Here is a 288,358-nt window from a genome sequence, read left to right on the forward strand (position 1 = left end):
ACAATGAAGCTCTAAGATGTGGAACAAGTCAAAATTTTACAGTATTACAGTTACAATTTTTACAGATTTTTACAGTTTTATAATTTAGTAATTTTCTACAATTTTTACAATTTCGTGCAATTTTTTACAATATTTTGGCGAGATGTAGTGAGATGAGGTGAGGTCCGAGGATTTGCCAAAATATTACCCGGCATTTGCCTTTTGGTTGGAGAAAACAAAGGAAAAACCCAACCAGGTAATCAAATCAAAGGGGGGTAATCAAATTAAAGGGGGATAATTTATCGTATATAGGTTTCCTCCGTTACCCCTCTCATTAGCTCAATTGCTCAATTACCGCCATCTTTACGTCTATGAACATCACTTACGTATAAAAGATACAGTAAATACATTTTCTGCTTCCTTTTAAGTATTTGTCCCATAGCATGAGCAATTTTTTACGTCTTTATTTTTGTAATAAATTGTGTGTGTTCTAAGTTGTGAGGCAGTCTATATGAACAGCAGTTGCCATGCCAACAGTTATTACCTATTGCAGCATAATAAATGACATATGACACAACCAGCAACCCATTAGCCTTCCCTCCAGCGTGTACGTTCAACTGTCTCTTCTTTTGAACGCGCAATAAATTCTCTATGTATAGTTTGATGGAGTCTCTACAGAGCCGGGGTTCAGACCTGATCAAAGGTGAAGCGGCTCAACAACAAAATGGGCCAAGTCGGATTGAGGCTGGTGAAATATTTTCTGCTCGCTTTCTCAGTCCTGGGTTTGGTACGTGTGCTGTAAAATCTGCCTCGAATCCACCATTTTTATTGTTATTCATTACGCGTTAGATCTCAAAGTATTTCGTAAGGTATTTCTACCTTGAGTAGTCAGGTATCATAACTCACAAAGTAACGTTATTGACAAACTAATCCACTGTAGGAAGACATATGAATAATTTGGTTGTTTGGTTGAGATACAAAACAGATAGGAAGGTAGACGGATAGAAGCTGTATGTGTAGATAAGTAGAAGAGTAGATTGATATGCATGCTTGTGTCAAGGGATGTATGAACGCACTAAAGGATGGATAGGTGGACGGATAGCCTATGTCGTTGGATGGGTTCATGGATTGATGAATGGATCGATGATTTAACGGATGGATTTGAGAATGGATCGATTGAATTGATTGGTAGTTGACAACTGGATCGGTAAATTGGCGAATGGATTCATAGATCGACGGATGGATCGATAGATTGGAGGGCTGATCGATGGATGAATCGAGAGATAGACGGATAGATTAATGGATTTAAGGATAGATGGATCGGTCAATAGGCGGTAGATCGATGGACGATCAACTGATTTGCGAATAGATCCAACGAATTTAGGAATAGATTGATAGATTAACGAATGGATCGATGGATTAATGGATGGATTGCTGGATTGATAGATGGATCATTTGGTGGATCGATAGGTTGATGGACAGATCCATGGATTTAAGACTGGATTGATGAATGTGTTCGTGTATTGATAGATGGATCTGTGGTTTGATAAATTTACGGATTGATAGATGTATGAACCGATAGATTGACGGATAAATTTATGGATTTAATGATGGATTCATTGACGGGTGGATCGATGGACTGATCGACGACTTACAGTTAGATACAACGAAGTTAGGAATAGATTGATTGACAGATCCATGGATTAATAAATGAATCGATGGATTAACAAATGGATCGCTGGATTATTAGATGGATCGAAGGGTGCAACGATAGATTTATGGACAGATCCACGGATTTAAGAATGGATCGATGGATTGATTGATAGATTGACGAAAATGTTCACAGATTGATTGATGGATTGATGGTTTGATAAATTGACGGGGGATAGTTGTATGAATCGATAGATTGACGATTAAATCCATGAATTTAAAGATGGAACGATTGATTGATTGATTGGGTGATATATTGACGGATGGATCGATGCATGGTCGATAGGTTGACAGATAGATTAATGAATTTAAGAAGGAATTGATTGATTGATTGATTGATTTATTTATTTATTTATTTATTTATTTATTTATTTATTTATTTATTTATTTATTTATTTATTTATTTATTTATTTATTTATTTATTTATTTATTTATTTATTTATTTATTTATTTATTTATTTATTTATTGGTTTATTGATTGATTGGGCAGGTATAAGTAAATTTAAATCCGTCATTTTTTTAATAAATCTCACCCTATACGCCTATTACTGTGTAGTAATTGGAACCAAAATAGAGCTAATCGAGGTGGTAAGTGAGGTGGAAATATTTGCTGACAGGGTTTCGGTATTGGAGTGATCGTGGTTGGTGCTTCTGTGAGGACAGCCATGAATGAATTCAGCTACTTCGTGGAGAACAAATTCCTGGCGTCCCCCATTGCCCTCATAGTCATTGGGTGTTTGGTGACATCCGTGGCTTTCTTGGGCTTTTTCGGGGCCTTCAAGGAGAACCCTAAGATGCTGTCCTGGGTAAGTATTGCCCTACTGACAAGAATGGTTTAAACAATTACATTTAAATTTATATTACATTGTTATATTTTACTATACTATCATATTACATTTTTCTGCAGCCCTACAGAGTGATCATAAAGTCTGCACACATTCTTTTCATCTTCTTAGTTTTCCCTTGCTTTATAATCTTTTTCTCCTCTTTTATTTTTTCCATCTTTTCTTCTTTATCCACTCCACTATTTCTCAATTTCTTCTCCTTTTCTGCTATCCCTCGCTTTCTTCTCAATGTCACCTCATTTTCTCTTTTTCTTTACTTACGTTTACACTTTTCTTCCTTTCACATTTCCTTCCTCATCTTCTCTTCCTTTTCCGCCTTTCTTTCTCATCTTCAATTCTAATTTTCTGATAAGTTTATTTTTGTGCTCTGAGCGCCCCATATAACGAAGAGTTACTTGTTATTTATTTTGAAGGTGTTCTTCACCTGTTAACGTTGCCTCAATGTTCAGGCAAATTCCATTATCAAGATTTCAACATGATTTTGTTTACTCCTGCAGTTCGGAGTTATCCAAGCCCTGATTCTTGCATTGGTTATAAGTGTGGGAGTCTCTACAACCTTCGACATGGAAGTCTTTCATTCGAATCTCAACTCCTCGATGCTGAAGTCCATGGAAAGGTACGAAGCCAACTCCGTCGACAAAATGTCATGGGACTTTATGCAAAGCAAGGTTGGTATGCAGAGAAAATATTTTATGGCTCTAACCAGTTAAGACAAAGTGGTAGCGTATTGAAGCTACAGGGTGATTCAGAATGTTACGCTGATACATACGAAGATATGATTTTAGTTTGAGTATTAAGATCATGAGAACATTTCTATGAATTCGAATAAATACAGAATTACATTAATTCTAATTTTAAGAGGACACACAATATGTATAGGAATGTAATAAAAAACACAAACTACTGAAGCTAACGTTTCCAAATTAATTTAATGAATTCGGGAATATGGGTTTACACTACAGAAAATTTCAAGTTTCCACGTTGAGTAACGCTATTATCCGAGGGTCACAACGATGAAACGGACAGATTTTCTCGTAACAATGACGCAATTCCAGCTTTGGATGCTAGTAACTTAACACAGGGTGGGTTAAAAGTCGCTTTCCCCAAACACTTCGTTACATTTAACTACATTTAATTTACAATAAAACAAAACAACAACAATAACAAGACATGACAACAGAATAACAGTTGACGCACGAACATGGTTGTCAACCCACTACTTATTACATCGTTTATTCAAGTTATGGCATCTGTATATGTGTAAAAGTATGAAACCTAAGAACGAATATTGGGGAAAGCGACTTTTGACCCACCTTGTTTCTACGGCATATTTATAGGAATATGTTACATACAAATGAAAGAATAAAGACTGATCTATCCAAAATGATGTTTTTCTATGATAGTGCGTAAAGTGAGCTTTTAAAATACTAGTGCGTAAAAAAGTAATAACTTTACGCACGACTATTCATTTTACGCACTGCCAAAGAAAATGCAATATTTAGTGTACCATCTTCAATCAATAAGAAATTAGTGCATTGCCTTCATTTTCATTACGTAAATATTACACGTAACACAAATAAATAGGAACATTAAATCCAGACGTCTTTTTCCCTCAGGATAAAAGTTGTAAAAAATCAAATACCTTGGAACAACAGTAACAAATATAAATGACATTCGAAAGGAAATTAAACACAGAATAAATATGGGAAATGCCTGTTATTATTCCGTTGAGAAGCTTTCATCATCTAGTCTGCTTTCAGAAAATCTAAAAGTTAGAATTTATAAAACAGTTATATTACCGGTTGTTCTGTATGGTTGTGAAATTGGACTCTCACTTTGAGAGAGGAACAGAGGTTAAGTGTGTTCGAGAATAAGGTGCTTAGGAAAATATTTGGGGCTAAGCGGGATGAAGTTACAGGAGAATGGAGGTTGGTAGTAGTGACTGAGGAGATAAGATTGCCATAAAGCAGCTCTGTGTTTTCATACTCATATTTAACATAATTCTCATATATATATTCATAGCATCATATTTAAAGATACTTAAAATACTCACTAATCATCTGACATAAATCATAAATTCATAACATCCATTTTCCACGCAATTTTGTAATAATATACTTCGCATTTCATACACAACATAAATCGCCATATTGTAAACAGTTAACCTCAAATCAACACTTTAGTCACTATTCCCGACCTTTTCTTCTTTTAACTTGAGTAATTCTTAACCCATAAGTTGACTAATTTTAAGGCTCTTTGTTATTTGTAAAGTTGAAATATTTAATTGATACATAAGTAGGCTTAATTGTAACACCTAATATAGAACGTGTTTACATATTTTAACAAGGACTAGGCTAAATTATTAATAGCACATTTCAATATAAATACTATTGTTGGTTAAGAAATTGCGTGTGTTAAATAACATAAATAGTGAAGTTACATCAAGACTGAAATATAAGTGCAGTGAAGTGACGTATCGTGTAGATTAACGTCGACAAGTGTTGTACTGGTATAGTGAAGTGATAAAGTGTAGTGTTGGTCCATTGAAATATTGTAGTGTGGTGATACTTCAAAGTAGAAATAATTTAAAACATAAATAGTGAAGTTTCATCTAGACCGAAATATAAGTGCAGTGACGTGTCATGTAGTTTCAACGTCGAAAAGTGTGGTATAGTGAAGTGATAAAGTGTAGTGTTGGCCTATTGAAATATTATAGTGTGGTGATACTAAAGGGTGGAAATAACCTAAAACTAATATACGTAAGTACATTAAATTGAAAAGTGAGTGAAATTGAATTTGTAAATAAGGTACAGTATATACATAATGTGTGCTATGGCTGCTCTGTCTGGAAACTGTCGTAGTTGTAGAAGGATTGTAGTGAAAGGATTGGTATGTAACAATTGTAATTTCTGTTTTCATTGGAAATGTATAGATATAGATCCTGATAATTTTGTTGACAAAGGTAGTTGGGAATGTAGTGATTGTATATATGATAGAAAGATGCGCGATCAACTGGAGAGAATCAGAGTCCTAGAATTGGAATTAGATGAGGCAAAGTGTGAAATTAATAAATTGAGAGCTTTGAAGGATAGCATTAGTGTTTCGAATAAAGGGAGATCTCACACTTGGATGAAACCGAAGAATTCCAAATCTAGGAGTAGACGTTTCTCTGCGGATGATGCTGCATCAATCAAACTGACCAACAAATTCAGTGCTCTTCAAGCAATGAATGTTGATCAGGAGAACTCAGACCCAGTATCGACACTAGTAAAGGTAAGTCAGAAAACAGATAAGGTTAATGATTGTAGGAGTAAAGTATTGATTTTAGGAAGCAGCCATGCAAGAGGTATTTCCTCACTTTTGAAGTCGAAACTGGGCGATGAGTTTGAAGTATCTAGTGTATGTAAGCCTAATGCTCCTCTCAAGAATGTTGTTGAGGATATGATGAAATTGAGTTCAGATTTTTCTAAGAGGGATCATGTAGTTATAGTGGGTGGGCCAGGTAATAGTATTGATAACGATTGTAACTATTCTATTGAGAAAGATGTCAACAACATAATTGAGATGAGCAGCCATACCAATGTGAGATTTCTCAGTCTTTTCAGCAGGTACGACAAGCCGTATCTTCGCAGGAGGGTGCGGAGTGTGAATGTGCGGCTTGAGCGGGCTCTGATGAGACCTGGGGCATCACACATTGGTTTGATAGATGTAAGCCCTATAAGAAGGTATGAATATACGTCACATGGCCTGCATCTGAATGGTAGAGGCAAGGAGCACCTTTCGGTTCTTATTGCTAATAGCATCAGAGGCAGCCATGTTAAAAAGCAGAGTTGTAATATTCCTGTGTTAGTTAATGCTAGGGCTTCTCCTTTTTTAGGTTAAACCTCCCACCAGTAAGGTGTTTGAAACAAGTTCAACTAAATTGTAAATGCTCTGATGTTTCTAGTAATGAACACAGTAACTTCACTATTTTTCATCAAAATATTAGGGGATTAAAACAAAAAACTGATGAATTGATCACTTCTTTAGCAACTCAAAAGCATAAACCTCAGATATTATGTATAACTGAACATCATATGAAGCAACAGGAAATACTACAACTGTCTTTACATGGATATGTATTAGGTTCTCATTTCTGTAGAGATGTCTTCCAAAAAGGGGGTGCCTGTATTTTTATCAGAGAGGATCTATTATTTAGTAAAATTGATATATCTGATTTTTGCCTTGAACAAGATATTGAAATCTGTGGAATACAAATTGGTTATGAGATATCAAATTTAATTATCTTATGTGTTTATAGGGCGCCAATGGGAGATTATAAGAAATTTACAACTAACTTAGATTCATTATTGAAAAGACTTTATAAACCACATACCGAATTTGTAATCTGTGGTGACATAAACATAGATTATCTATCAGAAAGCTCACGTAAAAGAAAATTAAACTCACTTCTTGAAACTTATAATCTTAGTCACACAGTAAGTTTTCCAACCAGAACACAAGCTGGAAGTAGTACTGCCATTGATAATATATTTATAGATAAAAGTAGATTGAATTCCTATTCAACAGTACCATTAGTCAATGGCCTGTCTGATCACGATGCACAAATTCTAAGTGTTTTCAATATGAGTGAAAAATTCCAAAGTGTTAATCTAAAAATAAAAAAAAGGATTATAAATGCTGAATCTCTTCATCATTTAAATACATGTCTACAAAATGAATCTTGGGAAAATGTATATAGTACCGATACCATTGATATTAATACTAAATTTAATGCATTTTTCACTACATTTACGAATTATTTCAATGAATGTTTTCCAGTCAAGGTGGTGAAAAAATGTAAAAGTAAAAACATGTGGATAACTCAAGGAATTAAAATATCATGTGCTAGAAAAAGGAATCTATATTTAATGAGTAGGAATAGTGATGATCCTCATGTTCTTAATTACTACAAGAATTACTGTAAAACTTTGACAAAAGTTATAAAAGATGCAAAGAAAATGTATCTGAATGAAAAAATACAAAATTCAGATAATAAGATTAAAACTATTTGGGATATTATTAAAAATGAAACTAATAGATATTCAAAGAGTGAAAATATTACTTGCATTAAAATCAATGATAGTAAAATAGATAATCCAAAATCAATTGCAAATCATTTTAATGACTTCTATATAAATATTATTCAGAACTTAAACATTCAAGATTGTCCAGAAGATGCTGCACTTGGTTACCTAACTGATGCATTTAACACTGAGTTTTTAGGTCTCAAATTTATTCCCACTACCGCAGCAGAAATCATGCATGTGATAAAACAACTAAAAACAAAATATTCCTCTGGATATGATGAAATTCCAAGTAAAGTTCTGAAAGCTTGTTCTGAAATATTATCCCATCCGTTAAGCTATCTATGCAATTTGTCAATGCAATGTGGTATTTTTCCAGAAAGACTCAAATATTCAATAGTAAAACCAATATACAAAAAGGGAGATAAATGTACTATTGCTAATTACAGACCCATATCATTATTAACAACATTTTCAAAAGTGTTTGAGAAAGTTATGTATAATAGATTATATCATTACCTGGAGTCCAACAATATATTAGTTTTAGAACAGTTTGGATTTAGAAAACAAAAATCGACAGAGAATGCTGCTTTTAGTTTGGTGGATGAAATACTAAATTCATTAAATTCGAAACTACATGTAGGTGGGATTTTTTGTGACTTGGCTAAAGCATTTGATTGTGTAGACCATAGTATATTAGTAAAAAAATTGAAGTTTTATGGTATTAAAGATGAGATGTTGGGTTGGTTTACATCGTACTTATCAAATAGAAAACAAAAAGTAGAAATAAATGTACCAAATAGTCATAAAGTTACTTATTCAGAATTTAGAAATATTAAACATGGTGTTCCGCAGGGGTCAATTTTAGGTCCATTGTTGTTTCTAGTTTATATTAATGATTTAGCCTTGACCATAAACAATTTATCTAAAGTAATTTTATTTGCAGATGATACAAGTGTAATTATTTCAAGCAAACAATACGATCATTTTATAAACACTTCTAATACAGTGCTGAATCTAATGAATGAATGGTTCCATGCAAATAAACTAGCACTTAATGTTGATAAAACCAGTGCAGTCAAATTTAGTACACACAATAGTGCTCAGGTTTCCTACAGTATTCGATTAAATGGAACTCATCTCAAAGAATCTATAAGCACAAAGTTTCTTGGTTTAGAATTGGATAATCACTTGAACTGGAAAACGCATATAGAATGTATTACTCGTAAATTGAGCTCTGCCTGTTATGCATTAAGATCCTTATCTACTATTGGTGATATAAACTTACTTAAAATGTCATACTTTGCATATTTTCACTCTGTAATGAAATATGGATTAATATTCTGGGGTAACTCGTCTGAAGCTAAACACGTTTTTGTTTTACAAAAGAAAGCTATAAGAATAATGGCCGGTGTGCATAAAAGGACCTCATGTAAAAATATTTTCCGAAACTTAGAAATCTTGACTTTACCTTGTGAATACATTCTTTCCCTAATGATGCTGTATATTAAGAACCAAGATAAATTCAGTACTAATCAAGACATTCATCATTTTAATACAAGACATAAATCAGATCTTCATCTACCCTCTGTTAGTCTAAGCTGTTTTAAAAAAGGAGTTCGCTATTCATGTATAACAGTCTTCAATGCACTGCCTAATAATCTTAAAGATTTGAAGAACAACGAGAAAAGGTTCAGAAAAGAATTAACCAAATTTCTACATACTCATACCTTCTACACAATTGATGAATTGTTTATGCTTGTGAATTGAATTATTCTACTTAAATGACATGTACAATTTTATATAGCTCAACTAAAATATGTTTTTATATTGACTTAATCTGTTTACTATGTATTGTATTTTTTGTTTAGCATAACTGATGAATTGTATGTACTGTATACGTCAACTGATGAATTGTTTAAGCTTATAAATTGAATTAATCTACTTCATATGAATTGTATAGCTTAACGAAAATAAGTTTGTAAATTGAACTAATTTGATTGTATATGTTTGTATAGTTTGGCTGATGAATTGTATATGTTCTTAAAATGATTACTAGTCTGTGTAGCTCTACTGATGAATTGTATATAGACCTACTGTAAATTGAATGGTAATATGTATAGCTCAACTGATGAATTGTTTATGATTATAAATTGAATTAATCTACTTGATATTAATTGCACAAATTTGTATAGCTTAATGAAAGTATGCTACTTTGTATTGTATATATTTGTATAGTTTTGGCCGATGAATTGTATATGCTTTAAATTGAATAGTAATCTATATAGCTCTACTGATAAATTGTTTGTGTTTGTAATTTGAAGTAGTTTGCATGATATGTATTATCAATTTCTGTATATCACAACTGGTTGAATTGTTTATACCTTAAATTTAATTAAATTGTTTTGTATTATAATATAGCTCAACTTATGAATGATCGTTTGCGTTTGTAAATTTAATAATCTGATTGGCTATGTATTGTATACTTTTAGTAGAGCCATCGATGTAGCTCAGTCGGCAGACTCGCTGGGCTGCTGTTCCGGAGCTGCGTTCGGGCTTGGGTTGGATCCCCCTTTGGACTTTGGTTTCTTCCGAGGTTTTCCACAGCCGTGGGACTGAAGCCGGATGGTCTATGGCGAGTCCTTGGCATCAACACCTTTGATTGATTACCCCCTTTGATTTGATTACCTGGTTGGGTTTTTCCGAGGTTTCCCCCACCGAAAAGGCAAATGCCGGGTAATATTTTGGCGAATCCTCGGACCTCATTTCATCTCACAACATCTCGCCAAAAAAAAAAAAAAAAAAAAAAAAAAAAAAAAAAAAAAAAAAAAAAAAAAAAAAAAAAAAAAAAATTGTACAACATTGTAAAAATTTTAGAAAATTACTAAATTGTAAAACTATAAAACTTTGTAAAAATTGTAATTGTAATATTGTAAAATGTTGACATGTTCCACATCTTAAAGCTTCATTGCTCATGTAAGATCTATGGAATAAAATAAATGAATGAATGAATGAATGGAGAAAGTTACACAACACAGAACTGCAAGCATTGTATTCTTCACCTGACATAATTAGGAACATTAAATCCAGACTTTTAAGATGGGCAGGGCATGTAGCACGTTTGGGTGAATCCAGAAATTCTTATAGAATGTTAGTTGGAAGACTTGAGGGAAAAATACCTTTAGGGAGGCCGAGACGTAGATGGGAGGATGATATTAAAATGGATTTGAGAAAGATGAGATATGATGGTACAGACTGGATTAATCCTGTTCAGGATAGGGACCAATGGCGGGCTTATGTGAGGGCGGCAATGAACCTCCGGGTAAACCATTTGTAACAGAAATAAGTAACAAATTTAACATTCATATTTACATTGTGAAGTTACATCTGTAGTAGTCATTGCAACAAGATTTAGCATTCAGCTTTTTCTAACAGCATTGTTCATTATATGACCGTTTTAGACGGCCATGAAATCGTGAACATAAATAAAACAGGCTGTCATTCCATGGATACTTATTTCTTAAGTGTTCTGAGTTCAGATGGCCGTGGCATTGTGATTTTATAACTTTCCCAACTTGAAATTTTTATTTAATATAAATTTATGCTTTCGTAGAAACAACATTTTATGACACACATTCGTAAAGTTACCGTTTTGACCCTCATTTCTCAAACTTAACACTCGTACCAAAAAGAGAACCTTTACGAACTTGTATCATAAACAACTGTTATTTTATTCTCAAAATAAAATTGTAAGCTGTGTTGTTTAAAAAGTAACCCAAAAACATGTAAATACTTTTCGTAATTTTACAGAATTTCAACCACTTGCTACAGCTTAACCATAATAATACATTATGCAACGAGCCTATAAAGATAGTAATTAAGACGCAAGTATATTTGTTTATGAAACGAGCAACTTGAAATTATTCAGAAGTATTCATTTTATTCGTATCTGACTGAAGATCGGAAGTGACCTTGTGCATAGCTCGTAAATTGTGAGATGTGCGCAGACGCGAAAGTATTGATTTTTTTCCGAGGAACAATAATGTCATTGACCTTGATGTAATCTAGAGAATAACATGAACTAATCTTGATATAACCTGGAAATTGATTTAGAATTGAAAAACGAGATGACAAATTGAATTTATTTGAATATTATTTACAATTAACGCTAATTATTATAGTAACAGAACAAAACCTTCTGCGACAGTATTGGATTTCCAGCCTCCGTGACGTTTCCCTCATTGTCTTTCGATTGCATATTCGAGAATAATCGAAAACCTGAACTTTAATGAATAGGTGTACTTTAATGACATGCATTAAAGGACTGCTACCAGGTGTATAATTAGTACATTTCGGCATGATCGAGCATTAAAGATTGATCGGTACATATTACGAGTGAAATACGTTAATAAATACGACCTTTTCAAAAATGAAATCCACTATGATCCATCTGTTACGGTTTAGGAGTTAGGACCAGTTTTGTTTGGCGTACACAACTGCTATGCTGAAAGCATAACCCAATAACCTTATTCTAACCACAGCTTCGTTTATCTAGCAGCTACACATCAAAGGGACTCGTGTTCTGTGCCTGTAAACCCTGTGACAGATGTTGTGGGATCTGAGGCAGGTTTTCTGCTAATATTTCGGTCACCATTCCACGGTTATTCAATTATTGCCATATCATGGACGCCATTTTTGTTAAAGTCTTTACGGTTTGTAGCTGGAATGCTGTGGACTTGAAGGGCCGGGGCAATGGCAGTCGCTGCTGAAGAAAGACCCGCCTGACTCTTGCAGGCGACCCGACACGGCCTCCCGCAACTTCCTGCACGGCTGCTACAGCAAGCTGAGCAACTCGTTCAGCGAGAGCGCCGGACTCATCGTGGGCCTCTGCATAGGAGCGGCTTGCGTACAGGTGAGGCCTGAAAAACTGAAGAGGAGAAAGTACCAATTAAATGAATGATACAAAAATTAAATGCAGAAATAATTAAAGGAGAAATAAACGAGTTGAAATAATTACATCGTAACAAAACCAATGTCACCGGCGTAGCTCAGTCGGCAAAGGCGCTTGCCTGCAGAGCCGGAGCTGCGCTCGAGCTTGAGTTCGATTCCTGTTTGGACTGATTCCTTAGTTGGGTGTTTCCTAGGTTTTCCCCAACCTTAAGGAGAATGTCAGGTAATCTATGGCGAATTCTTGTCCTCATCTCGCCAAATACCATGTCTCTATCACCAATTCCATAGACGCTAAATAACCCAGTAGTTGATACAGCGTCGTTAAATAACCAAATAAAAAAGAAGAAAAAAATCAATGCACAGTTTAATGAAGTCAATAAGAAACTAATACATAAATTAAATTAAAACGAAACAAATGAATAAAAGAGACCAATACAAAAATTAAATTAAAGTAAAACAAATGAATAAACAAATTAAATAAATGTGAAAACAAATGAATATATAAACAAAATTACAACGAAACAAATGAATAAACAAATCAAATAAAGATAAAAAGAAACCAATACAAAAATTAAATTAAAGTGAAACAAATGAATGAACAAACTAAATAAATGTAAAAACAAATGAATATATAAACAAGATTACAACGAAACAAATGAATAAACAAATCAAATAAAGATAAAAAGAAACAAATACAAAAATTAAATTAAAGTGAAACAAATGAATAAACAAACTAAATAAATGTAAAAACAAATGAATATATAAACAAGATTACAACGAAACAAATGAATAAACAAATCAAATAATGATAAAAAAGAAACCAATACAAAAATTAAATTAAAGTGAAACAAATGAATAAACAAATCAAATAATGATAAAAAAAGAAACCAATACAAAAATTAAATTAAAGTGAAACAAATGAATAAATAAATTAAATAAATGTGAAAACAACTGAATATATAAATAAATTACAACGAAACAAATGAATAAACAAATCAAATAAAGATAAAAAGAAACCAATACAAAAATTAAATTAAAGTAAAACAAATGAATAAACAAGTTAAATAAATGTGAAAACAAACGAATAAACAAAATTAGAACGAAACAAATTAATAAACAAATCAAATAAAGATAAAAAGAAACCAATACAAAAATTAAATTAAAGTGAAACAAATGAATAAACAAATTAAACAAATGTGAAAACAAATGAATATATAAATAAATTACAACGAAACAAATGAATAAACATATCAAATAAAGATAAACAGAAACGAATACAATAATTAAATTAAAGTAAAACAAATGAATAAAGAAATTAAATAAATGTGAAAACGAATATATAGGCCTAAACAAAATTACAACGAAACAAATGAATAAACAAATCAAATAAAGATAAAAAGAAACGAATGTACAAATTGAATTAGAACAGAATAAATTAATAAACGAATTAAATGAAGATGTAAAAGAAGTGAATATACAAATTAAATAACCGTAGGAAGAAAGGAGTACAATAATTCAATTAGAACGAAGCGAATCAATAAACAAATGAAGGTGAAAAGAAACGAAACAAATGAATAAACGAATTAAACAAAGGAAAAGCAGAAACGAATGTAAAAAATCAAGACGGAAAAATTATACAACGAGAAATAGGAACAAATATACTTAGATTAATCAAGACGAAACAAATGAATAAGGAAATTGAATGAAGGTAAAAAGAAACAAATACAAAAATTAAATTAGAACGAAAGAAATGAATGAACATATTAATCAAAGGAAAAAAGTAACATAGGCTACATCAATTAAATTAAGACGAAACAAATTAATAAACGAATTAAACAAACGAAGGAGCAAATAGATACAACAATTAAATGAATGAAAGAATGTATTTAAAATGTAATGAACAAAAAACAAACTGTTGGATAATTATATATTGTTGAATAAAAACAAAAAAAAGTAAATTATGAGCTAACGGGACAACTGAACAAAGTATCGTTTCGCCTTTGTCGTCTGTTCCTTTCCTATTTAACATTTTCTTGTTGTATTCAATTAACGTTGCACCAACTAATAACAGTTTCTTTACGTGTGTGTGTTGCAGGTTGCCGGCATCGCCTCTTCCTTTTTCCTGGCGTCGTCCCTCAAGAAAGCTTCTCTAAAGTGATCCGGTGACAAAGTTACACCTCCACGGCGATGACCTGTCTGTCTGTCTGTCTGTCTGTCTGTCTGTCTGTCTGTCTGTCTGTCTGTCTGTCTGTCTGTCCAGTGTGTTACTTTTTCATATTGACATTTTCCTCTTTCGTACGGATCAAGAGCAATCCAGAATAGCTTTGTAACAGTTCAAATGTCAAAAGTTTTCACGAAGCAATTATCCCTGCCAAATAGTCTGCTATGCGAACAGTTTTAATGTGATTTCTTAAGTATAGTGTATGAATTTTGGCTGACTTAGTCACTGATGTCAGACTCATTTACTAATTTATTGACATCCTGACAGTTAGGCCTAATTTGTTCAACAAATGACGGCAAATCTGGCTTTCAGGTAAATCTGCTTGGCAGCAGACTTGAATAATTTCAAGAGGAAAATTGTTCCCGGGCCGGGTATAGATCCAGGGACCCTTCTCTTAGCGCACGAATGCTCTATCGGCTGAGCTACTCAGGAACTCGATACCCGGACCCGGAACAATTTTTCCTTTGAAATTATTCAAGTCTCCTTCACAGGAAGCTTTACCTGAAAGCCAGGTTTGCATAATATATACGTCACTGTAGGACGTTAACATAAAACCACAATTCAAGTCACACAGAGTTCGTGTGTACTCAAAGTTGGGTTTCTGGCGCCTTGTGAGCCCACTTCAGTTGTGTGGATATAAAGGGAAAAATTGAGACGGTGTCTGGCGTAGTTCCTGGGTAGCTCAGTCGGTAGAGCATTCGTGCGATAAGCGAAGGGTCCCGGAATCGATAACCTGCCCCGGAACAATTTTTCCCTTGAAATTATTCAACAAGTGAGTGATTTTCCGAGTGAAGACTGATTCATTGATTGAATGAGTGGTTCGTTCGCTTGTGGCTTACTCACTCGCTCACACTCTGACTTACTTATTGATTCACTAATCACTCACTCACTGGCTTTCTGAACTGTTCTGACTGACTCATTCACTCACTTATTGAAAAACTTACTGATTTATTTTCTGACTAATTTACCGAATCAGTGATTTACTGACAAATAATGATTCACTCACTCACTGACTCATTTAGTGAATCACTTACTGAATCTATTAGCCAATGACTTACCGACTGACTCATTAATTTACAGACTTGCTAACTCACTGACTTACGGACTTACTAGTTGGCTGACTGACTTAATTGTCTCACTGACTCATTGACGTATTTGATTTCTGATTGAATTATTAAATAATTTATAGATTTATTGACTGAGGTACTTATTGGATGGCTAATAAACCCACAGAGTTCCTGATTGATGGCTGATTTACTGAAGTATTTATTTAATGGCTCATAGATTTACTAACTGACTTATTTAATAAGTACTACATCAACCTATTGAGTGATTTCCTGAATGATTTATAAAGAGACTGATAGATTTGCTGACTAATTTATATACAGTACGCAACCTATGCGTTTTATGTTAGCTGATACACCGTCATTTGTTTTTTATATTTTAGAGGTTATGTTCATAGCGGAATTTCCTGAAAGAAACCGCCCAGCCATCCGGGATATCTTCTCTTTATATAGGCAATTCCAACAATAACGATGACGTATTAATTAATAAATGAATAACGTATTTTGATGCTTCTTTATTTCAGTGATTTATATCTCTATACAAGGGGGCCGTGTTAAAACAATTGCTGTAGATCTGTGATTTCGGTATCAGATGGACTTGGAAAAGATTCAAGTAAAACGTTTTTTATTCGTATAAAAATGATGTGAATGATAAACGCGGGGAGTATAAAAACAGAAATAGTTAATTTAACACAGTCTAATTCTAAAGTACTTAATTTTGGTATTGATTTCCAAATTAATTCAATTCTCTGCAATGACATATTATTATTCATTACAATTTCAAACAACTCACTGGCGTCATATTGATGTGTGAATCGTTTCGACTATCAATTGCATTGTTGTCTGCAGACTAGGCCTCCTGGAATGAGGAAGCGATTATGAAGTAGTTAACGAGAAGGCTCCGCCTTGTTAAATTTAAATGCGGGGAGTATGAAGACAGAAATTAAAAGAAATATCAAACTTTTATTTCAAACCCCAAACATCCTTACAATCCCAACCGTCCACCCCTGTGGAGTAACGATTAGCGCGTCTGGCCGCGAAACCAGGTGGCCCGGGTTCGAATCCCGGTCGGGACAAGTTACCTGGTTGAGATTTTTTCCTGGGTTTTCCCTCAATACGATACGAGCAAATGCTGGGTAACTTTCGGTGCTGGACCCCGGACTCATTTCACCGGCATTATCACCTTCATTTCATTCAGACGCTAAATAACCTAGATCAGGCCTTCACAAGGTTTGCGCTCTCCGAGCAGGCTCACAGCTCATGAGCGGAATGCAGATATTAGCTGCGCTCTATATAAGGGTGGGCTGGAAGAAGGGGTGATCTCGTACAAAATGTACACAAAAGGAAGTACTATTAAGAGTGTTTATGAAATGAATTCCCGTTCAGCGTTTGCAAAACTATCTTGGACTATTATTAATTAATAAAAAAATATTTATTTTACAGAAATAATAGAAATTCTGTAGCTACTTAAATGTACAATATAATTTTGTTATATTTTTATTTATCACTACATCAAAACGAGGTTTTATGCTGTTGGCAGCTGAAAGGAACAGTAGCCTACTGATCGTAATGAAACATCAGTTACAGATGTTCGATGTCTGCCTTTATTAAAGTTGATTATAGAAAACAGTTGCTCACAGATATAAATGTTGAGCCAAACATAGCAACCATTTTCACAGCCAGCCTGTGTAGTCGTGGATATTATTGCTAATGTTTAGTCTTGTAAAACTCAACCAGGCTAGTAGTATTATTCAAACGATCTTTAGCCCTTAGTTCACATTGAAGATCAATAAGTTCGAGCTGTAAATCGTTAAATGTTATGTTCCGTCTTTTAGATTCCTCCATACTGTACTGTAGCAGTAGGTAAGCAACGTGAAACAGTTACTGAGAATAGGCCTACACACTGCACTCCACTAGATAGCTGAGTGGTCGTTTCCCTTTCCTCTACCTACAGCAAGTCTATGTCATGCTGACGTATCTTCCTCTCCGTTTCGGCGAGCGGTAAACACAGCTCTCCCTGATGAAAGAGTGATGGAACGGAGAAAAATTCTCTCCGGCGCCGGGATTTGAACCCGGGTTTTCAGCTCTACGTGCTGATGCTTTATCCACTAAGCCACGCCGGATACAACCCCGACGCCGGTTAGAATCGTCTCAGATTAAGCTCCATCTCTTGGGTTCCCTCTAGTGGCCGCCCTCTGCACTACATCATAGATGTCTATGAACGCAGGACCGAAGTCCATACATGTGTTGAGGTGCACTCGAATGAGTGACTGGTTGGCCGGGATCCGACGGTATAGGCGCCGTCTTAAATCACAAAGTGATTTATCACGCATATCATATATATTTTGATGTACCGAAGTACATATGATATTTCCATGCATATATTCTCCGTTCCATCACTCTTTCATCATATGATGACGCAGAATATCTGCATGGAAATATCATATGTACTTCGGTACATCAAAATATATAAAATATATAACAGCTCTCCCTGCTGTTTGTGCAGGTATGACCTAGATGTTGATACAGCGTCGTAAAATAGCCCAATAAAATAAAAAATAATCCCAACCTGCTCACAATAACAATCACGAACAATTTCACGAAATTACAGGGATTCGAAGTCACATTTTTCTTGCCACCCTGTTTCTCAGAAGAGCTTTCCTGAGCCCTCCATTAAGAAATGAAGAATCATTCTTAAGTAGGTCTAGATACTTTCTAATGTTCCCTGGATTGCGTCAAACCTACTTTATAGCTACTTACCCCCGTAGGCTGGATGTCTTGAACATTAGCATTAACCAATGTTGCAACATCTTTAGTTACCAATGAAAATGAGACTTCAAACCGTACCGTATGTTGCGATATTTCTTGTTACGAAAACTGGATCAATGTAGGCCTATCTCTTGCCGGAAGAATACATTGCACGCTATTAAAACTTCAACTACACCATTTTTATATAGTATAATATCTAGAGCTATTTTCGGTGCCATGAAATCTTGTGGGTTGAACACTTTGAAGTATTTATTCTTTTCTTTTAATCTTCTGTTTATGGTGAGCTTCGATTTTATTTATTTACTAAGAGTGTGTAGTAATTTAGTTCCCAGATATTTAATTAAAATAAGTATGTAATTATCGTCATTTTAAGAGGTTAGGTACAGGTTACAGCAGTAAAATTTTGGAAATATTCAACTTTTTTTCTCCATTATTGTATCTTGTACAATAATGAAAATTAGTATGTGTAAAACACTGTCCTTCTGCTATATGAAAAAAAGATATATTTTTACGATTCAAAAAAATATTTACATTTTTTTTTTTTCAAAATTCAGTTCACTGTGCAGTGATGAAGCGTTTCCCACATAACTAAAAAACTATCCAGCATTCTGTGATGAAATTTTTTGTGTGTATTTATGCATGTCATATCTACAATATGATGCAAAATCATTTCTCTACCTTTAATAGATTGTCTGGTAAAAAATAAATTCTTTTAAAAAATGGTCAAATATCAGTATTTTCTTCTAACACAAAACAAAAAATATTATTTATTAAGGAATGTAGTTGAAAGAGTTGTAAAGATAAGTTTCAGCAATAAAATAAAAGAGAGAGAATATGAAAAAGTTTATGAGTTATGAGGGAAACGCTTCATCACTGCACAGTAAACTGCCACCATTTTGAATTTTGAAAAAAATATAAATAATTTTTTAAATCATAAAAATATGTTTTTCATATAGTAGGATAGTGTTTTACACATACCAATTTTCATTATTGTACAAGATACGATAATGGAAGAAAAAATGTTCAATATTTCCAAAAATTTTACTGCTGTAAGCTGTACCTAACCCTTTAAGCAACTTGCAGTATTGGGTTATTTGGCCCAATTAGTAATATGTTAAAGCGAGACTTTGACAGACAGTAGATGGTCAATACATCATCCAATATGAGAAAAGCTTAAAGCTTATAAAGCTCTATTTCCTAAGCAGGTAATGAACCAGCACCCGTAGGATTGGTAGTCATACAAGCTGATGTCAAAATTTCAAATATATTCAACAGAAGTGAAGGTGAATTTAAATAAATGAATAAATTAGTAAAATAAATCTGTCTTCAGATTTAAACAACAAAATCAAATATACCAGAAGCAAGTGCAAAGAATACAGGAAGAAACAAATAAAATAATGCAGCAATCCGAATCGAAACGAAAGAGAAATAGAATCGAGTTAAACTGTTAGAGGCAGTTAGGAAGATTCATTCTCATTCAATTAGCCAGTATACAAATGGACAGAAATATAAGTTGATGATGGTCACTAAAATAAACTCCATCAATACTAGCAGTATTACAGACAATAATGTTGATAGTGGTAGTAATAGTAATAATAGCTGTAATGACGATACAGACGCAACAGTAACATCATAGTGGTAATAGTAGCACTAGTAATAACAGTACTAGAAATAACAATAATATAGTCATAGTAGTAGTACTGTTAGCAATGTTAACAACAGTAGTAGAGATAAAAATGTAATATTACTAGTACTATTAGCAATAGTAATAGTAACAAAGAGTATAAGTACGAATAATAATAATAATAATAATAATAGACTAATAATAATAATAGTTAAAGTAACAGTATCATGGTAATAGTAATAAGTTATTGTTAGCAATAGTAACAAGAGCAGTAGAAGAAAAATGCAATAATAATAATAATAATAATAATACTAATAATAATAATAATAATAATAGACTAATAATAATAATAGTACTACGGTACCGTATTAGCATAGAAGAAAAATATAACAATAGTACTATTAGCAATAGTAGCAATGTTAACAACAGTAGAAGTAAGTATACAATAATAATAATAATAATAATACTATAACAATAGTAGTTGAAGTAACAATGACATTGTGATAGTAATAAGTTATTATTAGCAATAGTAACAACAATAGTAGAAGAAAAATATCATAATAATAGTAGTAGGTACTATCAGCAATAGTAGCAATAGTAAAAACAGTAGAAGTATAGTATATCATTATAATAATAATAATAGTAGTTCAAGTAACAATGTCATGGTAATAGTAATAAATTATTATTAGCAATAGTAACAACAATATTAAAAGAAAAATATCATAATAATAGTAGTAGGTACTATTAGCAATAGTAGCAATAGTAACAACAGTAGAAGCATAGTATATCATTATAATAATGGGAACAACTGGATAATACGCACGGCAGACCAATATCGATAGTCGACTCTACTCGCTGGCCACTAGTCACCGGGCCGTACCGAGCCGTATCAAACAAAATATAATCGAAATGGTGGTAGTCAAATTCGCGACTATATTCTTAAATAATTCACTCCATTAGTCAAGTTCAAGGTTTTATGTAGTACAACGGCTGTTTTTTGAACGCATTAAAAGAAAATGAAGATGTAATAAGATAATAAACTAGGTTATCACAAGGAAATTAACAGGAAAAAAGGAGTGTTTCACGGAAAACAATTAAAATGACGGGAAGTAAATTTCCGGTTAATGTTCGCCAAAGCGTAAAGTACGTAATTATGACGGCGTTGCTGTTTTATTTCTGGCCTATAGAAAAATACCTAGCCTTTTACGAAAAAAAAAAATTTAAGGACCATGAAATTATTCACCGCTTTCATTATAGGCCTATTATTTTTTAACAATATTACGAATCAAAAACTATCATATTACATAATTTTAACTACTACATAGACGAATCAAATCAAGCTAACCTAACCAAAGCTAACCTAACCTAACCAAAGCTAACCTAACCTAACCAAAGCTAACCTAACCTAAGCTAAGCTAACCTAACCAAAACTAATCTAACCTAACCAAAGCTAATCTAACCTAATCTAAGCTAACCTAACATAACATAACCTTCGTAAATGCAAGGCCTGTAACCGGAGCAAGAAGGGATCTCAATCATTTAATCTGCAAGTACACGCAAAAATAAATTCAAGTAAGGATCACGCTCCCACTGCATGAGAGGTCCGCGCATGCGCTACAGCAAAACTGTTTCTGTCCCGAGCCTCTCATCTAAGGCACTCGTCATAATTTACTCGCAATATTTACGCAAATACACATTGTCGCTAACAGTGGTGCTCTCTCTCAATAATGTTCAGAACGAAGGAGGTAGACAGAGAGAGAAAAAATTTCTCCCGCCAACTACGCCACACACCAACGTCATGTTCTTATGTTGGTGACATTGTGTATTTACTTAAATTTGGTGGTAAACGTAACGGCACGGTTCAAAGTGACCGTGCTAATTCTCCAGTATAGCGTAATAATGGTACCAAAACAATAGTACTTAAAGTAACAATATCATGGCAATAGTAATAAGTTACTATTATCAGTAGTAACAACAGCAGTAAAGAAAAAATGTAATAACAATACCGGTATGTAAAGATTAATTTTTTTGATCCTACAGAAATATCTGTGATGCTTACCATTTGTTATTAATGAATAAAAATTCGCTCTGGCGACGAGGATCGGACCGGGGACCCCAGTTCCACGCGCTGGGCGTAGCTCAGTGGTTAGAGCACGAACGGGTGGTCCCGGGTTCGATTCTCGGCTCCGGAGCGAATTTTTCTCCATTAATGACAAATAATTTCATGAGTAAAAACAGGTAAAGCAAAGAAATGTAGATAGAAATGAAGTTATTACTTCTATCAGTAGCTTAATGGTGGTAGTAGTGGTAGTGATGGGAACTACAGTAGCTATAAAGTAGCAATAATGATGTTAGAAGTGATAGTACTGACAGTCGTGGCAGTAACACCAGTATCAGCAGAAATAACGTCAGTCACAGTATCAGTGTTGTCAGTAGCTGTTTTGAGGTGTGGTGCAGATGTCGGGTGTGGGTATCCTGGTGGCCGGCGCCACCGTGGTGCACGAGATGAAGGACTACACGCACTTCATGTCCGCCGGTGACTTGGCCATGCCGATCATATTCATCGCCATAGGGTTGTCCATCATCTGCGCGGCATACTTCGGCTGCTGTGGCGCCCTCAAGGAGAACTACAGCATGCTGTTTCGGGTGAGAATAATCCTTCAGTATATGATCATACTGGGTTGACTATAGATTGTGTACATTTTATCTTTCCACGCTTCCATGTGCACAGCTGCGCTGTGCACCGCCGCTTCCACTCTACTTTCTGCGAGTGTGAAAATTAGGGTGAGCAACTTTGATCACAAAAATACGGGAGACCTACTTACTTACTTACTTACTTACTTACTTACTTACTTACTTACTTACTTACTGGTTTTTAAGGAACCCGGAGGTTCATTGCCGCCCTCACATAAGCCCGCCATTGGTCCCTATCCTGAGCAAGATTAATCCATTCTCTATCATCATATCCCACCTCCCTCAAATCCATTTTAATATTATCCTCCCATCTACGTCTCGGCCTCCCTAAAGGTCTTTTCCCTCCGGCCTCCCAACTAACACTCTATATGCATTTCTGGATGCGCCCATACGTGCTACATGCCCTGCCCTTCTCAAACGTCTGGATTTAATGTTCCTAATTATGTCAGGTGAAGAATACAATGCGTGCAGTTCTGTGTTGTGCAACTTTCTCCATTCTCCTGTAACTTCATCCCTCTTAGCCCCAAATATTTTTCTAAGAATCTTATTCTCAAACACCCGTAGTCTCTGTTCCTCTCTCAAAGTGAGAGTAATACGGGAGACTTTGTCACTATAAATTTTAGTGCAAATTTTTAGGGTGTGAAGCCAGGATTCATTGATGGAATAGCTTATATTTTTTTTATATAAAAAACTGTCACAGTAATATTTTTAAATGTGCACGTTTCACTGTTTTAAATTATTTACATTTTTCAACAGGATACTATAGAACATTTTTTTTTTATTCTTGTTATGCAAACTGGAAAGAAAATAAACTCTTTACAATCATACATACACACATTTACACCAGAGGGTACAGGATTACAGGAACAGATTGTACTGATTGGTACTCATTAAATTATCGATATTAATAAGTACTACTCCATCCTAATATTCCATATTGGGTTATAGACTGAAATAAGGCAAGGTAACGTCTATGTAGTACATCCATTGGTAAGTAATTTCGTAACTGAACAAAATAATATGTAATTCTACGTAATTTGTTACAAAGGTAGTTGATTTCTTTGTCCCATTTCAGATGTTTATCAATAATGATTCCTAAATATTTAAAGAATTCAGTTATAATTATTGGACAATTACAGCTATTTTTCTGTACGTAAATATTGTGGTCGCAAAAATAACCAGTAGTCATGCGATTTAATTTTTTTTTTTTCAAAACCCTATAAATAAGAACCAAATCCTTAAAAATCTAACTACCATAACAACCAACTCAGAAGTGAGAACATATACAGGTTGTTTCGAAAAAGACGTTACAACTTTAGAAGCTTATATAAATTTATCCATGTACCTTACAGAATAGGTTCAGTTGCTATTTTAAGGATCAATACCCCAAGTTTGACTCGTGTAGTGCCGTAGTACGAAATTCACCACAGACGGTATTATGTATCAAGATATGTTGGAAAATTTCCCCATTCAGGAGATTGACGAAGATGATCAAGATGGATGCATTCACTACCAGCAAGACGAAGCACCACCTTACTACCACTTCGAGGTTCATGAGCTACCTTATCGGCGTTTTCCGGGTTGTTGGATTGGTCGTGCAGGGCTAACTGCATGGCCATCTTGCTCACCAGATCTGACCCATCCTCAAGTTTTTCCTCTGAGGATTCGTCCTTTACCTTCCGATCTTGGAGGGCTGAGAACTCGAATTACTGCTGAAATTTTAGACGTGACTCCTGATATACAGGCTCGTGTGTGGCAAGAAGTTGACTTTAGGTTCGATGTCTGCCATATCACAAACGGAAGTCACATCGAACCAAAATAACTGTTTGGTAGGAACTTGATGTATTGCCCTTTAAAATAACACCTTAACCATTTATGCAAGATATGTGGATAAATTTCTATAGACTTCTAATTTGTAAAGTATTTTTTGAAACACCCTTTATTTCACGCAATTTTATTAGAGGAATTCTGTCAACCCCGTTACTTATTATTGGCATTACGGTACATATTAAATAATTTTATTCATTTGTTTATTTATTTATTTATTTATTTATTTATTTATTTATTTAACCTGGTAGAGATAAGGCCATCAGGCCTTCTCTTCCCCTCTACCAGGGGATTACAACTACAATATTAAGAATACAATTACAATTGTGTTTGTATTTTGAATAACAGTTGAAGAAAATCAACTAAGGAGTAATATCATTCTGAACATGATAAAGAAGCGGAATTCTTGTTATACTAGTGACACATAAAATAAAAAACTTTGTCATTTTCTTACCGATATGTTTCATAACGGATATATTATTTCTGATTTTTAGTTTTGAAATTTATTTGAAACATTTTATTTCTTTTTTAGTTTGGAATTTTTCTCGTGGTAATCTGCATAACTGAGCTGATCATAGGAATCGTCGCTGGAGTTTCCAAGAATACATTTCCAGAAATGCTGAAGGAATCTATGGAGAATTCTATGAAGGCGTATGGGGACAGCATATACGACCAAAGGTCTTGGGATTCTGTGCAGACTAAGGTAAGTCACAGCAAATTATGACAACAGATTATTATTATTCATCTTGATTACACAACTTTTAACACTGTATCACTTCGGAATATGTATGATGAGACTTTCTTGTGTTAAATTCTAACGTACCTTGTTTACATGGGCTATTCCATATGAAATCGGTCAGTAAAAAACCTCGCATTTTTTATACTCTAATTTTTTCCCTATTTATACAAGGTGCTGAGGAGACTGCATTTGCAAAAATATACTATCGAAAGTCAAACGGTTTTCGTATTGTTCAGCAAAAAATTTAGCGTATTTTAGAAAAACAAGCCTCTTTCAGCGCTCAGAACTCTGGAACCATTTACTGCAGAACATTGAACGAGAGCTCATTTTGAAGCTGACATTTGGTAGGTTATGTTAAGAAGTAATCCTTATTTTTATTGTATACAGAGCGACAAATAATCTGATTTTACTTAGTTTTAGGCTTTTTGCCCATTTGTAAAAATGTAAAGAAATATTGAGAAAAAACTTTACATTATTAAGAGGAATTCGGCATTGTTTGCTTAGTGTCACGGCAATAAGTTTCGAGGGTATTAAATAAATTATTTTCACACGCCTAGACTTGAACGGCGCAACACAGCACGCACTGGCCGAGAGATGAAGATAAGCGAGCGTTGGGCGTCATTTTACTCCTGTGTTTATGAAAACTTGTGATAAAGCTAGCCCAGCTATGCGCTACTGGACGAAACATCACGTGTTTATGTCTCCTGGCCTTGCTTGTCTCGGCTAGCTCCCGCCTCACAGTCAGCTGGTTAGTTCACGCGCGTACTATTTATATTCTTTATTTGATTTTTCAATACTTTATTAACGTTGCACCAGTAAAAAAATATGTGTTTATTTGTATTTTCAATGCGGAATCTAACCATATATTTTAAAAATATTTTTTCGTGGGCATAGGTGTCTTAATTAAGAAAAATCTAAATTTCTCCATTTCCATAAAAAGTAAGAAAAACTGTTTACATGTCAATATAAACTTTAACTTTTCAGCATCAAAATAAACCATGATTTTGATCATTGGGTGAAACGATTTCGGAGCCACAACAGTTTAAAGTTGCTAATTTTATGAAAATACGATAAATTAAAATATTTTTAATTTAAACACTATGAAGTTCTGATGTCTCAAACTTTGCACAAAGCATTGTATCACAGTTATCTACGGACAGAAAAAGTTTCATTGTATTTAAAAATTTCAAGGTCTATTTTCTCTATAGTTCGGTCGATTTGAGGTGGCATAGCCCACATGTTTCGACCTATTTATGGGTCATCCTCAGAACTGGTCGTTGTTGGTCTTGTCGCCTCTTATTCTGTTTCCTGTGAGGGTGCGTTCGTGTGGTATAGTGTAGTGTAGAGTGAATGAATGAATTAATTAATTAATTTAATGGGTGAAACGATTAATAAACAATGAATGAATGAATAAATGAATACACGAATTAATTAGTGAATAAGTAAACACATTAATGAATGATTTAATAAATTATTGAATCGGTGAAGGATGAGTGGGAATTTTTCATTACGTCGCCCATTCATCGCAATTAGGCTTAAATTACATCATGCTAATCTCTGATTAGACAAAGGCTACTTTCTCTTAAGTACTAAAGAAAAGGTTCTCGCGAAAAAAGGGAGTGACAAAACGTACCAACTAGTCTATAGTTGAGATAGGAACGGCACGACGACCATATTTCGTATATTACTATAGAGAAGGATGTTCATTGCATAGTTGTTTTCTGTACAGTCCGCCACGGTTTAAGAAATATCAGTACGAGAACTAGCCACAGCATAAAGAATATATCAACTGCTACCAGCATTCACAGCGAGAATAATCCGATATAATACGCCCAGCGAATAGGAATTATATAGAATTGACACAGAGAATTTTCCTGTTCTATTTTTCTGTGCGCATTCTCTCCATCTGCGTTTAGTTCCACTTTCAACCGCTAGAGCAGTGATGTCAAAGCAAGCGCATTTTTCTGACCTTGACGTTTGCGCGGGCAGCAAGCGCTAAGTATGGAAAGAGGAGTTGTGTATATGAATAAGCAACCTGTTGGATTAAGAAAACAGTGGTGCACAAACTTCAAACGGAACGTGAAATTTTATGTCGTTATTTTTATATGGCTTCTTTCTGTTTAATATTATCTATATTGTGTGTAAAACAAAAGTACTAACACTGATTTCTTAATATTGCACTTGTGTTTTAAATCTTAATAACATAATAGAGAGTTAAGAAGGAATATTCACTTAAATTCCATAGTAGTATAATATTATACCGTATTAAGTGGATGAAACACATCATTCATAAAGAAAGTGATATTCCAAAGAAAGAGATTGAGTATGACATGATAAGTTGGAATTATATTGATGGTATCTTTAGCCTTACAAAAGTAATCAATAAACTAATCAAAACAACATTACAGTACGAAGCAAAGTTACCTAGGTACTGTATCTGTTTTAAGTGTAACTAATATTACATAACAAAACTCTTATCGCATTATGCTTTTAAGGTGATATTTGTGAGCAACTTCCTATCATCAGAATATTAAATTATTTTCTCGAAATCTGCTGAAGCTATAGAGCTGACATTTTTACAACACATGGGCACGTATCTTTTGCTTATGGTGTAACAGTAGTTGCTTTGTTAATTCATTTCCTTACAAACAATTTCCATGCGAATATTTTAAAAAATTTCAATACACTATTTTCAGTAATACGTATTTACGATATATTAGATTTTCGAAAACATTCTGTAAGGCTACAAAATAAGTAGGCCTATACCTGAAAATTTTACTTTTCTATACGAAAAATTTGAGAAAATATTTCTTTTGAATAAAAAAATCAAACTTGAGAAAAATGAGCATTAAAATTAAAACTTACATTCTTATAATGCACTTATACTTCCCAGGCAAATCTCAAAAATTAACATGGATACAGTTTTAATAAGTTCTCTTCCCTTTATCTATTGAATCAGTGCTGGCCATCCCTGAATATAGCTCGACCAAGCGGCATATACCACCTCTTTCGACTGTCTCTTTCCTTTCCGCTGTAAAGCGCCCAGACTCTCCTGGGCTCCAAAGCGCTTGCTCCTGTGGGCATCAATTGACATGCCTACGCTAGAAATTAGTGTAATTGAGCCACTGCCCATTGGATCACATCCTGTGCCTGCCCAATCAACGCTTATGCGCGAGTGGCCGCTAGGTGGCAGGTAGTTTGCATATAATGTTAATAGCGATGGACACTGCCTGCCACCTAGCGGCAAAATAACTTTGATTGAGCTGGCAGTTTACGCAGCTATAGAATGCGATCCAGGAGGCAGTGAATTGAGCACACGCAAGAGTTCCTCGATAATTGAATACAAGAGTTGAGACACAGTATCCAAACATGGCCTACCTTCCTGGAAGAGTAATGGAACAGAGAAAAATTCTCTCCGGCGCCGGGATCTGAACCCGGGTTTCAGCTCTACGTGCTGATGCTTTATCCACTAAGCCACACCGGATACCACCCCGGCGTCGGACAGAATTGTCTCAGATTAAGTTCCAACTCTTGGGTTCCCTCTAGTGGCCGCCCTCTGCACTACGTCATAGATGTCTATGAACGTAGGACTGAAGTCCACACATGTGCTGAGGTGCACTCGTTATGAGTGACTAGTTGGCCGGGATCCGACGGAATAAGCGCCGTCTTAAATCACGAAGTGATTTACGCATATCGTATATATATTATTTTAATTTTAATGCATGGAAATATCATATGTACTTCCGTACATTAAAATTATATATATATATATATATATATATATATATATATATATATATATATATATATATATATATATGGCCTACCTTGTTGCATAATAACTGCTTTGCTTCCAATAAACTCAAGTTAACAGCTTTTCCTTATTTGTCAGTGATAAACTAGTTGTAATAATAATGTTTATATTTTATACGGTATTTCTAAAAGGATTATACAACTTTGTAAGCTTATAGAAATTTATTTAGAAAACTTACGTACAGCAGAGTCCGTATAGGTCAGTTTCTGTCAGATGCGTTTCCAATTCACTGTGGGCTAAAGCAAGGAGATGCACTATCACCTTTACTTTTTAACTTTGCTCTAGAGTATGCCATTAGGAAAGTCCAGGATAACAGACAGGGTTTGGAATTGAACGGGTTACATCAGCTTCTTGTCTATGCGGATGATGTGAATATGTAAGGAGAAAATCCACAAACGATTAGGGAAAACACGGAAATTTTACTTGAAGCAAGTAAAGAGATAGGTTTGGAAGTAAATCCCGAAAAGACAAAGTATATGATTATGTCTCGTGACGAGAATACTGTATTGTACGAAATGGAAATATAAAAATTGAAAATTTATCTTTTGAAGAGGTGGAGAAGTTCAAATATCTTGGAGCAACAGTAACAAATATAAATGATACTGGGGAGGGAATTAAACACAGAATAAATATGGGAAATGCCTGTTATTATTCAGTTGAGAAGCTTTTATCATCCAGTCTCCTGTCGAAAAATCTGAAAGTTAGAATTTATAAAACAGTTATATTACCGGTTGTTCTGTATGGTTGTGAAACTTGGACTCTCACTTTGAGAGAAGAACATAGGTTAAGGGTGTTTGAGAACAAGGTGCTTAGGAAAATATTTGGGGCTAAGAGGGATGAAGTTACAGGAGAATGGAGAAAGTTACACAACACAGAACTGCACGCATTGTATTCTTCACCTGACATAATTAGGAACATTAAATCCAGACGTTTGAGATGGGCAGGGCATGTAGCACGTATGGGCGAATCCAGAAATGCATATAGAGTGTTAGTTGGGAGGCCGGAGGGAAAAAGACCTTTAGGGAGGCCGAGATGTAGATGGGAAGATAATAGGCCTATTAAAATGGATTTGAAGGAGGTGGGATATGTTGATAGAGACTGCATTAATCTTGCTCAGGATAGGGATCAATGGCGGGGTTATGTGAGGGCGGCAATGAACCTCCGGGTTCCTTAAAAGCCAGTGAGTAAGTAAGTAAGTAAGTACGAAGCTGGTTGCAATGCCATCTGATAGCAAAATTCATCAAGTTTTCACTGGCATAGCTTTGTAGTACCTAGTTCCGTCACCGCGTGCGCTAACGTAGTTCATTTCAAAATGGCGACAATGGTTCAGCGTAGATTTCGTACCCAGTATGGCAAGAATCCTCCTACCAGGGCAACAATTTATTCTTGGCACTGTACTTTTGTTGAGATTGGTTGTTCTATTACCCATGGCAAATCTCCCGGACGTCCACGTATGGCTGATGCTGTGGTCGAACAAGTGAGGGAAAGCTATGTTCGAAGTCCTAGAAATCAACGCGTCGTGCTTCTCGTGAGAATTGGATTCCACAACCAACCGTTTGGCGCATTTTAAAGAGACGTTTGCACTTAAAACCATACCGATTTACGATGGTGCAACATATTACTGATGAAGATTGGTCGTGGAGGACCGATATCATGGCCACCACGGTCCCCCGACTTGACACCGCTTGATTTCTTCTTATGGGGGTTCCTTAAAGATCAAGTGTACGTTACACCCTTACCTGCCATTCTCGCTGAGCTCAGAAACCGAATCATCACCGCAGTTGAGATAATGACGCCGGATATGCTGCAGCGAGTTTGGCAAGAAATTGAGTTCAGGTGGGATGTCTGCCGCATGACCAATGCATTGAACCACACTGGGTGAAAACTTGGCGACTTAAAACCAAATCTGTATGTTTTCTAAATAAATTTCTATAGCCTAAGCTTACAAAGTTGTACAGTCCTATTGGAATCACCCTGTATAATAAATTATGTTATAAAATAATATAATACATTATAAAATTATATATCAAATTCGTTTAATATTAGTATACAATATAATATAGGTATATGGTTTTAATTCTCATAAGAGTTTTGTTTTTCCATTTTCAGCGCTATCAAATCATTACATATTTTAACTGTTGATGAGGTCAACGTCTCAACTCTCATTAAAAAGGAACTCTAGAGTCTAGACATTACAGTTAATGAAGGATTTATTATTTCATCGGTCCAATTTATTTTATTTGAGTACATAATGTACCTAGATGTATTAATTGTATGTGTTATATTTCCGCTGTGTCGACTGTTAACTGGTGTGATGTCAGCGCCAACTCTAGGGAAAAGGCAGAATCTCACGCTCAAGCTGGTTTGAAGGTCATTGAAATCAGTCCTGCTACATCAAAGGTACCGACGCGAAGTGTCCATATTTATAATCCCCTATGCTCTGATACGACTTTATACCGCTCTTGTACAATGCGCAATCTCATTTGTCCCGCTGGGATTCGAATCCGAGCCTAAAGTGGAGGAAGCTGGAACTCTGTTCATTTGAGGTGTCCACACAGACTAATATATACAGTCACAAAGCTCAATACATAGGAAATATGCATCCATAGATAGTTGCTAACCACTAGGATCGCTACTATCGCCTCATCACAGACAATGCGAAATAGTACCGGCACAGTCTATTGTTCCTAGCACCCTCATCACCTCAAGCTTCGTGACTGTATATACTAGACTGTAATGCCCATCTAAATGATATTTCTGTTACTCGTATGTGTTCGTAGTTTGTTTTTCCCGGTCTGTCTCTATGCCAACCAACATGCTATTTGCTAGCACTAAATTATGAAGCATTACAGTCTTTTGTTTTGTGCCTCAAGTTCAGTTTTAAAATATGTATCGCGGTATTGACTGTTTCCAGGTGACACACAAAACACGATTTGCCTTGACCTATTGCCAGACATAAGGGCTGTAAGGTAAAGAATGCGCATTGGAGGTACAGGTCTACGATTTCATGGCCTCAGCATTAGCATGAGGTGATGTCCTATTGTCTATTTAAATCGAGAAAAATGCCAGTACTGAATTTTGCACACGGCATGAGTGGACTCCAAACCCGTTCTGGAAGTTTGAAAAAAAGAACTGTCACCACACGGGATTGAACTGAGAACATTCTAGCTCGTAAACAGTTGCTATACAGCCAATACTAAGTAATGAAGAAAATTTCCGATGAAATTATTTATTGGCAAATATTTCTCTTATTAAACATTGTTTTACCCAATTGCTTTTGCTAATTTTTTTATTTGTACTGATACAAATATAAATTTTCCTGAAAGTTTTCTGCTTTCCTGAATTTTTTTTTCTTTATTTTGTTAGGTTTAATAATTGCACTGCTGTTACTATACATTTCACTGAAAATTTCGCGCTTATTTTATTTTTTTTATTTTATTGGGTTATTTTACGACGCTGTATCAACATCTAGGTTATTTAGCGTCTGAATGATATGAAGGTGATAATGCCGGTGAAATGAGTCCGGGGTCCGGCACCTAAAGTTACCCAGCATTTGCTCCTATTGGGTTGAGGGAAAACCCCGGAAAAAACCTTAACCAGGTAACTTGCCCCGACCGCGATTCGAACCCGGGCCACCTGGTTTCTCGGCCAGACGCGCTGACCGTTACTCCACAGGTGTGGACTCGCCCTTATTAAGCAACATTTTAGCTTCTAGATTTAGATGAGTTTTATAATTTCATTGTATTGATATAATTTATAAATTTTCCTAAAAGTGTTCCCGTTTTTGCCATTTTTTAACTAAGTTCACTTCATATAGTTTTCCAATTTTCCTGATGTAATTATAAATTTCTTCCTTAAGCAATAACTTATTGATTTTGTACTGGTATAAATATGACTTTTCTGAAAATTTTTCCCTTTTTAAAAAATGGTTTTGTTTATTTTTCCTCGCTGTTATTTATACTCGCTTTAACATCTCTGGTCATATCGCGAGTTAATCTTCTGTATAAAATCCGAAGGCCTATGTACTATTGTTGTGAACTAGATGGCGACTCTATATGTATTACTCATTTGTTATGAATATGATTTCGATGGTGAATGAAGCCGGTGATATTCAGGAATGTTGTGGACCGAATTTCCTGGCATTTGCCTTACGGTTGAGGAAAAACTCTGAAAAAATCTCAACCAGGAAATCCAACCCGACCGGGAATCGAACCCGGGCCCTCTGCATAAGAGACCAGCATGCTGACGGTTTTGTTTATTGATTTTGCTGGGTTTTATAATAATTGTACTGATATAATAATATATTGTTCATTTAGATCTCTCCACTGTTGATTTCAACTATAACAATTATTTCCGGCAGCCAATCACGTTGCAGGTCGGCTACATTTAAACGTGTGCCTCGTGTGATTCGCTGATTATGACGTCATGTATTTCGTAAGGCTCGATAAATACTTAATATAATCGCCCGCCATTTTGGCTCTTTCGTTGGCGTTCACAGAAAGCACACGAGGACGTTATTTGTCGCTCAATTATTTGCTGAATTACAGTCCGTTTGATTTATTATCATAGGAGCTACGACATGATAATGTTTAACGGTGTGGCAAATAGATTCCTCGTATGGTAGCTCGGCAACGAAAGAACAAAAATGGCGAACGATACTCGTACCTAGACTTTATAGAACCTTCACTTCCTAAGACGTAAGCAAAGAGGAGGAGTCACGCCGGGAATAACAGCGTCGCGACTATAGATGCAAATGGCCCATTTTGCATCCCATGAGCTGGAAATTAACCCAGAAGACCGCAATGGTATATTGCCCTTGTGATGCTACCTGGGTTCAATTCCCTGAAATTCCTTGGGAGACAGTTTTCCCCTCACCTGATTGTCAGATTTGAGAAATCACGTTTCATTTTGAAACACATGTTCAAGCAAGGAGAAAGAATTTATGTACTGTAGATGGCAAGGGAATCTTGGACCCATCGACTTTGTACACGACTGTCTTAAATCAATCTTACTCAAATACATTACAGTAGAATTTGGTTATAACGACATCTAAGGGACCTTAAAAATTATGTTGTTATAAACGAGTGTCGTGGTAACCGAGATTCACATTATCAATCTAGTGAGGTGGAAAATGAAAAATAACAAACTTAATTAGACTTATTTTGGATTTATGTATTGACTTTTAAGCCTACCATGAACATAATAAAATACACGTAGGCCTACAATTATAAGTACAGTATTCTGTATTAAAACAGTTTGTTCACTACTCACCAAACTACTTTATTTAGAAGTGAAGTAATCAGTCATTTTACTCTGTTGTCTTCTACTTGCCCAATACACACTTTCTAGGACTAAATTACGTTCTATGTTCATAATTTCAGTTGCAATTCACTGCTCCCTTCCCTAGCTTCATGGAACATGTTCATAATTCTAATGACTTCTTTTAGTGTCCATACTGCTTTAAAATGCGTGCACTTAATGAAAACTTCCTGTCGAAACTGATCTAATACCGAATGAATTCGGCAGGTTACAACGGGGTGGAGAATCTGCCTGCATTCCAGAGGTCTATGACAGGAGACTGTAAAGAATTTGTCAGGGTCAGATTTCAACAAAATATTTCTTAAAATACTTTGGTTCTTAGAAAATCTTATTCCAAACTGAGGTTGAAAATGACGTTATATACGAGGTAGACGCATATGCGTTTGTCGTATTAAGTAAGGTAGGAAAGTCTTATGGGGAATTAGTGGACTACAGAATATTTGACGTTATAGGCGAGGTGTCGCACAAAACGGGGTCGCTATAAACAAGTTCTACTGTACTTAATGTTGTAAGGGGTTGGATATCGTATCAAGAACTTCCCCTCAAATAATATTATTTTCAGATCGGTCTCTCACTGTTTGTGTTTATACCTTTGACATGCAAGAACTGTTCTTTCGTAACTCCCTGACGACGTTTTAATGCTGACCGCAGTTAAGGTTCGCGTGTCTTACTTCTTTTCTTGTGAACCCCCTGACAGAGCGTGACACGTAATTTGATGTGTGCGACAACGCCAGACATTCTCACGACTGTTGTGAGAAGCGTTAGCCAAAAGGCCAAACATGCAACTCCACAACACGTGGTAATTTTTAATATTTTATTTAATGCAGCTGTTTCAAATACTGTACTAGGTTATTATTTTAGCGCCGATGGAATTGGTGACAGCGAGATGGTATTTGGTGAAATAAGGCTGAGTATACGCCATGTGACAACCTCACATTCGACTTACAGTTCGATGGCAAAATTAATTTATTTTGTTTATTTATTTATTTTCTTATTTATTTATTTATTTTCTTATTTATTTATTTATTTATTTATTTTATTTATTTCCTTATTTATTTATTTATTTACTTATTTAAGTATTCATTTATTTACTTATATATTTATTTATTTTCTTAATTATTTCTTTACTTATTTATTTCTTTAACCTGTGGAGTAACGGTCAGCGCGTCTGGCTGCGAAACCAGGTGGCCCGGGTTCGAATCCCTGTCGGGGCAAGTTACCTGGTTGAGGTTTTTTCCGGGGTTTTCCCTCAACCCAACTTACGAGCAAATGCTGGGTAACTTTCGGTGCTGGACCCCGGACTCATTTCACCGGCATTATCACCTTCATATCATTCAGAAGCTAAATAACCTAGATGTTGATACAGCGTCGTAAAATAACCCAGTTTATTTCTTTATATATTTGCTTATTTATTTATTTACTTACATATTTATTTATTTGCTTATTTATTTATTTATTTGCTTCCTTATGTATTTATTTATTTATTTGCTTCCTTATGTATTTATTTATTTGCTTGCTTATTTATTTATTTGCTTCCTTATGTATTTATTTATTTGCTTGCTTATTTATTTATTTGCTTCCTTATGTATTTATTTATTTGCTTGCTTATTTATTTATTTATTTATTTATTTATTTATTTATTTATTTATTTATTTATTTATATGTTTGTATATTTATTTATTTGCTTGCTTATTTATTTATTTATTTATTTATTTATTTATTTACTTATTTATTTATTTATTTACTTGTTTATTTACTTGTTTATTTGCTTGCTTATTTATTTATTTATTTATTTATTATTTATTTACTTATTTATTTATTTACGTGTTTATTTATTTATTTATTTAAATGTTTATTTATTTATTTACTTCTTAATTTATTTATATATTTATTTATTTACTTGTTTATTTATTTATTTACTTGTTTATTTATTTATTTATTTACACCTTTATTTATTTATTTATTTATTTATTTATTTACTTAGTTATTTATTTACTTATTTATTTTATTTATTTATTTATTCATTCATTCATTCATTCATTTAATTTGGTATTCCCAAGAAACTAGTTCGATTAATTAAAATGTGTCTCAGTGAAACTTACAGCAGAGTCCGTATAGGCCAGTTTCTATCTGATGCTTTTCCAATTCACTGCGGGCTAAAGCAGGGAGATGCACTATCACCTTTACTTCTTAACTTCGCTCTAGAATATTCCATTAGGAAAGTTCAGGATAACAGACAGGGTTTGGAATTGAACGGGTTACATCAGCTGCTTGTCTATGCGGGTGACGTGAATATGTTAGGAGAAAATCCACAAACGATTAGGAAAAACACGGGAATTTTACTTAAAGCAAGTAAAGCGAGAGGTTTGGAAGTAAATCCTGAAGAGACAAAGCATATGATTATGTCTCGTGACCAGAATATTATACGAAATGAAAATATAAAAATTAGAAATTTATCCTTCGAAGAGGTGGAAAAATTCAACTATCTTGGAGCAACAGTAACAAACATAAATGATACTCGGGAGAAAATTAAACACAGAATAAATATGGGAAATGCCTGTTATTATTCGGTTGAGAAGCTTTTATCATCCAGTCTGCTGTCGAAAAATCTGAAAGTTAGAATTTATAAAACAGTTATATTATCGGTTCTTCTGTATGGCTGTGAAACTTGGACTCTCACTCTGAGAGATGAACATAGGTTAAGGGTGTTTGAGAATAAAGTGCTTAGGAAAATATTTGGGGCTAAGAGGGATGAAGTTACAGGAGAATGGAGAAAGTTACACTACACAGAACTGCACGCATTGTATTCTTCACCTGACATAATTAGGAACATTAAATCCAGACGTTTGAGATGGGCAGGGCATGTAGCACGTATGGGCGAATCCAGAAATGCGTATAGAGTATTAGTTGGGAGACCTGAGGGAAAAAGACCTTTGGGGAGGCCGAGACGTAGATGGGAGGATAATATTAAAATGGATTTGAGGAAGGTGGGATATGATGATAGAGACTGGATTAATCTTGCACAGGATAGAGACCGATGGCGGGCTTGTGTGAGGGCGGCAATGAACCTCCGGGTTCCTTTTATGCTATTTGTAAGTTATTTATATTTTTCATTACGAATTCAGTTTAAAGTTGCCAGAACTAGAGGGCAAACTGGAAGTTAGACAGCGTAGAAAACAATTGTTTGGGTTTATTTTTCAAGGGTTTACCATCCTCTTATAAACAGATTTGTTACGTGTGGATGAACTTATGTGTTGATCCCTTACCAGTTCTTGAGAATAGCTTTTGTAACAAATTTCTTCTTCCCCGCCTTCACATTTTTTGGAGGCTATATATGAAGCTCAGAAACATTGGTTTCCACGGCAGCACGGTGCAAAAATACCCATAAAATAGCATCACAAAGTTATTTTGTTCGAGATCGTGCGTATTTGCTTGTTTTCCGCACAGAACCAATACGCGGTAAGTGTGAAATACCACATTCAGTATTCCCAACGTAACACACATAACAATTTCCCTCTTCTTACCCCTTAAGCGCTACATTCATTTTACTGCTTTAGGCTTTTAACATATTATTTTTAGAGACGTTTAACATAGTAATAATTATAAATTGGAAACTTACCACTGCAATTTCACCTAAATTGCACTGTTAATTATTGTTTTTAAATATCAGTAAAAATTAAGTAAAATCTACTACCCCACGAAACTTATTGCATTCCTGATACAAGTAACATTAAGGAAGCCGTGAAAAAATCAACAAGATTCCAGATGCCGATGTTATTACTGCAATATGTTATATAAATAATATTGTTAAAATATTAAAATGAAAAATAAATCATTACATAACCTTACCGTTTCTTTTAAGTTCGCATTTATAGACTGTGGGGGGGGGGGGAAGACAGACGTATATCACGGCCTGCTGGAGTATAGTAAACACAGAAAACATTTTATAGCAACAATGTTGAAGAAAGATATTTTGGTGTTCCGAAGTTGCCGTCATTAAACAGAAACCAAGATGGAGATTTCATTGCAACTAATTAGAAATTCGTCTTTCAGGTATGTAATAAACGATCTTCGCACAAAATAATGTACGATTCACGAGCGGTATGTTTGTTTTCATGTTCTCGGAAATTAAAAAAGCTCAACTACGTTTCGCTTTTTCAATCTTTTCCTCGAACATGAAAACGTCAACATACCGCTTTTGTAACGCATATTACTATTTTGTTAAAAACTATTTCTTTTGAACCTCATCGCAGATTTAATGACGTCATTAACTCTCGTAACTATGTTGTCGGAATATGCAATTAGAATGTTGTGCTTGATGTTACAGTCCAGACATTTCTCTGTTGCAGCCTGAAAATAGATCAACAATACATTAATTACAACTAGGATGTTCCTATCAGTCCAAAATCAATATTGCATTAGTAACGGCGCCAATTAGTTTCAAGTACTGCCACGCAAACTCGCAGATGGCTCTGGGATAGCAATGACAAGGTTTGCACGAGAGTGTGGGTGGCTTGGATTCGGAAGTGCCCTTGAAGGGCTGGACTGTGGGGATTCTTGTGTGGGCAGAGCCAACTGTAATATCTTTCATCCCCTTCAAATCCATTGTATGCTCATGCCTTAGCACGGGGCTATATTTAGTCAGAACCGCAGAATTTGAGGCCCGGGCCGCTTTGCATTGTTGCTAGATATACAGATTACAAAGGCGTTGGTTCGAGATTGGGTGGAGTCGAGGAATTTTACGCTGGAAAGAAAAAAATTTCAAGACTGTAATACAAATATAAAATTTTCAGGTACAAAAAAATAGTGATTTTTGGCGTATCATCTGTCCAAGTATAACGATTTCTACTAAACTATTGGAGGGATTTTGTTCATATTCAGTATCTACGAGTCAATTTATCAGGGAATGATGTACATGAAATATAATAATTTTAGTACTAGTCTGTCTGTGTACAGCGATTTCTACTAAATTATTGGACGGATTTTGTTCATATTCAGTATCTACGAGTCACTTTATCAGGGGATGATGTACATGAAATATAATAATTTTAGTACTAGTCTGTCTGTGTACAGCGATTTCTACTAAACTATTGGACGGATTTTGTTCATATTCAGTATCTACGAGTCAATTTATCAGGGAATGATGTACATGAAATATAATAATTTTAGTACTAGTCTGTCTGTGTACAGCGATTTCTACTAAACTATTGGACGGATTTTGTTCATATTCAGTATCTACGAGTCAATTTATCAGGGAATGATGTACATGAAATATAATAATTTTAGTACTAGTCTGTCTGTGTACAGCGATTTCTACTAAACTATTGGACGGATTTTGTTCATATTCAGTATCTACGAGTCAATTTATCAGGGAATGATGTACATGAAATATAATAATTTTAGTACTAGTCTGTCTGTGTACAGCGATTTCTACTAAACTATTGGACGGATTTTGTTCATATTCAGTATCTACGAGTCAATTTATCAGGCAATGATGCACATGAAATATAACAATTTTAGTACTAGTCTGTCTGTGTACAGCGATTTTTACTAAACTATTGGATGGATTTTGTTCATATTCAGTATCCACAAGTCAATTTATCAGGGAATGATGTACATGAAATATAATAATTTTAGTACTAGTCTGTCTGTGTACAGCGATTTGTACTAAACTATTGGACGGATTTTGTTCATATTCAGTATCTACGAGTCAATTTATCAGGGAATGATGTACATGAAATATAAGTTAATAATTTTAGTACTAGTCTGTCTGTGTACAGCGATTTCTACTAAACTGTTGGACGGATTTTGTTCATTTGCCGCACTTCGATTATTGTGACGTTTTGTTAAGTGATCTAAGTTCTGAACTGTCAGTCAAGTTACAGCGAGCTCAGAATATGTGCATCAGATACGTGTGCAACATCCGACGATATGATCACATATCACCGTCCTTCGCAAGTCTCTCGTGGCTCCGACTTAAAGAACGCAGAACTTTACACTCTTTGTCTTTACTCTTTCGAATTCTGCACACCTCAACACCAAATTACCTTTCGTCTCGTTTCTCTTATCTATACTCTAACCACGACGTAAATACCAGATCACTTATCTGTGGCACGCTAAATATACCTCTTCATAGAACATCTTGTTATTCCTCATCTTTTACAATATCCACCTCGCGTCAATGGAATTCCTTGTCACAAAGTATTAGGGGCTGCAAGACAACAAACACCTTTAAGAACAGCTTAAAAGATAACCTTATTAGCATTTCACTCCAATCATACTGATTTAAAATATTACTGACTACACTGTTGCTTTTTTTCTTTAGACATCATCCTGATTGTGCTGCATTTTCAAAATTGTCTCATAATAATCTCTTTCTATTATCTAATATAATTTGAAATATATTAACATTCTATGTATTTTAGTTTAATTCTGCTACCCAGTTTATTTCAGTGTTTAATTAATAGTTCATAGTATTTTGTTGTTTAATTCGTAAATAACTCTTGTATACATGTAACTCTCATCTAAATCATATTGTTGAATTCTTTGTAAGTTCATGCATATGTATATACACTTTTTGCTGGTTGTGTGGAAGAGAAGGCCTTACGGCCTTAACTCTGCCAGCTAAAATAAATCATTATTATTATTATTATTATTATTATTATTATTATTATTATTATTATTATTATTATATTCAGTATCTACGAGTCAATTTATCAGGGAGTGATGTACATGAAATATAATAATTTTAGTACTAGTCTGTCTGTGTACAGCGATTTCTACTGAACTATTGGACGGATTTTGTTCATATTCAGTATCTACGAGTCAATTTATCAGGGAATGATGTACATGAAATATAATAATTTTAGTACTAGTCTGTCTGTGTACAGCGATTTCTACTAAACTATTGGACGGATTTTGTTCATATTCAGTATCTACGAGTCAATTTATCAGGGAATGATGTACATGAAATATAATAATTTTAGTACTAGTCTGTCTGTGTACAGCGATTTATACTAAACTATTGGACGAATTTTGTTCATATTTAAATTCTACTAAATTGTTAGATATATATTGTTCATATTTACGCCTGTGAGTCAATTTATCAGGGAATGGTGTTGGACTCTCTATCTCTATATGCAAAGAATCAGTTTAAAAATTGAGTAAAACCACACTAATTTTGCATTTAAATGGCGCATAACTTCAAAAATGTGGTCAATGTAATCATTGGGCACACTGAAACAATATAATAAACATTCAATTTAAGAAATAACACTCAGAATTACTGTTCATTTGACTTAAGAACTGTTTAAGGAAGCTTAACTGAAGTTGTTAACCCTTCTACTTATATAGAACAACAATTTTAATAACTCTCAAACGAGAATTTCAAGAACTTACAGAAGATCCCTTCTTTCTAGGTCTACATCCAATATGTCGTTGTAGTTATAGGAAAAAATGAAGGAAGGGGCTGGCATTGGAATGTTATAAAAACTTCCCGAAATGCAGACACGTGGGGGTGGGGGCGATTATCCGATATCTATAGCACGCTTGATTCTTCAGATAAGTGCAAAAACGAAGCAAATCCCTCACATAGGTTAGACGTGATATCGCAGACCCCATCTTCTCTTTCGGTTGATATCTTGTTACTTAAGGGTCCTAAATCAATTCTCGTTACATTCTGACAGATTTTTAATGGACAAAGCATCTGCAATACAACTGGTGTTAGAAAAATCAACAACTGTGTCATTTGCTAGGTGGTATTTATTTCGTGTTACATTTCTATTAAAATTGAGAAGATAGTTTTGAATGTCAAATTCGGAGAGGTTTTTATTCATATTAATATTAATAAAAAATGCATCCGCTGTATCAGGGATACACCAGCACGTGGAATGCGTCACCCAGTTTCGGGAATGAAAGTACAGTTGTATTCGTTTGAATGTTTTATTTTTGTTCAAAAATCCACAGTATGGGTCTGTGGTAAGAGAAGTAATTAATGTCCCGCTTGCCTATTGATCCGAAGCTGCTCTCGGGCGTGGGTTCGATTCCTGCTTGGGTGACTACCTGGTTGTGTTTTTACCGAGTTTTTCCCCGACCGTAAGGCAAATGTCAAGTAATCTTTGGCGAATTCAGGACTTCACCTTATCTCGTCAAGAATTTCTGTAACTGTAGACTTGTTTTATATCATAAAACTTCATTTCTGATGTAAGATCTATGGAATAGGTACAATAAATGAAATGAAGTTAAGGGGACACTCAACTATATTTTGGAACTTTTTTCCTATTTGACCAATCTTTTTCAAATTTGGAGGAAAAGTTTAATATACACATGGAAAGTAACATGCAAAATCTCAGCTCATTAGATCCAATACTTTTCAAAATAAAAATTTTTAAATTTTTAATCAATCATTAATTGAAATATCACTTTTAATTATCATTTTTTATTTTTTGGCTTTGTGCATTTGACTGTGACTTCTCAATGAATAGGGGAAGAATTCTGCGAATTGATTTAGTTCTGTCGCGTAAATTAGTGTAGAAATTTAATTTTTCATTTCTGTGACACTTTTTCTCCAATTTTTAAGTTGAGTGTCCCCTTAAGGAAGTAAAGTAGGCCTATATATTGGGCCAGTGACGTGATTTGGGTGTAGTTACCGCAAATCATATTTCGAGAATTTCTTCACCATTTATCCTCATGTTAGTGACATTTTTTGAAGTGTAGAATTATGTTGAACTTCAAAAATAAAACGACAAATGTCTCATGACTCAGAAGGTTAATTGAAGTTGGAAATGTTTAATTAAAGGTATAAAGGAAGCTAGTTTATTACTTGAGTGAAATTAAGAAAACTTATGTGTCATTTACGTGACACAATCTATTATTAAACTGTAACTGTGGTTAACAAATTTTGCTTCATTTCTTTCCATGCTCAAGAAATAATTTTGTTCTATTACTTCAATTAAATAAGTAGGTATATGTCATTATCCTGACACCGTTTATTTACTTTTAAATTTTAAACTGAGATATCACATTGAATAAATGCGAAATGGACAGGAAACTGAAATGAAATCAATGAAAGCAAAGTTTAATTTGCATAACACCGTTTACTTAATATTAAATGTTAACTAAAGTTGGTAAAACTGTTTTAATGAAAACTCGATGAGAAGTTTTATTTATTATTTGAATCCAGTTGATTCCTCTCTCTTAGAGGGTAGTTTCATGATCGTGTTTCTCTGGTCTTTGGAGTATTCAAGTTAGACGGTTTTCGTAATTGGGGATTCAAAGCAATGCCTTCTCTTTAAATTCTTGTATTCAGCCAGTCGCAGAGTTCTTCAGTTCCCCTTGCTTCAGGTTTACTACGTCGTTCTCTTTCATTAACTTCTTATATATGGATGGTTGCTTGGATACTGCCAGGAGGTTAGAAAAAATACTTTTTTTATTTAATTGCCTCTGAAACACTAGAGTTTTTATATTATAGCAACGAGGGAAATAATAATAATAATAATAATAATAATAATAATAATAATTCATCATCATCATCATCATCATCATCATCAATGTCGTTCCAGTAATTTCGGTGCCAATTTTTCCAGTATTAAAATTTATTTTGTGCGAGATCGTGCGTATTTGCTTGTTTTCCGCACAGAACCAATACGCGGTAAGTGTGAAATACCACATTCAGTATTCCCAACGTAACACACATAACAATTTCCCTCTTCTAACCGCTTAAGCGCGACATTCATTTTACTGCTTTAGGCTTTTAACATATTATTTTTAGAGACGTTTAACATAGTAATAATTATAAATTGGAAACTTACCACTGCAATTTCACCTAAATTGCACTGTTAATTATTGTTTTTAAATATTTGCAAACATTAAGTAACGTCTACTACTCCACGAAACTTATTGCATTCCTGATACAAGTAACATTAAGGAAGCCGTGAAAAAATCAACGAGATTCCAGATGCCGATGTTATTACTGCAATATGTTATATAAATAATATTGTTAAAATATTAAAATGAAAAATAAATCATTACATAACCTTACCGTTTGTTTTAAGTTCGCATTTATAGACTGGGGGGGGGGGAAGACAGACGTATATCACGGCCTGCTGGAGTATAGTAAACACAGAAAACATTTTACAGCAACAATGTTGAAGAAAGATATTTTGGTGTTCCGAAGTTGGCATCATTAAACAGAAACCAAGATGGAGATTTCATTGCAACTAATTAGAAATTCCTCTTTCAGGTACGTAATAAACGATCTTCGCACAAAATAATGTACGATACACGAGCGGTATGTTTGTTTTCATGTTCTCGGAAATTAAAAAAGCTCAACTACGTTTCGCTTTTTCAATCTTTTCCTCGACCATGAAAACGTCAACATACCGCTCTTGTAACGTATATTACTATTTTAAAATCTGGTAGAAATTGAACCTTGTTAAAATTGGACATTTGGGGCCCGTTTCACAATCCTTACAAATTACAAATTAACAATTTACAAATAGCAAGTAAAAGATTACAAATGCTTGTAAATTGTGTTCACAATGCTATCTTATTAGTTTGTAAAGTTTGACGAACTTTACAAAATCAGCTAAAGAAATTTACAAATGCGCATTATTGGTTACACAATATCGCCAACGACAGTTTACAAAAATCGCTAAGGAGCAGAGCTAAAGTCGCTGTATTTTTACTACTGTCGATACATATGTTTATATTTTGTACTAAAATAGATTATTCTAAGCTTGCTGATTCATATTTCACCAACAGAAAATATAAAGTATTGTTAAAGAAAATTAAAAGTATTTAGATTTTTATATATTGGCGACAATGAAATTTCATGTGATGTGATTGGTCGAGTATACCAATACGTCTATTACTTAAATGACCAAAGTTAGCACCAAATTCAGTCAAATAAGTAAATAACACATTTATTCCACGTCCAAATATGCAATTGATAAAATAATTAGGATGTCTAACCACAAAATCAGGTTCATTTTTTGTATTGATCCATCAGTTGATGCAAATGTTGCATCCATAACCTCTCAAACATTAGTGATCCCATCAGCAGCATAAAAATTCTGTGCTATAGTAAATAACATGTTGGTGATCAAAAACCTGCCCCGAATTTAACTCTTAACAACATCAACTACCTTGTGGGCACTTTTGCACACTAATATCTTAGAAATTCCGTGCTTATCTGCTAACCCACGGAACTGACTGCATCCAATGCAAAGCAATACAATTCTCGCTTTGAGATTAGGACATCACTTTTCCCTTTTGGATGTTGGATATGATGTCCCGTATCTTGTAGGAGAGATTCCAGCGAAACGGGACTCGAAACGACTTCAGAATACCGTATAAGTAGTGTCGTTATTGCATTATTGAATTGTTTATTTTTGGTGCAGGGAACTTCTTTTTTAAGTGCGAGTATTTATTAAATACAGTCTTCGTATATAAATACTTACACGGTATTCTGAAGTATAGCGCGGGACTCATTCGAAACCTTTCAATAAATTCATACAATGATACGAACGTGTTATTAATTCTTGGCCGGAGAATTTTACGTATGCGTCTTCGTTTGATTAGGCCTAAATTTAATATCTTCATCTGAGTCATTAGAACTCCTTAATAACATCAAAACTGCGTTAGTTTAATTCTTAATATTATCCAGTTACTCAAAAATTAATTTAATAAGTATTTCTTTGTTGTATTTAGTCATAATTTGTTGCAATATCAAACTTTACACATCTCAGAGGTTTTGTAGAAGATGTGCTAATTTTACAAGTAAAGTTTACACGTTTGTAAAGTTACCCTTCATTGTGAAACAGAATACTTGTAAAGTGAGCAAAATTTAATTTGTAAAGATTTGATTTCCTTTGTAAAGTTCAACATGCAAACAAAGATTGTGACACAGAAGTTTACAATTTACAAGCAAAGTTTACAATTTACAAACTTTGTAAACATTGTGAAACAGGCCCCTGGTCGGTCTAATTGCCTCGGACGTACTCGATATGAACCAGATCCGGCCAATAGTTCAGTAGAAATCGCTGTGCATAGACACACGTACAGACATGGTATGCCAAAAGCATTTTTTTTTTTTTTCAGTATCAGGGCTGTTGAACAATTAGACTTTTTCTAAACGTATAAATCTTGGTGTAAATTTTTCGCAGCATCACAATATTTTCTCTGTATATTTGGTGTTATGTTCTGGTATTTTATCCTAAGTGAATAGAATCATACTTAAAGGGAAAGAAAGAAAGAAAGAAAGAAAGAAAGATTTCAGTGATATAATTTAACCGCACTCGAACAGAGACTATGTGAGTAAACATAATGGACGGTATTCGATATCTCGTAAACATTTGAAGGAGAGCTTTTACTAACGCTATCTCGTTGGCACTAACACGAACTTCATAGTGCCGCCATCTAGTACCAATCAGCGGCTCTATTTCATTTCGTGTCGTTGCGCTGAGTCGAAATGTAACCCATTATTAAACGTTAGCTTGTGTTTATAGTTTCGTAACATTTTGTTTTCTTATCATTTACTGAACTGATACTGTCATCACGGTTGTTGTTCAGTTGTAAGTTGTAACCTGCCTATTTACTTATTCTTTGTACGAGTATAAAACATTCGTAACCATTAATACTGAATTACGATACTCTAGATGGCTAAAAAGTGTTTCTTGTAACGTCTGTAGCCCATCTGTTATTAAAAATGTGTGCATTTATGTTATTATATCGTGCGAAAAAGACTTCCACATCATAATACTTTGTTTATTTCACATGAATTATAAAAGCGCGGCCATTACAGACGGTCCGAAGGTTCTGCCATCTTGTATGTGTTTGTGGAAACATGGTATCATTCTGCTAAGCTGGCGTATTTATCTATTATTTGTATAAAATAACGCATAAAAGAAGCATTTTGAATACATTTACGTTATTTTATACAAAACATAGTATTAATAAAGTAACAAAATAAGCTTTAAATGAATCGTAATGCAGATCCTAACTTTAGAAGACGAACAGAAAGCGAAGTTTGATGGCTGGGAGTCGTGGCGTGCTCCTGTAATCCAGCTACCAGGAAGCCGGGTGTTGAGGATGATTTGAGGACGGGAGTTCTGGTGCGCAGTGACTCACGTTGACTGGGCGTCCGCACTAAGCTCGGCATCAATATGGGCACCCTGGGGGAGCCCGGGGCGGCCAGGTTGGCTAACGAGGGACGAAACGGGCCAGGGGGGAAACCCAGCAGCCAAAAGTCCCCGTGTTGAGCAGTAGTGGGATCGCGCCTGGGAGTGGGAGCTGTGTGACAGCCCGACCAATAAAGTTAGACCAGCATCTTTTTTTCATTTTCCAGCTTTCTAATTTTTTTTTTTTTTTCTAAATTATTATTAACTTTTACTTGGTTGTTTTCTACACGTATTGAAATGTGATCACGAGACACTATAAGTAAACTTTAAAGATGCTGTATAGCGTAGTCATAATTAATCATTTTAATGTACTGTAGGCTATATATATTTATATATTTTTCTAAATTATAGACATCAGCTCAAAGAATTTAAGTGACCACAAGGGTCCTGAATGCAATAAACATGTACAATATAATGTGATGTGATACATTAAAGAAAAAATAAAGTTAATTATTGAAGGCAAATATAAGTGGATTAATTGAAATAGAGATGATTGTGTAATATTTGAAGAGAATCCTTGATAACCAAAATTTATTAAACTTTAGTTAATTTTACATTTTATTTGTATAACTTACACATTATTGTATTTAATGTCATGAATATTGAGAGTGATGCTATAGAATACTATAGACAACTATATTACAGTTACTAAATCAAACAAAAGAAAACATTTAAAAATATTATATAATACAATCCAAAATAATATTTTTGTGCACAATCATTTTTTTTTTTTGCATACGTGTACTTACCATCATTGTTGCATGCCATGTAACTTGACGATACAACACGTTCAATGGTTACTATGGAATGCTGGAAATAACAGTGCAGTAAGTAAATTACTTGTAAATTCCCTACAAACTTGACATTCAGTCACTTGTACATTAAAAAAGAACAAGAAATCTAACAGATCAAGCTGTAACTTATTTTATTAACATTAAAATTGAACGTGAAGTTTGAATAATTATTAAATCTTAAATCTTATCATATTAAATAAATATTAATATCATATTAAATAAATCTTATCATACATATTCCGAAGTGATACAGTGTTAAAAGTTGTGTAATCAAGATGTATAATTATTAAATGTTTTGCGTTAGAGACTGTCATTCTCTTTATTTATACAAAAAGATTCAAATGTACTTCAATTTCGTATATTGAAATAGCTTTATATTTATTTGAATAATGCATACACATAAGACAGTCGTATCCAACAAATAAAACAAAAAAATATAAAATCACGGTCACCTAGAAAATTACACATTGTCATTAACAAAATGACAAACATTCAGTTCAAAATTAATACATAAATAAAAAATAAAATGAAGATATAAATTTGATTGTGCACAAAATAATATGCAATACATGGGCGTTAAGTGCATAACAGAGTATTAGGAAGTCCACACCTGTGGAGTAACGGTCAGCGCGTCTGGCCGCGAAACCAGGTGGCCCGGGTTCTAATCCCGGTCGGGGCAAGTTACCTGGTTGAGGTTTTTTCCGGGGTTTTCCCTCAACCCAATACGAGCAAATGCTGGGTAACTTTCGGTGCTGGACCCCGGACTCATTTCACCGGCATTATCACCTTCATTTCATTCAGACGCTAAATAACCTAGATGTTGATAAAGCGTCGTAAAATAACCCAATAAAATAAAAAAAATAAAAAGTATTGGGAATTAAAAAACTCGGCGCTTTTCTATTAGCCAATGTAGCAAGATGGTTTTAAACCTGGTAAAATGTACAACATGTGCCTGTTGTGAGAATTTATTGAACGTAACAACTGCAACCGAGCTAAAATAATTCTTTGATTTGCTCAGTCTAACCTCTAACACGTGATTCAGAAAGATAATTATTACATCTTGTCCTGTTCTTTTTTTTTTTAATTGGGTTATTTTACGACGCTGTATCAACATCTAGGTTATTTAGCATCTGAATGATATGAAGGTGATAATGCCGGTGAAATGAGTCCGGTGTCCAGCACCGAAAGTTACCCAGCATTCTTGTCCTGTTATGTAAAGTCCAGATCTATTAATATAATTGTTGAGATTTTTCTTAACACCTAAATTAATTAAGTATGTATAAATTTACAACAGTTAAAATTGTTTCTCTGATGAATAAGAATTCACAATGTGCAATGTAAGGAGAGCCTTTTCTTTAAAGAATGAAAACTTTGGATTTAGCACTGCTATGCCCTCATATTCAAATAATTATCGTACGATATTACACTATCTAAGTTCAGTATGAGTTTTAAGGTATGTTGGAGTATAAGAAGTTTTAAATGTCTTAATAAATAAATGACCCTTGATAGATCAAAATAGACAAGGAATTTATATGGAAACAATATATGCTGTGATTTATTTAAATTTATATAGAAGCTATTAGCCTAAAATCAATTCTCTGCTTCACTATATGCATTTTACATTGTTCTGATTAGCAGATTAGACTAGAGTACCTACAGTAAAGTACAGAGGTGTGAAAATTATTAGAATAATCTTAATTTTAAAGGTTTTTTAATAGTTCCTTCACAAATATTCATTGAATTGATGAATATGTAATATTCATGATGAATATATAATATTACTATACCGATGTAGGATATATTTACTACTAACAATGCCGGAAAGCATTGTTGTATATTGGTATTTTTCTTATTTTACAATTGTTATGGGAATTCAGAAATTATTATATTATGTTGGCGGAATTGGAAACATAAAAAATTAATTAAGAAATGCTTTAAACAAATTGTTCTTTGCGTTTGCATTGTTGTGAAGGTTCAAATGAACGTATACATCTGTTTTGTGCATATAGTTTTTTATGTTTCCAATTCCGCCAATATAATATAATAATTTGTGAATTCCCATAACAATTGTAAAATAAGAAAAATACCAATGTACAACAATGCTTTCCGGCATTGTTAGTAGTAAATATACCCTACATCAGTAGCTATAGTAATATATACCAATATTCATCAATTCAATTAATATTTGTGAAGGAACTATTAAAAAACCTTTAAAATTAAGATTATTCTAATAATTTTCACACCTCTGTAAATTCATACCCAATGTTAATAGGGTAATAATTAGACGACAGATTTTTCATGGATTGGCATATCATGGAAGATCAACAGATCTGCTCTACCTTGAGTGGGAGACCATCCCCATAGGGATCTACTGGCTGTCATATATCTCATAAGTTCAGTATCAGTATGGGTTTCATAGAAAATAATTATCATCTTAATAAAACCTACATTTTCTGTGAATTGGAAAAGAATATATATAAGCAAAACTGAATAGTTTTAATTATGCAATTAATGGTATTAATAACATTTTCAAACTATCTTGTGCAGAAACATACCAGAATTAAAGCCTGCAAAACATTGGCAAGACCAGTTCTCATGTATGGCAGTGAAGCCTGGACCATACGTAAATGTGATGAACAACAAATCAATGCCAATGAAATGAAATTTTTAAGAACTGGAGGCTTCATTAAATTGTACAAAAAGAAAAATTTTGACATTTTAGGATGAGTTAAAAATTGTCCCAATTTTAGAAAACTTATAGAGATCTCATGTTCTTAGCATTTGCCAAAGTATTCTTTGAGATGTAATACTAAGTTATGATCCACGAGGAAAAAGATATTTGAGCCACCTGCTAAAACAGTGGAATGAGACGGTAACAGGCCTAAAACTGTACATGAAAGAAAGAAAAAGAAGAACATTTTAATTCAGTTCAATTTGTTGAATAGGGAAATGCAGTAAGGGATTCTAACATGGTATCCTACCTCCATCTGTATAAATTTGTAACCACGCCACTCTTAATTGTTTCTATAGCCAGAGTCATCAAAACTAATGTAGTTTGTCGGTTACAGATTTTTTAACATCATTCGTAAGGGCCAAACTATGTTCTATATGAATGGTATTTAATAGGTTGTCTTTTATTAATAAATTTTCTTTCCTTTGAGGAATACTTAAATCTTTTTAACCGAAAGTGAAAGATATTTTAAGTGTTGGACAAAAACTAGGACTTCAACTGGATGAAAATACAATAATTATGAACTGATCTTATTAAATGATGTGGATGTGAAATATGAACATTTGACAAGTGCTGGAAAATAGTGTAGGCCTAAATATTTTCAGGATTTTTCCACGAACAAAAATAGTAATGTTCAGTACGTGTTTGCTATTCCTGAAAGCAAGCTTTTGTGGAGCGTGTTTTCAATATCACGAATGACATAAATGGAATGTTGTGAGGAATTGTTTAAGTGTGTAAATATTATTAGACTCAAAGCTGAATTTTTTACCAGAGAAAACTTATATTTAGTTGGGCAGAATTTTATCTCTTCATAACAGAAGAAAAAGTTCTTCAGGCTATGGCATCAAGCTTCAAACAAATTTAAAAAGTGAATTTGGAATATTAAAGCAAGATTGTTGTTTCTCAAAAATTATTGCTCATACCAGTAAGTTATGTCTACAGTTCAATAAATAGAAGCTGTTTTTCTAGCATATTCTGTATGTATTATATTACCGTACCATATATAATTATATTCATTCACACTTGCATGTGCAAAATGCCAATAATTTTATTTACCACAGTTGGAAACCCTAAACATTAAAAATTAAAGCTAGAAGCCTAGATCATAGTCTAGAAGTCAGAAAAGTTAGGTTATGTTCTTCTTTAGAACATTTTTAATAGATGCTGATTCTGTCATATTTACTGAATGTGTGAGGGAAAAAATAAAAACTATTGATAATATTAGGGCAATCCGTAGTCTACCATCCAACATTTTTGTAATTTCATAGAAGACGGGCACTTGGTTGAATATAGTAAGTATTACCAACTTCTTTATTTCAGAGTTAAATGTTAGTGATCTTTTAGTGACTTTTACATGTTAGTTCTAGGTTTTTTGTACTAGGTGTCGCCGTGATATTCTTTTAATTTTATTGGTTATAGTTGTCATTTGTTCTAGAATTTTCGTTAATTTTGAATGGATAATGACGTTATCAGTTGTTCTTGGTTGTTTAACGTGAGTGGTGTTATGTTGTTACTGATGGCTAAAGCTATTGAAAGTTTCTCATTTTATGATTTTTGTGATTTTCTTTCGATTTGATTGGTTATAGTTGTCATTTATTCTGGTAGAATTTTCATTAATTTTTAATGGATAATGACGTCCTGTTGTTCTTGGTTGTTTGACGTGAGTGGTGTTACATTGTAGATTTGTCTGCATTTGTCGAATGCGTATCATTCTTACGAAAGGACACTTTTCAGTGCCAATAATTTATTTTGTGTGCACAAGGTTGGAATTTTGAATTAAGAGGGAAAGGAAGGAAACCGTGTTCTGAAATTTATCTATTAAATTTTGTGTCGATTTTGGTTTAGTTCTTTCGCTGGTGAAGAAGGATTGTGTTGAATGTTGAGAAGAAAACTGTTTTTCTGTGGGTTAAAGGAATTATTGACTGAATTTTCTGTAGAAGTTAAGGTGTAATAAGTGTTCAAAGAGAATTTCATTTAGTGTACACACGTGGTTTATTTATGCAAAGTTGACTGTACGACAAAGTGTTGGTTTAGTTCTTTGTTACCTGCATGGTTTAAGTTTAGATTGCCTTAAAGCCTGTGTCATATACTTGAAGTGAAGAGGTTGTCGTTGAAGACTTCGATGAGAACTGAATTTTATTTGATAAGATGATAAATTATTATGTTTTGTTTTGTGTTTTAGTGATTTTTGGGAGTAAAGTGCGGACGAAAACTGCCAGAAAAGTACTACCAACTATGAAGTTCGAATGCCACGAAACGCCAAAAAAATCGAAGGCGAAAAATTAAATATATTTTCATTTTTTTTGGAGGGCTTCTTCTTCTTTAAAAATATGAATATATATTTGATTTTTCATCTTTGATTTTGTGATGTTTGGTGACATTTGAACTTCATAGTTGGCAGAACGTTTTTTGTAGTTTTCGTCAGCCATGTTGGATTTTGCCCGTCTTCTAGGAAATTACCAACATTTTCTGAGGCCAGCCGTAGCGTAGGCATTACAATAGTGGTATTACTGTACTGAAATGTTGGTACACCTGCACTGTTTGGATTTTTAGAGGGAGAATTATTGCCCTGTGTGTTTGTGTTATATAGTTGTGACAGTTTTCGTTAATAGAGTATAGCAATATTGGTTTAAGGAAGCAGAATTGTATTTTGTCACAAAGGCAATAATTAAGTTATTATTTATTTTATTACCTAGTGTTTTGGTTACCGGTATGTAAAGTAGCATACAATTTAAGTTTGAGCTTACAAAGTTACAAGGAATTTGTGAAATTACGTTGAGAGGTTGGTTATTTTTTAAGAAAAGCTACACCAACAAAGGCAAATTTCTTTTTTTTTTTCAGTGGGTTCTGTGAGATATTTAGGCCTATAATGAGAAACACATGGTTTTAGTTTGCAGTCACAAATAGTCTACTTCCAACATAAAAATCGTTTGAGGCCTGCATTCTACTGCATTGTTGTAAACTCCTCTCCCTCACTTGTTACTAATGAGTAATGAGCTAATGACCAACATAATATGCGGGAGGTTCAGGAAGAATTACTGATCAGTTTCCCTAATATTGCGTCCTGGGTCACTCGTAACAAGTAGGGGTAGATGGGGCTACAACATTGCATTAGAATATACCTATATAGGCCTACATAAGTATCAAATGATTTTTATATTGAAAGAATTTGTGACTGTAAACTAGAACCACATGTTTATCCACTATATTACATTATTATTCATTATTCGATACAGTCTTTTAACACTTACAGTCACTGAATAATTTTATGATATCTTTATTATGTTAACATTTGCAATTTAGGGCTACCTGGCTGACTAGTTAAATTGCAAAAGTTAACACAGTAACGATATTATAAAGTTATTCAGTCACTGTATACATCTCACAGAAACCGAACAAGCAAAAATAAAAATGTCTTCTTTGGTGTAGCTTTTCTAGAGAATTACCCAAATGCTGATTTTATATATATTTTTACTGAATGTATGGAGGAAGTAATAAAACTAATGACAACATTTTGTAATTTCATAGAAGACGGGCACTTGGTTCAATGTAGTAAGTATTACCCACTTCTTTATTTCAGAGTTAAATGTTAGTGATCTTTTAGTGACTTTTACATGTTAGTTCTAGGTTTTTGTATTAGTGTCGCCGTGATTTTCTTTTAATTTTATTGGTTATAGTTGTCATTTGTTCTAGAATTTTCGTTAATTTTGAATGGATAATGACGTTATCAGTTGTTCTTGGTTGTTTGACGTGAGTGGTGTTATGTTGTGTCTGATGGCTAAAGCTATTGAAAGTTTCTCATTTTATGATTTTCTTTCGATTTGATTGGTTATAGTTATCATTTATTCTAGAATTTTCATTAATTTTTCATGGATAATGACGTTGTCCTGTTGTTCTTGGTTGTTTGGCGTGAGTGGTGTTACATTGTAGATTTGTCTGCATTTGTCGAATTCGCATCATCATGCTTACGAAAAGTCACTTTTCAGTGTCAATAATTTATTTTGTGTGCACAAGGTTGGAATTTTGAAGTAAGAGGGAAAGGAAGGAAACCGTGTTCTGAAATTTATCTATTAAATTTTGTGTCGATTTTGGTTTAGTTCTTTCGCTGGTGAAGAAGGATTGTGTTGAATGTTGAGAAGAAAACTGTTCTGTGGTTTAAAGGAATTATTTGCTGAATTTTCTGTAGAAGTTAAGATGTAATAAGTGTTCGAAGAGAATTTCATTTACTGTAAACACGTGGTTTATTTATCCAAAGTTGACTGTACGGCAAAGTGTTGGTTTAGTTCTTTGTTGCCTGCATGGTTTAAATTTAGATTGCCTTAAAGCCCGTGTCATTTATACTGGAAGTGAAGAGGTTGTCGTTGAAGACGTCGATGAGAATTGAATTTTATTTGATAAGATGATAAATTATTATGTTTTGTTTTGTGTTTTAGTAATTTTTGGGGGTAAAGTGCTGACGAAAACTGCCAGAAAAGTACTACCAAGTATGAAGTTCGAATGCCACCAAACGCCAAAAAAATCAAAGGCGAAAAATTAAATATAGCCTATTTTCATTTTTTTGGAGGGCTTGTACTTCTTTAAAAATATGAATATATATATTTGATTTTTCATCTTTGATTTAGCGATGTTTGGTGACATTTGGACTTCATAGTTCGCAGAACGTTTTTGGTAGTTTTCGTCAGCCATGTTGGATTTTGCCCGTCTTCTAGGAAATTGCCCAACATTTATACCCTCAGTAATAGTGATAGGCCTATTGGGAAAATTTCAGTATACGGTTACCTCACTGACAACAATTATCATAAAATACTAAAAAGAGCAGATTTGCCCGTGTTTGTCGAATGCATATCATCATCCTTACGAAAAGGCATTTTTTTGGATAAATTTCCTTTCTCTCTTACTTCAAAATTCCAACTTTATGCACACAAACTAAATTACTGACAGTGATATGATTTTGTCTCGTTACCAGAACATAGTACAAAATCGAAATTTAAAAATATAAAACTTGTCCTTTGAAAAGGTGGAAAAATTCAAATATATTCGAGCAACAGAAACAAATATAAATAATACTCGAAAGGAAATTAAACGCAGAATAAATTTGGGAAATGCCCGCTATTATATTACCTAACGGTTGTTCTGTATGGTTGTGAAACTTGGACTATCACTTTGAGGAAGGAACAGAGGTTAAGGGTGTTCGAGAATAAGAGGCTTAGAAAACTATTTGGAACTAAGAGGGATGAAGTTACAGGAGAATGGAGAAAGTTACACAACGCAAAACTGCACGCATTGTATTCTTCACCTGACATAATTAGGAACATTAAATCCAGACGTTTGAGATGGGCAGGGCATGTAGCACATATGGGTGAATTCAGAAATGTATATAGAGTGTTAGTTGGAAGGCCTGAGGGGGAAAGACCTTTAGGGAGGCCGAGACGTAGATGGGAGGATAATATTAAAATGGATTTGAGGGAGGTGGGATATGATGGTAGGGACTGGATTAACCTTGCTCAGGATAGGGACCAATGGCGGGCTTATGTGAGAGAGGCAATGAACCTCCGGGTTCTCTAAAAGCCATTTGTAAGTCAGTGTTATTTAATTTGCTGTAAACAATTAATTGATTAGATGTAGCACTGTATTAAAAGTGTTTATAAAGTGATCATATTATGTACTTGATGTAATCATGGTTGTATCATCTGCATGTTGAATCTGAGAATCGCACAATATATTTTGTTGTAGTTAGAATGCTGTGCATTGGAAGGACCGTCACAATGGAAGGCCTTCACCAATAAGGAAGTTCCTCAGTCCTGTCTTGTTCCCGACACCAAATCCCGCTACTTCAAAGTTGGATGCTATTCGAAGATCACTGAAATCATCAAAGATGGCATTGCTGTCATCAATGGGATTGGAATTGGCCTCGCCATCTTTAAGGTATACAACACTCCTCCATTCTTGAGTACTAATTGAATTGAATTGGAATTTGAAAGACATGTTGGTTCAGAAAAGTGTGAATACAATTAATAATTATATATAATAAATTTTCAGTCAAATACACTTTTCAATTTGTGAGGTCAGATAATCTGTTACATCACAATATTTAATACGAAGTCACTAATATTTTCGACTTTAAAAAGTCATCTTCAGGTGCATGAGATGCAAACAATTTTTAAAAATATAGGTGATAAGTTGATCTAGCAATTAATAACATAATAAGTAATGCACGTACTGGCATTTACATTTATATAAATTTCGTACCTGTTGAGGTAAACTGTGCATGGTAAAGCTGAACACTGATGCTAGATTCTCGTGTGTATATAAGACAAGGAGAAGGTACAGCGTGATATTAACCTTATACAATTAAAGGCTAAGTATTCTCATTAGATCGTATCATTAAAATTAAATGTGTACAGTTTGATATTAACTATGTTAAAATGTTAAATATAATGTATAAATTTAAAAGAGATGGAGAAGCTGTGATGCAAATGCTGTTGGTGGGAGAGCACGCAGTCTAATTCGTCGTGGTGAATGCCATAGTTGTCTGAAAATATTTTAGTTAATAGGTTATTATTAATTTTGAAAAGGTTGTGAGAGCTCATATATCAGCGTTTCTTAAAGATTTATTATATTTGTACTTACATAGTTGTTCAGTTGTTTGCATTCAGACAAGGGGGCGTGTTTCACCCGATGTTACATGTTTTAGACTAAGTGATGTTGTATGGGCAGATAACTAATAGGGAATGCCAGGAGTGACTATTCGATAACATGTTGTTTTATTAAGTGATATAGGGGATTACGTAAATTTGGTATTTACTCATTTAATAATGGATTATTATGTTATTAATTGCTAGATCAACTTATCACCTATTTTTAAAAATTGTTTGCATCTCATGCACCTGAAGATGACTTTTTAAAGTCGAAAATATTAGTGACTTCGTGTTAAATATTGTGATCTAACAGATTATCTGACCTCACAAATTGAAAAGTGTATTTGACTGAAAATTTATTATATATAATTATTAATTGAATTGAATTGGCTTGAATTCAAGTAACCTTAATTCAAGTTTTGGTTCACATGTAATATGCAAGAAGTAAGAATGAACATGGAGTCTGTTGATGTTGTGCAGTTGCATTGGATAAATTTAGTTCTGCAATAGCAAGCATCTTTTCAGTGAACTTACTGATAAAGCTAGTGAAGAATTGCATCTTGTTTTGATTTTCCGATAAGCTAACTATAATGTAATAAATTTCAATTGGACCGTCTATGCTTATCTTGTATTTTTATTTTTATTTATTTATTTTTTTTTAACGTTTTCGGTACTATAGTGTACCATCTTCAGATGTATACGTGATGCTAAATATAAACCTGGCCAATAGATGCATGTGTTGTAGACTTAAAAGATCCGTGTTTATGTACGGGACGTACTGTACCCATGATCAGTTACACTGGTTATATAAATAAATACAGTGAAACCTGTTCAAGACGGAAGTGACATGGTCCTAATTTTTTTTCCGTTATGGACAGGTTTCCGTATTATTCAGGTGTGACATTAAAATGGAATATTTTGTCATTCATATACATGAAAAACAAAATGGCATGCCACAAATTACAAGAAGTACAAAATATTCCATTTAACACTCATTACATTAAATCAGCTTTCTGTCGCTTATTACGTTGGTGAATCATCTTGATTAAAATCTAATTTTCTGTATAAATATTATCGTAACTCACTCATTAGTCATTAAACATTACTAAAGTTTACTAATCTCATTATATTTAATATCTAACACTACACTCTAATACTGTACTGCATATCACTGCACATTATTAATTAATTGGACTAGGAGCCATCTATTAGAAGCCTTGAATTCTGGTTTATTTAATTTCTTTGCCAGTTCATTGGCTTGCTTTGCAGAACAGATCCAGAAATTGGCTTATTCTTTGAAAGGTCATGAAGAACCCACTCTCACAACAGTTCATTTATTTCCACATAAACAGCTGCTTTCTGGTTTCTTTTTTGTCACCAATATCGGCCGCACGCCACTCACTCATTATGATCTTTATTTTTTAAAGTGTCACACCTGAGTTTTCCACAACTGAACTTCAACATTAATTCACATAGACTTTGTTTCTAATTTTCCTTTATCTCGATAACTTTTACTTCATCACTTAATGTTAACGCCGCATTTTATGCAACTTTTTTTTTAACCTGAAAAACACTACACTTGCGCTCTATTTAGCTACGACAGTACACGGGTGTGAAGCATTGAAAATCTTTGAAGGGACTCGTCTGCCTAGTCAACAGGGTAATAAAATGTATGACCGACAGGCCAACACACCCTCGTACCCTCTAGAATTTTGCAAAGAAAACTTGTTTTTATCTTAGTGACCTAAATATTTCGTATATTCCTTGAAATTACACGCTGTTTCAAAATATAGTTACAAAATATTGTTTCCGTTTTGAACAGTAGCAGACAGTTTCCGTTTCCGCGTTGGACAGTTTCCGTTTTATTCAGGAAAAATTACACATAATACATACAAATTTCGCCGGGACCAATAAATTGTTCCGAAATAGACAGGATTCCGGATTATTCAGGTTCCGATTTGAACAGGTTTCACTGTACCATAAAACACATATATGCTATTAAATAGATAAAACAAGCAATTAAAATCAATTATTTAAAACACAGTGATCATTTCTGTTATGACGTGATCTAGGTTAGGTTATGTTGTTGATGTGTGTTGTCGTGATAGTTCAATGGGACAACAAGTTATTGAAACTTCATTACATTAATTGCACTGTATGTTGGCTGTTTAAATGTTGTTGTTGTTTTCTAATGCCAGGCGTTTGACAATAAAGTCATTTGACCTCTTGCACTCCAATATTTTTCAAAGATATTATCATGACCAGCCACTGAAGCACAGATTTTGAGGTGTTCCGAATCCATTTCTTGGTTTGAGTTGCACAATGGACAGTTAGGGTACTGATATATTCCAATTCTATGCAGGTGTTTGGCCAAACATTCATGGCCTGTTGCCAATCTAAATGCAGCTACAGACGATTTTCGTGGTAAATCGGGAATTGACTGTGGATTTTGATGCAGAGAGTTCCATTTTTTCCCTTGGGATTGTGTTATCAAATTTTGTTTGTTGAAGTCTAAGTATGTAGATTTAATAAATCATTTCACAGAGTAATAGCCTACGTAGATTTAGTAACAGGTCTGTAAGTAGCAGTGCTGCCCTTCTTTGCTAAAGCATCCGCATTCTCGTTTCCCAGGATTCCACAATGGGATGGTATCCATTGGAATACAATTCTTTATTGAGTGATATTAATTGAGAGAGCATTTTAGTTATTTCTGCTGTTTGAGATGAAGGTGTGTGTTTAGAGACGATTGATAGAATAGCTGCTTTGGAGTCTGACAATATAACTGCATTCCTAAATTTATTGATGTGGCATAGAAGATTCCTGAGACTTTCACTTATTGCAATGATTTCTCCATCAAAACTTGTTGTTCCATACCCAAGAGATCTATAAAGTGAGAAGAGACAGCACATAACACCTGCACCTGGCTGTTTATATAAGATTAAACCTTGAAGTGTCTTTTCTGATGGGTATTGTCACTTATTGATCGATGTTATACAAACACATGATGTTGAAGCATTTTAAAATGAGAACGTAGCGTGGAGTACACCAATGATAAGAGTTTTTACTCGTAAATTAACTAATTCACCTTACTATATTTTAAGTTACAATTTCTTTTGAGTTGGTTGTCACTCCCTGGATTCCAGTCTAGCCTTGCTTTCTGCGAACAATATAGATTAAGTTGTAAGATTTTGTAAATATTAATTGATGCACTTTAATTGATATGTGATAAACTTACATTCGTGCAGCTGGATGTGGTGTATTTTCGGTGACGGCTTGGCTTAGACTGGGATTCGGTTGGTGCTCACAGCGCCATACAAGATAAGCATAGACGGTCCAATTGAAATTTATTACATTAGTGAAGAATTGGCTTAGATGCATTATAGGTACCACCAGCCGATTTAATAATATCGATTCATATTCTTATCTAGAAATAGTATATTATCATTGTTATTCTAATATATGTATGTATGTATGTATGTATTTATTCACACTGCAATGGGTATATACCCGGTGGCAGTGGTAACTAATTACACTCAATAATGACAATAATAAACTTATTAATTAAAAATACAATTAATAATAATAATAACAACAGGGAATATACTAAATTAAATGAAACGATCTCTTAAAATAACATTTGAAATATTCTAATTTGTATCTTAAAACTAAGATCGAACTAAAACCCACGAGTATGATATGTTCATATCTGCACAAGTATCTTTCAAATTACACTCATTTCGCTGTCAACTCACTCACTGCACTGGAACTACGACACATTTCACTGATTCTACCCTGATTTCACTAACACTTCAAAAACATTTCACTGTTCAAATTCTTTGCATTGCCACTATAAACTATAAAGCTTCACTGACAGGAACACGTTTCATTTACACAGCACACTTCACTGACACGACATACTTCTTCACTGATACAACACTTCAATAACAACATATCATTTACACCCTTTAACTACTGTGTGTAATTACCATCTATTAGTAAGGTCAACATATTAAAATTATGTTTTTTTATTTCAATAATAAGTACGTAATGCCACTGCCTTCCGAAAACTTACTTATTATTCATTACAGTTTTTTACGCAAATATTTTCCCTTGGACTTTCGGAATTAAATTTTAATTATTTTTATATATATTTCAATGATAAGTATTGCCTTAGCCTACCCTAACCTGTTTAGTTAGCTTTCATTATGTAAATTAAGAAACTTTGCATTATAAATAATACCTCATTACTAAACATTTTAAATAAAAATCAATTCCCTCTAGACCAGTGTTTCTCAAACTATGGTGCGTGGACCACCTGTGGTCCTCGAGGTATGCCATTATGGTCCTTCAAAAAAGACAGAAGAAAAAATAAAATTCAAACGAATTGCGTATCACACTATAGCTGAAAATCTCAGAGTTTGTAAATGACACATGACAATCGCCTTTCACTTTTTCTCCCAATATTGACATTTTATAAAATTTATTTACCCTACCCGTCTATTATCTACCCACTCTACTCTCAGCAACAAAAGAGGGATTTAAAGCACTATGAACGTGGTGTTCCTCGCTATCTTTTTCATGCACATCTGTTGCTGTGCCTGTAACCCAGCCAGGGACCACCTGAATTCATAACAGGACCAAAGTACCGAACCTTTTCATGTATTTATGACTTTTTTAATAGTTTTGCCGACACCCAGTCTGCACATTCAAATGGTCACGTACTGTACGTCGTACACCAATAATAGAACGTGCAAAATTGCATATTTACTTGTTCAAAATCAGGCATGTTTCTGCATTAATTTTTTTTATTTCTGTTTTTGCAAATAACGATAAGAAATTTCCTTCTATTAACATTAACTTAATTAGTTAATACTTACTTACAAATGGCTTTTAAGGAACCCGAAGGTTCATTGCCGCCCTCGCATAAGCCCTCCAGCTGTACCTATCCTGTGCAAGATTAATCCAGTCTCTATCATCATATCCCCATCTCCCTCAAATCCATTTTAATATTATCTTCCCATGTACGTCTCGGCCTCCCTAAAGGTCTTTTTCCCTCCGGTCTCCCAACTAACACTCTATATGCATTTCTGGTTTCGCCCATACGTGCTACATGCCCTGCCCATCTCAAACGTCTGGATTTAATGTTCCTAATTATGTCAGGTGAAGAATACAATGCGTGCAGTTCTGTGTTGTGTAACTTTCTCCATTCTCCTGTAACTTCATCCCGCTTAGCCCCAAATATTTTCCTAAGCACCTTATTCTCAAACACCCTGAACCTATGTTCCTCTCTCAGAGTGAGAGTCCAAGTTTCACAACCATACAGAAGAACCGGTAATATAACTGTTTTATAAATTCTAACTTTCAGATTTTTGGACAGCAGACTGGATGATAAAAGCTTCTCAACCGAATAATAACAGGCATTTCCCATATTTATTCTGCGTTTAATTTCCTCCCGAGTGTCATTTATATTTGTTACTTTGCTCCAAGATATTTGAATTTTTCCACCTCTTCGAAGGATGAATCTCCAATTTTTATATTTCCATTTCGTACAATATTCTGGTCACGAGACATAATCATATACTTTGTCTTTTCGGGATTTACTTCCAAACCGATCGCTCTACTTGCTTCAAGTAAAATTTCCGTGTTTTCCCTAATCGTTTGTGTATTTTCTCCTAACATATTCACGTCATCTGCATAGACAAGAAGCAGATGTAACCCGTTCAATTCCAAACCCTCTCTGTTATCCTGAACTTTCCTAATGGCATATTCTAGCGCGAAGTTAAAAAGTAAAGGTGATAGTGCATCTCCCTGCTTTAGCCCGCAGTGAATTGGAAAAGCATCCGATAGAAACTGACCTATACAGACTCTGCTGTATGTTTCAGTATGTATTAGTTAATACTAATATAAAATTAATTGAATTAAATTAATTTTAATTAATTATTTCTATATTAAAATGTAAGTATACTGATATTAAAATATGCTACATAAATGATAAATTTTCTTTCGAAGGGAACAAGAGTAAGGTGGTGCGCAGAACTGTTCTGACTTAAAAAAGTGGTCCCCACTTCAGAAAAGTTTGAGAAACGCTGCTCTAGACCAAAATAAATAACGTGTTTATTTTGTTTTTATTATTCGTTTTTTTTATATTTATTTTATGCTGAACATGGTTCCGATGATTAAGGTTTTTGGCAACACACATTTAAGTGGTTGGAGGGCACCAAAGGCCCTCAATTAATACTTTTTATTTTCTAGCTTATTTTTTCACATAGTTAGCGACAGATCTGCAATTCCAAAAGTGGTTTGCTAATAATACAAATGGAACGGGTTGGGGCGAAGCCCCCCAATTAATACTTTTATTTTTCTATCGCGTTTTCGCATAATTAGCTAGACTGCTGTCCCATTCATGGAGGAAACATGGAAACTTAGGCTGTGCCTCAAAGCTAAAGTCCATACTACACACTAGTGACTAGCAACTAGCTGACTTGTAAACTACACACTAGAGAGCTTTGGACATGTATGCTTGAAACACGGCCTTCTTCACAGACTATTTCTCTAAAAACCATAACATCATGGTGCAGCACTGAATTAAGAAGGCAGTGTCCTAATGCAGTTTCATTACGAGTTATGTGGAAAAGATGAGGGCTGAATATACTCGTATTACAATAATGTTTATGCTCGACCATGCCGAAATGTAGTAATTATACACCTGGTAGCAGATATTTAATGCATGTCATTAAAGTACACCTACTCATTAAAGGTCAGGTCTTTCAGCCAAGGACGACTCAGGTTACAACTGTTCAGCCAATGACAAGTCAGCTTTCTACCGTTATAAAACCGCAAGTATCGATTATTCTCGGATATGCAATCGAAAGAGAATTGGCGAAAAGTCACGGAGGCTGGAAATCCAATACTGTCACAGAAGGTTATGTTCTGTTACTATAATAATTAGCGTTAATTGTAAATAATATTCAAATAAATTCAATTTGTCATCTCATTTTTCAATGTCGAATTCAATAATCAAGGTTATAATATTATCAAGTTTAACGGGACTACGTCAAGGTCAATGACATTATTGTTCCTCGGAAAAAATCAATACTTTCGCGTCTACGCACATCTCACAATTCACGACCTAGAACAAGGTCACTTCCGATCTTGTCAGATACAAATAAAATTTATACATCTGAATACCAGTAATTTCAAGTTAGAAATATGGTCGAGCTTAAAAAGTCGTATGAAACTCGCCTATAATGGTAATTAAGAAGCTCGTATGAAAATTATGAAACTCGCTTGCGCTCGTTTCATAAATATCCATACTCGATTCTTAATTACTATCATTATAGGCTCGTTGCATAATGTACAATTAAGACATTGTACAGAAGGTACTAACAATGTCAATGTTCAAAGTTAACACGTTATTCTACATTATATTTACATTATTTCACTTCCAAAGCATTTTCAGATTTCATAACCCCAATTGCTGATGAGGTATCCATGTTTGTTTATTGAACAAGTCACCAATCAAGCAAACATTTTCGTTTACTAGCTACTACGGACTTGATTGCTATGAACTATGTAGCTTTGGATCATAACTTCTGACATCACGTCCGGCTATTTAGTCAACAATCTAGTTCACTTCAGCTGAAAATGTAGCTTTGAGACACGGCCTTAGTGTAGCTAGCCCGCTTACCAGGAAGCATGCACATCTTCAACACTGTTTTGTTTTACACGGTTCTATAAAAAATCACAAATTATGTGAAAAAGTTACTGTTCTGCATTTAGATTTTTCCACTGTATTTAGTTTAATTAGAATCTTTACTTCCGTAGTGTACTTTTGCAATGGTTCGAGCGGTCTGGTTTGTCTTATTTATTTTGTTATTTACATCTGAAGGACATGTTTAGTAAGTACTGGAAATTATATACAGTAACTGTCATATTTTTACGTCATCAGATGACTTTTTACATGCTCATTAAATTGTGTAATACACTAACTTACAAACAAAATATTAATATCCATTTTAGTGAGTTTGTGACTCAGTGGTAAATAATCATCACAAGTACCGGTGCTACATATATCTAAAAATAATGTCTAAACGCATTGTTATTCTAATGTTTTCATATGAATCAGAGGGCAGATACAACATTGGGTTATCTGTATTACCCGTAATATATGTTTTGGTACACAGCATGCAATAACATTTTATTTTTACCGTTCTCTGTTCCTTACAGGTGATGGGAATCATAATTGTTTTTCTGCTGGCCTTAAACATTCGCGCCATCATGGAATGTTAATGGAACCATATTTTACAGATAAGAGAATTGTTATATTAACTTATTTATTTTTGGTAGTTCAAAGCTATAAACAGAATAATGAATTTGGAAATGGTTTTGTAGTGTAGCTTGTATTTGATTCGTTTTTTTTTTTTTTTTTTTTTGTGCTCTTTCTGCTTTTGAAGCTATGTTTGTAGTTTATTGTAGCATAAATTGCATTTGATGTTGGTATATTTGAAGGAAGTACTCCTGACAAAAAAAAAAATGTATTTTAAAAATAATAAGGCTTTATTTTCAAATATTTTTAGTTTGTAATATAGAAATAATAAAATGAACAACTTAATACTATCAGTATGCATAGTATATTTTATTTTATTGGGTTATTTTACGACACTGTATCAACATCTCGGTTATTTAGCATCTGAATGATATGAAGGTATAATGCCGGTGAAATGAGTCCAGGGTCCAGCACTGAAAGTTACCCAGCATTTGCTCATATTGGGTTGAGGGAAAACCCCGGAGAAAACCTCAACCAGGTAACTTGCCCCGACTGGGAATCGAACCCGGGCAACCTGGTTTTGCGGCCAGGTGCGCTGACCGTTAATCCACAGGTGTGGACTGCATAGTATAATTTATACAGTATGAAATATTGCTAATAACTAGACCTCGGACTTTTAGGTCCTAAAAATCTTAAATTAGGTACCTAAAATAAGTTCTATCACAAATCAAAATAGGTTCTAAAATTACAAAAATAGGTGAACAAAAAATGATATTATTTCATTTCCCATTACAAATTGCCCGAAACATTTGGCATTATTTCATTGTACATGTCCATAATTAGAGCCAGAGTAAACAACTAACACCTTTTCTAAGTTTTCCATTGAGAACTGCATCGCTTCTCAGATAACACCATCTTATATGCCGAAAATGAGCGTTCCACATCAACTGATGACACCAGAGCATATTTAAATGTTGGTATTAGATGCACGGGAACAGCACATTCATGTTCAGGTGTTTTGCCAGCCAAGATGTCAGCAACTGTGCGGAGAACTGTCAGTCCTGGGTTTTTTTTGAAGCACTGATTTGAGTTTTTCAGAAACTTTTTCACCAACATAACCAGGAACCAAGTTGATTTTTTCTGTCACCTCTTCTATCAATCCCAGTTGCGTGTAGACCGGTTTGCCTGAAGAAATACATAATGTGATTTGATGAATGCAATATCCCGGGCAATTGTTGGGTCCTGCAGAAGTTTTTTAGCTGAAGTAATGCTCACTGCATCCTCCCCCAGTTTCAAAACAAAGTTCTTAATGTCCTCCAAATGCTTGCTGTAATATTCCACGGCCTGTAACCATGTTCCCCATTGGGTAAGAATAGGTTCTGGTGGAAGTGGCACATTGGGGAGTTGCTCTCGAAATAATTGAATCCTCGTAGGTGCATTACTAAAAACCTTTTTAATTGTGGAAACCAGCTTATTTACTTGTGGATATTCAAGCCGTATCGTCTCAGCTAAATGATTCATGGCATGGGCAAGACAAGTAATATGGAGCAAGGCAGGGTAAAATAATTTTGTGCGAGATCATGCATATTTGCTTGCTTTCCGCACAAAACCAATACGCGGTAAGTGTGAAATACCACATTCAGTATTCCCAACCTAACACACATAACAATTTCCCTCTTCTTACCGGCAAAGCGCCATATTAATTTTACTCCTTTAGGCTTTTAACATATTATTTTTAGAGATGTTTAACATAGTAATAATTATAAATTTGAAACTTACCACTGCAATTTCGCCTAAATTGCACTGTTAATTATTGGTTTTAAATATTTGCAAAAATTAAGTAAAGTCTACTACTCCACTGAAGTTACTGCATTTGTAATGCAAGTAACATTAAGGAAGCCGTGAAAAAATCAACAAGATTCCAGATGCCGATGTTATTACTGCAATATGTTATATAAATAATATTGTTAAAATATTAAAATGAAAAATAAATCATTACATAACCTTACCGTTTGTTTTAAGTTCGCATTTATAGACTGGGGGAAAAAAAAGACAGACGTATATCACGGCCTGCTGGATTATAGTAAACACAGAAAACATTTTATAGCAACAATTTGAAGATAGATATTTTTGTTTTTAAAAGTTGCCGTCATTGAACAGAAACCAAGATGGAGATTTCATTGCAACTAATTAGAGATTCCTCTTTCAGGTATGTAATAAACGATCTTCACACAAAATGATGTAAGATACACGAGCGGTATGTTTGTTTTCATGTTCTCGGAAATTAAAAAAGCTCAACTACGTTTCGCTTTTTCAATCTTTCCCTCGAACATGAGAACGTCAACATACCGCTCTTGTAACGTATATTACTATAACGGCAGCAATCATGTATGGGGCTGCATCACTGTAGATTACTAGCTGCGATTGTTGTCAAGGCACGACTGACATACAGAATTACACAGCGTTTCCGTATTACCAACTGTAGAAATTGGAAAATGTAAAATTAGGTAAAAATAGTTTCTAATGTGAAATTAGGTATTTTTAGGTTGTATTGGACCACCATTTTCGAACATATATTTCCATAATTCGTATATATATATAACTTTTCTTTTGTATATATCATGAGGAACAAAATAGGTTTTTATCTAAAATCCGAGGCCTACTAATAACTCTCTATATATTCATTTTATGAAAAAATACCAAAAACAAAAGTTGATGGAGATATCTAACTAGAACTTATGGCTGTGATGTCACAAAAATATTGATTCATGTACAGGGTGTGGCATTACATTACACAAACACACCCCCACAGGAAACAAAACCAAAGGCGCCGAGATCAGCAACAACCAGTTCTGAAGATGGCCAATATCAGGCCGAAACATGTTAACGGGTAATAAAATTTAACACGTGAAAGACACACAATACGTTTTCTTATCCTACTTAATACGATACGTTATTTACATGCATTTGCTGTTAATATGGTGTAGGGGCGATTAAAAGAGCACACGAATTTATTGATAAAGAGATTTTAATTTCAGTTAACAGGAACCACAGTTAACAGGAAAGAAATTATACTTTTAATTACAGTAGATAATCACTGGAGTTGTAAAGTCAACACCAATAACAACCATGAAAATTTTTACAGAAAAAGCTCTATTTTACATAAAATTTAAGAAATTGCTCTTTTATTGAATAATTTCGAGGAAAAAATTGTTCCGGGGCCAGGTATCGAACCCGGGACCTTTGGTTTAGCGTACCAATGCTCTACCAACTGAGCTACCCGGGAACTCTACCAGACACCGATCCAATTTTTCCCTCTATATCCACAGACCTCAAAGTGGACTGACAACCGTCAAGCAACCAACATTGAGTGCACACTAACTCTGTGTGACTTAAATTGTGGTTTTCTGTTAGAAATTATTCAAATCAACTTTAAAGGGAGTTATACCTGAAAGCTTGATTTGCTCTTTTATTGAGAAATTAATATGTCTGCCACACAATTACTAGAGATGTTACTGCCAAAACGACAGAAATTTAATATCACAGTCTGGGTTTATTCAAGAAGTAAAAATTTTACAAGAGAATTATAGCACTCCATCTATTCCAGAACATTTGTTAACACATATATGCAATATAATCTTCAGTTTTTGGAAAACATAAAGAAAAAGAACACAAGCACAGAAATAATGAAATCACTAGCATTATAAACTACAGGTACATTATATCTAAAATCAGAGTGGTTACAGATTTACACAGATCGATCCCTGGAACATGTTTTGGGTTTATTGTGATCTTTTTTTGCCTTTACCTTACACTAGGAGAATACTACACACTATGATGGTGAATTAGAAGTTATTAATATCGATCTACAAGAATTAATTTTCTGAAGAAATTCACTTACCAAACTAGCCATATTTTGTGATTCAAAATCTAGAATTTTTAGGCTTTTGTTTCAGTAACATCAGACGACAAGATAGTGAGGGAAATCTATACCAAAATTGTGTTTCTATAACAACAGACAAAAATAGTTGGTCTACAATGGATATCTTCTCATTGTGGATTGAAGGGAAATGAAAATGTACACTTTTTGGCAAAGAAAGGAACTACAATCCAACAAAGATTTCATATTATTCAGCTAAATTATTAATAAAGAAAATTTATAAACTGACAATGTTGAATATTAATAAAACAAATCTGTGAAAATAAATCTTGGAGCAAAATTTAAAAACATAAAAATTTGGATAAACACAATATAATATTTGTTACTCAGTCAAATGACAAATCAATGTAAAATAATGACTTATATGGTCATTAAGTTTTATATACATGAGCTACAAATTGCAAACGTTTTCGCCCATTCAGGCATCTTCAGGCACAATTATACAATATCTCAATATCAAACTATGTAGCTATTACATTGGTGGTAGATAAACTGTTTAAGATTAATGATGTACAAAACATCTTCATAATTAAAATGTAACATTACAAGTCATAAATTAAAATAATGTTAAAAACCACGTAGTGTTGTAATTAAACTTCATAATATTCTGTGGGACTCTTGTTCAGTAGAGTCCAATGAGTGATGAATTATGTCTGAAATATATAAAAAAATACGAAATAGAAATAGGAAATTATCAACGTAAAAGTGTAATCGGAATTGGATTGGGAAGTACATGGTTTAATGATCGGAGCGAGGGGCACCATCCCACGATCAACTGTAAACACTATCAAAACATTTGGAATCCATGACATCATTCCAAAAATAATTACTTCAACCATTAAAGGGTCTGTGGCAATTCTGAAAAATCATTTATACGGAATATCATAATACTCCCCCCCCCCCCTTTTCTATTCGTTAGTGTGTGATTGTTACAAATATATGTACAAATTTATTATTTCTTAAACTTAAGCTTCTAGTTCACATTTCAATTTGGCTCATCTATCTTACTGTAATCATTACTATTCTTATATGTGTGTTATTCTGTGTTTTTGGCAACCCAGGATGCCTGGGCAGACTATTTCTTGAAATAAATTATATATGTGCCTGAAGAAGCCTGAATGGGCGAAAACGTTTGCAATTTGTAACTCATGTATATAAAACTTAATGACCATATAATATAAGTCATTAATTTACATTGATTTGTCATTTGACTGAGTAACAAATATTATATTGTGTTTATCTATATTAATTGACAATCTGAATATTTCCATCATGCTTTCTAAGTTAATAAAAATTTCATTCCTAATTCTACAAAAATAACAGCAGTGGCTATATTCAGACTAGTAACTGGACATGACTGTTTGGTAGCGCAACTGTGAAGAATTGGAATTTATACATAATCAAAATTTGTTTCAAAGAAGAGGTTTCAGCCATGGACTTACAGCACATACTGAACTGTAAAGATATCGACATTTCAGATAGTAAAAGTGTTAATAATATCAATACATTTACTGGCATATTAGAAAACAAATGGAGAAAATCCAATGTTCTGAGATTTTTATTTATTAATGACGCCACTGATTTTATTAGAAAACAGTAGAAAAACACAACAATGCGTCTGTTTTTTTGTCCTGTAATACAAAACAAAGTCAAAGCCATCTGTGAATTGATCTGAAGATTGAAATATATGGTATGGTTAAAGTAAGCAATGATTTTTTAGTTCGTCCAATCAGAATTTATTAGTCCCATAACAATGTTTGCTTGATTTTCAAATGAAATATTGAAAACTGTGTTTTTTTGGTTTGCATATCTCAACTCTTATAGTCCCGTCACTCTAATTTCCGGCAGCCAATCGCATAGCAGGTCGGCTACATTTAATCGTGTGCGTATTGTGATTCGCTGATTCATTTCTTAACACTCGATAAATACTTAATATAATCGCCCGCCATTTTAGCTCTTTAGTTGGCGTTCGCAGAATACATACGAAGACGTTATTTGCCGCTCAATTATTTGCTGAATTACATTGCGTTTGATTTATCATCATAGGAGCTACAACATGATAATGTTTAACGGTGTCGCAAATAGATTCCTCGTATGTTAGCTCGGCAATGTAAGAACAAAAATGGCGAATGATACTACCTACCTAGACTTTATAGAGCCTTCACTTTCTAAGATGTAAGCAAAGAGGCGGAGTCACGCCGGAAATAACAGCGTCGGGACTATAGTTTGTAGGGACTCTGTAGTAGATTATTATTATTATTATTATTATTATTATTATTATTATTATTATTATTATTATTATTATTATTATTATTATTATTATTATTATTAGAGTAGAGACAACGTGAGATACAATCTGATTATCTGGAGTCAGAAACCATTACCTACCTTAAGCACATAATATTATAGTACAGATATGTTACTACCAATCTCAATAATGATACATAATGAAATTCTTGTCTTATTGGGCAGGCTTTTACTCAGGTCGTGGTATTATTAGTGTTATATTACCACAGTAAGCTGTGGTTACTATGGGAACTAAAGCCTTTGTCTCAGATGAATACAGCAGGCCAAGATTTCTGGTTCCACATGTGTCTACTCTTTACTGATAATAATATTGTACATGTAGATACTCTAAGAAATTAATCTTAATAAGCATCTTTGATATTTGCTAAGAGCTACATAGGAAAACCATTTTCAAACCTCTTGTCTACAATTTTTCATGTTCATCAGTCTCCATTGAGCACTAGTATATTTAATATAACACTCCTTCTGATTGTGAGTTTATTGGTTATTTAATGATGCTGTATCAACTACTAGTTTATTTAATGTAGATGCGATTGGTGTTAACGAGATGGTATTTGGCGAGATGAGACCGAGGATTCGCCATAGATTACCTGACATTTGCCTTATGGTTGGGGAAAACCTCGGAAAAAACCCAACCAGGTAATCAGCTCAAGTGGGAAAAACGACTTTATGAAAGTGCTAAGTCATCAGTGAATAAAAAAAAATCTGCCTATACAATAGTCTTCACTGATTAAATTTGTAACTTTTTACTGTGTTAATATGGGGAATTTATCTGGCTGACCAGTTTCGAAGTGTTGTTCTTCATTGTCCAAAGCCTAGTGAAGGTCCAGCGCTATGTTCTGGTTTCCTGTTATGGTGGGGTGTGTTCATGATTGTGTCAAAATTCAGTTGAGTGTTCAGGATGTGCTGGGGGTGTGTTTTTGTTTGTAAATTTCATATTGTTCTAGAGCATACCTGCACAAACAGCACTCAACGAACGCGCGCGCTCCTTCGGAGCGGGAGAGCGGCGTTTAGCGCTCGCCGAAACGGAGAGGAAGATACGTCAGAATGACATAGACTTGCTGTAGGTAGAGGAGAGGGAAACGACCACTCAGCTATCTAGTGGAGTGCAGTGTGTAGGCCTATTCTCAATAACTGTTTCACGTTGCTTACCTACTGCTACAGTACAGTATGGAGGAATCTAAAAGACGGAACATAACATTCAACATTTAACGATTTACAGCTCGAACTTATTGATCTTCATTGTGACCTAAGGGCTGAAGATCGTTTGAATAATACTACTAGCTTGGTTGAGTTTTACAAGACTAAACATTAGCAATAATATCCACGACTACACAGGCTGGCTGTGAAAATGATTGCTATGTTTGGCTCAACATTTATATTTGTGAGCAACTGTTTTCTATAATCAACTTTAATAAAGGCAGGCATCGAACATCTGTAACTGATGTTTCATTACGATCAGTAGGCTACTGTTCCTTTCAGCTGCCAACAGAATAAAACCTTGTTTTGATGTACTGATAAATAAAAATATAACAAAACGATATTGTACATTTAAGTAGCTATAGAATTTCTATTACTTCTGTAAAATAAATATTTCTTTATTAATTAATAATAGTCCAAGATAGTTTTGCAAACACTGAACGGGAATTCATTTCATAAACACTCGTAATAGTACTTCCTTTTGTGTACATTTTGTACGAGATCACCCCTTCTTCCAGCCCACCCTTATACAGAGCGCAGTCAATATCTGCCTCCGCTCATGAGCTGTGAGCCGGCTCGGAGAGCGTAAACCTTGTGCAGGCCTGTTCTCGAGTGTCAACTATTGGTGAACAATAGTTTTATTATGAATGAGTGACACAAGTAACATGTTCTTACATTTTAAACTTAGTTCTTGTTAGGCTGACATTTCTAAACATGTCTCGCTCCTTAGTAATAATACGAATTTCATTTTCTTGGTGTTAATATTTAGGTCCACATTTTTACTCGCTTTGCTGCTGGATTCAGTTTATTGCATCAGCAGTTAATGCTGTATCAGCAGCACATCGAAGGTTGTTAAGCCATACCCCGACATAGACATTGCTGGTATGAAGTTGGCGTATTATCCCATGATGCTGTCACAAACTGTGGTAGCTACAACTTTTTAATAGTTGGCACCACTTTTTTTTAAGATGGAATTCTTCTGTTGATATCCAGGACACCATGTTGGTTGAACCCCTCTACTTCAACATAGCTGTAGCTTCAGATCCTGAAATGATACAATTTGGTTTTGCAGAATTACAACATAAAAATAATTAATACCAAGAACTTATTCTATTGTTCACATTTTAAGATTTTCTCGTAAGAATATGGTTATAATGACTACTTTTATGTGTTAAATTAAAAACTAAGTTGTAAATTACCTAGTTGGCTAGTTTCAGCTTTGTATCAGCCATCTTCAGAACTTCCAGTTTCTTCAGTTGTTTTGCTGGGGATGAGTTTGTGTTTGACAGTGTGGAGTCAAATAGGGTGTGTTCTGAAATTTAATTGTGTATTGAGGATGTGTTGTGGGTGTGTTCTTACTTACAAATGACTTTTAAGGAACCTGAAGATTCACAGCTGCCTTCACATAAGTCCGCCATTTTAATATTATCCTCCCATCTACGTCTCGACCTCCCCAAAGGTCTTTTCCGCTCAGGTCTTCCAACTAACAATTGATAGAAAAAAAAAGTAATTAATTTAAAAATTGTAAATTTAAAGTGATAAGTAACTTATTTTCAGTATTTATTTCTGGATTCGCTCATACGTGCTACATGCCCTCCCGATCTCAAATGTCTGGATTTAATGTTCCTAATTATGTCAGGTGAAGAATACAATGCGTGCAGTTCTGTGTTGTGTAACTTTCTCCATTCTCCTGTAACTTCATCCCTCTTAGCCCCAAATATTTTCCTAAGTACCTTATTCTCCAACACCCCTAACCTCCGTTCCTCTCTGAAAGTGAGAGTCCAAGTTTCACAACCCTACAGAATTCATTCATTCATAGCGGTGGTTAGCGCGTCTGACTGCGAAACCAGGTGGCTCTGGTTCGATTCCCGGTCGAGGCAAGTTACCTGGTTGAGGTTTTTTCCGGGGTTTTCCCCTCAACCCGTTATGAGCAAATGCTGGGTAACTTTCGGTGCTGGACCCTGGATTCATTTCACCGACATTATCACCTTCATCTCATTCAGACGCTAAATAATCTAAGATGTTAATAAAGCATTATAAAATAACCTACTGAAATAAAAAAAAATTCATATTGTTCTGCCCAAGGGCAGGTCTTTCACTGCAAACCCAGCATTCTCCAGTATTTCCTGTTTTCTGCCTTCCTCTTTGTCTCCTCATATGATCCATATATCTTAATGTCGTCTATCATCTGATATCTTCTCCTGCCCCGAACTCTTCTCCCGTTCACCATTCCTTCCAGTGCATCCTTCAGTAGGCAGTTTCTTCTCAACCAGTGACCCAGCCAATTCCTTTTTCTCTTTCTGATCAGTTTCAGCATCACCTTCACCTACTCTTTCCAACACAGCTTCATTTCTTATTCTGTCTGTCCATTTCACACGCTCCATTCTCCTCCATATCCACATTTCAAATGCTTCTAGTAGCTTCTCTTCACTTCGTCGTAATGTCCATGTTTCTGCCATTGCTATTCTCCTATTCCTACAGAATAACTGGTAATATAACTGTTTTATAAATTCTAACTTTCAGATTTTCATATTGATCTAGTGTATTTAATTAGGGGTTTTTCGATTGGATATATAGGATTTCCATGTCTGTTTCTATGTTGCTGTAAGTGTGGTTGGTGTTTGTGATGTGTTCTGTATATGTGAGGTGTTGTGTGATTTGGTTATTCCTGTGATGTGTTCCCTATATCGTGTTTCAAATGATCTATTCTGTCCAACGTAGAAATTGTTACAACCATGCATGTGAATTTGGATATGCCTGTTAGGTTGTATTTGTTTGTATTTTGACATGTTTTTTGTAGAGTGTTTTGTGTTTTGTATGAGATGTAATTTAATTTTAATATTCCGAATGAGAATGCAATCTTGTGTTTTTTTTTTTTTTTCGTTTGTTAGTGTGATATATTTTTTGTGTTCTTGTGTTTGTGTTGCATTTCTTTGTTTCTTGTAATTGGGTCATTTGCAAAAATTGTAATCAAATGGACTATTGAGAACGTCAAAATTAAAGTACTATTTGAATGATGTAGCAGACATGACATCTCAAATCAAGAAATGGATTCAGAACATCTCAAAATCTGTGCGTCAGTGGCTAACCATGACAATATCTTTGAAAAATATTGGAGTGCAAGAGGTCAAATGACTTTATTGTCAAATGCCTGGCATTAGAAAACAACAACAATAACAGACATGACATGGAGTAACAGATCTGACAGGTAACAGACATGACAAAGCAAACAAGCATGTGCTAACCTAAAATTTTTTGCTTAAAAATCTTCAAAATAGCAACTTAACTACGGCACACGTGTACTATTATGTCCTCTTGATCCTGACTTTATATGTTATTTGTGGAAAACACAACACAAACAGATCTGACAGAGTAAAAATGCACGCTTAGACTAAAACACAAAGCAGGAGTTTGACACACAATCTCGCCAAATCAAAATGGGTGAACATAGCAGTACAATCAAAATGGGTCTTTGTGCATCATCTTGGCTTGTGCTGACATCTGTGGGATTTCTTTTTCAACTGTGTATCCATGGGAACAGAATGGTGTAACAGACCTGACTGACTTACTGGACTAGAGTAATTATGCAATAATATTTAAGGAAATATAAACTCAGACATAAATGAAGAAGTTTTGATAATATCAAATGTTTCTTTGATTTTTTTCTCAATTACATTATTAAACAAATCTTTATCTGGACATAATCATGCTCCATTTTAAATATTTAACTGGTATGGACATGGCATTTTAGCTGTCAGTATGAGAATTTTATTTTATTCTCGTGAAATATTTCACATGAAGGAAATAATTCTTGTGACGTTTACTACGTTAGTATTGAAACTACTCACTGTTAGGAATTTATAACTCTATCGTTATAAATGCAATAATGGTAAGGGTAAGAATTGATGGACATCATTTGTTACACAACTTCTGCAAATGACCCAATTATGTTTTGTCTTTTTCATGTTGTCTATTATGTTGGGGTTGTATCCATTTTCTTATGCTCTGTATTTGATGGTGTGTATTCCTTGATTGTAGTCGTGCTGGTATGTTGATTAGTCTGTGTGCTCAAAGCTGAAACCAGTCAACTAAATAATTTCTACATTTACAGCATATTTGTAAATTATTCACTTAATTATTAAATGCGATAGAATTTTTATTTGTAATAATATGGAAAAGCTGTTTATTGTTATTAGAGCAATTGAAAATATTTTTATTCATTATCATTTTTACTAGACAATGAAAGAGTAATGGAACGGAGAAAAATTCTCTCCGGGACCGGGATTTGAACCCGGGTTTTCAGCTCTATGTGCTGATGCTTTATCCACTAAGCCACACCGGATACCCATCCCGGTGTCGGACAGAATCGTCTCAGTTTAAGTTCCAACTCATGGGTTCCCTCTAGTGGCCGCCCTCTGCACTACGTCATAGATGTCTATGAACGTAGGACTGAAGTCCACACATGTGCTGAGGTGCACAAGATACGGAAATTTCAACATCTGTCGTCAGTTGCTTAGCTACAGCAATGAGTTACGTCACACTATTCTGACGTTATTTCCTTAGCAACAGATGAACCTTGTGCATTGATATAATATTATTAAATTAGTAAAAACATGACTTTTTAAGAAACTGAGGAACAGATGCATTATAAGACCCACCCTAAATATAAAAATATGCAAAGCCACAAGGAAGGTCAACGGATGTTGCGTTTCAATCAATTAAATGATCGATATATATTGTTTTCATTATGTTGCCAACCAATCAATATTGTTGTAAATTAGTTTGATCATAATCATGGCGGCAATTTCGAATGCTATAGTTGAATATAAAAAAGAAGTGGATCGAATTCTCCCTGTTGATTTAAAATGTAGGCCTCGAAATGGAAATTATGGAATTATAAATAAGTTGTAAACTTTTTAGTAGCTTTATCCATGAATAAAGACATGTAGGCTATGTTTATGGTTTTTTTTATGCGAATGTGGTTTACTTAGGAGTGAATTGTTTTGTGAAATGCAATCCTGGGATGAGACTGAAGAAATTTAAAGGTAAACGAGATGAACTCCTGTGGAGATGTCATTGGAAATTACAAGGTATTAAATTATAGACACAGGAACGCCGTATCATAGCACTTTGTGAAATCACTCGGATAACGGAGAAGATGAAACGGAACATCTCCAGTGAAGTCCATGGTAAAATACTAATTTTACACCAATTTTGTTTTTAATTCTTTGGTCCAAGGAAAATACTAGTAAAAATGTGTTTTTGTGAAAGACTAGTATTTTCCCTGGACTAAAAATGCAGTATAAATGGAGTAGAATTAGTATTTTATAATCTTAATATATAAAATAGAGAGAGAGAGAGAGGGAGGGAGAGAGAGAGGGGGGAGAGGGAGAGAGAGAGAGTGTTTTTTCTCTATATAAATCTACACGCTTTGACAGATATGTGCCAAAATTTGCACATTTAACCTTCATAACCAGGAGAAGAACATAGGCTACATTAAAATTGTGCAAATGGAAGTTAAATTAATTAAATATATAAAAAATAAAAATAAATAGATCAAATATTCATGTATTATATTAAAATGCAAAATCTTCTACAGTCAATTGTTCTTTATTTTTGTCTGTTCTATTCAACATAGACTTTCACGAGGCCTTGGAAATTTTAACACGAAATTAAATTACATTGTTGTTACACATCATGAAGGCTAAAACTAGATAATTCATGCAATAAGTATCTTTACGCAGTCCAGGACCGTATTATGAATTCCTCGATGCAGTTTTGTAGTGAGCAGACTGTTTGGTACAACTGAATTCTAGAATTCTTTGAAACTACAAGGATTGCTACCACATAATTTACTTAATATTGAATAGCCATAGTAGACCTACTATTGCGAAATATTGACTCACCAAAAGTATGCACTAACAAGAATTTGTGTCGAGCGAAACGTAATATGAGTGGCAATATTAACTGGAAAAACGAAATAAGATGATGTTTTTATCCCACGTATTGCTATTATAGCCATTCGATTTTAAGCAATTATTATAAGTTATAGTAATATTTGTGATAATATTACAATATTATAATATTGCAATAATAATATAGAGCCTATTTTACTGTTACCGTTAACCCGTCTCTTATTAATAAGTTATGGTCACTAATGACTTGGCCGTTTATAGAAAAATATGATTTTCTGTTGTGGTAGTGTTCTACATTGCCTTCTCCAGGAGAGCGAATTCTGATGAGTATAGTCTCCGTTACTGCAAAACACTCTGAAATCCATGTATTTGATAGAATCCATCCGTTACAGATTGTAGTTTGGCCTTGAAGGAAATTAAATATATTGTGGGCAGAAAGGCTTAATAATTCATAATGCCGTGGTACGATAAATATTATCATCATTTAAATATCTTAAATATCCCTGTAGCATAAGGTCTTAATGTTGTTAAAACTCTATTCATAGGTGAGATGGAATTATTTCGATTAGTCAGTTTCTTTGGATATTAGTGGCACTTTCTTTAATATTCGTCACTAGGGAGGAGAAAACATAAGTAAATATGGTTCGTTTTGGTTTTATATAGTTCCCTTGCCGAGGTCTCCGATAAGTCTAACAAACAGTTTGTTTAGAAATAGACCAAAATTTAAAACCCGGGCAACGCCGGGTAATTTAAGCTAGTATGTTATGAAGATGACTAATATGAACTTAATTTTATTGTTGTATTAATACCATTGTTGTATTGTTTGAAAGTTTAATGTTACTGTGTTTAAAGTTTAGCTTTGGTTTGTTTCTTTAACTTTATTTTGAATAAAATTTAATATATTGTATAACAAAGGGGACTAATACGAGCTTAATTTCATTGTTGTTGGTTTTATTAAATTATACATGTTTATAGTACTATGTATTAGTGTTGTTAAGATGGCATACTTGATATAATAATCGAAAATATACAATATATAATCGATACTATGGAATACTCTGGGTGGGTTCTATAATGCATCTGTTCCGAAACTGAAATCTTCTGTACATTTCATGAACAGTTAATATTTGTGTTTTCGCAATTTAATATTTGAAATATCAAGTATAACTAATTTTAATGTAGCATGAATTATATGTGGGAAAATTCTAAGTTCTGTGCTTTTGTTATATCGTTTTCTTTTTCGTTATTCAATTTTATGACATTTATACATATGAGATGAATGTTCTCTTTCTTCAGATTGTTGTTTTTCCTCGCTGGAATCACAGTATACTGTGTTGGAGTGATCTTAACAGCTGACTTTGATAGGTAGGCCAAACAGAAGCTGATCATCTGTAAAGAAAGAAATATTGTGATCAGTAGTGTTGAGAATTCTATGCACTAAAATTGAAGATCTGGCACACTAGCTGTGTTATAGGCTTCCACGTAAATTAAAACGGTGACAATGTAATGAAAAATGCTTAAAAATGAGTGTAATTTCGTAGTACTAATTTAGTTTTTACAGGTGAAAACCTCATATAGGTTTACAAAATTTGGGAAACAATATATTGACAGCCCCCAACGTAGCTCAGTCAGCTAAGGAGTTTGCCTGCTGATTTGGTGTTGCTCACGGGCGTGGGTTCAATTCCCCCTTGGCCTGATTACCTGGTTTGATTGTTTCCGAGGCTTTCCCCAACTGTAAGGCGAATGCCTGGTAATCTATGGCGAATCCTCGGCCTCAATTCACCAAATACCATTCTGCTATTACCAATCCCATCGAAGCTAAATAACCAACTAAAAAATTGATCTTCTAATTTTCTACGTCTAATCTATTTCTTCTGTCAATAAAATATATTTGTGCTCATAAGAACTTCTTTTCACATCGCAAGAAGTAAGAGAGTGGTAACAATTATGGTTAATGTTCGTATCACCATCACACAAATAGTAACCGTATATTCCTACTAAAAAAAGTGTAATATTAGAATAATAGTAGCTGCCTAATCTAGGGAATCATGTAGTATCATTTAAAAAAATGACTACAAATAATGTCCATGGCTTGTCGGTATATTTTTTCATTAATAAATTTCCTCGTATGTAATCATGAAAACTTAGTAACTAATTCAACAGTTCATAGCATAAATACACGTCAAAGTAGTAATATACGCTACAAGAGCGGTATGTTGACGTTTTCATGTTCGAGAAAAAGATTGAAAAAGCGAAACGTAGTTGAGATCTTTTAATTTCCGAGAACATGAAAACAAACATACCGCTCGTGTATCGTACATTATTTTGTGCGAAGATCGTTTATTACATACCTGAAAGAGGAATTTCTAATTAGTTGCAATGAAATCTCCATCTTGGTTTCTGTGTAATGACGGCAACTTTGGAATACCAAAATATCTATCTTCAACATTGTTGCTATAAAATGTTTTCTGTGTTCACTATATTCCAGCAGGCCGTGATATACGTCTGTCTTTTTTTCTTCCCCAGTCTATAAATGCGAACTTAAAACAAACGGTAAGGTTATGTAATGATTTATTTTTCATTTTAATATTTTAACAATATTATTTATATAACATATTGCAGTAATAACATCGGCATCTGGAATCTTGTTGATTTTTCACGGCTTCCTTAATGTTACTTGTATCAGGAATGCAATACGTTTCGTGGAGTAGTAGACTTTACTTAATTTTTGCAAATATTTAAAAACAATAATTAACAGTGCAATTTAGGTGAAATTGCAGTGGTAAGTTTCCAATTTATAATTATTACTATGTTAAACGTCTCTAAAAATAATATGTTAAAAGCCTAAAGCAGTAAAATGAATGTCGCGCTTAAGCGGTAAGAAGAGGGAAATTGTTGTGTGTGTTACGTTGGGAATACTGAATGTGGTATTTCACACTTACCGCGTATTGGTTCTGTGCGGAAAACAAGCAAATACACACGATCTCGCACAAAATGACTTTCATACCCTATCGGCAAGTCTATGAAAAAGGAGTGCGTTATATGGCAGTAAAAATGTTTAATAGTCTCCCTATGGATATAAAAATCAAACTCAAAACATAAGATTATTTAGGGCCAAATTAAAGAAGTACCTAATTTCTCACGCCTTCTATTCTGTAGGTGAATTTTCAAGTAGACTTTGACTATAATTAAGACTTTGTAGTACTATTGAGATTTTTTTGACATGTTCCATAGTCTGGATATGTAGCGATGTATGAATACCATGGAATATAAATAAATACAGTACAACACTCTTCTAACACTTTTATGACCTCTCTTAATTTCTGTAATTCCTTGTTCTTTGCCAGAACGTTTGCAATCTCCTGTTTAAGCTTCTGAAGGAATATTAAACTAATGTTAGGACAACAGGATTACACTACAGTCTAGTATATACAGTCACGAAGCTTGAGTTGTGAAGGTGCTAGGAACAATAGACTGTGCAGGTACTATTTCGCATTGTCTGTAATGAGGCGATATTAGCGATCCTAGTGGTCAGCAACTATCTATGGATGCATATTTAGTGCGTATTGAGCTTCGTGACTGTACGGGCTATTCCATATGAAATCGATTAGTAAAAAACCTCGCATTTTTTAATACTCTAATTTTTTCCCTATTTATACAAGGTGCTGAGGAGAGTGCATTTTCAAAAATATACTATCGAAAGTCGAACGGTTTTCGTATTATTGAGCGACAAATTTAGCGTATTTTATAAAAACAAGCCTCTTTCAGCGCTCAGAACTCTGGAACCATTTACTGCAGAACATTGAACGGGAGCTTATTTTGAAGCTGACATTTAGTAGGTTATGATAAGAAGTAATCCTTATTTTTATTATATACAGATAATCTGATTTTACTTACTTTTGCCCATTTGTAAATATGTAAAAAATATTGAGAAAAAACCTTTCATTATAAAGAGGGATTCGGCATTGTTTGCTTAGTGTCATGGCAATAAGTTTCGAGGGTATTAAATAAATTATATTCACACGCCTAGACTTGAACGGCGCAGTACCGCACGCACTGGCCGAGGGATGATGATAAGCGAGCGTTGGGCGTCATTTTACTCCTGTGTTTATGAAAACTTGTGATAAAGCTAGCCCAGCTATGCGCTACTAGACGAAACATCACGTGTTTGCCTCCTGGCCTTGCTTGCCTAGGCTAGCTCCTGCCTCACAGTCAGGTAGTTAGTTCACGCGCCTACTATTTATTTTCTTTATTTGATATTTTCAATTCTTTCTTATCAACGGTGCACCAGTAAAAAATATGTTTATTTGTACTTTCAATGCAGAATCTAACCATATATTTTAAAAATATTTTTTCGTGGGCAACGGCGTCTTAATGAAGAAAAATCTAAATTTCTCCATCTCCATAAAAAGTAAGAAAATGTGTTTATATGTCAATATAAACTTTAATTTCTCAGCATCAAAATAAACCATGATTTTGATCATTGGGTGAAAGGGCTTCGGAGCCACAACAGTTTAAAGTTGCAAATTTTATGAAAATGCTGTGACAGCTGCAACGGGGTTTGAACACGCGTCCGACAGGGCGCGCGACAGACGAAACGCTGGTACGGGGAGCATCTGCATGCTGAAGGGCAGAGGGAGTGTATTACGTCAACGCGACGAGGGGAGGGTGCGCGCGCAACTGCGTGCGGAGTGAAGGGGGGACGGACCCTCCTGACTCTTCCAGAAGTCCGTCGAAGTGGAGATATCCAGATAATTCGAGAGAGCTATCTCTGCACACCCGTAGAAATTTCTCGCAACTATGATTTTGCTATAAAAGAAGAAACGTGAGCGAACTTGAGCAGTTTTTCAGTTTATTCAGCCAGTCAGTGAGTAAGCCAGAGCAAGCAAGCCAGTGCGTCCGCAACTGTGTCAGCATCCGAAGGCCTGAGTTCGAGTGCAGTGGACCGCAGTTGGAGGGACCTGAGTTCGAGTACAGTGGACTGTCTCTGAAGGTCTGTGGATCGAGATACTGTGAACTCGAGTGACTGAGCTAGAAGAACTGTGAACTGAGAACTGACAGTTCTGATTTGTAAATAGTGCTGTGTAAATATTAGTTAAGATTAACAGTTCATTGTTGTTCGTAATCGTCCAAGTAAATTGTCATTGTCGTCTGTGGAGTGCAATAACGAACACTGTGTTGCTATGTGGAGAGCAAATCCCATTGTTGACGAGAGCGTTTAAGGGGAATTGTAGAAAGGAATTATTGTTGAGATAATAAAGTTACATTGTTGTTAGTAATAAAACGTTACAATACGATAAATTTAAATATTTTAAATTTAAACACTATGAAGTTCTGATGCCTCAAACTTTGCACAAAGCATTGTATCACAGTTGTCTACGGACAGAAAAAGTTTCATTGTATTTAAAAATTGCAAGGTCAATTTTCTCTATATTTCGGTCGATTTGAGATGGAATAGCCCGCATATACTAAACTATGATTTACACTTTTAAGCTAAAGTTGTGGGATTGTACCTCAACCACACAAAGAATGATGAGCAGCGAGGTGATGAGGGTGACCCCAGAGTGGGGCAACTCCTGGAGCTGCTTGAGGCAGCCCTTGTTGTGGACGATGTAGAAGAAATCTTCCAGCAGGGCGCAGAAGTCGTTTGGGCTGGGTTCAGGCCTGGTTGGACAGCAGGACACCGGGATGTACTGGATGGCATCGAACCATTCCTCTGCCCCGTACTTGCCACAACAGTTGAACTGCAACACAAATCAGATCCACCGTCTGCTGAAAGCCTGAATGTGTTTGTGTTATTCAGCCACTCCAACAAGTTATGCTAACATTTTAAACTTAAAACGTCTGTTCATTATTTATTTATTCATTCATTCGTATGGCAGAAATAAGGGTTTCAGATTTCTCTTTCACTCAACCGAAACTAACTACTACAAACAATATAATATAACATAGTATAATATAATATATAATATAAAAATTATATATATATAATTTGAACTGGTGATGGAAATTACGGGAAAACGGCTGAACGGATTTTAATAAATGACCCCTCATTTTGAACTTGGAACTCAAAGTTTTTCAGAAAAATAGTAGTTTTCAGTGAAATGTCAATTTTTCAACATAATTTTCCTATTTTCCAAAATCCATCTGTCGTCAGTTTTGAGAACTAGCTAATTGCATTTCAGAATAAAACAAAACACACACTACAGTAAACAATATTACACGAAGGCCATGATCTGCAAGAATGCTGACATATTTAGAGCTCAAATTAAATTGGTTATTAAAAACTTAACTTACTAAAAATAATTTACAGGTTCGATTCTGTGGTGTGTAATTTTCTGCGTACAGCTGTGTATTGGAGATTAAAAACTACAAAACTTGAGGTGGTTTGATGACATTATCACTATTAGAAATGAAATATTATTGTAGTTAATGCCATGATGTGACTATTTATCGTTAATTATACATATTAATGCTATATTGATGATATGAAAGTGAAAGGTTTTTGAGGTTATATAAGTAGATGTAGAGAATAACTTAAATTAGATTTTGATTTCTATATTTTACTGAGTGGCGGCTATATAGTATATATAGTATATGTTACTGAAAGCTATAAAACTTACGTAAGATAATAATGTTATTAAAAATCAAATATTTTTATAGTTATTAATCAAGTGGGGTTGGGTCTTTTTCATTTATTTAATGGCGGTGTGGTGTAGATATTTATATGCGTGGTTCTCTTCAGTATTGGCTCGAGAGAGAGTATATTTCATTTTTATGGAAGCAAATAACTTTCAGAATGTCTGGTATTCTTCATCGAAAATAAATCTGAAAAATGTTTATTTGAACGTCTAATGAACTTAGTTTGCAGCATTTGCTGCACAAGCCACTAGTATAATATAAAAATGGTATAATATAATATAACATAATATAATATACAGTAATATAATATCAAGAGGGAAAGTTACTAGCCAATCTACCCCTATCATCTCCTGGCTTAGTTGCCACATCAGTGGTGCCTTGTTGATATTGCTTGTAAGTTTTATAACTGTCTTCGGGCAATTGTTTAAACAATAACATATGATATGAAGGGGGAAAGGAACTAGCCACTCTATCCCATTATTTCCTGGCTTAGTTGCCTCATAAGTGTTGCCTTCTTGGTATCACTTGTGAAATTTAGAACTTTCTTCAGGCAGTTGACTAACAATAACATATGATATGATATGAAGGGGGAAAGGAACTAGCCACTCTACCCCATTATTTCCTGGCTTAGTTGCCTCATAAGTGGTACCTTGTTGCTATCACTTGTGAGGTTTAGAACTGTCTTCTTGCAGTTGACTAAACAATAACATTTATGATATGAGGGAGGAAAGGTACTAGCCACTCTACCCCATTATTTCCTGGCTTAGTTGCCTCATAAGTGGTACCTTGTTGCTATCACTTATGAGGTTTAGAACTGTCTTCTGGCAGTTGACTAAACAATAACGTTTATGATATGAGGGAGGAAAGGTACTAGCCATTCTACCCCATTATTTCCTGGCTTAGTTGCCTCATAAGTGGTACCTTGTTGCTATCACTTATGAGGTTTAGAACTGTCTTCTGGCAGTTGACTAAACAATAACGTTTATGATATGAGGGAGGAAAGGTACTAGCCATTCTACCCCATTATTTCCTGGCTTAGTTGCCTCATAAGTGGTACCTTGTTGCTATCACTTATGAGGTTTAGAACTGTCTTCTGGCAGTTGACTAAACAATAACATTTATGATATGAGGGAGGAAAGGTACTAGCCACTCTACCCCATTATTTCCTGGCTTAGTTGCCTCATAAGTGGTACCTTGTTGCTATCACTTATGAGGTTTAGAACTGTCTTCTGGCAGTTGACTAAACAATAACATTTATGATATGAGGGAGGAAAGGTACTAGCCACTCTACCCCATTATTTCCTGGCTTAGTTGCCTCATAAGTGGTACCTTGTTGCTATCACTTATGAGGTTTAGAACTGTCTTCTGGCAGTTGACTAAACAATAACATTTATGATATGAGGGAGGAAAGGTACTAGCCACTCTACCCCATTATTTCCTGGCTTAGTTGCCTCATAAGTGGTACCTTGTTGCTATCACTTATGAGGTTTAGAACTGTCTTCTGGCAGTTGACTAAACAATAACGTTTATGATATGAGGGAGGAAAGGTACTAGCCATTCTACCCCATTATTTCCTGGCTTAGTTGCCTCATAAGTGGTACCTTGTTGCTATCACTTATGAGGTTTAGAACTGTCTTCTGGCAGTTGACTAAACAATAACATTTATGATATGAGGGAGGAAAGGTACTAGCCACTCTACCCCATTATTTCCTGGCTTAGTTGCCTCATAAGTGGTACCTTGTTGCTATCACTTATGAGGTTTAGAACTGTCTTCTGGCAGTTGACTAAACAATAACATTTATGATATGAGGGAGGAAAGGTACTAGCCACTCTACCCCATTATTTCCTGGCTTAGTTGCCTCATAAGTGGTACCTTGTTGCTATCACTTATGAGGTTTAGAACTGTCTTCTGGCAGTTGACTAAACAATAACATTTATGATATGAGGGAGGAAAGGTACTAGCCACTCTACCCCATTATTTCCTGGCTTAGTTGCCTCATAAGTGGTACCTTGTTGCTATCACTTGTGAGGTTTAGAACTGTCTTCTTGCAGTTGACTAAACAATAACATATATGGTATGATATATGATAAATGATATATAGAGGGAAAGGAACTAAGAATAAACACATAGGTCTACATTATAGTGTCTTAATTTAAGAGATGGAATAATGCGTCAGTTTTTTTATCATGTATGACTGACTTTATTAATGGTAGTAATTTTCGTCATGTAATTATTTATTACAGTGTAGGAACTTTGTTTAATGAAAATAGTTTCGTAATTAAACTCAGTTTAATGTTAATATGCATTCTGTTCACCCCTGTCTTGTGTTATCTGCTACTAGCGGAAGAAGTACATTCCACCTGCGTAGCGCACGGGCGAGCTAGAAGGTCACTCATTCGTACACTATTCTTTTGACATCGCTGCTGCAGTTGGTAGTTTGTTTTCGCATAAGCACAACATTTTCCCCTCCTGGCATTCTCTGTTGTTACATTAAATCATCATAACCACACCGATATGCTATAGACCGCGCCCCAAGGGCAGGGTAAGGCGAAAAAGGGCCTACATTACGATGCGTGCCTCCTTAAGGGGGGAAGTTTGGATGAATGACGCAAGATAAATACCCACCATTGTGAGGGGGGGGGGTACTGTATCCAGTGAGAAGGTAAAGAGTAGTTGAAAGACTGGGTTAAGAAATATCACCACAGTCTACTATATACAGTCGCGAAGCTTGAGGTGTTTTTTTGCAAATCTCGTGATAAAGCGCTCCAAGCGGTTAGCAACTAGAAACAATAGACTGTCCATGGTCGACTTTGGACTGTGTCGTATTTCTATCGAGTGCTAGCTCGTTGCGTATTTCACATTGATGCTTGTGAAATGTTCGTTATTGGTTATAATGAAAATGTTAATGGCTAAAATATAATAATTGGAATAATAATATGGGACAATGAGGAGACGTTTGTAGTGCTATAAATTGTAGCAACAGTAAGAGAAAGAGGCCAGAGTTATCCTTTGTCCGATTTCCGAAAGATTCAGAAAAGTTCCTGGGTTTCCACAAGAATGCTGTGCAGAAACAAAACTGTTAATTTGAAGTTCTTTGTGACTGTTAGAATACATTATATCCTTAAATTTCACAATGAAATGTTTCAGTCTAACCGAAAGGACATCAGATACCGGTTAAAGTTCTGCTAAATTTCCAGAGAAATAAAGGTTAGGTCTACTTTTTTTTTTCAGAGGATATATTTTTAATTGTAGCTATTAATTTTGTTATTATTTTTATGTGTTATTTTACTAAAGACGTAGAAAAATTAAGTTTGTTTTAATGAAATTTATTGATCACGTTTTATTTTCAATTCTGGTGGGATTATTATCGCTTAGGCCTACTTTTTTCTTCAAAGGATATGTTTTTAATTATAACTGTTAATTTGATCACGTTTTCTTTCCAATTCTGGTGTGATTATTATTGCTTAACCTCATCCCACTTTGTTAACTACGTAAGCCTACACTACAAGTACCGGTACGCTTAAGTTACTCCATTAATTCATATTCCATTATTATTGTTGTAAAGAGAAATGCAAATTAATATTTATGGTTTCATAGTTAATTATCGCTATAATCTTGAATGAGTGAAGCTATTATAGTAAATTTCAGTTCGTTTTACACAAACAAAAATTATATTAACTTATTTCTTGCAGGTATCTTCGAGTTTATGGTGGAATTTAATATACTTCATTAAAATAATAAATTAACTTAATGCATTTAATATTTCAATAATGGAAGGAAGGAGTTAATTTTTCCAAAAGAACACGACAACGAAAGTGTAACATATTTTGTCGGCTGCTAGGAGAGAGATCTGCGATGATGAGGCGATAGTAGCGATCCTAGTGGTGGGCAACTACCCATGTTTGCATTTTTACTACATATTGAGCTTCGCGACTGTATATAGTAGACTGTGATATCACAGTCTAGTATATACAGTCACGAAGCTCAATACGTAGTAAATATGCAAACATTAGGTAGTTGCTCATCACTAGGATCGCTAATATCGCCTCATTACAGGCAATGCAAAATAGTACCGGCACAGTCTATTGTTTCTAGCGCCCTCAAAACTCAAGCTTCGTGACTGTATATAGTAGACTGTGGAAATATGTTAATTCTTACACATACGAACAGTATCTAGAGAGTTGTATAGTAAACCATACAAAGTTTTGAGGCTTCTCCCAAAAGAAAGTGACAGGGGATAATAAAATTGTGTTATGCTTTTGATACGCAAAGAATCGCATAAGAAAACAAGCGAATATCGTCGTCCGAAAATTGGATATGAGCGGACTGTCGTTGATAGCGACATCTGTAATCTCAATCTGTAATAGCTTTCGTTTGTTTTTTGTGCCCATGGAGATAGGAGGAGTAGAAGTTATCCATCTTGTCCATTAGTTAAAATGGCGTAAAGAAATGTAGAATTTTGTAACATTTGTTGTTGCAACTGTATACTATTTCAACAAATAAGTATCGTACTTTGAAATTGAGTTTATTCATCAGGAAATCTGACTTTATAAAGAGTTCCGTGATCTAAAGCGATGTGCAAGTGTATATATGGTTATAAAAACCAGTTGTGGCAAGATGTTTTACTTGCAAGGCACAAACTGTAAGTTCAGTGCAAAATCAGTGCGTGTAGAATAATAGGGTTTGTTTCACGAAGGAGAGAGTGAATATTGGAAAATGTGTTGGTGACATACTGTCTTTGTATTTCGGTGAATTGGCAGAATAAAAACTGAGGGTTATATCTTGTTAGACAACTCAACTCAGCACACACAAATTGCTCAGTGAAGAAGATTAGGGTGCTGTTAGAGAGAGTGTGGATAGTTGAGGCATGTGGCCGATTTAAATCCTTGTGCATTTGAGTTTCGTTAGAACTTTGAAGACAGTGAACAGTATTTAAAAGAATCTATATGGACTAAACTACAATATTAGGATGGAATTTTTTTACTTTGCGAGATAATTTCTGCATATTGCTGAGAACATTTCTACAAGATTGAAGGAGTGCATCAACGATTGGGATCGCCACTTCGACATTCTACTAAAAGTGAAGGTAAGCCAATGTACGAAAATCCTGGGTGTAAATAGAAAATCTGTCAGCAGTTTATTGGTCAACGCACCCACGTGAAGAAGAATAGGGCTAAACTAGCGCTGAGTTAGTTCTTCGTATTGCGCGCATATACCAAGTGTTAAGAGCTCATTTCTCAGTCATACCAACATACATTTGGTGACATTACGAAAGTTTAACGCTAGTGTACACTTACGCTATGTCTTGCATATATACGAATCTGCGACAGGTTAGGTTAGTCTTTTGTTATGCCTTGCATGTACCAATCTGTGACAAGTTAGGTTAGTTTAGGCTTTTGTTGTGCATTGCTGGGCAAAGACTGGTGATTTTTTTGTCTTATGATGTTGCTAGTACTGGTCTGAGTTAAACTAGCGCTGAGGTAGTTCCCTCCTACTCCGCTTATGCACCTTCAACTGTCTTACCAGTCATACCAACTTAACTTGGAGACATTAGGAAAGTTTCACGCTAGTATACACTTACGATATGTCCTGCATATACGAATCTGTGACAGGTTAGGTTAGTCTTTTGTTATGCCTTGTATGTACCAATCTGTGACAAGTTAGGTTGGTTTAGGCTTTTGTTATGCATTGCTGGGCAAATACTGGTGTTTTTTTTGTCTTATGATGTTGTTAGTACTGGTCTGGGTTAAACTAGCGCCGAGGTAGTTCCCTTCCTACTCCGTTTATGCACCTTCAACTGTCTTATCAGTCATACCAACTTAACTGGGAGACATTACGAAAGTTTCACGCTAGAATACACTCACTCTATGCCTTGCATATGTGAATGTGTGACAGGTTAGGCTAGGTTAGGGTTATGCTTTGCATATACCAGTCTGTGACAGGTTAGGTTAGGCTTTTGTTATGCCTTGCTGGACAGAGGCTGGAGATTTTTTTTTTTTTTTTTTTTGTGATGTTGTTAGTACTAACTTAGTCTGAGTTAAACTAGCGCTGAGATAGTTTCCTTCCTACTCCATTTATGCACGTTCGTCTTACCAGTCATACCAACATAACTTTGGTGACATTACGAAAGTTTCACGCTAGTGTACACTCACAGTAACTAATGCCTTGCATGCGCAGTATGTTGTAACTGGAACTTTGAAAATTCAGGTGGCCCAAATTTTGTTTCTGGGCTGTACATGTTGCTACTTTAACGTAAGAGAATTTTTTTTTACAGAGAAATAGTTATTTTTTTTAATCTGTTTTCATATTACGAACGTTAAGTAAAGGCTAGTCCACAATAAACAGGGAACGAGAACCAGAATGAGAACGGGAAGCGAAGGACGTGAACGTGAAGATTTTTGTTTCACAATAAACCCAGAACGGAAACGACTGCATGTCGATATGTCAATAACGATATGTGAAGTCGATATTACACAGTCTGATGTTATTTGTGTATACTTGACGAATGGAATTCTCTCATGAGTACAAGCCAGCCAACATAAACAGAGATCAACCAACTTCGAAATTTCAACTGAAACATTTCATTAGGTACGGTACTATAAATATGCCCATACATCTTTATTATCACAACCTATTTTAAGTCTACCATGACGTAAAATAATTAGAGAAAAAACATTTGTAATAGAACAAAAATGAACACAACTGTAGTTATTGAATTGAAGCGTGAATATGTAGTGTGTAATACAACCAGTACAGTAATAAAATATGATTCGCTTCCGATCGGTGTTCAAAGACGCAGCTATTGAAAGCCACGTATTCTCCTTCATTTTCTAATTTTTATACGAGGCGCGCCGCTTATCGTAAACGTGAGGATTTCAATATTAGAATCTCATCAAATAAAACTTGCTCCATGATGCACAGCACAGAACAAAATAATGCATAGGTTATGTCACGGTCTTCTTGCTACAAAATATACGACGACAAAATAGCTTTTAGATGGCAATAGAATGAATCTAGTGGGCTGTGATCGGAAACGTGAACGCCAAAGTTGAAACTTGGCCAACTCTCCGTTCCCGATCTCGGGCTCCGGCAAGCTTTTCGTTAATTGTGAATGCTCACATTTAAATGTACACATTTTAACAATTTTACCGTTTTCGTTTTCGTTCCGATTCTCGTTTCCGGTTTACTGTGAACCAGCCTTAACTTGGCCAACTCTCCGTTCCCGTTCCTGGGCTCCAGCAAGCTTCTTTAATTGTGAATGCTCACATTTAAATAAATTTATTTTAATTTTTTTTTCGTTCTCGTTGTCCGTTTCCGGTTTATTGTGAACCAGTCTTTAAATGTACAAAACAACTTGCATTACTGATATTTTTAAAGTATAAATATTTTTGTTAATGAAATTTACCGGGTATGTCACGAAAGTAGGATGATCAGACATTTTTCAGTCTAGCAGGGGGACACCACGCTGATTAATTCTAAAGTACTTAACTGTGGTATTAATTTCCAAATGAATTCAGTTCTCTGTAATGACATATTATTATTCATTACAATTTCAAACAACTCATTGGCGTCATATTGATGTGTGAATCGTTTCGACTATCAATTGCATTGTTGTCTGCAGACTAGGCCTCCTGGAATAAGGAAGCGATTATGCTCACAATAACAATGACGAACAGCATGAACATTTCATTCAGTTACATAGCTTGGATATAAACATTGACTTAGGCATAACAGGGACAAGGAAATTGATGGATATAATTCAAGTTTCCGTGGTTACACATTTCCTTAGCAAGCCTTACAGTTATTTATTATTATTTTAGGAACATTGGTGAAGATTGAATAATTTGTGTTGATTATAATTTTATCAAACTAAAAATAAAAATGGAGATGAAGTAAGAAAAAAAAAATATTCCCATGCCGGGAATCGAACCCGGGCCTCCTGGGTGAAAGCCAGGTATCCTAGCCACTAGACCACATGGGAGACACAACAATGAACTTTCTTAAATGCGTATTAGAATCATTTTGATTCAACGTTGGTAAATATCTAGGACGTTATTTCGTGTATCTGTACATTTGTGTATTATCAGTATAGTTGCAAATAATGTCTATTAAGGTTTGCTTCAACTTCCTTTCCAAAAAGAGCGTTTAACTGGCTTCACAGGGAATTCTCTCGTCGATCTAGTTCCTGGTGCTGCCAGTAGAGGGAAGAGTCTCCACTCTTTCTGTAGCCTTCTGCCCCCTGTCGGACAGCTTCTACTTCATAACTACGGCTCTTACCCTGATATTTGTCGTCTATTCTCTTGAAGCATGAAGAATATTATAATTTCAGGGGGGGGGCTATTCTTTCAGATATAAAAAAAATAATAGAATTTTACTCGTTCTTGCTTCCTTTCCGAGAAAAAAAAATTATTTCTCACGAAACATTTCATACCTTGTTTTGGGAAAGCCAAAGAGTACTAGAATGTATTTTCCTGTTTGTGATTATGTATTCAGTCTCTTTTTTTATTATATATATTTTTATTATTGTTATTTTAAAGTTAATACTGATTGTGTATATGTATTCAATCTCTCTTTTTTACTTAATTATGTTTATTATTATTTTTAAGTTAATATTTGTATACCGGTATGTATTTTTCTGTATGTGATTTGATTCTGGTTGAGTGGACGAGAAGGCCTGATGGCATTAACTCTGCCTTACTTACTTACTTACTTACTTACAAATGGCTTTTAAGGAACCCGAAGGTTCATTGCCGCCCTCACATAAGCCCGCCAGCGGTCCCTATCCTGTGCAAGATTAATCCAGTCTCTATCATCATACCCCACCTCCCTCAAATCCATTTTAATATTATCCTCCCATCTACGTCTCGGCCTCCCTAAAGGTCTTTTTCCCTCCGGTCTCCCAACTAACACTCTATATGCATTTCTGGATTCGCCCATACGTGCTACATGCCCTGCCCATCTCAAACGTCTCGATTTTATGTTCCTAATTATGTCAGGTGAAGAAACTCTGCCAGGGAAAATAAAATTAATATTATTATTATTATTAATATTATTGTTATTATTATTATTATTATTATTATTATTATTATTATTATTGATTTAATTGTCAATATGCTCAGTCAATTTAAGAGAGCAGTGTATCATGATGATAATAATTGTATACCGGTATAATAATAATAATAATAATAATAATAATAATAATAATAATAATAATAATAATGGTTTATTTAACCTGGCAGAGTTAAGGCCATACGACCTTCTTTAACACTCAACCAGGAGTAAAACTGCGTTACAAAAAACACTACAAATTTACAAAGTACACTACAATTTTACACACAAAACTGAATAAGATAATAATAATAATAATAATAATAATAATAATAATAATAATATAATAATAATAATAATAATAATAATAATAATAATAATATGTAAACAACAAGTAAGTAGAAATCAGACATAATATATAACATACAGAAAGGAAGGAAAAAGCATAATAAAATGTGAACAGCGGGTCAAAATAAAGAGACATAAATTATTGAAAGAATTCTAGCCTTGTCCTTTAAATGTACAGAAATTTTTGTCCGAACAAATGTAACTTTTTGTTTTGAAAAGTAATTTTACAATATTACATTTTTTTGGATCAAATTTCTGCATATTTAAAAAACAAAACTAAAATTCTTTCAATCATTTATTATCACAATACACTGCTCTCTTAAATTGACTGAGGATATTGGGAATTTAAAAAATGGCTTTTCCAAAACGCACTATGAAATGTTTCATATAAATCAGTTTTATCTCGAAAAAGAAGCAAAAACGAAGAAAATTGTATTAAACTTTTTTATTTTAAATATCTCAAAGAATAACCCCCTGAAATGAATTACATTATTTACGGTTCACCCGGTATAAGTTATGTGTGATTCTGGCTTCTGTATTCAGTTGCCCTTGGACACAAATATACCTCAGTTAATAGAGTGTAACAAAATAATAATTAATCTAATCTAAATCAGCATTATGTAACTTTCGGAGGTCAACAACCGCTTGAGAAGATTCTTAAAACATGATGACTTAATCAATCATTCTTGTCCAGAGTGGATTTGGGAAATCTCGCTCCATTCTAGATAACTTAACTGCCATAGAGACATTGGCATTGAAAGAGCCCATGACAACTTCTGGAAAAATCATATGGTCTATATCTTACTGCAGAATGGCATATCAGCCAACATCATCACTTTATGTATACAGGGTGTTTCAGAAATACTTTGACAAACCTTGGGGGCATGTTCCTCACAACAAAACAAGAAAAAAAAATTGATTAACTAGCGGACTTATTCGTGTTAATTATGTAAGATTTGTGCTGCTTACAGCTGTTTCAGTGCTTCACGCACCATCCTCAGAGCCTACTACATCTCGGCATCATCTCGAACTTCTCTGCCTGTTATGTGGGTGTGTTTGATTGTTGAAAGGTGTTGAAGAGTGGAATCAAATAGTGTGTGTGTACTGAAATTGATCTGTGTGTTGAGAATTTGATCGGGGCGTGTTTTAGTGTGTTTGTATATTTTGTATTGTTGAGTTTTTGGTTCTTGGGTTGTATGTGTAGGATTTCCATGTCCGCATTTATGTTATTGTATGTATGTATACAAAGGTTCTTAGGAAAATATTTGGGGCTAAGAGGGATGAAGTTACAGGAGAATGGAGAAAGTTACACAACACAGAGCTGCACGCATTGTATACTTCACCTGACATAATTAGGACCATAAAATCCAGACGTTTGAGATGGGCAGGACATGTAGCACGTATGGGCGAATCCAGAAATGCATATAGAGTGTTAGTTGGGAGGCCGGAGGGCAAAAGACCTTTGGGGAGGCCGAGACGTAGATAATATTAAAGTGGATTTGAGGGAGGTGGGATATGATGATAGAGAATGGATTAATCTTGCTCAGGATAGGGGCCAATGGCGGGCTTATGTGAGGGCGGAATGAACCTCCGGGTTCCTTAAAACCAGTAAGTAAGTATGTATGTATACAAACACACTAAAACACACCCCGATCAAATTCTCAACACACAGATCAATTTCAGTACACACACATTATTTGACTCCACTCTTCAACACCTTTCAACAATCAAACACACCCACATAACAGGCAGAGAAGTTCGAAATGACGCCGAGATCTAGTAGGCTCTGAGGATGGTGCGTGAAGCACTGAAACAGCTGTAAGCCGGACAAATCTTACATAATTAACACGAGTAAGTCCACTAGTTAATCAATTAATTATATTCAAGTGTTAAAAGTAGTGTACGCAAGATTCAAAATGAATTATCAAGAAAAAAAAAGTTCATATAAACATATGTCCGACAAGCCTTCGTTTTTTAGTTATTAATGATAGAACATAATGAAACATCTGTTAGATATTGTCAGCTTGGTAGCAAGTGTTGCAACGTTAATCAATTCAGAAACTCATAACAATGAAAGTTTACGTTCAACGCGTTTCGAAGTACAACCCAACAACTTAACTTAAGTTTGTAACCCCCAAACTAAATTCAGCTTGTTTTGCTATTAGATCTATGCGAAAGATAGTAAATATCAATACCTTAAAAACAATATACTTTGCACACTTCCACTCGGTAATGAGTTTTGGAATAATATTCTGGGGAAATTCCACAGATAGTAACAGTATATTTCTATTACAAAAAAGAGTAATTAGAATAATAGTAGGAGCCAAATCTAGGGAATCGTGTAGGACTATTTAAAAAAAAACTACAAATAATGCCCATGGCTTGTCAGTATATCTTTTCATTAATAATCTTCCTCGTATGTAATCGTGAAAACTTTGTAACTAATTCAACAGTTCATAGCATAAATGCACGTCAAAAAATGACTTTCATACTCCATCGGCAAGTCTATCGTGCTATCAAAAAGGAGTGCTTTATATGGCAGTAAAAATTTTTAATAGCCTCCCTATGGATATAAAAAAAATGAAACTCAAAACATAAAATTATTTAGGGCCAAATTAAAGAAGTACCTAATTTCTCACGCCTTCTATTCTGTAGGTGAATTCATGACATTCAATAACGCTTCATGAAATTGATACTAAAACTTCGTGTTGTACTAGTAGACTATATTGTAAATCTCGTCTGTATATATTTCATCTAGACTGTGACTATAAATTAAGTTTTTATAATAGTATTAAATTTTTTGACTTGTTACATATTCTAGCTGTAAGCAATGTGTGAATACCATGGAATGTTAATAAATACAATACAATACAATACAACCGATAATGATATTCATTTTGTTAGATAAATAATCGAATGATGTTATCGATACAAGTCTGCTGATGCACATTTGTATCCTAGATGACTATGTGTTGCCAAGGAGACTTGTTTACTACAGTCATTTGTCATTTGAACATTTGTTATGAGTTTCTGAATTGATTAAAGTTGCAACGCTTGCTAGCGAACTGACAATATCTAACAGATATTTCATTATGTTCTTTCATTAATAACTAAAAAAACGATGGATTTTCGAACATATGTTTATATGAACTTTTTTTTTTTTTTTTTTTTGGTGTAAGGAACATGTCCCTAAGGTTTGTCAAAGTATTTCTGAAACACCCTGTAGTGTAAATGCATATAAACCTTTACCATTTTAAATAATTTCAGTATAACTTCTTTGCCATCTAGCGGTAACAAACAGAAATAAAAGGAATACGAACTAAGTTAAGGGGACACCAACGCAACGTACTTTTTGGGCATGGCTTTGGACTTGAAGATAGGCCCTACTTGAACTTACTGTTATCTGCAAATAATCGATGTCTCGTCGGTTGGTTGGATAGTTGCTCATGTGATCATCCATAGCGTGTTCTACTCTGTTGTTGAAGTCCATCCACATGTTGAAGGCGAGTATAAACAGAATGACCTCCACAAAATACAGGATGACCAGTATTACGTTGTACTGCAACATGAAGATTCCGGCAATATGAAACTGCCCCATTATTAGTGACAGTACGTTACGTTAGAGCACAGATTCTGTGCATCATGGCGAGTAGGCTGTACAAGTTCGCATGGATGTACAGTGATTTAAGTGAAACTAATAGACAAGGTAGTTACATGAAAAATTAAATAAACGCCTCAGTGTAGACATTTCTCTCGTCATCATAACTTCAGGACGGAGCCGAAGTGCATTTAGTATCCTGTCACATTGAGTCCCTGTTTTTTCCGGCAGTGAAAAGACTACCGAAGCGTGGAACTGACCTCATCACTTTCTCGTGTCAATTTCAAAAGTGCATACATGGTACAGGCTCTTTTCCTTCAGTCTGTCTCTCTTTCTTCCTTCAGTCTGGCTCTCTCTTTTCTTCAGCCTGTCTCTCTTTCTTTCCTTCAGTCTGTCTCTCGTTTATCCTTCAGTCTGTCTCCCTTTTTTCCTTCAGTCTGTCTCTCTTTTTTCCTTCAGTCTGTCTCTCTTTTTTCCTTCAGTCTGTCTCTCTTTTTTCCTTCAGTCTGTCTCTCTTTCTTCCTTCGGTCTGACTCTCTCTTTTCTTCAGCCTGTCTCTCTTTCTTTCCTTCAGTCTGTCTCTCGTTTTTCCTTCAGTCTGTCTCTCTTTTTTCCTTCAGTCTGTCTCTCTTTTTTCTTTCAGTCTGTCTCTCTTTTTTCCTTTAGTCCGTCACTTTCTTTCCTTCAGTCTCTCTCTTTCTTCCTTCAGTCTGTCTTTTTTCCTTCAGTGTGTCTTTTCTCCTTCGGCCTGTCTATCTTTCTTCCTTCAGTCTGTCTGTCATTTTCCTTCAGTATGTCTCTCTTTTTTCCTTCAATCTGCCTCTTTTTTCCTCCAGCCTATCTCTCTTTTTTCCTTCAGTCTGTCTCTCTTTTTCCTTCAGTCAGTCTCTCTTTTTTCCTTCAGTCTGTCTCTTCTTTTTTCCTTCAGTCTGTCTCTCTCTTTTTCCTTCAGTCTGTCTCTCTTTTTTCCTTCAGTCTGTCTCTCTTTTATCCTTCAGTCTGTCTCTCTTTTTTCATTCAATATTCCTCTTTTTTCCTCCAGCCTGTCTCTCTTTTTTCCTTCAGTCTGCCTCTCCTTTTTCCGTCAGTCTATCTCTCTTTTATCCTTCAGTCTGTCTCTCTTTTTTCTCCAATCTTTCTTTCTTTTTTCCTTCAGTCTGTCTCGTTTTTTCCTTCAATCTGCCTCTTTATTCCTCCAGCCCATCTCTCTTTTTTCCTTCAGTCTGTCTCGTTTTTTCCTTCAGTCTGTCTCTCTTTTTTCCTTCAGCCTATCTCTCTTTTTTCCTTCAGTCTGTCTCTCTTTTTTCCCTCAGTCTGTCTCTCTTTTTTCCTTCAGTCAGTCTCTCTTTTTTCCTTAAGTCTGTCTCTCTTTTTTCCTTCAGTCTATCTCTCTTTTTTCCTTCAGTCAGTCTCTCTTTTTTCCTTAAGTCTGTCTCTCTTTTTTCCTTCAGTCTATCTCTCTTTTTTCCTTCAGTCTGTCTCTTTTTTCCTTCAGCCTATCTCTCTTTTTCCTTCAGCCTGTCTCTCTTTTTTCTTTCAGTCTGTCTCTCTTTTTTCTTTCAGCATATCTCTCTTTTTTCTTCAGTCTGTCTCTCTTTTTTCCTTCAGTCTGTTTCTCTTTCTTCCTTCAGTCTGCCACTTTTTCTTTCCTTCAGTCTGTCTCTCTTTTTTCTGTCTCTCTTTTTTCCTTCAGTCTGTCTATCTTTTTCCTTCAGTCTGTCTCTCTTTTTTCCTTTAGTCTGTCTCTCTTTTTTCTTCAGTATGTCTTTTTTCTCCTTCAGTCTGTCTCTCCTTTTTCCTTCAGTCTGTCTCTCCTTTTTCCTTCAGTCTGTCTCTCCTTTTTCCTTCAGTCTGTCTCTCCTTTTTCCTTCAGTCTGTCTCTCTTTTTCCTTCAATCTGTCTCTGTTTTTTCTTCAGTCTTTCTTTCTTTTTTCCTTCAGTCTGTCTCTCTTTTTCCTTCAGTCTGTCTCTCTCTTTTCATTCAGTCTCTTTATTTTCTCTCTGCCTCTGTTTTCTGCATCCCTCTCTTTAGTTTGTCTCTTTTTCTCTCTTTATCCGTCTGCCCTCCCTCCGCCTTCCGTCTCGTCTCTGTCTTATAAATCTCGACACCGGTAACGTTGTTAACCTATTGTCACTCACTGTGTGGAACATCCAGCGCTTGGCCGCCACGCCGGCCGACGCCCCGAACACCCCCAGGGCCACGAAGAGGGCGCAGCTGGGCAGCAGGTAGGTCAGCAGCACGGACACGTAGTCGTGCAGGAAGGCGTCCAGCGGCAGCAGCGAGTGGCGGATGTTCAGCGCCGCGTACAGCAGGCCGGCGCGCAGCACCTGCCGGCGCGAACAGAATAATAGGATGCCAAACTTTTAATCCATTTTTATACGTAACATTTTGTTGATTCCTTAGTCTCCCGTACTTTCTTCAAAGAAGTTAAAAACCCTATTTGGAGCCCAATAAGAATCACCAAAATCTTTTCTTCCACTATTAACATTTTCTCACAACGCACTTCGTTTACAATTTTATGTTAAACGAAGACAACAATCTAAAACGTTATACATCCCACAAAACAAAGGAAGCAGCAAAGCGGTCGATTGCGTTTATTATCGAGTTTCTTCATTTTCATTAATTTAACATCCAAATCTTAACAAAGTTATATTTTTCTACGTAATTACAAAGTTAATAGCCTTGTATTGAGACATCACACAACCTCAAAGTTTTCTCATCATCTTCATTTCAAGTTGAAATTAGATATATAGATACTGCAAACCTATTGCCATTTTCATTCATTTTGTTGGGGTTTTGACCGATAAGCAGAGTACAATAGGTTTTGGATTGAATGGGTCCGTCTGATGCTAATCTACTAATATAGTATTAATGTGTTACAATTTATTCATCATGAACGTTTTCGGCATATTTATGCCATCTTCAGATATTAAACTTTGTCTTTGTAATGCTCAATATATGCCACAATGTTGAAACATGAGTAAAAGCGACGTAAACTAAAACAGAGGTGTAATAGTTATTTATGGTCCTTGTGAGGTAAGTGCATCTTTATTGCGCGAGTGGAAAGATTTAAGCACGAGGCGTCAGCCGAGCACAATAAAGATCACGCTCACAAGTACCATACGTAATTTTATCCATGACCATAACGAAAAATTATGTTTTATAAAAGAAAATATGTTGAAAATAAGTCCTCATGTAATCACATATCATGGCCTGGATTTTAGAATCGATACGTGTACTAGGTAGGTCATGATGTAGGAGGCCATGATTAGTGAAGAATGGTATCTAAGGCGTTGGACAAATAAATTATAATTAATCATATAATTTTAATTTTTTTTTTTCATTTTAAACGTGTATTTTCGTGTTTTTGAAGTATCAGGGATTATTTAGAAGTGTTCACGGGAATAATGTGATTAAAATAGTTTCACATTTTACTTCTGTAAACTTAAGAGGAATATTAAAACGCAATTTATCATCTGTTTAGCTCAGTTGGCTAACGCGTATTGTTTAAAAGTTTTAAAATCCTATAAACCCAACTTCGCAGGTTCAAGTCTCCTCGCATCCCAAAAGGTAAATTATTACAAAATTAAAAAAAAAAAATACATACTAGATATGGATGCAATGCACAAATTGCGACGTAGTAGATAGAGAAAAGAGAAGGAGATTGAGTGTATGAAAAAGTTTCTGCTCTGTCAAAATTGAATATCACAACTATTGTTGCTATCAACTGGTCAGGTCGTAAAATTCGTAAACACTTAAGAAATTACGCATTCCAAACTTGGACAAACCATACCTTGCGTGGTAAAGGGGTTATTGTTTATAGTGATCTCCCCAAGGCTGACTCATGGTTAAGCAGTCGAAAGGGCCTATCTTCCTCAGAATGGATCAATGCTTTAAAAATGTCAAGCAATATTTCGGCGGTTCGCGCAATACCGGGCAGAACTGTAAGCACAACCCGCTGCCGTCATCCAGACTGTAGCGAGCTTGAAACACTTGGACACGTGCTGGGCAATGCCCCAAAGGCGAGCTGCTGATCAATGCTAGACATCATCGTGTACGACATGCTTTGGCAATATCGTTAAAAACTTTAAATTGGGAGATTCATGAGGAAGTACATTGTGTATCATCAGATGGTTCTTTTAGACGGGCAGACATTATTGCTATCAACGGACGCTTAAAACGGGCTCTTGTTCTTGACCCTACTATCCGTTTCGAAAGAAACCTAAATCAGGCCACCGAGGTTGATATTGAGAAGAAGTCCATATATGAACCTTGTCTGCCGTATCTTTCTCAAAAGTACAACGTCCCTCTTAAACAATGGTCCGTCATTGGTTTGCTGTTTGGCAGTAGAGGTTCAATCACGAAATTCACATGGAATTATCTTAAGGACTTCACATTCCTTTTGATTATGTAATGTCTATCCTTATAAATATTATCAAGGATTCTCTTCAAATATTACATCATCATCTCTATTTCAATTAATCAACTTATATTTGCCTTCAACAATTAACTTTCTTTTTTCTTTAATGTATCACATCACATTATTGTACATGTTTATTGTATTCAGGACCCTTGTGGTCACTCAAAATTCTTTGAGCTGATGTCTATAATTTATTACTTACTAGATGTCACTACCTCTACTTCTTTATTACCATTTCTTAAATATACATACACTCAATCTCCTTCTCTTTTCTCTATCCGCTACGTCTTAATTTGTGCATTACATCCATATCTAATATGCATCTTTTTAAAATTTTGTAATAATTTACCTTTTGGGATGCGAGGAGACTTGAACCTGCGAAGTTGGGTTTATAGGATTTTAAAACAACACGCGTTAGCCAACTGAGCTAAACAGACACGATGATTAATTAAGTTTTAATATTCCTCTTAAGTTTACAGAAGTAAAATGTGAAATTATTTTAATCACAATAGTCCCGTGAAAACTTCTAAATAATCCCTGAAACTTCAAAAACACGAAAATACACGTTTAAAGTGAAAAAAATATATATTAAAATTATATAATTAATTATAATTTGTTATTTATCCAACGCCTTAGATACCATTCTTTACTAATCATGGCCACCTACATCATGACCTACCTAGTACACGTATCGATTCTAAAATCCATGCCATGGTATGTGATTACATGAGGACTTATTTTCAACATATTTTCTTTTATAAAACATAATTTTTCGTTACGGTCATGGATAAAATTACGTATGGTACTTGTGAGCGTGATCTTTATCGTGCTCGGCTGACGCCTCGTGCTTAAATCTTTCCACTCGTGCAATAAAGATGCACTTACCTCACAAGTACCATAAATAACTATAATCTCTGCGTTTGTAGTGATTTGTGTTGTCTGGTTTTGAGATACTAACAGTTGAAGTGCAGTGATGTTGTTATTTGGTATCAGCTTACTATGGTTGTGTATTAACAAATTTCACGTTGTCACTTCTCGGAGTTCAGAAAGCCAGAGTGCAGAAGCTTGTATTGTTGTATTGATGTGTTCATATCGGTGTCTTGGCTCTGACATTCACCTTGAATTTTACCAAACATCATCTGCTAGTGTGTTAAAATTTTTACACCCCTGTTTTAGTTGTTCCATTCATTCAGTGTGTGTGTTTTAATTCATTACGAAGTGATAGTTTATAATCAATAGCTGTATGGACACTATAATCCATAAGTTCATTTAAATAGCACACAACGATTACGTCGCTTTTACCCATGTTTCAACATTGTGGCATATATTAAGCATTACAAAGACAAAGTTTAATATCTGAAGATGGCATAAATATGCCGAAAACGTTCATGATGAATAAATTGTAACATATTAATACTATATTAGTAGACTAGCCGTACCCGTGCGCTCCGCTGCACCCGTTAGAAATAAATATAAAGTAATTACATAATTAAAATATGACATTTGATCCAGGGAAGATTCGTGTTTGATAGAAGGGTAAATCGTTTAATATGCTACATAATTTAAATTATATTTAAATAATTAAAATGGAATCATTTTGGTCCAGAGACACTCATTTGGTGCAATGACAATTCCTTTAACATGTTTCTTAATTTTTATTACATGCATCCATAGTTCAATGAACATTGACATATCATTTAGATTTAATGTGTTTGCTTCATTTTACTTGTTATATGTTTCCATTGAATTATGGTAATAACTTAATTTTAACTCTTGTTTTCTATGTATTCAGTAAATGGCGCTTGGCCCACTATGGTTGTGAACCCTTCAAATAACTTAAATTATATTATATTATATTATATTATATTATATTATATTATATTATATTATATTATATTATATTATATTATATTATATTATATAAAAAGTGTGTTGATAACGGATGTACCCCGATAAGTAAGTTTTCAATTTGTTATGGGGGCTCATGAATCTCAGGAGGAACAAATTGTATTTTACAACAGGGCAATATAATCTGCTTGGCTCATTACCCAAATTTTTTGCATTGCATTTAATGCATATGTATTTTATGTATTTTAACTCGATTCAATTGAGCATAGTTAAAATTTGGATTACAAAATAATGAAATGCTAAGCTAACGTATTATTACTGCATACTAAATCAATACATTCTCTTTGTTCGTTAATTCTCTGAGATAAACATTATTTTAAGAAATACAGGAAACGAATGTACAGAATAGCCTATCAAGTTTTCTGTGCATAAGAAGCTATTTTAATCTTACCTGTCCTCGATTCACTCACAAGTTACTGTAATAACATTATAGCATTATGTCCATACAGAGAAACTACACTTTCCAATGATGAAATAATAATTAATTATACAAATCGGTTAATTTAGCTTCCGATATTGCTTCATACAAACACAGAAACATTTTCTGTAGGCTATGATTCATAGCTTTCGATTGTTGTTGACCAAGGCCCCTTATAGACGAAGTCATTTGTTTATTTCATTACACGGCCTTAGATGACAGTTATTTTAATTTTAAAACTCATTTATCTCATTAAATATCAGTCCTATGAAAATTTTTCAAAGAATAAAACTTATCGGAAATGATTTTTAAAGAAATTTTTGTTATATGACATTTTTCATAAAAATCAATAATAAGCGAGATATTTCGATTTATTTAATTCAGGCCCCCTTATAACCCCCCCCCTTTTAAATAATGTATTTTGAATGCCATATAGCCTATAATCTAAGTTACAACGAACTTAATTTATATTCCAGTTTTCATCGAAATCCGTTCAGCCATTATCGCGTGAAAAGGTAACAAACAAACATACATACAGACAGACAGACAGACAGACATAGAAACAAAAATTAAAAAAAAAAACGATTTTCGGTTTCAGGGTGGTTAATTATATACGTTAGGACCAATTATTTTTGGAAAATCGAAAATTACCAGAAAAATTTCGGCTACAGATTTATTATTAGTATAGATAAGCATCAGACGGACCCATTCAGTCCAAAACCTATTGCCATTTGTTCACATTTAAATACGCTGTAACAATTCAACTTCAGATTGCCTTCGGAATTATACATATGTCCAGCTTGGAAATATTTACAAAACCAATGTATTCATTCGCGAAAAATGAAATAGTTCTTATAATTTTCCATAAATTTTACAACTTGTAGAGTTTTTTTTGCCAATTTCACTAGCTAAATTTCAATGAGTGTTCATTACTGAACATTTTCATATATTTATTATATGTATTACATATTTTATTAAGAATTAAGGTAGTTACTATAAAATATACATGGCTAACGAGAAATACCTCGGAGTCACATGATTAGCTTTGTCTTGTCACGGCCATCTTGACAATCGCCTAACATAAATACATGTTCAGAGTTCTAAAAAAGAAAGGAGTTACTATATTAAACTCATGTTAAACGTGCATTTTTATAAAAAACTTGTTCAATGTTGGCCATGTTATGACTAAGAATATGACATCGCTCGGTAGTCACGTTAAATGTGTATATATGACGTCATAACTGGCACAATAGTCGCAAAGTATTTTGTTTCCATAAAAATAATTTATTATTCCTTTCTAAATATAAGATCTGATATGTCAAAAATTTCCTCATTAAGTTTTTGTTCCAATTACGAGAAATTTTGTATAGCTCTTTACATGTGTATAGGTGAATAAATTTAAATCATAATGGAATATTGGTAGGGACTGAACTCTGATCCCTGACTCACCACAAGCACTAGACAGACAAATACATGAAGATGTCTGATGACTTCATGCTTGTAGATTTTCATCACTTGAATCTCTGGGTAAAGGAAGAAAGGTGCAGCGGAAGACCACACTGCACAGACATTTTCAGCCACACAAGGAAGTTCACGGAGACGTGGAGTCTAACACAGCGACCAAAACACTAACTACTTCCCGGGCCTACGAATCATATGTGACTACCTTATTGTCCGATTAGATAGCGAAATTAGCAGCACTTTGCGTGTGATAAGATAACATCACATCCGGAGATTACCACATGTCATATACGTTTGATTAGTACTTTGTGAAAGATAGGATTAAGCGCAGAACATCTGTTTGCGGCATGGTCTACACTCGGGAAGGGGAATAGGCACTCACGAAGAACATATTTTACACTCCTAGGCTCTCTGCCAGTCAGAGTGAATAATACCACAGTCTACTATATACAGTCACGAAGCTTGGGATGATTTTTTGCATTTCTCGCGATAGTTGCTAGCCGCTTGGAGCGCTGTGAGTACTAGGAACAATAGACTGTGTCACTGGCATCGTGATCTAATACAGGCCATGTGACTCGCTTCACCCGATCACGAAGGGCGGCGTTTCAACCATATAAATTAGTTGGAATGCATAAAGAGTAACATATATTTCTCTAAAATGTAGTGTAATTGCATTAATAACATTTGAAACAATGATTAGGAGACACTTCAGACATAATTCCTCGCGAGTTAATGTGTAATATTATTTTTGGTGTGAAAATTACGTTATTCGTATGTGTAATACCTGCAATTATTTCGATTAAATATTGCGAAATTCTTTTACATTCATTTATGCACGATTCAATAATTTTCAGTTGCACCGCACGGATATTTAGATATCTTGAAATTATAGGTTATGTTTACTGTACCAGTTGCCCCCTTCTGTCTGATTTTAGTGGTCTCCAATGCCCTGCCACTACATATGTATGTTATGTCATATGGAAAGTATAGGTTATGTTTACTATATTTAACTTATATTCCTATATTCGCAATTATACATTATAATTAAACATAATGTCATGTATGACACCCGTCACATTCTATTTGTCTGTATTTTAATACTACAATTGAGTACTGAATTATTGTATTTATCTACTATCTAAGAGACGAAGTAACACAATCGTACGTACACTAATTTCAGAGGAGTGATATGGTAAATTTTCTGTCTAAAATTAAGGAAGGTAGATGTGCTAAATTAAAGTCGTAATATAAATTCGTTTTTATTGAACCTCAAAATAGCTTCCATTCTAAACTTAAAATGTTGATGCGAACAGATTATGTTAACACGTAAAATTCTCTTCACATTAAAATAACACAGGTCTGTAATTATTTCTGCAACACATTATGCAACAAGAAGTAAAGGGAACTTATGAACACATTACACTAAATAAAACTTAACAATGATACGCAATAAAGTTATAATATAATATTTCACCGAGCTCCATACACTGAAATAGAAAACCCGAACAAACATTACGGCCTGGTCTAGATCGAAAAGGCATTGACTGTGCCGTATTTCGCTCTGTTGTGAAAAGTTGTTTAAACTGTGAAATGTTCGTTATCGGTTGTAATAACTGTAAATGGCTAAAATGCAATAATTTGAATAATAATATGGGACAAGGAGACGTTTGTGGCACTGTAAATTGTAAGAAAAAGAGGTCAGAATTATCCTTCTTCCGAAAGATCCAGGAAGGTGAGTTTATAAAATATAATATATACTTTATGAAAATAATATATAAAGCTTATGTGTTTCATATTTCAGAAGTGGAAGAAAGGTGTTAATTTTTTTCAAAACAATACGATATCGAAAGTACAATACATTTTATCGTCTGCTGGGGAAAGGGTCTGTGATGAGGCGATAGTAGCGATCCTGGTGGTTAGCAACTATCTATGGATGCATATTTCAACTGTCTGTGTTTGCATATTTAGTAAGTATTGAGCTTCGTGACTGTATAACTAGACTGTGATAATACTGTATCGCCTGCATCATGAGTCCACGTAGGAGCCCTGTGTTTAATTCCGAATTGGAGGAAAACTACAGTCTGATCCGTTTGGTATGGATAATATAATTTATTATTATAAAGCTATTATGATAGTAGGAAAATTTTCTTGCTGGTTATATTATGATTAAAAGATGAGAGTTTCCATGACAATGAACACTGCATAATCTGAAAGAACAAATGAAAATCGTAGATGATTAAAATGGCTACTACAAATCAACAGCGGGCACAATGTGTTCTTCGGTATGCTAAATTTGAGAGTGTTGAAAGAGTTCAAAGGGAATTTCGACGTGAGTATGGTGTGCGTAATGTACCTAAATACGATTCCATAATGTTGTGGTGTCGAACATTTGTAGAAACAGGCTCTGTGTTAAAAAAACATGCATGAGGTCGCAGGCGAAACCCAGCACGAGAAGCAGCTATCTCTTGGCTTGGCCCCCAAACTTCCCAGATCTAACCCCTCCTGACTTCTTCGTGTGGGGTTTTGTTAAAGACATTGTCTATTCACAGAAACCCAGGAACATTGATGATATGAGAGTAAAAATTACTCAAGCTTTCCAACAAATCACCCCTCTTATGTTACAACGGACATGGGCTGAATTGCATCACCGTTATGAGTCGTGCAGGGTGCGCAATGGGGGTCAAGTTGAGCTTTGATATGTTTAAGAGACCGTAAAGCTCAATTTTACAATTTTTTTAAAGCAAAAAGTCGCGTAGTGTCGATAGGTAAGTGAAAATTTCACTTTGGCAAATGTTTCTTCGTAAGTAGTAGTAATAATAATAATAATAATAATAATACAAAAAATTTAAATTCTGATAATATAAATTCTAAACAATTTTAATAATGCACCCCCTTCAAAAGAGTCTGCGTACGGCACTTGTTCCACCTTTACTCATAGAAACGGTAACTAAGCATAACCAAACAAAATCTATCTATATATAATTTGAACTGGTAATGGAAATTACGGGAAAACGGCTGAACGGATTTTAATAAATGGCCCCTCATTTTGAAGCTTGGAACCCAAAGTTTTTCGGAAAAATAGTAGTTTTCAGTGAAATGTCAATTTTTCAAAGTAATTTTCGTATTTTCCAAAATCCATCTGTCGTCAGTTTTGAGAAGTAGCTAATTGCATTCACGGCCGGTTGCATTTCAGAATAAAACAAAACACACACTATAATAAACAACTACAATGCTGACATATTTAGAGCTTAAATTAAATTTGTTATTAAAAACTTAACTTGCTAAAAATAATTTACAGGTTCGATTCTGTGGTGTGTAATTTTCTGGGTACAGCTGTGTATTGGATATTAAAAACTACAAAACTTGAGGTGGTTTGATGACATTATTACCATTAGAAATGAAACATTATTGTAGTTAATGCCATGATGTGACTATTTTTCATTAATTATACATATTAATGCTATATTGATGATATGAAAGTGAAACGTTTTGGGGTTATATAAGTACGTGTAGAGAATAACTTAAGTTAGACTTTGATTTCTATATTTTACTGAGTGGCGGGTATATAGTATATGTTACTGAAATCTATAAAACTTAGGTAAGATAATAATATTATTAAAAATCAAATATTTTTATAGCTATTAATCAAGTTGAGTTGGGTTATTGGGTTATTTTTTTACGACGCTGTATCAACATCTAGGTTATTTAGCGTCTGAATGAAATGAAGGTGAAATGAGTCCGAGGTCCAGCACCGAAAGTTACCCAGCATTTGCTCGTATTGAGTTGAGGGAAAACCCCGGAAAAAACCTCAACCAGGTAACTTGCCCCGACCGGGATTCGAACCCGGGCCACCTGGTTTCGCGGCCAGACGCGCTGACCGTTACTCTACAGGTGTGGACAGTGGGGGTTGGGTCTTTTTCATATATTTAATGGCGGTGTGGTGTGGATATTTATATGCGTGGTTCTCTTCAGTATTGGCTCGAGAGAGAGTATCTTTCATTATTATGGAAGCAAATAACTTTCAGAATGTCTGGTATTCTTCATTGAAAATAAATCTGAAAAATGTTTATTTGAACGTCTAATGAACTTAGTTTGCAGCATTTGCTGCACAAGCCACTAGTAAATGTATAATCTACAATGCTCATGACTTTCATAGCCCGTAATTGCAGTTTATCTTTACACAGAACATAATGAAATAAACGATTTTTAGTAGGTTATTTTACGACGTTTTATCAACAACTTGGTTATTTAGCGTCTGAATGAGGTGAAGGTGATAATGCCGGCGAAATGAGTCCGGGGTCCAGCACCGAAAGTTACCCAGCATTTGCTCATATTGGGTTGAGGGAAAAGCCCGGAAAAACCTCAACCAGGTAACTTTCCGCGATCGGGAATCGAACCCGGGCCGCCTGGTTTCGCGGCCAGACGCGCTGTTACTCCACAGGTGTGGACGCGAGTTTTGTTAGTTCGATTGTTATTAACTTGGCAGTTATCTCACTTTTACACAAAGGTGCCATGAACTTGTGATTAATTATCAGACGAAATCATCAACTTGTTACATGAAATTGAGAATTGAATAAAAATCTGAGATAAAGATAATGAAGGCGTGGCTTAGATAAAGCACTTTAAAATACTGTGGTGACTAATCGCGTCTGAAAATTCCCCATGATACGTTTAGAGCGTTTCATGAAGCCTGTACACATAAACAAAGACATCCATTATTTCCCTTCCTTCTTCTAATGTTCTTTTCTTCTTTTCCTCATCCTTTCCCCTTATTTTCTTCCTAACCTTAATAATGTCACTTCCCCTTTCTTCCTCAGCATCTTCTCTCCAATTGCACTTTATACTACCCGTTCTTTTCCTTCCCTTTTCAGTTCCCCGTGAATGGAATTCTCTACCTCAGAAGATTAGGGGCTGCCAGACAATAACCACTTTCAAGAAAAGGCTAAACGATTTCTTACGGGCGCAGTCAAATTGAAATTATACTTGTGATCGAGCTTAATAATTTAATTTAATTTAGGTATGACTATCATTAGTATTATTATTATTATTATTATTATTATTATTATTATTATTATTATTATTACATAATTATTTTATTGGTGTTGTGAAGACGAAATAATTGTCATTGTATTATATTAATTATGTATTATATTGTCTTGTATTTGTAGTATTGTATTGCTTTGAATTGTATTGTATTGTATTGTATTATGTTATATTCATAGCATTGTAGTAATTTTCTATCATACTGGTTGAGTGGAAGAGAAGGCCGAATGGCCTTAACTCTGCCAGTTAAAATAAACCATTATTATTATTATTATTATTATTATTATTATTATTATTATTATTATCATTATTATTATTATTATTTTTCTCATGTTACTCTGTTTTCTCATTCTTTTTTCTCTTCTCTTCTCTTCTCTTCTCTTCTCTTCTCTTCTCTTCTCTTCTCTTCTCTTCTCTTCTCTTCTCTTCTCTTCTCTTCTCTTCTCTTCTCTTCTCTTCTCTTCTCTCCTCTCCTCATTTCTCTTCTCTTCTCTTCTCTTCTCTTCTCTTCTCTTCTCTTCTCTTCTCTTCTCTTCTCTTCTCTTCTCTTCTCTTCTCTTCTCTTCTCTTCTCTTCTCTTCTCTTCTCTTCTCTTCTCCAATTTGTTCCTCAATTTGTCTTTATTTTCCCATTATTTCTCATTTCATCTCTTTCTTCCTCATGTTCCTTCTCATAATTTTCCCGTTTTGCTTCTTTTCTTCCTCAACATTTCATTTCCTCTTTCATTGTTTTTCTGTTGATTATCTTGCCTTTTCCCCTCATCATCATCATCGTCTCATCTCATCGTGGGTGTAGCGTAGACCAGCCTCTTGTGGCGCACCCCGGGCAACGACTCTGTCGGTAAATTGGTCTACACAACTGGCTTCATTTGGGTGAATGACGAACAGTCTAGTACTCGCCATTACTAAAAAAAAGTATGTTGTATGATAAAGAGAGACCCCATAGCCATTGAGATGCAGTAATGAAGTTTGAATTTTGTTGTTGTTTCAAATTCATAGAAACTCTCCCTCCATTTTGTGACGTACTGGAGATGAGGGCTGGGGACTTGTTTTGTGCTACTAGGAAGAACATGCGACAAGAAGCGAGGGGGAAAAAAAGCGCGCAAACACTTGTGGAGTCGGTGGGAACCAGATTTGGATAGCCTCGTTGCTAACATGCAGAGATATGTAGGGATTGTAATGCTCCTGAAATGTGTAACTTGTGGACTCATCTCTTCCTTGTTCCCCACTAGGTGGCTGCGGTGCGATCGGTAACTTCCTATCAGCTGTATTACGGAAGGAATACTAAAACGTAATGTGGCAGTCTGATGTATGTGCATAACTGTCGGGGATAAGTTGTGACAAAAGTAAGCAAACCATAAAGCAACGAAATAAATTGCAAATCAGTATTGATTGTAATTTGAAGGCAGTCGAGTTATTTCTGTGATGCAATTGAATTTCTGTATGACCAGTACAAAATTAAACAAGTGACTGCTAAATTAAACAAGAAGCGGCTAAATTAAACAAGTGACTGCTAAATTAAACAAGATACTGCTAATTAAACAAGTGACTGCTAATGAAACAAGTGACTGCTAAATTAAACAAGAAGCAGCTAAATTGAACAAGTGACTGCTAAATTAAACAAGTGACTGCTAATGAAACAAGTGACTGCTAAATTAAACAAGAAGCGGCTAAATTAAACAAGTGACTGCTAAATTAAACAAGATACTGCTAATTAAACAAGTGACTGCTAATGAAACAAGTGACTGCTAAATTAAACAAGAAGCAGCTAAATTGAACAAGTGACTGCTAAATTAAACAAGTGACTGCTAAATTAAACAAGTGACTGCTAAATTAAACAAGTGACTGCTAAATTAAACAAGTGACTGCTAAATTAAACAAGTGACTGCTAAATTAAACAAGTGACTGCTAAATTAAACAAGTGACTGCTAAATTAAACAAGTGACTGCTAAATTAAACAAGTGACTGCTAAATTAAATCCATATCTCTTTAACCTGGCTTCGCAGACCCTAAGTTATCGGTCTCAAAATGTTTTGTAGAGCATCCCCTATTCCCTGTGTAATTTTTTCATGTTTTACTGAACCACTCTATAGAAATTCTGCTCCTGTATGATGGGCATTACGTCTACATTTTTATATGTACTGTACCTGTGCGTTACTTTAAGTAATTTGAGTCGACCTCGGTAGCGTAGTTGGTATAGCGCTGGCCTTCTATGCTTGAGGTTGCGGGTTTGATCCCGGCCCAGGTCGAGGCATTTAAGTGTGCTTAAATTCGACAGGCTCATGCCAGTAGGTTTACTGTCCAGCGGGACAAAATTCCGGCACACCGGCGACGCTCATATAGGCCCTAACCTCTGCAGTTGCGAGCGTCGTTAAATAAACCATAATTTTAAAATTTTAACAAATTTGAGCGATTCCAAAATATGTTCTTGGTTTTTAATAACCGTACAAGCCATGTGTTAATTATTTATGCATAATTTATAGCATTATCTAAAGATTTTTTTGTTTTTGCTATTGGGAGAGTCTGAAATTTATCTGTTAAATAACTTAATTTCAGTTGTTATCGGCCTGGGTGGCGCAGTCGGTAGAGTGCTGGCCTTCTGTGCCCGAGGTTGTGGGTTCGATCGATAGCATTAAAGTGTGCTTAAATGCGACAGACTCATGTCAGTAGATTTACGGATATGTAAAAGAATCCCTACGGGATAAAATTTCGGCACACCGGCGACGCTGATATAACCTCGGCAGTTGCGAGCGTCGTTAAATAAAACATATATTCTTTATTTACTTTGTTATTGAAAAAGAAGTAAGGAAATGGACATTACAACAAAGTAAAGAGAAGCGACTAGAAGCATTTGAAATGTGGATATGGAGAAGACTGGAGCGTGTGAAGTGGACAGACAGAATAAGAAATGAAGCTGTGTTGGAAAGAGTGGGTGAAGAAAGAATGATGCTGAAACTGATCAGAAAGAGGAAAAAGAATTGGTTGGGTCACTGGCTGAGAAGAAACTGCCTGCTGAAGGATGCACTGGAAGGAATGATGAACGAAGAAAAGTTCGTGACAGAAGAAGATATCATGTACAACTCAAAGAAATTACAAACATAAATTATTCAATACAGGAAATTAAAAATAACGGCTTCCTGTTATTCAGACTCTTGCCAAAAACCATAGCAACGCGTTCGACAGCATTGACTGCGTGGACAAAATTCGGAGGTCGGTGGCCGAATTCTTGATTCTCGAAGGCGTGTGGCGTCTCTGTTAAATTATGTAGGATATAAAAACTTGAGAAGGGGCTTCATACAGCTGTCGCCGGATGTTTGGCTGCTCTGACGTAAAAGGGTGAACCGAGATGTCTCTCAGAATGACGATTGTCAGCTGTTCCGGAATTTCTAGCACATGAATATGTAAGAAGGTTTATTCTAATAGTGTCATCTCTCCGCCTTGTCGAAATGCTCGGATTCTTGAAGCATTTCCACGCCCATCTTCATAAATACGAGGGTTGTCCCGGCAACAACACTTTCTATTGTTTCGGATACTCCTGGAGCTACACGAAAGAAACTTACACGTGTTTTAATTCAGATCTTTATTTGCGTAGTGTATCTTTGTATGAATTAATCTTCAACATGTAAACACTTTCTCAAACTCTAAAAATATTTCTCTGTCCCTGTAATCTAAAAGTCTCTATCGCTGACAGTAATATTATACAAGAATTGCTAGCTTTTGAAGTAATTATTTCTTTGTACCAAATAGATAAATTCCGATGGTAAATCTCAGGACTATACATTGCCTTATGTGGGACATTTCATTAAAATTTTGCATTGTACAGTATATTTTTTTACGCTCTGTATATCAGTAGATATTAAACATAACTATCTGTTTTAAAGTTAATTCTGTGCAACATATCAGTGGCTAAGAAATGATACCTCACATTTACAAAAATGGTAATTTAGTTTACCTACACTATTATTTAAATTAACTACATTATTATTATTATTATTATTATTATTATTATTATTATTATTACTTTACATACTTATGGCTTTTAAGGAACCCGCAGGTTCATTGCCGCCCTCACATAAGCCCGCCATCGGTCTCTATCCTGAGCAAGATTAATCCAGTCTCTACCATCATATCCCACCTCCCTCAAATCCGTTTTAATATTATCCCCCATCTACGTCTCGTCCTCTCCAAAGGTCTTTTACCCTCCGGTCTCCCAACTAACACTTTATATGCATTTCAGGATTCGCCCATACGTGCTACATGCCCCGCCCATCTCAAACATCTGGATTTAATCTTTCTAATTATGTCAGGTGAAGAATACAATGCGTGCAGTTCTGCGTTGTATAACTTTCTCCATTCTCCTGTAACTTCATCCCTCTTAGTCCCAAATATTTTCCTAAGCACCTTATTCTCAAATACCCTTAATCTCTGTTCCTCTCTCAAAGTAAGAGTCCAAGTTTCACAACCATAAAGAACAACCGGTAATATAACTGTTTTATAAATTCTGACTTTCAGTTTTTTGACAGCAGACTGGATGACAAAAGCTTCTCAACCGAATAATAACAGGCATTTCCCATATTTATTCTGTGTTTAATTTCCTCCCAAGTGTCATTTATATTTGTTACAGTTGCTCCAAGGTATTTGAATTTTTCCACCTCTTCGAAGGATAAATCTCCAATTTTTATATTATTATTATTATTATTATTATTATTATTATTATGTTCACAAAATTGGTCAGTTAACTAATATTTTTTCGTCTATATTGGGAGAAATTTATTTTTAAAACAGTTTTCTGGTTCACTTGGAAATAAATTCACAGATAAGCGGTATCACTTTTTAGCCATCGATATGTAGAAACTAAATTCCAGTTATTTACTGATGTTCTCTTAACCTTTAACTTGGCAGAGCTTCATTTCTCACACTAGTTTATTAAACCTTGTCGGACCGTAAAGAAAACAACTATCGCAATGTCCATATTTTTATGTGTTGCACAATACTGTAGTATTGTGAAATTTTAATTTTCCCACCAGTTTTTTCTATTGTTTTATTAAAATTATAGCATATAGCCTATTAACATGTTATATCCTATAGGATACATTATCAGTTTAAGGGTTAAAAGTAACCTACTTTCATAATATGACTATGCCTGTCATATTTACGCTCTTTAAATGCGTACATTTTGTGGCCTGCACTCAGTACGTCCAAACAAGTTGTGAAGTTGTAAACAGTTCCATCTCCTTGTGTGGCACTGGGCATATTTGCAATGCAGATATCATAAATTCTGGTTGTTCAGGCCCTTGCTTCGACAAGATTCCGAGAACACTTCCCATTCGAGATGAGGTATTCACCACGTAAAAAGAAAACGACCGAGCGAGCGAGCGTAGCTAAACAAACAACGCCATTAAGCATTCCGTTATGTTGGCGGCCGTGACAAAGGGGGTCCGACGCCACGCTGACTGCCAAGGCAGCTAAATCAGGCTGCCGAGTTCTGGGAAATGCGTGCGCCGTGCCCAAATACAGAGCGAGGGGCTACAAAACGCCTCCCAAGTAAGGCCTGTTATCAATGCCATGTCACCGATCTTTAGCTTTGTTTATTACTTCTGCCGTCAGATCGTCAGCTTTAGCGTGGTTGTTTATATTTCTGTCAACGGCGTCATTCTATCGCTTATCTCATTTTTCATTTCGTTTATCGTATTCCATAGATCTTACATTGGCGTTTAAACTTTAAGATGTGGAACAATCCAAGAGTTATACAACATTTTGGCGAGATGAAGTGAGGCCGAGGATTCGCCATAGATTTCCTGTCATTTGCCTCACTTTTGGGGAAAACCTCGGAAAAAAAACCAACCAGATAATCAGCCCAGACGAGAATCTAACACAAGCACGAGCGCAGCTCCGGATCAACAGGCAACGGAGTCTGCCGACTGAGCTAGGCTACATAGCAAATAAATTAATTCAATTTAAAAGCATAAATAATTCAATCAGTTGAAATATACAAAATTAGATAAAATCTCTCCCTAGCGCCTCCTCTTCTCCCCCTAGTGCTTCTCCTTCTCTCTAATTCCTCTCCTTCTCTCCCTAGTGCTTCCTCGTGTCTCCCTAGTGCTTCCTCGTGTCTCCCTAGTGCTTCCTCGTGTCTCCCTAGTGCTTCCTCTTGTCTCCCTAGTGCTTCCTCGTGTCTCCCTAGTGCTTCCTCGTGTCTCCCTAGTGCTTCCTCGTGTCTCCCTAGTGCTTCCTCTTGTCTCCCTAGTGCTTCCTCGTGTCTCCCTAGTGCTTCCTCGTGTCTCCCTAGTGCTTCCTCGTGTCTCCCTAGTGCTTCCTCTTGTCTCCCTAGTGCTTCCTCGTGTCTCCCTAGTGCTTCCTCTTGTCTCCCTAGTGCTTCCTCGTGTCTCCCTAGTGCTTCCTCTTGTCTCCCTAGTGCTTCCTCGTGTCTCCCTAGTGCTTCCTCGTGTCTCCCTAGTGCTTCCTCGTGTCTCCCTAGTGCTTCCTCGTGTCTCCCTAGTGCTTCCTCTTGTCTCCCTAGTGCTTCCTCGTGTCTCCCTAGTGCTTCCTCGTGTCTCCCTAGTGCTTCCTCGTGTCTCCCTAGCGCTTCCTCTTCTCTCCCTAGTGCTTCCTCGTGTCTCCCTAGTGCTTCCTCGTGTCTCCCTAGTGCTTCCTCTTGTCTCCCTAGTGCTTCCTCTTGTCTCCCTAGTGCTTCCTCGTGTCTCCCTAGTGCTTCCTCGTGTCTCCCTAGTGCTTCCTCTTGTCTCCCTAGTGCTTCCTCTTGTCTCCCTAGTGCTTCCTCTTGTCTCCCTAGTGCTTCCTCGTGTCTCCCTAGTGCTTCCCCTTCTCTCCCTAATTCCTCTCTATCTCTGCCTAGTGCTTCCTCTTGTCTCCCTAGTGCTTCCTCTTGTCTCCCTAGTGCTTCCTCTTGTCTCCCTAGTGCTTCCTCTTGTCTCCATAGCGCTTCCTCGTGTCTCCCTAGTGCTTCCCCTTCTTTCCCTAATTCCTCTCTATCTCTGCCTAGTGCTTCCTCTTGTCTCCCTAGTGCTTCCTCTTGTCTCCCTAGTGCTTCCTCTGGTCTCCCTAGTGCTTCCTCTTGTCTCCCTAGTGCTTCCTCTTGTCTCCCTAGTGCTTCCTCTTGTCTCCCTAGTGCTTCCCCTTCTCTCTCTAATTCCTCTCCTTCTCTCCCTAGCGCTTCCTCTTCTCTCCCTAGTGCTTCCTCGTGTCTCCCTAGTGCTTCCTCGTGTCTCCCTAGTGCTTCCTCTTGTCTCCCTAGTGCTTCCTCGTGTCTCCCTAGTGCTTCCCCTTCTCTCCCTAATTGCTCTCTATCTCTGCCTAGTGCTTCCTCTTGTCTCCCTAGTGCTTCCTCTTGTCTCCCTAGTGCTTCCTCTTGTCTCCCTAGTGCTTCCTCTTGTCTCCCTAGTGCTTCCTCTTGTCTCCCTAGTGCTTCCTCTTGTCTCCCTAGTGCTTCCTCTTGTCTCCCTAGTGCTTCCTCTTGTCTCCCTAGTGCTTCCTCGTGTCTCCCTAGTGCTTCCCCTTCTCTCCCTAATTCCTCTCTATCTCTGCCTAGTGCTTCCTCGTGTCTCCCTAATTCCTCTCTATCTCTGCCTAGTTCTTCCTCTTGTCTCCCTAGTGCTTCCTCGTATCTCCCTAGTGCTTCCCCTTCTCTCCCTAATTCCTCTCTATCTCTGCCTAGTGCTTCCTCGTGTCTCCCTAATTCCTCTCTATCTCTGCCTAGTGCTTCCTCTTGTCTCCCTAGTGCTTCCTCGTATCTCCCTAGTGCTTCCCTTCTCTCCCTAATTCCTCTCTATCTCTGCCTAGTGCTTCCTCACGTGTCCCTAATGCTTCTCCTTCTCTCCCTAGTTCTTTTTCTCGCCATAGTTCCTCCCCATTTCCTTCTACAGTAGTTCTTCCTTTTAATTCTCCATCGTCTTAGTTTTTCTCTTCTCTTTACGGTTTTTCCTCTTTTACTTTCTAGTTCATTTCGTCTTTCCAGTTCATCCTTTTATTTTTGTATTTTTTTTCACAAACTTTTCTAGTTGCTGCCGTTCCAATTCTTCTTTCCCATTTTTCTATTTTTTTTTTCCACTCATAATTTCCCTATTTATTTTTTCTACTTTTTCGCATTGCCGTTTATTACTCTTTAATATACTTATTCTTTTCTTCTTCCTCACTATACTTATTTTCTTTTTCTTCTTCTTCTTCTTCTGTTTTAAGTATCCTTCTTGCTTAATTTAGTGGAACTTCTTCTGTGGTGAAGTAGGCCTACTTGCTTATGAAGTTTGCCTAAGTTTCTGTTATTTACTCTGACTTGCTCCTCTATGTCTACAAACGACCGTACTTTTTATTATCGTAATTTTACGCATTTTTATAACTTTCGATAAACGGACTGAAGTCAGGTTAGCATTTTGCTTGGCACAGAGTGTGAGTGGTGTCAGGTTCGTGTGGATATAAATGACGGCATGCCCCCCCCTCTCCCACCCCCGGAGGCACTCACCCGTCCACATTAAGTAAACAGCCTCCCTCGTATTGGACATCTTACGCGCTGCCTATCAGCGCTCAGCCGTGCAAACACGAGGGTGCCGTGTGTGGGAGGTGGTAGGCATCCAGGCGAGTCTACACGTGCACCATGCCACATTGTTGTATTCCAGATTTATTACCACATCGAATCGGCGACGCTTGTCCAGGAATCATACAGTTGGACATCCAATAAAAATCAGCTTCGTTCGTGTTGGCTTCAGGTTCCAAAGCAGCTTTGCAAACAGGCAAGACGTACTTGTCTTGTGAGTGGCTTTACTTCAAGTATAATAATTGGGGAGGGTTACTGGCACGTAAATATAGCAACGGTCACTGGCTTTAGTATAATGACAAGGGTTACTGGCACGTGAATATTGTGCGATGGTTACAAGCACATAAATGTTGACGAGAGTTTCTGGCACGTGAATATTATGCGATGGTTACAAGCACATAAATGTTGACGAGAGTTTCTGGCACGTGAATATTATGCGATGGTTACAAGCACATAAATGTTGACGAGAGTTTCTGGCACGTGAATATTATGCGATTGTTACAAGCACATAAATGTTGACGAGAGTTTCTGGCACGTGATTATTGTGCGATGGTTACAAGCACATAAATGTTCACGAGAGTTTCTGCACGTGAATATTGTGGGATGGTAACAAGCACATAAATGTTGAGAGTTTCTGGCACAAGAATATTGTGCGATGGTTACAACACATAAATGTTGACGAGAGTTTCTGGCACGTGAATATTGTGCGATGGTTACAAGCACATAAATATTGACGAGAGTTTCTGGCACGTGAATATTGTGCGATGGTTACAGACACATAAATGTTAACGAGAGTTTCTGGCACGTGAATATTGTGCGATGGTTACAAGCACATAAATGTTGACGAAAGTTTCTGGCACGTGAATATTGTGCGATGGTTACAAGCACATAAATGTTGACGAGAGTTTCTGGCACGTGAATATTGTGCGATGGTTACAAGCACATAAATGTTGACGAGAGTTTCTGGCACGTGAATATTGTGCGATGACTACTGGCACGTAAATATTAGCGATAGTCATTGACACGTGAATATTGGAAATTACTACTGACACGTAAATATTGACGACGATTAGTGGGCCTTGGGGACGTGAATATTGGTGATTGTTACTGGGAGGTGAATATCGACGATGGTTACTGGCACGTGAACGTTGACGATGGTTTACTAACACGAGGAGGTATGTTCTTGGCACATGGAAATTGCGAAAATTATTGTCATGTGGAAATTGGCCAGATTTCCCCATGGTACATGGAAAGTAGCAACTGTCACTTACACTTAGACATTGGAGGTGGTTATTGGTGCCTGACATACGCTAGAGTTACCGACATTTGGAGAATTGCGAGGGTATCTGAAAGTCAAAAGTAGTAAAATGTTACGATTTCTAATGCTGAACAAATGTTAAGGGAAGAGGACGAATACAGATTACTTCAAAGTGAGTTGCTTGTGAACAGTGTCATGTTTTATTCTTGGCCATGCAAGAGGTTCAGTATCGTTGTGCAGACCGGAGCGTCCCATTGTGCTGTCAGGTCTGGAGTCAGAGGTCTCTGTGCTCGACTTATGTGCCGACCTCTTCGTACTACATCTTGCTGCTATTATTCACCGCCATTAGTTACAAAATATATGCCAGAATGCTCATGTAATAATGCAAACATGTCCCTACTCATAGCGGATCTGTTACGGCTATCATGACTGGAGTCAGCTGGATCCGCCCACTAAAGGAACCGCGGGTTTGATTCCCGAGGTCTTCTGAGTCACTTCTTCCTGATAGTCTACAAAACAAGACACAAACTTTTAAGTCTCTTTAAATTGAAATTATTGTCATTTGTGTACTAAACTATTGGACGGATTTTGTTCATATTCAGTATCTACGAGTCAATTTATCAGGGAATGATGTACACGAAATATAATAATTTTAGTACTAGTCCGTCTGTGTACAGCGATTTCTACTAATCTATTGGACGGATTTTGTTCATATTCAGTATCTACGAGTCAATTTATCAGGGAATGATGTACATGAAATATAATAATTTTAGTACTAGTCTGTCTGTGCACAGCGATTTCTACTAAACTATTGGACGGATTTTGTTCATATTCAGTATCTAAAAGTCAATTTATCAGGGAATGATGTACATGAAATATAATAATTTTAGTACTAGTCTGTCTGTGTACAGCGATTTCTACTAAACTAGTGGACGGATTTTGTTCATATTCAGTATCTAGAAGTCAATTTATCAGGGAATGATGTACATGAAATATAATAATTTTAGTACTAGTCTGTCTGTGTACAGCGATTTCTACTAAACTATTGGACGGATTTTGTTCATATTCAGTATCTACGAGTCAATTTATCACGGAATGTTGTACATGAAATATAATAATTTTAGTACTAGTCTGTCTGTGTACAGCAATTTCTACTAAACTATTGGACGGATTTTGTTCATATTCAGTATCTACGAGTCAATTTATCAGGGAATGATGTACATGAAATATAATAATTTTAGTACTAGTGTGTCTGTGTACAGCGATTTCTACTGAACTATTGAACGGATTTTGTTCATATTCAGTATCTACGAGTCAATTTATCAAGGAATTACGTACATGAAATATAATTTAAAATAGATATGTAATACATTGCAAATTGTATAAGTGAAATAATAATAATAATAATAATAATAATAATAATAATAATAATAATAATAATAATAATAATAATAATAATAATAATAATGATCTAAGCGTCATGCTTTGCAGGAATAAATAATGACAGTATTTTGAAATATTAGTTAGTAAACTTAAGTACGAAAAAAGGAGCTGAATTGTAAAAAAAAATGAATAACATCTTCGTCTCTCATTTTACTTGTCGGAAATTTAAAATTCATTCTTTTCTTTTCCGTCTAACGGTACGAGACTGGGCCATTCTGTCTTGCATAACACTATTTTTGAAAACGTTGGATTTATTTCTTATAAATGATTCATCTGCAACATTAGTTTTGAACGTGGACAATACCCCACCGGCTGAACTTTGCCGTGCACAATAGCCCCCGTATAAGGCCTTGCATCGGCCTTTCTTTGTTTTGTATTGTAACTGAGACCCGCTCCGCTTCCTGGGTCACTTGTCCAAATAAGAATTTGTTTCCACGCAACGGGGAACATGCAGGAATGCCGAACACAAGAAGGAAAACAAAAGCCAGTGCGTCTCCTTTCCATAAATTTCACAGAGATCGTGCGAGTAAACACTGAAATAATAACAGAACCGCTGGATCAGGTTCAACTGCAGAAACAACCTCCATTATGAACGTCACAATATCCTTGCCCAACATGCATTAGTTTAAAGAAACTGTGCAGTGTATATTGCACATGCTGGCTATTTATAAATGGTTTGCAGAAAATAATGGAATCGATTTATGTGGAGTTGTATGAATGAGGTAACTTATTTGGATTAGAATACAGGTGACTCTGGTTCGATTCCTGTCGTGAAGAGAGAAGTGGTGTACACAGCTGTTCATTTTTCAAGAAAAGTATCTCCGACCAGACTTTGAGATTTATACATAGGTTGAATAAAAAGTAATGGCAACACTGCTGTCACGTGACGATGGTGCGTTCGAGAGCTGCCAGCTGTGTGGACATGAACAAGGACTGTTAGATGAGTTAGTGCAGCCAGCGGCGACAGTACTCTGTCAATCTACTGCAGTGTGTAGAACGTTCACTTTCATAGGGATAGTGCGAGCGCCCTAAGACCATCCTTACAAGACTAGAGCAACGTTCCTGGATCAAAATTGAAATGGCACGAGGTCATAGTGCACAAGAATGTTTATTCAGGGACTGCGTGAAGCATGTGGCGATGCAGCGTTGCCATATCGCACAGTTGCACGATGGGTTAAAGCGTTCCGGGAAGGCCTTGTTGCACCGGTACCAAAGGGAAGGTGACGACTTTCTTGGACGAATCGTCGCTATGGACGAAACCTGGACTCGCTCGTATGAACCAAACTTGAAACGCCAATCAAATGAATGGAAGCATCCCGGTTCTCCTCGTTCAAACAAAGTGCGCCCTACACAAAGTGCTGTGAAGGAGATGTTCATTGTGGCGTATGACATTGATGGGGTAATACTGCACCACGCTGTACCTCCAAGGCAGACGGAAAACGCGGACTACTGGAACATCCACCGTACTCACCCGATATGATCCATGCGATTACGATCTTTTCACCGAAGTGAAAGAACCACTGCGAGGGACCCGGTACAATACCAGAAATGAACTTATCCGTGCTTTAGGGCGGTCAATACGGAACATCAACAAAGATGGACGCGCTGATGGTGTACGACGCCTTCCAAACATTTGGCAAAAGGTAATAAATAAGGGGGGCGACTATATAGAAGGTACGTAAATGTTGTACCCCTGTGAATAAAGCCATGTCAGAAATATCGACCTGTTGCCAATACTTTTTATCCAACCCATGTAGTTATAGATACTCTATTTTTTTGTATAGAAGAAAATTTTCCGCCGTTGAGTTTAAACGTTACAGGATGTTCCTACAACACATTAACGTTCTTTGTTATCCTCCCCCAGTCCGGCTTGCTTGTGGCCTAGTTAAGTTCAGTTTTTAAACACGTCATTTACAATTAATTTTCGTTCAAGATAATGGATATTGTGATTGGTGTACTGGTGTTAGTGTGGTTAGTAATTATTTCCAATTTAATAGGTGGTAGAGGACATTACATACACTGTGATGCTATGGAAGTCGTATGTCATGTTTATATGTATGACAATCAATTTCCGTTAGTTAAGTTTTGGAGAGAACACTTAAAAGGGGCGACGTACACCATTGACCTGCAAAAATTTAGTGAAATTATTATTTTTTTATATCTCAGCTACTATAAAAAGCTAAATGAACAAACCTTCACATGCTTAATATATAGGGTATTTCAAAAGTCAGTTCAAACATTAAACCACTATAAATATTATAATATTTGAGATAGAGAAAAAACTAAAAAAAAAAATATCACGGGCAAACAACGGGGTTTACAGAACATTGGAAATATTCAATTTTTTCCCCCTCAATTGCTGTATCTTGTACAATAATGAAAATTGGTATGTGTAAAACACTGTCCTTCTGATATATGAAAAAAAAATATTTTTACGATTAAAAAAATTATTTACATTGTATTTATGTATGTCATATGTACAATACGATGCAAGATCACTTCTCTACCTTTGGCAGATTGTCTGATAAAAAAATAAATTCATTTAAAATGGTCAACTATCAGTATTTTCTTCTAATACAAAATAAAAAAAAATATATTATTTATTTAGGAATGTAGTTGAAAGAGCATGATATTGTAAACATGAGTTTCAGCAATAAAATAAAAGAGAGAGAACATGAAAAAGTTAACAAGTTTATGAGTTATGAGGGAAACGCTTCATCACTGCACAGTGAACTGAATTTAAAAAAAAAAAAAAGTAAATAATTTTTGTTTAATCTTAAAAATATTTTTTTCATATAGGAGAAGGACAGTGTTTTACACATACCAATTTTCATTATTGTACAAGATACAGTAATGGAGGAAAAACATGTTGAATATTTCCAAACATTTTACTGCTGTAAGCTGTACCTAACCCCTTAAATTAGTGTAACTCTGAAAATATTGAGAATAGGAACTATGTTTATACGACATTTTTTACTCAAAATGTCTTCAGAAATAAGCTCCGTAAAGGACGGTAAATTCTCGTAAATCACCCTGTATATTCCTTTAGTTGAATTTGTTTTTGCCAACTTAGTTCTGAAACGATTTTTACAGTAGCCCCATCTCGAAGTTGTTGTTGTTGTTTAGTCAACTGTCCGAAGACAGGTCTGAACCTTATAACTGATACCTAGAAGGCACCACTTATGAGGAAACTAGGTCAGGAGATAATGGGGTAAGGTGGCCAGTTTCTTTCCCCCTCTTTTACATACATCGCCGACTAGCTACTTATTAGGCCTATACTAGTGGAGGTGATCAAATCGTTTGAAATTTCAGGGGAAACTTCTGTATGAAAAACAAAGTAAAAAGCGGCCTTGGAATAGGTTTTCGCTTAATAATTCGCTTGGTAAAATTGATCATAGAATACGTTTTTGTTCGCACTGTGTATCTTCGGAAATAGAGGAACATAAATACACAAACTCGATTCCTGAAATAATTTCTGTGTCTTAAAAGTCGACAGAAAGAGCGTGTTGAAGTAAGTGCAGTATTAGAGAACCATATTCTGCATTACAAAGCCTAGCATATGGACACGGATGCTTGCTGGCCCTCATTATTATCAAACTCATTTACATGTTTTTGTATTTCTAAGCGATGTCCTCGCCCTGTGTTGACGGAAAGTCAGAGCTCTCCAGTCTGTTTGGTTATTACCGTACCTCTAATGAATGTGTCGCCATGTTTGTATTTGTATAACGTTCATTCTTCATTCTTGACACTGAAGTGGTGCAACTAAGGTTTTGACAACTGCCTTCACAAGATGGCCTCATTCTTGTTAAGCTACAGTGATACCAGTGTGAAATGCTTAGTACCGTACTGGAGATTGTAGAAGTAGTAATAATAATAATAATAATAATAATAATAATAATAATAATAATAATGATGATGATGATGATGATAATAATAATAATAATAATGTGAATATGTTAGAAGAAAATCTACAAGCGATTAGGGAAAACACGGGAATTTTACTTGAAGCAAGTAAAGAGATAGGTTTGGAAGTCAAACCCGAAAAGACGAAGTATATGATTATGTCTCGTGACCAGAATATTGTACGAAATGGAAATATAAAATTTGGAAATTTATCCTTTGAAGAGGTGGAAAAATTCAGATGACTGGGAGCAACAGTAACAAATATAAATGACACTCGGGAGGAAATTAAACACAGAATAAATATGGGAAATGCGTGTTATTATTCGGTTGAGAACCTTTTATCATCCAGTCTGCTGTCAAAAAGTCTGAAAGTTAGAATTTATAAAACAGTTATATTACCGGTTGTTCTTTATGGTTGTGAAACTTGGACTCTCACTTTGAGAGAGGAACAGAGACTAAGGATGTTTGAGAATAAGGTGCTTAGGAAAATATTTGGGGCTAAGAGGGATGAAGTTACAGGAGAATGGAGAAAGTTACACAACGTAGAACTGCACGCATTGTATTCTTCACCTGACATAATTGGGAACATTGAATCCAGACGTTTGAGATGGGCAGGGCATGTAGCACTTATGGGCTAATCCAGAAATGCATATAGAGTGTTAGTTGGGAGACTGGAGGGAAAAAATACCTTTTGGGAGGCCGAGACGTAGATGGGAGGATAATATTAACATGGATTTGAGGGAGGTGGGATATGATGGTAGAGAGTGGATTAATCTTGCTCAGGATAGGGACCAATGGAGGGCTTATGTGAGGGCGGCAATGAACCTGCGGGTTCCTTGAAAGCCGTTTGTATAATAATAATAATAATAATAATAATAATAATAATAATGATAATAATAATAATCATCATCATCATCATCATCAAAGTTTCAGGGGTTTTATCGAATTCCTTTAAGTCAGTGAAACCCATGACTGTTATTGTGAGCGTGGTTGGATTGTAAGGATGTTTGGGATTTGAAATATAAGTTTGATATTTCTTTTCATTTCTGTCTTCATACTCCCCGCATTTAAATTTAACAGGCGGAGCCTTCTCGTTAACTACTTCATAATGGCTTCCTCATTCCATGCGTCCTAGTCTGCAGACAACAATGCAATTGATAGTCGAAACGATTCACACATCGATATGACGCCAATGAGTTGTTTGAAATTGTGGGTAATGAATAATAATGTGTCATCACAGAAAATTGGATTAATTTGGAAATTAATACCACAGTTAAGTACTTTGGAATTAGATTAAGTTAAATTAACTATTTCTGTCTACACTCACCGTAAAGTATGTTAAAACATAGTCATTGTACATATAATTGTGACATTGATATTTCATATTTACTGTAGAGAAAATCTGGCTGTATAATGGGCTGATTCAGAGAGATTTGGACATTTGAGTAGCAAATAGTATTTCAACTTGGGAAGAGAAACATTCCTACTCGGAATGGGCCCTTATATGGGAGTTCGGGGCTGAGAAAAACTGAATATGTGGGCTCCAAGCCAGTTGGCCACTTGTCCCACTCCAAGTTTCCCTGTTCCACTGAAAGAACTCTAACATCGGGTCACTTCTATTTTATATTATTCAAAGAAAAAATAAATCTTGTTGCATCATAAATTCAGTATCTTTTTTCTCTTTTGTTACTAGAGAAAGACTGCTCAGAAGTAGCAACTGGCAGACTTTGCTACAGTGTGCAGCCATCGATAACCTGGGAGGAACGTTTGCAATGCCTGGATGGGTTATCGTGACTGCAGCATCAAAACTGCGCCGAAGTTGCCGTGACTCCTGTAGGTCTACTTGTCTCTGCTGCCAGGTAAGCTACCTCACCTATAAAGCTGTTTTCTTGTCTATCAGTAATCGTCCTCTGACAATTTATCATGTTATTTTAAATTGCATGTTAATGCAATGCTAACGGTATCATGTTATTCCATGAATTAATAGCTTTTAGGTGAAGTCTATACACTTGTACACAGCCCGGGGACGTTTATGTGATTCTGCATTGTTTGTTTTTAGCAGGCACTTGTTTTAGTTGTTGAGTTATTGGGATCTTTGCTTCAATGTAGAAGTTGATGCTTTTTTATTTTTGTATACTCGTTTAATGTGCCTTTATCTTTCCTACAATGCAAATTTAATGATGCTTAATTCTTTTGTTTTTTTTTATTTATGGTTCACGAAGACACATTTTTAGAAAGAGTTTTTTTTTTCTTGTCGATGATCGTAGGTGTTTAGTGAGAAATATGATAATTATTGCTGAAGATTCCATTAAATTGATATGTTGTATGTTGGCTATTTGTCTCATATGTTTCCGTAACAGTTGTATTGTTATACAAGACGTAGGCCTATATAAGAGTTTTTATTAAAAAAGATCGTATATATCAATATATACGAGGCGCTATTGGTAAGTTCGTTGGGACAGAAAACGTTACTAATAAACCATGCATAAGCAATGGATGTGTAAACAGTCTGTAACTATACAATGGGAATTGTTTTGCAGTAGTTATATACACGAAACCCCTTATTTAAGTATTGTATATAGAGAAAAAATACCCCCCCCCCTCTAACAGCTGTTCGTATCAACTGTCATTTTGTTACGATGGTTGCCTAGTAACCGAAGAAGAACAAACCAAGGATCACAGAATAATCACAGTCTAGTATATACAGTCACGAAGCTTGAGTTTATGAGGGTACTAGGAACAATAGACTGTGCAGGTACTATTTCGCATTGTCTGTGATGAGACGATAGTAGCGATCCTAGTGGTTAGCAACTATCTATGGATGCATATTTCCTACGTATTGAGCTTCGTGACTGTATATAGGCCTACTAGACTGTGGAATAATATTGCTATAACTATACTTTTTGAACAATCAGGCCCAGTTGTACAGTACTATCGATACTTAGTGAGGCACACTAGCGCATACTATCGGGAACAATAGAGAATCTCAGTTATTCTGTTACATTTCGTAATAAAATGACAAAACTATGATAAACAGGCTTGGAGTTCACATTATAACCTTCTTCTCAGCCCCAAACTCCCTTGCAAGAACGTGTTTTCGCGTACATTTTAATGTTTCTCATTCATTCGTTCATTCATTCGTTCATTCATTCATTCATTCGTTCGTTCATTATTTCGTTCATTCATCCATTCGTTCATTCATTCATTCATTCATTCGTTCGTTCGTTCGTTCGTTCGTTCGTTCGTTCGTTCATTCATTTATTCACTCGTTCATTCATTCATTCATTCGTTCGTTCGTTCGTTCATTCATTCGTACATTCGTTCGTTCATTCATTCATTCATTCATTCGTTCGTTCATTCATTGATTCATTCGTTCGTTCATTCATTCATTCATTCATTCGTTCGTTCATTCATTCATTCATTCGTTCGTTCATTCGTTCGTTCATTCGTTCGTTCATTCATCCATTCGTTCATTCATTCATTCATTCATTCGTTCGTTCATTCATTCATTCGTTCATTCATTCATTCATTCATTCATTCGTTCATTCGTTCGTTCATTCGTTCGTTCATTCATCCATTCGTTCATTCATTCATTCATTCGTTCGTTCGTTCGTTCATTCATCCATTCGTTCATTCATTCATTCATTCATTCGTTCGTTCGTTCGTTCATTCATTCATTCATTCGTTCATTCATTCGTTCGTTCATTCATCCATTCGTTCATTCATTCATTCATTCATTCGTTCGTTCGTTCGTTCGTTCATTCATTCATTAATTCGTTCATTCATTCGTTCGTTCATTCATCCATTCGTTCATTCATTCATTCATTCATTCATTCATTCATTCGTTCGTTCGTTCATTCATTCATTCGTTCATTCATTCATTCGTTCATTCATTCGTTCGTTCATTCATTCGTTCGTTCATTCGTTCGTTCATTCATCCGTTCGTTCATTCATTCGTTCGTTCGTTCATTCATTCGTTCGTTCGTTCGTTCGTTCGTTCGTCCGTCCGTCCGTCAGTCAGTCAGTCAGTCAGTCAGTCAGTCAGTCAGTCAGTCAGTCAGTCAGTCAGTCAGTCAGTCAGTCAGTCAGTCAGTCAGTCGTATTTGAAGAAATCCGTTTAATAGTTTAAAAATTAGAAAATGAGACAGTACACAGAAAGACGAACTTACATTGTGTCAGTTACATTTTTTTCTGTAACAGAAATTTTGAAAAAAAAATTATTTTCGTTAAAATGTGGAAATACATGTTTTTCTCATCATTACTCTGACCTTTATATTATCTTAATCAACCTCTCTACTCTAATTTTGTGATTTAGTAGAAAATAATAAAAAAAGACGCGGTCGCTGCAGACATCTTAAAAAACAAGCTAGTAACTATCTGCATTCAGAAGCATGTATTTTTGCTCGTATCCTCATTCTCTGCCTTCCTTCATTTTATTCTCAGGATATGATCTCACCGTGTCGTTCATCTTGAAAGACACCGAAGCATTTAGAGATTTCGGCCACGATGTGGAAAATGTGCTTCCAGAAACGGAGGAACGTTTGCAATGCCTGGATTTCATAGCAACTTTACGTAAATCTACACGCATCTCAAGAAAAACAAAAGACATTCGTCGTCAACATACCGCGAACTGATTTAACACGATTTTGTGAACATAATTCAGATAACATTTGAAACACGTTTTTATCTTGTTTCGATTTATTTAGCTTACTGTCAATTCTGATCATTTCTTAATCGATTTGTTTCACGACGCTTTATCAACTGATGGTTATTTAGCATCTGAGTGATAATGCCAGCGAAATGAGTCTAGGGTCCAGCACCGAAAGTTACCCAGCAATTTGCTCCTAATGGGTTCAGGAAAACCTAGAAAGAAACATCAATCAGGTAACTTGTCCAAACCAGGATTTCAACCCGGGCCATTTCGTTTTACGGTCAGACGTACTAACCGTTACTCACAGCGGTGTTCTCTGATTGTTGTTATATATTTAATACCATTTTATTATTTAATAAAAAATGAAAATATAAACTTGATTAGACGTTTGCAATGCTTCTTCGTTAAAAATATTGTACATAGTGGGCCAAGAAAAACGGCACAAAATTAGAAATACTCTATTTTCGGAAATACATAACATTAATTTATAATGAATACACTGATTGAAAGAGTAGACTTTAAAGATGAGCAGAACTTTTTATTTTGAGGCTCAATTAAAATTTTATGGAGATCAATACATAATGAAGCGAAAAATGTGGTTTTTGAAGACAATTCATTACTTCAAAATGCAGAAACTGAATGTTGGTAAAATTAATAAAAATTAATGATCTTTCAAATAATCAAAATTAAAAATGATGCTCTATGGACCGCCATTTGCCCGCACAACCATTTGTAGGCGTCTTCTCCATTGTCCAATAGCACTGGATATCTTTGATCAAGCCGGTCCAACATTCAAGAAGGCGTTGTCTTAAATGTTCAATATTACGAATTCTTGTTTGTATTAGACTGCTTTTTGTAGTTGACTCCATACAAAATAGTCCATAGGATTAAGATCTTCAGCACTACACTCATTTCGCTGACAACTCACTCACTGCACTGGAACTACGACACATTTCACTGATACTATCCTGATATCACTAACATTTCAAAAACATTTCACTGTTCAAATACTTTGCACTACCACTATAATAGTACATTATGCAACGAGCCTATAACGAAGGTAATTAAGAGGTGAGTATGGATATTTATGAAACGAGCGCAAGCGAGTTTCATAATTTTCATACGAGCTTCTTAATTACCATTATAGGCGAGTTTCATACGACTTTTTATGCTCGACCATATTTCTAACTTGATATTATTAATTTTAATTTTATCTGACCTTCAGCAATGTTCCGTATGTTGTGAGATGTGCGCAGACGCGAAAGTATTGATTTTTTCCGACGAACAGATGTCCACATTGACCTTGCTAGGCCATGAGAACCTACAGAGATAACATTGAAATTAAATTAGACATTGAAAAACGAGATGACAAATTGAATTTATTTGAATATTATTTACAATTAACGCTAATTATTATTATAACAGAACATAACCTTCTGCGACAGTATTGGATTTCCAGCCTCCGTGACTTTTCGCTAATCCTCTTTCGACTGCATATCCGAGAATAATCGATACTTGCGGTTTTATAACGGTACAAAGTTGACCTGTCATTGGCTGAACAGTTGTAACCTGAGTCGTCATTGGCTGAAAGACATGACCTTTAATGAGTAGGTGTACTTTAATGACATGCATTAAAGGTCTGCTACCAGGTGTATAATTACTACGTTTCGGTATGGTCGAGCATAAAGTATAAAGCTTCACTGTAACAACACACTTCTTCACTGATACAACACTTCAAATAACAAAACATCAATTACACTCTTTAAATAGTGTGTATAATATACTACCGTCTATTAGTAAAGTCCTTAAGCCTATTTTTAATTACATTTTTGGTTGTTGGTAAAGCCTTTAGTAAGTCTGCAGGTAAAGCATTCCAGTCCCTGATAGTACGATTGAGAAAAGAAAACTTTCCAGTGTCCGTCCTCTGTCTTCTTTCCCTCAATTTATATGAATGGTCGTTCCTTGAAGAGTAATTTGGCGGCTGCAACCTATTTTTTATTTCTCTCCAGGCAGGCTCACCTCTGTATGTTTTGAACATTGCGCATAATCGAATTCGCGTGCTCCGGTCCGTGAGTGTGTCCCATTTTAATGGTGAATGAATGAATCAATGAATGAATCAACTATTTTTCTTTATAGTTTGATTTTGCTGTATGGGAAATTTATTATTTTTTTAAAGGTAGGCAATAGATTTTTTATGCAGGGTTTTATTTATCTCATAGCGTAACAGAAAACCATCAGTTTGGCCGTATTGAAAACACCAGATGCAACAGCAGAACTGCTCGAAGAAACACAACATTCTTGGAATAGTCGTGACAGGCCATGAAATATGATGCTATCAGTTCTACTTCGAAACGAGGCGCCTAAGTGCTGAATGGCAGTCGATAAAATTCGCTGAAAGTGAAGAAACTGAATTCTCAGATATCTAAAATAAAGACAGTGCTGATTTGCTTCTATGTTTGAAGAGGTGTTATCCATCAGTAGCTTGTACCATAAACTGCACTTTGGCTGTTACTGGAGAGTATTATTTCAGAGTTTTAGAATAACTGTGGACATCCGAATATCGCCAACCTATTTACCACATTTACCGTTCTACGACTATTTTGTCTGCCTGTTTTTAAGGATCAGACTATATAACCAATTGATATGTACATTTCTTCTTCGGTTTACCTAAATCCTCTTTTCCGTCAGAGGCCGATGTCATAGCTGCTGACGATAGTCTGTTTTCTCCCTTTCTTTCTGTACAAATTCAAATCATGATTTATTTAACGACGCTTGCAACTGCCGATGTTATATCAGCGTCGCCGGTGTGCCGGAATTTTCTCTCGCAGGAGTTCTTTTACTTGCCAGTAAATGTACTGACATAAATTATTTATTGTTTATTGTTAGTAAAATAACATGTACAAAAATACAGTCTTAATTCTTCCCTGAAGGAGTAAAAACTCGTGCACAGGGAGTTATCTAAACACATACTTAACACAAACAAAGATAATTATGTGACACATAGTGGGTCAAGAAAAAAAAATACAGGAATAAATTAACTTTAAAAATACGATTTCAATTTTAACAATTTAAATCATACAAATACACACACATATTAAATCAATATATATTCTTTAAAAATTAAATTCCTGACGCTATTTTTGAAATCTCTGATACTAAAATTTTCCAAATTTGGGTATTTTTCAATTATTTTATTATACAACCTTGGACCAAAGTAGGTACCATGGCTAAGAGCTGTGCTTGTGAAACACTTTGGTTCCTCTAGTCGCATTTAAACACACTTAAATGCCATCGACCTGGGCCGGGATCGAACCCGCAACCTCGAGCATAGAAGGCCAGCGCTGTACCAGCTGCGCCAACCAGGCCGATTGTACTGAATTATATACCGTATATCTGTACAAGTATTTGCATTGGAATTACTGTGTTTCATCTGAATTGATTTGTTGAAGAGCCATTAGTATGGGTCTGTGATAAGAGAAATGAAAATTACAATTCATTCAAGAAAATAAATTCACCCTTCAGGTAAACACCCTATCAATGCAAAACTCTGATCGGCCACTAAACAAGTAACGTCAGAATAGGTGACTATCTCATTGTCGTTGCTAAGCAAGTGACGTCAGATGATGAATATTCCTTAACGTTTTATCCATTTGATTCTCGAGAATACATGTTTTAAACACCCAAAAATATCTTGTCTCAAAATTTTAGATTTCTAGCTAAGTTTATGTTGGATCTCTAAGCTATTAGCCTAATATCGATCCATGCAGTTTTTAGTTACACTTGCTTCATTTGAGTTTCTTCTGCTCTTATATGTCGGTTCAAATCAATTATTTATTTTATCAATCCGAATCAATAAATCATTCCATCAATTCTAATGAATGAATCAATCCTTACATTATTCCAAATCAGTGAATCCTTCCATCAATCCAATTCAATCAACTCTCCCATTAATCCAAATCAATCAATCTTCCCATCAATACAAATCAATCAATACATGATTACGTATCAGTCGATCCTTCCATTAATCCGAATAGTCGGCCTCGGTAGCGTAGTCGGTATAGCGCTGGCCTTCTGTGCTCCATGTTACGGGTTCGATCCTGGCCCAGGTCGATGACATTTAAGTGTGCTTAAATGCGACAGGCTCATGTCAGTAGATTTACTTGCATGTAAAATAACTTCTGCGGGACAAAATTCCGGCACATCCGGCGACGCTGATATAACCTCTGCAGTTGCGAGCGTCGTTAAATAAAACATAGTTTAAATTTTTTAATCCTAATAAATCAGTCCTTCAATCAATCCTAATCAATCATTCAATCAATCAATCAATCCAACCAATCCAAGCGACCGATCAATCAATCAATCCAACCAATCCAAGCGACCGATCAATCAGTCAATCAATCAATCAATCCAGTAAATCCAATCAATCAACCAACCAAACAACCAATCAATCATTCAATCAATCAACCAACCAATATATCCAACCAATCAATCTAACCAATCCAGCCAACGAACCAACCAAGCAACCAATCAGTCAATCAACTAACCAGTCAATCAATCCAAGCAATCAATCTAACCAGTCCAACCGATCACTCAATCACTCAATCAGTCAATCCAATAAATCAAACAACCAACCAAACAACCAACCAATCAGTCAATCAATCAATCAATCAACCAATCTATCCAGTCAATCAATCTAACCAATCCAACCAACGAACCAATTAATCAATCAATCACTCCTTTCATTAATCCAAACCAATCAATTCTTTCATCAATCCAAATCAATCCATCAAGCCAATATAATCCGTCCATCCATCCATCCATCCATCCATTCATGAATTTAAATCAATCCATGAATCCGAATCAATGGATTTATCCAAGAATTTGAACCAACGAATCCATTCATAAGTCCGAATCAATCAATCAAAATATATCCATATCCATCCAAATCAATCAATCCATCCAAACCCATGAATCGATCGATTCATCAGTGCACTGAATCTCAAACCTTACTGTTATAAAATGGATACAGCAATTTTAAAGCATACTGACTTCACCAGAACTATGTTTTAGTAGGCGGTGGTTGCCACGGTTATAGTTTTTCATTATCTAAATTAGCCATTACACCTTGATTGTACCAGTCTCGAGGGGGTTGGGTTGGAACTGGAATTGCAGCAGTATCGTATAGGCTGCACAAACACTTTTCTTGTGTTGTGATGGAGAGTGTTAACCTAAACACGCTTTCTCATAACTAACACAGGTTTGTCTGAAGGTGCGTCAAAACTGACTGAAAGTCCTTCCCCCTAAATATTTTGTAGGGGGAGTTTATTGATCAAGCTGAAACGATGTCCCACGCAGGCACCCACGCACAAAGCAGGCTGATGCGTTCCATCTACTTTTGTGTGCTGTGCGGACATTTACCTCACCCCTGTCTGCACTCGAGTTTACTTTCCGTGCATTGTGTAAAATGTCCTGCCTTCCATGTTTAAACGCTGATCACTGGCTGTTAGCTTTGTAAACTTCAGTTTAGTTTAATATTCTCTCTGCAGTCCGCCTCTTTTTAACAGCTTCGCTTTTTCCACCCAGGCTGCTTACACATCTACTGTCAGGTGCATAAAACAAAGGTGGGTATTGGTTGTATTTCTGTACAGATTTACAAATTGTGCTCCGAGGGATTTTCACGTTGGAGCAAGAATCTTGTGAAAATTGCATATACAGGGTGATTCATGAGGATTTACCGTCACTTATGGAGCTTATTTCCGAAGACATTCTGAGCAAAAAAAAAAGTCTTATAACATTTGTCCTAATCCCAGTATTTTCAGAATTACACCAATTCAAGTTGTTCGTAAAATACCACTTTTCTTTAGTTTTAAAGGTAAAAGACTATTACAAATAGAGAATGAACTATTCAGAAATGTCTTTTTCCAGAGGTCCGCAGAAGATGCTCCTTTTTCTATTAAAAACTTCCTTTGCCATTGACTTTTGACTTCCTGGCAGCAGCTCATGTTACTGCTCATAGTACACCCCAAGTATTTGAAGCTGTCCACTTGCTCTACTGCCTCATATAGAATACTTTATTTTTCTTCCGATAACCATACTCATCATCATATTTGCATTTATCTTCATCCCATACTGCTCACAGCTGTCATTTAGCTCCAGTAGCATATCCCTTAGTATCATCTCCTCTTCTGCTAACAACTCCATTTCATCAGTAAATCTTATGCACTTTATTCTTCTTCCTCCTACTATCACTCTTACCATGTTCTGAAAACAGTTCTTCACTAAATCCTCCAAGTAGATGTTGAACAGGATAGATGATAAAGGACATCCCTATCGTACTCCTCTCCCTATTTCACTTCCTTCTGACATTTCTTCTCCTATCCTTACTTTGACTCGTTGTTTCATATAAAGGTTACTGAACAGACTCCTCTGTTTTCAGTCCACACCAATTTATTTTAGGATCATCATCATTTTATTCCAATGCACTGTGTCAAACGCCTTTTCTAATTTCACAAATACTATACTTCTTTTTTCTTCTCTAGGTATCTTTCGTCGATTGTTCGTAGCAGTCCAATAATTGTATCTGCCGTACCTTTTCCCTTCCTGAAGCCAATATGTCCATAATCGCTCTTTCTGCATGTAAAAATTCTGTAAAATTTATATTTTCCTGTCAGTATACATAAACACATATTTCTCTGCTTTATAATTCCCGTAATGAGAAAATTAAGCCACATTTAAGGAGAGTAGAATTAATTATTAAGAAATTAATTTCCCAGTAAAATTTTGTTTGAACAAGACTCAAAGTCCACACCTGTGGAGTAACGGTGAGCGCGTCTGGCCGCGAAACCAGGTGGCCCGGGTTCGAATCTCGGTCGGGCAAGTTACCTGGTTGAGGTTTTTTCCGGGGTTTTCCCTCAACCCAGTACGAGCAAATGCTGGGTAAAGGCCCATTCACAATGAAAATTAAAATAACCGTGACATAAACACAGACGTTTGCGCCCAGGCTACCAAATGGGATCATTCACAATGATTCACATAAGCATTGACATAAACATTACCGTAAGACGTTAACATGAAAGTTTGCAAACTCCAAACTTTCATGCTTATGCTTACGTGATTTGCAAACAGAACACAATCGTAGAGCGCTGAAGTACACGACAGAATATGAGGAAATGGCGTCGTTGTTATGTTTCCATGGTTACCAAGTATGTTTGCTGTTATGTTTATGTTCCCATCGTGAATGATGGTGATTTTACCGTAACGTTAAGTTAACGCTTACGTTATGTTTAATTTTTATTGTGAATGAGCCTTTACTTTCGATGCTGGACCCCGGACTCATTTCACCGGCATTATCACCTTCATTTCATTCAGACGCTAAATAATCTAAGATGTTGATAAAGCGTCGTAAAATAACCTACTGAAATAAAATTAAACAATTCACTTCATCTCATTCAGACGCTAAATAATCTAAGATGTTGATAAAGCGTCGTAAAATAACCTACTGAAATAAAATTAAACAATTCATTTGTTTGAACAAGAGTTAAAGAAAATTCAGCATGTTTATCAACACATAAAATGCATGAACATCAGCTCAAATGTTGAAGTTAGTTGTGATTTAATAGCCTCGAAACAGAGACAATATTTCATACTGAAACTTCATTAAATATTAATCATACGCGATCATCCATCAATTACTTTCCATATCCTTCCGTTTGTCTCTTCTTATTTTCATAAAATTAATGTATTCTCTCGCAGTGGATTTCTCGCTAACCTCTGAGACGTCTTTTCTTACAGTAGCAATTTCAACATTAATCTTTCTAGATGTTCAGTTAGCATCTCACTATATTGTGTTTCAAATTATTTCGATATATTTAGCCTTCTCACTCCCGCTTCCTCATTTCATGTGCATTACTTTCTTGACATCATTAATGAAGACGAAGTTGAGTTCGCAAACTTCCAGACCTTGTCTCATCTCCCTGTTTAATATACAATCCGAACGAATTTACTAAGCTGTAACACAGTTTCTGCATACAAATAAATCTCTTTCACACTGAAGTCGTCTTCATATATTCCATCTCAGATCGATTTCAACTATGAAAGTCCTTACTTACTTACAAATGGCTTTTAAGGAACCCGAAAGTTCATTGCCGCCCTCACATAAGCCCTCATCAGTCCCTATCCTGAGCAAAATTAATCCAGTCCTTAAAATCATATCCCATCTTCATCAAATATATTTTAAAATTATCCTCCTATGTACGTCTCGGCATCCACAAAGGTCTTCCAACTAACACTCTACAGTATATGCATTTCTGGATTCACCCACACGAACTACATGCCCTGCCCATCACAAATGTCTGGATTTAACGTTCATAACTATGTCAAGTGAAGAATACAATGCGTGCAGTTCTGCGTTGTGTAACTTTCTCCATTCTCCTGTAACTTCATCCCTCTCAGCCCCAAATATTTTCCTAAGCACCTTATTCTCGAACATCCTTAACCTCTCTTCCTCTCTCAAATTGAGAGTCGAAGTTTCACAACCATACAGAACAACCGGTAATATAACTGTTTTATAAATTCTAACTTTTAGCTTTTTTTTTGAAAGCAGACTGGATGACAAAAGTTTCTCAGGCATTTCCAATATTTTATCTGCGTTTAATTTCCTCCCGAGTGTCATTTATATTTGTTACTGTTGCTCCAAGATATTTGAATTTTTCCACCTTTTCAGAGGATAAATTTCCAATTTTTATGTTTCCATTTCGTACAATATTCTGGTCACGAGACATAATCATATACTTTGTCTTTTCGGGATTTACTTCCTAACCTATCTCTTTACTTGCTTCAAGTAAAATTTCCGTGTTTTCCCTAATCGTTTGCGGATTTTTTCCTAACATATTCACGTCATCCACATAGACAAGCAGCTGATGTAACCCGTTCAATTCCAAACCCTGCCTGTTATCCTGGACTTTCCTAATGGCATACTCTAGAGCAAAGTTAAAAAGTAAAGGCGATAGTGCATTTCCTTGCTTTAGCCCACAGTGAATTGGAAAACCATCAGATAGAAACAGGTCTATACGAACTCTGCTGTAAGTTTCACTGAGACATATTTTAATTAATCGAACTAGTTTCTTGGAAATACCAAATTCAATAAGAATATTATATAAATCTTCTTTCTTAACCGAGTCATATGCATTTTTGAAATCTATGAATAACTGATGTACTGTACCCTTACACTCCCATTTTTTCTCCAATATCTGTCGAATACAAAAAATCTGATCAATAGTCGATCTATTACGCCTAAAACCACACTGATGATCCCCAGTAATTTCATCTACATATGGAGTTAATCTTCTCAAAAGGATATTGGACAAAATTTTGCACGACGTCAACAAAAGTGATATTCCTCGAAAGTTACTACAGTTAGTCTTGTCCCCCTTCTTAAAGACAGGTACGATTATGGACTCCTTCCATTGTTCTGGTACAATTTCCTTTTCCCAAATAGCAAGTACAAGCTTATAAATTTCGTTAGATAATGCTCTTCCACCCTCTTGTATTAATTCTGCTGGAATTTGATCGATACCTAGAGACATAATTTTTCAGATTTTCTATCGCAATTTCCACTTCAGAAAGCGTGGGTTCGGATATAAATGGCTCAGCAGTTTGTATTTGAATTTCGTCCCGATCATTTCTATTTTGCCTATGTGCATTTAGTAGTTGCCCAAAATAGTTTTTTGATCTGTTCAGGATTGAATGAGAGTCTGCAAGCAAGTCACCATTATCATCCTTGATCACGTTTAACCTTACCTGATTTTCGTTCTTAATTTCCTTTATACCCTTATATAAATCTCCAATGTTTTTATTCCTACTGTTTGTTTCTACCTCATTCAGTTTTTCCTTCAAGGAACCTCTGTTTTTATTCCTAAGTGTACGATTTGCTTCCCGTCTTTCATTGGAATAATAATAATAATAATAATAATAATAATAATAATAATAATAATAATAATAATAATAATACTTACTTACTTACTTACTGGCTTTTAAGGAACCCGGAGGTTCATTGCCGCCCTCACATAAGCCCGCCATCGGACCCTATCTTGAGCAAGATTAATCCAGTCTCTACCATCATATTCCACCTCCCTCAAATCCATTTTAATATCATCTTCCCATCTACTTCTCGGCCTCCCGAAAGGTCTTTTCCCCCCCGGCCTCCCAACTAACACTCTATATGCATTTCTGGATTCGCCCATACGTCCTACATGTCCTGCCCATCTCAAACGTCTGGATTTAATGTTCCTAATTATGACAGGTGAAGAATACAATGCGTGCAGCTCTGCGTTGTGTAACTTTCTCTTTTCTCCTGTAACTTCATCCCTCTTAGCCCCAAATATTTTCCTAAGCACCTTATTCTCAAACACCCTTAACCTATGGTCCTCTCTCAAAGTGAAAGTCCAAGTTTCACAACCATAAAGAACAACCGGTAATATAACTGTTTTATGGATTGTAACTTTCAGATTTTTTGACAGCAGACTAGATGACAAAAGCTTCTCAACCGAATAATAACAGGCATTTCCCATATTTATTCTGTGTTTAATTTCCTCCCGAGTATCATTAATAATAATAATAATAATAATAATAATAATAATAGTAATAATAATAATAATAATAATAATAATAATAATAATAATAATAATTAAATACCATGTTTTTCAATGAAAATCTTTACATTAAAATCTTATATTGCCTATTTGATGGAGTGCTGTTTTTAGTTTTCATAAATCTTTCATATTCGCCACATTTAGGAAAATCTCGTATAGATTTGTACCATGACAAACGTAGTGCATTACAGTAGGCCTATATATAGCTTAAATCTATAAAGTAACTGAAGAAGAAAAGGGATTTAACTCCATGAAAGCTTTTATTAAGTTCGTACAGATCCCAAACGAATCGAGTGTGGGAGTGCAGTCATTTGTTTACATGTTATGGCCCTTTTTCATGCATCGGTGCGCATTCCACATGTGCGGTATCTTATCACGGTGATCACAGGGCGTTGCCATGGGCAATAATGACGGTTATAACTCTGACGACATGGCTGCATACCTTACCCCTGATGTTTTATCTCACGCATGCACTCACAGTGCTATCGCGGGCCATAAACGGCTTGAATTACCGGACAACCGACCACTGTAATTAAATTCTGATAGACTGAGCATCCAAGCTGCTGATACGGTGACTTCTGAAATTATGATCCCTAATAAAAGAGAGTTCAGACCAAGACCTGGGAGCTCATGTATCGGTGTTCGTTGCTGGAATAGATTCTGCTGGACTTGTCATGAAGTTAATGTGGGATTGTATTTTTTCTCGTTAGACGAAGGAACCTGCAAGAAATCAATCCCAAGTTTTGCATGAGAATACAATAAAAATTTGATGTTGGGTAACAGTTTTGGTGTACAGTAGTTATTTCTCTAAAACTATTGGACGGATTTTGTTCATATTCAGTATCTAAGAGTCAATTTATCAGGGAATGATGTACATGAAATATAATAATTTTAGTATTAGTCTGTCTGTGTACAGCGATTTCTACTAAATTATTGGATGGATTTTGTTCATATTCAGTATCTACGGGTCAATTTATCAGGGAATGATGTACATGAAATATAATAATTTTAGTACTAGTCTGTCTGTGTACAGCGATTTCTACTAAATTATTGGATGGATTTTGTTCATATTCAGTATCTACGAGTCAACTTATCAGGGAATGATGTACATGAAATATAATAATTTTAGTACTAGACTGTTTGTGAACAGCGATTTCTACTAAACTATTGGACGGATTTTGTTCATATTCAGTATCTACGAGTCAATTTATCAGGGAATGATGTACATGAAATATAATAATTTTAGTACTAGTCTGTCTGTGTACAGCGATTTCTACTAAATTATTGGACGGATTTTGTTCATATTCAGTATCTACGAATCAATTTATCAGGGAATGATGTACATGAAATATAATAATTTCAGTACTAGTCTGTCTGTGTACAGCGATTTCTACTAAATTATTGGACGGATTTTGTTCATATTCAGTATCTACGAATCAATTTATCAGGGAATGATGTACATGAAATATAATAATTTTAGTACTAGTCTGTCTGTGTACAACGATTTCTACTAAATTATTGGACGGATTTTGTTCATATTCAGTATCTACGAATCAATTTATCAGGGAATGATGTACATGAAATATAATAATTTTAGTACTAGTCTGTCTGTGTACAACGATTTCTACTAAACTATTGGACGGATTTTGTTCAAATTCAGTATCTACGAGTCAACTTATCAGGGAATGATGTACATGAAATATAATAATTTTAGTACTAGTCTGTTTGTGAACAGCGATTTCTACTAAACTATTGGACGGATTTTGTTCATATTATCCACGAGTCAATTTATCAGGGAATGATGTACATGAAATATAATAATTTTAGTACTAGTCTGTCTGTGTACAGCGATTTCTACTAAACTATGGACGGATTTTGTTCATATTCAGTATCTACAAGTATATTAATCAGGGAATGATGTGTATTAGAACAATTTTAGGAAAGGAAGTTGTAAATCTTTATTTGAAGTAAAAAAATATGTAACTTTATGATCCTCAGCTTCAAGAATTAACAGGATATATTCTGACATTAGAATAAAAAACCGGTAATAGTCACATTTTCATAATCATCTTGACTTTATTACTTTGAAGTATCAGAATACTCGTGTAATATTGGTCCACTGTCTCTATTGTTAAGGTAAATGCATCGGAATCTTCTCTTTAAGCCCTGTACCCCTGTAAGAAAGTCCGCGTTGTTAGAACTTTATAAAGAATTAACACTTGTTCAGAATATCTCATTTCGAGTTTTACAGGCAATAAACCTGAGGGTACCGATCTATTATGTATAGAGTAGGATCTGTACTGTAGAATGGAGGACTTTATGTGAATTGGAGACTTTTTTGTGCAAGAATAGAATAGAAACGCCTTGCATCACGACCTTTCAGAAGGTTTGATTGATTACTGTTGGTTCGTCCCTTTCAGAATGTCCCGAACAAATATTAACATTTCCGAACTCCTTCCTTTCATGTTTTATTCAGAAGACTGACGGACAACACTGATTGTCAAGTACAGGTCGAGTAGAAAGTTAAACCCTTGCAACTGTTGAGTAATTTGATATACGCATCTATTGCCTTCCAGAATGCTGATAGTTTGGCGAGAGATGTGGAGATTTGAAAGAAAGATAGGAGAGATTCACGTGTACCAAAATCGAATTCCGAAAAACAGACAGGTGGACAAGTGGATAGAAGCACAAATGAGCCATATAAATAGAAAAGAGCAACATTAATCCAGTCCCTAGCATCGTATCCCATCTTACTCAAATCCATTTTAATATTACCCTCCCATCTACGTCTCGACCTCCCCAAAAGTGTATTTCCCTCAGGTCTTCCAACTAACACTCTGTACGCATTTCTAGATTCACCCATGCGTGCTACATGCCCTGCCCATCTCAAACGTCTGGATTTAATGTTCCTAATTATGTCAGGTGAAGAATACAATGCGTGCAGTTCTGTGTTGTGTAACTTTCTTCATTCTCCTGTAACTTCATCCCGCTTAGCCCCAAATATTTTCGTAAGAACCTTATTCTCAAACATCCTTAATCTCTGTTCCTCTCTCAAAGTGAGAGTCCAAGTTTCACAACCATACAGAACTACCGGTAATATAACTGTTTTATAAATTCTTTCAGATTTTTTGACAGCAGACTGGATGATAATGGACCAAACGGATTATGTTGTACTGCTGGAAACGTTGTTCTTCCTGAGACTCGACAGCCTTCACAACCATTAAAAAACTTACTTATAGTAGTACATCCGTTGGTAACACACTCTTTAAATAATGTAAAACAGTGCAACACCTTTTTCCACGTGGTGCCGTTTGGTGACAATGCCTTCTTCCATCTGAAAGAACAATCCTCAGTTCTTACAAATATATTCTGTTTCAGACGCTGTTAGTTCTAAAGTAATACCAAGTCTAAAAGTAGAATTAATTTAACAACTACAGACTGTATTGTATGGTAATAACAGTTACATTCATGGTTCTAAACACAAATTTGAAAATAATTCAGGAGCAAACAACTTTTAACTTATAATAAACTAATTATTCACTAATGTCGCCCTCGGTAGCGTAGTTGGTATAGCGCTGGCATTCTATGCTCGAAGTTGCGGGTTCGATCCCGGCCCAGATCGATGGCATTTAAATGCGACAGGGTCATGCCAGTAGATTTACTGGCACGTAAAAGAACTCCTGCGGGGGAGGGGGGAAATTCCAGCACAACGGCGACGCTGATATAACCTCTGCAGTTGCGAGCGTCGTTAAATAAACCATAATTTCAATTTTCAATTATTCACAAATAATAACAAAGCTGTATTTGAAAATATAACAGACTTAAGTCAGTGATAGTATTAATATAAATGGGCAATCCATGACCCATGCGGGTTTTGAACCAAGTACCTCTTCACAACTTCCATTCTACTCCGCCGATTTCAGCTGAAGTCTAGCTAAATAAAGAAACCTGTACTGAACGAACGCTACACCATTTTAGCAGTTTAAACTACCCGTTAATTGTTAGATACGGTGATTGCAGGTTGCTAACGATCTCACGATTTCAGCAGATAAATTTATACTTTTTAGCTTAAAATGCTAGTCCCTGATGTGGCATAAATTAGACCTAGTTTCTAATGGACTTATAGCTTCCTAATCGACTGAGAACACTACAGAGTGTGGGCAGGTCCACTCGTTCGGGTAGGGGTGGAAGAGGACCATTAACACATGTGCTCGGTCCGGGGTCTCAAGCCAGGATTATCTGACCGAGGGAGTTTCCTTTACAAGACGCAACTTCGAAATCTCTCCAGCTGCTGCCCAAAGTCCGGCTTGTTGCGCTGAAATCCATAGATCAGGGCAACCGTTTCTGAGGGTTGCCATGGTGACAGTGTAGTATCTGCCATCAATAAAAATTGAAAGTCGACGTGAAGTCCACTTCAAATATAATGTTTTGGATACTATATACTATACACCAGCTTATGTTTTCGTCGTATAGTTGTGCAAGGAATTTTAAAGTGTCACATTTGCTCAGATCAAATTTCTACATATTTAAAGGACAAAAATAAAATTCTTTCAATAATGTATCATCATAATACACTGTTCTCTTAAAGTGATTGGGCATATTAAATCAGTAGCTGTCCCAAAACACGCTATGAAATGTTTCATATAAAGTATTTTTTATCTCAAAAAGGAAGCAAAAACGAGCAAAATTGTATTACACTTTTTGTTTGAAATATCTCAAAGAATAACCCCCTAAAATTAATGATATTACGTCCGGTTTACCCTGTATAATTTTCAATGAACTCTATTCCATAAATACGTGATTTGTTTTTTCCATCTTAAGGTATTCATGACCCTTTTTGAATAAAAAACTTCAATTATAGAGCAGTCTTTTTCAAAATATTACCGATTCATATTCTGTGGGGGCAAATTAAAAAATATATATATTTGGAGAGCAGCAGAAAAATTATTTTACAAAAATAAATTTACATTTTTTTTTTTCAAAAAATTCTAACTTCTTAGTGAATTATTTTAAGCTGATTTTCTTTGATATAGAACATTCCTAAATATGTGTAGAATATTTTGAATCTCAGAAATTTATGTAATATACATTTTGAAACGTGAATTTTCTTCTTTTTTTTTTTTAGCGAGGATGAATTTTTTCTTCAGTTTATTTTTTGTTTATTTCACAAAATTTTGGTTTTCTAAATTTTCTTTGATTCAGAACACGTATAATTTAATTTTATTTAATTTGATATATGATACAGTCATTTAGGATGCTGTTTTATAGGTGTTATTATTTTTTTTAATTAAACAAATGCATAAAAGTCAATAAATGAGAAAACGAGAAACGAACTATGTAGTGAAAAAAATAATAAGTTTATAATATGAGAAAAAATTCTTCCATACAGATAGGGCCAAATTTAACTTATTTGTCAGAGAAAAAACCTGAAAATGACTGTCGTGCACTTGCAGACAGTAACTTCCGGTTGAAGGAATGACTGCTTCCGGTTAGAAAAGTGCTAATAATGGACAATTGAAGCAAGATATCATATATAAATTATATATCTGTAAAGGAGAAATAACAAGGAATCAGAAAATGCCAAAATTCTTTGGTCGGCGAGAAAAGGCACATAAGTAAAAAAATGTCGATTTTTCTGTTGTACCTAATCACATAAGTAAAGTATTTTTTTCTAATTTTTGAAATAATAAAAAATCTTGTATTTTAAATTGAAAAGGGTCTTACTTTAACCAACATACATGAATTTCAGCGTTATAGTTATATTCAGTTAAGAGTAAATTAAAAAAGAGAATCTCCTGAAAAATTCATTTTTTGACTTATGTCCCTTTTCCCGCCGACCAAAGAATTGAGAAATCCAAAATGTTGACCAAAACAGTCATTTAAAGGGTCATGAATACCTCAAGTATTTTTTGTTAAGCAGGTTATTTTACGACGATTTATCAACATCTTAGGTGGTAATGCCGGTAAAATGAGTCCGGGGTCCAGCACCGAAAGTTACCCAGCATTTTCTCATATTGGGTTGAGGAAAATCCCGGAGAAAACCCCAACCAGGTAACTTGCCCCGACCTGCAATCGAACCCGAGCCACCTGGTTTCGCGGCCAGACGCGCTAACCGTTACTCTACAGGTGTGGACCCTTAAATGTTGATCAAATACAATGCCGAAATGTTTTACTATAGCAAACATTTTTATGGAGGGACGTACACAATTGTTCGAAATAATGCTTTCGATATTATGAATTTTAAACTTTATATTATGACATAATTTTAATTAAAGAGAATGGTACATTATATTTACCATATTATCGTATTTTCAAAATGACAACTATAATCATACAGAAATGATTTTCATTGTGTTGGTATCTGTGTGGAACCACTGTGCAGTGAAATGGAAAGTAATAAATAGAGATGTTGTAATAGAGATATTAGTTTTGTCACTCAGGTATTTGAATGCAGGTCCCAATCTCCGTTTTATCTGCCTGGAGTGCCACTTGTCTTTGCAGCTCTCGGAGTCCAATTGGCTTCATTAAACCGAGTGTATAAATGTCACGCTGCCCATTCTGAACAAGTGCCGGGATTAGATCTCACTTGAAATTTATCTCTGATACATTTCTGTCAAATTGAACGTGCCAGTGTGAAACATTCTTGCATGGATTTTCGTCATTTTCCTTTACAAAAATTAAACATGCATATTTCCAAGTTTTCAGTAGTTACACTTGATTTTAATAGTACATAGTAGGCCTCTTTCCGACCTCCCGTTCTCTTCCTTCCGCCTTTTTCTTTCTTTTTTTCCGTACTTTCGTTCTTTCCTTCCTTCCGTCTTTTTCCTTTGTTATTTTCTTCCATCGCATTGCTTTCTTTCCTTTCTTCAGCCTTTCTCCTTTTTTCCTTGCATGTTCTTCCTTCTTTACTTTCTTCCGTCTTTTTCCTTTGTTCTTTTCTTCCATCTTTTTCCTTATTCTCTCGTCTTTTTCTTTCTTTTTTCCGTATTTTCGTCCTTTCCTTTCTTCCGTCTTTTTCATTCTTCTTTTCTTTCATCTCATTCCTTCTCTAGTTTCTTCTTTTTCCTTTTTTCCTTATATCTTCTTCCTTCTTTCCTTCCTTTCGTCTTTTTTATTTTTTCCGTAATTTCGTTCATCTCATTCTGTCTTTACTTTCTTCCGTCTTTTTTCCTTTTTTCCTTACATCTTCTACTTTCCTTCCTTCCGTTTTTTACTTTGTTCTTTTCTTCCAACTTTTTCCTTATTCTCTTTCTTTCGTGTTTTTCTTTTCTCTCCATATTTTCGTTCTTTTCTTCCTTTCGTTTTTTCCTTTCTTCTTTTACTTAACATCATTTCTTCAGTTCCTTTCTCCCATCGTTTCCATTTTTCTTGCATTTTCTTCCTTTTCTTCCTTCCGTCTTTTTCCTTTGTTCTTTATTCCAGCTTTTTCCTTATTCTCTTTCTTCTGTCTTTTTTTTCCTTTTTCCGTCTTTTTGTTCTTTTTTTTCTTCCGTCTTTTTCCCTTCTTTTCTTCCATCTCATTTCTTCTTTCCTTTCTCCTGCCTCTTTCCTTTTTTCCTTACATCTTCTTCCATCCATCATTTCCCTTTCTTCTTTTCATTCACCTCATTCCTTATTTCCTTTCCTCCATCTTCTCTCTTTTATTCCGTACATCTTCTTCCTTCCTTCCTTTTCCTTTGATATTTTTTCCCATCTTTTTCCTTATTCTATAGTTTTTTTCTTTCTTTTTTTCGTCTTTCGTCCTTTCCTTCCTTCCGTCCTTTTCTTATCTTCTTTTCTTCCATTTCAGTCTTTCCTTCTTTCTCCCGTCTTTTCCCTTTTCTTTTATTCCATCTTTTTCCTTATTCTCTTCCTTCCGTCTTTTTGTTTCTTTTTTCCGTCTTTTCCTTTCTTTACATACTTTCCTTCCGTCTTTTTCTTTTCTTCTTTTCTTCTATTTCAGTCTTTCCTTCTTTCTCCCGTCTTTTCCCTTTCTTTCTTTTGTTCCATCTTTTTCCTTATTCTCTTTCTTCCGTCTTTTTCTTTTCTTCTTTTCTTCCATTTCAGTCTTTCCTTCTTTCTCCCGTCTTTTCCCTTTCTTTCTTTTATTCCATCTTTTTCCTTATTCTCTTTCTTCCGTCTTTTTCTTTCTTTTTTCCGTCTTTTCCTTTCTTTACGTACTTTCCTTCTGTCTTTTTCTTTTCTTCTTTTCATCCATTTCATTCCTTCTTCCCTTTCTTCTGTCTTTTCCCCTCCTCTAATTCACTTCTTTATCTATGTACATCTGCTTCTTCATTATCTAAGTGTTTTTCTCCTTGTTGCCCTCCTTATTGTTAGCAATTTCCTCTCTCACAATGCCAAACGGTAGATTTACTTACGCCCAGCTGACTCGTACATGGCGTAATCCTTCACTTGGTATGTAAATGCCATCACTCAACTCAGTTTATGTTTTATTCACAGCCTCCTCCGTATTGGTTCGCTACCAAACCTGTGTACTCATCATTATCATGTACGCTGCTCTCTTATGAATGGAGCGGAGATCTGTCTGTCCAATCTAACAGATTTCCCTAGCCCTGCATTGTGACATGTAACTCTGTTGTTGAGGTTTTTTTATGTAGATGTTGGCAGCACAGGTGCGCCTCCAATTCTGACATATTTTAATATTAATTCTGAGAATGAAGACATACTACAACCAGCAACCTGTACCTCAGCCGTTAGGCGTTCTTGCCTTATTAAAAAAATAAGAATAAGAAAGTGGTTGTTTGGCTTTGAATAGGCTGTCAATATCCTTCTGGACGTTTCCAGATGGAAATCTTGTCGACGAAACAAGGACTAGACGTTCTTTTGTTTTATTGTTGAAGAGATGTCTGAGAATGCTTTCCAAGGCCCAAAAATGCTTCAAAACAAGATGGGATTCAGATATCTATTCCGTAACTATCTTTTTTTTCTGTCGATTGTTGTGCTAGGATGGCTATGTGATGATAAAACGGTATTAGATCTTCAAATGTTTACTATGAGCATGATCAAACGAAATCTCATTGTCTAGCCTCGCTTTTGAGAAACATTAGTTGAGTAGAAATTAATTGTGACAACAATAATAGTACATTATGAACGAGCCTGTAATGATAGTAATTAAGACGCAAGTATGGATCTTTATGAAACGAGCGCAAGAGAGTTTCATAATATTCATACGAGCGTCTTAATTACCATTATAGACAAGTTTCATACGACTTTTTATGCTCGACCATATTTCTAACTTGAAATTATTCAGATGTATACATTTTATTTGTATCTGACAAGATCGGAAGTGACCTTGTTCTAGGTCGTGAATTGTGAGATGTGCGCAGACGCGAAAGTATTGATTTTTTCCGAGAAGCAATAATGTCATTGACCTTGATGTAATCCCGTTAAACTTGATATAACCTTGATTATTGAATTCGACATTGAAAAACGAGATGAAAAATTGAATTTATTTGAATATTATTTACAATTAACGCTAATTATTATAGTAACAGAACGTAACCTTCTGCGACAGTATTGGATTTCCAGCCTCCGTGACTTTTCGCTAATTCTCTTTCGATTGCATATCCTAGAATATCGATACTTGCGGTTTTATAACGGTACAAAGCTGACTTGTCATTGGCTGAACACCTATAAGCTGAGTTGTCATTGGCTGAACACCTGGACTTTAATGAGTAGGTGTACTTTAATGACATGCATTAAAGGACTGCTACCAGGTGTATAATTACTACATTTCGGCATGGTCGAGCATAAATAAATTTATATACAGGGCTTTTAATTTTAAACTTCATAGTCTAACTATTTATTTCAATTAAATTCAGTTTAAATAAAACACATGCCAATTAGGTATTGAAGGGGAAGTTTAAAACAAGTGTTAATTATATTTTAGGTTTCACCCCCTCACTACCTCCTTGAAATTTCAAACGGCACCCCTATATTACGATACTAGAAGGACTAAAAAAGTTTGCTACAATGGCATTTTCTCTGAAGTAACTTTATTTGAATATGGGGTTCTGCAAGGCTCTGTCTTAGGGCCCTTATTGTTACTAATAGCGATAAATGATCTCCCCAATAATATTTCCAATGAATGTGTTTTGTTTGCTGACGCTACATCTTTATATTGTTCAAAGAATGATTTGTTTTTGCTCTCCCATTTTATGACGGAATCTTTAAATAATGCCATGTCTTGGTTCCGACCGAATGGATTTAGTCTCAATGTTAATAAAACACAGAAAATACTTCTTTCTTTAAAATAAACTGTTCAATTTCAGACTCATGTTAACCCTTAAATTCACAAAGTATCCTATAGGATACAACAGGTTAATAGGCTATATGCTATAATTTTAATAGTACAATAGAAAAAAATTGATAGGAAAATTAAAATTTCACAATACTATAATATTGTACGACATAATATAAAATATGGACATTGCGATAGTTGTTTTCTTTACGGTCCGACACGGTTTAATAAACTAGTGTGAGAAGTGAAGTTTTGCCAATTTAAGGGTTAACCAAATACCTGGAAAGTAAATGGGTTCCTCTTTGGTGCAAGGGACACTATATCAAAATTTTGTATCAATTTCTTTCATCGTTTCCATATCGATCTTTTGGAACTTCAAGATATAGCCATTAATGTTTTAAGACATTCCTTGTTAATTGTAAATAACCATCTGTACAGCTCTATATATGAAAAATAAATTATTCATGTCGAGGATAGCTGCCCCCCAAAAATAAATTAAATTAAAATAGGCTAAAATAAACATAAAATTTAAATTTAAAATAGAATATTGTTGATCTACAATTAATTTAGGTGCTGTTACCGCTCGGTACCCCTTTTTCAAGGGCAGCTATCCTTTTTGGAATCTTCTCTCTAATACCGGACAGCTGTATACTAGTAGCATTGACGTGAATGGAAAATATCGCGGACCTGACATCTAGCGGAGAGAGATGGATTTACGTCCACAAATACAAATATTAACATAGCGGGATTCGGACTATTGTTTAAAATGTGAGTTACTAATGTGGAATAATATATGAAACACTTAAGAAATGTTGAATAGTATTTAATGTAAAATTATTATCTTACAAATATCAAAGCTGCATATTATGAGAAATATTGCATACTTCATATTACTTTCCGTAATTAATTGTTACATATTTTTTCTTTGGTTTATCGAAACAAAATATTAGGAATGAATTTGCAATAATGCTTTATATACGCATTGCTGACAACTGTAAAGATAAAATTGATAGTAATCTAATGCTTTTAATAATTATAATTAATAATGCCATGTGGACAACAATAAAATTTAATTTGATAAAACATTAAAACTTCCGATACATTTTAACTTCTATTCATTTATTAGGTCTAAATAAGAAAGATAATTTATATTTTTTTCTATCAACACAAAGACGAAGGCATTAGAGCTACTAAAGAATGTTGTTGACTCACGTTTTATGATCCCTCGGAAATCGAAAGTACGATTTGGGGCAATTTGTAATGGTGCAATTGTCACAATTATAAACAGCACATATACACCCTGACATTTTAACACTAGTACTGATTAATAAAACTGTTAACTAGCCCAGCAAAAATATACATTGCAATAGATTACAGCTTGTTTCGCGAGTATCTCCACACCGGCCGCCTAGGTAGCAGCACCAGCGTCGTTCGCACGCAAAACTGCTAGCTGTCCGGTATTATTATAGTAAGGTATTTGGTTTAACTCTTGATACCAAATTCAGTTGGGATCGTCATATAGATTTACTTTGTATTAAATTATCTAAGAGTCATTTTTCTGTTAAGACAATTGAAAACATTGGTATCCAAATCTTATCTTAGAATATCATATTATGCTATCTATGACGCTCATATTGTTAATTTATCTAAATTTAGAAACGTTTTACGGAAATGGCTTTTTGATAATCCTTTTTATAATGTGAGTGAATATTTTGAACAAGTAGGAGCCCTTCATTTCTAATTTTATTTTCAATTTTATTTTTAATCTGTACTTGTGTTTTTGTATTGCCTGACTATGCCCATAGCATTGTTTTATGTTCATGGCTGCAATTAAATTTAATTAAAATTAAATTAAATGTACCTTTGTGCGAGATCGTGCGTATTTGCTTGGTTTCCGCACAAAACCAACCCGCGGTAAGTCTAAAATTCCACATTCAGCATTCCCAACCGAACACACGTAACAATTTCCCTCTTCTTACCGCTTAAGTGACATATTGATTTTACTGCTTTAGACTTTTAACATATTATTTTTAGAGACGTTCAATATAGTAATAATTATAAATTGGAAACTTACCACTGCAATTTCACCTAAATTGCACTGTTAATTATTGTTTTTAAATATTTGCAAAAATTGAGTAAACTCTAAAACTCCACTAAAGTTACTGCATTCGTGATGCAAGTAACATTAAGGAAGCCGTGAAAAAATCAACAAGATTCCAGACTCATCATAGACTGGAGGGAAAAAAAAGACAGACGTATATCACGGCCTGCTGGAGTATAGTAAACACAGAAAACATTTTAAAGCAACAATGTTCAAGATATATATTTTTGTTTTGCAAATTTGCCGTCATTGAACAGAAACCAAGATGGAGATTTCATTGCAACTAATTAGAAATTCCTCTTTCAGGTATGTAATAAACGATCTTCGCACAAAATAATGTACGATATACGAGCGGTATGTTTTCTTTCAATTCTCGGAAATTAAAAAAGCTCAACTACGTTTCGCTTTTTCAAACTTTTCCTCGAACATGAAAACTTCAACATACCGCTCTTGTAACGCATATTACTATTTTTGTCATTTCTGGCTTCAACACAAAAATACATAAAGGAGAGGCATTTTTTTTTTTATTTTTTCGTCGCAGGCTGTGTTGTCGAATATCATATTTATTTCACGATCAGTTTGTAAATCTTCGCAACTTACATCCACGCTTATAAAGAACACCCTGTATCTAGAATGGAGGGAGAGTGCAGAAATTACTGAACGAAGCGTTCTTCAGAGATGTGACGACACAACAGTTTCAGATTCCATTACCCAGCCTCATATCGAAGGTACGGATTGTGATGCTCATGTGTTTGTAGCCCGTGATAGCAGAGGGCATCCAATTAGTGTTGTTGATTTGTCTCGCCTTCACGTGAACGCCGCTTCCTTGACAAATCACTTCCCTCCTCGCTCGTATATGTCGCCACTGGCAGGAAATCCTCATGTATTAATAGAATGCACAATTTATGTTTTAGGAGCCTCTTAGTGATCCTAATAACGCACTATATAAAACACCCCACCCCTACGTAACCACGTGATGCGCTCCGACGCCTGATATATCCTGTTTGCAGACTACACACAAATAAGATTAATTCAAATTGTATTTATTTTAATGGAACCATCACTTCCAAGAATATCGTTTTATACACTGGTTCATCCATTCATAGTTTTCTGCCCAAAGGTCTTTCACTGCAAACCCAGCATTCTCCAATATTCCCCTCTTATCTGCCTTTATCTTAGTCTCTACATATGATGTATGTATGTATGTATGTATGTATTTATTAACACTACAATTGGGTATACACCCGGTGGCAGTGATATATAATATACAGTAATTAGAATTACATGAAATAAAATAAAACAAACGTAAATGAAATAAAATAAAATAAACGTAAATATATAAATAGTAGATGCAATAAACCTAGGAGTATAAATAAAAACTGTTCTATAATAACGCCTACGATAAGCAAAAGTAAACCTGACTTATAAGTACTTCTATTTCACCCAACTATTACCTATTTAAGTAATTACATATCACCTTAATTAATTACATACCAACTTAATTACATATCATCTTAATTACATACCAACTAAATTACATATGTCTTAATTACATATCACCTTAATTTATTTACATATCAACTAAATTACATATCATCTTAATTAATTACATATCAACTTAATTTATGTACATATCAACTAAATTACGTATCATCTTAATTAATTACATATCACCTTAATTTATTTGCATATCAACTATATTACATATCTTAATTAATTACATATCAACTTAATTTATTTAGATATCAACTAAATTACATGTCATCTTAATTACATAACACCTTAATTTATTTACATACTAACTTAATTACATATCATCTTAATTAATTACATATCAACTTAATTTATTTGCATATCAACTAAATTACATGTCATCTTAATTAATTACATATCACCTTAATTTATTTACATACCAACTTAATTACATATCATCTTAATTAATTACATATCACCTTAATTTATTTACATATCAACTAAATTACATATCATCTTAATTAATTACATATCACCTTAATTTATTTACATATCAACTTAATTACATATCATCTTAATTGATTACATATCAACTTAATTAATTACATATCACCTTAATTTATTTACATATCAACTTAATTACATATCATCTTAATTGATTACATATCAACTTAATTAATTACATATCAACTTAATTAATTACATATCACCTTAATTTATTTACATATCAACTAAATTACATATCATCTTAATTAATTACATATCACCTTAATTTATTTACATATCAACTTAATTACATATCATCTTAATTGATTACATATCAACTCAATTAATTACATATCACCTTAATTTATTTACATATCAACTTAATTACATATCATCTTAATTGATTACATATCAACTTAATTAATTACATATCAACTTAATTAATTACATATCACCTTAATTTATTTACATATCAACTTAATTACATATCATCTTAATTAACTACATATCACCTTAATTTATTTACATATCAACTAAATTACATATCATCTTAATTAATTACATATCACCTTAATTTATTTACATATTAACTAAATTACATGTCATCTTAATTAATTACATATCACCTTAATTTATTTACATACCAACTTAATTACATATCATCTTAATTAATTACATATCACCTTAATTTATTTACATATCAACTAAATTACATATCATCTTAATTAATTACATATCACCTTAATTTATTTACATATCAACTAAATTACATGTCATCTTAATTAATTACATATCATCTTAATTAATTACATATCATGTTAATTAATTACATATCACCTTAATTTATTTACATATCAACTAAATTACATGTCATCTCAATTAATTACATATCATCTTAATTAATTATATATCACCTTAATTTATTTACATATCAACTAAATTACATATCATCTTAATTACATATCAACTTAATTAATTATATATCAACTCAATTAATTACATGACACAACTTAGATAATTACACTGCATCTCCAATTACATTTTCAATCTAATCTTCTCAACCTTTCCTTAAATGTATTGATTTTGAGAGGACCGTCCTGAAAGATTGCCGCAGGTAAGCTGTTCCAGTCTACTATTGTGCGGTTAACAAAGGAAAATTTTGCCACGTCCGTTCTTTGTTTTCTACATTTAAACTTCCTAATATGATCAGCCCTTCCTAAGTATGATGGTGTTGCTAATCTAGCATTGATATCGGTCCATGCTTTGTGTCCCATTTGTGCCATAAACAATGCGGTGAGTCTGGTTTTTCGTCGCCTTGACTTGAGAAGTTCCCACCCTAAGCCTTTTACTATCTCTTCACCATGTCCCTTCCCCATTTTGACATATTTTGCTGCCTTGCGTTGGACCTTTTCTATTGAATCGATTTGGTTTTGTCTGTACGGATCCCAACCTACTGTTCCATATTGGGCGAACAAGGGTTTTGTACGCTAATTCTTTTGACTTTCGGTTAGATTTCTCAATCTTAATATCTTAATGTCGTCTATCATCTGATATCTACTTCTGCCCCGAACTCTTCTCCCGTTCACCATTCCTTCCAGTGCATCCTTCAGTAGACATTTTCTTCTCTGTCAGTGACCCAACCAATTTCTTTTCCTCTTCCTGATCATTTTCAGCATCATTATTTCTTCACCCATTCTTTCCAACACAGCTTCATTTCTTATTCTGTCTGTCCATTTCACACGCCAAACTCAACACAAAGCACTTCACTAGTCTCTTCTTCAGTTCTTTTTTTCAGAGCTTCGCAGAGGTTTCTGTTAAAAGCTTCCTTTGCCATTGCTAGTCTTCTTTTGACTTCCTGGCAGCAGCTCATGTTACTGCTTATAGTACACCCCAAGTATTTGAAGCTGTCCACTTGCTCTACTGCCTCACTTAGAATTCGCACGTTTACCTTCTTTATTTGTCTTCCGATACGATAACCATGGTCTTGTTTGCAATTATCTTCATCCCATAATGATGTATTTTAGCTCCAGTATCATATCACTTAGTGTCTTGTGTATTGTAGTCATTAATTAATTAATTCATTCATTCATTCATTCAGGGTAGGTCTTTCACCGCAAACCCAGCATTATTCAATATTCCCCTCTTATCTGCCTTTCTCTTAGTCTCTACATATGATATATCTTAATGTCGTCTGTCATCTGATATCTTCTTCTGCCCCGAACTCTTCTCCCGTTCACCGTTCCTTCCAGTGCATCCTTCAGTAGGCAGTTTCTTCTCAGCCAGTAGCCCAGGCAATTTGTTTTCTCTTCCTGATCAGTTTCAGCATCATTCTTTCTTCACCCACTCTTTCCAACACAGCTTCATTTCTTATTCTGTCTGTCCATTTCACACGCTCCATCCTTCTCCATATCTACATTTCAAATGCTTTTCTTGACTTTTTCGTAACGTCCATGTTTCTGCCTCATACAATGCCACATTCCACACAAAGCACTTCACTAGTCTCTTCTTCAGTTGTTTTTTCCAGAGGTTCGCAGAAGATGCTTCTTTTTCTATTAAAAGCTTCCTTTGCTATTGTTATCCTTTTTTTGACTTCCTGGCAGCAGCTCATGTTACTGCTTATAGTACTTACTTACAAATGGCTTTTAAGGAACCCGAAGGTTCATTGCCGCCCTCACATAAGCCCGCCATTGGTCCCTATCCTGAGCAAGATTAATCCACTCTCTATCATCATATCCCATCTCCCTCAAATCAATTTTAATATTATCCTAGTATCTACGTCTCGGCCTCCCCAAAGGTCTTTTTCCGTCCAGCTCCCCAACTAACACTCTATATGCATTTCTGGATTCGCCCATACGTGTTACATGCCCTGCCCATCTCAAACGTCTGGATTTAATGTACACCTCAAGTATTTGAAGCTGTCCACTTCCTCTACTGCCTTATTTAGAATCCGCACGTTTACCTTCTTTATTTGTCTTCCGATACGATAACCATGGTCTTGTTTGCAATTATCTTCATCCCATAATGATGTATTTTAGCTCCAGTATCATATCACTTATTATCTTGTGTATTGCAGTCATTAATTCTTTATGCTCGATCATGCCGAAATGTAGTAATTATACACCTGGTAGTAGCCCTTTAATGCACCTCATTAAAGTACACCTATTCATTATAATTCAGTTGTTTAGCCAATGAGAAATCACCTTTGTACCGTTATAAAACCGCAAGTATCGATTATTCTCGGATATGCAATCGAAAGACAATTAGCGAAAAGTCACGGAGGCTGGAAATCCAATACTGTCGCAGAAGGTTATGTTCTGTTACTATAATAATTAGCGTTAATTGTAAATAATATTCAAATAAATTCAATTTGTCATCTCGTTTTTCAATTCTAAATCAATTTCCAGGTTATATCAAAACTAATGCTCATCTTATTCTCTAGGTTATATCAAGGTCAATGACATTCGTCCCTCGGAAAAAATCAATACTTTAGCGTCTGCGTACATCTCACAATTCAGGTCAGTTCGCTACTCACTTACATAACCATAACATGACCTACTTTTGAATAATTTCAAGTTAGAAATATGGTCGAGCATAAAAAGTCGTATGAAACTTGCCTATAATGGTAATTAAGACGCTCGCTTGCGCTCGTTTCATAAACAAACATACTCGCGTCTTAATTACTACCATTATAGGCTCGTTGCATAATGTACTATTAATTCATTCAGGATAGGTCTTTCACTGCAAACCCAGCATTATCCAATATTCCCTCGTCTCTCCGCATATGATCCATGTATCTTAATGTTGTCTATCATCTGATATCTTCTTCTGCCCCGAACTCTTCTCCCGTTCACCATTCCTTCCAGTGCATCATTCAGTAGGCAGTTTCTTCTCAGCCAGTGACCCAGCCAATTCCTTTTCTTCTTCGTGATCAGTTCCTGGTCATATGTAGCTAGACGGTGATGTATGTAATGGAGAGGGAAAGAAACTGGCCACCCTACCCTATTATCTCCTGACTTAGTTGTCTCATGAGTGGTGTCTTGTTGGTATCACTTGTAAGGTTCAGATCTGTCTTCGTACAGTTGTCTAAATATGTATAGTCTATGTATACAATGCCCATAACGGCAAGATAGTATTCAATGTATGTGTTTGTATGTATGTATTTATTCACACTGCAAATGGGTATATACCCGGTGGTAGCGGTAACTAATTGCACTCAATAATGACAATTAATAAGAAAACACAACTAATAAAAACTATAATTAATAATAATAATAATAACAATAATAATAATAATAATAATAATAATAATAATCTTAAATGAAGCATGGTCACTTAAAATAACATTTAAAGTAAATCTAATTTGTATCTTAACCCTAAGTTCGAACTAAGACCCACGAGTCTGACAGGTTCATACCTGCACAAGTACCTTTCGGCACTACACATTTCGCTGTCAACTCACTCATTGCACTGATTCTACCTGATTTCACTAACAATTCTAACCATTTCACTGTTCAAATACTTTGCACAGCCACTTCACTGACACAAACACACTTCACTTACACAATAGACTTCACTGACACTACACACTTCACTGACACAGCACACTTCCTCATCGATAGAACACTTCAAATAACAAGATATCAATTACACCCTTTAAATAGTGTGTATAATATACTACCGTCTATTAGTAAAGTCCTTAAGCCTATTATTAAATACGTTTTTGGTTGTTGGTAAAGCCTTTAGTAAGTCTGCAGGTAAAGCATTCCAGTCCCTGATAGTACGATTGAGAAAAGAAAACTTTCCAGTGTCCGTCCTCTGTCTTCTTTCCCTCAATTTATATGAGTGGTCGTTCCTTGAAGAGTAATTTGGCGGCTGCAACCTATTTTTTATTTCTCTCCAGGCAGGCTCACTTCTGTATGTTTTGAACATTGCGCATAATCGAATTTGCGTTCTCCTGTCCGTGCGTGTGTCCCATTTTAATGGTGAATTATTAGGACAACACTTGAGAGCCCGTTTTTGAATCTTTTCCAATGTCTTCAAGCAGAGGTCTCAGTATCGAAAGAATATAATGTTGTTTACTTCCAGCATGGAGAAAACGTGACGTAGGCTAAAACTGGAAACAAAAGATGTATCTGTCACTGGGGCAGTAAGTATCTGGGCCTTCCAAACAAATGAAACACGGAACCGCATCAGAATCCTTTGTCTATCAGCATGTGACTCAACAATGTGGTAACACAAGGCCTGGCATTTGTTTTCGTGCACAAACATGACAAATGACGACGTGTTGCCACAACAGAGATTTGGTGCTCGGCCAGGGAATTCTTGCCTTTAGACGCTAGCGTCCATATTTCGTCTTTCCGAGAATCAGGAGATCTGATGGATTCCATTCTTGTGGGAACAAAGGTGTGCGCTCAGGCACTAGAAATAAAAGCGAACCGAAACTCGCTTCGGAGAAGAACGAAATTTTAAAATAACGCCAACACTCTGAGCTTCCTTCTTTTCTTTTCTAGTGCCATTCACCCCGTGTAAACTTGGACAGGGTCAAGGAGTTCGAGTCTAGGTGAAACGTGCTTCAGATCGGATTTTTAAAACAGTTTTGAGATTTACTCTACAGAGTGTTTTTTTAAGTAACGCATAATTGCAATTAAAATAAATTGAATGAAGGAATATTCGACAAAAACTCAAGATACTTCTTTTTTTTTATTTTTCTTTTTTCTATTTTGTTTCAGTTTTTAATAAGAGTACGTTTAATGGTTGAGTTGTTTGGACTTTTTCCATTGCTAATTTTAAAAAATTGTAGCGCAACGTTTCGAAGAGTGGATCTCTCTTCGTCGTCAGGTGAAAACCTGCTGTGGGGATCGTTACAAACAGATAGCCTGTCTGACTTACTGACAAGACTATGTTTCCTTTTCCTTGTTTATGTTTTATAAATTACTTTGTCAGTCTTGAACATTGCAATTGGGCTTTGCCTGTTATGTTCAATAACAAATAATTGTTCAAATTGTTGAGTCACATGCTGATAGACAAAGGATTCTGATGCGGTTGGTCACATGGGACATTTGATAGTTATTTCATCAGTTCTTCTGTGAGTGATTGTTTGGATCCTAAAGATTGAGGTGCCCTAATTTCAACACTTTATCATTATGTTTGTTTTATTTAGTAAGTAAATAAATAGATAAATAAATAAGTAAATAAATAAGTAAATACATAAATAAATATAGAAATAAGTAAGTAAATAAATAAATAAGTAAATAAATAAATAAATAAGTAAATAAATAAATAAATAAATAAATAAATAAATAAATAAATAAATAAGTAAATAAATAAATAAATAAATAAATAAGTAAATAAATAAGTAAGTAAATAAGTAAATAAATAAATAAGTAAATAAATAAATAAGTAAATAAATAAATAACTTGTAAATAAGTATATAAGTAAGTAAATAAATAAATAAATAAGTAAATAAATAAATAAGTAAATAAATAAATAAATAAATAAATAAATAAATAAGTAAATAAATAAATAAGTAAATAAATAAATAAGTAAATAAATAAATAAGTAAATAAGTAAGTAAATAAGTAAATAAATAAATAAGTAAATAAATAAATAAATAAGTAAATAAATAAATAACTTGTAAATAAGTATATAAGTAAGTAAATAAATAAATAAGTAAATAAATAAATAAATAAATAAATAAATAAGTAAATAAATAAGTAAATAAATAAACAAACAAACAAATTAATAATTACGTAAATAAATAAATAAGTAAATAAATAAATAAATAAGTAAATAAGTAAGTAAATAAATAAATAAATAAGTAAATTATGAAGTAAATAAATAAATAAGTAAATAAATAAATAAGTAAATAAATAAATAACTTAATAAATAAGTAAATAAATACATAAGTAAATAAGTAAGTAAATAAATAAGTAAATAAATAAGTAAATAAATAAGTAAATAATGAAGTAAATAAATAAATAAATAAGTAAATAAATAAATAACTTAATAAATAAGTAAATAAGTAAGTAAATAAATAAATAATTAAATAAATAAATAATTAAATAAATAAATAAATAAGTAAATAAGTAAGTAAATAAATAAATAAGTAAATAAATAAGTAAATAAATAAACAAATAAATAAATAAATAAATAAGTAAATAAATGAACCTTGTACGAGTATTTAGAAAGGAATATTTTTATGACGTTCAAAACTAGACCTCATAGACTATTTACAATGCATTATAGTGATAAAGACTAATACAAACTATGATATTTCCTAAAATATAAATTATTTGTTCATTTATTTAATTAATGGCAGAGTTAAGACCGTAAACTCTTCTCTTCCACTCAACCATTATAAAAATACATAGCAAATATAAATAACAGCAACACAGAAAGCAATGGAATAATAATAATAATAATAATAATAATAATAATAATAATAATAATAATAGATGCACGCGCGTCGTCCGCTACAGTAAAAAGTTCAGTAATACTTAATCTTATATTCTCCTGGGCCAAAGTAAGGTCCCTAGTTATGACGCCGAGAACATTTTTAAATATTTAGATTTTAAATTTTAAATGTAATTAATATCATCTGAAAGAACATATTTTTATATAATATTTCATTTGTTTTGTACAGAAACACTATGGTTATGATTACCATGGTAATATATAAATATTTTTTTAGTTTATTTATACACGTTTTAACATCTGTCGTCGTATCACGTGTTTTGGATCTTTGTGTATATCAGTAGGCCGTTTTACTGTTATTGTTCCTTTTTCTATTGTCGTTTGTCATAATGGTTTGTGTTCATGTAACTGATAGATTTTGATTAATTTGTGTGATATTGGTGATTGAGGCGGTGATGAATCATGGTATGTAAATTTTTAACCCGGCATTTGCCTTTGTAACTGAGGTAAACCATGAAAAACACCAATCAGATTGGTAGGCCACGGGGTTTGAACACGGGATCTCCCGAATGCGAGTCTCAAACGTTACCATCTGAGCAATCTCTCTCGTTTTAAATGTTTTTAATATCATCTGAAAGAACATACTTTTTTAATATAATATTTCATTTGTTTTATACAGAAGTAGGCCTACTATGGTTATAGTTGCTATGGTAACAATTTTATTGTAGATGCATTTTGTTAGTCTTTGTACAATATTAAGAAAGCAGTTTATCGAGTGAAATCAACATAAAACACTAACTTCTGAACAGGAAATGAATGAATTCTTCATAACGACACTCATCCAAATCAATAACCTATTTCTAAGTCACTGTGAGTAGAATAGAAGCGAAGAATTGTGGCGTGTTATTTTTAAAGAAAATTTGAGTGACGTGAGAACGCAGTAATAGAGAGTAAATAGCCCTCAAATGTGGCACATTAATTGAAATGTTGCGGTGTGCGATTTTGCCCAAGGTTACAGTAATAGCAGCTTCGAAGGCAATCAGTTTGACATGAACTCAGATCATACACAAGTGTTACGTGCATTACAAGCTATTATGGGCGAATAGCTGCGTTATGTAAGAAAGGAATTGTTAACAACACTCATTAGAAACCGTTGTGACCAGTGACCTACTCTGTTGCCATGGGAACATGTTCGTCAAGACGCTGGAAAACAATTTGGGAGGCCTTGTTTTATTAAGGCATATAAGAAAGGCAACTTTAGATGTATTGGTAGCGTATTTTTCATGTTTCTTACATTTAATGTCATGCAAAAATGAGTAATTCAGATTAATCCATTTTTATTATTTGTTATAAGCCCTTATAATGCCATAAAATATCTTCCTGTACCAAATTTATGGTTTTATATATCTATATTCTTAATCTGCATTCAGTTTATTAAATACAATATAATATTATCGTCACCTGAATGCAAGAACTAGATAACTCACTTTTTCCTATTTTGAGATATTGTCTATTTACTTATTTATTGCACTAAAAAGTATGTTTTGTTTTCTTTTACCTATTTGTTACATTGGAAAACAAATGTCGCTGGTATCGTTCGATCAGTTACCTAGTTCTTGCATTACATTCTGAGCGATTTTTACTATGCTCTAACAGAGATAACTAAAAAACGCAAATTTCGAGTTATCTAGTTCTTGCATTATAAAGTGAAAAATAAAACGTACGAAATATTGCTTGTAACTTTTTACTTTTAATTTTTTTTTAAATGTTATATAAAATTATTAGGCGTATCATTTAGGCCTAATATTGTGAGTTTAAGGTAGACTACTTATCTGCTCGTTGGAGAGAAATTTGCAATTTTAATCAATTTTTTTTAACTTTTTTTCCCTGATTACTTGACACATAATTAAGGATTTTCACACAAAATAAACCCCTCAAATATTTTTTGTGGAGGTAGGGGTGGCAATTTTTAAAACTAAAATTGAAATTGGTTTGTTTTGTCCTTGGCTCACAGTTTTTATGTCAGAACAAAATTTCTTTCACTGTCTTACTCGTAAATGAACACAGAATAGGCTGTGAAAACATTTTTTTCCGAATTTCATCCCAGTAAGGAAAAAGTCATTTATTTATTTTTTTTTTAAATTTCGAACGTAGAAAGAAAAATTTAATATCTTGGAGTTTTAAATTAACTTTCTTAAGCAGTAGAACACTGTTTGTAGTTTGGGACTTATCTACATTAATCAGCTTCATTTTTGTGCAAGAATGGTGAAATTACCTGAATTCTAATTGCTCTCAACATTAGTGCTGCAAAATACTGTAAAATTGAACATGGAGAAAAATACTCTACGTCCTGAGAGTATGAAAAATTGTAAACCCAAACACACAGCTTCTTGACTGTATGAAAAATAATACAGTCAAACTCTACCGCCAAATTCAAATTGTTATTACATTTTTTATATTTTATTGGGTTATTTTACGACGCTGTATCAACATCTAGGTTATTTAGCGCCTGAATGAAATGAAGGTGATAATGCCGGTGAAAAGAGCCCGGGATCCAGCACCGAAAGTTACCCAGCATTTGCTCGTATTGGGTTGAGGGAAAACCCCGGAAAAAACCTCAACCAGGTAACTTACCCCGACCGGGATTCGAACCCGGGCCTGTTATTACATGAAAAATATATAAAATTAACGGATTTGTACTTGCAGAACTGCACTTCCGGTTTAAAAAAGGGTGTTTCCCGTCAATGAAAGCTTAGCTAATTAATTAACGAAACACCATAGAGAAAAACTGATATATTAAAAAAAAAACTAGAAAGTTCAAGCTTTCAGATGACATAAAATTAAAAAAAATCAAATTTTTTAAGGAAAATTAAAAATGAAGGTTGTATGAGTACCTTAATCTACAAAATTTATATTCTCGGGTACAAAGGGTTCGACAAAAGCGTATATTTTCCTTAAATTCTAGCCTATATTTATTTTTACTTTGTTTAAATGTGGTCAGTATCCTGTTTATGGATATTTAATTTTATTTTTCTGTAATAAATTTCACTTCAGTAAAATCTTGCACCCCGTGTTCAATTTTGGATGGAAGCTTCGACACTTGTTTTTACGTTCATGACGTTATAGGTTTGTTTGCCGGGCCTAAGAATTTGTGATATTTTCGAATGCTTCAGTTTCGCATTTCGTGTTTCAATTTTTTAATGATGTCCGTTTTTTAAACATCTATTATTTCGTCACGTGAATAAGAAAATATTTAATTTACCTGTTAACAATTCTGAGAGGTTTTCGTGGAGGAAGTTGCTGGAATTGTAGCCAAATGGCTAGAAATTCATTCACGCAATAATGAACATCATAACGATACTGTTCTCCAACTAAAACGCCTGTGCGGAAGTAAGTTGAAAGGATAAATTTGTAATGCTCTGTTGTAACATTCTTTTGCCCATACTTCGGTGCGAGAAAGATGTATTCTACGTTAAAATCATTCCAGAGTCTTTTCGGTCATTCATGAACTTGCGGTTATAATATGTGACTGCCGTTCATTCTTCTGGATGTAAACAAACCAGATGTGGTCTGTTGTCACAGTTGTACAGTGGAGCGACAACAGACGCTGTCATTCAAGTCATAGACAGCTGCTCAAATATTTTGCGTTTGTAACCAGGACAGTACTATTAGTGCGTATTTGCTTCATGCCCTGTCTCTTGTATTTTTCTTTCATGCTGTCTCTCTTACTTCATTTCTTGCTTTTCTCATTTTTCATCTTTCTCCTTCATTTAGTCTTCATTACTCTCTTTCTGTCTCATATTTCTTTCTTCTCGTTTTTTTCGCGTTTTTATTTTTATCGCTTTTCTTCTATTTCACTTTTCTTTTTTGTGGTTCTTTATTATCACTTTTGTACTTTCTCGCTTTTCTTCTAACTTCCGTTCTTCCTCGTTTTTCTTCTTCCTCTCTTTCCCCCCTTTCTCGTTTTCATTTTTTCTCGCTTTTTTCTTTCTCGCCTTATTTTTCGTTTTTCATCTTTCTCAGTCTTCTTCTATCTCACTTTCTTTCTTTCTTGCTTGTTTATCTTCTTTCTTGCTTCTCTTCTTTCTCCATCTTATTGTTTCTCGCTTCCCTTCTTTCTCGCTTTTTTCTTTCATGCTTTTCTCTTTTCTCCCTTTTCTTCTATCTCACTTACTTTCTTTATCATTTCTTTCCTTTCTCGCTTCACTTTCACGCTTTTTTCTATCATGCTTTTCTCTTTTCTCACTTTTCTTCTGTCTTCCCTTCTTTCTCGCTTCCCTTCTTTCTCGCTTTTTTCCTTTCTCACTTTTCTTCTGTCTTCCTTTCTTTCTCGCTTCCCTTTTTCTCGCTTTTCTCCTTTCTCACTTTTCTTCTGTTTTCCTTTCTTTCTCGCTTTCCTTCTTTCTCGCTTTTCTCCTTTCTCATTTTTCTTCTGTCTTCCTTTCTTTCTTGCTTCCCTTCTTTCTCGCTTTTCTCCTTTCTCACTTTTCTTTTGTCTTCCCTTCTTTCTCGCTTTTCTCCTTTCTCACTTTTCTTCTGTCTTCCCTTCTTTCTCACTTCCCTTCTTTCTCGCTTTTCTCCTTTCTCACTTTTCTTCTGCCTTCCTTTCTTTCTCGCTTCCCTTCTTTCTCGCTTTTCTCCTTTCTCACTTTTCTTCCGTCTCCCTTTCTTTCTCGCTTCCCTTCTTTCTCGCTTTTCTCTTTTCTCACTTTTCTTCTGTCTTCCTTTCTTTCTTGCTTCCCCTCTTTCTCGCTTTTCTCCTTTCTCACTTTTCTTCAGTCTCCCTTTCTTTCTCGCTTCCCTTCTGTCTTGCTTTTCTCCTTTCTCACTTTTCTTCCATCTCCCTTTCTTTCTCGCTTCCCTTTCTCACTTTCTTCTGTCTCCCCTTCTTTCTCGCTTTTCTCCTTTCTCACTTTTCTTCCGTCTCCCCTTCTTTCTCACATTTCTTCTGTCTCCCCTTCTTTCTTGCTTTTCTCCTTTCTCACTTTTCTTCCGTCTCCCTTTCTTTCTCACATTTCTTCTGTCTCCCCTTCTTTCTCGCTTTTCTGCTTTCTCACTTTTCTTCCATCACCCTTTCTTTCTCGCTTCCCTTTCTCACTTTTCTTCTGTCTTCCCTTCTTTCTCGCTTTTCTCCTTTCTCACTTTTCTTCCGTCTCCCTTTCTTTCTCACGTTTCTTCTGTCTCCCCTTCTTTCTCGCTTTTCTCCTTTCTCACTTTTCTTCTGTCTCCCTTTCTTTCTCGCTTCCCATCTTTCTCGCTTTTCTCCTTTCTTGCTTTTCTTCTTTCTCGCTTTTTCCTTTCATGCTTTTCACCTTTCTCACTTTCTTCTTTCTCGCTTTTCTCCTTTACAAGCGGTAAGAGCTGTCAGCACTAACAAATTGTACTGTAACTAAAACACATAAACATTAATGTGTCATTTAGGAGTGCCTTGTAAGTTATAACGCTCATTCAAGAAGCAATTATAATTTCATAAACATCAGCTGCCTCTGTCTTCGTTTCCAATCATAAACATGTCTCTAGGGAGTGCATGTTGTTTCTCAAGGGCCAGGGCGCTCTTTTTCCCAGTACAAGGCAGTGTTCCGCGATAATCGTCAGTCGCTTATGATGGACAACTTGAGGATGAATCTCATTGTGTACTGTAATTCTTCAGCTGTTGACAAGAATTTGTACTGCTCAGTACTGCATATTGTTTATATTCATATAAAATAATTGAAACAAATTAAATATTTTTCCTTTTTTTTCACATTATCTTGATTTTTAGCACAAAAAATAAATATTTTCCCGATTTTTAGCATCTAAAAATCCGAGCCTTATTTGTTATTATTATTATTATTATTATTATTATTATTATTATTATTATTATTATTACTTACAAATGGCTTTTAAGGAACCCGCAGGTTCATTGCTGCCCTCACATAAGCCCGCCATTGGTCCCTATCCTGTGCAAGATTAATCCAGTCTCTATCATCATATCCCACCTCCCTCAAATAAGTACATTTTAATATTATCCTCCCATCTACGTCTCGGCCTCCCCAAAGGTCTCTTTCCCTCCTGTCCCCCAACTAACACTCTATATACATTTCTGGATTCGCCCATACGTGCTACATGCGCTGCCCATCTCAAACGTCTGGATTTAATGTCCCTAATTATGTCAGGTGAAGAATACAATGCGTGCAGTTCTGTGTTGTGTAACTTTCTACATTCTCCTGTAACTTCATCCCTCTTAGCCCCAAATATTTTTCCTAAGAACCTTATTCTCAAACACCCTTAATCTCTGTTCCTCTCTCAAATTGAGAGTCCAAGTTTCACAACCATACAGAACAAGCGGTAATATAACTGTTTTATAAATTCTAACTTTCAGATTTTTTTACAGCGGACTGGATGATAAAAGCTTCTCAACCGAATAATAACAGGGATTTCCCATATTTATTCTGTGTTTAATTTCCTCCCGAGTGTCATTTTTATTTGTTACTGTTGCTCCAAGATATTTTAATTTTTCCACCTCTTCGGAGGATAAATCTCCAATTTTTATGTTTTCATTTCGTACAATATTCTAGTCACGAGACATAATCATATACTTCGTCTTTTCGGGATTTACTTCCAAACCTATCGCTTTATTTGCTTCAAGTAGAATTTCCGTGTTTTCCCTAATCATTTGTGGATTTTCTCCCAACATATTCAATTATTATTATTATTATTATTATTATTATTATTATTATTATTATTATTATTATTATTAGGCCTATTATTATTTGTATTTGTGTACAAAAAGTGATTTGGCCAAAATCTCGCTTCTGCTGTCTTTTTCCCTGTCCTCAACTTTGTTCAAACGCTTCATACAATTTACAAAGCAATTAAAAACAAATGACTTGAGATTTAGTCTCCATGGTTACCTTCACTTGAACCTTTATGTATTGTATTTACGTAACCTCAACACATGGTATTCAGATAATTGACCGCTACAACACAGATCTTTTGAAACACGCGACACCTAGTGTATGCTGTTGACAGCGGGTCGCACAATTTACTAGACTTATTCATGATTAAAAAGTCTTTGGTTCGCCTGCCCCTCGGGCCACGGCACGCAAATTGCTACCGCAGAAAGCTCCGAGATTCTTCGCTGTGAAACATGTTAGAGGCACCAGAGAGGTGAAAAACAGCTGAGTCCAACACATCCACACAACTTTCCTCCTGTTATTCTTTTCAATTTCTGTTTTTCCTTCCCTGCTTTTGATTAAATTAAAATTAATTTTAGTATTTCGTTAAGCTTTTGCAAGTTAAAAGTGATTTTAAAGTCCATCTAATACAGAATACCTCCGAAACGCTGGGTAGTTCTTTCAGTGGCTGTATAAACTAGTGTTGTGGGATTCAATCGATTAATCGATCAAATTCTGTTGTAAGATTAATCGATCAAAAATATTTAATCGAATAATCGAGTCCACTAAAATTAATCGGTTGTAGTTGATATTAATTATTATTTTAATACAAACTCATACTAAAATTCCGACAGTATTTCTCTTTTGGAAATTGCTTACTTAAAAGCACTATAGTACTGTTATTTTCTAACTATAAACCAGTAGCGTAGGAAAAATCTTTGCACAAACACTTCAGAAAGAGATATGAGGACAGTGACCTAGTCTATCTCTATTGAAAGTTGAAACACAATGCGAAATCCTTATTAAGTTTTATAGTTTTCCAAGGAAACTTCCACCTTGTTGTCAGCTCATCTTCCTAGCATATGAAATACATACTTTTCTGGGATTCGTCCCCCTCATCCCTTATAAAATAGCCATGTCTACACTGTGTGGAATTAAGAGCGTAACTATCTTCTTCTCTTTCTAAAATCTGGTAATTCGATTACAATAGGGGCCAGTCTTCTGTTTCGACCGCTGTACTTTTGCAGTATCAGTTTCTGTACTGAGTTTGTATATGAAGGTTGTGTGTTTAGTTTAATAAAGAAAAAAAATCTGTTTTTTTGTGTGTGTGAAAAGTGTAAACTCTATTATGTCTTATGAGAATTTGAGAGGGAAAATCTGTGAAACGTTTGGATTTAAATTGAACGATCGTGGAGAAGTGCTTGACAGAAGAAAGTTTTTTTCATGTTTAGTGATGCAGGGAACATTGTTACTAAACGCAGAGCGGCACTTAATTCGGAGCATGTGATTGCACTCACATGTTTAAAATCATGGATGAAGCAGTATTAACTAGGCGAGTCTTCATACTTTTTGTTATTTATGTTTGTCTAAAAAATTCCCGGAGAAATCGACACAATATATTAAAAGCCTCATAATAAATATGTTAGTAAGTAATTGAATAGTTGTTTTGTAATAGCACGATACAATATATACATATATACAATATTTAATACTTATGCTTATCACCGAACACAAGTTAAATTTAACAATAATTGTGTATTGCAGTATATTAAAACAGTTTTTCAACTCGATCAAAACTCGATTAATCTGTCGAGTGATCGATTAAATTCAAATAGTTAATCGATTAAATATTTTGATCGATCAACAACACTAGTAGAAACCTAAAAGCCTAGCACAGATTTGTTTTTTTTTTCTTATTTTTTTTTTTCTGTTAGAAATTCTATTTATTATAAGTCACTTCCCCTATAGAATTCTTCCACATCTGCAAACTTTGAAAGTGTTTCGACTTGATCTTGTGCAGAAGTCATTGTTAGATAGCATTTTTTTTTCAGATCTTCAACCCACGATTACCGAATTTAACAATAATAATAATAGTAGGCCTAATAATAATAATAATAATAATAATAATAATAATAATAATAATAATAATGTTTTTTTATCTGGCAGAGTTAAGGCCATTCGGCCTTCTCTTCCACTCAACCTGTATGATACAAATTACTACAATGCTATGAATATAACATAATTAATACAATACAATACAATTCAATACAATAGCCTACAATACAATACAATACAATTCAAAGCAATACAATACTACAATAAAAGACAATATAATACATAATTAATATAATACAGGGACAATTCTTTTCATCTTCACAACACCAATAAAATAATGATATAATAATAATAATAATAATGATAATAATAATAATAATAATAATAATAATAATGATAATAATGATAATAATAATAATAATAATAATAATAATAATAATAATGGTTTATTTTAACTGGCAGAGTTAAGGCCATTCGGCCTTCTCTTCCACTCAACCAGTATGATAGAAAATTACTACAATGCTATGAGTATAACATAATTAATACAATACAATACAATTCAAAGCAATACATTACTACAATACAAGACAATATAATACATAATTAATATAATACAGTGACAATTCTTTTCATCTTCACAACACCAATAAAATAATGATGTAATAATAATAATAATAATAATAATAATAGTCATACCTAAATTTATTTTAAAAAAAAGAAGATTCAGCACCAAAATCTATGAAAATTTAATTTTGTGGTCATTTTTGATGATTTGATATGCATGATACAAAATTGTAGATACTTAAAATTTGTAACTAATATATTACTTCAAGAAATAAAGTATCAGGAAACTTACAACGGGAAAAACTGTAGAGGTACAAAAGCAGGATATTGTGACATAACGTCTCTTCAACTTTTGCTTATCTGTGACGTCACAAGTGCTCTTGCTGACGTCAGAAATCTTCGTCCAAGTTCTATTTGTTGCTGAAGCCACTTAATGTGGACATGTGGCTCATATCCGTTCCATGAGTTCACTCCATACGGACAGTCGAGAACTATCTTTCATTTTGAATTTTGCAAGTTTCTGCTCTTTTCGTTGTCAGTGGTGTGACGATCACAACACTGGCCATGGATCCCAGGTTCGTGGATTCATAACCTGTCGGGGTCAGTGGATGTTAGAACGTTACAAACCTCAGCATGGCATTCTGAGGGACAAAAGTAAAGGATTATTTTTGTGATCACCATTAAATTATTATGGCTATTATATTTTTACTACGTCATACTACTTTTGACCAATAGAACGCTACAAAAGGGCGTCTTTCAACCAATCATGGCTGCTTATCGCACAATTTTATCGCTTCCCTGGCATTTGTTTAATTTTATCGCTTCCCTAGCATTTGTTTGGCGACATTTCAAAATGCAAATTCTTTACGGTACTATAAAACATGCTTGTTTCCCGCATAGATAGTTGACTGAAAATGGCGGCTCCGTTCAAACATTTTGGTGAAGATAACATTAGTGAAATAGAATTATAGTAAGTCAATTAATATTTTATTGTATTAGAGTACTTTTCTTCTAAACTTTATATACGAGTACTTTCTCCTGTCTTTATCACCTCCCTTACTTACTTACTTACTTACTTACTGGCTTTTAAGGAACCCGGAGGTTCATTGCCGCCCTCACATAAGCCCGCCATCGGTCCCTATCCTGTGCAAGATTAATCCAGTCCCTATCATCATATCCCACCTCCCTCAAATCCATTTTAATATTATCCTCCCATCTACGTCTCGGCCTCCCCAAAGGTCTTTTTCCCTCCGGTCTCCCACCTAACACTCTATATGCATTCCTGGATTCGCCCATACGTGCTACATGCCCTGCCCATCGCAAACGTCTGGATTTAATGTTCCTAATTATGTCAGGTGAAGAATACAATGCGTGCAGTTCTGTGTTGTGTAACTTTCTCCATTCTCCTGTAACTTCATCCCTCTTAGCCCCAAATATTTTCATAAGCACCTTATTCTCAAACACCCTTAACCTACGTTCCTCTCTCAAAGTGAGAGTCCAAGTTTCACAACCATACAGAACAACCGGTAATATAACTGTTTTATAATTTCTAACTTTCAGATATTTTGACAGCAGACTGGATGATGAAAGCTTCTCAACCAAATAATAACAGGCATTTCCCATATTTATTCTGTGCTTAATTTCCTCCCGAGTATCATTTATATTTGTTACTGTTGCTCCAAGATATTTGAATTTTTCATCTTTTCACAGGATAAATTTCCAATTTTTATATTTCCATTTCGTACAATAATCTGGTCACGAGACATAATCATATACTTTGTCTTTTCGGGATTTTCTTCGAAACCTATCGCTTTACTTGCTTCAAGCATAATTCTGTGTTTTCTCTAATCGTTTGTGTATTTTCTCCTAACATATTCACGTCATCCGCATAGACAAGCAGCTGATGTAACCCGTTTAATTCCAAACCCTCTCTGTTATCCTGAACTTTCCTAATGGCATACTCTAGAGCGAAGTTAAAAAGTAAAGGTGATAGTGCATCTCCCTGCTTTAGCCCACAGTGAATTGTAAACGCATCTGACAGAAACTGACCTATACGAACTCTGCTGTACGTTTCACTGAGACACATTTTAATTAATCGAACTAGTTTCTTGGGAATACCAAATTCAATAAGAATATTATATAAAACTTCTCTCTTAACCGAGATATTTCTACATATAAAAATAAAAATTGTGCGTTAATTAGGGGAAAAGAAGAAAATTTAAACACCCTCTTCCTAAGTCGTCACTTATACGTAAAACCACCGTTAGAACAGAATAGCTTAAATCCAGATGCTTGTCTGACCTCCGTTACGCTGGCTAGAAGCCGCTTCTTCACAAAGGGTTTTGCCTCGTATGCCGAATTTGGACATAAGTCACCCGTCATTCTGCTACAGAAGTGGGCGGGTTGAGGGGGGACAGGTAACACAATGACTCATTATTTCAGCGCCGGCATTCGCAGCTGCTGGCTAGACCAAAATTGCAGGTGAGAAGAATTTGTCTTCCAGACGTCCCACTTTCTCTTGACCGGTATTGATCGTGTCCCCTCTAATTGGAACCCACTTTGGGGGAACTGTTTGGGGACCATGATTTCGAATTCCTTGCACATGTTTCCACTGCCGCAATCGAATCCCGAGAGAAAATGGCGTCTCTTCTTCAAGAAATACCAAGACAGTGTCTCTCGCTTTCTTTGTCCTGTATTGTTTTAGGGGAAGGGAGATCAATATAATCAAATTGTATACCATAATATGGTATATATTATATAGGTTTTAAAATTGAGAATACATATATCTTCCATTGATTAAAGTTCACGTTAACACTTTGTTTGTTAAAAACATAAAATTGTTTAGTCACACGTTAAAAAGTGTTAGAAATTTTTAAAAAGGTGTATACCTTCGACAGACGGCCCGTTTCGACGTGATGTTACGTCTTTATCAGTGTCTCCTGAACTACTGGTGATCTTGAATTCTACGATGTACATTTGTCCATAGTAGGGGTGGGGGTGTGTTGCTCTTATGGTGGGGGCTGGTTGTTTGTGTGTTATGACGTATCATGACGTCGAATAATGTGTGGGTATTGAACTGTAATTGTGTGTTAAGTATATGTTGTGGGTATGTTATTGTATGTTTATATATTTCGTATTGTTCTAAGATGTTTAACTGTGAACTTTTTGGTGTGATGTGTAGAATTTCCATATCTATTTCTATATTATTGTAGTCATGATTATTGTCGATAATGTGATCTGCATAATTTGATGTGATGTAGAGTTTGGTTATAGCTTTAATATGTTCATTATATCTTGTGTGAAAGGATCTTCCTGTCTGTCCTATGTAAAAATGTGGGCAACTATTGCATTTTAGTTTGTAAACTCCAGTTGAATTATATTTATTTGAATGTTTAATGTGATTATTAAGTATTTCTGTGTTGTATTATTTGTTTTGTATGCTATCTTATATTTTAGGTTTCTGAATGAAGTTGTAATTTTGTGAGTATTGGTATTGTGATATGTTAATGTTATGTATTTATTCTCACGTGGTGTTTGTGTTGGTTTGTTCTGTTTTTGTTTTGCCTTTTTTATTACTGTGTCTATTATGTTAGGGTTGTCTCCATTGTCTTGTGCTATATATTTTATTGTATTTAATTCTTCAGTGTAGTTGTCATTGTTCATTGGTATATTAATTAACTAGCCGTACCCGTGCGCTCCGCTGCACCAGTTAGAAATAAATATAAAGTAATTACATAATTAAAATAGGACGTTTGATCCAGGGAACAACTTTTACAACAGCGCAAGATAATCTGCTTCGCTCATTACTCAATTTTTTTTGCATTGCATTTGTTGTATATATATTTTATGTATTTTAACACGATTCAATTCAGCATAGTTAAAATTTGAATTATAAAATAATGGATTGCTAAGCTAACGTACTATTACTGCATACTAAATCAATACACTCTCGTTGTTCGTTAATTCTCTGAGATTAAAATGAGTGTACATAAATATTATTTTAAGAAATACAGAAAACGAATGTACACAATAGCCTATCAAATTTTCTGTGCATAAGAAGCTATTTTAATCTTACCTGTCCTCGATTTACTCAGACGTTACTGTAATAACATTATAGCATTATGCCCATCTGGAGAAACTACACTTTCCAATGGTGAATTAATAATTAATTATACAAATCGGTTAATTTAGCTTCTGATATTACTTCATACAAACACAGAAACATTCTCTGTAGGCTATGTTTAATGGCTTTCGTTTGTTGATGTCCAAGGCCCCTGTTTCGATTGTTGTTGTCCATGGCCCCTTATAGACAAAGTCATTTGTTCTTAATTCATTGCACCGTCTTAGATGGCGTTATTTTAATTTTAAAACTCATTTATCTCATTAAATATCAGTCCTATAAAAATTTTGTAAAGTATAAACCTTATCGGAAATAATTTTTAAAGAAACGTTTGTTATGTAACATTTTTCACAAAAATCAATAATAAGCGAGATATTTCGATTTATTTAATTCAGGCCCTCTTAAAACCCCCCTTTTAAATAAAGTATTTTGAATGCCATATAGCCTAAAATCTAAGTTACAACGAACTTAATGTATATTCTAATTTTCATATAAATCGGTTTAGCCATTATCGCGTGAAAAGGTAACAAACATACAGACAGACATACAAACAAAAATTAAAAAATGCGATTTTCGGTTTCAGGGTGGTTAATTATATATGTTAGGACCAATTATTTTTGGAAAATCGAAAATTACCAGAAAAATTTCGGCTACAGATTTATTATTAGTGTAGATCTGTGTGTCATTGTACGGAAAGCTGCATGTTTATGTTGTATGGGATGATTTGATGAATTGTGTATATGTGTTGTGGTTGTAGTGGGTTTCCTGTATATTTTGAATTCGTGTCTGTTATTTGTTTTGGTTATGGTGATGTCTAAGAAGTTTATAACTTGTTTATGTTCTGTTTCTATTGTATACTTTAATTTGGGATGTATTTTGTTGAGTTGTTGATGGAGGTTTTCTATTTGTTTTTTGTTTCCATTATATAGGACTATTACGTCATCTACATATCGATGCCAGTACATTATTTTCTCTGCATGTTTGTTGTTGTATCTTCCTGTGCCCAACAAATTTTACACGATCGAATTTTCCTTTTTCCATTCATTTCCATTTCCCAGTCGCAATCCTGCAATTTTCTCGCTTCCATCATCCTTACCATTCTCCATTCATGTTCCCTTAGATCTTTCTCTCCTTTTTTTCCCAGTTGTGACCCATTCTAAACCCCTCTTTGGTCTCTCAGTAGCATCCATCCTAATCACTTGTCCAAAACATATTAATTGTTCAGTTTCCACAAAGTGTATAATACTCCTATAATGTTTAAAGTTTATTGGGGATCATCAGTGCGGTTTTAGGCGTAATAGATCGACTATTGATCAGATTTTTTGTATTCGACAGATATTGGAGAAAAAATAGGAGTATAAGGGTACAGTACATCAGTTATTCATAGATTTCAAAAAGGCGTATGATTCAGTTAAGAGAGAAGTTTTATATGATATTCTTATTGAATTTGGTATTCCCAAGAAACTAGTTCGATTAATTAAAATGTGTCTTAGTGAAACATACAGCAGAGTCCGTATAGGCCAGTTTCTATCTGATGCTTTTCCAATTCACTGCGGGCTAAAGCAAGGAGATGCACTATCACCTTTACTTTTTAACTTCGCTCTAGAATATGCCATTAGGAAAGTCTAGGATAACAGACAGGGTTTGAAATTGAACGGGTTACATCAGCTGCTTGTCTATGCGGATGACGTGAATATGTTAGGAGAAAATACACAAACGATTAAGGAAAACACGGAAATTTTACTTGAAGTAAGTAAAGCGATAGGTTTGGAAGTAAATCCCGAAAAGAGGAAGTGTATAATTATGTCTCGTGACCAGAATATTGTACGAAATGGAAATATAAAAATTGAAGATTTATTCTGTGAAAAGGTGAAAAATTCAAACGCCTTGAAGGAACAGTAACAAATATAAATTATACTCGGGAGGAAATTAAACGCAAGAATAAATATGGGAAATGCCTGTTATTATTCGGTTGAGAAGCTTTTATCATCTGCTGTCAAAAAATCTGAAAATTAGAATTTATAAAACAGTTATATTACCAGTTGGTCTTTATGGTTATGAAATTTGGACTGTCACTTCGAGAGAGGAATAGAGATTGAGGGTGTTTGAGAGTAAGATTCTTAGGAAAATATTTTTGGGGCTAAACGGGATGAAGTTACAGGAGAATGGAGAAAGTTACACAACATAGAACTGCACGCATTGTATTCTTCACCTGACATAATTAGGAACATTAAATCCAGACGTTTGAGATGGGCAGAGCATGTAGCACGTATGAGCGAATCCAGAAATGCATATAGAGTGTTAGTTGGGAGGCCGCAGGAAAGAAGACCTTTGGGGAGGCCGAGACGTAGATGGGAGTATAATATTAAAATGGATTTGAGGGAGGTGGGATATGATGATAGAGACTGGATTAATCTTGCTCAGGATAGGGACCGAGGCGGGCTTATGTGAGGGCGGTAAAGAACCTCCGGGTTCTCTGAACCCATTTGTAAGTAACGAGGATTTTTCATCCCTTGACCAGTGTACCCCCGGTTATATCATACCCGATTTTTAAATAGAACTTTAAAAATAACATCTCATAAATTCAGAACATATTGATTATATTATTCTTTATTTTATATACAGCATACAGATGAAATATCTCACATTGTTATTTTTTGACTTAAAGAATAATATTTTGAGAGATATATATGTAGAAATAAGCTTAAGATGCTTCATCACGTGAAATAATGCAAAAAGAAGTAATATTTTATATTTCATAACAGTAACATTTTTGTGCGAGATCGTGCGTATTTTCTTGGTTTCCGCAGAAAACCAATCCCCGAAAGTCTAAAATTCCACATTCAGTATTCCCAACGTAACACACATAACAATTTCCCCTCTTCTTACCGCTTAAGTGACATATTGATTTTACTGCTTTAGGCTTTTAACATATTATTTTTAGAGACGTTCAACATAGTAATAATTATAAATTGGAAACTTACCACTGCAATTTCACCTAAATTGCACTGTTAATTATTGTTTTTAAATATTTGCAAAAATTAAGTAAAGTCTACTACTCCACTAAAGTTACTGCATTCGTGATGCAAGTAACATTAAGGAAGCCATGAAAAAATCAACAAGATTCCAGACTCATCATAGACTGGGCGGAAAAAAAAAGACAGACGTATATATAACAATGTTGAAGATAGATATTTTTGTTTTGCAAATTTGCCGTCATTGAACAGAAACCAAGATGGAGATTTCATTGCTACTAATTAGAAATTCCTCTTTCAGGTATGTAATAAACGATCTTCGCACAAAATAATGTACGATACACGAGCGGTATGTTTTCTTTCAATTCTCGGAAATTAAAAAAGCTCAACTACGTGTCGCTTTTTCAAACTTTTCCCCGAACATGAAAACTTCAACATACCGCTTTTGTAACGCATATTGCTATTTTAATTGCAGAGATGTAAGTTTTTGGCATCTGAAATATATTTTCTGAAAATGGACATGTAAAATTTTGAAAGTTTCTTTCTCGTACGTGAACTTCTGATGCCGGTAGTCAAACCTGTGTCTTCTGGAGTACTACCACATGAGTCACAAAGCACCGCTAGGAGTCTCTCTCGAAACGTGAATATTCATAACCTCGTATGTTCCATTGTGCACACGGGTGGGATTGTGTAGTGTGAGTTGCAATGAAATGGAGCACTCCCGTGTGGTGCTTACACACAGAGAGTCTTTGTGAGGAAAAACATTATTTTAAATGTAACATACTCTGCATGCACTTAACTCCCTTCCGCCCCCGTTCCGACCACACATGTGCTTTTGAATGTTTCGCTTGTACATTCCTTTGAGCTGTGCAAATGGAAATATGTAAAACAAATTGTGTGGAAACATTTGAGGTGCCTGGAATACCGTGACATGTAGATTGTCAAAGGATCAAGCGTCCTTTACCACACCATTGAATCGGATTCAATACCCCACAGATGAAAAATATTTATATTTGGGCAGAATTTCTGGTCGTAATTCCTTTTCCCCATATTTGTTTGTTATTTTAATAATAGCTTCACTACGCTACATATCTTTACGTAGAACTACGTGTCCTACCTGTTTCCCTCTTGTTCTCCTAGTATTCCCCTTGTTCTCCCTGTATTCCCCATGTTCTCTTTTTATATACCTTGTTCTACGTGCATTTCCCTTGTTCTCATAGCATTTCTGTTCTTCTCCTCGTATTCTCCTCGTATTCCACTTGTTATTTTCCCTTGTTCTTTTTATATTTCAATTCTTCTTAGCCTCTTCTCATTCTCCTCATATTCCCCTCATTCTCTTTGTATTTTCCATGTTTTACTTGTAGCCTGTTCTTCTTGTTCTACTCGTATACTCCTCGTTTTTCTTGTATTTCCCTTATTCTCCTTGTTCTCCCCTTATTCTTCTTTTATTCCCCCTTGTTCTTGTATTCCCCTTGTTCTCCTTGTATTCCCTTTATTCTTATTTTTTATTCCCCCTTGTTCTTGTATTCTCCTTGTTCTCCCCTTATTCTTCTTTTATTCCCCCTTGTTCTTGTATTCCCCTTGTTCTCCTTGTATTCCCTTTATTCTTATTTTTTATTCCCCCTTGTTCTTGTATTCTCCTTGTTCTCCCCTTATTCTTCTTTTATTCCCCCTTGTTCTTGTATTCCCCTTGTTCTACTTATATTCCCCTTATTCTTCTTGTATTCCTCCTTGTTATCCTTGTATTCCCCTTGTTCTCCTTATATTCCCCCTTGTTCTCCTTGTATTTCCATTATTCTCCTTGTATTCCCCTTGTTCTTCTTGTATTCCCCTTGTTCTCCTTGTATTTCCATTATTCTCCTTGTATTCCCCTTGTTCTCCTTGTATTCCCCTTGTTCTCCTTGTATTTCCATTATTCTCCTTGTATTCCCCTTGTTCTCCTTGTATTCCCCTTGTTCTCCTTGTATTTCCATTATTCTCCTTGTATTCCCCTTGTTCTCCTTGTATTTCCATTATTCTCCTTGTATTCCCCTTGTTCTCCTTGTATTCCCCCTTGTTCTCCTTGTATTTCCATTATTCTCCTTGTATTCCCCTTGTTCTCCTTGTATTCCCCTTGTTCTCCTTGTATTTCCATTATTCTCCTTGTATTCCCCTTGTTTTCCTTGTATTCCCCTTGTTCTCCTTGTATTTCCATTATTCTCCTTGTATTCCCCTTGTTCTCCTTGTATTCCCCTTGTTCTCCTTGTATTTCCATTATTCTCCTTGTATTCCCCTTGTTCTCCTTGTATTCCCCTTGTTCTCCTTGTATTTCCATTATTCTCCTTGTATTCCCCTTGTTCTCCTTGTATTCCCCTTGTTCTCCTTGTATTTCCATTATTCTCCTTGTATTCCCCTTGTTTTCCTTGTATTCCCCTTATTCTCCTTGTATTACCCTTATTCTCCTTCTCTTCCCATTTTTCTCCTTAGATTCTCCTTGTTCTTTTGTATTCCACCTGTTCTCGTCTTCTTTTTGTTCTTCTTGACTCCTCCTTGTTCCCCCTGTATTCCCATTCTGTTCTCCTGTATCTTTCTGAATTCAATGTGTCAGTTTTTCTTTTTCCCACATGGTCCATCTCGATCCATTTTCTATCCAATTATTTAATAGTGTGTATTCGGACTATTGCAGTTCTAAATCTGGTATTTAAAATCAGAAACCATAATTGAGAATTTTTTGTAACATAAATTATGTCGATACGGAAGTATAACCGTGCCTAAAAAGTTATTTTAATACATGATGTTTTAGGTAAAATTCTTCCGAACCAATATTCCATTGCAATTTTTTTTTTCGCATCTTTATATGGTTTAATATATCTTACAATATTGTCGACCTGGTTGGCGAGTTGGTATCGCGCTGCCAAAGGTTGCGGGTTCGGTCCCAGTCCAGATCGATGGCATTTAAGTGTGCTTAAATGTGACAGGCTCATGTCAGTAGATTTACTGGCATGTAAAAGAATTCCTGCGGGACAAAATTCCGGCACATCCGGCGACGCTGATAAACCTCTGCAGTTGCGAAAACATAACATAAAACATCTTACATTATTTCCAAAAGGTGATTCGAAGTTAGGACCTTTAGAGAAACTTCTGCAGGATATAGTTAAAATTTAAGCAGTCATGAAAAAAATTAAAAACTTGTATCTCGACGACTGTCTGAAGAAATAATAATAATAATAATAATAATAATAATAATAATAATAATAATAATAATAATAATAACATGCTAGACAAGTGAAACGAAACTAAAACGTTTAGTTCAGATTCGTTCTACGGGTAACTTAGCACAAGACAGTGTAGCAGTAATATACCGTTAATTGTCTTGGCGGCTTGTTGCTAAGCAACGGAAACTTGGCTTTTAATTTTTGCTCCAAGACAATGACGGATCCTTCGGCTGCCTCGTGGGCGCACCTGGTCCGGAATATTTATTGAACCAGACTTGCAAGCGCACGGCCAACTTGATCCTGATCTGAGATGAAAAAGGAAGAGAAATGGGCTTAATTCTCAAGAGTTATGATGGCGTGCCCGCGCATTCCGACGGGCTATGCGATATCTTCTTTTTCCATTCATTCACCTGGGCGCTGCAAAAAGCACCAACAGCAAGTGACATGCGTTTGGGAGGTCCTCGTGTGTTAGGGGATTCATGACGTCACTGACTCAGGACTAAACAAGTGAAAGAATAAGATAATAGAGCAAGAATGTTAAAAACAAGTGACAGATATGGCAAATATAAAAGAAGGAGTGCATATTAGGAAAGGAACGAAAAAAAATTAGATAAAAAGACGGAAAAATCAAATGAATAGCCTCTGTAGTTTAAAAGGAACGTTAAATAAAGAATTACAATTACAATTATCATCTTATCGTCTATGAATAGCCTGTGTAGTTTATAAGGAACGTTAAATAAAGAATTACAATTACAATTATCATCTTATCGTCTATGAATAGCCTCTGTAGTTTGAAAGGAACGTTAAATAAAGAATTACAATTACAATTATCATCTTATCGTCTATGAATAGCCTCTGTATTTTAAAAGGAACGTTAAATAAAGAATTACAATTACAATTATCATCTTATCGTCTATGAATAGCCTCTGTATTTTGAAAGGAACGTTAAATAAAGAATTACAATTACAATTATCATCTTATCGTCTATGAATAGCCTCTGTATTTTAAAAGGAACGTTAAATAAAGAATTACAATTACAATTATCATCTTATCGTCTGTGAATAGCCTCTGTAGTTTAAAATGAACGTTAAATAAAGAATTACAATTACAATTATCATCTTATCGTCTATGAATAGCCTCTGTAGTTTAAAAGGAACGTTAAATAAAGAATTACAATTACAATTATCATCTTATCGTCTATGAATAGCCTCTGTATTTTCAAAGGAACGTTAAATAAAGAATTACAATTACAATTATCATCTTATCGTCTATGAATAGCCACTGTAGTTTAAAAGGAACGTTAAATAAAGAATTACAATTACAATTATCATCTTATCGTCTATGAATAGCCTCTGTAGTTTGAAAGGAACGTTAAATAAAGAATTACACTTACAATTATCATCTTATCGTCTATGAATAGCCTCTGTATTTTAAAAGGAACGTTAAATAAAGAATTACAATTACAATTATCATCTTATCGTCTATGAATAGCCTCTGTAGTTTAAAAGGAACGTTAAATAAAGAATTACAATTACAATTATCATCTTATCGTCTATGAATAGCCTCTGTAGTTTAAAAGGAACGTTAAATAAAGAATTACAATTACAATTATCATCTTATCGTCTATGAATAGCCTCTGTAGTTTGAAAGGAACGTTAAATAAAGAATTACAATTACAATTATCATCTTATCGTCTATGAATAGCCTCTGTAGTTTAAAAGGAACGTTAAATAAAGAATTACAATTACAATTATCATCTTATCGTCTATGAATAGCCTCTGTAGTTTGAAAGGAACGTTAAATAAAGAATTACAATTACAATTATCATCTTATCGTCTATGAATAGCCTCTGTAGTTTGAAAGGAACGTTAAATAAAGAATTACAATTACAGTTATCATCTTATCGTCTATGAATAATCTCTGTAGTTTGAAAGGAACGTTAAATAAAGAATTACAATTACAATTATCATCTTATCGTCTATGAATAGCCTCTGTAGTTTGAAAGGAACGTTAAATAAAGAATTACAATTACAATTATCATCTTATCGTCTATGAATAGCCTCTGTAGTTCAAAAGGAACGTTAAATAAAGAATTACAATTACAATTATCATCTTATCGTCTATGAATAGCCTCTGTAGTTTGAAAGGAACGTTAAATAAAGAATTACAATTACAATTATCATCTTATCGTCTATGAATAGCCTCTGTAGTTTGAAAGGAACGTTAAATAAAGAATTACAATCACAATTATCATCTTATCGTCTATGAATAGCCTCTGTAGTTTAAAAGCAACGTTAAATAAAGAATTACAATTACAATTACCATCTTATCGTCTATGAATAGCCTCTGTAGTTTAAAAGGAACGTTAAATAAAGAGTTATAATTACAATTTATTATCAAGTTACCGTTTATGACAAGCAGTGAAGTGGAAAATGTGTATGATCTGTGCGTGCTTTACACACACACATGCTCTTGGGTATGCCAGAGTTCAGAGCTAGTCACACTTATCCGTTTTTCATGGCTGCTACACCTCATGTGTGTTTTTTTTTTAGCCAATAATGGCCTTCCTTCATCACAGTTTGTAAAAATCATCGAAGATTAACATCGCATTTGAAACCGTCTTTGCGTATTATCTCTACATTCCTTTCATGTAATTTATTAACACAATTTTTCGCGATCCGTTCATGAGTGATGACATCTTTTGATGAATGAGTCAATTACCTGGCGTTGTTGCTCTGTTTGCGCTGAGATCAGATCTTGAGATGGGAGAGAGCGAAACATTCTGCATGCCACACCGACTATTACGTTGTTAATAAATCAACCACCTGTTAACTAGACGATGACAGTCATTCGTGTGTCAACTGTTTCAGATTTGAAACATTGCTTCAGTTCGTTACTCTCCAAGAGCATCACTGTCGTAGCTATGTTTAGACCTGACTTAACACGACGACAAAAGACGAAGGTAATAAATAATAAGGGTTTAATTTTGATGAAATTGCATTTTTTTTGTCTGGTAAGCCACAAACCTATTTGTTTTAGTATTTATATGTTTTGTGATAAATTTATCTTTAAGACACATTTGTTAGGGATTCCTTTCCCCCCCCCCCCCCTGTTAAGGGTATTCTTGCTGTACCTGGTTATATTTAGGTTATTTTCTATTAATTTTTGTGAGAAATACCCATTAATTGATTAAATGAATAATTTGAATAAATAAATAATAGAATGAAGAAATAATTGAATAAATAAATGAATAATTGAATAAATTAATAATTAAGTAATGGAATGAATAAATAATTGCATAAATAAATAATTAATAGAATGAAGAAATAATTGAATACATTAATAACTAAATAAATAATTCAATAAGTAAATAATTGAATAAATAAATAATAGAATGAAGAAATAATTGAATAAATAAGTGAATAATTGAATATAATTGAATAAATAAATAATAGAATGAAGAAATAATTGAATAAATAAGTGATTAATTGAATATAATTGAATAAATAAATAATAGAATGAAGAAATAATTGAATAAATAAGTGATTAATTGAATATAATTGAATAAATAAATAATAGAATGAAGAAATAATTGCATAAATAAATAATTAATAGAATGAAGAAATAATTGAATAAATTAATAACTAAATAAATAATTCAATAAGTAAATAATTGAATAAATAAATAATAGAATGAAGAAATAATTGAATAAATAAGTGAATAATTGAATATAATTGAATAAATAAATAGTAGAATGAAGAAATAATTGAATAAATAAGTGAATAATTGAATATAATTGAATAAATAAATAATAGAATGAAGAAATAATTGAATAAATATGTGAATAATTGAATAAATGAATAAGTAATTGAATAAATAATTAATTTGTATAAATATACATAAGTAATTGAATAAATAAGTAATTGATTAAATGAATAATTTGAATAAATGAATAATAGAATGAAGAAATAATTGAATAAATAAATGAATAATTGAATAACTAAATAATTGAATAAATAAATAATAGAATGAAGAAATAATTAAATAAATAAATGAATAATTGAATAACTAAATAATTGAATAAATAAATAATAGAATGAAGAAATAATTAAATAAATAAGTGAATAATTGAATAAATGAATAATTAAATAAATAAATGAATAATTAAATAAATAATTGAATGAATGATATTTCACTGTTAGTACTAGAATTCATTTATAACAAATTATAGATTTGCTCGTATAGCAGATTCCGACAGTTTGCAACTGCCATGAACATGTAGACTACACTTGGAATTTACGAGCAGAAAAGACGATGTGCGCATGCTCATGATAATTGCAAACTCTCAGAAACTGCCGTACCAACAAACCTACATATTGAACCCTACAAAACCTCTTTTCCAACTATCAGAAATTGAGAATGTAATATTTCTTTTCTTCTTTTCTAGTTTTTAAGATGTTTTTGAAGAAATTTTGGGCCATAAATGCCTAATTTTCAGGAAATTTTTCCATTATTTCCGAATTCCTTCCATCTAGTATCCTTCGCTCTTCTCTTAATTTCACTTCTTAATGCACTAATTTTAAACCAAGTTCCGAACTCCGAGATCATTTACCAGAGAGCCGTTAATTATGGTATGAGAAGATGATGATGATGATTATTATTATTATTATTATTATTATTATTATTATTATTATACCGAATTTAAAGTGTTAGGGCTGTGGATACAGATAGTGGTTTGAGGATAAAATAATATCAAATTAGAAAGGAGAGCTGTTGTCTACACACGTAGGCAGACACTCTTTGTGAACACGCCTGCCAGATCTCACAAGTACTGTATCAAGCACGTCAGGATGTATGAAATACAAAGCCAGCTATTTTCTATGCCGTTGAATTTGTTCCTAATATCACACAGTAGGCATGCCCATTCCTCTGACAAATAATAAATCACAAACTTTTTACAGTCAACTGTTACACAGTGAGTACTGTTTCCATGGCGATTTTATGATCCGTGCTCTTTGTTGTCTGTTTTTATGCGTGTGTAGGCTTTCCATTATATGCACATCAAACAAAATTATTAATAATCTGACATTATCCGCTCTGCAGAGTCGTGAATGCAGTGTAGACCTACAGGGGAAAATAGAGTAGCATCGAGCGGAAAAATTAGAAATCTACATAGCCGGGCTTCCACGTTACGGACCTCGGTTCCATTTGGACAACATAATTTGTTACTTCTGGTTGGCAAAATCAGTCCAGTAGCCTGATTTTCATTGCTATTTTTTATTACTTTGTATTTTATTATACCAAGTACAAATGAAGAAGGGTCTATACGTAAAAGTGATTTCAAAATGTATATCATTGTACCGAGATTATTATATATCATGTAGGCCTACCTCATTTCGTGATAAATTGACTCGTAGATACTGAATATGAACAAAATCCGTCCAATAGTTTAATAGAAATCCTTGTACACAGACAGACTAGTACTAAAATTATTATATTTCATGTACATCATTCCCTGATAAATTGACTCGTAGATACTGAATATGAACAAAATCCGTCCAATAGTTTAGTAGAAATCACTGTACACAGACAGACTAGTACTAAAATTATTATATTTCATGTAAATCATTCCCTGATAAATTGACTCGTAGATACTGAATATGAACAAAATCCGTCCAATAGTTTAGTAGAAATCGTTGTACACAGACAGACTAGTACTAAAATTATTATATTTCATGTACATCATTCCCTGATAAATTGACTCGTAGATACTGAATATGAACAAAATCCGTCCAATAGTTTAGTAGAAATCGTTGTACACAGACAGACTAGTACTAAAATTATTATATTTCATGTACATCATTCCCTGATAAATTGACTCGTAGATATGAAAAAAATCCGTCCAATTGTGTAGTAGAAATCGCTAATGCAATTGATAGTCGAAACGATTCACACATTTTCAAATTAATACCACAGTTAAGTACTTTAGAATTATATTATGTTAAATTAATTATTTAACAAAATATTAAAAAATAATAAAAATCGATAGTCCACCGTTGTGGAGTAACTGTTAGGACGTCTGACCGTGAAAACTAGCGAGACCGGGTTCAAACCCTGGTTGGGACAAGTTACCTGGTTGAGGTTTTTCCGGGATTTCCTCTCAACCCATTAAGAGCAAATGCTGGGTAACTTTCGACGCTGGATCCTGGACTCATTTTGCTGGCATTATCACCTTCATGTTATTCAGTCGCTAGATAACCATAGCAGTTGATAAAGGATCGAGAAAATAGCCACCTTAAAAAAACAGCACTTATTTTGACTTTATAATAAATATCTGAATTACTGGATGTACATTTCCATGACAACCACGACTATGAACTTGTACAGAACAAATTCATTTGTTTATTGTCTTGATAACTCACAGTTGAGGATAATAATTTAGTACTACATATATTTATTTATTTATTTTGCTAATAATTGTAACACAAAATATAATATATACAGAACTATGTTATATACCGGTACATGAAAGCAAAATATGTGAAAGATTTTTAAAATTTAGATATTAGTGATGATAGAACTTCTGATGAATTATTTTCTCTCACGTATAGTATGCAGTTAATGACTTTGGAATTGCAGATAAATATATAGTATAGTATAGTACTTAACCCTTAAATTGGCTAAACTTCATTTCTCACACTAGTTTATTAAACCGTGTCGGACTGTAAAGAAAACAACTATCGCAATGTCCATATTTTATATGTTGTGCATTATTATAGTATTAGCCGTACCCGTGCGCTCCGCTGCACCCGTTAGAAATAAATATAAAGTAATTACATAATTAAAATAGGACATTTTCAATCCAGGGAACATTCGTGTTTGATAGAAGGATAAATCGTTTAATATGTTACTTAATTTAAATTGTATTTAAAATATTAAAATGCGATCATTTTGATCCAGAGACCACTCATTTGGTGCAATGACAATTCCTTTAACATGTTTCTTAATTGTTATTACCAATTATTTTTGGAAAAGCGAAAATTAACAGAAAAATTTTGGCTACAGATTTATTATTACGTTTATATGATATTATGAAAAAGTGTGTTGATAACGGATGTACTCGAATTAGAAAGTTTTTAATTTGTTGTGGGAGCTCTTGAATCTCAGGAGGAACAGCTTTTACAACAGCGCAACATAATCTGCTTGGCTCATTACCCAATTTTTTTGCATTGCATTTATTGCATATGTATTTTATGTATTTTAACACGATTCAATTGAGCATAGTTAAAATTTGGATTATAAAATAATGGATTGCTAAGCTAACGTACTATTACTGCATACTAAATCAACACACTCTCGTTGTTCGTTAATTCTCTGAGATTAAAATGAATATGTTCATAAACATTATTATAAGAAATACAGGAAATGAATATACAGAATAACCTATCAAGTTTTCTGTGCATGAGAAGCTATTTTAATTTTACCTGTCCTCAATTCACTCACAAGTTACTGTAATGACATTATAGCATTATGTCCATCCAGAGAAACTACACTTTCCAATGATGAAATAATAATTAATTATACAAATCTGTTAATGTAGCTTCCGATATTACTTCATACAAACACAGAAACATTGTCTGTAGGCTATGTTTCATAGCTTTCGATTGTTGTGTCCAAGGCCCCTTATAGACGAAGTCATTTGTTTTTTATTTCAATACACCGCCTTAGATGGCAGTTATTTTAATTTTAAAACTCATTTATCTCATTAAATATCAGTCCTATCAAAATTTTTCAGAGAATAAAACTTATCAGAAATCATTTTTAAAGAAACGTTTGTTATGTAACATTTTTCACAAAAATCAATAATAAGCGAGATATTTCGATTTATTTAATTCAGGCCCCCTTATAACTCCTCTTTTAAATAATGTATTTTGAATGCCATATAGGCTATAATCTTAGTTACGACGAACTTAATTTATATTCCAATTTTCATCGAAATCGGTTCAGCCATTATCGCGTGAAAAGACAGACAGATAGACAGACATACAAACAAAAATGTCAAAAAAGCGATTTTCGGTTTCAGGGTGGTTAATTATATATGTTAGGACCAATTATTTTTGGAAAATGGAAAATTACCAGAAAAATTTCGGCTACAGATTTATTATTAGTATAGATTGTGAAATTTTGGTTAAATTTAATTTTACGGACACGTCGTGGTCTCTACCAGACCCTTCACCGTTGTCTTTTAGGGAAAGAATTGCGAGGTCGCTGAAACAGGAAGTGTCAAAAAACTGCACAACAAACTAAATATGGCTGTCGACAGTAAAATGTAGAAACCACTTTTTTTTTTTCTGTGTGTGCCGTGGAAATTACAACTAGCCTTGTGATGTTATTGGGAATTCTGAACTCGATTTCTTGACCATATTTAAGAGCAGAGCTACTTTTCGGGTTACATTGATCCTTCTGGTAAGGAAGTCCAGAATGTGTTTGGTATGTACTGGGTGAAACATGCGTCTCTGCAGACCTGTGGACGTGCCTGGGATTCTAGTAGAGAGTGCACCCAACCCACTTTTTAGACTGGACAGAAGTTCCTAAATTGTGGCGCATAGAATTGTGGGAAAACAAACTAACGGTTCTGTTGAAGGAATATACTAATAGATTTATGACTCCAATGTACATAGGGTGGTGAAGAGGTTTCCAGTAAAATTCTGTGCACGTTTACACCTACTTTCTGTAGACGGACATATATGCATAAGCAGGTAAATAAATACATTAATATATTAATGTATATATAGTTTGATTAACTTCGCTCTAGAATATGTCATTAGAAAAGTCCCGGATAACAGACAGGGTTTGGAATTGAACGGGTTACATCAGCTTCTTGTCTATGCGGATGACGTGAATATGTTAGGAGAATATCCACAAACGATTAGGGAAAACACGGGAATTTTAGTTGAAGCAAGTAAAGAGATAGGTTTGGAAGTAAATCCCGAAAAGACAAAGTATATGATTATGTCTCGTGACCAGGATATTGTATGAAATGGAAATATAAAAATTGAAGATTTATCCTTCGAAGAGGTGGAAAAATTCAAATATCTTGGAGCAGCAGTAACAAATATAAATGACACTCGGGAAGAAATTAAACGCAGAATAAATATGGGAAATGCCTGTTATTATTCGGTTGAGAAGCTTTTGTCATCTAGTATGCTGTGAAAAAATCTGAACGTTAGAATTTATAAAACAGTTATATTACCGGTTGTTCTTTATGGTTGTGAAACTTGGACTCTTACTTTGCGAGAGGAACATAGATTAAGGGTGTTTGAGAATAAGGTGCTTAGGAAAATATTTGGGGCTAAGCGGGATGAAGTTACAGGAGAATGGAGAAAGTTACACAACACAGAACTGCACGCATTATATTCTTCACCTGACATAATTAGGAACATAAAATCCAGACGTTTGAGATGGGCAGGGCATGTAGCACGTATGGGCGAATCCAGAAATGCATATAGAGTGTTAGTTGGGAGACCGGAGGGAAAAAGACCTTTGGGGAGGCCGAGACGTAGATGGGAGGATAATATTAAAATGGATTTGAGGGAGGTGGGATATGATGATAGAGAATGGATTAATCTTACACAGGATAAGGACCGATGGCGGGCTTATGTGAGGGCGGCAATGAACCTGCGGGTTCCTTAAAAGCCATTTGTAAGTAAGTAAGTAAGTAAGTAAGTAAATGTATGTAGGTTAATAGGTGAATATATTAATGGTCGGACCAACAGACAAACAGACGACAGGGTGGACAGTCGAAGATGGATCAATTGTGGATAGTTGAATGGCTGTGTGAGGAGAACGTTGGTTAAATGTAGGTGTGTCAGTGAATAGATGAGTGGGTGGGTAACTGAGATGATCTGTGGGTAGATAGATGGACGACTGAATGAGTATGTGGGGAGTGGGTAGGTGGGTTGATGTATACGTGGACGGATAGGTAGTTGAGTAGGTATGTAGGTAGGTGTAGGTTTCTTTTTTCAGTTGGTTATTTAAAGACGCTGCATCAACTCCAAGGTTATTTAGCGTCGTTATTGGTAATAGCGAGATGGTATTTGCATAATGAGATCGAGGATTCGCCATAGATTACCTGACAACCACCTTACGATCGGGGAAATCCTCGGAACAGACAAAACCTATTAATTAGCAAGGAGGGGTTCAAACCCACGCCCCCGAGCGCAGCTTCGAATCAGCAGGCAACACGTCTACCGTCCTGTGACTGGTTGGGTGGATGTATAGATGGAAATCAGATGGTCGATAGATGGGTATGTGGATGGTTGGATGATTTTAGTATAAAAGGAAATGAAGTGTATGCAGAAATACAGGAAGTAAACAGAAGGGAAGAGGAAAAAACATTAAATGAAAAGCATGGGGAAGAAATGGAGGAAAAATAGAAAGAGGAAAAAAGAGGAAAAAGTGAAATATAATAAATGGACAAGAATATGAAGTTGATGAAAGAGAGAGATCAGAAGAAGAGACATACCAAGAAGTAGAAAAGATAGAATGGAAGAAAGAAAGGAAGAAAGAAAGGAAGGAAGACAAAAAGAAAGGGACAAAGGAAGAAAGGAAGAAAGGAAGGAAAAAAGGAAGAAAGGAAGGAAAATAGAAAGGAACAAAGAAAGGAAAAAAGGAAGAAAGGAAGGAAAAAAGAAAGGAAGAAAGAAAGGAAGGAAAAAAGGAAGAAAGGAAGGAAGAAAGAAAGGAAAAAAGGAAGAAAGGAAGGAAAAAAGGAAGGTAAAAAGGAAGAAAGGAAGGCAGAAAGAAAGGAAAGAAGAAAGGAAGAAAGAAAGGAGAAAGAAAGAAAGGAAGAAAGAAAGGAAGGAAAAAAAGGAAGAAAGGAAGGAAAAAAGGAAGGTAAAAAGGGAGGAAGAAAGGAAGGTAGAAAGAAAGAAAGGAACAAAGGAAGAAAGGAAGAAAGAAAGGAAGGAAGAAAAGAAGGAACAAAGAAAGAAAGGAAGAAAGAAAGGAAGTAAGAAAGAAGGCAGAAAGAAAGGAAGGAACAAAGAAAGAAAGGAAGAAAGGAAGGAACAAAGGTAGAAAGGAAAAAAAGAAGGGAAGGAACAAAGGAAGAAAGGAAGGAAGAAAGAAAGGAAAAAAGGAAGAAAGGAAGGAAAAAAGGAAGGTAAAAAGGAAGAAAGGAAGGCAGAAAGAAAGGAAAGAAGAAAGGAAGAAAGAAAGGAGAAAGAAAGAAAGGAAGAAAGGAAGGAAAAAAAGGAAACAAGGAAGGAAAAAAAGGAAAAAAGGAAGAAAGGAAGGAAAAAAAGGAAGGTAAAAAGGGAGGAAGAAAGGAAGGTAGAAAGGAAGAAAGGAAGGAAGAAAGAAAGGAAGGAAGAAAAGAAGGAACAAAGAAAGAAAGGAAGAAAGAAAGAAAGGAAGTAAGAAAGGAAGGCAGAAAGAAAGGAAGGAACAAAGAAAGAAAGGAAGAAAGGAAGGAACAAAGGTAGAAAGGAAAAAAAGAAGGGAAGGAACAAAGGAAGAAAGGAAGGAAGAAAGGAAGAAAGAAAGGAAGGAAGAAAGGAAGACAGGCAGGAAGGAATAAAAGAAGAAAGGAAAAAAGGAAGGAAGGAAGAAAGGAAAAGAGGTTGGAAGGAAGGAATGAAGAAAGGGAGAAAAAGGAAAGAGGTAATATAATAAATAGAAAAGAATATAAAGTTGATGAAAGAGAGAGAAGAGAAGGAGAGAAATACGAAAAAGTAGAAAACGATAGAAAGATAGAAGGAAAGAAAGAAAGGAAGAAAGAAAGAAAAAAAAGGAAAAAAAGAAAGGAAAAATTGAAGGTAATATAATAAATAGATAACAATATAAAGTTGATGAAAGAAAGAGATGAGAAGGAGAGAAATACGAAAAAGTAGAAAACGATAGAAAGATAGAAGGAAAGCAAGAAAGGAAGAAAAAAGAAAGGAAGAAAGAAAGAATGGAAGGTAATATAATAAATAGAAAACAATATAAAGGTGATGAAAGAAAGAGATCAGAAGGAGAGGGAGATACGAAGAAGTAGAAAACGAAAGATGGATAGAAAGGAAGAAAGAAAGAAAGGACGGAGAGTAAGGGAGATAGTAAGAGAGAGAACATGAATAAGAGAAAGTGTACGGTAGGAATGATATTGGGTTACCTTCCATTAGCGCTATACACATCACCACGTGTTGGAAACCTTTCTTTCTTCCGCAGTCCCAATATAACGATCCCACCTATTTTCTTGTCCGAGAGCCGAAATTCAAGGTTACATAGCACTCAATAGCGCTGAAGAGTTACCAGGGCGACGGTATGATCGATCGTCGATTGTCTCACTCACTCCACCACACTGGCTTAGCAGCGGAGATACCCGAACATGGCCGAATAGATCGTGTCTCCTGGCAACCAAGCTGGTGGCGGCCATGTTGTTTTGTTTTTAGCTCGGGTCAGTCAGTCGATGGCAGCGGTAGTCGGTGGTTGATGCGCTGGAAGCGAAGCGCTCCTACAGAAAATCTGCCGCCAGATTCACCTTGCGTATGAATATGTGCGATTGTGTAATGTTTACGTGACGTAACCATGTATTGTCATGGAAACCTGAATGGGTTGATGTGTTACGTGTGAATTTAGGTGGAATAAAGTGTTGTTTAACAGAGGGGGGGATGTGAGGATATATAGTTTTTTTGTTTTTGTTTTATTACCGGTGTATTTTTGGAACTGAAAATTTTTAAATTCGAAGAGAGGAAAATTTCTGTCCTCCTGGAATCTGAAGAGGAGCAGAAACCTCCCTCCGCCCTCACCGACGTGTGGTGTAGTGGGGTTGAAGACAACCCTACACTTGGTACTGCAAGATCTTCTTCACCGTCTACTTCTTTGACTGCTACTTCTTGCAACTGGCTTGAGGCTGTAGAGAGACTTCTTTTGGTGGTCTACCTGTTGGCATACATGCTGGGAGTGTTGAAAAGAAGGTGGAAGCCCAAAAGGTAGGCGGTGTACACTTCCCTGACATTTCTGTGTCTAGTTTCACTTGAATTCTATACTTATCTACATCCTAAGAAACTGGTGCTCCTATTTAAACCTATATGCGTCGTTTATATTGAAAGCTGAAATTTCAGGTGGTATTTTAATCGGCGAAAGTTGGTTACTGTTACGTTTACATAACTAAAATTATTTTTTTAAGAGGGGCGCGTCCTGTACGCCCATGCGTTTTATAAGCCGGCGTACTATGCGAGTATTACTGAAGAATTTTCACCGTTGATTTTCTGTCTAGTCTCATAACATAACTAGTGGTAATCAATCTCTTTTACTTGAGTATCCCCTAAATACATTTTTTTACCTTCATAACCTCAAACTACATTGCAATTTAATAAGAAGTAATAAAACATTATGATCGATGTGTACAAAATAAATTATTATTATTATTATTATTATTAATATTATTATTATTATTATTACGGAATATTGTACGAAATGGAAATATAAAAATTGAAGATTTATCTTCAAAAAGACGTGGAAAAATTCAAATATCTTGGAGCAACAGTAACAAATAAAAATGACACTCGGGAGGAAATTAAACGCAGAATAAATATGGGAAATGCCTGTTATTATTCGGTCATCAATCTGCTATCAAAAAATCTGAAAAGTTAGAATTTATAAAACAGTTATATTACCGGTTGTTCTTTATGGTTGCGAAACTTGGACTATCACTTTGAGAAACAGAGGTTAATGGTGTTCGAGAATAAGGTGCTTGGGAAAATATTTGGGGCTAAGAGGGATGAAGTTACAGGAGAATGGAGAAAGTTACACAACGCAGAACTGCACGCATTGTATTCTTCACCTGACATAATTAGGAACATTAAATCCAGACGTTTGAGGTGGGCAGGGCATGTAGCACGTATAGGTTAATCCAGGAATCCATATAGAGAGTTAGTTGGAAGACCAGAGGGGAAAAGACCTTTGGGGAGACCGAGACGTAGATGGGAGGATAATATTAAAATGGATTTGAGGGAGGTGAGATATGATGATAGAGACTGGATTAATCTTGCTCAGGATAGAGACCGATGGCGGGCTTATGTGAGGGCGGCAATGAACTTCCGGGTTCCTTAAAAGCCAGTAAGTAATAATAATAATAATAATAATAATAATAATAATAATGTAGTAAATATTACTTATGTTCTGACCACTATAGGAACTTGCTAAAATGCCTTGGATTTATAGCATTGATTAGTAGAAATTGATGTGATCACTGGGAGAGCTGTAACCTCACCCAACCCACCCTAAATACGTACCTTACTTATACTCGTATACGAAAATCATCGTGTGAGAATGAGAATACTGCCATATTTTTTTAATGTAACAGTGAGTTTGTGTCGTCAAATAATAGTAAGAATACTACTACTACATACCTAATCAAACCTAACCTAAATTGTTACACAATACACACCTAATCAAAGCTAACCTAACGTCATAATACTACACACCTAATCTAACCTAACCTTCCTCATAATACTATACACCTAATCTAATCTAACCTGTCACAGAATACACACCTAATCAAACCTAACCCAACCTGTCATACAATACACAACCTAATCTAATCTAACCTGTCACACAATATGCCTACACATTTAATCAAACCTAACCTAACCTGTCACACAATACGCATCTAATCTAACCTAACCTGTCACACAGTACTCACCACACCTAACCTAACCTGTCACACAATATACATCTAATCAAACCTAACCTAACCTCATAATACTATACACCTAATCAAACTTAACCTAACCTACCATACAGTACGCACCTAATCAACCTAACCTAATCTGTCACAGAATACACCTAATCTAAGCTAACCTGTCACACAAACTTACCTAATCAAACCTAACCTAACCTGTTATACAATACACACCTAATCTAAACTAACCTAACCTCTGTCATAATATAAACACTTAATCAAACCTAACCTAACCTGTTATACAATACACACCTAATCTAACCTAACCTTCCTCATAATACTACACACCTAATCTAACCTAACCTTCCTCATAATACTATACACCTAATCTAACCTAACCTGTCACAGAATACACACCTAATCAAACCTAACCCAACCTGTCATACAATACACAACCTAATCTAACCTAACCTGTCACACAATAGGCCTAAACATCTAATCAAACCTAACCTAACCTGTCACACAATACATATCTAATCTAACCTAACCTGTCACACAATACACATCTAATCTAACATAACCTGTCACACAATACACATCTAATCTAACCTAACCTGTTACACAGTACTCACCACACCTAACCTGTCACACAATATACATCTAATCAAACCTAACCTAACCGCATAATACTATACAACTAATCAAACTTAACCTAACCTACCATACAGTACGCACCTAATCAACCTAACCTAATCTGTCACAGAATACACACATAATCTAAGCTAACCTGTCACACAAACTTACCTAATCAAACCTAACCTAACCTGTTATACAATACACACCTAATCTAAACTAACCTAACCTCTGTCATAATATAAACACTTAATCAAACCTAACCTAACCTGTTATACAATACACACCTAATCTAACCTAACCTTCCTCATAATACTACACACCTAATCTAACCTAACCTTCCTCATAATACTATACACCTAATCTAACCTAACCTGTCACAGAATACACACCTAATCAAACCTAACCCAACCTGTCATACAATACACAACCTAATCTAACCTAACCTGTCACACAATAGGCCTAAACATCTAATCAAACCTAACCTAACCTGTCACACAATACACATCTAATCTAACCTAACCTGTCACACAATACACATCTAATCTAACATAACCTGTCACACAATACACATCTAATCTAACCTAACCTGTCACACAGTACTCACCACACCTAACCTAACCTGTCACACAATATACATCTAATCAAACCTAACCTAACCTCATAATACTATACAACTAATCAAACTTAACCTAACCTACCATACAGTACGCACCTAATCAACCTAACCTAATCTGTCACAGAATACACACATAATCTAAGCTAACCTGTCACACAAACTTACCTAATCAAACCTAACCTAACCTCTGTCATAATATTAACACTTAATCAAACCTAACCTAACCTGTTATACAATACACACCTAATCTAAACTAACCTAACCTCTGTCATAATATAAACACTTAATCAAACCTAACCTAACCTGTTATACAATACACACCTAATCAAACCTAACCTAAACTGTTACACAATACACACCTAATCTAAACTAACCTAACCTCTGTCATAATATTAACACTTAATCAAACCTAACCTAACCTGTTATACAATACACACCTAATCTAACCTAACCTAACTTGTCACATAATACTACACACCTGTGGTACCATTGCTCACATTTAGTATAATTTCGTTTGCATGTATTGTCGGCCCTGCTTCTCGTGTCGGTAGCCATCTAGTGGAAGTGGATCGTAATTCGAGAAACCAAATATGGCGACTTTCATAATAATTACATTTACTTCGTCCAGTGTATATTTTGTGACATATTAAATGTGTTACAATAAGAATTGAAATGTGTTCTGGCTGTGATGAAAGTATTGAAAATTGACATATTGGCAGTGATAAAAGTATGCAATATTCGTTCAGTGGCTGGTGGATACTCTACATTGACCGATTACATAAAAAAGCGCACTTTTTAACGAAACATCCAAATCGACCAGATATTTCTGTCAACTGTTAGTAGAATAGAAGCGAAGTTCAGAGAACATTGATGTGTCTCAGATGTAAAAAAAGATAATTTACAGCTAAGACATATTTTACTTTGATTTCATCAATAAAACGGCTTTCATAACACAAAGACTAAGAAAATGAATCAGCAATTAAATTGCTACCATAGTAACCATGCTTCTACTTAAAACAAATGAAGTGTTACGTGGCGATAGAAAAAGATAAACCCTTTCAGATGATATTAATAAAATAACTACAAGGTGCCATTTAAAAATGCTCTCGATGACGTCATAACTGGTACAACAATAGTCGCAAGAATATTTCGTCACTTCAAAAAATATTTCTTTCTAAATACGTACAAGTTTTGCCGTGTCTGAACTCCCCCCCCCCCAAATCCCCTAATTCAAATTTTAATTGCAGTCATGCTTTAGGCCTACTTTTGAAACACCTTGTATAAGTGCTAAAAATATTATTTTTTTACAATGTGTCTACAATGAAACTTGCGCACAGTTAGTTCTGGTGATTTCAGAACTGAAAATCCGCCATTACACTACGTTATTACAGACCAGTACTGACAATATCACAAAACAAAAAGTCAACAGCCTGTCACATTTGTCATATATGCAAGGCATAGCGTAAAACTTTCGTAATTTCACCAAGTTACGTTGGTATGACTGAGGAAAGAGCTCTAAACACTTGAAGGTGTATAAGCGGAGCACAAGGAACTAACTCAGCGCTAGTTTAGCTTAGACGAGACTTGTATATAGGCCTACTGTTATTTTATTTCACATTTTTACCTTATTTACTGTAATTAACACACACCATGTCAACATAGGTTGATCCAAGTCGTACAGTCTCACGGTTAGGGGGTGATGGGTGAAATATATATATATATATATATATATATATATATATATATGTATTTTTTAAGGTAGAGATTCATATTTTGTACACTTCATCCCCTTCATATAAGTATCTTGCATGTAAGTTTCATTATGATCAGGTGGTTGGTTTTTGAGTTATTCAAATAAAAAAAAATTGCATAATTTTAAATTCTATCTCCTATTACAAAATGTTAAGTTTCATGCCTGACTTTTTTTTTCATGGCGTCTCTGATATGGTTAGAAAAGGACCAAGACTCTAAAATTTTCGCTTTGCAACTATAAATTATCTTATTTCAAAATTTAAATTTTTATTGTCCACTAAATATCTTTTATTTTTAATTACCTTATTAAAAATGCTACTGTGTTTTGTTAACCCTTAAATTGGCAAAGCTTCATTTCTCACACTAGTTTATTAAACCTTGTCGGACCGTAAAGAAAACAACTATCGCAATGTCCATATTTTGTATAGAGGCAGTGACTGGCGCCAACAGATTTAAAAAAAAAACAATTGACTGTAGAAGAAAGAAATGGAAAATTTAAATAAAGCAAATGAAGATTTTAGAATTTTACTTAATTTATTTTTCTGAACCAATTAAGAAAATAAAATAGTTGTTTGTGGATTTTGATGTATTCATTTTTTTAGTCTCGTAACTTTTTTCCTTGCAAAATTTTCTTGTAAAAAATACAAGGAAGATAATATTTACAAATACAGTAGGAGCTACCAGCTTAGCTCTGTCGGCTAAGGCGCTTGTCTGCCGATCCTGAGTTGCGTTCGGGCGCGGGTTCGATTCCCGCTTGGGCTGATTACCTGGTTGGATTTTTTTCGAGGTTTTCTCCAACCGTAAGGCAAATGTCAGATAATCTATGGCGAATCCTCGGCTTCATCTCGCCAAATACCATTTCGCTATCACCAACCCCATCGACGCTAAATAACCTTATAGTTGATACAGCGTCGTTAAATAACCAAGTAAAAAAATACAGTAGGCCTCTAACTGATTTTTTGTTAAACCCCTATGTACACTAAACTGTTAAAGAGTTAATCCGTGACGCGACAGCCCACGAAGGGCCAATACCGGCCAGCCAATCCTTCATCAGAGGTGAACGATCATGCAACCAGATGTAGTTAGCACGATGATCCTCTCCAGCCGTTATAGCTGGGTTTCGTAACCGATTTCGCTGTCTATCGTTGCTTCCCAAGTGCATCACGATGCTGGATGGGTACCGGTCCCATACACTGGCCGAAATTTCATGGAAGAAAAATTTTCCTACAAGGGCTCGAACCAACGCGCATCCCGTAATGCGAGTCGCTACGGCGTGGGCGTGCTACACAGTTACAAAAAATAATAGAGTGTGTAGAAAAAACGAATGGCTTTTATAGAAAAAATGTCTGTTCTAGAATTGCAAAAGTAAATTCATATTTACAAGTCCACAACGAAAAGGTTCCATGAATGCCCGTGAAAGAGATGTATAGAACAATAATTTATACAGGGTGTTTCAGAAATACTTTGACAAACCTTGGGGACATGTTCCTCACACCAAAACAAGAAAAAAAAGTTTATATAAACATATGTCCGAAAATCCTTAGTTTTTTTAGTTATTAATGAAAGATCTGTTAGATATTGTCAACTTGGTAGCAAGTGTTGCAACTTTAATCATTTCAGAATTCTACTCATAACAATGAAAGTGGCAGCAAGAGGAGAACATTTTGAACATGAACATTTTTTTTTTCTTTTTAGTGTGAGGAACATGCCTCCAAGGTTTGTCAAAGTATATCTGAAACACCCTGTATACTATTTTCATTCCTGATTGTATTCGAGAGATCAGTAAATCGTAATAGAAAGAGACCAAATGACCTAACCGATGATGTTGATGATGATTTAGGGCTAGGATTTTGATGAAATTGCACCTTTTTTCTAGTATGCCAGAAACATAGCTGCTTTAGTATTTATATGTTATATGATAAACTGCATGTTTTAAGACATATTTGTTAGGGCATTTTTTGCATTTTTTGCCTGTTTCAACTCATAAGAGCATCTTTTGTTTTAGTCGGGCGTTTTTGAGGCAATTTCATTTAATCTTGGCCACAAATCCCCATTATTAATATAAAATAATGTCTAGTTCCTTTGATATTTTGTCCATTAATACCCATTTTTTGTACTTGGTTGTTTAACGACGCTGTATCCACTACTAGGTTATTTAACGTCGAGATTGGTGATAGCGAGATGATATTTGGCGAGATGAGGCCGAGGATTCTCCATAGATTACCTGGCATAGGCAGGCAAGCGCCTTAACCGACCGAATTACGCCGGTGGCTAATACCCATTATTTTGTACGATATTTTAATCGTTTTTCTACACAAATATTGCCCTTTTAACGTAGTACACCCCATGTAATGGATCAGTCCAACCAACCCTTCAATATAGACTCCTCTATACTTGCTAATTCCGTATAAGAGTGGCCTTGTGGTAGACTACATCAGGTAAAATAATTAATTAAAGTGTACCACTTAGAAAAAATTATGTAAAATTAAATAAACTTAAATGTTGGTACCAGAATTTAATTTAATTTCTAGTCTAAATATTAAGTAGCACAAAATTCATTTTCCTACTAAGCTAATTTTAGAATGTAAGATCAATTTTTAGGGCATTTTTGAAAGATTTTTAGGTCATAAATGCATTGTTTTTAGGACATTTTTTCATGATTTATAGGTCATCAAAATCCTAGTCCTAATGATGATATTGATGATGGTGGTTCTAATCGTATTTCTGTCTCTAAAAAGCCAGTAGTCCTGCAAACTTCTAAAAACTAATTATTTCAGAGGACATTCACCTTCTCGTAACAAGGTGGGGTGGGTAAGAACCAGTGGCCTCTAATCCCTTGAGACGAAGCAACCCCCTGGTCAGACAGGGCAGGTAAACTAACTCGTCGCGTGATGAACCTCCTGTGTTGCAGGGCGATGAACTTGGACTCGAAATCACAAGCATAAAATTACCTGACGTCGCATTCAGGTCCAATCCACCATAATTTTAACGATTCGTTTCATACTCAAAAAAATTTAACTAATAATCCTTCCTGACCACAGAATCTGTTCTTCTCGAGAGACCTTAACGCTGTCAATACCATTAATAGGATTAAAGTGACAGTCAGGCCCTGAACAGTGTGTACTTGTCATAAGCTATGATTGTTAAACAAGCAATCAAGTCGTTTTGTGCTTGTACAGTTTCTTTTTGTACTTCACCCGCACGTAACGATTGTGTCTGCATTCCAATGTCAGCCGTATGCAGATAGCTTCATGACGGAGGCGACTTTCTTTTGTTTAGGTACTAAATCAAGTTTCCATAGAAACGTCCTGGCTGACTGAAACCTCGCCAGCAATTAGTTAAAAACGTTTTTCCATTCCTACTGCCGTAATTATGCTGTTATTAGCTTGCTTTTAGGGAAATAAATGGAGTCTACTGTCATTTGTTCGTTGCTATTGACGACGGGACTTAAGAGATATTACTGCCCTAGGGAAGCAAGTGAAAAGATAGTTAACAGGAAACAATAGAAAAATAGAAATACACATCTTCCGAGACACAATTACTTACATTACAATTTTTTTTAGCTTTTAATACACAATTTATTTGAAATGTACAGTATATTAATGTTAGAGTTGTTACAGCTATTCATATTAAACACAATATTCGGATAAGTACAATCACGATTTCTTTCTGTAGTTATTTCGAAGTCTCTTTTTTCTTCTTCTTCATTGTTAGCTAAACCTGCACCTCCGTGAAAAATCTTTTGGACCACTTCTCTGTGTTAGATGAGCTGTCGACAACTTAACTTTCTGCAATTGTACAAGGACATCATTTTATTTTTACTTAAATTTTTATTGTACCTGAGTTTTTAAATGTACTTCACTCCCACCCCTTCTACTAATGAAGTTCCAACTGTCCTCCACACAGAACCGAGGCCGTATATGGTAAACAGTACTGAGTTAGTGAGTATAGTAGGTTCCAGAAATATGTTCGCGTTTTCCAGTGACGAAAGAGCTTTCAATATTGAATTATATTTTCGCACAGGTACTGTCGTCCGTTTGCCTACGTCGCATCCCGATTTCCCCACCTGCTTCTGCTCGCCCCACCTTAAAGACTAGTAGCTGGGCTGTCTTAGCTCTTTTCTGAAAACATTAATTTCTGTTAGGAATTGGACGTCTACGTAATATTATACAACTGTTTAAAATAACTTAAATAAAAGGGCCTCGTTAAGTAATTAACTGTCACGTGATTTCCCCCCCTTTCTACGATCCTGCGGCATAACCACTTGGACGGACGGTAGATAGCATGTCTGAGTAATTTTATCTTTTCGGATGGGGCACAAGTGAAGATTGAATTTACAGTACCTAAGGTACTCTTTTACAGAGTAGGTACAGAATTATTTCAACATGGGTTACTTGTACGAAGGACGAAACTGGTAACTGGAATTAGGTACAATAGTCTATAGTGCGATAATATGCACATCAGAACTGAAGCCTGTATCGAAATGAACGGCCACCATATTCAAAATGTGTTTCAATATCTATATTATGATTATTTTTTAATTTAACTTCATTCTCTATATTGTACGCTAATGTGCTGTAGACAGTATAATATACACTGCATAATGAATACGTCCACATGGACAGCTTAGTTCGTGAGTAAAAACACTCATTGTTAATACTGTACTGTATTTTGATTAAACAAAAACCTAATGAAAATGATAAAAGTCAGAATTACGATATCTCCTAGTTTACGTAAATGGATGAACTACTTTTCTTCCCTCCTATACCTAGTAAAGTGATTTGTTTGTATTTTACGCCAGTATCATCGAACCCCAATCGTAGAAGGGGGTAGCAAACGGTGTTTCCGGCTATGAACCATTAATCCAAAGGTATAGCCAGGTTAATATTAAAAATGTTAGTAAAAATAAAATGATGTCCCTGTACAATCACGATTTCTTTCTGTAGTTATTTGAAAGTTTCTCTTTTCTTCTTCATTGTTAGCTAAACCTGCACCTCCGTGAAGAATCTTTTGGACCACATCTCTGTGTTAGATGAGCTGTCGTCAACATAACTTTCTGCAATTGTAGAAGATTTCCATCAACCTTGCCCTTTCGGGGGTGAAACGTCAACACCTGTGTCGGCCAAAACCGTAGAAGTTTTCCTAAATGAATTGCCTGTTTATGTTTTCAAAATTTCCAAATTCAGAATCATTGCTATTTTGCTAGGATTAATAGAAAGAGTGTTCTTGCTGATTGGTTGTTTGTAACATAACTAGACCTGGGATTTTAGGGTAATTGCTTATTTTGTCCCTTAAGCATTAATTAAAAAAATTTAAAATATTATACACGTTTCATGAAAACCATGAGAGTTGGTAGAGTTTTATAGTGCTTTAAAATGCCTATTTGGGACTTTAGTGTCTGTTTCATGGTTTTAGTGTCTAAAGTGTCTATTTTCATACGTTGACTAAAATATCTTGTGGCATAGCGTGATTGTAGTGGTGATGGGTAACAATTACAGACAACATTGACTTGTCACTCTAGGAGAAATAATCCCAGCAAATAAACTGGACATTATCGCAAATAAGCTGTCATATATGACTAATGTTACCCACCCAAGAAATCGTAACTTAGAACAGAAACAGAAACGATGTCTAAGTATATTTTCCTTTCAATGGAGGACAAAAACTTACAAGTTTGAGTCTGTGAAAGCTATGCAATAGTTATATTAATAACTGGCTTACATTAACAGAAAACTTAACAAAACACTTTGGGAAACTGAATCTTGATTCAAATTAAATTATTAGAAAAAACACAGAAATCACATAACACTGAAGTACTGAACTCTGTGTGTAACACCTGCGAGAAAACAAATAATAATAATAATAATAATAATAATAATAATAATAATAATAATAATAATAACGGACAAAATAATTTGCCATCCTACCCCACTATCTCCTGGCCTGGTTGCCTCATTATTGGTGTCACTAATGACGTTCAAAGCAGCATTTGGACAGTTGACTAAATAATAATAATAATAATAATAATAATAATAATAATAATAAAGGGGAAAATAACTTGGCATCCTACCCTACTATCTCCTGGCCTGGTTGCCTCATTATTGGTGCCACTAATGACGTTCAAAGCAGCCTTTGGACAGTTGGCTAAATAATAATAATAATAATAATAATAATAATAATAATAATAATAATAATAATAATAAAGGGGAAAATAACTTGCCATCCTACCCCACTATCTCCTGGCCTGGTTGCCTCATTATTGGTGTAACTAATGACGTTCAAAGCAGCCTTTGGACAGTTGGCTAAATAATAATAATAATAATAATAATAATAATAATAATAAAGGGGAAAATAACTTGGCATCCTACCCCACTATCTCCTGGCCTGGTTGCCTCATTATTGGTGTCACTAATGACGTTCAAAGCAGCCTTTGGACAGTTGACTAAATAATAATAATAATAATAATAATAATAATAATAATAAAGGGGAAAATAACTTGCCATCCTACCCCACTATCTCCTGGCCTGGTTGCCTCATTATTGGTGCCACTAATGACGTTCAAAGCAGCCTTTGGACAGTTGACTAAATAATAATAATAATAATAATAATAATAATAATAATAAAGGGGAAAATAACTTGCCATCCTACCCCACTATCTCCTGGCCTGGTTGCCTCATTATTGGTGTCACTAATGACGTTCAAAGCAGCCTTTGGACAGTTGGCTAAATAATAATAATAATAATAATAAAGGGGAAAATAACTTGCCATCCTACCCCACTATCTCCTGGCCTGGTTGCCTCATTATTGGTGTCACTAATGACGTTCAAAGCAGCCTTTGGACAGTTGGCTAAATAATAATAATAATAATAATAATAATAAAGGGGAAAATAACTTGCCATCCTACCCCACTATCTCCTGGCCTGGTTGCCTCATTATTGATGCCACTAATGACGTTCAAAGCAGCCTTTGGACAGTTGGCTAAATAATAATAATAATAATAATAATAATAATAAAGGGGAAAATAACTTGCCATCCTACGCCACTATCTCCTGGCCTGGTTGCCTCATTATTGGTGCCACTAATGACGTTCAAGGCAGCCTTTGGACAGTTGGCTAAATAATAATAATAATAATAATAATAATAATAATAATAAAGGGGAAAATAACTTGCCATCCTACCCCACTATCTCCTGGCCTGGTTGCCTCATTATTGGTGTCACTAATGACGTTCAAAGCAGCCTTTGGACAGTTGACTAAATAATAATAGTAATAATAATAATAATAATAATAATAATAATAATGGGGAAAATAACTTGCCATCCTACCCCACTATCTCCTGGCCTGGTTGCCTCATTATTGGTGCTACTAATGACGTTCAAAGCAGCCTTTGGACATTTGGCTAAATAATAATAATAATAATAATAATAATAATAATAATAAAGGGGAAAATAATTTGCTATCCTACCCCACTATCTCCTGGCCTGGTTGCCTCACGAGGGATGCATTATTGGTGTCACTAATGACGTTCAAAGCAGCCTTCGGACAGTTGACTAAATAATAATAATAATAATAATAATAAAAATAATAATAAAAAAAATATAAAAAAAAATAAAAAAAAAAGTCCACACCTGTGGAGTAACGGTCAGCGCGTCTGGCCGCGAAACCAGGTGGTCCGGGTTCGATTCCCGGTCGGGGTAAGTTACCTGGTTGAGGTTTTTTTCGGGGTTTTCCCTCAACCCAATATGAGCAAATGCTGGGTAACTTTCGGTGTTGGACCCCGGACTCATTTCACCGGCATTATCACCTTCATCTCATTCAGACGCTAAATAACCTAGATGTTGATAAAGCGTCGTAAAATAACCTACTAAAAAAATAATAAAAAAGGGGGAAAATAACTGGCCATCCTACCCCACTATCTCAGGGTCTAGTTGGCTCATGAGTGATGCATTATTAGTGTCACTGATGAGGTTTAAACTAGCTTTCGGAGAGTTAACTAAATAATAATAATAATAATGATAATAATAATAATAATAATAATAATAATAAAGGGGGAAAATAACTGGTCATCCTACCCCACTATCTCAGGGACTATTTGCCTCATGAATGATGCATTACTAGTGCCACTGATGAGGTTTAAACTAGCTTTCGGAGAGTTAACTAAATAATAATAATAATAATAATAATAATAATAATAATAATAATAAAGGGGGAAAATAACTGGCCATCCTACTCCACTATCTCAGGGTCTAGTTGGCTCATGAGTGATGCATTATTAGTGTCACTGATGAGGTTTAAACTAGCTTTCGGAGAGTTAACTAAATAATAATAATAATAATAATAATAATAATAATAAAGGGGGAAAATAACTGGTCATCCTACCCCACTATCTCAGGGTCTATTTGCCGCATGAGTGATGCATTATTAGTGTCACTGAGGTTTAAACTAGCTTTCGGAGAGTTAACTAAATAATAATAATAATAATAACAATAATAATAAAACATGCAGAATTAATGTAATAGCAGTAGTTACATTCCGTTACTGTATCTCAAAGCAGTAGCCGTCAGTGGCTGTATTCAGAGAAAGGCTCGCAGGTGTTTGCCAGTGACATAACAGCCAGTTCTTCCTCATCGCACAGCGTTGAGCAGTCAGGATTCCTGCAACGTATTCGACCTTGGCAGACGAGCAGGCCTGCTGGCAGGAGCATGATGGTTTGAATGGGGTACTCGGGCCCATTGACCGCTATTTTATTATCGCAGAACCGGGTTTGGAATTCGACAGACGCTATTCAGGAAATGAAGCTGGACAGAAATTGCTCGTCACTTCCGCGGAACGCACTTTCTTATACTTTCTAATTACGTGAAGTGTAGAGAAGGTTTTGGGGTCATATAATATACAAAATATATACTGTATGCTAAATAATGACCGTTCCGTGTTGTATCTGCGTGGTATAAGGCGGCATAGCTTCGTATATTTCTACAGAACGAACGATAGTGGAAAAAGACATTTTCTCTGTTCATATACAATTGTGATGAATTTGGGAACCTATCATATGTAGCGAAATCGGTTTCTTAAGTCAACTATAAATTAAACACACGTTATCTCCTTATTGGTTCGATTACATGAAATATAAAATTTTAGTACTAGTCTGTCTGTGTACAGCGATTTCTACTAAACTATTGGACGGATTTTGTTCATATTCAGTATCTACGAGTCAATTTATCAGGGAATGATGTACATGAAATATAATAATTTTACTACTAGTCTGTCTGTGTACAGCGATTTCTACTAAACTATTGGACGGATTTTGTTCATATTCAGTATCTACGTGTCAATTTATCAGGGAATGATGTACATGAAATATAATAATTTTAGTACTAGTCTGTCTGTGTACAGCGATTTCTACTAAACTATTGGACGGATTTTGTTCATATTCAGTATCTACGAGTCAATTTATCAGGGAATGATGTACATGAAATATAATAATTTTAGTACTAGTCTGTCTGTGTACAGCGATTTCTACTAAACTATTGGAGGGATTTTGTTCATATTCAGTATCTAGAAGTCAATTTATCAGGGAATGATGTACATGAAATATAATAATTTTAGTACTAGTCTGTCTGTGTACAGCGATTTCTACTAAACTATTGGACGGATTTTGTTCATATTCAGTATCAACGAGTCAATTTATCAGGGAACGAAATGTCTACTCTTTCTTTGGACAAAGAAAGGCAGTTTGAAGTATCGTCATTGAGTGTGGGAGAAGTGAATACATTTTTTTTTATCGCGATCCATACAACGAATTTCTTGTTAACATTTCAGTCTCCAGCCTACACAGTTCACCGATTGGTCATTTTGTTCAAAGCTGTATAAGGCTTTCACAGAAAAGCTCTGTATTTGACATCGGAAGCTGGAAAGTAGGCTCTCGCCAGTATGAAATCTTTCTTTGTAGAAAGCCGTCCAATAATAAAATCACCCCCGCTAGTGTCCACAACGGTTCATGCTTTTGTTTGCCTCTCATATCTCTCTTCCTTCACTAGCAGATGTCTATTGACACATTTTCAACATGAGAATTGTATTTTATGTGTGCTTCATAAGCGTAACCTAGCAACCTCATGAATGCTGAACGTATAAAAAAAATTGATAGTCATTTGTTTGCTTTCTCACTATGAAACTCATTATGATAACAGCAAACAAATTCGATGCGTAAAAGTTCAGTCCAATTTTTTTATACTAAGTAGGTGAAATAAGATAGAAATTCGATGCGAAAAAGTTATCCATTCCTATGTATATTTTTGGTAGTAATTAATACGTAGGTAAAATAAAGTACGCGTGCACTGAATATTGGAAAATAAATATTGCACTCTAAGCGTGTTTTCAGGCAGAAGTTCACGTCACAATTTTTTAAACATGCCTAGGAAAGAGTCACCTAAACACGAGAGTCATGTATGGTACGTAAGTGCCATTAACATACTTTCCAAATAAAGGAAATTCATGCTTTGAATTTTTCACTAAATAAATCTTACAGTTTAAACTTGAGATTACGTCCATATTATTTAATTTTTTTAAAAATCTAAATTCTCAGAAATGAGAGAACATATGAATGAAGATGTATGCAAAATTGAATATTCTTTAAAATGTAAGTATGAAAATATAGGGGTGCCATTTTAATTTTCAAAGGAAGCGGTGGTAGAGGGGTTAAACCTAAAATGCAATTAACGCTGGTATTAATTTTCCCTTCAGTATCTATGTTGACGTGTTTTTTGTTTAAATTAAATTTAATTGAAATAAAAATTTTAGACTGGGAAGTTTTGAATTTGAACACCCTGTGTATATATAGGGCTACAGAGTGTATCGTAAATAATGCCATAAATATGTATTTTTAGATATTTCAAACAAAAGGGTTCAATACAATTTTCCTTGCTTTTTGAGATAAAAATTGTTTTATGTGAAACATTTCATAGCGTGTTCTAGAAAAGGCATTGATTTAATTCCCGAGATGTTCGGTCAGTTTAAGAGAGCAGTGTTTTATGTATGATAATAAATGATTGAAAGAATTTTAGTTTTGTCCTTTAAATATGTAGAAGTTCGATCCGAAAAAATGTAACACTGTAAAATTGCTTTGCATAACGAAAAGTTACATTTGTTGGCATCAAATTTCTTCACGTGTAAAAGAGGAAACTAAAATTCTTTCAATCATTTATTATCGTACTACACTGCTCTCTTAAATTGACAGAGCATTTTGGGAATTAAATTAATGGCTTTCCCAAAACACGCTGTGAAATGTTTCATATAAAACATTTTTTATCTCGAAAAGGAAACAAAACGAGCAAAATTGTATCAAGCTATTTTGTTCGAAATATTTCAAAGAATAGGTCTAAGCCGCTGAAATTTACTTATGGTTCACCCTGTATAAATAATGTATTTACTTTCAGCATATAAAATGTTTGGAACTTCTTCTGAAATGTCTTGAAACAAGAATTTTGTACCTATAGCGTTATTTCCTTAATTATGATAGTCTTTTGTTCGTCTTTAATAGGCCTACATCTCTATGGTAACTAAATGTCGTCTTCATTTGTTCCTGGCCTTTTAATGATTTTCCGCTGTCACGTTGCTTTGACACGTTACTCTTTTATTGCAAGTAAAAGTGGGTTCTGTCGTCATATCATTTTGACTGGCGTCTGTGCCCTTTCTATTTTGCAAGAAAACATGTTACATAACGGAGCTTCAAGACAGCATTAGCGCCCTACAGTGTAAACATGTTTACATCCGCGTTACTATGGTACTTGGGGAATGGCGACTTACTGAAGGATCCTCTGCATGGAATACATTAAAATTTTCCGTATTTTCGAACAAGCAGTGTTTAACAACAGCACACCTTTTCAAAGAAATTCTGCACTGTATCAGGGATACACTGACACGTAAAATACGTCGCCCAGTTTCGGGAATTAATGTTGTGTTGGTTTGGGGACGCAATATTGTAGATTTTCTCTTCACATGAATTTTGTTTTTTTAGTAGGTTACTTTACGACGCTTTATCAACATCTTAGGTTATTTATAGGGACCGGATTTTTATGTAATATCAGTGTGTGAAATATGTATATATTTATGTAAGAAAAATAAGCAGAATATGTACCAAAATATGTAAAATCATGAAAATATTTAATATCAGTATCTGGTAGGTATAGGATAGGTAAGACTCTCCAGTTGTGATTTCATAGAGCACCCGACTTTTTTACCGCACACTTGACACATTACTATTTTTCCATCTGTAGTGAAAGCTTCGTTCATCGCAATCAACGATTTAATTTTTGTCGTTAAGGTTGAAGAATCGGGGGCCATTTTAGTTAATTAAAATCAGTAGATAAACTCACTTGCACTTTATACTGTAAGTACTAAAACTAGAGAACTGAGTGAAATGAATGACACAACAGAACTGCAAGCACTGTTTCGCTTTACTGGAATAGGAGAAAATAAGAGGAGATGTGGGACACAGGCATTTTAGCTGCTCCCTGTAAGAAACAAAGTACCTACTAAAACCTCAAACTATAGGCATTTACAAACTGTTGTTTGAAAAGCGACATTCCTGTCTCAGAAGGGTAGGATTATTCCAGCCGAGAACCATACTTTCTAATTGCTCAGAAAATCCACATTTCCGTATAGGTCTACTAAATTTAAAGTAAATAGGTCAAGCAATAACCTGAAAAGCTATTCCTTTTAATCTTTCAACATCTTTCCATTTTATTCCTTTACTCCAGATTCTTTTCAAAAGTCGGCTACTTTATTGTGGCTCATGCCAGACTTGACACGGGTTTTCCCTGGAAGGATTAGGAAGAGGGTGGGTAAGGGTGCAAATTGCATGGGAACGGCTTGTTAAGACGTGTGCAGAACAATTATAGTTCGAGACAAATCATGTCTCCCTCGTCCCACTCCACCGCATGGAGGCAACGCTACTTTCTGAGTGATTTTTACAATACAAGATAGTTGTATGAGAAAGGTTGTCTTTTGTTCACTCATATTTACAGTGGGAGGTATGGGGTGAGTGCCTCTATTACTTCCTGAAACTAAGGACGTTATGTTTCGTCCCGAAATACACTCTTTCTTGGGTAGATAAAAAGACTTTTTAAATCTGTGTATTTCAAATTGTAAACTTCCCCAGCAGGTTTTTTTCTCCATTTAGAGAAGTAAAAATGAATAAAACCCCTAAATATGTAGATTTATGTAATACCAAGCCATAATATGTAATGTGGGGTAAATATGTAAAAATATGTAGTATCAAATTTTAATATATTAATGGTAATTACAAGATTCGCAAAGATTTGTTATTTATATACGGTTAGGTTGAAAGGTATATAATATGTAATTACATAAAAATCCGGTTTCTAGTTATTTAGCGTCTGAATGAGATGAAGGTGATAATGCCGGTGAAATGAGTCCGGGGTCCAGCACCGAAAGTTACCCAGCATTTGCTCATATTGAGTTGAGGGATAACCTCGGAAAAAACCTCAACCAGGTAACTTGCCCCGCCGGGAATCGAACCCGGGCCACCTGGTTTCGCGTCCAGACGCGCTAACCGTTACTCCACAGGTGTGAAGCGACATTCTGTGGCTCGTACCCTTGTTCGCATAGGCAATTGAACATACAGCACTTTTCTTTTTCTGTGACACGACAGCCCAGCCAATTGCTGACTGCACATCCACATGCTTCAGTAAGGTACCGATCAATCACTATGTGGTTAGCACGACGCTCCCAAAGCCGTTGCAGCTGCCATACAAAACAGGTTTGTGCTACTCACTGTAGCTCCCCAAATCTAAATGCTGGCCAACATTTTAAGAGAAATATTTCCCCCCTCCCCCATGAGTACTCGAACCAACGCCCATTCTGTAATCCTAGCCTGAAGGATGACGCCTTATACCACGCGGTTACAGTGTGAGACAGTGGGAAACTATGGTTTGGGAATTACACAACCTTCAACATGGTGCGAGGTTTTCGGGTCATGGTTGCAGAGAAATCCAACGTTTTGGAGTTACACATCGGGAAAAGGGGGATCATTTACGAAAATTGTGCCTTTACCAACAGTTTTTGGTTTGGACCATGAATCCTATTATGTATGTCCAAAACCTTGGATATTTCTATAAAATTATGACGCGGCACATATAGCCAAAAAATCTCAGAAAACTACAGTGTGTCCCATAAGTCCCACATCATATGGTAAATTATATGTGTTTGATATGAAAGTCTCCAAGTTCATAATATGTATGAAGACGAAACTTCATGCTATTGAGAATGCGATGTAACATATCAGCGGTGGTTTAACAACACTTTCCCTCGATCCGTCTTCATGAATCATGGATCTTCACCTGGTACACCTTTTCCTTCAGATTACTCCATAAGACAAAGTCAAGGGAGTTTAAGTCTGGCGACCTTGGAGACCATTCTCTGGTCCTCTGCGTCCTACCCACCGATTGTGGAAGTTCTCGTCGAACCAACTCCGCACACTCCAAATTTTATGATATCGCCTAGGCCTATGATGCGGGACTTGTCGGACATCCTTTATTATGAGAAACCTTGTATCATCTCCCTGACATCGACTTATATGTAAATGGATTGTGACTTTTGGTACACCCGGTATTCTCACACACGTTTCGTGTTCAAAATCTTATGAAGTATAACATTTTAACTAAGTTTCTGGATAGTTCTATGTATGTAAATGTAATCCCCAAACGTCTACAAGACTTTTAGCTAGAAAAAGAGGATGAATTGCTCGGATTTAGTTTCTGTAGTGTCTTTGAAGCAATTTGAGGACTGCCTGAGTTGTGAATTGTAGTTTATGAGACAAGACTAACTACGTTGTGTGTTATTTTTGCTCCTCCTGGCTACCTTCCAGGTTTCGCGTGGCTCAGGGATAGATAAATGAGAAACTCTTTCCTATTACGACCATCCCAACGATCTCTCTCCGTCTGCCAGTTGCAGCTAAATATTTCAAATAATTCTTATTCTATCAGGTTAGCTCAAGGAAATATAAAAATTGAAGTTAGCACTTCGTTGCCATAGAGACAGTGCTAAAGACGAACAAAAGAGTATCATATTTACGGAAAATGTGACAAGGGAAAATAATATGAGAGAAATGTCAACAAATGAAGACAGCACTTCGTTACCATAGAGATACTGCTAAAGATGAACAAAAATCTATCCTATTTACAAAAAAATATAAATTTTTTCGTGTAGCATGATAAAGTGATAGGAGAAAATCAATTCAAATTAGAAATGAAGACAGCACTTCGTTACCATAGAGATAATGCTGAAGGTGAATAAGGAACTTCACTTTTTACAGAAAATGTGTCATTTGTTGCGGCAACATAACTGGGGGAAAATAATTCAAAGAAGAAATCAGCAATTGAAAACAGCTCGACAAAAATCACGTCAATTTAGATATTTAGGGGGAAGTCTGAAACCAGGCTTAATTATATTTTAGATTTCACCCCCATCCCCAGCCACCCCACTTTCAAATTTCGAGGAAAACCCCGCTATAGATGTTTCAAATGAAAAATTCCAGACCTAACCTAAATTCGAACTGCCGTCCTTTCTGTGTTTTTAGACTGCTTTTCTCCGTTTGTCTGGACTACTTGTCTTACTTTGTCTGATTCAACTCTGGTGTCTCATTTTGGAGTGTTCGTCTTTCTTTTTCTTTCTTTCGTTCTTCCTTTCTTTTGTTCTTTCTTCCTTCCTTTCGTTCTTTCTTTCGTTCTTTCTTCCTTTCTTTCTTTCTTTCTTTTGTACTTTCTTTCGTTCTTCCTTTCTTTCTTTCTCTTTCTTTCGTTCTTTCTCTCTTTCGTTGTTTCTCTCTTTCTTTCTTTCTTTCGTTCGTTCGTTAGTTCGTTCGTTCGTTCGTTCTTTCGTTCGTTCTTTCTTTCGCTCGTTCTTTCGTTCTTTCTTTCTTTCGTTCGTTCTTTCTTTCTTTCTTCGTTCGTTCTTTCTTTCTTCGTTCGTTCTTTCCTTCTTTCTTTCGTTCTTTCTTCCTTTCTTCCTTTCTTTCGTTCGTTCTTTCTTTCTTTCTTTTGCTCTTTTTTCTTTCTTTCTTTCTCTTTCTTTCCTTCGTTCTTTCTTTTGTTCTTTCTCTCTTTCGTTCTTTCTTTCTTTCTCGTTCGTTCTTTCTTTCTTTCTTTCTTTCTTTCTCTCGTTCGTTCGTTCTTTCTCTCTTTCGTTCTTTCTTTCGTTCGTTCTTTCTTTCTTCGTTCTTTCGTTCTTTCTTCCTTTCTTTCTTTCGTTCTTTCTTTTGCTCTTTTTTCTTTCTTTCTTTCTCTTTCTTTCGTTCGTTCTTTCTTTCGTTCTTTCTCTCTTTCGTTCTTTCTTTCTTTCGTTCGTTCTTTCTTTCTTCCTTTCTTTCGTTCGTTCTTTCTTTCGTTCTTTCTTTCTTTCTTTCTTCCTTTCTTTCGTTCGTTCTTTCGTTCGTTCGTTCTTTCTTTCGTTCTTTCTTTCGTTCGTTCTTTCTTCCTTCCTTTCTTTCTTTCTTCCTTCCTTTCTTTCTTTCTTCCTTTCTTTCTTTCGTTCTTTCTTTCTTTCGTTCGTTCTTTCTTTCTTCCTTTCTTTCTTTCTTCCTTTCTTTCTTTCGTTCTTTCTTTCTTCCTTTCTTTCGTTCGTTCTTTCTTCCTTTCTTTCGTTCTTTCGTTCGTTCTTTCTTCCTTCCTTTCTTTCTTTCTTTCTTTCTTTCTTTCTTTCTTTCTTTCTTTCTTTCTTTCTTTCGTTCTTTCGTTCGTTCTTTCGTCCTTTCTTTCTTCCTTTCTTTCTTTCGTTCTTTCTTTCTTTTGCTCTTTTTTCTTTCTTTCTTTCGTTCGTTCTTTCTTTCGTTCTTTCTCTCTTTCGTTCTTTCTTTCTTTCGTTCTTTCTTTCGTTCTTTCTTCCTTTCTTTCGTTCGTTCTTTCTTTCTTCCTTTCTTTCTTTCGTTCTTTCTTTCTTCGTGGACAATTGTCTCTTTATGCGCTACTTATCTTTCTCTCCAAAGTATCTTTCTACTCTTTTTCTCCAGGCTGTTCCCTCTCCACATCGTGCATTTCTCCCTATTGACAAATACTCAAACCAACTGAATCTACAGAAATCTGTCGGTCCCTGCAGTGTAAGCAAGCCTGACCCACTTCAGATAACATCCCGGAAACTGATAAAGGCAGAAGAAGCCAGATGCAGTCTATTCCTGCATTCCCGTAAAGCGGGGCAGATGTGAACGTTGTTTTTATTCAGATTTGTGGAATAAAACGCTTTATAAGCCAAGCATAAAGACTGAACGCACTCTGTGTGAAATGCGATGAACTTCGCGGCCAATTTCCCCGTCGGACTTGCTCGGTTTCGTAGTGTGACGTCCTCCCTCAGGACATAGGCTGTGGAGTACGAACTGCTTACAGTTTGCTTTGTTCCCGCAGTCAAAAGGATCGAACTCCGTATTTGAACATTTCAGTGCATGTGTTTATTCGTCATAATTGTCTGTGCACAGAGATTAAATTTATCTCAGTTGTTGGACAGGTTTTGTTTTGTGTACTTAGGTTTCCCAGGCATCATGTATATATGGGCTATTTCATCTCAAATCGACAGAAATATAGAGAAAATTGACCTTGCAATTTTTAAATACAATGAAACTTCTTCTGTCCGTAGACAACTGTGATACAATGCTTTGTGCAAAGTTCGAGGCATCAGAACTTCATAGTGTTTAAATTAAAAATATTTTAATTTATCGTATTTTCATAAAATTAGAAACTGTTGTGGCTCTGAAATCCTTTCACCCAATGATCAAACTCATGGTTTACTTTGATGCTGAAAAGTTAAAGTTTATATCGACATGTAAACAGTTTTTCTTACTTTTTATGGAAATGGAGAAATTTAGATTTTTTTTTCATTAAGACGCCTTTGCCCACGAAAAAAAAATTAAAATATATGGTTAGATTCCGCATTGAAAGTACAAATAAACATATTTTTTGCTGGTGCACCGTTGATAAGAAAGTTCTGAAAATATCAAATAAAGAAAATAAATAGTATGCGCGTGAACTAACCAGCTGACTGTGAGCTAGCCGAGACAAGCAAGGCCAGGAGACAAACACGTGATATGTCGTCTAGCAGTCATGGCTGTGCTAGCTTTATCACAAGTTTTCATAAACACAGGAGTAAAATGACGCCCAACGCTCGCTTATCTTCAGCTCTCGGCCAGTGCGTGCGGTACTGCGCCGTTCAAGTCTAGACGTGTGAAAATAATTTATTTAATACCCTCGAAACTTATTGCCGAGCCACTAAGCAAACAATACCGAATGCCTCTTAATAATGCAAGGTTTTTTCTCAATATTTTTTTACATTTTTACAAATGGGCAAAAAGCCTAAAAGTAAGTAAAATCAGATTATCTGTCTCTCTGTGTACAATAAAAATAAGGATTACTTATCATAACCTACCAAATGTCAGCTTCAAAATGAGCTCTCGTTCAATGTTCTGCAGTAAATGGTTCCAGAGTTCTGAGCGCTGAAAGAGGCTTGTTTTTATAAAATACGCTAAATTTGTCGCTCAACAACACGAAAACCGTTTGACTTTCGATAGTATATTTTTGCAAATGCACTCTCCTCAGCACCTTGTATAAATAGGGAAAAAATAGAGTATAAAAAATGCGAGGTTTTTTACTGATCGATTTCATATGGAATAGCCCATATAGATATGTTCTTTGTTTAATGCATAGACTTCATCAAGACGTCCGAAATGTCTTGATTTATCTTTTTTTTTCTTCATACATTTTTTCAGTGAATAAAATAAATAGTTCATCATTAGATTCAAACAGATTCTGAAGATTGGTAGAGCAAGCAAGTTTTAAAATAATTTTAAATCATTTTAATTAATTCTAAAATTATATGACATTTAAGAAGACCAACGTACTTTATAAAATAATAGCCCATTATCATTCATTTGTCTCACTAGTGTAATATGTAGCTAGTCGGCGATGTATACAATGGAGGGGGAAAGGAACTGTCCACCCTACCCCATTATCTCCTGGCCTATTGCCTCATAAGTGGTGCCTTCTTGGTAGGCTATCTCTTGTGAGGTTCAGACCTGTCTTGGGACAGTTAACTAAACAACAATGACAAAAACAACAACAACAACAACAACCGTTTATTTGAGCTTTACGGACCATGGACAAATTTGTCTGTTTAGGATTTAAAATGTCTAATGTATACAGTCACGAAGCTCAATACGTAGTAAATATGCATCCGTAGATAGTTGCTAACCACTAGGTTCGCTAATATCGCCTCATTTCAGACAATGCGAAATAGTACCGGCGCAGTATATTGTTCCTAGCACACTCACAACTCAAGCTTCGTGACTGTATATACTACACTGTGATGTTAATGTTATCTGAAAGATCATATTTTTTCTATCGTTGGGCAATACTTCTTTTGTTTTATACAGAAGCATGGTTACTATGGTAACAATTTAATTGCTGATGGGTTTTATTAATCCTTGTATTATAAAAGCAGTTTTTTTGACGAACTCAAATTAAAAAAGGTAGGCCTATCTTCTTAACAGGAAATGGTCTTTCAATGTTTCTGATATGTTCATATTCCCAAAATTTCGATTCTATTCTACTCACAATATTGACAGAGAAATAGGTGACCGATTTGGATGAGTTTCATTAAAGGGAGTTTAGGATAGGTTTGAACTTCATAAATGACACCAATAAGGCATAATTTATGAGGCTACTAATCCAGGAGATAATGGGGTATGGTGGCCAGTTCCTTTTCCCCTCCATTGCATACATCCCCGACTAGCTACATATTACACTAATCAGATTTCAGATGCATAAAAACAATTGTTCTTCCTCTGACACATATCGTCAAGTGAGATGTACTGCCTGATAATAGATGTACATATCAGCCAGAACCTCAATCAGAGGTAACATACTATCTCTTGTTGTCACCAAATCCTGTCAACAGAATCTCAATTCTTTCATTTTGTGTGAAGAACATCTTATTTTCTGTTGAGTTTGTCAATAAAACTGCTTTCATAATACAAGGATCACAAAAAAAAAAAGGTGTTTCCATAGTAACCATAGGACTTCTGTATAAAACAAATGAAGTAGGAATATAGAAAGTATTATCACATTCTAGTATATACAGTCACGAAGCTTGAGTTGTGAGGGTGCTAGAAACAATAGATTGTGCCGGTACTATTTCGGATTGTCTGTGATGAGGCGATATTAGCGATCCTAGTGGTTAGCAACTATCTACGGATGCATATTTACTACGTATTGAGCTTCGTGATTGTATATACTAGACTGTGATATTATGTCCTTTCAGACGTAAAAACCGTGATGTCATTTAAAACTGTTCTCGATGAAGTTATATGGCACAAAAGTAGTTTGAAAATATTTTGTTTTCTTAAAACTATTACTTTCTAAATAGTAGTTTTGACATTTGAGCTTTCTGTTCAAATTTCCTCATCCAATTCTAATTTCAGTTAGGAGTTACTTTTGAAGCACTCTGTGTACAAGAATATCAAATACACTGCATTATTAAAGAAAATAAAATATACAGGGTGTATCAAAAGGTAAGGTCAATTGTTAAAGATGTAATAGAGGATCTGTTTTGGTGCAAAAACCATTTTACCGAATTCGTACTCATTTTCGAATGGCACGATAATAAATTTGCCTTTGACTGTCATATTCCATGAACCCAATTATCGTTTTATTTTGCTAAGTGTGTACTGCTGTGATGACTGTATTTTTATAGCCTACATTCTGTTTCTTCAACTGGTAGTGATTAGGAACGGTCTAGTTTCTTGGCCACCGCAGTCGCCAGACTTGACATCACAGAAGGAACATGCCTACAGTTCTGAGATATAAAATAAAATAGGATCTATTCGCAAAGATCCATACAACTACAGCGGAGAAACGACAATAGGAAGTATGGAATTTGCAATGCAAGTTTAGATTGCACGATGAATTGTTTACATGCAGTTTTGTCCCTTAAAGAATTAATGACTTATTAACAGCAAATACGTTTGATAAGTACACGATCCTTAGTGTTATCTGACAAATCAGGACACTTTCGTATCATAATTGTTGCTTCTGTCATAATCCACGGCCTTCTTAAATACTGCACAAATACACCAAGAAATCGTTAAATCGGTTGTCAATTTTTATCGGTGTTATGGCCGGTTTCACCAACCTTCGTTATCATTATAACGTCTCGTTAAATAATTTAATGACACGTTAGTCAGTTTTTGTGTTTCACCAAGTATCATTATTGCTAACGCATCTTTAAATTCAACTTTAATTTATTAGGAGCTATTCGTCGCGTTAAAACAGTAACGATGCGTTAAGAAGTCAACAACATGGCGGACGTAATTATTCGATGAAGTTCTTTATTTAGAACTTCAACATAACGACGGACTTATATGTTGTAATAACACTCGGAATAATCATTTTGAAGATTTAAGTGATAAAGAATTCCACGAAAGCTACACATTAAGGAAATAAGTAGTAAGAATGATTCTGGAAGAAACTGAATACCGGTATACTGTATAGGTTAGAATACGACAGATAGAAATCACCCACTTAACGCCTCTTCAACAGATTCTTCTCGTTTTAAAATAACGTTGCGGGAAGTTTTGAAATAGTGATTGATGATATGAACGGGGTATCAAAAGCTGTATTGTCTAGATATGTGAATAAATTATCAGACGTACTATCAACATTACAATAGTAATTATTTCTATAGGCCTAATAAGCTTATAGCTAAATTTTATGTTGTCATAGACAACATAGATTGTGTACATGTTCCAATCGTATATCCTGGCAGTAATATAGCCAAAAGATTCTGCAATAGAAGATCCTATTTTACCTTCAATATTCAAACAATTTCATAGGCCTATGTAAAGCTCCGCATAGAAAAATTGTGGCTAAACTAGCGCTGAGGTAGTTTCCTTCGTACTCTGCTTATACACCTTGCACATACGAATCTGTGACAGGTTACGTTTGATTAGTTTAGGTTTTTGTTATGCCTTGCATATACGATCAACTGCATTACCACAAAAAAATCCCTTATAAGTTCAACGATTTTCACTTCTATCTCAGAACTACCTCAGCGCTAGTTTATTGAAATTGTAATAGGTTAGAATACGACAGATAGGAATCACCCACTTAACGCCTCTCCAACAGATTCTTCTCAGTTTAAGATAATGTTACGGTCTACACGGATAGCACAACATTCCAAAGGAGAATGCCTTTTAAATGAAAAGGGTGCAAAGAGATTTTCTTTTAGGAGATAATGGATACCCCTTAAAATCCAATTTAATGACACCTCTCCTGAATCCTGCCACACAAGCATGGCAAAATTGCTACAGGGTACTAATAAATTTGCATGAAATACAGTGGAAAAGTAGTATGCAATTTATGGAAGAGGCGATTTCCCGTCCTAAATTTAGGCCTAATATAACTGCTTAGAATGCTTTGTATAGAATTAATGTTGCATCAATTTTTAAGCTGTCGACCTTGTAGTCCGCTAAATTTTCTCAGATTTCCTTTAGAAGCTACAATTTAACTGCTCTACATTCCTATTATTTACATTTGGAAGCAGCTGTCTTTTTTTTTAATTGCGGTATGACAACACACTGTATTTAGGAAGATGTTGTTAAAATTACTGCCTCTTACCCGTTTGCCTATGATTGTTTCTTCATGCCAAACAAAGTCAGCCATGATCATATGTAACCAATGAAATTCGCGATTTCGAAGCCATGGTCGTATGAAAAACAAAACATGCAAGATACAAGTACAAAATCCCCTCGTTAGTAAACGCCTGTTAATTTTAAAGATACGAGGCTTGGTGAAACAGTCAACTTTTAAAGATTCCGTTAAAATTAAACGATCCATTTGCTGACAAGTCGTTTGTGCTGATTTAAAGAAGCTTGGTGAAACCGGCCATTAATGAAACTTTTTTTTTTAACTAGATATTGAAAAATCGGCTGTTGCTATGGTGACGTTCGTACAAAAAAAATCCGACTAACGTTGGCCTTTCTAAGTTGCATAATAACGTAAGAGGATTTTCTACATCTTCAAAGCCCTCAGACAGAGGTCTCCACGAAATCCTGTCGTACACCAAAACGTCATCCGCTGTCGCTTAGCAAGAGGGAAGTCCGCGCATCGATCTCCGGGCTGGCTGACCCAGTTATTCCCACGTCGCCAGGTGGGTTACTTAGTGGTAATACCGAAAGTCTCCTCCCTGGAGACCTATAAGGAACTTTTATCATCCCTTATATTTTACGTTCAAAGTAAGGTTAATCCATTTACATTAGAGAGACTAAAGCACTGGAAACCATCAGGAAGATTTAGCCAGTATGTTACATGTGAACATAAATAAGGAAATAAATAAGTAAATAAATAAATAACTAATAAGTAAATAAGTAAATAAATAAAAATAAGTAAATAAAAATAATAAATAGATAAATAAATAAATAAAAAATAAATTAAATAAATAGATAATTAAATAAATAAATAAATAATTAAATAAATAATTAATTAAATAATAAAATAAAAGACATAAATACATAAATAAAATAAATAAAATGAATAAAATAAATAAAATAAAATAAATGAATAAAATAAATATATAAATAAAATAAATATATAAATAAAATAAATATATAAATAAAATAAATAAATAAAATAAATTAATTAAATAAATAAATTAAATAAATAAAATAAATTAAATAAATAAAATGAAATAAAATAAATAAATAAATGAGATGCTCTATTGTAAAAAAAAACAAACAAATGCTAGGGAAGCGATAAAATTAAACAAATGCTAGGGATGCGATAAAATTGTGCGATAAACAGCATTGATTGGTTGAAAGACGTCCTTTCGTTCCCTTTTATTGATCAAAAGTAGTAAAAGTGTAGTAGGATAGGGACCGATGGCGGGGCTTTTGTGTGGGCGGCAATGAACACCGGGTTCTCTAAAAGCCATAAGTAAGTAAGACGTCTGTGTTGACGGGCCAAAATGCAAACTTAAAATTCGACCAGCGATTTCACGAATGTCGGAGATTACTGATGTCCATTAAATTGGAAATATGCTCTTTGAGAATGGTTAAACATTTGACAGTCGTCAACTTGTGTTTATGACGAAACAGAGCGTTGAATATTTCAACGATAGTTACTCTAGATGTCGCGTTTAGAGTAGTTCACAACGTCCTGTAACAGTCCTATCTTTACTCCTTTACATTATGCATCCCGACTTCTCCACTGCTGACGTCGAATGACGGATTACTGCCGCAATGATTCTCGGTGTGGCCTTGTTTGAGTAGGAAATCAGAGGATACGATGCTAGCAATCTCGTGCGGGACCGTTGTCATGGCAACTAGGCTCTACGATCGTTTCCATTCAAACCACAACTTCCACTAGCATCATAACTAGTAATGACAATAGGGGCGGCACTGGAGAGGGAAAATTACCCTCCCCCCCTCCGCCAAGCTCAAAGTTTGCTCGAAGTCTCTCTGTATTTTCAGTTACATCTAAACTATTTTTGTTCTGTTTTAATATAGAACATTAAACATTAAAAAGAAAAACTAACAAAGAATTCATATATATTTTTATGCTCGACCATGCCGAAATGTAGTAATTATACACCTGGTAGCAGTCCTTTAATGCATGTCATTAAAGTACACCTACTCATTAAAGTACAGGTGTTCAGCCAATGACAAGTCAGCGTTGTACCGTTATAAAACGGCAAGTATCGATTATTCTCGGATATGCAATCGAAAGAGAATTAGCGAAAAGTCACGGAGGCTGGAAATCCAATACTGTCGCAGAAGGTTATGTTCTGTTACTATAATAATTAGCGTTAATTGTAAATAATATTCAAATAAATTCAATTTGTCATCTCGTTTTTCAATGTGTAATTTAATTTCAATGTTATCTCTGTAGGTTCTTATGGCCTAGCAAGGTCAATGTGAACATCTGTTCCTCGGAAAAAATCAATACTTTCGCGTCTGCGCACATCTCACAACATACGGGACATTGGCCAAGGTCAGATACAAAGAAAATTAATAATATCAAGTTAGAAATACGGTCGAGCATAAAAAGTCGTATGAAACTCGCCTATAATGGTAATTAAGAAGCTCGTATGAAAATTATGAAACTCGCTTGCGCTCGTTTCATAAATATCCATACTCGCTTCTTAATTACTATCATTATAGGCTCGTTGCATAATGTACTATTATGCTCGACCATGCCGAAATGTAGTAATTATACACCTGGTAGCAGTCCTTTAATGCATGTCATTTAAGTACACCTACTCATTAAAGTACAGGTGTTCAGCCAATGACAAGTCAGCGTTGTACCGTTATAAAACGGCAAGTATCGATTATTCTCGGATATGCAATCGAAAGAGAATTAGCGAAAAGTCACGGAGGCTGGAAATCCAATACTGTCGCAGAAGGTTATGTTCTGTTACTATAATAATTAGCGTTAATTGTAAATAATATTCAAATAAATTCAATTTGTCATCTCGTTTTTCAATGTGTAATTTAATTTCAATGTTATCTCTGTAGGTTCTTATGGCCTAGCAAGGTCAATGTGAACATCTGTTCCTCGGAAAAAATCAATACTTTCGCGTCTGCGCACATCTCACAACATACGGGACATTGGCCAAGGTCAGATACAAAGAAAATTAATAATATCAAGTTAGAAATACGGTCGAGCATAAAAAGTCGTATGAAACTCGCCTATAATGGTAATTAAGAAGCTCGTATGAAAATTATGAAACTCGCTTGCGCTCGTTTCATAAATATCCATACTCGCTTCTTAATTACTATCATTATAGGCTCGTTGCATAATGTACTATTATGCTCGACCATGCCGAAATGTAGTAATTATACACCTGGTAGCAGCCCTTTTATGGACCTCATTAAAGTACACCTATTCATTAATGTTCAGGTGTTCCACCAATCAGAAAACACCATTGTAGCAATATGAAAGCGCAAGTATCGATTATTCTCGGATATGCAATCGAAAGACAACTAGCGAAACGTCACGGAGGCTGGAAATCCAATACTGTCGCAGAAGGTTGTGTTCTGTTACTATAATAATTAGCGTTAATTGTAAATAATATTCAAATAAATTCAATTTGTCATCTCGTTTTTCAATGTCTAAATCAATTTCAAGGTTATATCAAGATTAATGTTTATTTTACTCTCTAGATTATATCAAGGTCAATGACATTTGTTTCTCGGAAAAAATCAATACTTTCGCGTCTGCGCACATCTCACAGTTTACGAGATAATGCACAAGGTGAGTTCCGCTCCCCAGTCAGATAAGAATAACATGAATACTTATGAATAATTTCAAGTTAGAAATATGGTCGAGCATAAAAAGTCGTATGAAACTTGTCTATAATTGTAATTAAGACGCTCGTATGAAGATTATGAAACTCGCTTGCGCTCGTTTCATAAACATACTCACGTCTTCATTACTAGCATTATAGGCTCGTTGCATAATGTACTATTTTGTAATACAAGATAACACACCTACAATTCCCGGGATAGATACAGGATGTTCCAGAAGAAACAGTAAATATTTTAGGGGTGACAATATGGATTATTCTGAGTAAAAAAGTTCATTATAAACATGTGTCCAATTTTCATTGGGTGTGGAGATACAGCTGTTTGAATGTTAGGCGTAACGACAAATACCTACGTACTATTGACTATGCACGAAGGAATAGTACGTATCGCTCTTCTGAGATTGTCAGAGAGCAGCACTTTCCATAATGGCTGTAGAGAAACAGCTGTTTTTAGTTCCCTTGGCTACAAGGATGGGCATGTTCTTCCAGCATGACGAAGCTCCTGTAGCCATCCACCGCTGTTGAGTAACGATTAATACGTCTGACTATGAAACAAGCGGAGTCGGGTTGAGCTAAATTACCTGATTAAGATATTTTTTTCCGCAGTTTTCTCTCAACCCATTAAGAGCAATCATCATCCGAGGCACGATAACCCATGAAGGGCCATGACCGATCAGCTAGTTGCTGGCCTCACGTCCACATGCCGAAGCAGAGGTGGATGCCATTAAGAGCAAATGCTGAGTAATTTTCGGCGCTGGACCCTGGACTGACTTCGCTGGCACTATCTCCTTCATCTCATTCAGACGCTAGATAACCACAGCAGTTGATAAAGCGTCTTAAACTAACCCTCTAAAAACATTTCAACAGTTATCTAAATCACATATATCCGGAACAATTAACCTGCCGGGATAATCACGTCACGTGCATTGGCCACCGAAGTTCCCAGACTTTACACTTGCCAATTTTTTTCTGTGGGGATGGATGAAGGACGAAGTGTACAAACATAAATACAGAGGCGAATTTGTCGCTCTTATTACGAATAGTACTGCTCTCATAAAAGAACAAGATGACTCAAAAGAGCAGCACTTCCTGTTGTCAGTAGAGCGGAAAAATGCACTGAAATGCTGAAATGTAGATCTATTGATACCATGTAAATAAGCGACATTCAGAAATTAGTTGAAGCTCATAACAAATTTTTCGCTGTGTTTCACTCAAGGTGTATCGTATATGTATGTTATCTCTTAAAACATTCCAGAATTCACGATTACAAATGAAACGAGTGATCGATGCCGAGATATTACTGAGACAGGCCGCGAATAACGGCTAATTTTGTACACAACTCTTTCGCCCTCATGCCCGTAGCGCGGAGAGGTGGCGTCATTCATTGTGGTCACACTAGTAATACACGTTACAAGAGCGGTATGTTGACGTTTTCATGATCGAGGAAAAGATTGAAAAAGCGAAACGTAGTTGAGCTGTTTTAATTTCCGAGAACATGAAAACAAACATACCGCTCGTGTATCGTACATCATTTTGTGCGAAGATCGTTTATTACATACCTGAAAGACGAATTTCTAATTAGTTGCAATGAAATCTCCATGTTGGTTTCTGTTTAATGACGGCAACTTCGGAACACCTAAATATCTTTCTTCAACAATGTTGCTATAAAATGTTTTCTGTGTTTACTATACTCCAGCAGGCCGTGATATACATCTGTATTTTTTTCCCCCAGTCTATAAATGCGAACTTAAAACAAACGGTAAGGTTATGTAATGATTTATTTTTCATTTTAATATTTTAACAATATTATTTATATAACATATTGCAGTAATAACATCGGCATCTGGAATCTTGTTGATTTTTTCACGGCTTCCTTAATGTTACTTGTATCAGGAATGCAATAAGTTTCGTGGAGTAGTAGACTTTACTTAATTTTTGGAAACATTTAAAAACAATAATTAACATTGAAATTTAGGTGAAATTGCAGTGGTAAGTTTCCAATTTATAATTATTACTATGTTAAACGTCTCTAAAAATAATATGTTAAAAGCCTAAAGCAGTAAAATAAATATGGCGCTTAAGCGGTGAGAAGAGGGAAATTGTTATGTGTGTTACGTTGGTAATACTGAATGTGGTATTTCACACTTACCGCGCATTGGTTTTGTGCGGAAAGCAAGCAAATACGCACGATCTCGCACAAAAGTTATTTGTGGTATATAGGCTACATTTAATAAAATAACAGAAAATAAATTGGTAAGATAATATAAATTTAAACGTAATGCAGAATAATATACAATATTGCCTTAGTTGTTTTCTTTACAGTCCGTCCCGGTTAAAGAAAGCCAGTGTGAGAGAATTCTATATAATCTATATTCGCTGGTTTAATCGCTTTGGAGGACGGTACGGATTATGAATTCGTTGGGGTTATCAAATATATTGAATTACCACAGTCTAGTATATACAGTCACGAAGCTCAATACGTAGGAAATATGCATCCACAGATAGTTGCTATTTACTAGGATCGCTACTAACGCCTTATCGTAGACAATGCGAAATAATACCGGCACAGTCTATTCCTAGTAGGCCTACTCTCATCAACGCAAGCTTCTTGACTGTATATACTAGACTGTGGAATTACTCTATCTGAACTTAAAAAACGCATTGTAGCCTACACTACTGATCTAAAAAGGTGACTTTCGGATTATCAAATGTATTGAATTACTCTACCTAAACTTAAAAAAAAAAAGACATTGTACACTACTAATATAAAAAGGTGGCGTTCGGATTATCGGACGTTCGGATTATCAATATATTGAATTACTCTACCTGAACTTGAAAAACACATTGTACACTACTGATACAAAAGGGTGGTGTTCGGATTATCAATTGAATTATGGCTAGTCTACGTGAACTTAAAAAAAGTGGACTACTAATATAAAAAGGTGGCGTTCGGATTATCGGACGTTCCGGATGCCAGATATATTGAATTACTCTACCTGAACTTTAAAAAACACATTGTACACTACTAATATAAAAAGGTGACGTTCGGATTATCAATTGTATTGAATTACTGACCTGAATTTAAAAAACACTGTATACTACTAATATAAAAATGTGGCGTTCGGATTATCGGACGTTCGGATTATCAATATATTGGATTACTCTACCTGAACTTGAAAAAAACACATTGTACACTACCAATATAAGAAGGTGGCGTTCGGATTATCAAATGTATTGAATTACTGACCTGAACTTAAAAAAGCACACTACCAATATAAAAAGGTGGCGTTCGGATTATCGGACGTTCGGATTATCAAATGTATTGAAAGACCTGAACTTAACAAAGCACACTGTACACTACCAATAAAAAAGGTGGCGTTCGGATTATCGGACGTTCGGATTATCAAATGTATTGAATTACTGGCCTGAACTTAAAAAAAGCACACTGTACACTACCAATATAAAAAGGTGGCGTTCGGATTATCGGACGTTCGGATTATCAAATATTAGGCACATACTTCTAGCTCCACATCTCGTGGAGGGTTTTCTTCTGATGCTCAACGCGGATACAATCTCCCACCCTAGAACATGTGCTTACTGGAAATGAGAAATGCTGAATTGTACTCGATAACATGGATCTTGGAAACAACCCCTCCCCTCTTTCTCTCTCCCTTTGCCCTTGTGTGATGCTGAATTTATCGAGTGTCATGTTCTGATCTCCAATTCAAGGCACAGCCGCGATCCCTTTCACCAGCACGCACAAAGTAGGACTGTGTCAAGTGGACCTTCAGAGCGTGCTGATCACAAAACTTTCAGAAGGTCGTTAATTCGGAGATAAGTCGAAGCATGGGACGCGACATGGGGAAGAGTCTGACCACAGAGTCACCAATGCTGTGCTGATGAGACAGTTACTGTACTGAAACAGGACTAGAGACTCACTCACTCACTCACTCACTCATATTCATTAGGCTATTCACCCATATTCTCTAACTCTCTTGGCTTAAAAATCGATAATGTGTTAAAATGGAAAAATCATATTAAAGAAATTACCCCCAAACTAAATTCAGCTTGTTTTGCTATTAGATCTATGCAAAAGATAGTAAATATCAATACCTTAAAAACAATATAATTTGCATACTTCCACTCGGTAATGAGTTTTGGAATAATATTCTGGGGAAATTCCACAGATAGTAACAATATATTTCTATTACAAAAAAGAGTAATTAGAATAATAGTAGGTGCCAAATCTAGGGAATCGTGTACAATCATTTTCAAAAAACTACAAATAATGCCCATGGCTTGTCAGCATATTCTTTCATTAATAATCTTCCTCGTATGTAATCGTGAAAACTTTGTAACTAATTGAACAGTTCATAGCATAAATACACGTCAAAAAATGACTTTCATACTCCATTGCCAAGTCTATCGTGCTATCAAAAAGGAGTGCGTTATATGACAGTAAAAATTTTTAATAGCCTCCTATGGGTATAAAAAATTAAACTCAAAACATAACATTATTTAGGGCCAAATTAAAGAAGTACCTAATTTCTCACGCCTTCTATTCTGTAGGTAAATTCATGACATTCAATAACACTTCATGAAATTGATACTAAAACTTTGTGTTGTACTAGCAGACTATATTGTAAATCTCTTCTATATATATTTCATCTAGACTGTGACTATAAATTAAGACTTTATAATAGTATTAAGTTTTTTTCCTTGTTCCATATTCTAGCTGTAAGCATGTATGAATACCATGGAATGTTAATAAATACAATACAATACAATACAATTCACTCTCGTTACATACAGTAGATTTTTCCTTACATCCATCAACTCACAACCACGAGGTACCATTTACTATTCCACTCGCTCATTTCATTCATTCACGAATTCACATTTAGTAATTCACTCATATTAACTCACCCGTATTCTTTAACTCACATTTACTAACTCACTACCAATCACAACTCACTCATTGCAATTCACTAACTCACTCATTGATATTCAGCAATTCACTGACAGTCATAAACTGACATTCACTGACTCACATTCACTAACTCATTCACTGACCACGAACTCACATTCACTTATATTCAATTCCATTCACTAATTCACTTACTGACATTCACTAATTTAACCCTGACATTCACCAACTGTCTTCCTGATATTCACAACTCACTTTCTGATATTAACCAATTCACCCACTGACATTCACCAACTTACTTTCTGACACTAACCAATTCACTCAGTGACATCCACCAACTCAATTTCTAACATTAATCAATTCACTCAGTGACATTCACCAACTCACTTTCTAACATTAACCAATTCACTCAGTGACATTCACCAACTCACTTTCTGACATTAACCAATTCACCCACTGACATTCACCAACTTACTTTCTGACACTAACCAATTCACTCAGTGACATCCACCAAACTCAATTTCTAACATTAACCAATTCACTCAGTGACATCCACCAACTCAATTTCTAACATTAATCAATTCACTCAGTGACATTCACCAACTCACTTTCTAACATTAACCAATTCACTCAGTGACATTCACCAACTCACTTTCTGACATTAACCAATTCACCCACTGACATTCACCAACTTACTTTCTGACACTAACCAATTCACTCAGTGACATCCACCAACTCAATTTATAACATTAACCAATTCACTCAGTGACATCCACCAACTCAATTTCTAACATTAACCAATTCACTCAGTGACATCCACCAACTCAATTTCTAACATTAATCAATTCACTCAGTGACATTCACCAACTCACTTTCTAACATTAACCAATTCACTCAGTGACATTCACCAACTCAATTTCTAACATTAATCAATTCACTCAGTGACATTCACCAACTCACTTTCTAACATTAATCAATTCACTCAGTGACATTCACCAACTCAATTTCTAACATTAACCAATTCATTCAGTGACATTCACCAACTCAATTTCTAACATTAATCAATTCACCCACTGACACTCACCAACTCAATTTCTAACATTAACCAATTCACTCAGTGACATTCACCAACTCAATTTCTAACATTAACCAATTCATCCACTGACACTCACCAACTCAATTTCTAACATTAACCAATTCACTCAGTGACATTCACCAACTCAATTTCTAACATTAACCAATTCACTCAGTGACATTCAACTCAATTTCTAACATTAACCAATTCACTCAGTGACATTCACCAACTCAATTTATAACATTAACCAATTCACCCACAGACATTCACCAAGTCACTGCTGACATTCACCAACTCAATTTCTAACATTAACCAATTTACCCACTGACATTCACCAAGTCACCTACTGACATTCACCATCTTAATTTCTAACAACCAATTCACCGACTGACATTCACCAAGTCACCTACTGACATTCATCAACTCAATTTTTAACATAACCAAGTCACCTACTGACATTCACTAGTCACCTACTGATATTAACCAACTCACTTTCTAACATTAACCAATTCACCCACTGACATTCACCAAGTCACACATTTCATTCTCACATTGAGTAATTCTCGTTTACTCAGGTTCAGTCCCATTCTGTCTGGTTGTCCATCCCCCACTCTCACACTTCATCACTTTCTGTCAATCCCGCCGTCTACACGTACACGCACTCTCATCAATCAACTTACCCACCCACTCACAGATTTTCACCCAATCTCGCCCACGCACGTGCACTTAACCTCGCCCACTGACTTTCACTACTCCGCGATTCGCTCCCAAGCGTATTTCGTATCTTCATGCTGAAATGTTCAATCGAACTTGCTGCTATAGTCTTGTCCTATCTTCATGTAAAAGAATAATAATACACTCAGGGACAAAAAAAAAAACCGGACACTTCTATATTTGCTTGTATTTTGTTGCCAATTATTTCAAAATGAAACAAAACCCATTTAAACAAAATAATGTTTCATTTAGCACCTTATACGACAACATGTGAAAAACAAAATCTCTGATGAGAAAATTTACAAAAAATTACAAAGGGCGTATAACTATGGCATCGTTTGGTCTGTTTTATCATTTTATGGTGCCTTTAACATTAAAAACTCTTTTTAGTAACGGGTATTACCCCCTCTGGCTTGAATAACTGCATCCATACGTCTTGGCATGCTCTCAATTTGGTTAGCAATGTCTTCTTGAGGAATAAGTTCCCATTCTTCGCCAAGTGCTCGCCTCAACTCTTGTAACGATTCTGGTCTCGGTCGTCTATTCTTAATACGCCGTCCCAGCATGTCCCACACGTGTTCAATTGGGTTCATGTCTGGACTCCTTGCTGGCCATGGAAGAACATGGATTCCCACTTCTTGGAGATAATCTCCGACCGCATGGGCAATATGCGGCCGTGCATTATCATGCATTAAAACAAAGTTATCGCCTACAAATTGGCCAAATGGCACAACATGATCAGCCAAACATTCATTTATATACCTATCAGCTGTTAGTCTTCCATTTTCAACAAAAACCAACTCTGTACGAGCATCCGTACACACTCCTGCCCAAACCATCACTCCACCACCTCCATACGGCACATTTTCGGAAATGCAACACTGTGAAAATCGTTCTCCCCTCCTTCTCCAAACTCTTTCACGTCCATCAGGTGAGCACAGATTGAAACGGGACTCATCGGTGAACAGAACACAGCTCCACTCTCCACTTCTCCAATCCCTGTGATCATTTGCAAAACGCAGTCGTTCAACTCGATGCATCCTGAGAAGTCTGGGACCAGTTGGAGGTCTGCTTGATATCAGTCCACTTGCTTTCAACCTCCTTCTAACTGTTTTGGCCGAAATTGGGCGTCCATGCGTGTTAACCAATTGCTGGGCTACACTAGTAGCTGGCAGGTTGCGCTCCCTAAGAACTCTCAACACCATATACCTGTCTTCATTTGGATTTGTAGCTCTTGGACGACCCGAACCTGGTCTTCTGGTATATTCTAGGGTCTCTCTATACCGTTTTATGGCATCATGGGTTGTGCTTCTAGCCATATTCATAACATTTGCAATGTAACGTACACTGCGTCCATCATCGTAAAGGGCTACAGCTCGAGCCACATCTTCAGATCGCATCTTGTTTTAAAACAAATGTTACAACCCCACTTAAACTTAGAAAATGTAAAAATAAAGAAATAACGAATGATAACGATAATGAAGCACAAAATGGTTGAGACAAAATTGTTATAGCTGAGACTCAGAAAGCAAAATTGGAATATTTGGTTGTAATGGCTTGTTTATAAAACAAAAAACAATCAACAATGTATACACGTCTCCATAACAACAGATGGCTACCATAATATTGTATGAGAAGATAATGTTTTGCAAAATACCAGCAAATATTAAAGTGTCCGGTTTTTTTTGTCCCTGAGTGTATTATGAACTTAGAGATGTTAATATAATGCTGCTATTGATGATGGTCATCTAACAAGTCTCTTAAGAAAATTGACGGAGGATTTGAGGAAATCTGAGTGAATGTGTCAAACGTGTATACGCGGATAAAATAATAATGAAATACAATACGTACTTTCTTTAACACTGCGGTGTATTTTACTTGATATTCATGAATGTACATAACCCATATACCCAATATTTCCATGATTATTGTATGGAACATCGAGGAGGCACTTTAAGGGGAGAGGATGGTATTTTTGGTGAAAAATGAGTAAATTAAAAAAAATGAAAACCTTTAAAATACTCTGTGATATGTGTGGAATGCATAGCATAACATTTTGTGGGTATTTGTGCCTTTATCGGATGTTGAGTCGCCATTTTTAAACTTCCTGCGTTATGGATTTTGAAATCACTCGCCCACTTTTATTGTTCTTTCCGGTAAATTAAATTAAAAAAAATTCTTTAAAATACTCTTTGATATGTGTAGAATGCATTGCATAACATTTTGTGGGTATTTGTGCCCTTATCGGATGTTGAGACGTCATTTTTAAACTTCTTGCGCTATGGATTTTTAAATCACACGCCCACTTTTATTGTTCTTTCCGGTAAATTAAATTTAAAAAAATTCTTTAAAATACTCTTTGATATTGTGGAATGCATTGCATAACATTTTGTGGGTATTTGTGCCCTTATCGGATGTTGAGACGTCATTTTTAAACTTCCTGCGTTATGGATTTTGAAATGACTCGCCCACTTTTATTGTTCTTTCCGGTAAATTAAATTAAAAAAAATTCTTTAAATACTCTTTGATATGTGTGGAATGCATTGCATAACATTTTGTGGGTATTTGTGCCCTTATCGGATGTTGAGACGTCATTTTTAAACTTCTTGCGCTATGGATTTTTAAATCACACGCCCACTTTTATCGGTGTCCAGTAACTTCATTTTTTTGCTACATTGCCTGACAAAAATGGGTAATATAATTTCTGAACTATTAAAGATACATGCATGAAATTTAGAACACACATTCTTTAGACTATTAGGAAACGTTTCTCTGTAACATAATTTTGTTAATTGAGTTCATTTTAAAAATACGTCCGTTTGTTTGCTAGAAAGGAAATCAGAAAATTGGTATTAAATTTTAATTGTTTATTTTACAAACTTAGGGACTAATATAATTCTGTTACAGACAGTTTGTAGAACATGCTTTTCCAAATACATTGCAAAAAAAAGTTTGAATCTATCTTTAAAAACGGTTTAGATATATCGGTTTTAGTACAATCCTGCATTGGGTATATTCTTTTTTTCAAATTTTGGCCCCCAAATAATTTTTTAAAAATATTTTTATTTGGTTGAGTTGCCACAGCTACGAGCTCTCAATATACAAAAAATTAATATTTTACACCAAATAGGAAAAAAGTAAAAAAAAATAACATCCTCTCCCCTTAAATAGAAAATGAAGCCAGACCGGCCGCGTGGAAAACCACTTATAATACGATATCTAGGCTTACTTTAACACTGCAGTGTTTTTTATTTGGCATGTGACGGGGCTACATTTACCTTTAACAGACACTGCCCAAATTTTTTCTCCAATACCGACAATTATGCTATAGTATTTGTATTCTACTATACTTTTAATTGAATACGAAGACTCAAATATTGCCGACTAAGAAACTGACCACGTGGAATAAAATGTGAATTTAAGTGATGCCAAGTAATCACTTCACAATATAGACTTCAGGGAACAAAAAGATCATAGTACAAGTTAAAAGTTCAAGAGCTGCACGTGAATTGAAAGCTTCTTGTGCAACAGTGACGAGAAACCACAGCAAACATACATAAATGTGTTTCTATGATGCTTTGGAGATATGCTATAATGTCAGTTTTATGTCGGCGCCTGTAAGGTATTATGTTTTCTTATAAGCATAAAACATTTCGCAACAATTCATTTCCTTTTTCTTTGCGCTGCAAAAGTGAATTTACTGTTTACAGATCTCTCTCAGATAAATTGACTAGTAGATACTGAATATGAACAAAATCCGTCCAGTGGTTTAGTAGAAATCGTTGTACACAGACAGACTAGTTCTAAAATTATATTTCATGTACATCATTCCCTGATAAATTGACTCGTAGATACTGAATATGAACAAAATCCGTCCAATAGTTTAGTAGAAATCGCTGTACACAGACAGACTAGTACTAAAATTATTATATTTCATGTACATCATTCCCTGATAAATTGACTCGTAGATACTGAATATGAACAAAATCCGTCCAATAGTTTAGTAGAAATCGCTGTACACAGACTAGTACTAAAATTATTATATTTCATGTACATCATTCCCTGATAAATTGACTCGTAGATACTGAATATGAACAAAATCCGTCCAATAGTTTAGTAGAAATCGCTGTACACAGACAGACTAGTACTAAAATTATTATATTTCATGTACATCATTCCCTGATAAATTGACTCGTAGATACTGAATATGAACAAAATCCGTCCAATAGTTTAGTAGAAATCGCTGTACACAGACTAGTACTAAAATTATTATATTTCATGTACATCATTCCCTGATAAATTGACTCGTAGATACTGAATATGAACAAAATCCGTCCAATAGTTTAGTAGAAATCGCTGTACACAGACAGACTAGTACTAAAATTATTATATTTCATGTACATCATTCCCTGATAAATTGACTCGTAGATACTGAATAGGAACAAAATCCGTCCAATAGTTTAGTAGAAATCGCTGTACACAGACAGACTAGTACTAAAAATTATTATATTTCATGTACATCATTCCCTGATAAATTGACTCGTAGATACTGAATATGAACAAAATCCGTCCAATAGTTTAGTAGAAATCGCTGTACACAGACAGACTAGTACTAAAATTATTATATTTCATGTACATCATTCCCTGATAAATTGACTCATAGATACTGAAAATGAACAAAATCCGTCCAATAGTTTAGTAGAAATCGCTGTACACAGACAGACTAGTACTAAAATTATTATATTTCATGTACATCATCCCCTGATAAATTGACTCGTAGATACTGAATATGAACAAAATCCGTGCATTTGCCCGCTGGACTTTGTCTCCTGTATTAATATTCATATCCAAACTTGGGTAGTTCCAAGCGTTCTCAGACGTAGCAGTGGGGTTTCAACGGATTCGCATCCAGCCTGTAGAACTTTTCGTAAGACCTACAGCCGCCCAAATTCCCACAGGCGAGGGAAAGTTTAAGTGGAATTGTTTGTGCATCATTGCAACTCGTCTCCCAACTTTCTTCGGGGCTTTAATTAAATTTCCATAATTCCATCTAATCATTCCCCTTATCGTGTTAATTTACGTCGCATCCAACAATGGTTAAGTAGGGAGTAGTAAGAATTTCAGAGCTCGATAGGATGAGCGCGTTTTAATGAAATAACTGTCTATGCGGCTGTAAGTTTCTACGCATTTTGTTCGTTATTAAGAATGGATGTTCTGATAATGAATAGATTTCGTGACGTGTATTGCATTGAGAGTGTATTCGAAAGAAGGTATTTTAATGGAAATTTCGTAATTCATGTCACAGAAAGAAAATAATGAACGGTTAGCAGCGTGTTACTGAAATTGAAATTCTGAATGAAATTCTCGTCTCTCCTTTTCTATCTATTCCTATTAATATTCCCTTCATCCATCTTTTCTTCTCTGTTTCGACTTTTTCTGTTTTATAAACTATTTCTTCATTTATCTCCATGTTTCCTTATTTCCACATTTTTTATTTATTTCAAAAATTTTCTGTATTTTCCCATTTCCCCCCCTCTTTCTCCCCTGTTTTCCCCTCTGTTTTCTTCTTTTCCCTTCTATTATGCATCTGTTTTTCCAAGTTTTAGAAATGTATTCCCTGTATTTCCCTCTGTGTTCCAAATTTCTACATCTTTCTTACCTCATTTTTTTTTTCTATAATTTCCCTCTGTTTTCTTTCTTTTCCCATTTGTTTCTTCTCGATATTTTCCCTCTTTTCCCGTCTGTTTTGCCGATGTATGGAAGTGCTTTTTTCCTTCCGCTTTCCTAATTTGTACAGCTTTCTTACATCTTTTTTTTATTGCCCCCTCTGTTCTCTGACATTTTCCCTCTGTTTTCCCAATTTTTAGAAGTGTTTTTTTCTTCTCGTTTTTCCAGTTTCTACAGCTTTCTTACATTTTTCCGTCTCTATTTTTCTCCTTTTCCCCCGTGTTTTCTGTCATTTTCCCTCTTTTTCCATTCTGTTTTCCCAATTTTAGAAGTTTTTTTTCCCCGTTTTCCCAGTTTCTACAGCGTTCTTGCATCTTGCGCTGGCCTTCTATGCCCAAGGTTGCGGGTCCGATCCCGGGCCAGGTCGATGGAATTTAAGTGTGGTCATGTCAGTAGATTTACTGGCATGTAAATGAATTCCTGCGGGACAAAATTCCAGCACATCCGGCGACGCTGATATAACCTCTGCAGTTGCGAGCGTCGTTAAATAAAACATAACATTTCTATTTTCCCCTCTTTTTTCCCCTCTGTTTTCTATAATTTTCCCTCTTTTACCCTTCTGTTTTTTTCACAATGTTTAGAACTAATTTTTCCTTCCGCTCTCCCACTTTCTACAACTTTCTTACATTTTTTTTTTACATCTTTTCCCCCTTTTCGCCCCTGTTTTCTGTTATTTCCCTCCCTTTTCCCCTAATTCTTAGAAGTGTTTCTTTCTTACGTTTTCCCAGTTTCTACGGCTTTTTTACATCTTTTTTCTCTCTATTTACTCCCCTTTCTCTCTGTTTTCTGCCAATTCTCCCTTTTTTCATGTTTTATAAATGTTTTGTTTTTCTCCATGTTTTCCAATATTTTTTACAACTTTCTTACATATTTTCTTTCTATTTGTCCCTTATTTCCTCCTTCCCCCCCTGTTTCCTCTCTTTACCCTGCTAGGATAACATGCTAATCGATTTAAATCGACGAACATCGTGTCTAATTACGAAGCGGTTCTCACTGTATTCTAACAAGACGTTGGAAAATTAGTAGCGTTTGTTAAGATTCTGTTTAATCCTCCAAACGCCGGCCGGTAGCTTCTGAACATTAAGCAGTCTCTCACGCTGAGGCCTTTATCTCGCAGAGAATACGGCAGTTGGGAGCCCCTATCAGTTAATTTCCTCTGAACTTCAGCAACGATATCGCCAAGGCTGTTCGGCTTAGTGCTGGAATTTGCCGAATTGGTTACAGATTATCAGTTTTAGATAAAGGTGCTTAGTGGGACACACCTGCAGAGGAACGCAGTTCTACTGTCTTCTGTCTAAAACCCAGTCAGAATGATGCAGCAACCTATTCCGAGTGTATTGTGTAACGTGGTTTATATTATAGACGGGGATTGGGGATTTAAAATGGGAAATCAGCTGTGTTTGTCAGGCTTGCGTCCATAAACGGATATATCCATGTTGTGATTTTTTCAGGAAAACATAAAAACTGAAATTTGTATTCACATTGAGAGAAGAAGTGGAAGAAAAAGTGAACTGGTTCATTTTTAGTAATCGAATGTCTTAATATCACGTTGATCCCTTCAGTATTTCAATAATAAAAAATAAATTAATTTGAATTTGTCCACTTTTAATTGAAAGCTGTAATTTTTTCCGGGTTTATTTAGAAATTCCATTAATGCTTTTAAGGAACCCGGAGGTTCATTGCCGCCCTCATATAAGCCCGCCATCGATCCCTATCCTGTGCAAGATTAATCCAGTCCATATCATCATATTCCACCTCCCTCAAATCCATTTTAATATTATCCTTCCATCTACGTCTCGGCCTCCCCAAAGGTCTTTTTCCCTCCGGTCTCACAACTAACACTCTATATGCATTTCTGGATTCCCCCATACGTGCTACATGCCCTGCCCTCTCAAACGTCTGGATTTAATGTTCCTAATTATGTCAGGTGAAGAATACAATGCGTGCAGTTCTGTGTTGTGTAACTTTCTCCATTCTCCTGTAACTTCATCCCTCTTAGCCCCAAATATTTTCCTAAGAATCTTATTCTCAAACACCCTTAGTATCTGTTCCTCTCTCAAAGTGAGAGTCCAAGTTTCACAACCATACAGAACAACCGGTAATATAACTGTTTTATAAATTCTAACTTTCAGATTTTTGGACAGCAGACTGGATGATAAAAGTTTCTCAACCGAATAATAACAGGCATTTCCCATATTTATTCTGTGTTTAATTTCCTCCCGAGTATCATTTATATTTGTTACTGTTGCTCGAAGATATTTGAATTTTTCCACCTCTTCGAAAGATAAATCTCCAATTTTTATATTTTCATTTCGTACAATATTCTGGTCACGAGACATAATCATATACTTTGTCTTTTCGGGATTTACTTCCAAACCTATCTCTCTATTTGCTTCAAGTAAAATTCCCGTGTTTTCCCTAATCGTTTGTGGATTTTCTCCTAACATATTCACGTCATCCGCATAGACAAGTAGCTGATGTAACCCGTTCAATTCCAAAGCCTCTCTGCTATCCTGAACTTTCCTAATGGCATATTTTAGAGCGGATTTAAAAAGTAAGGGCTAACAACCCATTACCGTAAAAAAACAGCTTGTTACGAAACCATACATGAATTACATTTCAATGAAATGTTTCAAAATATAATATTTATGATACAAACAAAATTATTTCTGACTGCATCAAGATCGTTTACATTTATTGCTCTTGACTAATGCAGCTCAAGAAGTGAGACAGGGCTGCATAATGTCCCCTGCTCTTTTTAATACATTGACACTGTTTTGTTTAGCCTCGCGGTTTTCATTTCCCCGTCGCCCGCCGCTAGGAGCTTATATGCGTCCAAACGGCCACCTTTCTGCCGGCACTGAAACATTCTCAATCTTCATACATCGTAGAAATAAGCCTCATGACTTGAATTGTGTATGCAGTGGCGGCACGTTGAGGTCTATTGTGAGCAAAATTCCCCATCCTTCTAAAATGTGTTTTTAGATTACTGAGAAATAAATTACAACAATTCTCATGTAAGCGTTTTTGTTTTACAGTGTTACTATAAATAATCTTTCCGATTACAAACATGAATAACTATCGTTAGGGAACACTTAAAAACATGATATTGGTGTCAATGGAAAGAGAAACTCAAATATTTTTTGTTATGTTGGTGAACCTGTCGCATATTTATTAATTTCGTTGCTAGGAGTCGATATAACGGAAAAATGGCTGCAAACGAGAACAGGAATGCATTTTGTGTGCTAGATTTTCACACATCCCAGTCTGTTATCACCAAAGGACGGATCAGAGTGACTTTTCTTACAAGTTTACTCACCATTTACTATAATCTGTTTATGTTGAAGCAGAGACGGTGATTCCAGAAGTACACAACGGGCGCGTACCTCCAATGTCCGTACAGTTGTGTCAAAAGAATACGTACACTGTGCTGTACATGACGGCTGTGAATTTGTACTACGTTATAAATCACTACTTGTATTTACGTGTCAAGTGAATACTACGTAGTCTGTGCATTGCTGTGGACAATAATGTACATGCGGAGATTGTCGAAAGTGAACGTTCTGCGTCTCTCACTTAAACAAAAATTATATCGTGAGAAACTCCTTTCGACATCGCAAGACGTAATAGGTGCATACGAATAATATACTAACTTATATCAATATCTGATATATTTCTTTCACTTTCTGATCTGGAGGGCCCTGTTTGTTTTTGCAGCAACATATCTCGCACAACATACATGATTGAAAAATCATTATCTTTTGCTAACACATTCTGAAGTTTCTCGATCACTTTTTTCGTAACGTTTCCTTACGTTTCACAGATACTTCTTCCACTCCATTTATAGTCTTCGGCATGTGTAAATCATATGTTTGTAACAACGTTATGGCTTTCGGTAAGTGACAAAAGTTCTTCTGTATGAAATCTAAACTGCTCGAAAGATCAACTAAAATTAGGGATTTTGCTATTTCAATTGCATGTGCCTCTGTAGAATCTGAACTATTGATCACTTTCACAATTTGAACATAATATGTGGCATAATAGAAGACAGCGTCCAGCCAACTACCCCATCTTGTTATTATGGAGTTTGGTGCAAGGGGAACCCCGGGAGCGATTTCCTTGAATTTTTGTATTCGGGAAAGTGCTTTCAGAAAAATTTTCTTAACATTACCTATAAATCTGTCGACGTCACTATAAGAAGAGTGAATTACTTCCGCCACCCTATGGAGTCCATATGCTAATCAAGCTAGGTGAACCAACTTAGGATACATTATTTTTGTGTCCTTGGCCGTCTTTATCATATAGGGCTCAGAATCTGTGCTTAAAGAAATACATTATTATACCTGATACCATTAGGCCATAAAACATCCATGGCATTAGAAAATAAAGTTGCCATTGTTGTGTGGTTCACCTTTTCTATCGTCTCACACGTTAGTAAATATTTCTTTCCAGTAGGCCACTACTATGCGTAGTTCATCGGATAGTCGTATTCCCACTAATAACTTCCCATTTGCTTTCACTAGTAATAGCATACGCCACCTGTTTGCGAAGCGGAACATGATGTTCTTATTACATACTATATAATTCTTTACCCTCTGTCTGTACCTAGGGAACACATGCCAGACTTTCTGCTCTCTGCATCAGTAACATGAAGCCACGGAACCCGGTCACTCTGATCGGCCCTCTGGTTATCACTGTGCAACGCAATTTTAGAAGAAAATTTGGTGTTGATCCACCCAGTGGGCCCAGTATCCGTAAGTGGTACACTGACTTCAAAACGAGAGGATGCATCTGTCCAAGAAGATGGATTGGACGTGCTGGCCGTGAAGATTTAGAATGTTTGCATTGGCCTCCACGTTCCCCCGACCTCACTCCTTGTGATTTTTTTTGGGGGGGGTTTTATAAAACAACAAGTGTATCAGCCATCATTACCATTGAGGATCTTCGTGTCCGCATCACAGAGCCCGTTGCACTGGTGGATGGTCCAATGCTACAACGTGTATGGCAGGAAATTGACTACATACTTTATGTGTGTCGTTTGACACATGGCGCACACATTGAGCACATGTGACTTACTTACGGTTGTAGACGTAAGTGCAAGTTTGAACCAATAAGTTATTGTCATTTGCGATAGATTAATTAGTTTAGGAAATTGTATATTTATTATGTAGAACTACATTTGTATATAGATCTTTTGTTAAATTATTAAGTTTTTGTACTTTTGTGAACAATATCAATAAAGCTAGCTATCTATCTACTTACGGTTGTGAACCAAATGTTTCTCTTTCTGTTTCATGTTTTCCAGTGAAAAATTAAAAAAAAAATGTCGGAGTTTCTGTTTCTGTTGATACCAATTTCATGTTTTCTAATTTTTGCTGATTTAAGAGTAGCACATGTGATTTAACCGAATGGATAACAAAAAAATATTTGAGTTTCTCTTTCCATTGATACCAATATCTTGTTTCTAAGTGGCTCCTAACGATAGTTATTCAAGTTTGTAATCGGAAAGATAATTTATAGTAACATTGTTTATCTTTCCAAACACATCACTTGGCATACAGCAGTAACGCGAAATGTTTTCGTGCCACATTCAACTGTTTTACGTCGGTTGCCATAGATTCCACTTCCTGTCATATGTGTACTAGTGGCTTGTGCAGCAAATGCTGCTGCAAACTAAGTTCGTTAGACGTTCAAATAAAAATTTTTCACATTTATTTTCAATGAAGAATACTTGTCTTTTTGATAGTTATTTACTTCCATGATAATGAAACATACTCCCTCTGAATGGAATTTTTTTAGGCCAAATACTGTTTTTTGAACCCATCCAACTTCAGTTTTTGAGTTTCAACGCGAAAACGCAAGTATCAATGTCAGGACGATAGCAGTAGCTATTTCAGGTCATTGTGGATTGTAGGCAAAAATAAAAAAAATGTCAGGTTTGCTAAACTTTCGAACAATAGCACTTTCGTATAGCTGCTGCATGTAGAACTTGAAATGTAGAGCGTAAAATCATTTTATCCTACTAAGAGATCTTGCTGAAATGATCTGGAGACTACAAAATTTTCTAGGCCTCTTATTTTATCAGTAAGTAATACCTTTTGATCTTTCCTTAGGAACTGTAATTTTTGCTCTCTCTCGAGCCAATACTGAAGACAATGACACATATCAATATCTACACTACACCGCCATTAAGTATATGAAAAAGACCCAACCCCACTGGGCTAATAAGTATAAAAATATTTGATTTTTAATAACAATATTATTATCTTACTTAAGTTTTGTAGTTATATATAGCAGTCACTCAGTAAATTATAGAAATGAAGATCTAAATTAAGATATTCTCTACATTTACTTACATAACCTCAAAACTTTTCACTTTCATATCATCACTATAGCATCAATATTATGTACAATTAATGAAAAATAGACGGATCATGATATTAACTATAATAATATTTAATTTCTAATGGTAATAATGTCATCAAACCACCTCACGTTTCGTAGATTTGAATATCCAATACACAGCTGTACTCAGAAAATGATACACTGCAGAATCAGTTTTTAATAACAAATTGAATTGAGCTCTAAATATGTCGGCAATCCTGCAGGTCATGGCCTTCGTGTAATAGCCTGTTGTTTATTGTAGTGTGTGTTTTGTTCTGAAATTCAATCAAGTCGGCCGTGATTGAATAAAATTAGTTCTCAAAACTGACAACAGATGGATTTTGGAAAATAGGAAAATGATGTAGGAAAATTGACATTTCACTGAAAACTACTACTTTTCCGAAAAACTTTGGGTTCCAAGCTTCAAAATGAGGGGCCATTTATTAATATCCGTTCAGCCGTTTTCCCGTAATTTCCATTACCAGTTCAAATTATATATATAGATTGTTTATGGGAGTTTCTAATTTTGTTTTAATGATTTTTAATGCTGTTTTCTCACTGTGTAACGTTCAAGAATATAACGAATGCAGTTTGCAGTGCTACGCTTCCTGGTTGCACATATAAATTCCTTCGCCAGCTGCAATCCAGTGCATTGACTTACAGGAATGAGGGAAATGCGGGTTGCGTAGGCGACGTGACGAAACGTTTACATTTCTGTGCGATCGTTGCATCTGTGTTTCATTTTCAGGACTGTGGAGTAGCTATAGTGTGTACAGATACTCATGCTTTTTTCGGTTTGAATGTGATCTCCCGTCTCTCTTATGTGGAGTCCCGGCGTCGAACTGGCCTCGCGTCCTGACGTCAAGTTTGTGAGATTGAAATAATCCGTGAAAGCAAAATATCAAACTGCTCGAAACGTTTATGTTGTTCGTGACTGTTATTGTGAGCATGGTTGTGATTGTAAGGATGTTTGGGATTTGAAATAAAAGTTTGATATTTCTTTTCATTTCTGTCTTCATACTCCCCGCATTTAAATTTAACAAGGCGGAGCCTTCTCGTTAACTACTTCATAATCGCTTCCTCATTCCAGGAGGCCTAGTCTGCAGACAACAATGCAATTGATAGTCGAAAAGATTCACACATCAATATGACGCATTGTTAATATTTACAAGGGGCGCATCAATTGAACTTCGGGATAGCTCAGTGGTTAGAGAATTTTGTACGTAGAACCCCGGCGTCGCAGCGAATTTTTCTCCTCTAATAATCAGTTACCATAACAAATATATTCTGTAGGACCAGAAATTAATCTTTACGTAGTGCATATTACTGTCGAATCTCGCCCACCAAGTCACTCAATTGAGTGCGCTCCTTGTATAACGGCAGTTGACTTAAGGAAAACACTAGAGGAGAGGGATTCGATCCGATGCTGTGGATTGAACTTTGGCGTAGCTCAGTGGTTAGAGCACTTGGTACGTAGAACCCCGGCGTCGGAGCAAATTTTTCTCCTCTAATAATCAGTTACCATAACATATATATTCTGTAGAACCAAAAATTAATCTTTACCTAGATTCTTCGCCCAACAGTGCATATTACTATGGAATCCCGGCCACCAAGTCACTCAATTGAGTGCGCTCCTTTTATATTGGCAGCTGACTTAATATATTATGTCAACATATATGTTGAACTTAGAGTCAAGCCACAAAGGGAAAAACACTAGAGGAATGGGATTCGATCCGGTGCTGTGGATTGAACTTCGGCGTAGCTCACTGGTTAGAGCACTTGGTACGTAGAACTAAGGACCCGGGTTCGATTCCCGGCGCCGGAGCGAATTTTTCTCCTTTAATAATAATCAATGCTGAATTTAGTTTGAGGGTAATTTCTTTAATATGATTTTTACAGTTTAACACATTATCGATTTGTAGCCAAAAAATTTAGTCGTTTCTGTTAGGGACCTATTGTTAATAATAATAATAATAATAATAATAATTCTTTATTTATATTGGCAGAGTTAAGCCCATAGGGTCTTCTCTTACACTCTACCAGGTCACAAAGTATACAATCAGTGGAAAAGTTAACAAAAAGTTAAAGAACAGAATACTAACATATTACAAAAGAAATAATGATAACAGCATAATAAATCGACACTAAACAACACGAAAATAATACATAATAGAAAAAAAGAAAGTAAAATACATTGGAATATAGTGAAAGCAACTCATTTAGTACAAATGATTAATATGAAAGACGCAAGGAAGAATGTAACAAAATGGAATGTAATAAAATAATAAAAAAGAAGAGAAGTACGAAAATTAAATAAAATTCACAATAAAAAGAGTATGATAATAAATTCACCTGGTGATCAAGAGAACAAAAGGGGGAAAGGAAGAAAAAAGATATTTATACATTTTTACAAAACTATCTCAGAGAAAAGGGCTTATAACTGAAAGGAATCAGAATTGAAAAATTGCAATTTTAGTTTATTTCTGAAAGTAGACAATGTCCGACAGTCTCTGACATGTTGTGGTAGAGAGTTCCAGAGATGAGCTGCAGAGACGGTAAAAGATGAAGAGTAGGAGGATGTTCTGTGTTTAGGAATGGAGAGTGTGATATGGTGTTGTGAGCAAGTTAATTATTGTTAACTATAGTTGTTAACCATTGCGTTTGAAATTTGCGAGGTTGAATTTTGGAAGGATTTAAATTGAATTGTGTTAGTTTTGTTATAATTTAATACTAATTTATTGACTGAGAACCAGTCACACATTTTGAAGAGAATTTCCTCTGTTGAAGATTGGAATGTGTTGGAGTTATTGGCTGTAATTACTATACTTGTGTCATCTGCAAATAATATGGGATGACCTACATCTTTTATTAGGGGGCAAGATCATTTATGAAACTAGAAAGGTAGGGGATCTAATATTGATCCTAAAAGTGAAAAAAGTAAACAAATAAATACATAATGTAATTGCAACAGAATTTAAGACTGCTTGCGCACCACAGTTTAGGAACTCTGTGTGCGAACGGACAGACGTGCTCGATGCGTCCGATCGGACGAAATTTATTGCTAACGCTTGTTAAAGAAGGCGACCCTTGTACCCTAGCAACGAGCAACAATTGCAGCTGATTGGAAAATAAATTCATGCAACCTTCGTGCTCTGATTTCTAGTCTAGACAAATATTAGCCGGAGCAGAACATGCGCGGAACCTGCCTGTCTTTTGTTACGACTTAATGAGTGCTCTAATCTAATTGGAGAAGCGTTTCCTGCTCCAGTTCGCCATTGCTCATTGGCGTCTGCTGAAAAGCATAACCACAAAAAGAACCTCATCTTCCCAAGTACATATAGTGTGTTCCGCAATGTTTTTTACAAAATAGTTCCGATGCTTTGTTTGGAAGTAGCCTGTATCATCTCGGATATTTTAGTAATCTTGTTTAGAACAAGCACTACAAAGTTAAAGAATCATATAGGATTTAATAGATTTTATTAACCTAGAAGAAGCATATTACAACGTTTCCAGGAAATTATTATGGCATGCCTCAAGAAACACATCAATAAATGAAGATATAGACCTAGTAGCACTTCTGAGATAATTATATTCAGGGAATAATAATGCCAAATTAAAACATGTAGTCGTTTATACTTAGAATTTAATACGACGATTTCTAATTTTTCCCCTTCTTGATTTTTTCTTTGCTCTCCTCTAGAAGTCCATTTCAGCCAATAACTGAATGTGAAATTGCGAGAAGGGCACATCTCTGTAAAACAAATGTTCAGGAGTTAAAAAAAAAACTGATTTAATTCTAAACCGTTGTATCCAGACCAACAAAACTGTACAGTTAGCATTTTAGGATCAAAACACTATGTAATGTAGAAGAAAAAAAATAGGTATTTAAACTATCACACGACGCTTCTTCAAAATCTGGGAGCTGGTGATGAGGTTTCTGTGAACAGCTGGATATACGTTGCTGGGTAACAGAAGAGATTACGAAATTCTACAGGAACCAAAAAATCAGACCCGTTCTCAGCGAAATAAATACGCCAACAAAATTCGATACGACAAAGAGATTGTTACAAGGGTGTTGTATACCACCATGAACAGGTCATTTTCAAAACGTTTCTTGTCCACCTGATAACGAAACTGAGTTTTCTAATAAAAAAATAAATAAATAAAAAATAAATAAATAAATAAATGAGTGAGTGAGAGTAAGTAAGTAAATAAGTAAATAAATAAGTAAATAAGTAAATAAATAAATGAATAAATAAGTAAATAAATAAATAAATAAATAAATGAGTGAGTGAGAGTAAGTAAGTAAATAAGTAAATAAATGAATAAGTAAATAAATAAATAAATGAATAAGTAAATAAATGAATAAGTAAATAAGTAACTAAGTATGTAAATAAGTGAGTAAGGAACTAAGTAAATAAATAAATATAAATAAATAAATAAATAAATAAATAAGCAAATAAATAAATGAATAAATAAGTAAATAAGTAAGGAAATAAATAAATAAATAAATAAATACATGAGTAAGTGAGAAACTAAGTAAATAAATAAATAATAAATAAATAAATAAGTAAATAAGTAACTAAGTAAATAAATAAATATAAATAAATAAATAAATAAGTAAATAAAAAATGAATAAATAAGTAAATAAATAAATGAATAAATAAGTAAATAAGTAAGTAAGGAAATAAATAAATAAATGAGTAAATAAATACATAATTTAAATATAACTTTACATAAATTTTTATAACTTTTGTTCTTAAATTCTTGTTTGTTTATAAAAACATTGTCCATGAATTTTGGAAAGGACACATTTCCGAAATAAAAAAGCAAAAAAAAAAAAAAAAAAAATGGATACAGCATGTTATAAAAAAAAAAAAGGAATAAAAACGCGTCTACAGATTTTGCACTCTAGAGCGATAACCTCGTTAAACTTTTATCTAGGTTCTGTGCAAGTTTGTGATTTATTTTACCCATTTGACTTTGCTTATAGGGATACATAGTTCTTTGCACTTTCTTAAGTTGTATTGTTCAAAATTTTAATGATTGAATTAGGCTGTTGTGTCATTTAGAATAGTCCCTCCCGAGACTCAAATTCCGGACCGTCTCAAATTTGCGGCTGAACAGAGTGCTTTGAGTAAATCCACACGGTTCCCCTTATCTCTGAGCAGCAGACAGTTATGGAGGAAGTTTTAAGTTCCCGCTGGAAATTCGTGTTCTCATCGAATCGTCAGAAGAGGCTTTGAAACCCGATCCTTCACATCCGACTTGGAATTTTATATCCATCTGCAACCCCTCCTCACCTTAAAGTTTCCACGGATACGAAGGGGATGGACGGAAAACGACCCCACAGGAAAGTCTCACTTCTCGAATTTCGTACATTGCCACCTCCCGCAGCAGAGAGGTCCTATGTTTAGTCTCCGGGATCAGCTGCCTTTTCAGTTTGCTTTAAGATTATTTCTGTCTGAGAAGAATATAAAAAATCCGCAGTATTTACATTTGGTAGAGAAGCGAGAGTTGTCTTAGCAGACTGTAAAAAATGTTACAGTAAAATACAGTGCAAGACAGAAAAGACAAATAATTGCATTTATACAGGGTGATCCACAGAACACTGCACATATTTCATGGTTATGTTTTATACACATTGTATTAACAATGTTTATCTCAGTCTCTTATGCACTTCAGATATATTACCTGTGTTGTAGGGGCTATACATGCATAACAACACTATAATAATTACAAATAGAAGGAAAGATTTTATTAATAATACGAGTACCTAACTCAATTTTCGGAACCATATACTATAGAGCAGGGAGGGGAAAAGGCTCTCTCAGAGGGCTTAGCTTCTCCCGCTGCATTAGTTGCTATGGTATGCAGATACTCATGATAAATATTCTGTTTACAATAAGAGTTCCCCGTCCCTACTATAGAAAGATTAATAGATTGTGTATAGTGCAGTAGATACATAGCAACAATACGATTCTAACACAGGAAAAGATTGTATTAAATGTGTTTCAATTTTCTGAACAGACATTTCAAATATATTTGAGTTGTTGTGTACAATCATAGCAACAATACAATAAAATAAAGGAAAAGATTATATTAATGTTTGTCTCATTTTCTGAGCCGTACATTTCACATATATAAGCGGTATTATTTACATTTTTCTGAACTATATACTTCAGGGAATTTAACCGTGTTGTTTACATTTTTCTGAACAATAAACTTCAAAGGTATTTGCGGTGTTGTATACATTTTTCTGAACCATACACTTCAGAGATATTAGTGTTGTATACATTTTTCTGAACCCATTCACTTCAGAGACATTAGCTGTGTTGTATATATTTTTCTGAACCAATTAATTTCAGAGATATTTGCGGTGTTGTATACATTTTTCTGAACTATTCACCGTCAGAAATACTTGCGGTGTTGTATATATTTATCTGAACCGTATACTTCAGAGACATTTGCTGTGCTTTATACATTTTTCTGAACATTCACCGTCAGAAATACTTGCGGTGTTGTATATATTTATCTGAGCCGTATACTTGACATTTGCGGTGCTTTATACATTTTTCTGAACCATTCACCGTCAGAAATACTTGCGGTGTTGTATATATTTATCTGAACCGTATACTTCAGAGATATTTGCGGTGCTTTATACATTTTTCTGAACTATTCACCGTCAGAAATACTTGCGGTGTTGTATATATTTATCTGAACCGTATACTTCAGAGACATTTGCGGTGCTTTATATATTTTTCTGAACCATACACTTACGAGATATTTGCGGTGCTTTATACATTTTTCTGAACAATTCACCGTCAGAAATACTTGCGGTGTTGTATATATTTATCTGAACCGTATACTTCAGAGACATTTGCGGTGCTTTATATATTTTTCTGAACCATACACTTACGAGATATTTGCGGTGCTTTATACATTTTTCTGAACAATTCACCGTCAGAAATACTTGCGGTGTTGTATATATTTATCTGAACCGAATACTTCAGAGATATTTGCGGTGCTGTATACATTTTTCTGAACTATTCACCGTCAGAAATACTTGCGGTGTTGTATATATTTATCTGAGCCGTATACTTGACATTTGCGGTACTTTATACATTTTTCTGAACCATTTACTTCAGAGATATTAGTGGCCCCATTCACTTCAGAGATATTAGTGGCGTTGTATACATTTACCTGAACCATACATTTCAGAAATATTTGCAGTCTTATATAGATTTTTCTCAACCATACACTTCAGAAATATTAGTTGTGTATACATTTTTAAAGGCCACATACTTCACAGATATTAGCTGTTTTGTATACATTTTTCTATACCGGATACTTCAGAGATAGCAGTGTTGTATACATTTTTTTTTATCCAAAGAATTGAAATAGTAGCGGCGTGGTATTCATTTTTCTGAAGCACATACTTGAGAGATATTAGCAGCTTTGAATGGCCTTCATTTTTCTATACCAAATACTTCAGAGATAGCGGTGTTGTATACGTTTTTCTGAACCATGCATTTCAGAGATATTAGTGGTATTGTATACATTTTTGACCCATATTTTTCTGAACCACGTACTTGAGAGATTTCAGCTGTTTTGTATACATTTTTTCTAAACCAAACACTTCAGAGATACTAGCGGTATTGTATACATATTTCTGAATCACACACTGTACATTAGAGTTGGGTCGATTCGTGAACGAATCGTGAACGAATCGTTCATTCGAACGACTAATAATACAGAATCGTAAGAATCGATTCGTGCAATCGTAACGAATCGTCGTTCAAAAGAATAGTAACGAATTGACATGGTATCGTAACCCACGATTCTATTTACTTGTTTGATGTAACCTGTCAGCGGACATTTCCGAACCGTGCCGAATACTCCCGAGCGAGAGTGAAATCAAAATACTGCATTTGTTAAGTATGGAAAATAATGAACACAAACTTGAAATTTGGATAGTTAAATAGAGATATAATGCAAAAAATGTACTTCGTAATAAGGTTCAGTTGATAAATTATAATTTAGAAACATTATCTTGGGTAATTTTGTAGACTAATGGAGGTCATGCTGAATGGTTCCAGCCAATGAGAAAGAGACAATCCAATGTCTCGCCTCTTATGCCATCTATGCCAGAGATGCAGAACGTTTTTGTTCTACGCGTGGTTTGCAAAGGAAAGTGTCTTGCGAAGATTCAAAAGAATAGTTGGAATCGCAGACTGGGAAGAATCGTGAACGAATCGTTAGAATCGATTCGTAATGTATGATTGAATCGTTGGAATCGACTTCTGAAAAAGAATCGTGTTGCCCAACTCTATTGTACATAGACCTCTTATCTCGGTCTTTATGTTGTTAGTGGAGCCATCCAAGTAGATTGAAAACATTGGAAGGTTTTGCATTATAATGCGGTAGAAACATGAAAAAATGTTTCACAATTATCATACCACATGCTACTGTTTATAATTTACCCTGTATTTTATGAGATGGAGTTAAAAATTTCTGCTTTGAACGTATGTCCACAGAGCTATGATTGTTTTTATTTTAGTTTTAAACATTTTCACACTTATTGCTTAGACGTAGACAACAAACACACATTCAAAGTATACAGAAAACCCACAACAACAACAACAACACACATACACAACACATCCAACCACCCCACACAACACAAGCTGCATTCCGAACAATGGTACACAGACTACTCAACATACCAATGAACCAACAGGATTACAACGAAGAGCTAAACACAATCAAATACATAGCACGAGAAAACGGATACAACCCTAACATAATAGACAACATAATACGTAAGACAAAACTAAACCACAAAAAAAAAAGAAGAATACAACACAAACACAAGAACACAAAAAATACATCACACTAACATACGAAAACAAAAACACACATAAAATTGCAACCTCATTCAAGAAATTAAATTACAACATCGCATACAGAACAAATAACACTCTACAAAAACATCTCAACACACAAACAACACAAACAAACAAATACAACCACACAGGCGTATACAAACTCAAATGCAACACCTGCAACAACTTCTACATAGGACAGACAGGCAGATCATTTCAAACACGTTACAAAGAACACATCACAGCCATAACAAAATTACAGAACACTTCCACATATGCAGAACACATCACAAATGCCAACCACACCTACAGAGACATCAACACAGACATGGAAATACTGCACATCCAACCAAAAAGCCAGAAACTCAACACACTAGAACAATATGGAATATACAGACACACGAAAACACACCCCAACGATGTTCTCAACACACAACTCAGTTTCAAAACACACACACTCTTTGACTCTACACTACGAACGCACCCACACAGGAAACAACAAGAGACGCCAAGACCAACAACGACTAGTTCCGAAGATGACCGAAAATAGGTCGAAACATGTTAACAAGGTACGTTAAAATTTAACACAAGGAAGTTCTTATCATACATATTCCGAAGTGATACAGTGTTAAAAGTTGTGTAATCAAGATGTATATATATTTTTAACTGTTTAGTAATACATTACGAGACCGATTTTAAGTCAACAAACTGTCTCTTCCTTGGAGCTAAGGTAGCTTGTTATTGTGTCACTATTCCAAAGCCAGACCCAATGTCCAAAGTATCACGGGTACTTGAAGCAGGCAAACAAATGCTACGCACTTCCTCGTATTCGTTAAATGCAACAGTGTATTAAGTAGCTTAATATTAGGACGGATTATCGGCAACTATTTCATTTCATAATTAGGCCTACTGTACTTAAGAAAAATAATCGAAGTTGTTGTTACAGCGGCAGGGCTGGGAGAACTTTGGTTCAAGTCTAGACGTTGCAGGATTCTTAATTTTATCTTACCTTCCCTTACAAGCACTATTGGTGTGAAAGGCATTAACAAATTTCTCCTAGTGCCGATGTTAAGAAAGCATGGGAGCTGTACCTCCCTGTTTGATATCCTTCTCAACAGCATGTGCACCTACATATCAGCATATTCGATCTATTCATTCTCTTTTTTTCTGTCCAAGGACAGATCCTTCATTACAAACCCACAATTCCCCAATCTTTCCTATTTTCCGCTTTCCTTTCAGATTCCCGCATATGATTCATGTATCTTAATGTCGTCTATCATCTGATATCTTCTTCTGTCCCGAATTTTTCTTCGTTCACCATGCCTTCTAGTGCATCCTTCAGTAGGCAGTTTCTTCTTAGCCAGTAACCCAGCTGATTCCTTTTTCTCTCTTTGATCAGTTTCAGCATCATTCTTTCTTCACGTCGCCCTGAGTGGCGCAGTTGGTATAGCGCTGACCTTCTGTGCCGAGGTTGCGGGTTCGATCCCGGCCCAGGTCGATCGCATTTTAAGTGTGCTTAAATGCGACAGGCTCATGTCAGTGGATTTAATGGCATGTAAAAGAACTCCTGCGGGGCAAAATTCTGGCACATCGGCGACGCTGATATAACCTCAGCAGTTGCGAGCGTCGTTAAATAAACCATAATTAATTTTTTTTCTTTCTTCATGGACTCTTTTTAGCACAGCTCCATTTCTTATTCTGTCTGTCCATTTCACACGCTCCATTCTCTTTCTCCATATTCACATTTCAAATGCTTCTAGTCGTTTCTCTTCACTTCGTCGTAATGTCCATGTTTCTGCCACCATACAATGCCACACTCCACACAAAGCACTTCACTAGAATCTTCCTTAGGTTTTTTTCCAGAGGTCCACAAAAGATGCTCATTTTTCATTCGATTTATATTAATAAAAATGAAAGAATTTGGTAGAACTGAAATTACACTGATCACAATGGAAATACGTGGGTAATATACAATAAACCTAGTGATACGAAGTTCACATCTCTGGAGTAACGGTTAGCGCTTCTGACCGCGAAACCAGGTGGCTCGGGTTCGAATCCTGGTTGGGGCAAGTTACTTGGTTGAGGTTTTTGCGGGATTTTCCCTCAACCCAATACGAGCAAATGCTGGGTAACTTTCGGTGCTGGACCTCGGACTCATTTCATCGGCATTATCACTTTCATTTCATTCAGACGTTAAATAACCTGAGATGTTGAAGTTGATACAGTGTCGTAAAATTACCCACTAAAAATTATGTGAACGAGTCCATTCCTAGATACCTACACTAGGGGGATTATAGGCTATACATAACCTATTTGAAAGAGCTTATTATAATTCCTGGGAGGTTGCGATATATTTAATTCCTGTATAGACATTACATGCAATCATACGGATTTCCTGAAATACCTTGCGCTCGTTTCATAAACATACTCGCGTCTTAATTACTACCATTATAGGCTCGTTGCATAATGTACTATTTTCATATAGCAGAGGTACAGTGTTTTACGCATATTAATTTTCATTATTGTTCAAGATACAGAGCGATAAAATGTTAAATATTTCCAAACTTTCACTGCTGTAAGCTGTACTATTGCTGCTAATACTACTGTTAGTCTACTAATTGTCCTGCTACATAAGAAACCAGAGACTTGATTTGAATCCAGGACGGTCTCTGCGAGTTATATGAAAAGTTGCACTATCAGCTTTACACATTCCACATTAATAATGTAACAGTTTTAATGCCTCCCATGAGGGGCGTGTTGACATGGCATTTTATTGACATTGTTGACTGCGGTAAACATTTGATTGGGAGGTGAACGAACCATCTGAATGGGTCTGTAAGTTCCCTTATCTACAAAACACGTAGACTACTAAAAGTGGAACATTTTAGAGAACGTTGCCCGAGGTGAGTGCACTGGTATGCACCGAGCCATGCAGTAACATGACCGTGCTCTCTGCACAAGGTCGGCCTTCGCATGAAGTGGCCGCGTAAATCAAAGGTTCAGGGTTCGTTTCCCGACGTGTAATTAATTGTGATGGATGAAGACAACACTTGGAGGTCGCTGATTCAGTTTGAAGACCGTTTCTCCATGTGTTCAGCACATTGTATCGACAGAGACGTGATTCACTGATCCTTGACACAGTGGACTTCGATTCAGGGAGTTGTTAATTGTACTGAAACAGAATTCATTGCCATCGACAAACTGTGAGGTATAACCGAGTACAGTTCTGAACAAAGAATTTTCTGAACAATTTTGGTTGAAATAGGGTTTATATTATAATTTCACTCTTTTGACGTAGAACTTCGTTTTCCCTCTTTCTAGGTATTGAGGGGGGGTAACTTCGAAATTGTGTCAGATATATAATGCATTCCCTTTCCTAATTCTTTTTGTATTCCCCTAGTTCTTCTTGGATTCCTTTATTTCTCCTTGTCATCCCTTCTTCTTCCACTTCTTTTCCTTGTATTTCCCTTATCTTCCCTTTATTTTTGTTCTACTTCTTCCCCTTGTTTTCCTTATCTTCCCCTTCTAATCCTTGCCTTCCCATTGTTCTCCTTGCATTTCCCTTGTTCACCTTGTTCTCCTTGTATTTTCCTTGTTCTCCTTCTATTCCCCGTGTTCTCCTTATCTTCCACATGTTCTCACTGTATTCCCTTTACTCTCTTTGTCTTCCCCTTGTCCTCCTTGTCTTCTTATCTTCCCCTTATTTTCTTTGTCTTCCCCTAGTTCTCCTTGGCTCCCCCTTGTTCTCTTTGTCTTCCCCTTGTCCTCCTTGTCTTCTTATCGTCCCCTTATTTTCTTTGTCTTCCCCTAGTTCTCTTTGTCTCCCCTTGTTCTCTTTGTCTTCCCCTTGTCCTCCTTGTCTTCTTATCTTCCCCTTATTTTCTTTGTCTTCCCTTAGTTCTCCTTGTCTCCCCTTGTTCTCTTTGTCTTCCCCTTGTCCTCCTTGTCTTCTTATCTTCCCCTTATTTTCTTTGTCTTCCCCTAGTTCTCCTTGGCTCCCCCTTGTTCTCTTTGTCTTCCCCTTGTCCTCCTTGTCTTCTTATCTTCCCCTTATTTTCTTTGTCTTCCCCTAGTTCTCCTTGTCTCCCCTTGTTCTCTTTGTCTTCCCCTTGTCCTCCTTGTCTTCTTATCTTCCCCTTATTTTCTTTGTCTTCCCCTAGTTCTCCTTGGCTCCCCCTTGTTCTCTTTGTCTTCCCCCTGTCCTCCTTGTCTTCTTATCTTCCCTTTATTTTCTTTGTCTTCCCCTAGTTCTCCTTGTCTCCCCTTGTTCTCTTTGTCTTCCCCTTGTCCTCCTTGTCTTCTTATCTTCCCCTTATTTTCTTTGTCTTCCCCTAGTTCTCCTTGGCTCCCCCTTGTTCTCTTTGTCTTCCCCTTGTCCTCCTTGTCTTCTTATCTTCCCCTTATTTTCTTTGTCTTCCCCTAGTTCTCCTTGTCTCCCATTGTTCTCTTTGTCTTCCCCTTGTCCTCCTTGTCTTCTTATCTTCCCCTTATTTTCTTTGTCTTCCCCTAGTTCTCCTTGGCTCCCCCTTGTTCTCTTTGTCTTCCCCTTGTCCTCCTTGTCTTCTTATCTTCCCCTTATTTTCTTTGTCTTCCCCTAGTTCTCCTTGTCTCCCCTTGTTCTCTTTGTCTTCCCCTTGTCCTCCTTGTCTTCTTATCTTCCCCTTATTTTCTTTGTCTTCCCCTAGTTCTCCTTGGCTCCCCCTTGTTCTCTTTGTCTTCCCCTTGTCTTCTTATCTTCCCCTTATTTTCTTTGTCTTCCCCTGGTTCTCCTTGTCTCCCCTTGTTCTCTTTGTCTTCCCCTTGTCCTCTTTTTGTGTTCTATGTCTTCCCCTTAATTTCTGTATGTTCCCCTTGTTCCCCTTATCTTCTCCTTTTTCTCCTGTATTTCTCTTGTTGTCCGTTGTATCCCCGTTGTCTTCTTTGCATTCCCGTTGTTCTAGTATTCCCCTTGTTCTCCTTGTATTCTCCTTGTACGCTTTGTTTTTTATTTGTTCTCCCTGTCTTTGTCGTCTTTGTATTAATCTTTTTATCCTTGTAACCCATTTTTTTCCTCCTTTAATGCTCCTTGTTCTTTATGTACAGTAGTGGCAAAAAAAAACAGGACCGACCCTTGTAGCTGATTTCAGAGCCTTGTTCACTCCAGAGCACGATAGACTGGTAACTAAGACTTTCGTGGTTGGAATCCTGCCTGGGAAGGAAACTTTGTTTTGTTCCTTATTCAAATTCATTCCCAATATTTTTTCGATTGCTGGTAAAATTCATGTTCCAGGAATAACAAGTTAATTAAGTAGTAAAATATCGCTGCAATCGAAAAGTATTGGGAATCGACGAGGCATTTCTTTTGCATTCCCGTGTACTATAATTTAAAATACACACGATATTCTGTCTGTTATATTACAGCATATGTTTCTTTGTTTAATACTTGTATGCTTTCCTGTGTTCGTACTTTCTTGACTGTGTGTGCTCTCATGTGTAAACGCCAGAATGATTCGTGCTTACAAGAAACATCCAAGCTGGGACCGAATCTTGCTTGAGTTGAAAACTTGGAACCGACCTCGAAGTTGACTGACGTAAATAATTAAGCCGCTTCTGTTTGAATATGCATCTGCTTGGATTCCATTAGAGGTGAAGGAAATTGGATAGTAAGACAATAATTCTGTTGCCTTAAACTTAGAATGTCAATTTAAAATCCAATTTGATTTTCGTTGTGTTTACACTGTGAGACTTCTTACTCGGTCTGACGTAATTGAATATCGATCCCATCTCCAGCTGCAGTGCTACTGTTAACGGGGCTGTACTGATGAAAGAAAAATAATCATCATTTTACTGCTAGAAGGCCTATGTAGAGGTGCCAGTTGTAATCTTAAAGATAGGGCTTAGAAGATTTTATATGACAATTTTGTAGTTATGCGTTTAGATTTTGTTTTAGTTAAAGTATTTGAAATATACGTTTTGATATCAATTTGATGTGTTATTTAAGATGAATTCGCCCTTATATGGTATTATTTTGATTTATTGATACAATTGAAGACTGGGGATAAAAAGACTGTAAGTGAAATATCTTTGAAAATTAGTTTTTCCAAAATATCGTAATTCACGTATTTTTATTGCTTAAGTGTTATAAAAAATTGCATATACGAGTCAACAATACCGTACTTCCGTAGAAATACAACGTCCAGAGTATCACAGTGACAGGTCTGCTGTTGGGATCCCGAGGAATACCCCTAAATTTTTTGTGACAAACTATTTTGGGCAACTACTAAATGCACATAGGCCAAATAGAAATCATCGGGACGAAATTCAAACACAAAATGTTGAGCCATTTATACCCGAACCCACACTTTCAGAAGTCGAAATTGCGATAGAAAATCTGAAAAAGTACAAGTCTCCAGGTATCGATCAAATTCCAGCAGAATTAATACAAGAGGGTGGAAGCGAATTATCTAGCGAAATTTATAAACTTGCACTTGCTATTTGGGAAAAGGGAATTGTACCAGAACAATGGAAGGAGTCCATAATCGTACCTATTTTTAAGAAGGGGGACAAGACTAACTGTAGTAACTTTCGAGGAATATCACTTTTGCTGACGTTGTACAAAATTTTGTCCAATTTTCTTTTGACAAGATTAAATCCGTACGTAAATGAAATTATTGGGGATCATCAGTGCGGTTTTAGGCGTAATAGATCGACTATTGATAAGACTTTTGTATTCGACAGATATTGGAGAAAAAATGGGAGTATAAGGGCAGAGTACATCAGTTATTCATAGATTTCAAAAAGGCATATGACTCGGTGAAAAGAGAAGTTTTATATAATATTCTTATTGAATTTGGTATTCCCAAGAAACTAGAGTTCGATTAATTAAAATGTGTCTCAGTTAAAATTACAGCAGAGTCCGTATAGGCCACGTTCCATCTGATGCTTTTCCAATTCTCTGAGGGTTAAAGCAGGGAGATGCACTATCACCTTTACTTTTTAACTTCGCTTTATAATATGCCATTTGGAAAGTTCTGGATAACAGAGAGGGTTTGGAATTGAACGGGTTACATCAGCTTCTTGTGTATGCGGATGACGTGAATATGTTAGGGGAAAATCCGTGAACGATTAGGGAAAACACGGAAATTTTACTTGAAGCAAGTAAAGCGATAGGTTTGGAAGTGAACTTCGAAAAGACAAAGTATATGATTATGTCTCGTGACCAGAATATTGTACGAAATGGAAACATAAAAATTGGAGATTTATCCTTTGAAGAGGTGGAAAAATTCAAATATCTTGGAGCAACAGTAACAAATATAAATGACACTCGGGAGGAAATTAAACACAGAATAAATATGGGGAATGCGTGTTATTATTCGGTTGAGAAGCTTTTGTCATTTAGTCTGCTGTCAAAAAATCTGAAAGTCAGAATTTATAAAACAGTTATACAGTATTATCGGTTGTTCTGTATCGTTGTGAAACTTGGACTCTCACTTTGAGAGAGGAACAGAGATTAAGGGTGTTTGAGAATAAGGTTCTTAGGAAAATATTTGAGGCTAAGAGGAATGAAGTTACAGGAGAATGGAGAAAGTTACACAACACAGAACTGCACACATTGTATTCTTCACCTGACATAATTAGGAACATTACATCCAGACGTTTGAGATGGGCAGGGTATGTAGCACATATTGGCGAATCCAGAAGTTCATATAGAGTGTTAGTTGGGAGACCGGAGGGGAAAATACCTTTGGGGAGGCCGAGACGTAGGTGGGAGGATAATATTAAAATGGGTTTGAAGGAGGTGGGATATGATATAGACTGGATTAATCTTGCACAGGGTAGGGACCGATGGCGGACTTATATGAGGGCGGCAATGAACCTGCGGGTTCCTAAAAAGCCATTTTTAAATATGTATTAAGTTAATAGTACCGTTTCTACTTATACAATACAACGTACAAATATTGCCAGTTATTTTAACTTTGTGTTTCCTATGCAATCCAGAAAATGGAAGTTAATCTTACTTGGATGCATATTACATGATTTCATTTATGTGTGTCAAATATGACAGACATTTTTGTCATTATTTATGCACATCTATGCCGTACGTAGTTATATTGATATCTAGTCTTAACCCTTTGCAGCACAATAAGCCAAAAAATTAAAACAAATGTAATTTTTTATATTTGTCATGTCATGGATCATAACAAAGTTTCGATCATTTTTTTTTTTTTTTTTTCCAAAATTTTAACTCTGCACTCAATTTCAAAAAAATAACGGTCACCCTGAGCGACCACTATGCCACAGTAGGGATTTTGATAAATGTAATAGTAGAGAAACAAAGCAAACTGTGGTTCTTCTGAGCAACCTGTGTGCTGCAAAGGGTTAACTGTCTGTAACTTGATAGCTTTCGTTAGTACATAATTTACCTGATCGCTTCTTTGCCTGTAGGATCCCCTTACCTTGTAAGTTCAGAATTGGTGCCGGTAGCCTTTGTTGTCAGGCAGTTGGCAACATCAATCATTCGGATCGTTGCTTGAAGTCGCTGCTAATCTGTTTGTAACACTCGGTTAGCGTGACTGACCTCGTGCCGAGGTCCCTATATCGAATCCATTTACGTCGTCTTATAAATATGTAATTACATCGATATGTATGCCAAGTTTTAGAAGTGAGTGGTGTTAATAAATGATAGTACAAATATTTCAATGTTATTTTATTACTTTGTATGACTGCTTTGAAAAATCCGTGTCGAACATCTTGAACACTTCATATAAAAATTATTCTGAATTATGAATTTTGGAAATATATCTACAAGCGAACCTACTTCAATTTTTGAGCGAATATTCTTTTCTTTTCTCAAAATATACAAGTAAACACTGTTTGCAATTATTGTAGTACGAATAAATAATAATAATAATAATAATAATAATAATAATAATAATAATAATAATAATAGTAATAATAATAATAATAGTAATAATAATAATAATAATAATAATAATATTTAGTGTAGTAAAAGGGCTTCTCTTCCACACTACCAGAAATGTGCATGTTGAAAAAATTATCGGAATAGAAACGAACTGGTATTTTAGTTGTTAGTGGATGTGCATATTTTTCATCCCGTCCAAATGCGAAAAAAAGTTTGAATTTATATATTTTTACAGATACATTTTGAATCGGTACCGAAACACGAAAAATATTTGACTTATTACATGTTTACAGATACATTTTGAAACTGTATAGAAACACGCAAAGATTTTAATTGTTACTTGTTTGCGGGTGCATTTTGAATCACTATCGAAACACGAAAAATATGTGACTTAGTACATGTTTGCAGATAAATTTTGGAACAGTATAGAAACATGAAAAACATTTGAATTGTTACACATTTACGGTACATTTTGAATCAGTATCGAAACGGAAAAAAAAAATTGTTGTTTATTTACAGATACATTTTAAAACAGTATAGAAACACGAAACGCATTTGAATTGTTACACATTTACAGGTACATTTTGAATCAGTATCGAAAAGCAAAAAAATATTTGATTTGCTATACGTTTGCAGATATACTTTGAATCAGTACCAAAATGTCAATTGAAATGTTGCATGTTTACAGATACATTTCGAAACAGTATCGAAACACGAAAGCACTAGAATTGTTACCAGTGTTAGCAGATTCATTTCGAAACAGTATCGAAACCGAAAACCACTAGAATTGTTACCAGTGTTTACAGATACATTTTGAAACAGTATCGAAACACGAAAGCACTAGAATTGTTACCAGTGTTTGCAGATACATTTCAAAACAGCATCGAAACATGAAAACCATTGGAATTGTTACCAGTGTTTACAGATAGCCTACATTTCGAAACAGTATCGAAACACGAAAACCACTAGAATTGTTCCCAGTGTTTACAGATACAATTTAAAATAGTATCGAAACACGAAAACCGCTAGAATTGTTACCAGTGTTTACAGATACATTTTGAAACAGTATCGAAACACGAAAACCACTAGAATTGTTACCAGTGTTTACAGATGCATTTTGAAACAGTATCGAAACACGAAAACCACTAGAATTGTTCCCAGTGTTTACAGATACATTTTGAAACCGTATCGAAACACGAAAACCACTAGAATTGTTACCAATGTTTACAGATACATTTCGAAACAGTATCGAAACACAAAAACCACTACAATTGTTACCAATGTCTACAGATACATTTTGAAACAGTATCGAAACACGAAAACCACTAGAATTTTTACCAATGTTTACAGATACATTCTGAAACAGTACCGAAACACGAAAACCACTAGAATTGTTACCAATGTTTACAGATACATTTCGAAACAGTATCGAAACACGAAAAACACTGGAATTGTTACCAGTGTTTACAGATACATTTTGAAACGGTATCGAAACACAAAAACCACTAGAATTGTTACCAATGTTTACAGATACATTTTGAAACAGTATCGAAGCACGAAAACCACTAGAGTTTTTACAAATGTTTACAGATACATTTCGAAACAGTATCGAAACACGAAAACCACTAGAATTGTTATCAATGTTTACAGATACATTTCTAAACAGTATCGAAACACGAAAACCACTGGAATTGTTACCAATGTCTACAGATACATTTTGAAACAGTATCGAAGCACGAAAACCACTAGAATTGTTACCAATGTTTACAGATATATTTCAAAACAGTATCGAAACACGAAAACCACTAGAATTGTTACCAGTGTTTACAGATACATTTTGAAACAGTATCGAAACACGAAAACCACTAGAATTGTTACCAATGTTTACAGATACATTTCGAAACAGTATCGGAACACGAAAACCACTAGAATTGTTACCAATGTTTACAGATACATTTCGAAACAGTATCGAAACACGGACACCACTAGAATTGTTACCAATGTTTACAGATACATTTTGAAACAGTATCGAAACACGAAAATCACTAGAATTGTTACCAGTGTTTACAGATACATTTTGAAACAGTATCGAAACACGAAAACCACTAGAAGTTTTACCAATGTTTACAGATACATTTCGAAACAGTATCGAAACACGAAAACCACTAGAATTTTTGCCAATGTTTACAGATACATTTCGAAACAGTATCGAAACACGAAAACCACTAGAATTGTTATCAGTGTTTACAGATACATTTTGAAACTCTATTGATACGCGAAAAACATTTGAATTATTACCAATGTTTGCAGATTCATTTTGAAACACTATCGAAACGCGAAAAACATTTGAATTGTTCCATGTTTACAAATTCATTTCGATACAGCATCGGAACACGAAAAACATCTGAATTGTTACATGTTTTGTGGATTCATTTCGATACAGTATCGAAACACGAAAAACATTTTAATTGTTACATCTTTACTGATTCATTTTGAAGCAATATCGAAACGCGAAAATGTTTTTGAATTTGTCATATGTTTAAAGGTATTTTTGAAAAGAGGAAAACATTAGATACCTTTTTACATTTCCAATTTTAGAAAAAAGTTTTGTGGCGCAGATAGTATTTTATAAGCCCCAGAAAGGAGGCAGTGCGCATGATCAGACATACAACGAAACAAAACTAATTTTATTACCTCTACTAGTCCTTCTCTTGTGAACCAGGTCGCTCGTCCTCTGATCATGCACACTGCATCCTTTCTGGGACTCGTTACGTGCATATTTGACATTTATTTATATTAAATTAAGTGCATAAAACATATTAAAAATCAGGAACAACGCAAATATATAAGTACTTATGTCGCTCTGCCTTGTTATGTGTTTGAATATGTATGAAATCCGATGTACAGATAAAAAGATAGCCATAAAGTTGTTCCCACATTGTTAAAGGGACTGAACATGTTAACCCGACCTTGATCCCTGAGCGGGTTCGGCTTTAAAATCAGCTTCAAATCTGTGCAAACGCAAACTTTTCCTCCATAAGTTCGTAGACTGCTTGAAGGGCTGTTGCGAATGGAATTAACCAGCAGGTTACGCTTGTACAGCCGTTTAATTTGGTTCAGCACTGTTTGCAGTATTCATACACGGAGCTGCGTTATAAGTGAAGAGCCTGTCTTCCTGCTCTTCGGATCTGATGAATTTTTCAGCGGCTTTATTAACTGCAGTCTGCAAACTCGTAGCTATGATCGCCATCAGTTGGAAGTCATATTAATGCGACCCTTTGACTGACTCACCGGTTTAGATTCAGTCACTTGCGCTGTGTTATTGAATTTGTAAAGGGCAGATCAAACTTGAAGTTAAGTCCCTCGTATGGAATATATAACAAACAAAGAGGAATGTTTGGTTTATGTTTTACGAAAATAAGTATTTAAGAACGAAAAGGTAGAGAAGAAAACTTTACGAAAAGAAGTATTTAAGAACGAAAAGGTAGAGAAGAAAACTTGAACAAGAAAGATGTGGATAGAAATAGCAATAAAAACGAGCAATAAAACGAGAAGTTAAATTTGAAAAACAAGAAAGACGAGAAAAAATAATGAGAATGAAAAACTGGATAAGAAGAAGAAAAATTGAAGAACAAGAAAGAAGAGGATAGTAACTGAATAATACGATAGAGGAAAGATTGAACAACTGAAAAAAATATGTAAAAAAAAAAAAAAAAAGACAACCAGCATGAGTATTGTGACATATAAAGGTAGAAGAATGAAGATTGTTCCAGCACTTCAAAGATATGAGAAGAAAGGGAAAAAATATAATATTGGTCAAAAGAATGGAATTGCATTTCGTTAAGTCAGATTTTACTTATCGGAAGAAAAAAAAATCCGTTTCGACAAATAGGAAAAAGTGAAGAGAGCAGTGGTCGGAAAAAAGAAACTGAAAAAAAGGGTGAAAAAAAAATAAAGAGGAGATGAAGGTAAATAAAATAATTATAACAGAGAATAGAATAATTCATATAAAAAAACAGAACAAAGAAACGCTGAACAATAAAGGGTATATAAGAAAGCTCGAGAACAAAAGAGAAGTGGAGAAACTATGAGAAAAGGAAAGGAAGAAAAATTGAAAAAAAGAAAGAACAGAAAAAATGAACAGGAACGAAGAAAAGGAAAATGAACAAGAAAGAAGGAGAAAAATTTGAAGAACAAGAGAAGAAAGAAGAATTGAAGAACAAGGAAAAAGAGAATAAAAATTAAAAGAAGAAAAATTGAAGAACAAGAAAAAAGAGAAGAAAAATTGAAGAACAAGAAAAAAGAAAAGGAAAATTGAAGAACAAGAAAAAAGAGAAGAAAAATTGGAGAACAAGAAAAAAGGGAAGAAAAATTACAGAACAAGAAACAACGAAAGAAAAATTTTAAGAACAAAGAGAAGAAAAATTGAAGGCCGAGAAAGAAAAGAAGTAAACTTGAAGAAAAATGAAGAGAGGAAAAATTGAAGAGAATGAAGAAAATTTGAAGAACAAGAAAGAAGAAAAGAACCGTTGAAGAACAAGAAAGAATAGAAGAAAAATCGAAAACCAAGAAAGAAAAAGGGGTAAACTTGAAGAAAAATGAAGAGGAGAGGAAAAATTGGAGAAAAAGAGGAAAAATTGAAGAACAAGAAAGAAGAAAAAAGCGTTGAAGAACAAGAAAGAATATAAGAAGCGTTGAAGAACAAGAAATAAGAGAAGAAAAATTGAAGACCAAGAAAGGATAGAAGAAAACTTGAAAAATAAAGGGAGGAAAAATTGAAGGAAAAAAAGAGGAAAAAATTAAAGAAAATGAAAGAAGAAAAGAAGCATTGAAGAAGAAGAAAGAAGAAAATAAAAATTGAAAAACAAGAAAAATTGAAGAATAAGAAAAAAAGAAAAGAAAAATTGAAGAGAAGAAGGAACAACTGAAAGACAAAAAAGGAGAGAAGAAAACTTGAACCAGAAAGAGGAGAAGAAAGATTGGACAAGAAAGAGGAAAAGAAGTATTGAACAAGAAATAAAAAAAGAAAAATTTAAGAAGAATAAAGGAGAGAAGAGAAATTGAAGAACAAGAAAGAAGTAAAGAAAAGTTGAATAACAAAGAAGAGAAGAAAAGAAACACTGAAGAACAAGAAGAGAAAACTGAAAAACAGGAAATAAGAGAAGAAAACTGAAGAACAAGAAGAGAAAGCTGAAAAACAGGAAATAAGAGAAGAAAACTGAAGAACGAGATGGAAGAGGATAGTAACTGAATAATAAGAAAAAGAGGAAAAATTGAACAAAGAAGACAGAAATTTAGACAAAGTGCAAAAAAGGAAAAATGTAGAGAGCAAAGGAGAAAAATATAAGACTGGGAGAACAAAAGAGGAATGAAGAGTATGAAAACAAAAAAAGAAAGAGGGATAACACCAGGAGACAAATTTGAAGATAAGTAAGGCCTGGAGAATTAAAGAATATGGGAGAGGAAGGGAAATTTAAAGATAAGGAACTCATTCATTCATTTATTTTATTCCATAGATCTTACATGAGCAATGAAGCTTTAAGATGTGGAACAAGTCAACATTTTACAATATTACAATTACAATTTTTACAAATTTTTATAGTTTTACAATTTAGTAATTTTCTACAATTTTTACAATTTTGTGCAATTTTTTACATTTTATTTTATTTTATTATTATTATTATTATTATTATTTTTTTTTTGGCGAGATGTAGTGAGATGAGATGAGGTCCGAGGATTCGCCAAAATATTACCCGGCATTTGCCTTTTGGTGGGGGAACCTCGGAAAAACCCAACCAGGTAATCAAATCAAAGGGGTTGATGCCAAGGACTCGCCATAGACCATCCGGCTTCAGTCCCACGGCTGGAGAAAACCTCGGAAGAAACCAAAGACCAAAGGGGGATCCAACCCAAGCCCGAACGCAGCTCCGGATGATAAGAGAATGAAGAAGTGGAAAGAAAAGTGAAGTGGAGAAGGAAAAATGAAGAGGGTGTAACATAACTGGGAAGAGAAGATAAAAGAGCGAATATTACAAAGGCTAGAGGACAATGAACAGAAGTGCAATGAGAATTACTGAGAGAAGAATAACAGAGAGGAAGTCTTTGTCCGCGGCATTAGTTGTGACAAACGTTACGAGGTGTAAAATTCATTCTTCTCCAACAGGACAGATCTAGCTAGTAACTGGCCGGCACTATTTTCAGTCACAGGATATAGCTAATCAAAATACTGATTGTGGAATGCAGGTGGCTCATTGAGTCACCGATAGAGCATTGTGCCTCTTTTGTCAGCAGTCGATTGTTGAAATATCAGGACGGTTTTTGACACATCGCTCCTGTGCACGCCCCAGTGGCCATTACCATAGAGAAGCGCTCTCAATTTCCTCTCTACCTCCGGCCCGTGATGACATCATCATGCTGCATCCACTGGCTGACGTCCTGAAAATTGAAAACTGCACTACAGGGCACTGCGAAACGATTCCACCATTTCCGACGTCGTTAATGACTTGTTTACTTTGAAAAGGTCAATTATTCATATTTACCTTTATTAGTTTTGTTTTAAATGGCAAATATCAGTAGCCTACTACAGTATGTTAAAAAATTTCCATTACGTATTTTGCTTAAATTTTGTTTACCTTCTCATTACAATATTTATGAAGAGAAGGCATATTTCGAGATTATCGCAAAAGAGTACGGACTTTCTTTTGTTCATATTCAGTATCTACGAGTCAATTTATCAGGGAATGATGTACATGAAATATAATAATTTTAGTACTAGTCTGTCTGTGTACAGCGATTTCTACTAAACTATTGGACGGATTTTGTTCATATTCAGTATCTACGAGTCAATTTATCAGGGAATGATGTACATGAAATATAATAATTTTAGTACTAGTCTGTCTGTGTACAGCGATTTCTACTAAACTATTGGACGGATTTTGTTCATATTCAGTATCTACGAGTCAATTTATCAGCGAATGATGTACATGAAATATAATAATTTTAGTACTAGTCTGTCTGTGTACAGCGATTTCTACTAAACTATTGGACGGATTTTGTTCATATTCAGTATCTACGAGTCAATTTATCAGGGAATGATGTACATGAAATATAATAATTTTAGTACTAGTCTGTCTGTGTACAGCGATTTCTACTAAACTATTGGACGGATTTTGTTCATATTCAGTATCTACGAGTCAATTTATCAGGGAATGATGTACTTGAAATATAATAATTTTAGTACTAGTCTGTCTGTGTACAGCGATTTCTACTAAACTATTGGACGGATTTTGTTCATATTCAGTATCTACGAGTCAATTTATCAGGGAATGATGTACATGAAATATAATAATTTTAGTACTAGTCTGTCTGTGTACAGCGATTTCTACTAAACTATTGGACGGATTTTGTTCATATTCAGTATCTACGAGTCAATTTATCAGTAAATGATGTACATGAAATATAATAATTTTAGTACTAGTCTGTCTGTGTACAGCGATTTCTACTAAACTATTGGACGGATTTTGTTCATATTCAGTATCTACGAGTCAATTTATCAGCGAATGATGTACATGAAATATAATGATTTTAGTACTAGTCTGTCTGTGTACAGCGATTTCTACTAAACTATTGGACGGATTTTTTCATATTCAGTATCTACGAGTCAATTTATCAGGGAATGATGTACACGAAATATAATAATTTTAGTACTAGTCTGTCTGTGTACAGCGATTTCTACTAAACTATTGGACGGATTTTTTCATATTCAGTATCAATGTACGAGTCAATTTACCAGGATATGATGTACATGAAAAATTATTTTTGTAAATTTTGAAGATTGTACCTCCGAAGCGGTTTGACTTCTCGTACTGTTAAATGGATCCAGTGGAAACCGAACTCAGTTCATTTAATGGAAGGCCATCAACTGCGTGAACTGTGCCCCAATATCACTGAATGTGTTTCGGTCGTAACAATAAGCGAATTAAAAGGCAGCCATCTCGTCTAGACAGGCTGGCATAGCCTATAGCACTGGTTTCCATAGCAGCCGTGAAGGTCCAAGAGACGGGAAATGTTTAGTTGGGAATTGGCTCAATTTCAAGACAGCTTGCGTGTACTACTGGCCATAACTCTGCCCCTCAAAACAGGTTTTCGAGTTCGGGCCAAGTGCCATGAAAATTCCATGCCCCTCATCCGTTCCCATCTCTTTCAATGAGACGGAGAAATTCATTCATTTGGTATCCCCGGTGACTTTTGAGTCTCCTGTTGCAGCGATACGGTATTTTTAATGGTCGTTAATGGAAATTAACATAATAGGAAAAAGTGGTAAATCCACGAGTGATTTAATGAAGTTATATTACAACATAATCGATTCCTCATCGTAAATACAGTAGTATTTGAATTTCAACTGAAAATAATCAAACGGTCCACTGCTGTGGAGTAACGGTTACTATGCCTGACCGTGAAGCAAATGGGCCTGGTTCAAATCCTGGTTAGGACAAATTACCTAGTTGAGGTTTTTCCAGCGTTTTTCGTGAAGCTATTTTGTAGCCTTCAGACGTCTTATAAATCTCTTTCTCCTCTTTATTTTTTTTGTCTCGTCTTTCGTTTTGCTTACTCATTTTTTACATCATTTTATAATATATTTTTCTTATATTTCTTAATTTTTCTCTACTCGTTTTCTCTCTTTCTCTTTTCTTTTATTTTTTCTTTCTCTTTTTCTTTTCTAATTTTCTATCACCTTTCTCCCTTTTGTCTTTTCTCTCATGTCATTTTACTTTTCTCTATTCTTTCTTTCTTTCTCTCTCGCTTTCTATTTCCTCGTGTTTATTTTTCTTAGTCCTCTTTCTTCCTTTTTCTCTTTTTTCTTTTCCCAATTTTCTTTCTGATAACTATTTTTCCCTCGTTGCTTTGTTTTCGTTTTCTTTATCTTTCTCTTTTTCATCTTTTCTCTCTTTTCCTTTATCTCTCTTCTCTCTTTTGCTTTCTTTTGTCTGTTTTCCGTTCTGTATTTCTCTTTCTTTTTTCTCTTCTTTTTATCGTATTTCTTTCTTATTTGTTTTTCGTCTTCAGTTTTACCCCTTTTCTCCCTCTTTTCTATCTTTCGTCTTCTTTCACTTCTTTTTCTCTCTTTTGCTTCATCATCTCTCTTTGTATCTTTTCGCATTCTTGTTTTTTTCTCTTTTCTCTGTTTATTTTTCATTTCTGGTCTTTCTCTTTCCTCTACTTTATTTTTTCTTTTTCCTCATCTTTATTTTTCTTGCTTCTCTTTCTTCTTTTCTGTCGTGTTTCCGCTTCTCTATTTTTCTTTTTTTCAATTCTCTTTCTGTTAACTATTTTTCCCTCGTTGCTCTGTTTTCACTTTCTTTATCTCTCTTTTTCATCTTTTCTCTCTTTTCTTTTATCTGTCTTTTCTCTTTTGCTTTCTTTTGTCTGTTTTTCGTTCTCTATTTCTTGTATTTCTCTTTCTTTTTTCTCTTCTTTTTATCGCATTTCCTCCTTATTTGTTTTTCGTCTTCAGTTTTACCCCTTCTCTTCCCCTTTTCTCTCTTTCCTCTTCTTTCACTTTTCTTTCTCTCTTTTGCTTCATCATCTCTTTCTATCTTTTCGCTTTCTTGATTTTTTCTCGTTTTCTCTGTTTATGTTTCGTTTCTGGTCTTTCTCTTTCCTCTACTTTATTTTTTCTTTTTCCTCTCATCTTTTTCTCCCCCGCTCTTCTTAATCTCTCATGTGTTCGTTTTGTCTTATTTATCTTTATGGTATTTTTTTCTTTCTATTTTCTACGTTTACTATCACTACCCTCTCTATTTGTGTCGTATCTCTCACTTGTATCTATTTCATATGCCTAATATTCGTATATATAACTCTGGAGTATTTTAAGCAATTTCTACATATTCTAATTTATTTACATTCTCATGTGTACTTCGCCTTAAATCATCTTATGTGACTAATTTTGATAAATGTGATTGTCCAATTTATATTTTCTCGTAGATGTCTATGCCTATTTCTACGTTACTGTCTTTTTTCTTCTGTCATTTACTTTTGTACCTATTTCCTCCCCTCTTCTGTCTTCACCTTTTCTCCTTTCCTTACTCTTTTTCTTTGTCCGCTTTCTTTCTCCTCTCACTTCATACTTTATGCTCTTGTCTTGTTTTTAATTTCCCTCCATTCTGTCTTTCATTTTTTCGCCCTTCATCTGTCTGACTGGTTGCCATGTGAACCAGCAATTGTTCGCCGTAGATTTTTGAGGTGCTGTCTGGAAACTAGCCAGAGTATTTTAAGTCCTGCCCTGAGGGCTCAGCTGCTCGCAGAGGATTGGTGGGGGTTGCATTCAAAGAGGGAGGAACCTCTTCAAAATCGATTTCCGGCTCATGTAACCACCCCTGAAACATCACAGGGTGGGTCTGGCGCTGGAATACACTGCAGTGGCATCCAACCAGCTGATCAGCAACTACTGATCTACAGCGATGGCCGTTCTTTTGTACTCCTTGCCTTCAGAGCTGGTCAGATCGTAGGCGAACACATACAGCAATAAAGCTTCAAGTTTCTCAATTTAGAAGAAGAAGGGCTCTGCACAATTCTGCGCTTTGATTCCCTATTAATACAAATGCGAGGAGGACAAGGGTAACAAGAAGAAGATAAGAAATAGAAATAGAACGCGGGGAATAGAAAGAGAACAAGGTGGGTACGAGGGGAATAAGTGAATGCTGAGAGGATAAAGAGAACAGAAGAAAAACGAAGAGAGAGAAATAGGACGAGTGGATTAGGAGGACAAGTGGAATAGGAGGACAAGTGGAATAGGACGAGTGGAATAGGAGGACGAGTGGAATAGGGCGACGGGTGAAATAGGACGAGTGGATTAGAAGGACGAGTGGAATACGGCGACGTGTGAAATAGGAGGGCGAGTGGAATAGAAGGACGAGTGGAATAGGAGGACGAGTGGAATAGGAGGACGAGTGGATTAGGATGACGAGTGGAATAGGGTGACGGATGAAATAGGTGGACGAGTGGAATAGGACGAGTGGATTAGGATGACGAGTGGAATAGGGTGACGGGTGAAATAGGGCGAGTGGATTAGGACGAGTGGAATACGGCGACGGGTGAAATAGGACGAGTGGAATAGGGTGACGGGTGAAATAGGACGAGTGGATTAGGACGAGTGGAATAGGGTGACGGGTGAAATAGGACGAGTGGATTAGGAGGACGAGTGGAATTGGAGGACAAGTGGAATAGGACGAGTGGAATAGGAGGACGAGTGGAATAGGGCGACGGGTGAAATAGGACGAGTGGATTAGAAGGACGAGTGGAATACGGCGACGTGTGAAATAGGAGGGCGAGTGGAATAGAAGGACGAGTGGAATAGGAGGACGAGTGGATTAGGATGACGAGTGGAATAGGGTGACGGATGAAATAGGAGGGCGAGTGGAATAGGGTGACGGATGAAATAGGAGGACGAGTGGATTAGGATGACGAGTGGAATAGGGTGACGGGTGAAATAGGGCGAGGGGAATAGGATGAGTGGAATAGAAGGACGAGTGGAATAGGGCGACGGATGAAATAGGAGTACGAGTGGAATAGAAGGACGAGTGGATTAGGATGACGAGTGGAATAGGGTGATGGATGAAATAGGATGACGAGTGGAATAGAAGGACGAGTGGAATAGGGTGATGGATGAAATAGGAGGAGGAGTGGAAATAGAAGGACGAGTGGATTAGGATGACGAGTGGAATAGGGTGACGGGTGAAATAGGACGAGGGGAATAGGACGAGTGGAATATAAGGACGAGTGGATTAGGAGGACGAGTGGAATAGGGTGACGGGTGAAATAGGGCGAGTGGAATAGGGCGACTGGTGAAATAGGAGGACGAGGGGAATAGAAGGACGAGTGGATTAGGGTGACGGGTGAAATAGGACGAGGGGAATAGGACGAGTGGAATAGGGTGACGGGTGAAATAGGACGAGTGGAGTAGAAGGACGAGTGGAATAGGGCGACGGATGAAATAGGAGGACGAGTGGAATAGAAGTACGAGTGTATTAGGATGACGAGTGGAATAGGGTGACGGGTGAAATAGGAGAACGAGGGGAATAGGGCGAGTGGATTAGGAGGACGAGTGGAATAGGGTGACGGGTGAAATAGGACGAGTGGAATAGGGTGACGGGTAAAATAGGAGGACGAGTGGAATAGGAGTGGAATAGGGCGACGGGTGAAATAGGAGAACGAGGGGAATATGCAAGGACCGTTATTCATGCAGGTTCATCGGTTGCGACAGACGGAACTTTCTCACCCTCACATAGTTCTACGCAAAGATATGCAACATAGTGAAGCTATACACCTACCGATTCTTTTCCTTCTATTATCGTCTCTTATATCGTTTTTCCTTTATTTAACTTCAGAGTTTATTTTCATTTACTTTTCTCTCTCTTCTCTTCCTCTTTTCTCTTGTGTTATATTTCCTCTCCTCGTATTTTCTTCTATTGTATCTGCCCTCTTATCCTCTTCATACTTACAGTATGCAAATCACATGCAAGAGCACAGTGGTGTAAGTGCTCGCCTCTGGAGAAGCGTTGACACTGTTACCAACTTCACGATGCAGTCGATTTCAGCTCTGTGATGCGTAGTCGACGTTAATTAAATAATGTTGGTTATGTTTTATTTTGCTGTGCCGGGAAGTCTCTTTGAAGCTTTGTGAATGGCCTCTTCTTTAAGCTACATTCCAGTAATTAATCAAATTAGCAACTCTCGCACAGGATCTCGCAAACTGCGATATTGAACATTTTGTCAGACAAACTAAACTTACTTGAGCGATGCAGAAATTAGCCTGTACATTTTCCTGAGTGCCCAAAGCCTCCGTAACTGGGGGCGTGACGATGAAAGCGTACTGTGTTAATTAAAGTCTATATTATCAAATTTTACTTGCAAAATATAAGTCAAGAATTGAGCAGAATTACTGAACTTCCAACAGGTGGTAATAGTGGTACTCATTATAGTTGTGGCATTTGGTGCGATGGTTGTTGTGGGTGCAAAGCTCTTTATGTAACCCCAAAAGAAAAAATTAAGGGGTGTTAAATCTGGAGACCTTGCCGGCCATTCTACTGGTCCACGCCGACCAATCCAATGTCCAGGGAACTGTTCAGTTTGCTGCAACATTTCTATGGCTTAACCTACCGGAATGGAGAATGATATCAATTCTTTCCCCTTTCGATAATGCCATCACGAAAATCAAGAAATTTGTTATAGGAAAGCTTCAAATAATCACAACAATGCATTGAAACTGTCACAGGTTAACCAAACAGTAAAGCAGGAAAAGTTAATTACTAGAATTGCATAAAAATACCCTTTCCAAAGCCTCCTTAGTACTGTACCATGTTACAAAATATCTGTAGATGCAGCAACTAATGTACGAGATCATTATGAAATTTATCTTTAAATATCTTGAAAATTATTAGAGATATCTCAAAACGGATTGCACCATCGTTTTTTTTAAGAAAATTTCACATGATTTTGAGTACCTACATGACCCCCTTTCCATTTAAAATTTCAAAATTTCTTTTGAGATAGCTGAGGGCTAGAATCGACTGTGTCACTGGTAGAATATTTGGTCTTACAAATACTGGTAACACCTATAATCGAAAATCAAGCATATGGAAGATATCTATATGGTTCCAGACTTTTGATTCACCCTGTATATTCTTGTGTTGTAGTCTGCATTTTTAATATCTTTAATGAACTGTTTATAATTAACAGTCAGTTATTTTCAAAATTTTGGGTGAAAATTGTGGTGTCATCAATTTCCGTGATGATTTCCACAATTTTATGAATTATGAAATGTTAGCGCATCATCACCAGAACGGCAAGAGTGTCGATTTTCCATGCTGGTAAACCAGGTTTGAATCCAGGTGGGTTCAAGTAGAATTTTTAGTGGAAAAGACGGTGTTAAATGGTAAGCTTTCACGGGTATTCCCGTTTTCACTACAGGCTCAATTTTTACAACATTACAAATTTTATGGACTTATTAATTTGTCCTACAGAATAATCTCTGTAATGTTGACAAATAATATCTGAGGAGAAAAATTCGCTCCGGCGCACGGGGATCGAACCCGGATCCTTGGTTCTACTTACCAAGTGCTCTGACCACTGAGCAACGCCGAATTCAATCCACAGCACCGGATCGAATCTTCCTCCTTCAGTGTTTTCCCTATGTGGCCTGACTCCAAGTTAGGCATATATGTTGACGTATATGTCCAATGTCAACTGCCATTATACTAGGAGCGCACTCAATTGAGTGACTTATTTGGCCGGGATTCCGCAGTTATGATTCACTGCTAGCTATGAGAATATTATGGATTTATTAATTTGTCCTACAGAATAATCTCTGTAATGTTGACAATTAATATTTGAGGAGAAAAATTCGCTCCGGCGCCGGGGATCGAACCCGGGTCCTTGGTTCTACGTACCAAGCGCTCTGACCACCAGTGGCGTAGCGTCAATGTAAGCGAAAAAGCTCAGCTTCCCCAGTTAATAATAATTTCATAATAAACGTGCAGTTTATGGAGAAAATTATTTATTAATTTTAATAGAATTTATATTTACGCGTTAGATATTGTGATGCGGCAGCTCAGGATGATTTGTGATGCAGCAGTAAACAAGAAGCCTGCACACACCAGCTTCCAAGCAGACTGGTTTCTTCCGTGTAACCCACCCCGCAGATTTTCCATCCCTGTCTAACTAAACTACCCTGGTCGCAAGGCTCGCAAGAAGCTAGCTTTAACATTTAAAATAAGTAGTTTCCGAGTTATCCCTTTTCGTGAGTTGTGTTCAGTTGAAGTGTTAGTGTGCATTGTGGCTGATATAATAAATAATGAGCGAAATAACAGTTCCTGACACTAATTTAGGCTACTTCTATTTTTTTAGGACAATTGTATTATCAAGACTGACTTACGAACAAAAGTGTGATTTAAAAAAGAAATGACCGACTCCCTTGCTTTCAATGAAGGACACAACTAAAAGACAGACGCATACTTACGTAATGATACTAATATTGTGTTTTCTCTAAGTATGACAGGGAGTGAGGTAATGTTATACTTATACAGGGACATAATTTTATTTTTACTTGCATTTTTATTGTACCTGCGTTTCTGAATGTACTTGACTTCCACCCCTTCACTAATGTCCTTGCTCCCGTCAGTCACACGAACTTACGGCATCTGTTGCATTCGAAGTCTGCTAGCAGTGAAGTAAACACTACAAAGTATAGTGTATTTCAGAAATGTGTGCGTTTTCCATAGAAGGAAGAGCCTATATTACTGAAGCTTATTTCCAGGGGCAGGTATTTATGGAGATTAATTTTATCATTTGTGTTTTTTAATATTAGTGTCGGCGGAGATTGTTGGAGATTGATTTGTACTCTTGGCGGAGATTAATGGAAATTTTGGAAAATATAATTATTTTGAAATTGGAATATTAACACGGTACGAATATTACTTTCCAAATAATTAACATTAAAGGTTCATTGGATTCTGGTAAAGGTGCGGTATGGCCGATAGACAGTATTTGTTGGATTGAGATTGTATTTAACACACATTCATTAAAAACGGAAAAAAAAAACTTGCAGCCCTCAAATTAATACTTTCAAATTATTAGTGAAATATTGAATTCCCCGTCTTTTGAGTTCACTAATGTAATCAGAACGCCTGGAATACCATGTAATGTAGCCTACTTGAATGTGCAACAAATTCAAATGAAAAAGTAATGTCCGAAAAAAGAACTCAGAATATGAAATTCGCTATAAAACGACACAATTATAATAATTCACGAATGTGTTCATATTTCGCTATTAGAACTTTATTTCGCGATTTGTTGTGATTGTTTTATCCGCATATTATTAATCAGAATCACTTAATTCTTGAAGATTAGTAAAAATCTATATATATAATTTGAACTGGTAATGGAAATTATGGGAAAACGGCTGAACGGATTTTAATGAATGGCCCCTCATTTTGAAGCTTGGAACCCAAAGTTTTTCGGAAAAGTGGTAGTTTTCAGTGAAATGTCAATTTTCCTACATAATTTTCCTATTTTCCAAAATCCATCTGTTGTCAGTTTTGAGAACTAATTTTATCGAATCACGGCCGACTTGATTGAATTTCAGAACGAAACACAAACTACAATAAACAATAGGCTATTACACGAAGGCCATGACCTGCAGGATTGCCGACATATTTAGAGCTCAATTCAATTTTTTATTAAAAACTGATTCTGCAGTGTATAACAATGTTCTGAGTACAGCTGTGTATTGGATATTCAAATCTACGAAACTTGAGGTGGTTTGATGACATTATTATCATTAGAAATTAAATGTTATTATAGTTAATATCACGATGCATCTATTTTTCATTAATTGTACATAATATTGATGCTATATTGATGACATGAGAGTGAAACTTTTGTGGTTATGTAAGTAAATGTAGAGAATATCTTAATTTAGATCTTCATTTCTATAATTTACTGAGTGGCTGCTATATATAACACAAAACTTAAGTAAGATAATAATATTGTTATTAAAAATCAAATATTTTTATACTTATTAGCCCAGTGGGGTTGGGTCTTTTTCATATACTTAATGGCGGTGTAGTGTAGATATTGATATATGTCATTGTCTTCAGTATTGACTCGACAGAGCGCAAAAATTACAGTTCCTAAGGAAAGATCAAAATAAGAGGCCTAGGAAATGTTGTAGTCTCTAGATCATTTCAGCAAGATCTCTTAGTAGGATAAAATGATTTTACGCTCTACATTTCAAGTTCTACATGCAGCAACTATAAGAAATTGCTATTGTTCGAAAGCTTAGCAAGCCTGACTTTTTTTAACTTTTGCCTGCAATCCACAATGATCTGAAATAGCTACTGCTTTCTTCCTGACATTGATACTTGCGTTTTCGCGTTGAAACTCAAAACTGAAGTTGGATAGGTTCAAGAAAAAGTATTTGGCCTAAAAAATCCATTCAGAGGGAGTATGTTTCATTATTATGGAAGCAAATAACTATGAAAAAGACAAGTATTCTTCATTGAAAATAAATCTGAAAAATTTTTATTTGAACGTCTAACGAACTTAGTTTGCAGCAGCATTTGCTGCACAAGCCACTAGTATGCTATATATCTGTTATGTTGTGATTTTCGCGATCTCCGTAAATACCCGCCCCTGCTTATTTCGCACAGGTACGGTGTGTAGCATGACTGAATAACTTTATCTGTATGGACTGAGCGGAAGTGAAGATTAGAGTTACCGAAAGTACGGTAATATGCTGAATAAAGTAGCCATTATGTATTGATTAAAACCGCCTGAAGAGTTGAGTTTGTGAAAAAAAATGTTACTACTCTACTGTATTTTGATAAAATACCGTAAAAGTAGCCTAATTATCAAACTGAAAATCCTAATATCGTATTTCCCTGTAACATAAAAGGATACGCTACTTTTCTCTCCTCCTATAGCTAGTAAAATAATTTGTTTACATATTGCACTAGTAACACCAAACTCCTGTAATGGAAGGGGGCAACAGTGTATCCGAGTATAGCCAGGTTAATGTTAAAAATGTTGGTAAAAATAAAGTGATGTCCCTGTACGTGTCTATTTGTAAGAGATATGTGTAAACCGTGAAATCATATTTTACTACGTACCATTTGAGGTCATGCCTTATTGGTGTTACTTACGAGGTTCCAACCAATCTTCGACTGCTGACTTGACATTGACTACTATTTATTTTAAGACTGTATTTTTGTAATACGTTTTCTCATACTGCATGAAAGACAACTTGAGTTAGCTTCCCCTGCTCAAAATGTCATGCTACGCCACTGCTGACCACTGAGCTACGCCGAATTCAACCCACCGCACCGGATCGAATCTTCCTCCCCGGCGCCGGAGCGAATTTTTCTCCTCAAATATTAGCATCACAAATTTCCTGTGACGAAGAACTCAGAATATCAGAATAGATTCAAACCCAGGTCTTCGACGCGGGAAAGAACACCGTGGTTGCCTATTGAGCTAAAGCTGCGTGTAAGTATATTTCTTGCGCAAGTTTTGCTAGAAATTATGAAACAATTGAATAAAAAAAATGCAATGCTACAGGATAAGCCTTAATTTGCTAGGAAGTTGTTTTTGTGCGTGTCCCAAATAAGGCACATTTGTATTCTTCCTTTCTCACCGCCTCTACCACATTCATTACTCAAATTCCGTGAAGTGTCAGAGGAGACAGGATATGGGGACTGCTGCCCGGTGCATGTCAACGAACCCGCGTGTGTTGGGACCTTGCATTGATGCCGTGCCCGGGGCTTAACTGCCTTTACAAGGAGAGATCTGCCTCCATATAGGGAGGCACCATTCAGCCGGCCCTGCTATTTGCATAGGAAGGGATATCGGACAGGGGCCCGTGGAAAATCACTTTCATTTCGTCCAAGAGATGTGGCTTGAACTTTTCCCATTGCTACCGATATATACCGAAGCAACATTTGGAAGGTTGAAACGATTTGCTAATAGTTTTGATTTTTTCTGCTAGGTTTTCCCAGCTGTAAAGCGAATATCAGATAATCTCGTAACTAATTCTCCTATTCATCGAAAAATCGAAAGAGAATTGGGAGGACAAATTTAAAAGGTACGCAAAACGCGTCCTTGCAAGGGGTTGGGGGCTGTACAAAACTAAATATGTGAGCTCCAAGCCTGTTGGCCACTAGTCTCACTCCGGGTTACGCTGCTCCACTGAAGGAGCTCTAGAAAATTTTGAAGGGGAAGCCGAAATTGGACGTAACCTCTTAGGTACCACATACGCGAGGGGGACTGAGATTTGATCAAGTGATCACGGAACGGGAAGAGGAGGAGTTGGCTGGTGTTTGCCGTTAGGATGGCAAGACGCCGTCATCTGTTGTTCGATGACAAAGCATGTGAAGGCCGTCGGAAGAAGCACCGTGAATTCTAAATCTGCAATTTGAGAGGTCCCTGTCCTTTCAATTTGCGACTAATTGAGTGACCTCGTATATTTAATAGACAATTTATAGTATCTGAACTAGGGCATATGACGTTTATAATAAAGGGGGGAATATATATGGGGAAGGGCATATAAGTCCGTGGCCCATTTCTTATAGGGCTCATCCCGACATTTGTCTTACGCCTGAGGAAAACCACGGAATACCTTAGGCAAGATGAGTTGTCTCATTTATAAGAGACTAGCCAATTTGGCTATTATGTAGGAGGTGATTGTTGTCATGAGCCTTGTTGAATCGTCTCAATTTTGAGACAAGCCATTTGGCTATATGATGGCTTAATTACGAAGAGGGGGGAGAGAGATGTAATTGTTAATTAATTTAGAGTAATTAGGGAGAATCATGGGGATATGAGTGCAGGTCCGTGGCCCCCCCCTTTTTTTAGGGCTCATCCCGACATTTGTCTTAGCGCCTTAGGAAAACCACAGAAAAACCTTAGGCTCCTATTCATGTCGCGAAATACCATTTCATTATCAATTCCACTCAGGCCAAATATCGGTAACCTTACAGTTGATACAGTGCGTGTTTTTAGCCTATCATGGAAAAAGTTACTACAGGGGCATCATTTTATTTTTACTAACATTTTTAATATTAGCCTAGCCACCGGCGTGGGTCAGTCGGTTAAGGCACTTGCCTGCCTGTCGGTCTGAAGTTGCGTTCGGGCGCGGGTTCGATCCCTGCTTTGGCTGATTATCTGGTTGGGTTTTTTTCCCCGAGGTTTTCCCCAACCGTAATGTGAATGCAAGATAATCTATGGCGAATCCTCGGCCTCATCTCGCCAAATATCATCTCGCTATCACCAATCTCATCAACGCTAAATAACCTAGTAGTTGATACAGCGTCGTTAAATAACCAACTAAAATAAAAAAAAAAATATTAACCTGGCTATACCTTTGGATTAACAGTTGAGAACCGGAAAAACCTTTTGCTACCCCCTTCCACGACTGGAGTTCGATGATACTGGTGTAAAATACAAACAAATCACTTTACTAGGTATAGGAGGAAAGAAAAGTAGTTCATCCATTTACGTAAACTAGAAAATATCGCAATTTTGAGTTTGATAATTTTATTAGGTTTTTGTTTAATCAAAATACAGTACTGTATTAACAATAAGTGTTTTTACTCACGAACTGAGTTATCCATGAGAACGTATTCATTATGCAGTGTATATCATACTGTATATAGCACATTAGCGTACACTATAGAGAATGAAGTTAAATTGAAAAATAATCATAATATGAATATTTAAACACATTTTTGAAAATGGTGGCCGTTCATTTCGATAGAGACTTCATTTCTTTTGTGTATATTATCGCACTATAGACTATTGTTCCTAATTCCAATTGCCAGTTTCGTCCTTCGTACTAGTAACTCATGTTGAAATAATTCTGTACCTACTCTATAAAAGAGTACCTTACGTACTGTAAATTAAATATTCACTTCTGCCCAACCCACACAGATAAAATTACTCAGACATGCTATCTACTGTCCGTCCAAGTGGTTATGTCGCAGGATCGTAGAAAGGGAGGAAATCACGTGACAGTTAATTACTTAACGAGGCCCTTTTATTTAAGTTATTTTAAACAGTTGTATAATATTACGTAGACGTCCAATTCCTAACAGAAATTAACGTTTTCAGAAAAAAGCTAAGGCAGTCCAGCCACTAGCCTTTACAGAGGGGCGAGCAGAAGCAGGTGGGGGAAATCGGGATGCGACGTAGGCAAACGGACGACAGTACCTGTGCGAAAATATGATTCAATATTGAAAGCTCTTTCATCACTGGAAACCGCGAACATATTTCTGGAACGTACTATACTCACTAACTCAGTACTGTTTACTATATGCGGCCTTGGTTCTGTGTGGAGGACAGTTGAAACTTCATTAGTAGAAGGGGTGGGAGTGAAGTACATTAAAAAAACTCAGGTACAATAAAAATTGATGTAAAAATAAAATGTCAAAAAATTTATACAGGGCGTAAACGATATAAAATTAAAAAAAAAATAGTGGTGATAGAGCATAAATTAGTGAACAAAAAATACAATAAAATTTTTCTGTAACTTTTCTCTAGAAAAAATTGTGTGTGAATCTAATGTTTTTGGAAATGATAGTAGACAGACCGTCATTACAGGGTGTTTCAGAAATACTTTGACATACTTTGGGGGCATTTTCCTCACACCAAAACAAGAAAAAAAAGTTCGTATAAAAATATGTCCGCAAATTCTTAGTTTTTTAATTATTTACTGAAAGAATGAAACATCTGTTAGATATTGTGAGCTTTGTTGCAAGTGTTGCAAGTTTAATCAATTCAGAAACTCATAACAATGAAAGTTTACGTTCAACGCCTTTCGAGGTACAATCCAAAAACTTAAGTTAAGTTTGTAACCAATAATAATTAATTTTTTTAGATAATCGAATGATGTTATCGATACAAGTTCGCTGATGCACCCATTATATCCTAATGGCTATGTGTTGCCAAGGAGACTTGATTACTACAGTCATTTGTCATTTGAACATTTGTTATGGACATTACGACGAAGTGAAGAGAAGCGACTAGAAGCATTTGAAATGTGGATATGGAGAAGAATGGAGCGTGTGAAGTGGACAGACAGAATAAGAAATGAAGCTGTGTTGGAAAGAATGGGTGAAGAAAGAATGATGCTGAAACTGATCAGGAAGAGAAAAAGGAATTGGCTGGGTCACTGGCTGAGAAGAAACTGCCTACTGAAGGATGCACTGGAAGAAATGGTGAACGGGAGAAGAGTTCGGGGCAGAAGAAGATATCAGATGATAGACGACATTAAGATATATGGATCATATGAGGAGACAAAGAGGAAGGCAGAAAATAGGAAAGACTGGAGAATGCTGGGTTTGCAGTGAAAGACCTTCCCTTAAGCGAATTTTTTAAGAATTTACATTGTTGGTAAATGCCGTTATAAATGAGTTAAAATGTATAATTATAAACAAATCACATTATTGTTTCTTACAGATAGAAACCGTCGCCTAGTTACCTTTCGTCTCGTTTCTCTTATCTATACTCTAACCACGACGTAAATACCAGATCACTTATGTGTGGCACGCAAACTATACCTCATCATAGAACATCTTGTTATTCATCATCTTTTACAATATCCACCTCGCGTCAATGGAATTCCTCGTCACAAAGTATTAGGGGCTGCAAGACAACAAACACCTTTAAGAACAGCTTAAAAGATAACCTTATTAGCATTTCACTCCAATCATACTGATTTAAACTATCACTGACTACATTGTTACTTTTTTCTTTAGACATCATCCTGATTGTGCTGTATTTTCAAAATTGTCTCATAATAATCTCTTTCTATTATCTAATATTATTTGAAATATATTAACATTCTATGTATTTTAGTTTAATTCTGCTACACAGTTTATTTCAGTGTTTAATTAATAGTTCATAGTATTTTGTTGTTTAATTCGTAAATAACTCTTGTATACACGTAACTCTCATCTAAATCAAATTGTTGAATTCTTTGTAAGTTCATGCATATGTATATACACTTTTTGCTGGTTGAGTGGAAGAGAAGGCCTTACGGCCTTAACTCTGCCAGCTAAAATTTTATTTTTTATTTTAGTAGGTTATTTTACGACGCTTTATCAACAGCTTAGGTTATTTAGCGTCTGAATGAGATGAAGGTGATAATGCCGGTGAAATGAGTCCGGGGTCCAGCACCGAAAGTTACCCAGCGTTTACTCATCTTGGGTTGAGGGAAAACCCAGGAAAAAACCTCAACCAAGTAACTTGCCCCGACCGGGAATCGAACCCGGGCCACCTGGTTTCGCAGCCAGACGCGCTGACCGTTACTCCACAGGTGTGGACACCAGCTAAAATAAATCTATTATTATTATTATTATTATTATTATTATTATTATTATTATTATTATTACTTCTTAAAGATTGTCGGTGTACCCGAGGTGTCCCACTAACCGTGCGCGTAATAACCGAGTTGAAGTCTTTATTCAGATAGTCATTTATCACTGTTGTCGGAAGACTCCGTTAAAAATATTATATCAATGAACTTTCATATGCGTTTGTTTTAAATTTATTTTATGCTAGTGTCTACAGATGCAGAGACCTAACATAAAAACGTTGCGCAGTATTGCTGTCGGATTGTATGTTAATTTATGCGATTCTTCTTTGTCATTCCCGTGACATGTTAATACTGAACTCTGTATAATCGGTTTATCCCGGCGCTCATTTGTTTGATGGCGCCGCATCCCGTTGCTAGGCTACAGGCCGCACACACATCGTTTAGCAACACACTGCTGCGAAATTAAAACAACAAACAGGAACGAAGCGGTTTTATCTATCGATGACATGCCAGCTGATCGTGGGCATGGACTGGAACTGGCGCTCCTCAGGGTATGAGGATTGTTGGTGTTTGCAAAGGTGCTCATTGGAAATATATGTATCAGATATACTCTTTGTCAGCCTGGATTGTGATGCAGGTCTTTT

The 288,358-nt window shown here is 35.2% G+C and overlaps 4 protein-coding genes, 1 long non-coding RNA gene and 2 other non-coding genes across 15 annotated transcripts in view; 4 read left to right on the plus strand and 3 right to left on the minus strand.

Annotated features, from left to right (window-relative positions):
- The first annotated feature begins 686 nt into the window (after window positions 1-686).
- Window positions 687-16,008, plus strand: LOC138708922 (leukocyte surface antigen CD53-like). The gene is made up of 5 exons (XM_069839277.1): window positions 687-766; window positions 2,308-2,496; window positions 3,033-3,203; window positions 12,322-12,513; window positions 14,647-16,008. The coding sequence occupies exons 1-5, from the start codon at window positions 704-706 to the stop codon at window positions 14,707-14,709; spliced, it is 678 nt and encodes a 225-aa protein (XP_069695378.1). The 5' UTR covers window positions 687-703; the 3' UTR covers window positions 14,710-16,008.
- Window positions 16,009-25,320: 9,312 nt separating this feature from the next.
- Window positions 25,321-66,423, plus strand: LOC138704551 (tetraspanin-6-like). Of its 6 annotated transcripts, none has more exons than XR_011333388.1 (4): window positions 53,574-53,847; window positions 54,854-54,877; window positions 57,059-57,250; window positions 66,190-66,423. XR_011333388.1 is itself a non-coding variant. In XM_069832615.1 (3 exons), the coding sequence occupies exons 1-3, from the start codon at window positions 25,367-25,369 to the stop codon at window positions 66,250-66,252; spliced, it is 342 nt and encodes a 113-aa protein (XP_069688716.1). In that variant the 5' UTR covers window positions 25,321-25,366; the 3' UTR covers window positions 66,253-66,423. The 6 variants fall into 6 exon arrangements, 1 of the variants encoding a protein (XP_069688716.1); XR_011333383.1 differs by having other exon boundaries at window positions 53,575-53,811; XR_011333376.1 differs by lacking the exon at window positions 53,574-53,847 and adding an exon at window positions 53,871-54,107.
- Window positions 66,424-66,511: 88 nt separating this feature from the next.
- Window positions 66,512-107,626, minus strand: LOC138704359 (tetraspanin-6-like). 4 transcript variants are annotated; one of them, XM_069832305.1, is made up of 6 exons: window positions 107,425-107,626; window positions 101,368-101,556; window positions 99,028-99,189; window positions 85,105-85,335; window positions 80,860-80,980; window positions 66,512-74,721 (listed from the first exon to the last, which is right to left on the minus strand). In XM_069832305.1, coding segments are annotated over exons 1-6 (768 nt in total). In that variant the 5' UTR covers window positions 107,488-107,626; the 3' UTR covers window positions 66,512-74,719. The 4 variants fall into 4 exon arrangements, with proteins under 4 accessions (XP_069688406.1, XP_069688323.1, XP_069688495.1 ...); XM_069832222.1 differs by having other exon boundaries at window positions 66,512-80,980; XM_069832479.1 differs by lacking the exon at window positions 80,860-80,980 and having other exon boundaries at window positions 66,595-67,414.
- On the minus strand, window positions 69,443-69,515 carry TRNAS-GCU (transfer RNA serine (anticodon GCU)). Its single transcript has one exon. It is a non-coding gene; the product is annotated as a tRNA-Ser (tRNA).
- Window positions 94,144-94,215, minus strand: TRNAE-UUC (transfer RNA glutamic acid (anticodon UUC)). The gene has a single exon. It is a non-coding gene; the product is annotated as a tRNA-Glu (tRNA).
- An 89,023-nt stretch (window positions 107,627-196,649) lies between the features above and the next one.
- LOC138703851 (serine-rich adhesin for platelets-like) overlaps window positions 196,650-288,358 on the plus strand; it is a 1,430,840-nt gene continuing 1,339,131 nt past the window's right edge. The window contains exon 1 of the mRNA XM_069832070.1: window positions 196,650-197,181. Within this exon, the coding sequence (XP_069688171.1) occupies window positions 197,144-197,181 (38 nt within the window). The 5' untranslated portion in view covers window positions 196,650-197,143. The remainder of the gene's footprint in view (window positions 197,182-288,358) is intronic.
- Window positions 267,673-268,569, plus strand: LOC138703361 (uncharacterized). The gene is made up of 2 exons (XR_011333142.1): window positions 267,673-268,286; window positions 268,332-268,569. It is a non-coding gene; the product is annotated as an uncharacterized lncRNA (long non-coding RNA).

Source organism: Periplaneta americana, chromosome 1 (genome assembly GCF_040183065.1).
Source record: "Periplaneta americana isolate PAMFEO1 chromosome 1, P.americana_PAMFEO1_priV1, whole genome shotgun sequence".
Classification (NCBI taxonomy): Eukaryota; Metazoa; Arthropoda; class Insecta; order Blattodea; family Blattidae; genus Periplaneta; species Periplaneta americana.

Bases quoted from the DNA above. Each gene is read 5' to 3' on its own strand.
- LOC138704551 (XM_069832615.1), top strand. From the start codon at position 25,367: ATGCTGAAGGAATCTATGGAGAATTCTATGAAGGCGTATGGGGACAGC. The intron at 25,454-57,058 runs GTAAGTCACAGC...ATTTTGTTGTAG, and splicing joins GGGATTCTGTGCAGACTAAG to TTAGAATGCTGTGCATTGGA. The intron at 57,251-66,189 runs GTATACAACACT...TGTTCCTTACAG, and splicing joins TTGGCCTCGCCATCTTTAAG to GTGATGGGAATCATAATTGT.
- LOC138708922 (XM_069839277.1), top strand. From the start codon at position 704: ATGGGCCAAGTCGGATTGAGGCTGGTGAAATATTTTCTGCTCGCTTTC. The intron at 767-2,307 runs GTACGTGTGCTG...ATTTGCTGACAG, and splicing joins CTTTCTCAGTCCTGGGTTTG to GGTTTCGGTATTGGAGTGAT. The intron at 3,204-12,321 runs GTTGGTATGCAG...TACGGTTTGTAG, and splicing joins GGGACTTTATGCAAAGCAAG to CTGGAATGCTGTGGACTTGA.
- LOC138704359 (XM_069832222.1), bottom strand. From the start codon at position 107,487: ATGAAAATCTACAAGCATGAAGTCATCAGACATCTTCATGTATTTGTC. The intron at 101,557-107,424 runs GTGAGTCAGGGA...TCGCGCCGGCAG, and splicing joins TTGTCTGTCTAGTGCTTGTG to GTGCTGCGCGCCGGCCTGCT. The intron at 99,190-101,367 runs GTGAGTGACAAT...TTCATGTTGCAG, and splicing joins AGCGCTGGATGTTCCACACA to TACAACGTAATACTGGTCAT.